Genomic DNA, 288358 nt, shown 5'->3' with positions numbered 1-288358 from the left:
ACATTAATTAAAAGGAATTACCAATGTAATAATATGTAATAATTAATCAATTAGAAATTTAAATAAATATTAGTTGTTGGACCCGGCCTCGTGGCGTGGTCCTACCCCTCCCGCATGGCGGGCCCCGGACGACATCAGCCCTCCATCCAGCCCGGGTCGGTCTCGGGCACACCTCTGCACGCCCTCCAAACCACCAGATCTGCCACCCGGCGGCCCACAACCACTGACACGGCACACTCGGGCCGCCCCAGCATTACCGGTCCGGTGCCCACCCCGGACCCACATTCCAGGCCCGACGCCATCTTGGGCCCATCACGTCACAGACACGTGGTCCCGGACCAGCCGTGGCCACGGCCCCAGCGAGCCCGCCATCGAGGCACCAAGAACCCTCCGGGTGGTAGAGTGGCCACTCAACCAGAGACACGGAAAGGGGAGTTTCGATGGCTCTCCAACCGTCCCCGGATGCCTGGTTTCGATCGACCTCTGGCCTCCCTGGGCGCTGGCCCCAACCCCTGCTGGGTGTCTGGACACCATCATCCCGGCCCCTCTGACCCCCAGGCGAGAGGGTCCGAACATCAAAGGACTCCAGACCTATATCTGGGCCGGCCCCGGAGTAGGACGGCAGTTGTATCCCGGAGTCGAGGAGCCCTGCTGACGCTGTCGCGGCTGACCCTAAGACAAACTCCTTTTGCTGCTCTACCTGGAACCTGCTGGCGCTGGCGCGGTCCCTCTTCGCTGTAACCACATTGGAGCCTGCTGGCGCTGCCGCGGTCCATCTTCGCTGTAACCACCTTGGAGCCGGCTGGCGCTGCCGCGGTCCATCTTCGCTGTAACCACCTTGGAGCCTGCTGCCGCTGCCGCGGTCCACCTTCGCTGTAACCACCTTGGAGCCTGCTGGCGCTGCCGCGGTCCATGTTTGCTGTAACCATCTTGGAGCCTGCTGGCGCTGCCGCGGTCCACACTCGCTGAACCACCTTGGAACCTGCTGGCGCTGCCGCGGTCCACACTCGCTGAACCATCTTGGAACCTGCTGGCGCTGCCGCGGTCCACACTCGCCAAACCATCTTGGAGCCTGCTGGCGCTGCCGCGGCCCAACCTTCCGGAACCCCCCAGCTCGAGGATTGAGAGCTGTGCGTAGGGTCTCCTTGCATCCGACCATCTATAAGACTGTCCCGCTACCTTGCCCCTTGCCACAAGACTTTCCAGATCTCGGGATCTGCTGTACATATTGAAACGATACTAATTGCCCGATAAAGATTGAAAACTCTATCTACGTGTGGTGTATATTTGTAGTGGTGTGGTTACTCTGCTGTACGATTCTAGGAGAGGGCCCTCCCGTCGGAGGCCTTTCGACATCGCACGGTCCCTTCTCTGAAGGAGGGGTAGACCTAGGGGTGGTCAGTCAGACACCTTCTGCCTCCCCCGGGTTCGCCTTTCTAACATTAGTTATTAAAATTAAGTACATATTCATAATTATTTAGCAACTGATTAATTTTCAAAAACAAAAACTAATTAATAATACAAATTAATACCAATTAATAATTAATTAACAGTAAATAATTATAAATACACAAAAAGTATTTTTAATATCTAATTAATTACAATTAAATTACTTCCCACCCTATTCCCCTATAAACCCACAATCCGCTACAGAAAATAAATTAACACAATTATCATAATTATCAATTAATGGATTAATACAAATTAATTACCAATTAATAAACATTAATTACCAATTACCAATTAATTAACATTAAATTAAAAATCAATACCAATAAATAAATAAAGATATTTCATTAATTACAAATAAATTACTTCCCATCCTATTCCCCTATAAACCACAACCCGCTACAGAAAATATATTAATAAAATTAACATAATTATCAATTAATCAATTAATAAAAGTTAATTACCAATTAAAAATTAATTAACAATTAATTCAGTATGAATACCAATAAATAAATAAAAATATTTAATTAATTACAATTAAATTACTTCCACCCTATTCCCCTATAAACCCACAACCCGCTACAGAACTAAAATGCAAAATTAAATCAAAAATAATTAGTAATTTCTCAAAATTAATATTTAATTTAATATAATCAAATTACTTCCCATCCTATTCCCCTATAAACCCACAACCCGCTACAGAATTAAACTACGCAAAAATTAAATAACATAAAATTCTTTACTTAAAATAAATTACAAAAATAATATACACTTTTCACACATATACTAACACACAAAACACTTTAAAAAATTGATATTATTAAAAAATCGATATATTTTAATACCTATATTATATACTTCGGTATTTTGACTTTCTATATTTTAAAAAATCAATAATATATTACTTATCTTCAATTCGATATTTTTCACCACTATATTCTGTCGATTCGATATTTTGTCCATTCTATATTCTGACTTCGATATTATGGCTTTTCTATATTTTGGATTCGATATTATGTCTAGTTACCACTGGACTATAGGACTGGTTGACCGGCTTGTGACATGTTTTTACCACATTTTCAATTATGTGTTCGGCACAGACTGATAATTGATCAACGACAGGTGGATATGCTGGGCGTGGTGCATAATGCACATGTGATTTTTTGCCACATGGTAATTAGCCGTATAGGTTTAAGTGGAAAACTAATCGCTGAAGTACTTTATTTCAGCAGGAGGCCATACAAGTTTCACACATGAAAAGTTTTCTTCAATTGACAATGCTCATTGTGATGCATTTATATATTAAACACTTATTAGATATAACTAAAATTCATCATGCAAAGTATATAAAATCCTCAATAAAAACATTAGTAGTCACTGTTGTTACAAATCGCTAGATATTTCATCCCCTGTTAGGCATGTATTTAAAATCAGCTAAAAATCCGTGTGCTACAGTTAAAATAGCAGATTAATTAAAATTCAAGTACTATTCCCGATAAAGTGCATTAATTGTTAGGACATCATAGTTTTAGTCCCATTTTGTTTCGAATGATCCCTACTGCAAATAAATATTGCGATAAAGCAAATATTAAATGTGGTGCAGTTCTGGCTGTCAACACCCTTAGTGCAGTTTGATGTTTCCTGAATCCCAGGTTGTTGCACTGCGGACGTATCCATTTCTTCCTTGCCCTGGTACAGTGGCGTAGGAAGGGGGGTGCGGTGGGTGCGGGCTGCCCCGGGTGTCATCACTGAGGGAGGTGCCAAAATGGCAAAAATATGTTTTTTAAACACATATTTTTGCCATTTTGACAAGCCGGGGGTGCACCGGATACCACCTGACCTTGCTACACCACTGTCCGGGTATAAGCTGTGCAGAAGGATAAAATGTGTGCTATGTTTTCAATAGGGCTTAAAGTCCATGGAGAGCATAAAGTGCAATGCAATCCCAATTCATCCCCCAATTTGACGTATAACTCTTAATCTGCAAAGTGCAGTATCACAATTTTAAGTACAAGATTCTTGCTAAGTGTTTTTTTTTTTTTTTGTTTATTTATTGACATTTCAAACAAATAGTTCCATTACATTCCATCAAGCCAGTTCGATATGGATTGATAAAGGAGCACATATATTCATGGTCACTTCAGTACACAATGCTAATGACAGCCTACAACGTACCCGTCTACCACAAACCTCAGGCATGATATGAAGTAAGCAAGGAATTGTACGCATAGCACAACAAGTTTTAACACAGGAATAATAATGTTGCACATATCCTCCCCAGAGAGGGCCTTTATAACATTTGTACATTTAACTTTATAAACCACTGGTCAGATGTATCTTCTCACGTACCCTAACATTGGAATTGAGTGTGGGGTGCAAATATATCATATTTGAGGTGTAGTCTGCGCATCCTCCACATCTGCCACCTCAGTCGCTGTTTGTGAACCAGCGTTCCATGTTAAGAACGGTTCCCATATTACGGGGTCTAGAGGAGGGTGGTATCAGTTACCAAAATGTGCTCAATTGTGCGTGCCCGTATGTGATGTCTCTAACTCAATCTTTAAGGGAAGGCACTCGCCGTCTGCCCCAGTGGACTGCGACCTTCCTCTTTGCAAACAATAGGAGGAGAGCGTGCAGTTTACGCAACTTAGGCGGTGTGTCTTTAATGTACCCTAATAGGCCAAGCTTGGGGACGGGGCCAGCGACACCCCCAAAATGTTGTTCACTGACTCCAAAACCTGCATCCAGAAGTCGGCTATTTTAAGACAGTGCCATGCAATGTGAAGGAACGGAGCTGGGGCAAAGTCACATCTCCAACAGTTATCCTCGTCTCAAATACCCATACGGTGGAGGCTCACCAGAGTTCTGTAATATCTATGTAAATATTTGAAGTGGATCAATCTCAACTTATAATTCGGGGAGAGCCCTGTAAGTTGTCCACAGCAATAGTCCCACTGGGCTTCGGTCAGTGGTGTTTCTAGTTCCTCATTCCAGTGTTTAAATTAATTTGGCGTTACTATCGGAGCAGTAATTTGCATGTGGGTGTATAGACACGTAATACGTTAACGGGGAGATGGGGATTTCAGCAAGTTTTCTAATACAGGAAGGGTCGGTGGTGCTTTCGGGAATTCCTCCCAGAGGGCACGACATGCTGTGCGTATTCTATGATATAAAAAGATCTTAGTGAACGGTACCACTTATCCTTCATGTGCCACAGCGGTAGGCCTAAATTCATCTCCAGCGTATAGGTCCTCAAATGTCTGAAGATTCATTTTCTGAGCCAAGGTCTTACTCATACTGTCACATATGCAAGGTATCATTGGATTCTGTGATAGGGGGACAGGGGGACGGAAGGGGCGTAGAGCAACGGGATGCCCGCTCTTTTGCGCAGTTCATCCCATGACCAGCACAGGGTCCCAGCAGAATCTATGTCACCGCGAGGGCGGCATGCCTTTTGATATAGCGCAACTTTAAGTGTGATGGGGGCCATTACATCCGTCTCGACTGCCACGTGCGGCTGGAAGGGGGTTAAGTGTACCCAGTAGTGCAAAAATTGTGCTTGAGCATATAGTGCATAACGCTGCATGTCAGGGGTTCCCAAACCGCCCTGTCTTAATGGGAGAGTCAGTAGATCCCAAAAAGGTCTAACCTGTTTCCCGGCCCACGCCAACATGATCAGTTGTGATTTAAGGGTATTGAAAAAATGTCTGGTGAGTGGGATCAGTATATTAACAAACAGATATAAATATTTTGGCAAGATAACCATTTTGGCTAGTGCTATCCTGCCAGCCAACGACAGTGGCATCTTAACCCACACTTTTACCTTTTCTTTCAGCCACACAATAACACCTCCTGTGTATCTTGGCTTATCCAGACCCCTAAATATTTAACCTGAGCAGCCTCCCATTAACGGGAAAATCACAGATTTAGCCCAATTTATAAATACACCTGAAAGTCCACCAAAGCGTATGAACTCCCTCAATAACGGATCTAGATTCTCTTCGGGTTTATAATGTAGAGCGTGACATCGTCCGCATATAAAGAAATAAGAAAACTACGAGAGCTAAATCCAATACCTCATGCAGTATGGTGTTGCCTGATACGGGCAGTCAGGGGCTCCATTGCAATTGCAAAAAGCCAAGGGGATAATGGACACCCCTGTCTAGTACCCCATGAGATCGGGAAGGGATCTGAGAGTAAGCCATTTACCTGAACGCGTGCTGTGGGTAAAGTGTACAGCAGTCTGATGCGGTTTATAAAGAGCGGACTGAATCCCATGCGCCCTAGAATGGAGAAGAGGTATGACCATTCGAGAGTATCAAATGCCTTAGTGACATCCAAAAACACCACCGCTGCCTTTTCATCTTGGTGCAAGTAGTGTAGTACCGAGAATATTGTTTGTAGATTATGGGATGTTGATCTCCCCGGTATAAATCCCGACTGATCCGGTAGCGCTATCATTGGCAGGAGTGGCTGCAATCTATTAGCAATCAATTTCGCTAGGATTTTGACATCCACATTGATCATAGTGAGTGGACGGTAGGATTACATCTCCTCCTCCGATTTCCAAGGTTTTAAAAGCGTGAGAATCGTCGCCTTCCTCATGGACTGAGGCAACACGCCCTCCTCCAGCGCCTCCTCATATACTGCTAGCAATCTAGGTGCCAATTCCTCGGCATAGGTTTTATAGAACGACGTAGTCAGGCCGTCAGGTTCAGGAGCTTTACCTAAGGGCAGGCTTTTAATAACCTGAGCTACATCCTCCACTGTAAATGGGAGGTCCATGTATACTCTATGGGTGTTGTTAAACCAGACCAGTGCCAGTGAGTCGAGAAACGACTGCAACTCCTCTGTACATGCCCCCTGAGTAGTTGTGTACAACCAGGAATAAAAAGCGGAGAATTCGTCAGACACCCCCACGTGGCCTCTAACCATGTCACCCTGCGGAGTCTGTATCTCATGAACATACGTCGCTGACTATGATGGTCTAATCATGCCAGCTAGAGTGCGCCCCGGTCTGTCCCCCTCACCATATCTACGGGGCTCAGCATATTTACCCAGGAATTTAATTTTGCGCTGTGCCTCCTCAGCATAATCTAACAGTAGAGATTTCAATTTTTGCGCAGTGAGGTGATCATTTGTGAAGTAAAAAGTGTCTTCTAGTACCTTAATCTAGGTCTCCAGGGAGGTGAACGTGCCCCGAATTGCCTTCAGCACCCCCGCCTGCCGCGCAATGCGCTGAACTCTGATCACCACTTTAAAAGCCTCCCAAAGCGATGCTTCAGTATCCACAGATCCTATATTGTTAGCGAAGTAGTTAATAACATCCCCCTTCTCTCTTCCTTAAAGGCCTCATCTAGCATGGCATGAGGTGGGAGTCACCAGGTAAACGCTCTGGGGATTGACCCTGGGAGTAGTATCTGCAGCAAACATGGAGCATGGTCTGACAGTGTGCGCGGTAAGTGCGAGATATCAGTAGACCAGGCTGCAACGTCCTTCAAAACCAACCAAAAGTCCAGGCGGGACCACGCACAGTGATGGTCTGATATACATGTACCTTCCCTCACCACGGGATGTCTACTACGCCATATGTCTACTAGGTTCCCATCTGTAGCTATGGACTGCAGAGCAGCACTTGCAGCCGGGTGTGAGGAGCGAGCTACCCCCTTCCTGTGTATGGCATCATCTAATATTGCATTAAAATCTCCACCCCACAGTATGGTGTCATATCCCGTCATCTTGATTCTGGACGAGACATCTTGAAAGAAATCGGGGGAGTCAGCATTCGGACCATAAACTGCTGCAATCACCAGGGAGAGCCCTCCCAGCACTCCACAGATAATGACAACCCTCCCTTCAGGATCCCTGTGTACTTTTCTCTCGCGCCAGTCTAATCAGCACCGCTACCCCGTGGGCATAATTAGAGTAGTTAGATGAGTACATGTGCCCCCATCTGCGATGTCGCAGTCTCTTGCACGTGCTGCGTTTAAATGTGTCTTCTGTAATAAACAGACGTCGATGTTTTGTCTAGATAAATTAGCATGTACAAGCCTGGACTTTCGACCATCATTCAACCCTCTAATGTACCACGTTAGCAAATTTATTGGTTTTGCGTGTGTGTATTTATATGGAACTCTTCAGCGTGGAAAAGTCAAATCACAGGGTGTGTACCTTGACCAACATCTAGTATTCGTACTGGCATCAGACAAACAAACAATCCCCACCATCCACCCTCTCCAAACCCCAATTAGGTTGAAGAATATCCCCCCTAACAAACTAAAACAAAACAGTCTTCTTAAAATGAAAGGGAAACTTCCCATGGGGGCGGAGTGGCATCAGCAATCACCCCTGTGTTAACAGGGTGGCTGGGAGTACTGCAGTGTACGTTACAAGCACTCCCCGACATCCCTAGGCAAATCAACTAACTGGTTTAGATATAACGCAGAAACACACAGTCATATATATATATATATATATATATATATATATATATATATATATATATATATATATAAACAGCTCACAGCATCCACAGGTTCTCACCCTGTTGAAGGATCGCAGCACTCATGGGGGTGGTTCACAAAAAAGTTTATTAGCAAACCTCACAGCATAGTAAGACGCGTTTCGGCATCGGCCTTCGTCAATTTGTTCTACAAAGGCGCGCGGCGGCCATTAATGCTTTATAACCAATGCATGTATACATTTCATGGAAATGAACAAGGGACACAGACACCTCTACTCGAGGAACCTCCATATTGTAACGTGCAAATGCCTCACGTAAATCATCTAAGATGTTAAAATAGATAGAATACCACATTATTTTAATATTCTAAAGAATGAGCCTGTCTATTCAATTGCGATCTTGCCCTGAATGGGCATTACCCATATTTCAACGGGTACACCCCCGTTACGTGAGCACCCGCTCGAGAGTGCGGCAGGCTGGTGTTGTGGGAGCTGCAAGATATATATATATATATATATATATATATATATATATATATATATATATATATATATATATATATTCCAAAACAACTCCAAACCGCTACCTCCAATCCCACGAGATCGGCGAAGCGAAGCAGGAGACGGACCACAATTGAGGGTAACAATTCTTTACTGCAGAGAAGGGTCAGATGATAAAACCAGCAATGACGCGTTTCGAGCCAAGCGGCCCTTGTTCACATGCAGAGAGTAGCAGAATGTAATTATTTTTATAATGCAATACACCCCGCCTACAACCCGCCTCCAGCTTAGTCATGTGACATGATTAGACATGGTAAAAAGACTGTTGTTATCGAGGCTGAATATAGAAACATGCCTATTTTGTTTTATAAATGTTAAAATACTCAAAACAGGTCTAAATTGCATAAATGCGAAGACCAAGCCATTAATTCATTCGATTCTCAAGGCATGACAATGAGTATACAAATATACCACAATTACAAAAATCTCACTGGATAAATCCACTATGCTGAGCAAGCCTCAACTTAACCCCTTCGATGCGGATGACAAAGCCAGCTCGTCATGGGCGTTACCTGCGCTACGCGGATGACGAGCTGGCTTTGTCACAAACCACGCATTTTTGAAATTCCAGCGCACAGCGGGAAAACGCGGTAGCGCGGTAGCGGTTAAAACAGCAGAACATACTAGATTACCATGTCAATTGTTTCCATTACAAACAATCTAAATTCTTCGCTGGGACGTACCTAGGCTGTAAAGTGCAAAAAATGCTAATAAATATGTGCAAAAAAAGTGGCTAAACACTTCTGCCTAAGTGTGCAAAGAAGCTTTCAATACTGTGCAAACACATCTATAAAAGTGCTGAGATATATAATAAATAATTCTCTGAATAAAAAATGTGTCAGAATATTACCTCTCTAAAAAATTGGACTAAGCCTTATTCTTCTCTTAAAAGGTAAATCTAAAACACTTTTTAAAACAGTAATTCATTATCATTATAAACAATGTGCAAAAGGTCAAGTGGATATTTTCTGTACAAGAGAGGAAAAATTGTAATCAACCTAGAAATCTAGAAAAGTTGATAATTTAACAATTTACATGATTGAAGGAATTTCATAAGAACATAGATAACAGGAAACCTGACTATCTATTAGAATCAAAAACCATCTATAAATGAATTCCAAACCCCATGGGAACAGGCAAGTCTAATGAGCAACAGATAACCTGACTACTCATCTGGTAGAATGGAAGCGGCACCATCACTTATACTACATGTTATTCGGAGACTTTGTCTGATAATAACTCAGATGTTAGTCGCAAAGCTCATATTTGTCATCGACTAGCTATTATATTCAGGGCAGACTTAAAAGGATGATGTTCATTTGAGTTTTTCACAAAAAGTTATGGATGTCCTCAGTAGTGTTGAGGCCATTGGGCCACTTACTATCGAACTCCAAAATGAAACGCGTCTCCAACTGTCTCAGTAGCAAATCCCTATTCCCTCCTCTCCAAGGTTTCGGGACTGCTCCTACCACATAATAGGACAGGCAACTAAGATCCTTATTGTGTTTTAATGCAAAGTGCCGTGCTACCGGGTATGTGGTATCGTTATGTAATATAGCTCTGAGGTGTTGGAGAATTCTGACGTGCACCTGTGCCTTCGTACTTCCGATGTAATTTAATCCACAGGTGCATGTCAGGACATAAACTGCAAAGTCCGTCTTACATGAATGATTGCCTTTTTTTTTTTTTTTTTTTTTTAAAACCTTTATTGTAAAACGTCAGAAACAAATACGGGCCTACAACCATCCGGCCGGCCTCAACAACGTTTCGAAGCACATAAGCGCACAACATGGCATCGCAGCAGTACGTCAAACAAATTACAGTCGATTCATATCACATCGGCAGACATATACCACTGGGAAACAGGAGAAGGGGAAGGACCATCGTTAAAGGTTTTCTTTTTTATGCTTGTAAATAAAATAGTAAGTTGGAAGGACTAGAAAGGATCAAGGACCAGACAGATCAACAAAATTGAAGCGGGCAACTCACAGCAAAGATCCAGCGCGCATGAGAACATCGTCAAAATGGCGGCACCAACACAATACATAAGGATTGACATTCACAGAACACGTCGTGCGCCAATAGCTACCCACCCCCGGACAGCTAAAACCCTTGACCCAGAAAAAGGAAAAGAAAAAGGCTTAAAATAAAAAGGAAATAAAGGCCCATAGAAACCAAAAAGAACGAAATAACCCCCCACCCTACATGCATGCAAAGGCTACGGCCTACCCCCCCCTTGCAATGTGTCTGTCGCCCCAAAAGAGTACCCGAAATGAAGAAGAAGAGAGAAGAACAGAAAGAAAAAGGAGGCATATATTACCGGAGGAGGGCCATCCACAAGTATCCAAAACAACCAGGCAGAATAGTATCGGCCACCCCACCCCCGACCCCTAATGAAACATAACCAACGTCCAGCTCCACCGTCCATCCATCATCAATAAGTAGGAAGGGGAAAAAACAGAGTCAACCTTGTCCCCTACGATCCAAAGTGCCCATGAAGTACTGAAGCGAGGTAGTCCCACGAAACCGTGGAGGCAGCCAGAAGGACCACAGCAAGACACGGCGCCATCCACCCACGGCCATCCGACGCAGGGCAATGTGTTCCAGAGATGCACAGCACAGGCAAGTCCACAGCAACAGTCCAACAAAGTGGGACAGTCCAAGCGCAGACAAAATATCCAGGAGAAGAACGTCAGTCTCGCAAATAGACCCCAACAGAGGTATCAAAGATGGCGTCCTAAGGCGATCTCCCAACATCTGTAGCAGCGCAGGACGCATAACATCCACCAGTGCCGCAACCGGCAGAGCTATGATAGTGTATGGTTCCCTCTCCCGCAGCACATCCCCGGATCTCTGAGGCAGTGGCCTGGAACAGTTGAGCCCAGGGTATGGCGAAACGCTCCGCACGCGAGCGCCAGTTCGGCAAGGCGAGGAGAGTGGGGGCAAAATGATATCTAATCGAGCCTCCAGATCTCGGGCGTTGCAACACAGAGCATCACGCAAGTCGGCCAGAGCACACAAAACGTCGCCAGTAGTCAAGGGCGCCTCGTAAAAGGATGACACAGCAGTCCCCCGCCCATGGGGCTCGCAGATATGTGGCGACCCCCGGCTTCGATCGCCGGAGTCACTTCCAGGCAGTCGGCCGACAATTCGGCTCCCCGACCAGCACTGCCAGGGCGTGGGGATCATGGCAGCACCCTCTATTCCAGCGCCGTGTGTGATGGCAACACAATGTGAGACAGAACAGGAGCCCACGGCAAAGATGAAGACGCGATTCACTGCGCCTAAAATGGCCCCCACTACTCCGCTCGACACCAAGGAGACTCACGGAATCATCCGGGGAGAGGGATACAATTGTTGCAGCGCCAGCGATGGAACCCAGATAGCTTGAAGATGAAAGGAGATATTGTAGCGCCGCAGCGGGAGACCCAGAGTCGTCGCCGCGTCGCGCCAGCCGATGCCGTCCTGCCGTCAATGGCCGCCGTAGTTGTCGTCCGGCAGGGCACAGTTGAGAACAAAGGATCGTTCCCCTTCCCGGAGCATCAACAGGATAACAGGACGTCCCGTCACTTCCAGCACAGGAAAACCGACGGGGAGCACATCGCTGGAAACAGCGTCGCTTCCCAAACCCAGTACCGCAGAATAAACACAGATTTGCAAGCAGGATAAGAAGCGGTACGGGAGGGAAGCGGAAGGGTCGGCGGAGCCGAGGGCTCAGGCGGCCATCATGGTTGCAGGTTAGGCTCCTCAATGATTGCCTTTGATAGGAACTTCTTTAGGGTTAAATGGTGTGCGATAGTGAGTTTTACTTACACCAAATTTGCATGCCCTACAATGGGAACATTTTCAGAAACCAGCCTTAGGCTGTAGCCATGTATTCTTTTGCTTAAGTTCCGGACTACTAGTGTCAAGAGTGGCACCCATGCTCTTAGCTCTTCGAAATGTGACCAAAGGTTTACTGGGTAACACAGAGTTCAGTATATTATCAGTAAGAACAATTGGCCAATTTCTTTGAATGATGTTTCTAATCTTATGTTCCTCGTTGCTAAATGCAGTGTTAAACCTCGGGCAACTCTTGGACTCTTCACCCGAATTAGAGCTAGACTCCAATGTATCTGCAGCTAGAGTTTCTGCTGGTAACAGACTCTCCCGAGTTCACAATCTAGCTTTAGCCAAAGCTTGATTGAAAATCCTATCAGAATAGCCTCGTTCCTTCAGACGAGCTCTGAGACTGATAATGCAAGTCTCCAGATCACTGGGAGAGCTACAGATTCTTTTGATCCTCAAATCTCCCCGTATGCGATGCTGGAAATAGTATGCCTAGGGTGTAAACTGAACGCATGCAGAGTGGTATTCCCTGATGTTGGTTTTCTAAAAAGAGTGGATTCTAGTCTGTTGGCTTTGACATAGACTTTAACATCAAGGAATTCAATCTCTTCTCTGCTAATATGCGACATAAAGTTGAGGTTTAAAGAATTGTCATTAATCCCCTCAATAAAGAGCCGGGCCTCCTCCTCATCACCCTGCCATAGAATGAAGACGTCATCAATATATCTTAAAAACCTCACAATTTTCTCATGTACCCATACAGCATGTGTGGTGTTAAGAACCTGCTCCTCCCACCAGCCAACGTGCAAGCACGGGTAGCTGGGGAGAGCAGGATCCCATAGCCACTCCTCTTAACTGTTTCCACACATCCTTCCCAAAGATAAAATAGTTATTGTTGAGACACCACTCCATCAGGCTTAAAATAACTTTGTTATGCTCGTAAAGTTCTACAGGTCTTTTGTCCAAAAAGTGCTTAGTTGCCATCAGACCATCCGTGTGCCTGATGCTTGTGTATAGGGACTCAACGTCCAGTGTAATCAGTAACATATCATCCTGCCATTCCAATTCATTAATTTTCTGCAGAAAGTCACTTGTATCCCGGACGTAACTAGGAAGGCTCTTTACCATGTCCTGTAAAAAATAATCAATATACTGTCCCACATTTTCCCAAACACTATTGATAGCCGATATTATCGGTCTTCCAGGCGTGGGCAACGTACCTTTATGGACTTTGGGGATCAGGTAGAAAACAGGGAGAACTGGAAATTCTTTGAACATATATTTGAATTCTTCCCCAGAAATCAAACTTTCTCTTCGCCATTTGTGTAGAAGTTTTTCCAAAGTTGTTTTAGCATTCAAATATTCTTTGTTACTAGATTTTTCATAGCAAAAAGTGTCATGTAGCTGTCTGTAGGCCTCGGTTATATCGTCTGTTTTGACCAAATGACTATATTGCCACCCTTGTCCGAGGCCTTCACCACAATGTCTGGATTGCGACTCAACTTTTTCATAAGCTCATGATAGTTGGCTTCTTTTTGATGGTATCTATTTCTCTTGTGGTTACAGGTTTTAGTATATAGCTGTTTGATCTCAGACACTATGCAGTCTTGGAATGTGTCAACGGCATCTTTTACCATCAAAGGGATACATTTGGACTTGTTCTTAAAGGGAGTAATCCCAGCTCCTTTTTGTAGTATGTTGATCTTAGTCAGTCTAGTCTGTGTGATGCTATCTGTATCAGGACCCATTGGTTGCGAACAGGTGGCTTGACGTAAATCACTAAGTGCTTATATATATATATATATATATATATATTAATTACCACACAGCTCTTCAACTTGTTGAATAAGGCACTCAGATCAGAAGATAACAATATCCCAAATCAGTCCTTTTCACTTAGTTGGCCAGTCGCTGATGCTGCTGCTCCACGAGGGTCCTTACCTTTCTTCCCCCGATGTGCTTGGCGAATTTCAGGGCAGACTTTGCATCAGTGAAGTAATGCACAGTACCATCATACAAAACTTTCAACTTTTCAGGGTAGAGCAAGGAGTAGGGGATTTGCGCATGTAGACGTATTCGCTTGGCCTGTAGAAATTCACGTCTCGCCGCCTGTACAGCCGGGGTAAAATCCGGATAGAATGATATGTTGTTACCCTGATAGGACATTTGACCTTTTTCTCTCGCCATTCTCAATATATTATCCCGGTCTTGATAGTACACCAATTTGGCCAGTATCGGTCTAGGCGGCGCTTCCACTGGAGGTTTCTGACCCAAGGATCTGTGTGCTCTTTCCACCACGAAGACAGGGGACAGATGAGGATCAAATAGTGCATGCAGTAGGTCCATCACAAATGTTTCCATCTTGGAAATGTCTGTGGTCTCCGGAATGCCAGTAATACAGTAAGTTGTTTCTACGTGACCTTGCCTCCAAATCATCGATCTTGGCGCGGATGACCCCTAGAAGTTTATCCATATGCAACAACAGTTCTTTAGTTTCCACTTGAAATTCGTGGAATTCAGTTTGCCGGTTTTCCAGGACATCCAGTCGGGTTTCATGGACAGTGACTTGGGCCTTGACCGAGTCCAGCTGCGTAGTCAGGGTGTCTAATTTAGAGTAAATGTTTCTCAGGCTGGAGCACATTTCTAACATGAGGGTGCGCACATTTTCTCCCTGGTCCTCAGAGTGCATCTCCTGTTGCTCGTCCGTTTGTGTATCAGAAGGCAGCTCAGTTTGGCGCGTGGAACGTTTATCAAAAGTGAGCTTCGGCTGTTTGGCATCCTGTTTGCCCATGTTGAAGCGGCCAGGTAGCGTGTGACTAGGACTAGTATTCCTCTGCCTCAATCAATTCTCTGGGCCAGCACCCACCTCCCCAGCCGCTGATCCTCTCCCTGCGATTATCTCAACTAGAAGTGTGCAGCACAGCTTGTCCCAGCTCAGAAAAAAAAAGAAAAAAAAAAAGCCCAGACTCTACCTAGCTCCCCAATGTCGCGTTCCACCTGTACACACTCTCTCACTTATAATATTCTATGCCACGAGTACCGACCAGATGTGGCAGTGGAGGCAGGCCAGCATAAAGCTACACAACTCAGGATTCAAAGGGGGAGCTCCGTCGAGGCCGTGCCAGAGATCAGGGGCAGCCCCACTGTGAAGCGGACCCAGTGCATGCGTCAGTGGGCAGTCCTGCCCCGAGGCACCACTCAATCAACCAGGAGATCGCAGATGTACCGTCCCGTCTCCAGGTGTTTCACTGTCAATGCTCCTCAGGGCCTGTGTGTTGTAGCTCTTCACCTGCACCGATATTGACCATCTCACAGCAGCGGAGGAGTCGGGCGCTAGGGTAGTCACACAGCCGCCACACTTTGCACCTCGGCGCCTGAAAGCGCTATTCAGGGCACAACAGGTGAAGGTAATCATCAAGGGTGCCCAGGGACTCCTCAGGGGTATGTCTCCTTCCGCCTCACTCCGACCACAGAGAACTGAAAATGGCCCTACACCCACAGCAGTGTTGACCATCCCCCAGCAGTAAGGGAAGCTGGTATAATGGCAGTCTCACAGCCACCACTGCATGCACCCTGGCTGCTCAATGCACTCCGCAAGGCACGTCAGCTAGGGGCAATCGCCAAGGGTGCCGAGATATCCTCCTGGCACTCGCCTTCTTCCACCTCACCTTCGATCTCAGAGTGCTTAAAATGGCGGCGACAGGCTGACTCGTTCACACGCAATTCACCCCTCTCCGCAACCAAAGTCGTCTGCTAGGGCCGAATGGGGGTAGACACCACAAAGTCCAAGCACATCTGCAAATTACTCTGATCTCGCACCCAGCTGCAGCAGCAAAGCTAGTCTCCACAGGGCTCCCGCGCCTCCGCCTCCAGGCCTCGGCCTGTATCCCCACAGCTGCCTCGGGCTCGATTTTCAGGACAGTCGTCGACTACACTCTCAGCGGATATGGGCCGCGCAGGCGGCAGGCAGCACCCCGGTCTCTCACGCCTCAGAGCTCGCACAGAGCACGAATTTCATACCACAGCGGTCCGCTGTGGGTCAGTCAGTTAGGGATGTTTTTCATGGGCTCGCCACAACACCGAGTGCAAGGATTGTGATAGGATTTCAAACCCAGGCGGCGGAGCGTACTCAGAGAGCGGCCATTCTGCTGATCGGCAGACCACGCCCCTTCCTTGCTAAGTGTGGTTGGAGTAATCAAGGAATTCTTCAAAACTTGGATTAGATTTTATGATAAGAAATCGGGTTGTTAACCTTCCCAGGCTTGGGTTACAATGAAGGGCTTTCAGAGTGTGTAGCCAATATGCTCTTTTCAGTATGTTTTTGCAACATGGTGTTAAATTATGCGGCTCATTTCAATATAGATTAAGACCTAATTCTGTGCGCCATTTTTTAACAAATCTCAGCCATGGAAAGGTAAGGCAGCTATCAAGTCGAGCAATATACCCAAATAAGTGATTGTTCATCTCGAAGTGCTTTCTGAAACATTTACAGGGATTAATGACCATGTACTTGGTTTTACTAGTTTTAATTTCCAAACCTTTTATACCGCAGTAACTATTAAAATCGTTCAGTAGGTTTTCCGGCCCCCTAGGTGTTTGCAAAATCAGGATAGTATCGTCTGCAAATAGCAGCGCTGGAAACGGTTTCCCACTCATTTTAGGGGGAAAAACTAATCGAATGTTTGATGTGACGATTGCCCAGCACACACGTGGTGCACTGCCGGACGGAAAGCCAATGCCGTGTCGCCTCCAGACCTGCCGCTTTGAACTGATACCGGCTGGATTTCAGATATTGATGATTGCATGGAAAATAATGCTATGAGAATGGACATATAAATTGGAAATATGACCGGAGTAGACTGATTTCTATGGTGTGGTAGGTGATACTTTTTACAACGGTCCCTTAATTCAATTGTGATTATAAACATCAGTACGGTACGCAATGCATATATGGAATGTTGTGTGTTCTACTTACGTGGGATACCCCCGAACCCCACCCTTTTGCTCTCCTTTTTTTGTCTGAACATAGCCCTAGATGAATGGACGCCAAGAGTAAACCAGCCCTGGTATTGAGAAATTAGGAGATGCAGCACACTACTTGGAGTGTGTCCCGAGGTATGTGTGTGTATGGTTCTTGGGCTAACCTGTTACACAGTTTTATGGCTCATTAGCCCTTCAAGCATGAAACAGTAGTATATACTTCATAGTGGCCTGAATCTCAAACATTATTATGAATAAAGACTCCCATTAATTCTATTGTATGTAGAAGCAGGGCCGGATTGGGATCCCAATTTGGCCCGGGCACTGACGAAAAAAGTGGCCCACATTTGCGTGGCGTGGCCCACATTTGCGGGGCGTGGCCCACATTTGCGGGGCGTGGCCCACATTTGCAGGGCGTAGCCCACATTTGCGGGGCATTGCCCACATTCGCGGGGCATGGCCCACATTCACGGGCGTGGCCCACATTCACGGCCAACCCCTTTCATGAAACACACAAGGAATGTAAGTGGGAGGATATTGTTCTTGGGAAGGACACAGGGCCAAGGTGACAATGTTCTACAAGCTGAACACCTGAAAATCAGACAGGCCCCTTTCTATTACCAAATTATTCCCAGCCCCTCCATCGCAGGAGCATCTGAAAACAGCGTGGCCCCTTTCTATTACAAAATTATTCCTCAGCCCTCCAGCGCAGGATCAACTGAAAAAAACAGCGAGGCCCCTTTCTCTTAAAAAAATATTCCCCAGCCCTCCAGTGCAGGAGCACCTGAAAACAACAAGGCCCCTTTCTCTTAAAAAACTATTCTCAGCCTTCCAGCAGGACCATCTGAAAACAGAGGCCCCTTTCTCTCAAAAAATTATTCCCCAGCCTCCAGTGCAGGAGCATCTGAAAACAGAGAGGCCCCTGTCTCTTAAAAAATGATTCCCCAGCCCTCCAGTGCAGGAGCATCTGAAAACAGAGAGGCCCCTTTCTCTTAAAAAAATTATTCCCCAGCCCTCCAGGGCAGGAGCATCTCAAAACAGCAAGGCCTCAGCTATTTGTAAATTACTCAACCCTCCCCAGCCCTTCACTGCCTCAGGGCAATGGGTGGCAAGAGAGGGGCTAAAGCAAAAACATAGCTTCTGGGCCACCCATGGGGCTGGGGGGGGGGGGCCTTAGGTGCATATGGTGCAGTTCCCCACATTACCTGGCCCCCATAGTGAGACCCATTCTTCCTCCCCACTATGCCCTGAATGAAGGGCTGTGGGTGAGGTGTTAAAGCAAACACTGTTTCTGGGCTGCGTGGGCCCCAGGGGGCCAGGCGAAAATAGCTCACAGGCCTGAGCAACACCTGCCCCCCTGGGAGGCAGAATCTGGCACACAATCACCCCTCCCCAGCCCACCATCAGCGTGATTGCTTGGCAGGGCAGGGGGTCAAGGAGAGGCCACAGCTGATCATCACTGAACTGGCCAGGTTCTAACTAGAGGATCTCCCCCGTTGGTTTGGTGTCCCCCTACGGGGCTTATGGGAAGGGGGAGATCATCCCGATGGGCAGATAAAACGAGGGAACACCGGGCGAAGCTGCTTTCCTCTCCCTGTCAGTGCTCTCTGTGGACTGGTAAAGGGGGAAAAACTGGCCCACAGAGTGCACTCAGACACCGGCCCTTCGGCCCATGCCCGAGTGCCCGCAGTGTCAATCCGCCCCTGTGTAGAAGGTCATTGGATGTATCCATATACTTTCTACATTTGCTCCATTGCTCCGTAGAATGTTTGGAGGAGAATTACATTTGAATTATGATAAAGGGTATCCTTAGCTTAGTATCAAGTTTGAACACATGAATGTTGTATTTAGCAAATCTCTGAGCTTTGTTAAAGATGATCTGTACACAAATTATGAGTATATTGAAAAGATTGTGAGATGTCACAGAAATGTGTGAAGGATTGGTGGGGTGTTAAGGTTTTGAAATCTTTATAAATAGTGACGTATGTATGTACAAATGTCTGAACAGTGCTGAACATTGGATAATTTTTCCTCGTCGTTTTTCAAGTACTTAAGATAATATTGTATAAAGAAATATAAAAAATGAACAGTAACTTTTTTTAATATTTTTTTTTTATTGAACAGCAGACGGTCACACCTTTAGACATTTACATACTTGAATGATATAATTATGCAGATTTGACAGTACACATTTTATGTAGCACCTTTACATTAAGACATGATGAGTAATTACAATTATAGTGACATTGGATCGTCTAGGGAGGGAAGAACAGGAGGCTCACAAATATACCCACGATATGCATTCCATTTGGCCCAGATAGCAATCCATTTTTTAGCGCAGCCTCACGCAACGTAAACAGTTTTTCCCTGTTCATGCCCCAGTCCATATCCACCTTCCAGGTTCTAATCTTCGGCGGTATTACTGCTTCGCATTGTTATGCAATATTCCTTTTTGCTAACATTTGACCCAGGGTTGCCTATAGCTTATCTTTACTACTAAGATCTGTGGGTTCCCAAACATTCAGGAGACACCTCTTTGCTTCAGACCTAATAACTGTTTCCAATACCTCACTCATACAGTCATGCACCTTCTTCCAATAATCCTGGATATACTCACACTCCCATATAATGTGCATAAATGAACCCTCTAGGCCACACCGTCTCTTACATTGTTCGTCAGTCGCCCTGCCCATCTGCGCCAATCGGGGTCCAGATACTTATACTCTGTGTAAAATATTTAGTTGGACAAGGCGTATTTTAGATGAAATCGCCACTTCCCATGGGGAGGCTGCTGCCTTCTGCCACTCCTCGTCGTCCAGCTCTAGTCAATCCCTCTCCCATCGTTCCCTCAGTGTAACCAGGGGATCTACGAAGTTATTAATATGTTTTCTGTAGGTAAGGGAGATTACTTTATGCGGTAGATAACCATCTAGGAATTTTTCCTCTAAGGGGAGAGGATTCTGGGGGAGAGGTACATTCTGACAGATTTATTTGGAGTGAATGTCGGATTTGCAAATATCTGAAATAATCAGTGTCTGCCAGTTGATGTGTGCGCTGGAGTGAAGCGAACGCCACCACTGTGCCTGCCTCCCACAGGTCACCGATCTGTGATGTCCCTACGAGATCCCACTTGTCAAATCCCTTTGACCTCCCCAGGGTGCCCAGTTGTTCAGAGTCCCACAATGGGGTGGCTAGTGTGAGTTTGTAGTCCCACCCTAGGCTACAGCTTACTGCGTGCCAGACTTGGACTGAGTGTTTTGTTGGTCCCGTTAGGAGGTATCTGCGGGGTTTGGAGTAAAGGGCTCTGTTAAAGTTCCCACCGGGAAGTAAACACCTATCCATTCTATAACCGGGGTCATCTCTGAAACGGTAAGTGCAGTGGTTTAGAGCTGCTAGGTGGGTCGCCCAGTAGTACTTTCTAATATCTGGTAGCCCGATACCTCCGTCATACCACCCAAGTGTGAGTTTGTGTAGAGCAATGGGGGGTCTACCATCCCACAGCAGTTCCCTTTTGATGTTCTTGATTTCTTTAAAATGTTTAGCTGGAACCAGATCTGAGGTGTTCTGGAGGACATAGAGGAAGCGCAGCAAGGCCATCATTTTAAAGAGCGCCGCTCTTCCCAGAAGTTGTCCTGCTTTATCTCCCTGATCATATAGTCTGCCATCCTTGTCTCTTGCTAATGTCTTGGCCTTATCCGTAGCGACAGCTTTGTACTCATTCCTTTTAAGCATCATGATGTGGAGCTCGTTCTGCCGGTCCCCCTCTCCCATTTCTACCTCAAGGCAGAGGAGATCACTTTCGAGGTGGGTCATGTCTTTGAATTTCTCTTAACGCCTGCCCCCTAATTATTGATTTAAAAGCTTCCCAAAGAGTTAAGGAAGATCCAACCGACCACTCATTTTCCTAGAAGTAGTGGTCTAGTGCTTGTGTCAGCGCGGATTTGACTGTGGGATTGCGAAGGTACCACGGGTTGATATGCGCCACACTTCCCACTGGTGGTGCATCCACACAGGGAAGTGATCGGAGATCCCTCTTGCCAGGTGTTGTATTTCACGCACCGTCAGCACGTGAGATGCAGGCATTAACAAGTAGCCTATCCTAGAGACGGTGTTGTGTGTCCCTGAGTAAAAACTGTATTGTTTGCACTCTGGGTGATATGTTTTCCAGAGGTCCGTGAGACCTAGCGCCTCAAGGAAGTTTGTGAGCCAGCTACTCGCAATGCCAATGTTTCGAGGTGAATAGCGGTTCATGTGGCCAGAGACCACTGAATTGAAGTCTCCTCCCACAATCAAATGTCCCTCAGGGAGTGAGAGCATAAGAGGGCCAAGGTCTTTGAATGTCTGGCCTTGTAGTCCCGGTGGTACATATACTGCCATTACTGTAAGTGTGCGAACCTCCCATTGTCCTGAAATTACGGAGTATCAACCAAGTTCGTCTGACCAAGTATGCTGTACAGAGAGTGCGAAGAAGTATTTAAAAAAAAATACTGACCCACCTTGAGCCTGAAGTGAAGCCAGAGTGGGCCACCAGCTTATACCCCCATCTGTTTAAAGCATTGCATGTGTTTCTGACAAGGTGGGTTTCCTGGAGTAATACTATATCAGGGAAGTGCCGTTTTATCTTGTCTTCAAGCCCATTAACGTTCTAAGGAGTTAAAGGCTCTTGTCCAAGTGCATACTCATTTTGGTTAAGATGATGCTTGTCTTTCCTAAGCTGATTGCAACTAAATTCTAACATTCATAGTCGCGTGGTGCATGACGTCTGTCTCCCCCTGACCACCCCCTCCCAAACTCGCAATACCCTTTACAACATTCTGAAAACTACCCCCCTCCCCATACAAGACTGCCCCTCCCTCAAATTGCTTGCAGCAAAAAATAACATAACCCAACAAGAAAAGAAAAGCAAACATTTTCATCATGAAGAGACAAAATTCGAAGCAAGTGAAAGAAACCCCACGTCCCCCCACCCTGACTCCCTGCACAAGGGGCACAAAACCACCCGCCATCCCAAACTTGCAGAGTGCCTGTCGCCCACCTTCAACAGTATGGCAAACGTGATCCAACCCTACTCCCTGGAGCGGATGTTTGTGAGAGTACTTGAATCCACATCTTTTGACCCCAAAGTACGAGAATCAGACATGTTAAATGAGATTTGTCAAAGAGTAAAGCAGAAGACAAAGATGTCAGCACCACTGGGAACAAACAAGAGCGTAGAGCTGAACATATTAGATCTACATCGTGTTAGAGATCAAGTGGAAGGCGATTGATGCCAGAACAATCTGCACCTATCGGGACTTTACTCAGGAAGTCTAGTTAGCCAGGGAACAATATATTACACTTTAGACCCCTGGTCTCTATTCGCCTGATCTCTGCGTCTCGGATGCACCGCCTGGTAGAGACCCAAGACCCTGTCTTGGCCTTACATTGCTACCATTTTTACCAACAGGTCTATCAGGACGTTTGCCAACAGTTTGCCAGCCGTCGAGCCAGTCCCACGCATCCTCTGGCCTGGTGAAGAACCATACCTTCCCTTCAGACTCAACCCGCAGCTTTGCGGAACACAGCATGGCGTATTTGATTTATCTTTCTCGCATTGGACGCTTCACGTACAGGAAGCTGCGACGCTGTTTCTGGACCCGGAGAGTGAAGTCTGGAAAGAAGGTGACCTTGCTGTTGTCAATCGCCAGCGGTGGGGCCGCTCTCGCCATTCTAGAGTATGGCATCCCAGTCATGAAAGTAAAAGACTCTCGCCAGGAGAGGTCAGGGAGGCGTGCCAGGCTTGGGCCTACCCCGGGAACTCGGTGTGCATGTTCAATCAAAAAGCACTTGGATAAATCCCTTGGCTAGAGCTGTTGGAGTATGAGTTCCTCAACAAAGAGTTCCACCACCTGCCCCTCGGCCCGTTACGGCACCCCTAAAGTTCGAATGTTATTACTCCTTATGCGGCCTTCATAGTCCTCAAGCTGCAGGGTTAGTGCTTCCTGGTTGGTTTGTATGTCAGTCACATGTCTTTTGAGAAGGTCCGTACCATTCGCCAGTTCCTTGGTGGTGATTTCAACTGTACTAATGTATTCAGACTTCTTCCTCATGCCTGCTCTGATAAAAGAGACCTCCGTGGCGACGGTGTCAATGTGTGCCTCCAGCGAGGTGCGCACCATTGTTATAGCAGTTAAGATGTCCTGCAAGGTGGGTCCGGTTGATCCCCTTTGGGTTTGGGGTTAGGTTGTGCTTCATCCTGGCCCTTCTGCCAGGCGGACTTGTCTAGTTTCGCTTGTAGCATGCCTCGGCCACTGTGGCCACTCGCCATGGTATAGTCAGGAGTTGTGGTGTAGCAGAGAAGAGATTGGGCTGTGCCAGCAACTCACCGCCGCCTGCTGTGGGATCAAGCTCACATCGGCCTGTTGGCTTCCGCCAGAAAGGTCCCGAATAGATAACACCACTCAAGAACTCCATGTACCAGAGTCCCTAGGGGCGATCCGGAGGAGGGGCTAGCGGTGTGCGGTCCATTGCGATTGTTTCTACAAATTGGCTCCCTTGAGCTTTGAGCTGACGAGCTCCTGGATGACGCACCTGCGTGCCGGTTCGGGCATCGAGGCCTTTGACGGTTGCTTGGCGGCCTTCTCTTCCACCCCAAACTATTTTCTCTACTGATGAGGGAAGTTATCCCGAAACCCGAGCCATGTCTCGGGCGATATCCAAAAACCCGGGACATGTATCGGGTCTAGAGATCATCAGTCCAACAAGTACCTACTTGCACCCACTGGGGTGAACCACTCAAGAACTCCATGTACCAGAGTCCCTAGGGGCGATCCGGAGGAGGGGCTAGCGGTGTGCGGTCCATTGCGATTGTTTCTACAAATTTGCTCCCTTGAGCTTTGAGCTGACGAGCTCCTGGATGACGCACCTGCATGCTGGTTCGGCATAGAGGCCTTTGACGGTTGCTTGGCGGTCTTCTCTTCCACCCCAAACTATTTTCTCTACTGATGAGGGAAGTTATCCCGAAACCCGAGCCATGTCTCGGGCGATATCCAAAAACCCGGGACATGTATCGGGTCTAGAGATCATCAGTCCAACAAGTACCTACTTGCACCCACTGGGGTGAACCACTCAAGAACTCCATGTACCAGAGTCCCTAGGGGCGATCCGGAGGAGGGGCTAGCGGTGTGCGGTCCATTGCGATTGTTTCTACAAATTGGCTCCCTTGAGCTTTGAGCTGACGAGCTCCTGGATGACGCACCTGCGTGCCGGTTCGGGCATCAAAGCCTTTGACGGTTGCTTGGCGGCCTTCTCTTCCACCCCAAACTATTTTCTCTACTGATGAGGGAAGTTATCCCGAAACCCGAGCCATGTCTCGGGCGATATCCAAAAACCCGGGACATGTATCGGGTCTAGAGATCATCAGTCCAACAAGTACCTACTTGCAGCCACTGGGGTGAACCACTCAAGAACTCCATGTACCAGAGTCCCTAGGGGCGATCCGGAGGAGGGGCTAGCGGTGTGCGGTCCATTGCGATTGTTTCTACAAATTGGCTCCCTTGAGCTTTGAGCTGACGAGCTCCTGGATGACGTACCTGCTTGCCGGTTCGGGCATCGAGGCCTTTGACGGTTGCTTGGCGGCCTTCTCTTCCACCCCAAACTATTTTCTCTACTGATGAGGGAAGTTATCCCAAAACCCGAGCCATGTCTCGGGCGATATCCAAAAACCCGGGACATGTATCGGGTCTAGAGATCATCAGTCCAACAAGTACCTACTTGCACCCACTGGGTGAACCACTCAAGAACTCCATGTACCAAAGTCCCTAGGGGCGATCCGAAGGAGGGGTTAGCGGTGTGCGGTCCATTGCGATTGTTTCTACAAATTGGCTCCCTTGAGCTTTGAGCTGACGAGCTCCTGGATGACGCACCTGCGTGCCGGTTCGGGCATCGAGGCCTTTGACGGTTGCTTGGCGGCCTTCTCTTCCACCCCAAACTATTTTCTCTACTGATGAGGGAAGTTATCCCAAAACCCGAGCCATGTCTCGGGCGATATCTAAAAACCCGGGACATGTATCGGGTCTAGAGATCATCAGTCCAACAAGTACCTACTTGCAGCCACTGGGGTGAACCACTCAAGAACTCCATGTACCAGAGTCCCTAGGGGCGATCCGGAGGAGGGGCTAGCGGTGTGCGGTCCATTGCGATTGTTTCAGATAACACCACTATGTTAGGACAGCCCCACACCGCTGGAGTGGGGACGGAGGGAACCAGGAACACAAAGGGAGCAACAGCAGCCGGCCATTGCGCAGCACTGCAGAAAGTCTCAGATTAAAAGAAACATTGGACCTGGAATGGATGGGCGTAGAAGTCCAACCCCCTCCCCGTGCAGAGAGTCTGTGCCGCCGTTGCTCTCTTGGCTATCACATTAATGCCCGGACGAGGCCGGACGTAGTTGCCTCCCTCATAGCCTGAAACAATGATCATGCAGGACCCCCCGGGCCTTACACCCACAGTGAGGCCGTCTCGTCAGTGCAGGCTCCAGTCCCTACTGTGCTGTTGTGATGTGCTCCCCAGACACCGGAAAGGTCCACTCAGGGGTTTGAGGCCCGCGCTTCGGGCCCGATTCACCGCAATGGCGTCAGGAAATCAGCAGGGGCGCCGTCAGATACACCGCGACCTTGAGGCACAGCGCTGCATTGCTGAGGCCCAGGGAGGGTGATGGGGCCAAGCCTGTGGTGGCAGTGCGGGTCGGGTGTCCCCCAAAGAGATTCAGGAGTAGGGGCAGCTCCGGATCGGTGCGTAGGCCAGACGGTACACAGCAGGCCTCCGTGGCCGGCTCCGATCGAGCCCGGGTCTCGACGTTGGTAGAAGATGCGGGCCGCTCACTGCTCGCTGGGCACATCGGCACACAGGGCACGCATGTTGTGGTGCCTTGGGGTATGGACTCACCGATGGCAATTCCGGTGTAAGGATCTCAACGCGGCATGCCCCAGGCCTTCAATGTTGCCGAACAGCTCTGACCACTTACATCCGCACATTCACCTGCGATTGAGACAGCACTCCTTCCAGTCGGCGGGCACGATACCAGGGCCAGGTGAGCTCCACAACAAACGATTCTTTACGGGGCAAGATGTTTTAATACGGATTGATCGAGAGTGGCGCAACGGAGCTGAGCTACTCTGCGGTCATTTCCCTCTGCTGTTGGCCACGCCCCTCATGAACAGTAACAGTAACTTTGAATCTATATATTTGGTCACATATGTTTGGCTGGGAATTTACTGCTCCATCACAAGAGTGTTTTATGGTATTAGTCTGTGTTGTGTTATTATACATAGTGAATACATGTAAATTGCGTTGTGTGTATACGTTTGTAATGTGAGTTATGTTTATATGTTTGCAGCCCTGAAGAAGCCCATAACTGGGCGAAACACATTGGCTGCACACAACTATTTTCTTGAACGGAAAAATACCTCTCTATTCATCTGTTTTTGTTGTACATACATTATATTGACCTTACTCATGTTCTTGTGAATGTTTCCTCTCTATTGTGTTTGAACTTTGCTTTTCCTCCTCTGTCACTTCTTCCTGAAATCCCTTAAACTCCTGCCATGTATCAGATGTGGTTAGCAAAAGGTTGTGATTGGTCTCATCTGCTGTTTAGTTGCCGTACACGCCATTAAATGTACGAGCACCATGGGCAAAGTAACATGCAACTTTGTCAGCATATCTGTTACCTACTGTTACATAGTCATCCCACTGCGGCATGCAGACAATTTCTCAACTGCAAAGTGGGAAACCTTTTCACATTTTCCCCATTCCTTATGGGGGAATCCGAAGAGGTCAAGAAATCCCTTTGCGACCATATCTGCCCAAATTCATGAACATCACCAAGACCATACTGACTATCAGTGGAAATCATCACTTTCAACTGTGCATAAACACAGTACGCCCTAGTAAGAGTGATCAATTCAGCCACTTGTGTGGATGTTACTCCTTAAAGCGAGGAAGCTTGAATTATGGCAGAAACTGTACAGACTGCATATGCAGCTCTCATATTTCCTGCATGGTCTAGCAAACATGAGCCATACAGAAACAATACAAAATCAGATTCAGGTAGTGGATCATCTTGTATATCTGGTCTTGGCTTGGTGCACAGTTCAGTGACATTGAGAAAGTCATGCTCCACTTCACCATCATCATTGTCGTGTTCGGGAAGGGGCAGCAAGGTAGCAGGATTTAGGACAGCACAGCACTTCAGGTGACATTATCAGCCTCAAGTATGATCTGCTCATAACTCATAAGGCGGCTGTTTGTCAAATGCTGTGTTTGGGCACTGGTCAACAATATTTCTACAAAGTAGGGCACAAAGAAAGACAAGGGATGAACCATTATATTACACTCACACCTCTCAATGCCTACACCTGTGACAGCCACGGATTTAAGGCAACCAGCCAGCGCTGCAGCTACGGGATCAAGAGTAGCAGAAAAGTAAGCAATGGGTCTTCGACTATTGCCATGTAACTGTGTCAGCACTGAGAGAGCGCAGGCCTCCCTCTCTGCAAAAGAGCGAAAATGATTTATTGTAATCAGGCATTCCCCGAGCCGATGTATAACAAAGATTATCTCTAAGCTCTAGAAAGGCAAAAAAGTTGTTATCCAAAGTTACCGGATCAGACACATCCCTTTGTGATAGCCTCTGTAAAGACTTGGCCACTAGGGAAACGTTGGGAATCCTCTGGCAACAGTAGCCCATCATTCCCCAAAACATCCTGATTTCTTTCTGAGTAGTTGGTGGATTCATTTTCAGAACCACCAAGATTCTTTCTTGTGACACTTTCCTTATTCCCTTTTCAATGTGATGTCCTAGATACAGGACTTCCTTTTGACAATACTGTAACGTACTCGGGACACTTTATGTCCATTCTCAGCTAGGTGGTTCAACAGGGCAATCCTGTCTTGTTTACAAGCCTTTTGTGTGTTCGACGCAACCAACAGGTCAACGATATACTGGATTAGGACTGAATTACAGGGCATGATTAAGGACTCAAGATTCTTTTTGAGGATCTGATTGAAAATAGACAGACCATGCCAAAACTGCCGAACTGAACTGAAATGCGAAGAGGATCTGACTGTCCTCATGCAACGGTGTTAGAGATGGGGGTCTCTAGTTGGCAATGGTTTGCACCTTTGTCCAAGTAGGGACCCTTGCTTCTAGTCAGGGTAAGGGAGTTAGTCCCCTTGACAACCCCTGCCCACCCCATTGGTAGCTTGGCATGAGCAGACAGGCTTATCTCAGAGGCAGTGTTTAAAGCATTTGTGCACACATACAGTGATATAGTGAAAATACGGCAAATGGACACCACACCAGTTTAGAAAAATAAGTAATCTTTATCTAAACCAAACAAGACCAAAACAACAAAATTCCAGCATACAGTTATCAAGATATGACTTTTAAAAGGTAAAAACAGTTCTGTCCATAGCAACCTATAGATGCAACACTTTCAACACAAAGTACCTTGGATGCATCAAAATCATAAGCAAAAACAGCAGCAGGGAAGGTAATGCGTCGGTTCCTTACACACAGGGAATGTGATGCATTGGTTCCTTGATCCAGGGGAGGTGATGCATCGGTTCCTTACTGCCATGCAGGGGAGGTGATGCAACCCCTGCTCACCCCCATGGTAGCTTGGCACGAGCAGACTTGCTTATCCCAAAGGCAATGTGTAAATTATTTGTACCAACAGACACAGTAACACAGTGAAGACACCAGAAAAAGACACCACAACAGTTTAGAAAAATAATCTATATTTATCTAAACTAAACAAGACAAAAACAACAAAAACCCAACATACACAGGTAAAAAATATGACTTTCAAAAGGTTTCAAGAACTTGTACAATCGAAAACTATGGATGCGTGACTTTTCACCAAAGTACAGTAGTTGCATCAAAGTTCACCAAGCCAAACAGCCGTAGTGTTGGAAAACAAAGAGATGCGACACTCCTGAGACCCTGAGGAGGCGATGCGACAGTCCCGCTGCACGCAGAGGAAGGGTTGTGTCGATTCCGGTCTGTATGGGAGTGATGCTTCGATTCTTCATGTCAGTTCCGGCCTGCAGGTGATGCTTCGGAAGAACTTGCGGCATAGGTACGATGCATGGAAATCCGGGATGCGTCGGCAATCGATGCCGCAGTGTTGCGCAGTGCTGCGTTGGTCCTCTTCAGCCGCGATCCCTCGATGCGTTGATTCTTGCAGCGACGACAGGTGCTGCAACGGTTTTCACGGCGGCGCAGCGATGTATGGAAATTCTTCTCGTGCCGTGAAGATGCGTCGGAAAACAGCTGCAGGAAGAGCAATGTGTTGACTTCTGTAGTTCTTTGAGTTTCTTCTCTCTTTCAGCTCCCAAACAGCAGCAACACCCTCCAGAGGCCCAAAACTGGCACAGGCACCTCAAGGCAGGTCAGAACTCACAACAGCAGAGTTCAGTAGAGCTGGGGGTGAAGTCTTTGTGTCCCTGAGACTTCTGAACAGGAGGCCAGCTCACTTCTGGCCCTTGGAGATCTCCTTCCACAGGGGACACAGCAAAGTCCTTCTACTTTCCTTGACAGGAACAGCAACTGCAGGCCAACCCCAGACACAGAGCAAGGGCAGTACTTCTACTCAGTCTCTCCAGCTTTTCTCCTTGGCAAAGGCTCCTCTTGAATTCCAGGATGATGTAAAGTTCAGGGGTTTTAGGTCTACTACTTATACCCCAAAATGTCTTTGTTCTCTTTGTGCAAGGGGCTCTGAGCCTGGTTCAAACCAGATCTGGGGACACTCTGCCAGTGTCCAACAACATCTTTTGTCAGTGTGGGCCTTGGTCCCAGACACACCATAGGGGGGCAGAGCCAGCATTGTGGAAGGCAGGCACAGCCCTATTCAGGTACAGGGGCTACTCCTCCCACCACTCCAAATGCAGATCAGGCCTATTCAGCCTAGTGCTGACTCATCGAGACTCCTGGATCCATAATGCCTCCCCAGCCCTGGTCACTCCAAAGCCAGACAGTCAATCCACAAACAGGCAAAGGCACACAGGAGGTTGAACAAGAAAATAGCCACTTTCTAAAAGTGCTATTTTCAAACACATAATTTAAAAACCATTGTTACCCGCCCTAGCACACTTAGTGCACTTTACTAGGGGCCTACTGGTAAAACAAATATTTCAACTAGGGAGAACCAATCACAATAACAATTTACACACGGAGCACTTGCACTTTGACATTGATAAGCAGTAGCAAAGTGCCCAAAGCATCTAAGCCAGCAAAAACCTAACCCAGCACAGCATCAAAAACACAGGAGGTAGAGGCAAAAAGTCAGGGAAAACCACGGCAAGGATGCCAGTTCTAACAATTCGGGATTGTTCTGATTTGGTATCTTACTGGGGGTCGGTGATAGACAGTTTACAAACAATTGCAGGATGGAAAATACCCCACTCCATTAGGGAGATATTACAGGGATTCCTCCCTAGACCTAAAGGGAAAGAAAAACTCCCAAGGAAATTCCTGCAGTTGACGTTAGTACTTGCCAAACGAAGAATCGCAAACAGGTGGATGAGTCCGCGTCCCCACGATGAAGAGCTGGGCCAAAGACAGTCAGAAGAGATGAAAAGTTGGAAGATCATGCGATGGCTTGGAATGTCATGATATCAGATATCTCCATGAGAGGGCCCCCCCTCGCAAGGGACCGAGGGGGGAGGGGCAGGTGGGTCACGCTGGTTCAGGGAATGAAAACAACACACCGGAGCCACCGGGAGTCCGGAAACGTAGGGGATACACAACACTCCTGAGAAGTCGTCCGACTTATGGTACCTGGCACATGGGGGTATTCCTTTTGATACCCTGCGGGGGGGGGGACTAGTTTAACATTATGACATATACTTTTAGGATAATGTTGTTTATGTCCGGATCCAGTAATGTACTCCATTAATGCATGTTGCTATTGAGAATACGCCTTATTTTTTTAAAGGAATGTACAAGTACTATTGTCATAGCTCCTGTGATGTATAACTGTTGTCATGATCTTACTGTGATTCTGGAGATTAATAAATGCAATAACAATTTCTTTAAAAAAAATGTTATAAATAAACTCCCATTCTATCCTATAGGACAGATAGTCTTTCCATAGTGAAAAACGAATGACACTGTAGTTCACTATCAGGACATGTCTCATACACCAGTACATGTTCTGCCTTTCACATACACTGCACTCACTCTGCCTACAGGGGTAGCTTGGGCCTAACTTAAGGGTGACTCACATGTAATAAAATTAAAGGTTAGGGCCTGGCAAGTGGGTGCATTTGCCAGGTCGATACAGCAGTAAAAACTGTACGCAGCCACTGCGGTGGCAGGTCTGAGAACCCTTTGAAAGGCTGCTTGTGTGGGTGGCACAATCAGTGCTGCAGGCCCATTAGCAGCATTTGACTTACAGGCCCTGGGCACACACAGTGCACTGTACTAGGGACATAGTAGTAAGTCAAACAAGCCAATCAAGTAAACACCAATCCATTGGCACATTTTTTTAATTTCTTTTTTTATTCAGTTCATGGGATATACTTACAAATCAATAATTCAACCATTAATGCAAACATAATTTCTACCAAAAAAAAGAAAAACATAAGATATATAAGATGTTATTATTTTTCACAATAGTATGTCCGTATGTTGCGATATGTTCTGTCGAAACTAAATTAAACCTATACAATCAAAAATAATATGTACAATATCCGTATTCTCCATCTGACATCTGTAGCATTTCCCATCATGGGGTCCACCCCACTTCTTCATTTTAAGAGGGGTGTGGTATAAATTAAACAAGGTTTTATAATGTTGCGTGCGCAAATTAGCTGTCAGCATAACTTTAGTAGCGCTGTCAATTGATTGTTGCACATATGCTCCTATAGTCCCGAATCTTCCACTCCACATAACATCATGTCTCTCAATATCATCGCTTAAAGTCTCTATCAATATTCCATATAGTGACCCAATCCTGGCTCTTTTCTTCACCGCCACTATTAATGTATTAGGTGTTACTGCTAGATGCTTACAATGTTTAGTAAAGTAATCACCGATTTGTAAAAACTTAAAGAAGTCATGTTTAAATAGATTATGCTGTTCAGCTAATTCTGTAAAAAGAAATTATTATCCCACCACTATACAAATCTCCTAGATGCCGAATCCCCTTATCATGCCATCTCCCCATCCTTGCATACCAAAATATAGCAGGGAATAATTCTATGGCGCTTAAAGGTGTATAATAATTTATACGACCAATCGATACCAATTTGCGTACTATCTTTCAGGCTTTATATGCTGTACTAAGAATTTTAAACCGCGTCTTCTTAAAGTAGCTAGGTACATAAAACTTAAATAAAGCCTCTCTGACCTGAGTCCCCATAAGCATTTGGTATATATTTGGTGCTTCTTCATGTTGTACTTCTGCTTCCGTCACTAGATACTGCATGTTTTGCAGGAGACGCGATAAATAATATGTAAAATTCAGTACTGCCCACCCCCCCACGATCTAATGGAAGCGCCATATACTTCAAAGCCCGGCAAGGTTTCTTCTGCCCCCAGATAAACCGATCACCTAGGGATTGCAACTGTAACAACTGGAGACGCGTTAACTCAAGTGGGACAGTCCTAAAATAGTACATTGCCTTAGGAAGTATACACATTTTAAGCACATTGCATCTCCCTACTATCGACAAATGCAAACACTCAACACGCTCCAATTGTTGCCATGCCGAAGATGCTATATCTGCCCAATTTACATCCACAACCTCTTGAAATGACATCCGAATTTTAATACCCAAATATCTAGCTTCTTGCGTTACCCGTGCTTCTCCTAGACAAAGTCCTTCAGTACAGACAATTTGGGTTTTAGATACATTCAGCTTATACCCAGCAACAGCACCATATCTCTGAGTTAGGTTCTCAATTTCTCTTACCGCTTTCTCAGGATCGGGCGACACTACCTCTATATCATCCGCATACGCAAGGACAAGCACTTGATATTGCCCGAGTGTCAGTGACTGTATTCCATTGGATGTCTCCAGCAGTGTTAACAATGGGTTAATATAAATGGCAAAGAGAAGGGGCGAGCACGGACATCCCTGCCTAGTTCCTCTAGTGAGAGTTACAAAGGATGACTCTCTGCCCATAGTGCATATTTTAGCCCGTGGCCTTTTATACATTGCTTTTACAGATGTTATATAGCCAGGCCCAAACCCTATCTTACACATAACGGCCCAGAGAAATGGCCATGATACACGATCAAACGCTTTCTCGGCGTCTAATAAAATTATTCCCAATTGCTTTTGGTGCACACTAGCATAATCTATAGTTGCGATCACCCTATGTATATGATTGACCGTACTCCGACCCGGTATGAAACCATGTTGATACCTGGAGACTAATGGAGATATAACGCGAGCCATTCTAGTTGCTAGAATTTTTTAATACACCTTGCCGTCGGCATTTATTAAAGATATGGGTCTGTATGACCCAGGAAACCTTGCAGATTTATCTTTCTTTTTAAAAACTACAATATTGGCATCATCCCAAAACGGTGGTGAATTCCCTAACTGAGTCTCTAAAAAAGTAGCCAACATGTCTTCTTTTATAATAGAAAAGAGTGTCTGGTATATCTCCAACTGGAGTTTATCCGGTCCTGACGATTTCCCCCGGGCTAGTGAGCCCAATGCCTCCTCCAATTCTAACATTGTAATTGGGGTTTCCAAATCGTCTCGTTCTTCTTGCCCAAGCCCGACCAGTTCTAACGTCTGCAAAAACGGAGTTATATTATCCTGCTGCACTGTGTCTTGTGTGTAGAGCTCTTGGTAATAAAAGTGGAACACACCCATTATCCCTTCTATAGTTTCTACTGCCCCCCCATTCTCATCTTCTAATATTGCAATTCCCTGGGCGGCTTGCCTACACCGAAGCCTTTGAGCTAAGCAATGACCAGTTGTCTCCCCACATTAGTACCTTTCTGCTTTATATATTTTAAACTGAGCCTCTATCTTCTGACACCATCTCCCATTAATCTTGGCCTTACAACATGCCGTCTTAGTTTGTGCTTCCTTTGGATCCCCGTTGTCTCTAACCGCTTGTGTAAGTTCCCACTCTGCACAAAGTTCCCACTCTGCACACTTTAGCTTCTAATAAACCCAACATCTGCTCCTTATGTTGCCTTTGCTTAGCCCACCCATAGGCAAGTGTTTCCACCCTCAAACCCGGCTTTCAATGCATCCCAGACCATTGGTTGAGTGGCCGTGCCTCTGTTGCTCTCAAGAAATAATTTAGCCCAGATCTTAACATGGCTAATGTAGTCAGAATCACACAATGACTTCTTGTTAAAAGTAAAAGATCTATGGTCCCTTACAAGACTGAGGCCTATAAGATCTACTGACACTGGTCCATGATCCAACGTAATTCGTGTCCATACTTGCATCCTTGCGCCGACCGTAAGGGGCCGGGGCAGAAACACATAGTCGAGCCGAACACATTTATTATGTGGTTATGAATAAAACGTATACCCAGGATCCCCCTGATTCACTACAGCCCAGCAATCTACTAACCCGTGATCCTGCAATAGTTGTTGTAGGGCCTTATATACTTTGGGTTTATGCCCACTATACTTCACATGTGTGGGGTCCCACATCTGGCTTTCCCCGTGTATATTAAAATCCCCAGACAATATCAACGGGGTTCCCCATAGCGCCAGTTCAAGATTCAAGAATTCCAGGGGCTCGGCCTCATCCAAGTTAGAGCCATATACTGTGCACAAAACTAACTTAGTATCCCCTATTACACACTCTGTGATGGCCCACCTCCCCAGATTGTCAACCTTCTCCTTACCCGTACCCGAGATTCCATATCGTGATAAAATCGCCACTCCCCTATTCATAATAGACTGTCTAGATGCTGTAATTACCGTATACCCCTAGTCAGATAGTATCTTCCTATTAGACCAAGGATCATGTGTCTCTTGCAAGCACAAAATGTCTGGATTTATTAATTTTAACTCAGCAGCAACACGCTTCCTTCGAAGAGCATTATTTAATCCACATACATTGAAAGTGCATATTCTGAGCTGCCTATCACCCCTCCTATCTACCATTGATGTCGTCATAACTCCCTGACATAAATATATCCACATAAGTCGCATCATACCAACAACACATGCTATGAACTGATTTCCCCCCCTTTACCTGCCACCCCCTTCCCCTCCCCCCTAGTGCCCCCCTACACTACCCCACCACCTACCCCAAAAAAACGCCCTCCCACACAATTGAGGCCTTAGGGCTGATCGCCCTTGTGATGCTCGGTGAATAGCTCACATGGTGCTCACCTCTTCCCAAAATATCATTGTATATGCAGATGAGCTGTCACAATATCACACCATAATATGTTCTTTTTTCCATCCCATCAAATTTAACCACTACATTAATGTTAGACATATGTGTCTAAACATTATTCCTAATCACCCCAAATATTGTAAATATTCTTTAGCAGTAACCTCAGAGGTAAAAAAGCGTGTCTGGCCCTCATTGACAACCTTTAGAGTAGCTGGCTGTAATAAGAACACTTGTAGTCCTTTTACTTGGAATGGATTTATCAATTGACGCATCTGCCATCTCTTTTCCACTGTTTTGTGGCAATAATCCGGCCTAACAAAAATGTTGTCTCTTTCCCAGTTCTCTTCTTATCCGGTCTCGCCGGATTATATATTGCCTGCCTGGCCAGGAAGTTATTTAAAGAAATCAAAATCGCCCATGGTTGCTGCGCCGCCTGTCCATTTCTTAGCGCCCATTGTCGAAAAGGAAATCTGTGTGCACGTTGTGTTTCTTGAGACCATTTCCATTCCTTAAGTTCAGGAAGCGCTTCATCAAACATTTCAATAACAAATTTCCGGACATCTTGCCCTTCTAAACCTTCTGGTACGCCAAGTATACGAAGATTATTGCGACGCAATCGATTTGCCATGTCAACCAACTTGTCATGCACATCCTCTTTAGTAGCCTGCATATCTACAACTAGGTCCTTTTGTACTGCCATCTGGTCTTCTAATGTTGAAATGCGGGTCTCAGCCTCAGCCATTCGCTCAGTAAAGTAATTGCAGGTTTTGGCGAGTCTCCTTACAGTATTCTGTAGCTTCCTACAGGCGGTATGCGTCTTAGAATTCCCTGCCTGTGTTTCCTTCCTGTGGTCAGATATACATTTATAAATTGCTTCAAGTGATATTTGGCCTTGTATTTCTTGCGGCAAACCCCCAGTTGCCTCATCAAAAAGATCCAATTCCGCAGGCGTCTTTTCTCCAATGGAGAGGTCCCATTCTGGTGCCTGTACCATTGTGCCAGCAGCACCCTCCCCATTCACCGCCTTCCGTACTGTGAAAGTTTCCATTTATGCCGCCCCGAGGAGAATTCTCTAAAACATTGCCCATATTTATGGAGGAACGGCTAGGAGACCCATCAGCCGGTATTTGAATATCATCATCTTCGCCTTCTGACACATCTGAGGGTTCAGACATAGAATAAAATTCACTTTCCTTGCTACTAGCAACTTCGTTCCCTTCATCAAATATTACAACGTCTCCCTCTGTTGAGAAAGGTTTACTAGAAGCTGGGGCGTTGATCTGGACCTGCGCAACAGCTGCTGGAGCCAAGGGGGTTTCTCCAGAAATGCCGACAACCAACTCTCCACCGCCAGCGCCCCAACCTTCAACTGCAGCCACAGAGACTGAGGGCATTTCCAAGGTAGTTGACATTGATACAGCTAATCTCCTGCTGACAGCCCCTTGAAAAATCTGTGGAACCTTGGGAGGTCCCTGGGTAGTGTCCTTTCCTTGTATAATCATCTCCAACTGCGTTTCCCCTATATATTCTTTTGGGCCTTTCCCAGCGAGCGCTGCCCTGGTGCCAGCTTGCACTTCCATACATCCCCTTTGAAAGGCTGCTTGTGTGGGTGGCACAATCAGTGCTGCAGGCCCATTAGCAGCATTTGACTTACAGGCCCTGGGCACACACAGTGCACTGTACTAGGGACATAGTAGTAAGTCAAACAAGCCAATTATGGAAACACCAATCCATTTGCACAATTTACATAGGGATCCCTTGCGCTTTGTCACCGATCAGTAGAGGCAAAGTGCCCAAAGCATCTGGACCAGCAAAAACGATATCCAGCACACAGCTAAAAGACAGAAGGCAGAGGCAAAAAGACAGGGGGAACTCACACCAAGGATGCCAGGTCTAACAAACGGTATGGAGAAAAATGCCTGACAAAGGATGATAACAGTGAACTACTCAGCCTCACATGGAATTTGAAATAAAATCATAGCTGGATTAAGTACCAAGGGACAATTTGGGACAGTGATGGTATTGATCTTTCTCAAATCCTATACTGCGCGGTATTTACCGCTAGGCTTCTGCAAGCCTATAATGGGTGAGTTACATGAACATCCCATGATCTCTTTCAAAATACCTTGCTGGATCATTGACTCATTCACCGGAGTAATCCCAGCAATAGTTTCAGTGTATTGTGGGGTTCTTGGGTACTCAACATTTGGATTTACATTACTGCTGACAGGTTCAACTCCTTTTATGAGACGCATGTTTTTTCCTGAAATGTCCTAGACCTAAGGCTTCACAGTGACCTTTAAAATCTGGGGGCAAATTGTCATTTGTCATCAAGAAAAACAATCCTGTGTCGTGACCATCCTTTGCCAATTTGAAGACAACTTACTCATCATGGGTCTGAAACTCCATGCCCTTTGGGGTACAATAAATGGGATACACTAAATGGTGCTATTCAGTTTTCCCCACAGGTTCAATCCAAGCAGACTTACAGACTTAACAGACTTACAGGACCCCAAGCACACACCACAAACTGGTGATTCTCCTCAAAGGACCCTATTTATACAGGTACTTCGTTTGTCACTGTGCTAGTCGTTTGCTGATTTGCAACTCCTACAATTTGGATTATTATTCCCTAGAGGTTTGGAACTTCCACTATTCTAACATTAGAGCGGGTAGCATCAGTATCAAATAGGAATGATCCGGGGTGGCCATGCACCTCACCTTCTACAAATGGACCACTCTGGTCTACCTCTAAGACTGAGCTAAGTACGCAATCCCCCCCCCAACCCCTCAGGGACCATCATTGTGACAGGTCAGAACCATAATTTTCAAATGCTTCAAACACAGGAAATTGTTGAAACGCACTCTGATTATGGAAAAAAATTGATTCAAATTCGGGACCGTATTTGAGTTAAATCCGGGACCATTTATATTCTGTTGCGGCATCAGGACGTGTGTAACCTGTATTACTGGAACTTGTGATGAATTAAAAGTTTGCAGTCTTGGCATCTGCACATTTTGTGACTGTACAGGGTTATTATTCTGGGACTGGGTAAATCCTGAGATCTGATCCTGATTTGCATTAACCATGTTATTGGAATTAAGACGACATTCCCACTTCCAATGTCTCAACTTGTTGCAATAATGGCAAGGGTTTGTTTACTTCAAAGTAGTTACATCAATCCCAGTACTCAGTTCAATTGAAACACCACGACCTCTACCTTGTAGTTTGAATCAACTTCCACTCTGCATCATAGGAGCTCCCTGCTGATACACTCCTTGCATAGAACCAACATTTCCCAGAAAAGGTTGACTTGGGTTTCCCCTATGTGCGGCTCTCATCTGTGCTACCATCAGTTTCTTTTTTAACTGCTTCTGCTTCATATCTATTTCATCACTACAGTAATTTGTGTACCACTAAATTTCATTGCTCAATTTATTCTGCCAAAAAATCAAATGCTGTTGAATCATCAAGCCATCTTCATTCCTCAATCCTGTCACAAACTGAAACACAAAGTTCCCCATATCTTTCAGCTTGAGAGTTTCCATCCCACTGTACTGTTTAAAAACCTGCAACAATCTCTCCTAATAAGCATGCACTGATTCCTTGGGCTCTTGGGTTGTCCTGTCAATCTTGACCCAATCAATCTCTTTAGCTGGTATTTTCACTTTGAAATAAGTCATTGCTTGTTGCTACTTTTTCATCACTAATGGTGACGGGGCACCTGTCACTGATTTCTTGGGGACTCTTTCTTCTGCCATTCTGTAACCACCTTACATTATCTTCACAAACCACTCGGTACAACAATGTCAAAAAAGGTATTCAAAGCCACCCACAAAACCTATGAAATCTTCACAAATCCCTAACCTGTGTATACCATTCCACTGATTTTCGATGACGCAAGATCACTTCTATTCCAAGGTACATGGACATTACTTCCACCAGGCACTACTCTTAATGGAAATGCTATAGCAACCTGTCCCTCAACTATGGACGGAGGCAGTTCTCCTCTAGGTTTCTTTTGCTCCTTTTTTCGGGCATCTACCTTCCCATTTATCCAGCACACTCCATTTTTGTATGCTACTAATTAGTTCCTTAATCTACAGTCTCATTCCTGATGTTCTCATACTAGTGATATTGATCTTGTCAAAGCATACACAGTACCTCTTCTACAAAGACATTGTCCTAGTCAAATCGATTTCATACTTCTGAACCAATTCTGATAACCTTTCATGGGTCTGTCCTACCCGTCTGGTAACATCCTTACATCCTTACACATGCACACAAGTTCTTCATCTTGGTAACTATCTAACCGGGACAAACCAAGGTTTCCAATTATCATTTTGTCCAGTCCTAGCTTTAACTTCAACACATCCACTGTATTTGTTCTCACTGGGGAATGAATTACCTCTTCATGTGATCCTGATATCTCACCTTCAATTGGGGGGCTAAGCATTTTTTTAATCCAGTTATCAAATGTTTTCACAGTAGGACCCATTTGTGCCTCAGGGGCATCGGACGTTATCCATTTTCTGGGAGTACTGTGCTTAACACTCGGAGATGAAGTCCAAAAAGACATGCCAGAACTCTGTGACCTTTGAGCAAACCCTCCTATTGGGGTGAATCCTGTATTGTTCATAGTTGCGTCTGCACTTGCACCACAAGGGTAAGGGCTTCTCTGATCTCATAATAATCAAAGATCAGTGGTGGTTCAATGAAAGGGATCGTGAGTACGTTCTGCGATATCACCCCCTCCGCATTAGGATCAAATATGCAAGAGAAATATACGACCCTGAATACTCATTCACATTGCAATCCTGTGTAGGTGCTGATGGTGGTTTGAGGAAGGGGGCGTTAATAACACTCCAAAAATCCTTAGAGTTTTTTTAGTTCGCCGCTAAGTGGAGTTGTTTCCACGCTTCTTCCTTTACGAATTATTTTCTTCCTGGCCTGATTATATTGGAAGCGAAGTTGCTTCACTAGGGTTGTACCTCTAGGGATTTCCCCAAGGGCCTGATGCAGTGCTCTTGGGGACTTGGTACATGATTGATCAAACCATCTAGGCCCTGATGTTTTAGTAATCGTTTTTTCCTGCATAGATGATGCCTGACCTCAGCTAATATAGACTCAAATGTCCTGGTTACTTGGGTTGGATTGGATGCAGATTCTAGGCAACGTTAAAATGTCCCTCTGACTCTTTGTGATTATTTTTGGAACAATGGATGATTTGTCTGCTACAGCCCATTTTAGGGTTATCCCATTAATTTTTGTTATCGTAGGATGAGCCTCTGTTCCGAATGAGTCCCTGCTCAATTCAGTTTACCAGTGATCGCAGCGTGATCGCTAAAATTTAAATAATTGATCTCACAACTAGAGATATGTTTTTTTCAGGGGTTTCACTATGATTATATACTCAATTGTGGTGCCCTGAGACGGTATGCTGAATTTTTTTTGCAACATACCAGAGGAGATGTCAATCGAATGACAGATCTCTAAGTTGTTGATTACTATAAGTCTGTTCAGGACTTCCCCATACTAGTTATGGTTAAAATGATATAGGGGATCCCCTTCATCGTCGTCGGTAAAAGCACATGCTGCTGAATTTGCCAGCTGACAGCAATGTGCATTAAAATCACCCAGCTACAATATTCTTGGGGTGACTTTTGAAGTGCTGAAGCAATTCTTAATATTTATTTTTTTATTTATTTAAAGAGTTTTATATAGCGGTGGCTAGACCCGAAGGTATCAGAGCGCTTCACATGAGAATCAACAATGTAACAGAAAAAATCAGCAATTACACATTACATCAAAAAATAGGCAATACATTAGGAGCTACAACCTTTTTCATGTCTCCTGTAAAATTATTGTTATAAAAATTAACTAAAACAATAATGTCTTCATCTGGACCTTTTAAAAATAATAAGTGATAAAGGCGGAAACATTTTGATACAAAACAACTTCCACACGTAGAGTATTTCGTAATAAAGTTAAGATCCTTCCCCTAGCTGTGCCTGGTCTGGATGGAAGGGCAGCGGTAAGAAATGAACAATAACCGTCCAAGTTGGTCTGCTCGACCTCCCATGTTTTCCTGGAAACAAATCAGGTCATACATGGTTACAATGTTTATCCAATCTCGGTCCAAAATCTTACTACTCAGACGGGTAATATTTCATGACATGAATGTAATTGGTTTGGGCTGATCGTATATTTCAATTACAGGCATATGAGTCTCAGGAACCCGTATAGGGGGATTTTGAACTGGCGTGGAGCCACTCCCATTCACTCTCATTGGTGAAAAAAACTGGAAGTGCATTTTTTACAATGAAAATATACATTTGTGTGCTCCAGATATATCCCCTGGTGGCTGTGGTGGTGTGAAAATTGAGCTCATTGGTTACACCACAATGAAAATAAATGTAAATGGTTGTTAAACGGAAGGAAAGTATACGTGGCTAAACTAGGAGACAACCTTTTAGGGTGGCTAAACCAAAATAATTTAGGGATTACTCTACATTCTAATGCTAGGGACCAAGTCATGCTTATAGCCAATGTCAGTGAGGCTGGAGATGTGGTTGAAGACTTTCCTGTGAACTTTTCAGGGAAGGTTTAGTTTCTCTGCAGGGATTTGAACACAAGATCATCCTCAAAACTGGTGGTAAACCTGTAGTGCATAAGGTTCCCAATGTTATGATGGGCCCCTTGAAAGAAGAATTGGACACGCTGAACAAAATGGTTTTAGTGGAAGAAATTGAATCATCTGAGTGGTTGGCCCCTGTGGCTCGCTCCCAAAGACAATGGGTTTCATTTGAGAATGTGTGCGAAACTCAAGGACCTCAACCAGTGTATTTGGGTGGACCATCAGCCCCTTCCCAATATTACAGAGACGTTGTCTATGTTAAGCAGAGCCCTGGGATTTAGTGTGATTGGTCGATTCTGCAGCGTACCATCAGGTGATGCTGCATAGAGACTTACACCATTTAACATCATTTGTTACACCTTTGGAGCTTTCAGGGTCAAAAGAATGCCGTTTGGTTTGGCTTCAGCGGCTGAATGTTTTCAGAGATTAATGAAGGGAGTCCTGGAGTGAGTCAGCAATGTGTATTTTTTCCAGGATTACATTCACTTTTAAGGCAAGGACACATCAAGCCATGGTGTTATTTAAAAAAAATATATATATATATATTTTATTATTCCACAGTTACAAAAAAGGAGAAAAGGCAAGATCAGCGACCATGTAGCCGTCAAACATAATAATCAAACCTCATACATTCATGTGGTCATAGAAAGCCCTCCTATATACATACCAAGTTTGTGCTTTCTTACCCCCTTTATAGAATACAAACTCCATTCTAGATTAAATAAATTATACATTTTGGCCCACCAAAACTCAAACTCTGGAGGCTCTGGTTGGAGCCAATCAGATGCAATACATAATCGTGCAGCAGTCATTGCAACAAACAAAAAAATACGATATTTATACAAGGGATTCCCCTTTTTAACATCTTGGCCTATCCCTAATAACATTAAAGCTGGAGAAATCTTAAACATAACACCAAGCATTTCAGACAAAAAATGTTCAATGCCCTGCAAATAACTAGTCAGCTTAACACAACTATAATATATATGAAGACTATCTGCCTTATCCCTCCCACATCGAAAACATTTACCATCATGACGCCCTCCCCATTTAAGCATACACACCAGGGTAGAATACAAATTGAATACTGTTTTAAAAAATTGAGCTTTTAAATTAGCTGATAGGAGAACTTCCCTCAAAATACAAATAGCATTTACTATAGATAAATCTTGTTCCCCCAAGATTGCCTGCCAATACGCATTTTGTTTCTCCAAAGCATCCAGTCTAATAGATAATACTATTTTATATAACCCCCAATTCTTTCTTGGCGTCGTACAGCCTCGATCAAAGAATTCGGTATTAAGGTCATATTCTTCCGACTGAGGGAATCGCGAATTTGGAGATATTTAAAAAATTGAGAGTTAGGTAAGTCATACTTCCTTGCGAGGTCTTCATACATCGGAATCAGACCCCCCGCTTCATAGAAATCTCCAATCTGCACAATACCCTTGTTCCGCCAACCTAAAGCCGCCCTGTCCCAAAATATACAAGGGAGCAGTTTTAATGCATTCGTAGGCGTATAGCAGGTTAGCTCATCCAAAACCAATAATTTACGTAACTTCTTCCAAACTTTAAATGCAGCTTCCAAGACTTTAAACCTAGTCCTTTTGTAATAGCTACCATCAATTTCTTTAAATAAAAATCTTCTAGCCTCGATCCCTAAAATTAGCTGGAATATGGATGGAGCCCCGGCTATATTACCAACATCCTCCCCAGTCAACAATATAAGCATTTTTTGCAGAAAACAAACGTAGTAGTAAAAAACAAAATCGGGTATGGCCCGACCACCTCTTTCAACTGGGAGTGCCATAAATCTCATAGCCCACCGGGGTTTACCAGGACCCCAGAGAAATTTAGAACAGAGGGAATGCAATTGTTGCAGTTGAGTTGGCGATACTTCCAAGGGGATGGAACTAAATAAATATAATACCTTTGGTAAAATATCCATCTTTATAATATTGCCTCTGCCTATTAAAGTAAAAGGAAGTCGTCCCCATCTATCTAACGAATCTCTTATATTCCGTAATACGGTCACCCAGTTAGCATATACTAATTCTTTGATTGACGTTCTTATTTTAATACCCAGGTACGTGACTTCACCTACTGATCTAGGATCTTGTATTGCAGTATTATGAGTACACAAAATTTGGGTTTTAGCAACAGTGAGTTTATAGCCAGAAACCTGGCCAAAATCAAATGCCAACCGCTCAATCTCTGTAAGAGCCATAGCTGGATCATCAGAGGTCACAGCTATGTCATCACCATACGTGAAAACTGAGTGAGGAATACCCTGTGCAAAAAAAGGTTTAATTAGATGACTATGACATAACATTTCAACAAAATGATGTATATATAAAGCAGAAAAGTAATGGGGAACAGGGACATCCTTGCCTGGTTCCTCTTGTAATTTTAACCACCTCTGATCTCATACCCATGGCCCCAATTCTAGCGACTGGTGAAGCATATAACACCTGTAGAGCAGTCATAAAACCTTTCCCGAAGCCCGCCCGGTTCATCACTTTCCACAAATAATGCCACTCCATGCGATAAAACGCTTTCTTAGCGTCCAGTAAGATTAGCCCCAGTTTCCGTTTCTCAGCTTGAGCAATTTCAAAAAGACATGTGTAGCAGTCCCCCTATCCGGAATAAACCCATGCTGGTTTAGTGATACTAATGAAGTAATAACCTTTGATATGCGATTAGCTAAAATTTTCGAGTAGATTTTACCATCACAGTTGAGCAAATAAATCGGACGGTATGATCCGGGCGGCTCCGGATCTTTACCCTTCTTACTAAAGACCACTTTGGTGGCTTCATCCCATGAATTAGGTGCCAGCCCTGCTTGTGCTGCTTTAAAAGTTGCGAGCATCACCTCCTTTAACTGACCCAAAAAAAGCTTATTAATCTCGCCTGGGAGATTATCAGGACCCGCCGTTTTCCCCATTGCTAAGCTTTTAACTGCAGTTTCTAGCTCCTCCATAGTAATTGGAGTATCCAAGACCTCGCTCTCACTGGAATCTAGTTGATTAAAGGGTCCCCCAAGGATTACATTGTCAGCTCCATCCTCCCGTCTCTGCTGTGTATAAAGCTCCGTGTAGAACTGATGTAAAATAGCCAAAATCCTTTGCGGATCACTGCTCAGTTCTCCTGACCTATTCTTTAGCGCTGCAATGCGGCGGGAGGTCTCTTTCATGTGCAACCTTAGCGCCAGATATCTCCCCGTTGCTTCCCCATACTCACGGCATTGCTTTTTATAGGCTAAGTATTTCCTCGCATTCCCAATGTTCCACACCCCATTAATTCTATCCCGGCACCTAGCAACGAAATTCTCCAAATCCGAGATATTCCCCTACTGTGTTATCCCTTGAGTCAGCTTCTCCTCTGCTACTCTTAAAGCGGAGTGAAGTTTCTGCATCTCTAATTTCAGCTTCTTCTTTTTGGAAGACCTTTATTAGTAATTCAAAAGAATACAAGTATGGGCCTACAACCGCCAGGGCCGGCCGCTAATCTGGTTTCATCACAGCAAGTCAATTATAACACAGCTCGGCAGCCCGTGAATCGGAGGTAGTATAGATTCAGTTAAAACTTGTCATTGTGCGAACAAACTAAATTACAGGATTCAAAAGGCTCCATTTTATAATAGAAAAATAAAAGGATCAGGTGCCATACAATAACACAGTCAGTCGAAGTGCGATCAGAATAATAAAACATCCACAAGTAAAATGACCGCAGTTAGAACAATGGCGCTAAGGCTTATGAGTCAGGATAAACAAGCATATAGTCACAGTTCGCACCAGGTAAGCGCCTACCCATTGATACTGATAATACTGTAGGAAATATAGGCACTGATAAGAAATATCGATAGTATACACAAAAGTGGACCCACTACGCTGACCCGAAAAAGGAAGAAACGAAAGAAAAGACAAAAGAGAAGAAACGAAAGAGAAAAAAGGCCATAGAAACAAGAGGAAAATGAAAAATCACCTCCCCCAACCCCCCACCCCGCACCCCTGCAGATGGCTATGGCCAACCCCCCCTAGCAGCGTGCCTGTCGCCCCAAATAACTGGAACCCGAAATATAGAGAGAACGAAGAGATATAAAAGAGGAACTAAAAACTAAAACAGTGTATGGAGGAGGGCCTTCTTACAGGCTCCCGGCCTCTCCCCCGCCCGCTAACACTTGTCCTCCCCGGAATTCCAGACACAACAGTGACTACACTATTAGCAAAAATCGGGGGGGATTCAATACGCGCCAGCCTTGCCTCCCGGTACCATCATTCAAAGTGAACCCCACACCGTTACCACTCAGACCAATGTCCTGAAAAATAAGTCGTCCTCAGCCTTGACCCGCACGATCAGGCACACGTTTGTACTGCATCCGAACGGCCGCCATCCCAAAAGAGTCAAAGAACCGGTGGTATACGCTTGAATGCAAACAGGAGCGAACCCAAGATGATTTGAAAGACTCAAGCTTATAGATTCTAGGTCCCATCCACGCTGATAAGGACTCACGACGTCGCTTCAAGTCCAATTGCACTAAGTCGGAAAAGGATGAGGGGACAGCTCTGCCGTGCCACCCCCGAGTCTTCACAGAAGCCGTCGGCCTCAATACGTGGCGCGGTTTCCCTCCCATCAGCCGCAACTTCGCACTCTCGGACACAGTCAGGACATCCAATTTGTGGTCATTAACATAAACACCGTCTAGAGTCTCACACATCCCACATGTCACAGAGTCTACGACCTCAATCAATCCGGGCTCAATGGACTCCGCTACTCTCTCAGTGCAGCTAGATTGGGGAACAACCGCCTGCACATGCCCCCATTCAAAGGCAGCGGCATCCAATTTTCTTTCCAGGTTTCGGACGCTCCGGCTCAAGAAAAGGTGGAGTTCACCGATCGCTACCATTATTCCTCCGAGCGTAGGTTCAACACCGAACCGCTCCAGATGGTTCCCCACATAAGCAAGTTTGGAGACTCCGTACAGAGGACATATCTTCCCAGGTCATCAGCACGACCTTGCTCGGACGCCTCGGAGGAGCAGGTCCGAATCTCATCAGAGTCTACGTCAGGCGGCATGTCTCGCTTTCCACTCCCGGTCAGGCACCCGGGCTCTAAAAGACAGACCCCCCAAACAGATTCCCCCAAAGGTTAGGAGCGAGAGCCCGTAATTCAATCCGTCTGCGTGCCAGGACAGGTCGGAGCCTTGACCCGGATATACCCGCGACCATCAGATCGCATGTCGGACGGTTCCAGCCGTTCAGGTGTCGAATTCCGCAAGTATATCACTCCAGTTGCATCCACAGTGTAATTAAGTCACTCCATTACGGCGCCAACAGTACGGATGTTTTACATCGAGATGGGACCAAACTCCTCCTCCGCTCCAGTGGGCCGAGTCCACCCCAGTTTTATGGCCGATGTTATTCAACTGATAGCCGGGTGCACTCCTACTCGGGGTCCCGGCTCAAGCGGCGATGTGGGCCACAAACTTCGAGACAACGTTTCTCCGCACTCAGAGGTCATGGAACCGTCGGGGTTACACAATACTGCGTCGTTTCAATTCACCTTCACAGGGGCGTTGCACCGGCACAGGAGAACTAGCAGGATTTCGTAGCAGGACTGGGAGGCTTACGGAGCCAGGAGCCTAAGCAGCCATCTCGGTCGCCAGATTGGCTCCTCCCCCATTTCAGCTTCTTTTGATGAAATAGACCATAGCTCAATACTTCACCCCTAAAACAGGCCTTAAATGAATCCCATATAATATCTATACGAGCAGCTTGTTTATTGTTATGAAAAAATTCCATTATCCAATTCAACATATATTCCCTAAATTGTTCATTTGCACATAATTTACGATCGAAGGAAACATTTCTAATTTTATGAACAACCCCTAGAACCAGTATTTCTAAAATAATAGGACCATGATCAGAGGAGATCCTAGGAAATATTTGAATAGCCGCCCCAGTTAGAAAAGTAGAGGACAAAAAAATAGAATCCAGTCGTACTCATTTTTTATGGGGAAAAGAATAGAACGATACTCTAAATCTGTAGGGAATAAACTGCCCCATGCATCAGCCAAACCGTGATCTTTTAACAAGTTGTAGAGGGCTCTAAAAACACGTGGTTTGCATCCCCTATAATATTGAGGACCTTCTATAAAATCCTGGGTAGTTAGATGAATATTTATATCTCCACATACTATCAACAGAGCTACCCATGAAGCCAGCTCTAAGTTTAAATCCTCCAAAATGAATGCCTCATCTAAATTGGACCCATAAATAGTGCATAATGTGATTTGGCAACCCTCCAAGCCTAATTCTACAATGGCCCATCGGCCCAGCTTATCTGCCAGGGGTCGACCCACCGAGCATACATTAGGTTTAGCCAAAATCGCAACTCCTCGAATCATTGATGTCTGTTGTGAGGCAATGATTAAAGATTACCCTAAGTCTGCTAATTGATGACAATTACTCCAAGGTAAATGCGTCTCTTGAAGACATATTAGGTCGGGTTGTATATTTCGGAGTTCAGCGGCTATCCTCTTCCTTTTATTAACATTGTTGAGACCAGAGACATTCAAAGAACATATTTTAATCCCTCGGAAAACCATTATAAAGCCAAGAACAAATTCGCAACTGACACCCTATTAACATCATGAAATAAATAACTGCTTAAAGGTAACTTATCTGTTTTGTTACTCTACTCCCTTACTGAAACTGTGGTTTTGTTTTGCCCCTTTTTGCCCCACCTCAGTGCCCCAGCACACCGAATCCCCCCCTACTCCACCCTTCCCTCACCCCTCCCTTTAACGAGGCTTTAGGACTTATGGTCCTGTAGATGTCAAGCTTTCAGTAAGTCCCCTGCCTTTGCTCACAAGTTTATTCATTCAAATTCTCAAGATTACAAATTCCATTAGGAGAAGCGAGATAAATTAGCAGTTTGATACAATCATGATACATTCCATTGAGACTCCATGCCCTACTAGCCCTCAACAGAATTAAAGAACTCCTTAGCAGACCCTTCATTTGTAAAAAAGCGAGTGCGTTCCTGAAAAATAACCTTTAACTTGGCGGGGTTCATCAAATAAGCTTGGACCCCTTTGGCCTGAAAATGCATAATGAGCTGACGGAGCTGCCAGCGATTCTCCATTGTATAGCGACAAAAATCAGGCGTAAAAAAAATTCAAACCCCAGCCCTGCTCATTTCTAATTCGGGCGTGCCAACAAAAAAACTCCTCTCTAGCTAAAAAGCTGTTGAAGGAAATCAAAAAGGGTCTAAGCTTAACCTCGGCCTGCCCTGCACGAAGTCAGATATTAAAAGGAAACCTGTGCACTCTTTCAATCTCTCTATCCCAATCCCATCTGGTAAGTTCAGGAAAAGCATTTTTAAAAAGTTCAACTATAAACTTGTGGGGGGCCTGTTCTTTCTTTCCCTTCTGGGATCTGCATCACTCTCATGTTGTTTCTCCGTGCCCTATTTTCACAATCTGCCATTTTCCACTGAGTATCCGCCTTGATTGTGCATAGCGATTCCGTCATTGCCTTCTGCTTTGCCAGTTCATCTTCCAAATTTGAAATTCTTTTCTCTGCCTCAATAAACCTTGAAGCAAAATCAGCCTGGGATTTAGCCAACCCTCGTACTGAGCTCTGCAGTTTTCGACACAGATTTTGCACCCTTTGGCTCTCCTCGCGTGTCTCATCCAGGTGATGCATAATTGACTGATATATCACTGATAAAGTAATGTCATCATCCATATATTCTTTTTGTGCTGTTAGTAGGCTGAAGTAAGTTTGTTTCCTCACCCCCCTTATTTACAGTCATTTCAGTTTTTTCCGTACTGTATTGGGATTACTATCCATAAAATCCACAGAGTCATCCAGGCAAATGCTAATCAAAGAAATGCCTATGCACACACCAGGAGTACAATATACAGTAATGAACAAATTATACAATATGGTTAAACAGTATCCAAGACAGCATGAGTAATCAGACGTAAAAAGCAATCGTTGTCATGATTTCCGAATATTTAATCATTCCATAACCAGCCGACACGTGTTTCATCGCGTTGGTACAGTTTTCACGCGACTCCTCAGGGTTGGGAAAGATACAAAATATGTACAGTAGAACATCTGACATGATGTTTAGTTTTACAGTGTAAATGTGTAGCATCCATTCACGTATGCAGTCCAAAACGTAAGTGTGCACCCAGTGCATAGACCGTCCGGTGTATTCCTGGGATCCAAAACCAAGGACCCCAATTAAAGCCCATCTGTTCTTGCATGCATAGAAGAGATGTAAAGAACCATTTCTATCGATCCGGAAGTGTCATTATAAACACCCGCGCAAAAGTATATGTAATGGTGTGGCGAGGTGCGTTGGCGTGCCCGGCAATTCATACAAGTGTTCATTCCGTGTCAAAAAGTGCCTAAAGTGAACGTGCTGTGAATAGCCGAGAATATAAAGAAAAAGCTAGCAAACCTGTGACGTGTGTGTAGAAGATTGTAAGGTCTGTTTGAAAAGATAAAGGAAAAGAAGAAAAAAAGAGAAAAGAAGACAAGAGTAAGGGATTACAGTGTTTTAGAATATACTAGAAATAGGGGTATATGCAGTGAGGGGCGTTTCTTAGGGTGGAAATGAGTGGGACGGCACCACCCTCAAACAATATATGAGGCTTAAACGTATCCCTAGGGGGCTCAGAGCCCAAATCTTCCCCACGTATGATGATCTGGACAAGGACTTGATGGGTAAATGGGAAGAGGCACTGACCATCAATTCCATGATTCTTATGGATATACTCATAGAGAGTGCTGAGCAAAAAACCACCAAACTACAGTCAGAGATCACTACACTAGAGCAAGAGATCAAAGATCTCAATCTCCCCGAAGCTACAGTCAAAAATTACACTATTCTTGACGAAGTCCTTCTTAAACACCAAGCTGACATTAAGAATAGGATGGCCAGGCAGCTCAAGAGAGACGAGCAAGACTACAAAGAGGGTAGAATTTTTACTTACGCTAAAAAATATGATGCCATGATACCTAATCTTCCACGTGCAGACAGACAACGCACAACAGGTACAGAAGCTAGTTCTATCTCCTCAAGTAACACTTCACTTAGCGTTACAAGTGTCAGTGAACCAGACACGTACAATGCAGACAATACAGCACAAGGGTCTTCCTCTTTTTTATTAGAGGTACAACGGATAATGAAAGGTTACAGAGAGTATGTCCCGAGAGACAAATCAGAACCAAAACCCGTAGGGGCAGGAGGGCCAAACGTAGAGGATTATCGCAAGAAACTGAGATCAGGGACAGCCAAGAACTAAATCAGGCCACCCCGGAAGTCCAGGTTATCAACCTTTCCTCACTAACCCTCACCCCCGACATGACTTCTCTGTTAAGCAAGGGTTTAAACTTCAACCCTTATGCAACAGGGGATATCTGCAAAGCTAAGATTGATCTTTTTAAATTTGTCAGGCAGGTTAAATTAAAAAAACATTTCCTGCGTTCAGATAACTTGCCAAAGACTACCAAAAAGATCTCTGCACCTGTTGATACTGATACTTTAACAATAAAAGATGTGCAAGCCACTCATTTGCTTATGACTCTGACTGACCGGGAAGAAACGCCATTTGATATGGATAGACTTTTGGATGAATTGAACATTGATACAGACTATAGCATTGCCAGTGGGTTGAAATCCAGATCTAAATGGATCCCTTCCCTCCCCGGTGGCAATGCCATAGATAATTTTCATAAGCTTGTTCTTGTGGATCTAAACAAGGTCAATCCAAAACACTGTAAACGTACTTTCAAGTACAGAGACAATCTTACCCATGGTGAACGCTCAGCTCTTTCTACCCTAGCTAGCAACCCTAACTTACTTATAAGGTAAGCCGACAAGGGAGGGAATGTCGTGTTAATGGACATACAAGACTGTCACGATGAAATTTCCAGTCAATTGAGTGATCACACTTGTTATGAACAACTGTCATACAACCCCATAGGTCCACTTACCTTAGAGATCAATGGTAAACTACTGACCTGGAAACAAGCAGGCTTACTTAATGACGATGAATATCTCTTTTTGAAAGTCTTTAGGCCATCCTACCCATGGCTTTACACCTTGCCCAAGGTTCATAAACACCTCCCATTTCCACCAGGGAGGCCCATTTTTTCAGGTATGGGTGGACTCACGGAGAGGCTGGCGGAATATGTAGACCTCTTTCTGGGTCCACTCGTACGAAACTTACCTTCCTACATTCAGGATACTAAGCATATTCTGAGCACACTAGCAGACCTACAATGGCAACCTGGTACCATACTGGTAACCATGGATGTAGTTTCACTCTATACCAGCATCTACCATATATTGGGCATTCAAGCTGTAAACAAATTCCTCTACAACAGACCTGCCTCCTTATGGCAACACACACAAATGCTCACGTCAATGATGGAACTCATCCTCAATAACAATTTTTTCATTTTCGACCGCATCTGGTATCGACAAAAGAAAGGAATGGCAATGGGGTCGAAATTTTCGCCCTCCTTTGCCAACCTCTTTATGGGCGCCCTGGAGTCAGACCTCATTTGGGGACCCAAGGGTGCTCGATATATTGACTCCATAGTTTTTTTGGGGTCGATATATTGATGACTGCATCTTGCTCTGGTCAGGCACTGAAGCACTCCTACCCGATTTTTTCAAATACCTCAACTCCAACTCGTGGGAAATGAGTTTTACTATGGAGCATAGCACCTCGCAGATTGACTTTCTAGATGTACAATTGTATGTGGCACAGGATACATTGCACAGTAGACTGTTTAGGAAGTCGACTGCGTGTAATTCAATTTTACACGCCTCCAGTTCGCATCCACCACACTAAATTTGTTGGATACCCTATGGGGAATTCCTTAGGGCACGAAGGAATTGCAGCGAAGAAGAAGAATTCAACAGATGTCTGGGCAACATGAAAGACAGATTTTCAACAAGAGGCTATTCACATATCACACTTCGGAAAGCACAGAAAAAACTAAAGAAAATTACACGAACAGACACACTGAAACCCAAGGAGAAGAAATCAGCAGCTAACAATCCTTTACGGTTGGTTACTGATTTTAATTCCTTACATCACACTATTCGCAAGAGTCTCAATAAACATTGGAATATTTTGAGAGCAGACAGATCCATCAAGGAGTTTATCCCAGAATCACCCCAAATTACTTTCAGGAAAGGCATGACACTGAGAAATCGATTGAGCCCCACAATTCCCCACAATACTGCCACCTGCACTTGGATGACCCAACACAGCATGGGATTTTTCAAGTGTGGCTTCTGCTCCACGTGCAGATGGGCGAAACATGGAACAAAGGATATAAGTTCACCATCAAACAAATTATAAACTGCACAACGAAATTTGTAGTTTATATTATTGAATGCGCATGTGGCAAATACTACGTGGGTAGTACAATAAGAGCCTTGAAAGAGAAAATTACGGAGCACATCAGGGCTATACAGAAACAGGACCCCAAATACCCGGTGGCTTTACACGTAGCAACATGCCACGTACATCAGGATAACATCGGGGTACGTTTTTTTGGCATAGAGACAGTTGCAAGCAGCATCAGAGGGGGCAATCGAGAACTCAACCTAAGACGTAGAGAGGCTATGTGGATAATGCGCTTGCATACTGTTGAACGGGGTCTTAACTATGATCAAGAACTACAATACTTCTTAGGAGACTAGTTCTAATACAATGGATTTGTCTTCTTGTGTATCTGCATGCTCATTGCTATTTCCTCCTCGATAACTGAGGGCACTTATGTTTACTTATGACGCACCTTTCTAAACAATGTCTTTTACTCACCCAACGAAATGTAAGAACTGTATTACACATGACAAGTGGATTGAATCTTAATGCTATACATGACCACCATGTCACCTGTTTAATTCCTATGGGCATAGGATGTGACTTTTGTCCCATAATGGTGTGTGGACAATTGTATGTTACTTGTGAAGCCCAACGGGGCATGTATTTATTATGTCACCAAAATTGGCACTTGCTGTCCACTGAACAATTTTGTATATATATACCTTCCTTTTTTTTAATGATGTTTCTCGACATTCTCAATAATGTTTGTAAAATGTGGGCGGCACTTTACGGCACTTTACGCTATTTACCGACCACTATGACACCTCCGCATAGGAAGTTTCTTCTTCCTCTATTACAAGAAGTAATTTTCACTACGCTAAGGCCAATTTTGGCACTTTTGACTCTTAACCTTCAGCTGCATGTTATTTTTCTTTATTTATATTTTCGCATGCAATCATGTTTCTTTTCAATTCTTTGACTGTACTGCTGACTTTCTCCAACTAGCTCACACTAAACGCCCCACACTCGATGGATATTTTAGACTTTTTCTTTCAAGAAGAATTGCCATCAAATCAGTCAGTATCCACCAATTTACTCTTTTCCCTGTTTCCATGGCATGACTTAGTGTTCCATTTTTTTCAACAATAACAAACAGAAACAATCTTGTCTGCGCGTTTTGTTTACTTCCTGGTTTACTGCCAATGGGTCTGCGCTCTAGTCTTTACGGATGGGCGAGCCCAATTTTTTTCACGTATATAACCACTTCCGGTTTCCGGGTCACGTGTCCAGAATTTTGGAACACGGCGACCCGGGAGACAGGATTGCGGCTTACGTCTCCGCTCTATCAGTAAGTACCTCAACACCTTTTTATTTAGCAAAGCTTTAGATACGGATTCCTTTACATAGAGATGCCCGTTTATCTCTGGCCACCCTGTAACGTATGGTTGGTTCCTTTTCCTTGACAGATACCTGACTGCGAGTGATCCCCTCCGGTTTTTGGTTTACTGTAACTACTCCTGGGCTATATTATACTGGTCTTCGCCACACGAGGTAACTTATTTTCTGTTTTTCTGTGGTGGATCGACATCTCAAATCCCCTACCCCCTACCGTTTTTTCAATACAGGTTCATATCATTGTTTACCTCTTTACATAGGGTACATACACGACTCTTTTCTGTTTTCTTTTTTTCAGTGCGACATTATCCCGCGTCGCTTAGAGCTTTTGGAGAACTACCCGCTTACGTCAATCTCTACTATCTTACTTTAGACACTGGTATGTCAATGATTTTTCACTTCTCACCTTCTGGCCCTACCCTTTCATATCCCTACCTGACCTCGCTTTACTTTTTCCCTGGGTTACTTCCTGGCTAAACAGATTATCCACTACCTAGGATTCAACCTTTTCCGGTCAAGAGCCCTGCCGGGGCGGAACTATCACTGGTGGAGCGGTGAGCATTTTAATCCAGCTAACCCCCCTTTTTTGTTATCTATCACCTCTCATTTCCACCCTAAGAAACACCCCTCACTGCATATACCCCTCTTTCTAAGATATTCTAAAACACTGTAATCCCTTACTCTTGTCTTCTTTTCTCTTTTGTTCGTCTTTTGCTTTATCTTTTCAAACAGACCTTACAATCTTCTACACACACGTCGCAGGTTTGCTAGCTTTTTCTTTATATTCTCGGCTATTCACAGCAGATGTATGACGTTACAACGCACACTTTTACAACGCATACCTTTACAACGCATTTTTTCCACCGCAACATCCATTACAACGCACACCATTACAACGCATACCATTACAACGAATTCTTAAAAAATACCTTTACAACGCATTCCACTACAACGCATACTACATTTACATCGCATACCATTACAACGCATTACCTTACATTGCATATAAGGTAAGTGTTGGATAGTGTAGGGGTTAAAATTACTATTCGAACTCCAGGGGGTGCAACAGTAGGAAAAGTTTTGGATAGTGTAGGGGTTAAAATTACTATTCTAACTCCAGGGGGTGCAACAGTAGGGTAAGTGTTGGAAGGTAAGTTTTGCGTTGTAATGGTATGCGTTGTAATGACTGCGTTGTAATGGTATGCGTTGTAGTGGTGTGCGTTGTAGTGTCATGCGTTGTAATGACTGCGTTGTAAATGTATGCGTTGTAATGGATGTTGCGTTGTAAAAGTTTCGTTGTAATGGTAGTGCGTTGTAAAAGTTGCGTTGTAAACATTGTATACCATTCACAGCACGTGCACTTTAGGCACTTTTTGACACGGAATGAACACTTGTATGAATTGCCGGGCACGCCAACGCAACTCGCCACACCATTACGTATACTTTTGCGCGGGTGTTTATAATGACACTTCCGGATCAATAGAAATGGTTCTTTACATCTCTTCTATGCATGCAAGAACAGATGGGTATTAATTGGGGTCCTTGATTACGGATCCCAGGAATAGACCGGACGGTCTATGCACCGGGTGCACACTTACGTTTTGGACTGCATACGTGAATGGATGCTACACATTTACACTGTAAAACTAAACATCATGTCAGATGTTCTACTGTACATATTTTGTATCTTTCCCAGCCCTGAGGAGTCGCGTGAAAACTGTACCAACGCGACAAAACACGTGTCGGCTGGTTATGGAATGATTAAATATTCGGAAATCATGACAACGATTGCTTTTTACGTCTCATTACTCATGCTGTCTTGGATACTGTTTAGCCATATTGTATAATTTGATCATTACTGTATATTGTACTCCTGGTGTGTGCATAGGCATTTCTTTGATTAGCATTTGCCTGGATGACTCTGTGGATTTTATGGATGGTAATCCCAATACAGTACGGAAAAAACTGAAATGACTGTAAATAAGGGGGGTGAGGAAAAAAACTTACTTCAGCCTACTGACAGCACAAAAAGAATATATGGATGATGACATTACTTTATCAGTGATATATCAGTCAATTTTGTCTCACCTGGATGAGACACGCGAGGAGAGCCAAAGGGTGTTAAATCTGTGTCGAAAACTGCAGAGCTCAGTACGACGGTTGGCTAAATCCCAGGCTGATTTCGCTTCAAGGTTTATTGAGGCAGAGAAAAGAATTTCAAATTTGGAAGATGAACTGGCACAGCAGAAGGCAATGACGGAATCGCTATGCACAATCAAGGCGGATACTCAGTGGAAAATTGCAGATTTTTTTTTTTCATAACCAAAAAAAAAATTGCAGATTTTGAAAATAGGACACGATTGCTTTTTACGTCTGATTACCCATGCTGTCTTGGATACTGTTTAACCATAGTATAATTTGTTCATTACTGTATATTGTACTCCTGGTGTGTGCATAGGCATTACTTTGATTTACATTGTTGCATGTCAGCTTTCCCTGACATACAATTAATAGAGTGTTTAAGGGGTTTTTCCACTCGCCAGTTGCACCACACTTAAGATTTTCACCACTAAACTTTTTGTGTACACTTTTGGCAGAGTGCCCTTTATCTACTCTGAGCTTCCCAAACCCTTTCCAGTCATTTCATCCAGGCAAATGCTGCTATGGGCGCTGCCACCACCCATATTCATCTGTTTCGAATACTGCAGCGCCAAATCTTCACAAGATGAAGTAGACTGCTCTGATAGAGAATAAAAATCCCCAAACTCAGCATCCTGTACTTGTGTCTGTATCTGGTCGTCCCTCTGAGAGATGGGTATGTGGGTCTGGGGATTACCAATTTGTTTAAGCCCATCTAATGTGGCTTCTCCGCCACTGGCGCCACACACCCCCTCAGAATCGATATGGACATTCATAATCACAGCACCATGTAAGTCGGCAGATCCTGTTATATCACCAGACTCTATTAGTGGGGCTATATCCATAGCTATAGCAGAGCTGACTCTAATATTCTCAGAGCCAACTTCTCCCCCTACAGCTGGCTTCACAGCATCCACTATAGGTATATTTATTAAGTCTTGCTCCCTTTCAACATCAGTGAGTGTCTTTTTCCCTTTCCGTTTCTCTTTGGCAGCTGAAAAGATTGCCGGAATGGTTCTGTTATCCACCTCACTCCCTTTACCTTTACTTGCCTCCAATTCAATGTTCTTAGGCAAACTACTCAAATTTTTTCCACTTTTATCGCTCACCTCCGTCTCGCTGTTGCCAGTATCACCCTCCTGGACTCGAGGTCTGTCGCGGGTTCCCTTCGGCGGCATGCCGGTGATACAATCAGTGCTGGCGTGCTGCCCACTGGAATAGCCCCAGGTGGAGACAATCGATATCCCCCCCAGCCTGGTTGCAGCAGTGGCTGCCCACCGAGTACGTCGGCACCTGGTGATTCCTGCCACGAGTGCGAGAAGCGCCTTCAGCATCAGCCATGCCGCTCCCCGCTGCGAGCAAAAAATCCACTTAGTGATGCCTGGACAACCGATAGATTACTCACAGCGAGGTAATACCGAAATACTTACCGGCTAAATATTCAGTTCGGCATAATTGAAGGTGTCTCCGTCTCTTTACTCCCGTTTTCCTCCTCCACCGACGGATTGCGAGGTCCGGCAGGAGCGGGGAGCTTGCCTCGCCATGGTGTTATTTTGAAACAAGTTTTAGAGAAATTAATGGACAGTGGACTCACATTAAAGCGTTAGAAGAGCAGATTTAGAGTGGGCATTGTATCTTACCTTGGGCACACCATTTCAGGGGAAGGTATGATGCCCAAAGTGAACTTAACAGAATCCATCACTAGAGCTCCTGCAGACAAATATGGTGTTCAGACATTCCTTGGACTGGCCGAATGTTACTCTAAATTTGTTAAGGGATTTGCTGCTATAGTGTTGCCATTGAGAGCCATGCTGAAGAAGGGTGCCAGGTTTGAATGGTCTGCTGAATGTGAAGTGGCTTTCTCGAAGGTCAAGAAAATGATTGGGAGCATGCCCAGTCTAGGACATTTTGAAGTAACAACTGATGCTAGCCTCAGAGGGTTTGGAGTGGTTTTAGCCCAAATTAAAGCTAGAAAAGAAAAAGTTTTAGCATTTGCCTCATGCTATCTCATGGAAGCTGAGAGCGGAGAGATATTCTGTCATTGAGCATAAGAATTCTTTCTCTGGGGTCTTCCTTTCACCTTGAGGCCTGATTACAAACCTTTGGTACAGGTTTTTATATGTAAAGGTTCAGAGAGAGCAGCCCCCAGTCTCAAGAAATGGGTTGAGGGAATACTCAATTTTAATTTCAAAGTGCAGTATTAACCTGGGCTTCACAATGCTGCAGCAGACTGTCTCTCCAGACTACCATTGGTGGATAAAGCTTTTTAGGAGACTGATATTCCAGTAATGTGGGTGATGGAGTCAGCCTTAAGTGAAACGGAATGGAGTGAAGAGTGTGACCAGGATGAAACTTGGGTGCTGGTGAAAAAGCATTTTGTTGCAGAATGGCTTGATCGCAGGTTTTTGTCAGAGGAGGTAAAACATTTTTATTTTTTAAATCTTTTTATTGAAACAAAACAGTTCCATCATAAGACACATCAGGTAGCAGTGAAAGTGCGGTGGTGTTTACACAATAGATGATCATAATAAACCTTTCGTCGATGGACATAATAACAGTCTATCTCCATATCATACCCCAACAAATTGTAGGTGGGTCCTACTAACCCTTCCCTACCTCCCCGCCTAGCCCCTCCTCCCCCACCCCCCCACGATACGTTCAGGACCTGTCGGATGCGTCAGATGTATGCAGTATGCGGTGCTCAGTGAGGGAGACCCTTATGGTGAAGCATCTGAGGTATCCAGCCACTCCCCTCTGTACCTTCTCCAAGCCTGCCATATTTTTTCCCATTTTTTGGGGCATCCCCGACTATTGTAGATGACCTTCTCCGCCCTCTGGCACCAGTCCATATCCCATTCCCATTCCTCTATCGTTGGTATCAAGTCATTCCCCCAGAGACGTGGGATGTTCCTCTTGGCCACCATGCTTGCAAAGGCCAATCACACCTTATCCCCTTTGGGCCATGTAACTTCTCCCGTGACCCCTAGAATGTGCCACCTAGCCTCTAACGGAACCTCTGCCCCTACCACCTCCTCCATTATGTCCTTCGGTCTAACCCAATATGTACGGATTTTAGGGCAGTCCCAAAGGATATGAAAGAATGTGCCCTCTTCCCCACAGCCTCTCAAGCAAAAGTGTGATGTCGCATATCCCATCTTAAATTGTACCGTTCGAGGGGTGTAGGACCTATGGAGGATGCAGTTGCACCAATCTGAATCTAGCTCGAATCGCCACCTCTCTAGGACATTGCAGGGCTTCATTCCAGTCATCATCCCCTAACAAACCAAGGTCGGATTCCCACTTTTCCCTCAGTGGCCCAAGTGTGTCCGGAACATTATTAATACGTTTCTTGTAGGTAAGTGAGATGGCCATATCAATCATCGGGTCCAACAGTAGCCTGTCCTCAAGTGGGCCATATTCAGGTAGCTGATCCCCCTGTGTCAAATGCGTGTATAAGGCATGTTTGAATTGCTGCAACGTGAAGGAATTCGCCATCGCCCATCTGGAATTCCGACTGAAGAGCCGCGAATTCCACCACTTGTCCCCTCTTCCAGACGTCCCCCAGCATATCTATACCTATCAGGCTCCACTGGTGGAGGTCACGGAGTTTTACCACCTCCCTGAGGAAGTCGCCTTTCCATAAGGGCGTTTGGGCCGTGAGCTTCATCTCCCACCCAAGCAATTTCGTTGCCCGCTTCCATACCCCCACCACTACCGCAGTCTGAGGGGACAAGGGCTGGCTGCGCCGCGGTTTAGAGTAGAGAGCCGCCAAGTAGGAGTCTGCTCCTAGGGCCATACGGTCCACCCGGTATGCAGGTTCCTCCTGTGGGGCAAACACCCAACCATTGATGTTGACCAACTGTGTCGCCCAATAGTATAAGCGCATGTCGGGGACTGCCAGCCCCCCCTCATAGGGACCCCGTTGCAGTTTGCGAAGAGCAATCCTCGGACACCCTCCGCTCCACAAAAGGGAGCGCTGCTCTGCCTCCACCGTCTTAAAGACATGGTCCGGGATCGGAAAGGGCGAGCTCTGCAGCACATATAACAAACGTGGCAGGGCCATCATTTTAAATAAGACGGCTCTGCCCATGAGGGAGACCGGGAGGGTCCACCAGTGCTGCACGTCACTGTGCAGTCGGTCAAGTTGTGTCTGCACATTGAGTTGGAGAAACTCGGTGTCGGACGGTGTGACCCATATCCCTAAATAACTAAACGTTGCTCGCCAAACTATGCCCTCACAACCGACCACAGTGTGCGGCTGAGGCCCCGCCAGAACATAGCCCAAGGATTTGCTCCAATTGATACGGTATCCGGAATATTCCCCGAACGTGCGCAGCATGACCATTAGTCGTTATATGGACTCCGCCGGTCGCTGGGTGTATAGCAATATGTCATCGGCATATAGTGATATGCATTCTTCCCAACCACCCCCCATGTCTATTCCCCACACCCCAGGGTCTGTCCTCACCCAGTGTGCCAGTGGCTCCAATACCAGGGCAAAGAGGGTTGGGACAGGGGGCAGCCCTGTCTCGTGCCGCGCCCCAATCGGAATTCCCGCAACATAGCCCCATTGACTCGGACCCGCGCCAGTGGCCCCGTGTACAGTAGTTTTACCCATGAGCAAAAGTTGTCCCCGAAACCCAATTTCTCTAATACGGCATAGATGTAACGCCATTCGATACTATCAAAGGCCATGTGTGCATCAAGAGAGAACAATGACGCTGGTACCTCCCGGCGCGCGGCTACTGTCTGCAGAACCCCAAATAAGCGACGCAAATTAAGTCTCGTGCTCCTGTGAGGCATAAAGCCCGACTGGTCCGGGTTGACCAGCGTTTGGATCACCGCACCCAGGCGTGTGGCAAGGATCTTCCCTAGGACCTTCGTCTCGTAGTTAAGGAGGGAGATAGGCCTATATGAGCTGCAGTCCCCCTGTGGTTTCTCTGCTTTATGGATCACAACGATCGTGGCCAACCGTAGGTCTCTCGGAAGTTGCCCCATTTCCCGCGCCTCAAGAAACATGCTGCACATATGGGGCGCCGTGCGGCTAGCCACACAGCCAAATGCTTCCGCTGGGAACCCGTTGGGTCCGGGGGCTTTCCCTGTCTGTAGGTCCCCCATGGCCTCCTCCACTTCCCTGACCGTGATATCTGCTTCCAGCACATCTCTATCCACAGACTCCAGCACAGGGAGCTGCAGGGGGGCCAAGAAATCGCGACACTCCTGTTCGCCCCTAGACGTGTGTGACCGATAGACCTCCTCATAGAAGCGCGCAAAGTCTTACGCAATTGCCACGCTCGTGGTACTCACTGACCCATCGGGTGCTCTATTCTCGCCACCCAACTGCAGTCTCGATCCCTCTTTTCTAACCAGGCTATCAGTCAGTCAGTCAAAAGTACTTTATTCGGTTCATATCAAAAACCATAAAAGTATTCACACATCAGAAATCAAGATCATAGTACATTGTTAAAAACAAACAGGACATGATAAATATAAATATAAAAGACCCTAAAAAAAAAAAGATCTACTATTTACAACTGGGCCAATTAATTTTTTCCCTAATCTCATAGCTATTGTTAAAAAACATGGCACATTAAAATTTCCCAAGTATTCGACAACAACTGGAGGTACATAAGGGCCGGTTTAACTTGTCTAAAACCTTTGTGTTTGATCAGTGGCATAATGAACTTTTTCCGTATTTCCACAAAGTATTTACAGAAAAACATAAAATGTGCAGTGTCCATTATGGAAAACCCATCACAGGGACAAATGCCTAAATCCTTCATTTTAGTCCAGGTTGGTCGTGTAGTAAGGAGCAGATGAAATTTGTTCAACCTGAACCTAGTCAAGAGAAAACGATGGTTATTATTATTGACCATTTTCAGGTATAATTCAATATCAATGGAACTGATTAAGAGCTGATGGGCCCTCAGTCACCTTACTCAGTTCCATTTCCTCCCTTACAGAACTCTTAATCAACATAAAAGTATCTTTGGTCCATTTCAAGTCTCCCTTAACCAGTATTTGGGGCTGGGTAAACAATTCTGGGCGACCTAATTACTCAGCTAATGTTTTAACATATTTCAGCCATGGGATGGATGAACTGTGGTCCAAAGTCAAACAATCACTCAGGATCTCATGATTTAAAACCAATTCCGGGTTTAACCATGATGTAATCCACTTTAATAGCGGTGCCACAGCTATACGGTCTTCCAAATAACCAACCCCAAGTTCCTGATGTACAATATAACCAGGGGTTGATTGGGGCACTGATAAGATATTTTTCAAAAACTTATCTTCAGCAACCTGTAGGTGTTTTACGCTTTTAAAGCCCCATAGGTCTGCTCCGTACATGGCTATGGATACACATTTTGCGTCGTAAACTTTCAAGACGGCTTCCAATGGTTTCACCCCTAACTTACGGGAAAAATCTAAAACGGCCGAAATAGATCTTACGAAAACATTTCGTTTAGCGGCCATTTGGGGCAGCCAGGTAGAGCTGTCATCAAAGATAACCCCTAAGTATGGGAAACTCGTAACTCTGGATAGCCTATTACCATCACAAAACAGGGTTTTCAATTCTTTACTTTTACTACCCACCGCCATTACATGAGATTTAGAATAGTTGACGCTAAGGTCCAGTGCATTCATAAAATTATAAAATGAATTTAAAAGACGTTGGAGGCCTACTGTTGTGCGTGCTAAAAGAGCAGCATCATCTGCATAAAGCAGAGCGGGTATCATAAATTTGCCTGCCCTTGGTATATCCTTACTTGCCGCCCCCAAAACTGTCCCCAAGTCATTAATATAAAGAGTGAAAAGCAAGGGGGCTAAAATACAGCCCTGCCTGACCCCATTCACAATCCTTATCTTTCCGGTACAGTTCCCTTTATAATCATATCTAACTGTGGCCGTGAGATCCCTATGTAGGTCAGCTAGGAAGTGCACAATGTTTACATCTATACCAAGCTTTAATAACAGATCCCACAATTTGGACCTGTTCACTCGGTCGAAGGCCGAGGACAGGTCCATAAAGCTAGGTATAGAATACCATTTTTAGCAATAGTATATTTTCCAATTATTAATTGGAGATTAAGACTTTGGTCTATAGTACCCCTCCCTTTTCTAAATCCATACTGCAAAGGTGAGAGGGTATTTGTGTCTTCCAGTTTCTCTGTTATTCTACTTAGTATAACTCGGCCAAGGACTTTTACCGTGGAATCAATAAGAGAGATCGGTCGATAATTTACAGGATCTCCCCTATTACCTTTTTTGAAAATGGGAACAATAACTGATTCCGACCATGTAGGAGGGATACCAGATTTACTAATACGGTTAAAAACGTTAGCTAAAATATTAGACCATGTCTTGATGTCTGACTTAAAGAGGTCAGCCGGAACACCGTCAGGGCCGGGGGCCTTATTACTGGTCATTTTCCGGATGGCTTCAGCTACCTCTATTTCTGTGACTGACAGGATATATGTGTGTGGGGCAGGGGTGCACACAACCTCACAGCCTGCAACCCCCCCTTCATAGACTGTTTTAAAATGAGTAAGCCATTGGTGTTCTTGAATACCACAGGCAAGCTGGTTGTTACAGGGATCATTAAAATATGGCTTATTATCGACTTCCAAAAATTTAGCGCTATTTTTTAGGACATTGATTGAAGTTAACTCCTCCCAGGCGGCCTCTCTAATTTCACATTTCCTGGCTTCCACTGCTCTTTTGTATGATTGCCTTAAGGAAGCTACAAGTGACCTATCGATTGGTTTGCTTTTCAGGGCAATCCTAAGTTTTTGATTGGCAACTGAGCAATTACGGTCAAACCAACCAACACCCCCTTGCTCCTTCACCCTACCTGATAACTTGAGGTCTGATGCTATTTGGGTACACATTTTTAAAAAAGCATCAAGGACCTCTTTATCCCCCGTTTCAAGGTCCATACATTTTTCCATATCTATGCCTCTGGTTTTAAAAAGATTATCTATGAAGTCCCGCTGAACCACCCTTTCTCATCTGATCCTACGTCCCTGATCTGTTGGTCGGATGTCGTGCTTATCTACCCTTTTATATTGATTCTCAGATATTTTGAACGGATTAGTAATAATCAGGGTCACTGGGTTATGATCACTGAAATGTGACCTGGATACAGAGTATTCCCAGATACAGTTCCCCAGGGTAAGATTTATAAATATATAATCAATGGTTGAGCGACTGATGTTATTCTCAAAGGTTGGGATCTCCACTTCCTCCCTTTGAGGTAGCATCAATCCATTACTCACCAGGATATTCTCAAGGATCGCTCCTTGGGCAGTATGCTCAAAATGTATCTCACCTTGATTTTTAGGGCCTAATTTATCAAATAAGAGACACTTATCTGGGAACCCATGAATATTAAAGTCTCCTAATACAATTACCATGCAGTGGTTATTTAAAACCACAATTTGCCTAGACAAAAAGAGTTCCACGGTCGACAAATGACCGATAGGAGTTACTCTGTCATAGGAGTTATAAAAATTGACAATTAAAACATTACATACCCCTTTGCAAACAATTTGAACTGCTAGACAGTAAGGTGAACCCGTTACTAACTGTGTATGAATCCCCGGGATGGGTGCCGAAATTAAGGTGACTAGACCCCCCTTTGCTCTCCCCATGGCAAATGAAATAGCTGGAAGGCAGTGAGAGGAGTAACCATCTAGGGTGAGGGTATTTGTAGTATCCCAAGTTTCTTGTAACCCGATGATATCGAAGGTCCCTAAGAATTTTCTCCATATTGGGTCACCTACTTTATTTCTTAGGCCCGCTATATTCCATGACATAAACTTTAGGATTGAGTTTCTGGGTGGAATGTCTTGTTTATTTGTCTGGTTATTGATACTGGTTTCGTTTAAATCCTCATTCCCTGTGACCCCAGTAATCAATGCAGACTCCCCAGACCTTGCCTCTGGATTCATACTTTCCTGGTTGGTCAATACATATTCTAAGTTGAGGTTTTCACGACCCGTTCCTGATAGATTATTACCCTTTTGTCAGTCAACCCACCCTAGATCTGACATCGCTTCAAAACGATTAAAGGTTGGGACATTATAAAAGTTTCCCTGCTGGTAAGGCACAGAGTAGGGGTCGAGTCCGGGAATGGGAAGATTGTGATAACAACTTACTTCTGGAATGATGCCAAAATGAATGCCAGCTGGTCTCGGGTAGAAGAAAGTCAAGTCGACTACTCCAATGCCGGCGCTGCTAATGCCTAAATTCTGCCTAGAAATTAGCTGAGCTACCCTGGGATCCTTGAAATTAACTACTACACAATCCCCCTCAAAGCGCTTGAGACTACTACCTACCCAACCTATCCTTCTGACACCAAGAATCAGCCTATCAACTTCCCTGGGCAGTGGTCTATTAATCCTTAACCAGTGCATGGTCTTATTTTTTAGCGTCTGGAAGGATTCTTGCTGCCCAACCAACAATGGTGGTACGTTGGTAAGGATGGCAACAAAGGGGTAGCAGTCTGGGGGCAGGTTCATAGGAGGTATTCTGCGGGGCACTTTAGGAGGAATTGTGTCGGGTAGGCTAGAGGGGAGAGGAACATGGCGAGTCGATGGGGTTTGGACTAATGCGTTGGAATTATTGAATCCAGGATTCCCAAATTTGGATCTATCAATAGTGCCCGTGACCTCGATAGCTGAGCGCTTCTTGGGTTGGGATGTGTTTGCCCGTGAATGGTCTAAAGGGTGGGGGGTGATCTTGTGGATTTGACCTGAGAGGCGAGGCCCCCCCTTTAGTAGTAATAACAACAGGAGGAAGGGCCTCTGGAACAGGTACCCCACTTGCCAACCCACTTGTATTAGAAGAATCATGTGGAGTGTTAGAGGTTTACGTATCCACTTGGGCCCCCCCTTTATTACTGACCCCCGACCTAAAGTGTGTTTTAATTAAGGATTTAGTTGAGAAAAAGTTGTCTAAGGTAGCTTGTTCAAAGAAGTCCAATCGATCCGCTAACCTTTTGACTCGTTCTACAATAGGGGTCAGTAGAGATTTCATCAATTTCTCTATCTGCATGAGTAAGGGTGAATCTGGTGATAAGATCTCAGCAGGAACTATCGCCTGAGAGTCACTCGGGTTAGATGCTAAATTACCCGAGGACACCCCATCCATAACAGCTTGAGCCCCACCTGAACCAGCCCCTTTAGGCTTACAGGGAGCTCCCGGTCCTATACCAAGTTTCCTGATTTTCTTAGGATGTTTAGGGTGGCAACCTTTCCGGGGACTGGTGTGTATTTTCCTTTTGATATGAGGATTTTTGGGGCCTGCAGGGGGTAACACACCTAATAGGGCAGGATTTTCCTCGTCAGTAGAAGTAATATTTAGAGTAGTAGGCATGGGGGGAGGCAAGATGGTAGAGACAGCGACCGATGGCTCGTTTCCGGTCTGGGAGTCGAAACCTAACGTACCTTCCACCCTGACCAGACTGGGCGACTGTGAAGAAGCATGGGGCATTCCCCCTGAGACTGGCACGGTTAAAGGTGGTGAAGAAGGGACCGATGCCAGGGAACCCAGGGGTGCCCGCTTCTCTAAAGGAAGTTTAAGGAGTTCGATAGATTGCCTGCGCTCAGCGCGTCTCTCAGCTAGGGCAATCTCTTTATCGATGTCGCGGGTGGCCCTAGTAAAATACTTGTCTAAGGGACCCAAGATTGTAACCCCTACCGTGGGCGGGAGGGAATTCAATAGGGGAGTAGTTGGAGGGGAAGACATACTTAGTGATCTATACAGCACGAGGGGTGGACAAGAACGATGTAGACCGCAGCAGGGCCACTCAAGGCACAGAAGAAAACTTTAACTACGGGCCGTCTACAAAGCTACACAAAATAACAGTTAGCTTCACCTTATGCAGTATAGTCCAATAGATGACGCTGGATGACAGAGAGAGGGCCCAGCCCAGCCTCCTTCAGCCCCTGACGGCCGCAGACGGCCCCGCCCTTGTCCCGGGCTTCTCCCGGGACGCTCCCGTGCGGCAGGAGTGACAATTGGTTAATATAGGGACTTCAGTTAGTGGGGCGGGGCAAGCAGGGAGAGCGGCCCAGGTTATGCCGATTCGGGCTAGCGGGGACTCCTGGGAAATGCAGTCCCGGTCCCGCTGCTCACAGCCCTGCTTACAACCCACACACCCACAGCAGACTCCAAGGGGCCAGCACTTCCTAAGTCCACAGACCTGTACCAGCACACCCCACGAAGCGGGACCCGCGAAGCGCAGCACAAGGAATCAATGAACAAAGCACAGGGTCCCGGCAGGTAAAAAGATTTCAGCAGAGCGTCCCAAATGCAATCCAAGGGCTGGGGTTTTTAAGATCGTTGGTGGGGCGGCGCAAGCAGGGAGAGCGGCCCAGGTGATGCCGATTCGGGCTACCGGGGACTCCTGGGAAATGCAGTCCCGGTCCCGCTGCTCACAGCCCTGCTTACAACCCACACACCCACAGCAGACTCCAAGGGGCCAGCACTTCCTACGTCCACAGACCTGTAACAGCACACCCCACGAAGCGGGACCCGCGAAGCGGGTACCGCGAGGCGCAGCACAAGGAATCAAGGAACAGAGCACAGGGTCCCGGCAGGTAAAAAGATTTCAGCAGAGCGTCCCAAATGCAATCCAAGGGCTGGGGTTTTTAAGATCGTTGGTGGGGCGGGGCAAGCAGGGAGAGCGTCCCAGGTGATGCCGATTCGGGCTAGCGGGGACTCCTGGGAAATGCAGTCCCGGTCCCGCTGCTCGCAGCCCTGCTTACAACCCACACACCCACAGCAGACTCCAAGGGGCCAGCACTTCCTAAGTCCACAGACCTGTAACAGCACACCCCACGAAGCGGGACCCGCGAAGCGGGTACCGCGAGGCGCAGCACAAGGAATCAAGGAACAAAGCACAGGGTCCCGGCAGGTAAAAAGATTTCAGCAGGCTATCATTTTATTCGCCTTGTCCCCAAGGTCGTACACCCTCCGCTGGGTGGCCAGTGCATGAGACCGCGCCTGTTCCGTCTGGACATCCCGTATTTCTTTGCTTAAGAGGCGTGCCTTATGCAGTCTGTCCCGTTCCTGCTCCTGAGTGAGCCCCGTTTCACGGTCCAGAGCATGAAGCTCCAACTCCAATTGCTCCACCTGCGCATGCTTTTCCTTACGCCTCCGCCCTACCTCAGCTTGTACAAAATCCCTGGCCACTGTCTTGTACGCCTCCCACACTATCCCTGGGGAGTCCACCGAGCCTACATTTTCATCAAAGTAATGATCCACCCTTTCTCTGAACCTCTCCTGAAAGTCCTTATCCTTAAAGAGAAAGGAGTCGAGCTGAGGGGGACGCTCCAATCCCGTGTGGGACCCATCAACTGAACCCCCACCGGCGGGTGGTCAGAAATCCCTCTAGCCTTAAGATGTCCGTCTCGAAACAGAGTCATGCATTCTGCTCGTGTGAATATGTAATCAATCCTAGAGGAGGACCCATGGGCAGCGGAAATGTGCGTGAACTGTCTCATGTGTGGGTTATGTGCCCTCCATAACTCTGTCAAGCCCAATGCCTGAGCAAAGTCCCTGAGGTGGCTTACCCCTCCCCTACCCAGTGTAGTCGGCGACCTGTCAAAATCTCTAGCCATCACATCGTTCATGTCCCCACCAAGGACCAATGTACCATGGGGCATATCCAGCAGCAACTTCCCAACGTCAGGGAGGGTGGACGCGTGCAGCTTCGGAGGTATGTACAGCGAGCAGAAGTTTAAAGTGCGGCCCTCCCACTGTGCATATAGTGCTGCATAGCGATCCAAGGGATCAGACCAGCTTTGCCCTAGTACCAGTGGCAGGGAGTTTTTAATGAGTATTCCCACTCCCCTGGAGCCCGTCGTAAAGCCAGAGTGTGCGCGCAGGGTGTAACCAAATCTGTCTAGGGCTTTGCAGTGGTTCCCTAGCAGATGTGTTTCCTGTAGGAGGACAACATCCGGAGCGTGTCTACAGAGGTATTGCAACACGACCGTACGTTTGATCTTATTCTGCAGGCCGTTCACTTTCCAGGATAAGATGTCTATGTGTTGCGTCTTAGGTGTGCGTGATCCTGCCATTATCTCCGCCAAAGCTAAAGGGTAGTAACCACCTCTCCCCTCCACCCCCCTGCCACCCGCACCTTGAGTGTGCCGATGGATTCAAAACATTCATACAATACAAAAACCAAAGATGAAAATAAAACACAACCCCCACTCCCCCCCCTCCACTGCCCCCCACCCTGCTACCCTGCCATGCCGGCCAACCGCGCCAGACATCCCCAACAAGCAGAGCGCCTGTAGCCATTGAAACGATAAACTCAGGGGTGAGCGGCTCCACCAAGTCCATCATCCGGGTCTCCCCCTGACCCCCCTTTACAGTGCAATAAGTAGTCCAACAACCGTCCTGAACAAAACCAGTGACCTATAATGGAAAAAATGTTTGTGCCGATCTGTTATCAATCCCCTCAAGACCCCCCAAGCAGGTCGAGGCATCCCCCCACGTTCAGTGGTTCTGCAGAATGGGCATTCACAGTCCCTTCATACACTACATGTCCATGAGCTCCTGCCAGTTCGACTCCATATACTCCAACTGCCCACTCCAGATCTGGTGACGCTAATAGGCTGTGGGCCCTCCTCTCAGCCTGCTGGTGCTGGCTCTCCCGGCGCCGTCGTGCCTCCCCCGTCGACCCCACAGGTGAGGCTGGAGACCGTGGGGCCGCACTCCTCCAGCTTCCCTCGTGATCCGGACCCCTCCGCTGCTGGCCCGCTCTTCCAGCCAGGTATGGGCCTCCTCCGGGGTGGTGAAGAAGAAGGACTTTCCCTCCGCCAAGACCTTAAGGCGCGCCGGGAAAAACATCATGTAGTGGAGGCCATGTTCTCGAAGTTTCCTTTTGACTGCGTCAAACGAGCAGCGCTCCTGCTGGACCTTGAGTGTAAAGTCATGGAAAAAGCATATTGTGGCACCGTCCACACGCAAATCTCCGTGCTGTCATGCCGCCTGTAAGATTGCATCCCTGTCTCTATAATTAAGTACCCGCGCAATGATGGTTCGCGGTTGGACCCCCGGGCGCGGCGGCGGGACTGGCGCCCTGTGCGCTCGTTCTATGACGAAGAACTTAGGCGTCTTTTGGGTTTCAGGCTGTTCAAGATGAGGTCCTCTAGGAACAATTCCATACTGGCCCCTTCCATTTTTTCTGGCACACCTACCACCCTGAGGTTGTTCCTTCGGGCCCTCCCTTCCTGGTCCTCCAGCCGTGCCGCCATCTGTCTCTGTTGGTGCGTGAGCTGTTGGACCTGCTGTTGCAGCGTTTTGGTGGTTCCCTGGAGGTCTACAATTGCGGCAGTGTTCTGCGTGGCTTTCTCGGACGTTTTGTTCAAATCTGCACGCTGAAGCGTCAACTCAATTGACATTTTGTCTATTTTAGACTCCAATGTAGTGCCCAGGAATTGTATGGCCTGCATGATGGAGGAAAGAGATGGCTCATGTGGCTGTTCAGATGGGCAGTGGTGGGGCAGAGTACCACCGCCCGGGTCCGCCGTATAATTGTTGGATTGAGTCGCCGTGGACTTCTTGTTCCTCATGGTCTCGGAGGATACCAGGCGGTCATCCCCGGACCCTCCACCATCCGCCCGCCCGCACTCAGCTGTCTGTGAAAGGAGCTGGAGCGGTCTTCGTTAGTCCAACACAGGTCCACTGATGCGCGTCGGCCCCGCGCCGAGCCAGTCCACTGCACCCACGCCTCACACAGCCGTGCCACCGTCGCCTCGGGGCTCCCCCGCCGTCGTCGCTGCCAAACAAGGTGTCACCGGTGCCCCAGTGCCCAGGGGGGCGCCCGCCGGTGCAGCAGGCCTCGCCGACCTATTGCAGCTCCTCGTGGCACGTCCCTCACCCTCGGCAGAGGGGGGTGCAACTGGTCCCGCTATTGCAGGGCAGGAGAGGGAGCAAAGGTCCACACCATTCCGCAATCTATGGCACATTGGCGTCGGGCGCCTCACTCAGCCCCCTCCCCATGCCTCCGTCTCGGCTCTCTCCTCACCCAAAGCCGGCGCTGCACCGGTAGGCCCCCACAGCATATGCCCAGACCGGCTCGTAAGGTCCGACCTCCGGCCCCCGAGCTCCTGGGGTCGGAAGTAGATGGGAAGGGCACCCCCAGGAAGGATGTCTCAGGCGCCCCAGCAAGTAGGGGCCCTCTCTTCAGGATAGTAGACCTTGTCGCCTAACACCAGGTCCCCTGTCCTCCGCGCCCCCACTCCCTCACCAGGGGGGGCAGCCATCCGCTCCGCCCCAGAGCAGGGAAGGGAGCAAGGGGGGAACCGCGCCACTATTCAGGGCACCCCGGCGCCGGGCGCCGCTCACAGCCGCTTACCGCCGTCCTGCGTCCCCGTCTCGGCCCGCTCCGCACCCGAAGCCGATGCTCCACTGATGGGCCTCCACAGTGCAGGCCGTGCCTAGGCCGCACTCGCCGATCCCCAGATCTCAGCCTCCCGGGGTCGGAATCGGACCGGGAAAGGACCTGCAGGCGTCAGAAGAAGGGGTCACTCTGATTCTGGCCTTGGACGTCGTCTTTCAGCCGGATTAGTGACGGATAGCAGGGGCCTTCGGGATCGCCACCAGAGCGCCGCGAAACTATGCGGCCATCTTGGCTGGTGCCAGGCCACGCCCCGAGGTAAAAAAGTTTATTGGGAGGGAAGAAGGAGTTAAGTATTCTGGATGGTAAACTGTTCAAAGGTAACCGCCTGATCCCACCTGACGGTTTGAGAAATAAGATAATGAACTTAGCATATGAGGGGCATCTAGGCTGCAATCTTAACAAGGCGAGTATGAGGGAGAGATATTGGTGGCCAGGCCTTGACAGACAGATGGAAAGCCTAACTGTTGGTGGCGTGCAGGAAGTGACACAACCACCTTGGTGAGAGCTGCACCTCTGCCCCCCTGTCTAGGTGCCACATGAGCCTTGGTACAAACTGGGATTGGACATTGCTGGGCCTTTTAATTTTCTGGCTCCAGGGGAAAGGTTTGTTTTTGCGTTGGTGAATTATATGTCCAAGTGGGTAACTGCTTGTTGTACAAACGCTATCACTACCACTAGTGTAATGGAATTTCTAAAAGACATGTTTACCTTTGAATGGATCCTGAAAATCATTGTAACTGATAATGGGGTTCAGTTTGTGTCTCAGAAGATTAAGAGTCTCCTTCAAGATTTGTCTATTGAGCATCAATGCACTGCCCTGTATTCTCTTCAGGCAAAAGGGGTTCGTTGGAACAATGAATAGTTTAGTGAGAGATTGTGCCCAGGTTGCTGTGGCAGAGTATCTCGCAGCAAACTATTAAGAGAGAAACTGTGGGCACCCCACTCCCAACATTTTGACAAAGATATCTCATTTTCATAGTTTAAAAGGTCCCACGGCAGGTTCCAAACTCAATCCTAAATGGTTGAATTGGGATAGAGAAACAGTGTATCCCAATAGGGACAGAATGGTGGAGCATCAAAGAAAGTGCAAAAAAACCTTTGATGCTTAACATGGTACTGATCATAGAACATGGCAAGTAGGAGAGTATGTTTATGTCAAATGACCCAAATGGTGTGTAAATGGAGGGTCCAAGTTCATGGGACCTTTCCGGGTTGAGAATTCAGGAAAAATGGGGTGTTATTGGAAAATTGTGAGATGTGGAGCATGTCTCGCCTGGCGAGGTGCGCCTCTTGCTTAGGGGAAGAGGGGGTGTTTCTTTGCATAATGGGAGCGAACAAGTTATCAACCCTGAACACAATACAGTAGTTGGGCAGGGGTTATCGACGAAGTTATAATCTGTAGGAACACGTACCAGCAGGAGACCCACCTATTTTAAGGATTATGGGGCATATTACCAAGCAATAGCGATAATTATCGCTATTGCTTGGTTAGAGACAAAAATTTACCGCTGAGCTGCGGCGATTTTTATCGCAAATAAACCTGGGTATTACCAAGGTTTATCGCAAATGCGATAAAAATCGGCCGCAATGCATGAATATCGCTGAAAAGTCAGCGATATTCATGCATTACCGAGCAAATGCTCTTAGCCATGTTATCCACCTCCCATTGGATAACATGGCTAAGAACTGCTCAGGGCAGGTGTTAGCTTTTGGAGATATTCGCGCTTAGCGCAAATATCTCCATATGTTGGTAATAGGAGATAGCGATGTTAGCGACTGTTTCCAGTCGCTAACATCTTGGCATGCCCACTTTGCATGTCATTAGTGATAAATATCACTGACATGCAAAGTGGGGCCCAAGATGGTCGCTATCTCCTACTAGCTGTCGCTAACTTGAAGGATCGTTCTCAGAGGGTCTTCTTGAGGCCTTTTACATCGGCTGGGAAACCCCTTCTTTGTGGTGTCCCTCAGGGCTCGGCCTTGAGCCCTTTGTTATTTAATGTGTATCTTGCCCCCTTGGCCAAGGTGGTAGAATCTTGGGGAGTCAGAGTGATCTCCTATGCTGATGATACCCAGCTGGTGTTTTCTTTTAGGGATCACTCTGACACCTCTTTTGCCAATTTTCGTCAGTGTCTTAACAACATCTGCAACTGGATGACCACTAACCACCTCAGGCTTAATACGGATAAAACGGAGGTAATGTTTTTTAATCAGAAAACGACCATTCCCTCTAGCCTGTGGTGGCCAATGGTCCTTGACCCCCCCCCGATTCCAGCCATCACAGTTCGCAATCTGGGCTTCCAGTTTGACAATACCCTCTCCTGTGCTCCTCACATTAACATAACTACATCTGCTTGTTTTGCGAAACTGGGTATGATTAAAAAGATTCTGCCATTCCTCCCTCTGAATGCTCGTAGAACTGTGGTTCAATCATTAATTACGTCTCACTTAGACTATGCCAACAGTCTCTACGCAGGTGCCCCTCTGTACCAGATTGAACGTCTACAAATCGTGCAGAATGCCGCGGCTAGACTGATTGGCAATATTCCTTATCGTCAATCCGTTGCATCCTACCTTAAACAACTGCACTGGCTCCCTATCACTAAACGTATCCACTTTAAGATACTGATACTTGCTTTCCGAGCCTTGAACAACCTCGGCCCAGGTTATCTGAATAAAAGGCTTGTTCTTTCTCATTCGGTGAGATCCTTACGCTCTAATAGTTTACGTCTTCTGGTTGTCCCGCGCTTCCGCCTATCTAGAGTAGGCGGTAGAGCTTTTGGAGTAGCAGCAGCCAGACTGTGGAACAATCTCCCCTTGGAGCTAAGATTTGTCCCCACTGAACCCATTTTTCGCCGCAAATTAAAGACTTGGTTGTTCTCCTCTTGATTTTTTTGTTCTTTCTCTTGTCTCTGGGCTCATTAGTTGTTAGCGCCGGGACACCCCCTCGGGGGTAGCCGTGCGCTCTATAAATCCCAAAAATAAATAAATAAATAACTGGTGTTAGCGACAGCTAGGTAATAGGGAGATAATTTTATCTCCGCTTTCTTGGCTTTTAAAGCCAAAAAAGCAGAGATAAACCCCCTTGATAATATGCCCCTCTGTGTAATCTACTCTTATTTCCTGTGAATGGGTTTATCTCTTGTGGGTTTAATATTGTTCCCATCTTTACTTTTCCTAATTTACTGTAGCCTTGTTGCCTATGATACTGAAATGTTTCTCCTTCCAGATTATCGGTGGTATTCACCACACTGTTATCTATTTAATTTTTTTTCAGAGTCCATTAAGTTGTTTATCTTGTTTTATTGATGGAGGGGGATGTGTTGTGGCCTATTATTTAACAGTATGTTTAATGCAGAGTTTGGATTATTTTTTGTTTTATTTTAAACTCTTTTTATTAACATTTCTCAAAAGCAGTGTTTGGATTCTTATATACATTACATGGAGTGGGCTGGTTGAAATGAGTGGACAGTTAATGGGAGAAGAGCTGGTGTTATGAGCTGTGTTGTTACATGGTGGATGCAATTAAGAGAATTGAACATTTCTTCTGCGTAAGTGTTCTCTCAACAGAAACCCTCGGTAGCTCCGTTATCAGTTTGCCTGAGCTGTCATGTATGGACGGCTACTATTGCATCTGCAATTCCCTCTGGTGCAGTTGGAAAACAAACAGGCTCTTGGCCTTCTTCCTCATTTTAAAGGCACTGCTGTAACTTGATCAAATAATACTCTGCCTTAGCAGAGAAGAAAGAATTTAGGGCAAATCTATCTGATATTAATTGATGCTGAAGCTCAAGTTGTGGGTGCAAACTGAATTTTCAAGTAAGCTCTCTGATCAACGTTTCCAGTCTGAGCTGTTCTGTCTTGAGGCACCTCATGATTCAGGCTGAATCTCCAATAGTGAAGTCCGTACTCCACCTTACTAGCAGCCCACAGTTCCTGTGGCAATGAGACAGAAGCCTCATTCTATCCTTATAAACTTTGATAGATGGATGGAGTGTCCTTCTGTCTTCGGGGTTGTCTTTATTTCATGGCCTGCATGAGCCATAGGCAAGGGGGCGTTGGGTTACTCACTAAGTGGCACCCAGCAGCCACGGCCCGTGCAGGTACGACCGGTGGAGCCGGGTGGGGGTGAGGGGGTATTTCGACGGACGATGATGAGGGAAAATTAAATAAATAATTAATTTTCCCTCGCCTTCTGTCGAAATTCTAACCCCCCCCCCCACCTCGCCCCACCGCTCTTACCTGCAGGGGCCGCGGCTGCCACCCAGTCTGTATCATCAAGTGGTAAGTAAGTCCATCCTCTGGGTTACATCAATGCATCACAGGAGCATATCAGATGGCAAGCTAAAAAGTAGACACTACTCAACTACGTGCAATGTACATTAGAGAGGCACATCCAGTCACACTCCCAGGGGGGAGGTACCAAACCTCCATAAGGCTGTGGGCTGTCATGCAATCTCGCATATCCGCCTTATCACCATCGTTGCACCTGTTAAACTGGCATGTGCTGTCTAGGAGACGGTCAAAACTAGTTTACAGTCCCCAGTCATAAGCAGCTTGGAAGAGCTAAACAGCACATAAACATGGGACAACCCGAAAGAAGATACTTCTTACAGGCATTGGGGTTTACAAAGAGCAGACAATGGGTGCTTTGTCCATTAATTTTGCTCCGCAAAGACATGCCTGCATTCCAGGTCAGACCAAGAGTAGACCCGTCTGTGGGGCAGAGATTTACATACAAAAAACACTACTCAGCCCCGTCTGGAACTGGGTGTGATGTCATTGCTTTTGGAATCATTGTCGAATATGTGAGGGCTGCCGGAGACAGTGCTTGCCCATTTGCATATTAGTTAGTATGCTTGTTCCAGCTTCAGATAAGTGGTTTTCCTGAAGCAAGGTGATATATGTGACCTGAGTGTTTAAATAGCTTAATGAAATGAGACAGTCTGCGAACATTCAGGGAGGACCTTATCAGTGTTACACTGCGGGATGTGCCGTGCTTAATCATGGACTGAGAAGGAGTGAGATAGAGTGCAGCAGCTCTGGCGGGGGATACTCGCCCAGTCAGAAATAGAGCCGGAAGGAGATAATAGATAACTGGCGGGTATGTCCGAGTAGAACATAATGCCAAACTGAAGGATGACGATTACGGGACAAGTGCAGGAGAGGATGGAATATACCCAAAGAAGTACGAGGTCAAGGGGAAATATAGTGATTGATAGAGAAAGGTGAGTCCCAATTTTGCCCCCTGGTTCATCCACCCAGCATAACCTGGTTCTCCACTCACTGACCAGATCAAAGCAAACGTGGCTGATAGGAAAATGTACGCATGCAGTGGTCTGACTGCACTGAGTTTCTGGACTGGTGGGACCATGATTGTGTCTCGGCATCTGTGGTGAGAATTGGTACCTTGATGTTGTTATTTTATGTTATGTTATTTGAGTTAGTAGAGCATGGCTAATCACCTCTGAAGGTATCCTGGCACTGAGTAGGGCAGGCCTGAGTGGGGAGGAGGAGATCATGCCTGTTCTGTCTGGAAGAGTCATGCCTTGAGAATACTTTGGAGGTCTGTGAGGGATGGGGAGGTACTTAGGTATTTCGGGAGGTTGTTCCAGGTTTTGGCTGTCAGGTATGCGAGAGAAGGAGCATCCTTCACTTCTGGTCTTCTTGATGCGAGTCAGGTGTTATTTTGCCGGGACACAGGTTGAAGGTGTCTGGTGGGTTGGTAGAAGTTGAGGCGGTGGATGAGGTAAGCTGGACTGGTGTTGTGGACAACGTTGTAGGCGCGGGTGCAGTGGCAGCTGCCATGTTCCTAGGGTGGTAATACTTACCTTGAAGTGCAACGCAATGTCCTTCTTCACTGGACATCTCCCTTCCAGGCAGGCTCCAACACAGGACCAAGAAACTGCACTAACCAATCCTGGTGCCTCTCTCACAGCATGAGAACAGTGCCAGGATTGGTTGAAGCAGCCTCTCTCAGCGCTCCTTTGAGTCTTGGAGGCCTGCGCTTTATCTAATCTAGTTGTCTAATACAGCTAGATTAGAGAACTTTAAAATGTGCATGTCTGGCTGGCCGTCGTAAGATGGCCGGCCAAACAGACATGCACATTTTAAAGCGCATAGCTCCCTACTGCTGCCACTCGGCAAGGTAGCACTGGCACCGCCCTGTCCTATCATTCAGTTCAAGACGAGTCAGTTGCTCAAAAATATCACAGTAATAAATAAACGTTATTACCATTTTATTTTTTAGCTCTGGCCTTTGGGGCAACACTCCTCTGCTTAAATCGCCCTGGTGAGTAGCTTAAACTTACATCTTCCTGGGAGCCAGTGGAGATTGTTGAAGTGTGGAGAGATGTGGTTATTTCGTGGGATGTTCAGGATGAGTATGGTGGTGGCATTGTGGGTGGAATGGAGTCAACATAGGACATGGGCTGTGATTCCGATATAAAGGGAGATTCCATAATCAAGTCTACTTGTGATATGAGCCTGGATGACCGTTCATCTGAGATTTAGTGGGATCTACTCTTGCGTATCATTCGCAGGATGTAGAAGCAAGATGAGAAGACAACCTTGAGCTGTCTGCTCATGGAAAGGTTGATGTGCAGGATGATTCTGAGGTTCTTGGCATGACCCAGAGGGGTAGGTGGTTGGCAAAGTTTGGAGGGCCACCAAGAGCCACCCAGGGGGAGTGGTTGTTGCCAAAGATTAAGATTTCGGTTTTGTTGAATTGGAGTCAGTTGTTTTTCATCCAAGCAGAGTCATTGTTCATGCAGTTGGCGAAGTTTGCTTTGGCGGTGTTGGTTGAGTTGGTAAGAAAGGAGATAAGCTGTGTGTCATTGGCATAAGAAACTATGTTGATGCCATGGGTTCTGTTGATGTCCGCTTGGGGCATTGTACATGTCCATACCAATCCGCCAGAACCACCGGTGATGGATCCTGCCAAAATCGTCATTCCAGTGGTGTGGGATGCTGATTGCAGTGAAATAATTGTGAAAAATAAATCAAAAGTGCAGTATAAAATTAACTACCATGATAAAAGGGAAAACTGTATTGGGAAAATATCATGAGTGTATGGCAGTTTGCAATTATAACTGCCAATCAAAGATGGTATTTGGTCAAATGGTTCTTGCGGATTGGAGAAAACACACAATACCAACAAGTGGGTCTCCTTATCCGGACCACTTTTACAGTAATCCCAGATGATGATGCTCTGCCATATGGGTGGGCTGATGGGATTCATTTTCTTTTGCTAGTACACATTCTGCAGGTAGACACAGAGCTTCTCCATTTCGCCGTTGCTATAATTCAGACCAGTGACAGTCTCTATGTTTTTTGTGTATGTTAAAAATCTCCCACACATTGGAAAGTAGCTGCAAATAAAGGAGGGCCGGTTTGACCTGCATGAAACCTTTATCTTTTATGAGGGGGATGATAAAACGCTTACGTACAGGGTGAAAATGCTCACAGAAGAAAATGAAGTGCATAGTATCTTTGGTGGAAAAGCCATCACAAGTGCAGATCCCCAAATCTTCCTCCCTTGTCCACCCTGGGGTTTCAGAAAAAAGGAGATGGAATTGGTTCAACCTGAATCTAGTTAGTGAAAAGCGATGATTAGCATTATTTACAATATTCAGGTATGGCTCAATCAAATCTGAGGTTTTTAATAATATGTGAGCCCTTACAGTAGGTACAGTAGGGGTACAATACCAATACCGTTCTCTAAGCACTGCCTCGTGCCCGCCCTCTCCAGGATCCCTTTAACAATCTGTGGTGAGGCAAAGTTCAAAATTACACAATCCCCTCTAAGAGTTTTAACAGACTCCCCTACCCAAGGGATCCTACGTGTCATTTTAAATTCGTTAAATAAACAGCTCCCCAAACCAGTCAGGTTATTTACGTGGTGTAGTGCCTTGTTTCGGAGGGACATCCAGTGTTCATCCACACCACTCTGTAGGGGGGAACGTTTGTTAAAATGACAGTATATGGGGTTGCCTCGGGGGGAAGATTGAACCTATCCGTTGTAAGCTGATGTGAACGAATCCCCCGGCCCGGTGCCTCAGTTTTACCATCCCGGGCACCCACCCTTGATCTTTCATTAGTGAGCGGGCCAGGCTTACCACCTACATTCGACGCGGGGGCCTTGGTGGTTACAATGCTCCCCGCATCAACCACTGTGGAATTCTGTGTAGGCAAGGCCCCCATAGGCCCGGTCAGGGCAGTAGGTTGACTACATCCTCCTCTCTGTGGATTACTGTGGTTCTGAAATTCTGGACCCTACTGTTGTCCCGGTATCGAGGTCCGATACCCGTGTCCCGAAACATCAACGTACCATGACGAATTTGGTGTCGACGAACCGATAATGATTAGGACATCATTCCTATGCATTTGCGTCATGATCGAGACATGCTAACACCCCTGAATCGTAGTTTCCGTCCCGACCCCTCAGACTCCATTTTGTAAACGGTATCCATCTTGTGTCTTTCCCTCATGATAAGTCAATTAAAGGTCGAGCTTGATCTAAAAGGACACGTCCACCTTCCCTGACTCCCCCCTGACCTGTCCCAACTGACTCCCTTGCCTCCAGCCAAACCTGTTTGGGCAGCTCCTCGCCCAGTGGCCAAACACTATAGCATCAATGCACAACATACCACAAACCATTCATCGCGTACAGATCATGTTTTCTACACACATACACACCTGTCCACGCTCCCTGTTTATGGCCAGTTTTATGACTAGGAGGTGCCTTCTTTTATTGGGGTTTCACCGATATCTGATGGGAGTTCCGGGCTTGGCTGGGTTATCTATCACGAATTGGACATCTAAAATACGGGCTTGCCTACTTGACTTCGCTCTTTTGTATTATTGTAGAAATATGTGTATAGCCATATCATAAACTCAAGAATTCTTGCTTGCAGCTATTATTTCTGTATATAAGGAGAAGGCTGGTTCTGTAAAAACGAACAGTCTCCTGAGAACACATGACCCGTGTTTGTCGTGCTTCTAGGACACCTGTTACTTGGTAGCTGCCAATAAAACTTGATCTCTGACTGCGACTAGAAGACTCTGTGTTTCTGTGGTCCGGAACAGGGAGAACTCAGAGGTCTTCGGGTGTTATCCCCTGGCACCAAACGGGTTCCTAAAAACCCGTTACCTCAGTTGGCGGCCAACTCGGGGCGGTATCAAGCGGCGACGGTCCAAGCCAGATGTTCGTGAGGAGCTTCGTGTGAAAATTCCAGAGGACGGCCAGCCACTTCAGCGACCCCTGTATGTCGACGTGGTTCCGAAGGTCTTTGCTGCGAGGTTCCCCGCGTCCCGACGGCTACGAAGGACTGCTGCCCTGACTATCGCCTTGTTTTGGACCGAGTGATCCTTGGTAGAGCGAAACGATAGACGAGTCTTCTAGCGACGTCACCGATCTTCAAATACTTCAGTTAAGTATAAGTGGAGCGTCTCCCAGTCCTTAGTTTGTCCTTAGTTTTTGGTATCCTTGAGATACGCTTTGATTTGGTACTTGCAAGCCCCAAAGCCGAAGGACTTGTGTATTCACGAGAAATATCGTAACAGATAATCCTTTGAAGTTTGAAGCTAGACTAGTGAGCAAAGATGCCTGGTTTTAGCAGACTTGGAAACTTGTTTTGTCTTGGTTATAGTAAGGACTCCCGATTAGAGGATTCCTGTCCGGTTCCTCCGATTGGAACTCCAACATATGAGCTCTATGTAAAGCACGGCGTAGGTCCTATCACATATAATGAAGTGTGGATAAAATACACCCGCAAGGATGGTGTTTTAAAATGGCCCCAATATGGTAGTTTCGACTCAGAAATATTAGATAACCTAGAGGTCAAATTATTTAAGAGAAAAGCCCGGCCGGCGATGTTTGACTCTTTCCGCTTATGGCGCAAAGAAGCCAAACAGAAAGAAATAAAATTAGCAAAAAGGAATAAAAGAGGTATGTCAATGGTGCAAGCTGCCGTTGCATACAGGGATAACGAGGAAGAGCAAGAAAGCGAACAAATACTTAGGAGCAAGAAACTAGCAGTAGATAAATGCTACCCGATGTTACCAAATAAGGGACAAGGTCAAGAGGAGAGATCTGAGAAAGATCCATTAATGTCCCACTTATTAAGCTCACCTCCACCGTATGCGTTAGACACTACTACAACGCCAAAGTATTTTACTATACCGCGCCCCGGCGCACGTAACCCAGCTCTTGCACGAACGCCAGCTCCTCTTCAGCTGGTTTCTACTTCTCCGGAGCAGCCTTCTCAAGGGCCGCCATCTTTGCTACCTACTCCATCTACTTCTACGACTTTGCCTACAGCTCCAGCTATTGTCTATGATACTACGTCTGCTACTACTTCAACTTCCTCTGCTATTGCCTCTACTTCTTCTTTGCCTCAGCCTGTTTTTTCCGATGCACTTGCTCCTCCGCAAGGTTCTCCTTCTATTAGACAAAGAGTGACAGGTACCGTCACTGGTCTGCTTTCACCTTTCTTCGGGTCGCCTAAAACGACCCCTAAAACAGAAGATAGACAGTTACGTAGTCAACTGCCTGATTACGAGGAAAGAAAAGTGCTGAATGAACTAGCCCGTAAATGGATTACGGATACTGTTAGATATGATGTTCAGTCTGTTATGGAAGTTTTCCGTCAATGGAATGCACCCACTCAGAGATACGTATTCGAAGAAATGTGTGTATATCTGGGCGAAGATGTGAAGACAAATGATCCCAAATACACAATGAACGAACTATGGCGTACACGCTTTAAGTTCTATGAAGGTATGATTATAGGTGCAGATGTTGAGAAAGCGATAGAGTTATTGCTCTCTTATAGGAGTAAGGGAAACGTCTCTAGATCATGTCACGAAGACGATGCACCAGGCGGGAAAAGAGCGAGACAGTACCCCATGAGAGAGGTTCCTCCGGTTTGGAGGGAAGGTGATGCGAATGCGAATCCACCAATTCTGCCTCATTTCCAGCGTGTATGGGTACATGTCCCCTGGAAAAGATCCGATGTCTTAGCACTCAAGCAGACACTGCCTGATCCTCGTAAAAACCCGACTGGGTATTATAAGGAGTTATCACAAACTGCAAGCTCATGTATAATGAATTTAGCGGATATCGACATGTTGTTTGGGAACGTTGTTCCACATCCTCTATGGAGCAAAATACGTCATACGAACCATGACCAAGAACTAGGTGACTCATGGGCGAACATTGCCGCTATAGATGCTAGACAAATTGGTGGTTCTAAACCTGAGCCGTTAATAGCTGAACTTCCCGGTAGAATTATCGCGTACATGAAAACGATAATGCCTGAAGTACGCGTAAACTGGGACAAGCTATCTGCGTGCAAGCAGAAGAAAGATGAGAATGTGTCTGACTTTTTCACAAGATTTGAGGAGACTTTCACCGATCATAGTGGTCAGGATATGGCTACCGAGGGTGGTCAAAGATTGTTTGTAGACAAATTCGTACATAATTTAATCCCTGAACTGTGTAATAAACTGAAAGATTCAAAGAGTGCTTGGGCTGTCTCTACGTCAGCGCAAATTTTAGCTACAGCCCAGTACTATGAAAATAGGCGCAAAGACGAGCTAGATAAAGTCGACAAAAAGACAAAAGATTTAAAAACTAAAGTTCTTCTCCAGCAAGCCTATCCGCCTCGTACGACTAGTCAGCCCAATTACCAACAACAACAGCAGTATTCGAGAAACGCGCAAGGAAACGAGTTTTCCATCAGCGTATTGCTTATGGCCCGAATCAATGTGCGTATTGCAAAGAAGAGGGTCACTTTAAAGATAATTGTCCGGCTCTTGCGCGACGTTCGAGCGGTGCTTCAGGTGTAAGGGGAAGAGGTGTTCGTGGAAATTTCACCCAGAATACAACTTCCTTTCCGCCTCAGAATTCGATGAACAGCTTTGACCAACAGAATAATGCGTCGTCCAGGTCAGCTCAGTACTATGCTGACGACTATTACACCGAACACGAAAATGAGGGTAACGATTGCTAGGACAGCCATGGACAAAGAGAGGGAGTTGTTTCAGTTCCAGTAGATCAGAATGGACCTTATGTCAAGGTAATTACCTCAGGAGTGTCAGAGCCATTTCTGCTGGATACTGGTGCTACAAAAAGTTCTATCATGCACTCGAAACTTCCTGGCGCACCTTTGTCTGGCGAAATGAATGTTTCAGTAGGTTTCTCTGGTGCCCCTGTTAGAAACCCGATCTCCAGTCCTATATCTCTTTCTATTGGCCCGTGCGAATTAGAAGCACCCCTCATTCTAACAACAGTTTGCGGTGAAAATTTGTTAGGTTTGGATTTGCTAAAAAGGTTATATGCGACTTTGTACTGTTCCCCCTTGGAAGTACAACTTACTTTAGGTAAGAAAGTCATTTCTCCAATGTATTTGTCAAAGGACAATATTCCGACTGAATTGTCATCACTTCCTGATATACTTTGGGCTAATGGCTCTAATGATGTAGGTCGTTTGGAGATAGCACCGTATGTCATAACATTGAAAGCCAACGTTAGGTTGCCACGTATTCCCCAATACAAAATATCTAGCGAATGCGAAAATGCATTATTGACGATTGTTTATGACCTGATTGATAAAGACGTCATCGAAGAAACAACAGGAAATGTTTGTAACAGTCCAGTTTTGCCCGTCTTAAAGCGTACTGATCCTTTACAACCGCCTGTGTACAGGTTCGTGATCGACCTCAGAGAAGTGAACAAGATAGTTATCCCACAGTTTCCAGTTGTCCCCGACATTACTGCTTTATTGACGATGGTTCCAGCTTCAGCAAATTGGTTCTCGGTGATCGACCTGAAGAACGCTTTCTTCAGCATCCCGATTGCCGAGGAGAGCAGAGATATTTTTGGATTCAATTTAGGAGGACGAAGCTTCCGCTTCAAGTGCGCTCCTCAAGGCTACTGCGAAAGCCCATCAATATTCAGTCAGGCCCTGAAAACACAACTAGACACGATTATTCTACCGAATGGTTCAACTCTGATTCAGTACGTAGACGATCTGCTGATCGCTGCAGACACTGAAGAGATTTGCAAGAAAGATACGTTATCATTATTACGTAACTTATGTGACATGAAGCACAAAGTCTCTCTTTCCAAACTACAATTTTGCCGACAAGAAGTAACCTACTTAGGTCACATCTTGTCGAAGGAGGGAAGGAGACTGACACCAGAAAGAATACAGGCAATTGCAGAACTGAGTGCCCCAAGGACACAGAGAGAGGTTCGAGCCTTCTTGGGCATTACATCGTACTGTAGACAATGGATACCGAATTTCTCACTACTAGCTAAACCCTTGCTGGCACTACTCTGCAAAGACACGCCAAATCCTATGCCTTGGTCTGAAGATTGCCAGACGAGTTTCCACAAGTTGCGTGATGCATTATGTTCGGCTCCTGTGTTGGGAAACCCCAACTACAGTAAGCCTTTTACATTATATGTCCATGAGAAGGAAGGTTGTGCATTATCAGTTTTAACACAACATTTTGGGGACAGACAGCGCCCGTGCGCGTATTTTTCGGCAACTCTAGACCCTGTGGCTAAAGCCCTACCAAGTTGTCTGAGGGCTACCGCCGCAGCAGCTGTCTGCATCCGACAATCCGCTGGATTAGTCATGAACAATACTCTGATCGTTATGGTTCCGCATGCAGTAGACATTTTACTAAACAGGACGAAGACACAACACCTTACTAGCGCTCGACTATCCAGTTACGAACTTACACTGCTAGCAAGTCACATCCACATAAAGAGGTGCGATGCACTGAATCCCGCAACGTTATTACCCATTCCGACAGAAACAGACAAGATTGCTAACCATGACTGCTGTTTTAGGACAGAAGAAGAGACAAAAGGGAGAGTAGACTTACAGGACACTCCCCTTCCTGAATGCAACGATACTTTATGGGTTGATGGTTCATGTTTCAAGCTGCCGAATGGTGATACGACTGCAGCATATGCCGTAAAGACATTACATACCATTATAGAGACCGCGCGCATTTCCCATAATTCTGCACAAGCTGCAGAGCTAATTGCGCTTACCAGAGCATGTGTGTTAGCGAAAGGAAAGCGAGTGAATGTGTACACTGACAGCCAATACGCCTTTGGTGTGGCTCACAGTTTTGGGAGATTGTGGCGTGAACGTGGGTTTCTTACGTCACATGGTGCAAAGATACAACATGGTCAGTTAGTTAATGAACTCCTCGAGTCACTGACCTTGCCACTACAAGTTGCAATTGTAAAATGCAGTGCACACAAAAAGATTCAGGATGATGTTGGCCGCGGGAATGCATTTGCAGACGAGGTTGCGAAAGAGACTGCAAGGAACACAATGAGTCGGATGTATGTTGTAGATCCCGCTAGATGGATTACTGATGTGGGAATGTGTGAGGACACCATCGAAAGCGTGAAATCTATACAAGCCGAGGCAACTGAGAAAGAGGTGAATGAATGGAGAGAAAGTAAGGGTAGGTTAGATGCGAATGGTTGTTGGGTCGAATTGTCAGAACACCAGCGATGGCTATTACCTAACGCCTATGTACTTGCAGTAGTAACATTGGCTCATGGATTTGCGCACATCAGTTCGAGAGGAATCTGTAAAGTATTGGCCCCAGTATGGCAAAATGGTAATATCCCGAAATATGCAGAGAATGTGGTCAGAAACTGTATGGTGTGTTTGAAGTACAATCCCGGTAGGGGAACCCCAACTCCAGCTGGTCATTTTGCGCCTCCAACGTATCCGTTCGAGGTTTTGCAGCTCGATTTCATTCACATGGAGAGATGCAACACTCTGAAGTATGTGCTCGTTGTTGTTTGCGCTTTCTCCAGGTGGGTGGAAGCATACCCCCTTAAGGACAATACTGCCTTGTCAACTGCCAAAGCCCTTGTCAAAGAGTTCTTCCCGAGATTCGGCATGCCTAGAATCGTCTGGAGTGATAATGGAAGTGAATTCGAAGGACGCGTGATGAAGAGAGTGTGTGAGTGTTTAGGCATACAACAAAAGTTTCACTCTGCGAATCACCCCCAATCAGCTGGATTAGTAGAATGCTACAATGGCACTTTAAAGCTCAAATTAGCCAAGATCCAAGCCTGTACAGGTCTTAAATGGCCTGACGCCTTGCCCCTAGCACTCTTGTCAACCAGAATGACCGTCCATTCCAGGTTAGGACTTAGCCCCCATGAGATAGTGTTTGGCCGCCCAGCCAACGTCTGGGGCGTGCCAAGGCCAAAGAAACTCAGCGAAATAGAGCACCCCGTACTGCTTGACTATTTGTGCGAATTAACAACTAAATTGCGTGTTTTACACCAACAGGTTCACAGTTCCTCTCCGCCAGCCTCTGACGATCCAGGTCACTCCATCGAACCCGGCACGTGGGTCTTGGTGCGGAATTTCCAGCGCACAAACAACGGACAGCCGAGGTGGACCGGACCGTACCTGGTACTTCTTTCCACGAGATCAGCTGTTCGGGTGGAAGGCAAAAAGAACTGGGTGCACGGGACCCATTGTAAACGGGTCCCTCTGCCCCTTCCATACGACCGGTGGGTCAACGAAGGAATTGCCGACTCCGAGACAGAATCCATACCTCGCTTCATCCCTTTCAGCGATGCACGTTTAAAAGAAACCAGTACCGAAAAGGAGAGTGATCATATTTTACAAGGACTTGTGCCACCGTCAATGCAGTTGGACACTACCGAACCTGAGACATTGTTTGAAGACCACACCGTACCTGGGAAACAACAATATAATCTAAGGTCAAGACAAAGAGACTAATAAAAGGCAAACTAATGTGATTTCCCTTCCCCCAAGAACTATTTTTTGATTTTTTCAGCTCTCTCACTCTCAGGAAACTTGCTCATTTTTGATTTTCGAACCGCCATCCGGTTCTGCTGCTAGGGTCGCGGTTGAAGTCTGGGGAGTGCAACTGGGGACGTCTAGGTCAACGGTTCTGGTTGGTCCAAGGGAGTTACCCCGGACTGAACAGAGCGCACTCCCTGGCAGAACCAACCTACCACCGCGGGCAGCAACTAGAGGATGGAGTTTCCTAGGGTAAAGAGACCTACCAGACTCACGAACTTTGAAAGACAATTATGCACTGTACTGGCCAAAAGAAGGTTTTTGATAACGTGTATTTTAATGTTGTGTAGCATAACGATGTTTTTGACTGGTTATACTCTATTCGTATTCCAAGTTACTTTTTCAAATGACACCGGGCCACCGCCTCCTCCTACTATCTCTCCACACTACTTTCACCCTCTACCTGAACACGAGTCTGCCAGAAGACTCGAATTTGTAAATAACTCATTCATTCAACTTCTACACCAACACCAGTCCATAATGAACACATCGAACTGTTGGATATGTGGACTCATGCCACACACAACGGATAAGGGTATCCCATACTTCATCCTGCCATTCAGTTATTATGGTTCTCTGTGGGCTTTCCAGACCATGTTCCTATTCGCCCTAGAACCATACCCGACCCGTTCTACTGAGAGTGATTCCAGTAACAAGGCACTAGTAGCAGGGATAAGAAATATGAGTAGAGAGTTCGACACCTATCTTACGATTCCCAAAGATGAACTCACTCCGTACACTCGTTGGAACGTAACTAAATATGGGGTTTACCTGAGTAAGAGCCAGACAGCAAAGAAATCCCTCCCAGTTTGTATAGTACCCAACCGAGGTCACTTATGTTTACAAGGTATCGGCAGGGATCCCAAAGCACAATTAGGAAAGAGTATATGCACGGAAACCTATGTGTTCGCTTCCCGAACTTCCCCTATACTATTAGCAGCCAAAGGCACGTATTTCGTCTGCCATGACCAAGCCTACACCTGGTTGCCCCCTGACTTCTCAGGTACATGTTTTATCTCATTTCTGCTGCCTCCCACCTACACGGCCAGAGCAGATTACCATCGGACAAGGACAGCTAGAGGGGTCGTGAGTAAAGACGACACCGCGGGTCAGGAATTCGCTGACTTCGCAAAGGGTTTTCTGCCATTTTGGGGGCCTATGGTGAACAGCAGGAATATTCGCCAGTTATCGAGGATAGTTGAATCCGCCGTGATTACAACGGCCGGAGCCCTTGGCAATTTGACGACCGAACTTCAGTCGGATCGACTTATGACCCTTCAGAACCGAGTTGCCCTAGATATCATGCTCGCCGATCGTGGTGGTGTGTGTAGAGTGATCCAATCCAGTTGTTGCATTTTCATCCCTGATAACGCACCGACAGTGTACCAGGCCATCTCTAAGCTACACGAGATATCTGGTTCCCTTCACGTAGAAAAAGGGGACTGGTCCTTACTAGGGTGGTTCTGGGAACTGATCGCTACCTGGGGATGGAAAACACTGATCTTCATTGGGATGATCTTAGCACTTCTGTTTATGTTCTGCCTGTGTGTACAGTGCGCTCCTGCACTATGTGGCCTCTGTGCTACCTCATGTGTACGGAAGCCTGTGTCAAGGGACGAACTGAGCAACAGAATGATGCTACAGCAGCATCTCCACGAATTCCTTCATACAGACTTAGACTCGGATTAACATGAATTATTGCCTTATATGAGGGCAAAAGGAGGGTCTGTGGTTCTGAAATTCTGGACCCTACTGTTGTCCCGGTATCGAGGCCCGATACCCGTGTCCCGAAACATCAACGTACCATGACGAATTTGGTGTCGACGAACCGATAATGATTAGGACATCATTCCTATGCATTTGCGTCATGATCGAGACATGCTAACACCCCTGAATCGTAGTTTCCGTCCTGACCCCTCAGACTCCATTTTGTAAACAGTATCCATCTTGTGTCTTGCCCTCATGATAAGTCAATTAAAGGTCGAGCTTGATCTAAAAGGACACGTCCACCTTCCCTGACTCCCCCCTGACCTGTCCCAACTGACTCCCTTGCCTCCAGCCAAACCTGTTTGGGCAGCTCCTCGCCCAGTGGCCAAACACGATAGCATCAATGCACAACATACCACAAACCATTCATCGCGTACAGATCATGTTTTCTACACACATACACACCTGTCCACGCTCCCTGTTTATGGCCAGTTTTATGACTAGGAGGTGCCTTCTTTTATTGGGGTTTCACCGATATCTGATGGGAGTTCCGGGCTTGGCTGGGTAATCTATCACGAATTGGACATCTAAAATACGGGCTTGCCTACATGACTTCGCTCTTTTGTATTATTGTAGAAATATGTGTATAGCCATATCATAAACTCAAGAATTCTTGCTTGCAGCTATTATTTCTGTATATAAGGAGAAGGCTGGTTCTGTAAAAACGAACGGTCTCCTGAGAACACATGACCCGTGTTTGTCGTGCTTCTAGGACACCTGTTACTTGGTAGCTGCCAATAAAACTTGATCTCTGACTGCGACTAGAAGACTCCGTGTTTCTGTGGTCCGGAACAGGGAGAACTCAGAGGTCTTCGGGTGTTATCCCCTGGCACCAAACGGGTTCCTAAAAACCCGTTACCTCATTACCTTCAGAGAAAAACAGCTGATGTTCAATTGTATCTAACCTGGAGTCTATTTCAGATAGTTTAGAAGAGATGGGTCTCAATAATTCTAATAATTTCTCTTCAATTTTGGACACAATTCGATTCTCCATGTCAAGTGACAATTGCTCAGACCCGACCTGAGAACTACTGTCTAGCGCACTGTGTGCAATTAAACCAACAGCCTCCCGTGCACACGCCTTATTTCCCCGTATGCCACCCCCTTTTTTGGGCACTTTACTAGCTTGTTGTAAGGTGGCCGGGATGCTGCCCGCTTTCCTCTTTGTTGAGGTTAAACTTGCCTGGTGTTCCCCCCTCAAAGCTGTGTTCATTCGTTGTGGACGAGTCCGTATTTAAGGGGGGTAAGGGGGAGGGGGGTAAGGGGAGTATCTTCATGGCAATCAACCTCAAGATGCTCTGGTGAGGGCGTTGATGGACCCGGCGCTAATGATACGTCCACCCGGCCTTCTCTATTACCCACAAATCCATCTAGCTCTAACAACACCACTGGGCCAGTAACAGGGACACCGGTGGAAGAACGACGATGATCCCTAGAAAGGCGCCTTTGTGTTAATTCAATCTCCCGACATAAAACAGACTCAGCTCTTACCAAAAACACATCAAGGGTTCCCACTTCCCGTGAGCCCCCTGCCCCCTTATCACCCATTTTGCTCATAGTCTCAAGTGACCACCAATATTATAAGGCAAGATATAAAACACAATCATTAGCATACATGCACCGCCAATACAAGGGTAAAGAGTCACTGACTACTTGCAAATATCACAGCATAAGGGCATGGAGCCTGAAGTTCGAAGATAAGAGATGTGGCCCTGCCCTGCCTTCTCCTGGCTTTGACGGGTGCGGGCTGGCCCGCCCTTGGCCCGGGCTTGGCCCGGGCAGCGCCCGCGCGCGCCTCGCGCTGCGGGAGTGCACGGCCGCTTTTGTGGGCCTCAGTCGCCCGGGTGGTGAGTCACGGGCTGTGCGCGCCGCTAGGCCCCCTAGGAGATGTAGTCCGGGGCCTATCGTTGGTCCTGCGCGTTCGTGCCTCTACTAGATTCCCCCGTCGGTGCTGGCAGTCTCGAGGACCCAAGTAGATCCCCACAGAAACAGGTATCCGCAATGGCAGTGTGGCGTTTGCAAATGAGCAGTTTCCCCATTAAGGCAGTGGTTTCTTTGTTCAAAGGGGGCGTCCAGTTGCTTAGCTGCTGTTTGGCGATGAAGGAGGTGTCCGGCTGGTCAGGGCAGTTCGCATCGGTATGCTGTGGTGCATATGTGTTGGTGAGGCTGTCGAAGAGGGCTGCAGAGTTAGGGTCTGTGGTGACTTTCAGGTGGAAATTAAGGTCCCGAGGAGGATGAGGTTGGTTGATCTGAGGTAGAGGGGAGCAATGAAGTCTGCAATGTGGTTGCAGAATTCCACTCAGGACCCGGGGGACGGTATGCAACGGTTCCCTGAAGGGTAGCATTGCAGTTCATTTGTATTATGAAGTGGAGGTGTTCCATGAGGTTGGTGTCTGATTGGGATCACAATTCAGCCCGGGCACTGACGAAAAAAGTGGCCCACATTCAAGAGGCGTGGCCCATATTTAAGGGGCGTGGCCCACATTCAAGGGGCGTGGCCCATATTTAAGGCGCGTGGCCCACATTCAAGGGGCGTGCCCTTTCATGAAACACCATTTGCACAGACAAGGAATGAAAGTGGGAGGATACTGTTCTTGCACAGGACACAGGGCCAAGGTGACAATGGCCTACATGCTGAGCAACTAAAAAAAATAGCAAGGCCCTTTTCTGTCACAAAATTATTCCAGCCCTCCAGCACAGGAGCACCTGAAATGCAGCAAAGCCCCTGCTATTACTAACCTACTTAGCCCTCCCCAGACCTTCAGCTCAGGAGCACATGAACAGAGGTAAGGCCCCTCCAATTAGTAAATCAATCAGCCCTCCAGGCCTCGGGAAAATGTCCTGGCAGGGGAGCACAAAACACAGCTTTCTGGGTCATCCAAGGTAGCCAGGTAGCCAGGGGGGAGGCTGAGGTGAAGCTGGTGCATGGGAAGTGCCTTCCCAGTGTATTCTGGCAGTTTGAGTGTTTACCATTTACTGTAGTATTACCCTTGTACCTGTGTATGGTACCCTTTTGTAACTTGCACACGTCACTTTTCTCTGGTATCACACTGTATGCTACCTCTCACTTTTGTTTGCTTTAGATACTTGCACAAGTGCCACCATTGCCTACGTAACGTTTGTTCTTGTGCTGGAGTGTCTGCCATTTATTGCAGTATTATACCTCTACTTGTACTTTGTACGCTTTTGTAACCTGCACACATATCACTTTTTCCTCCTGTAATGTACCGATTGCTACCTCATGTATTTTGGTTGCTCACTATTGTCACTTTTGATTCATGTAACTTAACGTTTGCTTTTGTAATTTGTCCACTTGTAATTTTTGTCCTCATGTATTATTGCTGTTCCTAGTGTGAAGCGCTCTGACACCTTCGGGTAAAGTCCGCGCTATATAAAATCGCATAAATAAATAGATAAAATGAAAAAATTCCAAACATCACCGGGCCCCCACAGCAAGACCCATTCTTCCTCGCCCACTATACCCTGAACGTGAAGGGCTGTGGGCGAGGTGTTAAGACTAACACTGTTTCTGGGCTGCATGGGCCCCAGGGGGGCCGAGGTGAAAATGGCTCAAAGGCCTGAGAAACACCTGGCCCCCAGGGAGGCCGATTCTTGCAAACAATCACCCCTCCCCAGCCCAGCCTCAGCTTGATTACTTGGCAGTGCAGGGGTGAAGGAGAGGCCACAGCTGACAATCGCTATCCGGCCGCACAGCGAGGCTGCTTTCATTTTCTCTGTCTGTCTCTGTGCTCTTTGTGGGCCTGTTTTTTCCTCCCCTTTCCTAGTCCACTCTCTGTGGACTGGGACAGGGGAGAAAAAAACGGCCCACAGAGGGCACTGAGGCACCGGCCCTTCGGCCCATGCCCGAATGCCCGCCTTGCCAATCCGCCCCTGTGTCTGAGTCAGTGGAGGTGGTGCAGTCAATAGTGTTTTTGTAGATAATCGCAAGCCCTCTGCCTGGGCTGTGGGTTCGGTCCTGGCTTTTGATTTTGTAGGTGGGCTGGATGGCTGTGGAGATGTCCGTCTTGGAAACTGGGTTGAGCCATGTTTCGATCAGGAAGAGAAGGTCGGGTGTGTTGCTGTTGAGGAGGTCCCAGATTTTGGTGGAGTGTTAACCGAGAGGTCAGACTTTGAGGAGCAAGGCGGACAGTTGGTGTTGGGTGGTGATGACTTGCATCAGTTGGTTGGAGCTGGTGGTGTTGGCGTCTGAGGTGTCACCATTAAAATTGCGATGGGTTCAGGCGAAAGGTCCTACCATGGTGCTTGGAGATGCGTGGCAGCAGCATGTTTGCCAGTGTGTGCTGTTGAGGTCGTGAGGATGGCGGAGGATTAGTGGTGCCATTCGTTGGCTACCGTGGTGGCTGTGCTTGTGGTGTTGCGTTAGATGGTCGTGGGGCCAGGGTTCTTGCTGCAGGGCACGGTCTAGGCAAGGAGAGGCACTGATGGGCTTGCTTATGGCACAATTGCGCTGCACCCTGCAATAAGTAGGCCCTGGGGTGGGCGGGGCTTCTGTTGGCAGGAAGAACGGTGAGCAGGAAAAACCTGGGCGGGAAAACCTGGGCAGTGACAGTGACACTTGGTCAGAAGGTGGCAACTGGATCAGGATGGAACAAGCAGGAACACCAATCCACTGGCAAGTGGCAGCTAGGTGCTCAGATGCCTACTCAAGTGCCCTCAGAAGCAACCAGGAACCTTACAAGCTCTTCAGGCCCATCTTATTAGATGGTTATGGTGCCTATGTTGCCGGGTCAAGGAGGCCATATTTAATATCCCATGTTTCATTTGTGGAGGCAATACCAAAACTGGTTGCATTGGTATTAAGAGAAAAGGCCATTAATATGCATTACCTCGGAGTCCTTGAGAAAGAAAGGGCCCTATTACTTTCCTGCATACTTCAATATGGCCCTTGTATATTTTCTTTTGTCAAAAAACTTTGGGGCATATTTACAAACCCCTATCGCCACAGGAACATCACTTTTAACGACGTTCCTGTGGCAATAGGGGCTTAGCCTTCTATACAAGGCTCCATTAAGCCACTTAACGTGGCTTAATGCTGCCTTGTAAATAAGACCCCCTTTCACGCTACACTTAGCGTGAAAGGGGTGGGCAATAGGTGTTGGAGTGGACATTCCGCCGCAGCACCCATTGATTTTGCCGCTGCCCCCTATTTACAAGGGTGGTGCAAATAGGATACAGAGCCAAAATTAAGACCTGGAAAAACCTGGTCTTAACATGAAACAAGGAGAAATGCTTTATTTCTCATCGCTTTTGCTGCTTCTTTGTGTCCTGCATTGTGCAGCACACATAGAGACAGCACAATGCCTTGGGTGATTATTTATGTGCAGGAAGGTGTTCCTTCCAGCACATAAACAATCATTGGATAAATGACGATTTGCAACTTCTATGTGTGCTACACAATGCCGCACACTTAGGAGTTACAAATCGCCATTCTAGATTGTTTATGTGAAGGAAGGGACACCTTCCTGCACATTAACAATAATTCCCTCAATGCAGGCACTCTTGCATTATGGTCCAAGGGAACCCTGTGTTGGTACTAGGCAGCTGATTTTAGCGTTAGTACAGGAAGAAATGCTGGGTTGCGCCATATTATTGTAAATACGGCGCTTCCCTGAGTTTCTAAAGTGACGGAGCGTCATTAGCAATTTTGGAGCTACACCGCTCTCTGCCACTTGCTTGTAAATATGCCCTCATATTTATTGACATTTATGTATATTTCCCGACAGTTGTGCAGTACAGCCAAGCTTGATAAGACATTGTCAGTGTCACGAACTCCGCAGTTTACAGGCTGATTTATATGTATTGTAAATGCACACAGTGACACACACATGACAGTACTATGCTAGCCAGTTCGGCCTTTGTAATACACATATGGAATTTAGAGGATCATAAGAACTGGGGACTAGAGTAGCATAACTGAAAGTAAATGGGTAGCACAAAAACGTTAGGGAACAATTAATGCAACAGCGATGTGTCAACAAGCACTTTGTAATTGAAAGGTAACTACAATGTTATATTCGTTGAACATCACGTGTTCGGTCTTTAGTCATGTGTGCGAGCAGGCATCGGCGGGGTGGGCAAACGAGGGCTACGGTATAGTCAATCTTGTCATTAGCTATTTCTCCTGCAGGATTCTGGTCAATCATCCTATGGCCCTTGCATGTTGCCCCTGAAGTAAGAGTACTCTTACTGGGTGGAGTACCTTTTGCGGTACTAATTTCCTAGGAGGAATGAAACAAACTATGGACCAAGTGTATAGAGTTTACCTCTTTTTACAGCTCCGTGATCTTTGATTCCTTTTATTCCTTCTTTAGAGTGGCTGTTTGAAAGTTCTTTCCTCAATGTGTTGAGTGTGGTGTCAAGAGTCATTGACATGGTGAATGACGCAGGGTGCCTTCTGCACATGAGTGCCTCTGAAAATAGTTGTTGTTTTGCTGTCTGCGAAATATGTGCCTGGTACCAAGGAAGAGTACAAAAGGGCACCAGAGTAGTCAATGAGTAGTGAGGATGAGTCCCAAAAATGTGCAAAAGACACAGGACACCCATAGTGCCCAGAGCTTGCATGGCCTAAGGTAGACTCCACTGGTAAACCAGGCAGACAGGGTCCCTATGAATGATCCATCAGACAATAGAACAGCATATGTGTTCCAAGCAGATGCCTGGGCTAGACTGTAGAGTTAGTGCCAACTGTACACCGGAGTGCTGGATGGTCAGTTGCTGATCATGCACTCCTCAAGACACACTATGGTAAGCCAGGAAGTAATGCTAATATTCCAGCAGACCCCCTTCATATTCCTGATGTGTAGTGACTAGATCACACGACTCTTAGTGTCACTGGAATGTCTGAGTTGTTGCCAGAAGATGCCCAGCAGAAGCTAAACAGCCTGAAAAGACACATGCATTGTAATGAGGATTTTCCTAGCTGCAGTGAAGAAGAAATCTCATATTTTATTAAAGGCAATGAGGTGAATGTAATTTGCAAATCCCTTCATTGACTACTCCTTCCAACATCAATAAGGCATGATACCATAAATGCTTATGATGTCACCATGCCAGTATGATAACCTGTCCAGCACCACATGCCTTCTTATTGCTGACTGCAAGAGAAGAACCCGGAATGCATCCAACAGCAGTGGGAACAACTTGTACAACTTAAGGTCATCATTCAACAGGAATCCAGGTAGACAACTAGGAGCAAGCCTGTAGAATGACCTTCCTCCGGGGCTTCAGGAAAATCTCTGACAACCTGAGGGTGACAGTAAAGAGGGATTCAGGAAAACAACAAGAGGAAAGCCATAGCGAGGAGCTTTCTCATGCCTTAAATTCCATGGTTGTAGGAACGACCACCTTGGTCCAGAAGGGACGTTGAAAGAAGGGAGAAGTTGTGGGACATCTGTGGTAAACTCCAGAAGATGAGGAAACCAGGTTGAGAAAGCCCATGAGGTGTAATGAGGACCTTCTGGCAGGTGAATCACTAAGGGGGGAAAGCATAAGAGTGACGAGGAGACAATCCTGAAGAAAGGCATCCATAGTTTAGGCATTCAGGCTCAGACTCCAGCTCACAGACACCTGAAGATGACAGTTCAGATGTGATGCAAAAAGGGCCACATCAAGAGGTCCCCGGAGGAGAGAGAGAGAAACTTGAAGCAAGACCTCCTTGTCTGACTTCCAATCACTGCAGTCCTAAGCCGATCCACCATGGAGTTGGAGAGGTCTGAGAGGTTGTTGCAAATGCAGTGCTCGCAGATGTTCTTGAACAGATCAGCAATGGGTTTGGGTCTCATGCGCCCAGCTTATTGACCTATCTGACTGCTGAAAAGTTGGTTATTTTTAGCAGGATACAACAATTAGACTAGGGCTTTGTGAAACTCTGAATGGCAAAGGTGCTTACAAGAAGTGTCAGCTTTGATATATAGATACTTTTAGGAAGACCACAAGCCCACAGTTGACAGGTCACTGCATTTTGCACTCCAACCTGACCTATTTGCATATGACCTGATGACTGTGTCCAAGTTGGAGCCACAAACAGTTTTGCCATTCCAGGCCTCTGTCCAACAGAATAGGATCTGAACCATTGAAACCCTGAAGGAAGACATGCGCCTTTTAGCGCTCCAGAGCTTGTTAATGAAGAGAGTTCGTAAAGATTCCTGAAATGAGGCTGTCAGAATGCTGATTAGGTGGGAAAGGGATATTAGAAACATTGAAGGTGCCATTAGGTGAGTCCTCACTACTTATTTGATGCAAGAAATCTTCATGGGGGACGTTTCAGAGTGTAGATGATGGTGTCTACTGTAAATCCTGGAGAGTATGTTGTCTGGGTCAGAGAGCAGGACAACATTTTGAAGTTCATAGAAATCTTAGATTGTAAACAAGATATATTATTCAATCTAGATAATTTGCGATGGTTGTCCCGAATGGTTGCATTAGTAAAAGGTTGTCTAAACATAAGATGAGAATTACAACTCAAAAGTAAAAAGTTCCGTCATGTATGGAGCAGAGCTCTGGGACCATCTGAGGGTTGATGCCCTTTTGTATCATGGAAAATAGAATCGTTAGGAGTCTTCTTAAACTCCCACAAAGTGCTTCATGGCTTCGACAAATTATGGATTTATGCGTTTACCCAATCAATTCTAGCTTGATGTTTCAACTTATCATGTACTGGCTCAGGCTCCGGACTATAGACGAGCTGGAATCATGTAGAATAACAACAATGGTGCTTCTAAGGTCCATTGGCTGTGAGAGGATCCCTTGGTTTGCATACATTAAAACAATGTTTTATGAAACTGGTTTGCCCTCCCCCAAGTGTGGTGAAAACAGTCTCTCGCTCCTTGGTCAAAGAGTCCATCAGGGAACATTTGTGGTTGGAACTGAAGTGTGTAACGGCAAAGAGTCTGACAGACACATTTTTAGATCTCAAGATTTCCCCGGTGTACGAGTCGTTCCTTGGCATTGTACCGGGATGTACTCCGCTGCAACTTTTTTTTAAATCAAGGTATGGGGTTCTGCCTGTGAACAGCTTTTGTCCCAATTGGGGTGAGAAATATTGCACCTCCAGTAGGTATCCTTTCTACACTACAGTTGATGAAACTCTTCATTATTTTACCTTTGTATGCTCTCCGTATGCCCGTCCACACGATAAATCTCAAACCTGTGTGTAAGCTTTTGAGATTTAGTGAATATGCACCTGCTTTATGCATTTTAAGCTTTGATACCAGGGAGGTTATTGTCATTGCAATGGCAAAAAATGTACATACTGCTTGGTTTATTTATAGTCGCACTGTTCAATATTGAAATTCTGATCCGATTCTGACAGCATCTACTAATCGACACAATCTTTTAAAATGTGGCTCTAGATTTTATGAATCCTTTCGGGTTTTTGCCATGCCAGTGGGTTTAATATCCTCACAGATAACTCTACTGCACTGTGTTGTCTTTTGACATAGCTAACATGCCTCTCCTAAGAGCGTAAAAGCCTGCACTTTCTATGTGATTCATGACATTTTATATTTTATGTACTATGAATTATGTATTGTACAGTTTTTTATCCTGTTTGTCTGATGAATAGTACGTATTGTGGATTGTTATATACAAAATAAAAAGTTTTCGATTGATATAATGAGACAAACGCCCCTGGCAGAGAGGCATGCCACAACCACACTAATGAACTTGGTGAAACGCCAAGTGGCAGAGGATAGCCCAAAGAGAAGGCAACAACCTCCACTTAAAGTATAGAAGGTGTTGGTTTCCGGAGCGGATTGCTATTGACAAATGGGGTCTGCCAGGTTGAGCCTTCCAGGAAAGGAGATCTTTGCATAGATGTTGGATGCCTTCTAACTTGAAGTGATGATAAACTACCAACAGGCTAACAGAGCACAGGTTTATGACAGGCCTGATGCCTTTTTTCTTTTTTGCAGATAATGAAGCTAGAACGTTCAAAACCATCCTCAGCGGTATCAAGTATGATGACCCTTTTCTGAACCATGTCCACAACTTCCTTGTCAACCGGGGTTGCCGCCTCTAGTGAAAAAAAGTATGGGTAGCGAGCAAGGGGATTTAGGGTGGTGAGGGAGGCAGAATTCTATGTGCTAGTCAGCGACCATCTCTGGGACTCAAAGATCTGAAATAATTTTGCGCCATTTTGGGAGGAAGTGGACAAGAGGGAAAGAATAATCAGAATCATCACGGTGAAAATCTTCTACTCCCAGGGTTTGCCAGAGTAGATGACCAGCACTGAAACCCTTGTCTAATATGGTAATCTGTCAGATTACATGTAACACAATACTTCTCCAAAGCTTGTAACATAGAGAGATAACAATTCACTGTTAGAGGCCTATTGGTTTTTACAAATACTTTTCATAAAAAAGGCCTCTCCTTCTGCCTTTACAATAACCTTTTATAATAAACAAACCAGGCCTAAGGTATTTGGCATAACGCTTTCCTGTGCACCAATCAGATTTATTGATGTTATCAATGGCTTGTCGCTATAACCAACCCAATCCTACTGTGCTGAGTGTAAACTTTCTCACAAACAAGCATCAGGTGTACAGTCAACAAATTACAATTGTATACAAAGTTACAGCTGGCAAAGCAAAATACTCTCCTAAAAGAGCCTAATAAGGATTAGCATAATCCATCTAGTATATCCCCACTGTTTGTTTTGTGGGTCACTAAATCCTAAACCATCGTCTACTATGGTATTCTGTGAGATTCCGTGTAACAAAATACCTCCTTCCTGGCTTTAGCATAGTGAATTTAAACGGTGTCCTTAAACGCCTATTGGAGTTAATCTATTGTTTTCACAATAAGTAGGTCTGGTTAACGGTCTCTTACATAACATTTCATAATAAACAGATCAACCACATGGAATCTACCATAACTTTTTTCAATGAACTGATCAGGCCTATGCCCTTTACTACTGGCTTTAGATCTTACCCAACACAGGCTTATTTCAGGTGAACATAAATGGGCAACCATCAAGCATACAGTTATAAAATTACAAATATCTAAAAAAGTATAGATGGCTATCACCATAACCAACTCTGGCCTACTGTTCTGAGTGTAAACGTTTCCACAAAGCAGTCGCCAAGCACACAGTCATAAAATTAGAAAGATATACAAAAGTATCGTTGTATAAGCAAATGAATTTCTGTTCTCAGAGGGCCTAATAGGGATTCTCACAGTGCAAATCTTTAATATCCACAATGTGGAGCAATATAGAGAAATAACAATCCATCCTCAACTGCCTCTTGACTTGAATATATCTTTTTCGAAATGAATATATCAGGCCTAATGCTTTTTCGTAACATTTCACAATAACGATTGGCTTGCCTCAATAACCAACCCAGTCCTGCTATATTGAGTACACACTTTGCCACAAGCCAAAAAGTGCAATACAACCACTTTTTGTAGTGGAAACACTTAAATTTGGCCCTATTAAATCCTGTACTCTAGGTACAGCCTAAGCCCCTTTATCAGCAGGCAGTACTCTGAAAGCTCTTTGTTTATCACATACAATCAGGTAACAGCTATGCTGCCAATCTAGACATAACAATCCATGTAAATTGGTGTAGCCCTGGGCAATCAATACCTGCTCTCAAATACACAACTGCACGTTGATGTCTAATGGTGGAAGGGAAGGGTGCCTGGACTACAAAACAGCAATTCATTGCTCATGAGAGCCCTCCTCCCATCTGTGCTACTTCCAGAGAAAACAAACCCTGTAAATTATATACTTATCTAAGACACGTTTACAATATTACAGTGAGTGTCCCAAAAGGTCAAAGTCATACTGCTGCTGGCTCAGGCATCTAGATAAACAAACAAAATAATCACAGCTGGTGGAGAGGAAGCACTTTTTTTCGTGAAAGCACACAACTTCTGCCCAATCAAAACATGTTTTCCTGTCCACCAACATGTGAGTGGAGCCTGAACCCCTCACTGTCTAGTCCTGAAGCTCTTTTTTATGTTGATCACATAAGGTCCAGGGCCATCTGCACTTTCAAGTCCGACCTAAAAATGAACAGTGGGAAAAAAGAAGCTGTAAAGAAGCAAAAGGGCCAACTCAACAAAATAAATTAAAAACAGGTTTATCATACAAAATATGTTAAAACATTTAATAACGGATATAATATAAATTAATATTAATATGTAACACATACTTTCAATATTATTATAACTGAAATGTTTCAAAAGGCCTGAAACTCTGACATATGTAACATCATGGAAAGGAAAATCTCTGATAAATTGTAGGAGATACATCAAACAGCAAGGAGAGTACCAGTAATAAGAGAACGTTTTGGAAATGCTCTAAATATTATTTAAATTCATATGCTACGGTAGAGCTACAACAAAAGATGACAGGAAACTGTAAGATCACACAACCATCCCCCCAACACAACTGAAAGACAGGTAAGAAATGTCCTACAGCAACACTAGATTACAAACATCATCAGAACCTATACCTAAAGACACTTCACCCTAAGTCCCTTAGGCCAATTGCCAGCAATATCACATGCCAAAAGACTGATTGCAAGAACAAGGTGAGTAGCAAGGCAAACCAAAAGAACCCCAAGAACATCAGAAGAAATAAAAATCCCAGAAAACCTTAAACTAACACATACTAATGAAGAATTCCTGACATGCATCAAACAAACCAGTGAAAGGAGAATGACGATTCTCCAATGAACATGCAGAGAGTGTTAGAAGTTGGCCTGGCATACGATGTCGACTATTCTAGTGGGCACCTTGTGTGAGAAGTTAGCCTGGCATATGATGTCCACTAGTTCTAGTGGGTACCTTGCACCAGTCTAATCGACCCTTATTGATGATGGTTGTAAAGTCAACCTTATAGAAATCTATCCTAGGGGTAGCATGAACCAGCAGTCTTCAGACTAAGACTTCCGAAGGCGAGTTAAGCACGTTATTTTACCACATATATAATCCCTTGAATACCAAATGAAAGGACACCACACAAGGTATACATCAAAAATATATGTATTTAATCTAAACACAACCCCTCTGCACTCTTTATGAGGTCAGAGGTCAAAATACAATACAAGTCACACAGTTAATATACGATAAGTTGCACAGTATAAGTTATGCCCTATGGGCCTCACAAACCATATACTAAGAAAGTGGTATAAGTACCACGTAAGAGTTAGAAAGCAGGCCTAGGGCCTGTAGAATCGCTGGGGCTACAATAAACAACCAAAGATTAGGAAGTAGGAGACCCACGGGAGCCGCGTGCAGTGTCTAAACACAGGCGCGGGTTCCCATTGACTTTCTAGGGAGTTCGTAAAAGATACAAAGTTACAATTTAAGGACACTTCCGGATGGACTAGGATGGAACCCTTTTAAACTAGGACACTTCGAGAGTCAATACCCATGGGAGCACCGGAGTACTCGTGTTACCTCACCCAGGGAAGCCGGGTGCATAGGTGTCTTTTCGTGTCGGGTTTCGTCGTCGTTTTCTATGGAGAGCTGCAAAGAAGTGCTGCAGGCGACAGGAGGAAAAGTGTCCGGGTGGATCCAAGGGTGGATCGTTGATGTGAAGAACCTGAAAGCAGAGGGGACAGAGTCTGGGTCACTAGCCATTGACCAGGAAGGAACCAGGCGATGTTGCGTGCTTGAAGGTGAAGAAGGTGAGTTTGTCTCTTCAGCCACGAGGTCCAGGAGGCATCGACGATGACCAGGAGCTGGATTTGAGCTGTACCACAATTGGTCTAGATGACTGCAGTGTCGGTATCCAAATTTAACCCAACAAGCCTTGGCAACCGCAACCCACGCAGGATGTCAAGATTAGCTCTGTTGCAGACCAGCAAGGTCTGTGGTGCTTCTCCTTTTCAGTGAAGCTGGAGCAACCCTGGAGCAACCAGGAAAGCAAAGTAATTTTAAGATGGCGTCTTCAGGGGGCTCACTAGCCAATGGGCAAGGAACCGGAACGACACATCAAGCTCAAATGCAAAGTCGGGGCCCACGGAACACTTGCGAAGTGTGGGGGCCTGAGCTTCAGTGAAAATGGTGCTCGGGGCTGGGGCTTCTCGTACCTCAATGCACAACTTACCGAGGCTTCAGGAAAGGAGTACAGGTAGCAAAATGCAGGATGTCCAAGATGTCTGGTCCCACATCTCTTGTGTCCGCCACAGGTCTCAGCTTTGCTGTGAATGTGGGTCGGGGTAGGAGAAGTCTGGAAGTCCAGTTTTTGAGTTGCAGAGTCTTCGGGTTCCGACAGGAGCCTTGAAACTGTAGACCAGCAAAGATGCTGTTGTTGCCTGTTTGCAGAGGGTGGTCACTCCTTGACGACAAGGGAGATGTCTTCCATCTTCCAGTCAGAATGGAATGTCGAAGGCTCCTATACTTATACTAAGGTGGGGGCTGGATTACCTCACTAGGTCCCTCCTATGGGTGGACCTGAGAAGGGGGTGGTTACACCCCTTTCCCTTTGTCCAGTTTTGCACCAGAGCTGGGGCTGGAGTGCCCCAGCAACTGGTTTGAACCGGGCTATGCATGGGGCACCTTGTGTGCCCCAGGCAGTGTCTAGATGCATTCACTGAATGCAGCCCTCCCTGCCCCAATACACAAAACCCCTGCCTGGGGAGGTGCTGGAACCTCCCTGGACAGGAAACCTATTGTCCAGGCCGCCCTTGCTGGAGTTTCCCCCAGCAACAGGAGGTCAGACTCGTGTCTGTGGCAGCAGCATCCCTTTTGTGATGCTGAGGCTCTGTTTAACTTTAACCGGGTAAAGCAGTAACTTACATGTCTTTTCCCTCTAGAAGGGTGGAATGCTACCCCGCCTCCAGAATTGACGGTGGGTAGTATTCCAAAGTGTTTGACACCTTACACAACATGTTTTGATAAAGCCAAACTAAAGTTAGCATTAACCACAAGCATTATAATGCACTTAAGAGTATATGGTATGGCTATATCATAGAACAGCTATAAAAAGATGGTTCCGAAAGCTGCAGAGGGGCTCAGCTCATGCTAGGGCACCCTCTCACATAAAACCAAGCACTGTGCCTTAAGGATTGTCGAGGCCTACCATAGGAGTGGCTTATAGGTGTATATGTGTCTATATATAAAGGTAGATATAGGTATACTATATCTAAGTAAGGGGTGATTACACCACCTTACCCAGGCTGTGTGAACAGACCTGTGGTGTCAGTTTGGAAGGCAAACCAGGGGTGGCACGATACATGCTGCTGCCCCTGGTAGGCCTAGGGTACACCTATGCCCTGGGTACCTATGGTACACTTATACAGGGACTCACAAGAGTGACCCAGTAACCAATCTGGTATGTACCTAAAGTACATGGAGTTCATTTTATAGAGAAAGCAGATAGTCTGGGGCCCAGGCCAACTAAGTCGAAGACCAGCAAAACACCAGGAAAAAAGTTGGGGTAACCATAAAGTCAGATTCCACCTTCCTACACCTTGCACTAGTCCAAACAACCCATATTGATGGTAGGTTTAAGACAACCTTTATAGAAAGCTATCCTAGTGGTGGCTGTGGAGAGCAGTCTTCAGGCTACGTCTTGAAGGAATGAAAAGCAGCTTGTTTTACCAGTCTATAATCTCTTGAATGATCAAATGAAAGTACACCACACAAGGTATATGTCAAATATATATGTATGTATTCTAAACACAACCCCTCTAGTCTCTTTATGAGGCTAGAGGCCAAAGTACAACACAAGAACTTTAAATAGCATACAGTAAATAGCACAGTATACATTATGCCCTAGGGGCCTGACAAACCATGTACTAAAATAGTGGTATAAGAACCACGTGAGGGATAGAAGTGAGGCCTAGGGCCTGTAGAACCGCTGGGGCAACCAGGAACCACCCAAGGTAGGGACGCAGGAGACCTACGGGGGACGTGTGCAGTGTCTAAACACAGCTGCGAATCACCATTGACTTCTATGGAGGAAAACCAAGTTACAATTTTAAAGATTAAGGACACTTCGGAGTGAACTACGATGGAACCCCTTTAGACTTAGACACTTCGAGAGTCAAGACCCATGGGAGCACTGGGGTACTCGTGTTACCTCACCCAGGGAAGCCGGGTGCATAGGTGTCTTTTGGTGTAGGGTTTCGTCGTTGATTCCAATGGAGAGCTGTGAAGAAGTGCTGCAGGCGACCAGAAGAAAAGTGTCTGGGCGGATCCAAGGGTGGATCAGAGATCTGAAGAACCTGAAAGCAGAGGGGACAGAGTCTGGGTCACTAGCCAGTGACCAGGATGGCGACAGGAAGATGCCAGTCGATGTTGGGTGCTTTAAGGTGAAGTAGGTGAAGCTTGACTCCTCAGCCACGAGGACCAGGAGGCGTTGACAATGACCAGGAGCTGGATTTGAGCTGTCCCATGAAGGATGTCGAGTGCTGCAGCGTCAATATCCGATTGGACCCAACAAGCCTTGGCAACAGCAACCCACGCAAGATGACAAGATAGGCTTTGGTGCAGACCATCAAAGTCTGAGGGACTCACCCTTTGGAGGGGAGTCAGAGCACGTCTGGAGCAACCAGGAAAGCTCAAGACACAAAGGATTGTCCTTTGTGGGGACCCACTAGCCAACAGACTAGGGATCGCGAAGGAGCCTCCAGCTACAGTGAAAAAAGGAGACTCACGGAACACTCGTGGAGTGTAGGCCTCTCAGCTTCGGTGCAGAAGGTGCTCGGGCCAGGGCAACAAATAGCTCTATGCACAACTTCGGGAAACTTTGGGAAGTAGGTGCAGTTGCAAAATTGCAGGATGTCTCAGGGTCTCAGCTTTACTGGGATCTTGTGTCGACCTCAGAGAAGTCTGGAAGTCTCTGTCCTGTCTCGCAGATTCTTCGGGATCTGACGGGAGCCTTGAAAATGCCTTGAAAAGACCAGCAAGATGCTCTTAGGTGCCTGTTTGAACAGGGGGGTCACTCCTTGACCCCAAGGGAGATTTCTTCTGTCTTCCAGTCGATATGGAATGTCGAAGGTTCAGGATTTCGTCTTCAGAGTTTTGTCCAGGGTAATCTAAAGTCCCAGAGACTGGGTTCCTATACTTATACTAAGTTTAGGGGATGGGATAACTCTAGGGTCCCACCTATGGGAGGACCTGAGGAGGAGGTGGTTACACCCCTTCCCCTTTGTCCAGTTGCGTGCCAGAGCTGGGGCTGAGTGCCCCAGCAACTGGTTTGAACTGGGAAATGCATGGAGCACCTTGTGTGCCCAGGCAGTGTCTCAAAAGCATTCACTGAATGCAACCAACCCTGCTCCAGTACACTTAAGCATGTCTGGGGAGGTGCTGGCACCTCCCTGGACAGGAAACCTATTGTCCAGGCCTCCACTGTCGGAGTTTCGTCCAGCAGCAGCTGCATCCATTTTGTGATGCTGAGGCTCCGTAAAACTTTAACCGGGCATACCAGTGTGTACATGTCTTCTCCCTCTAGAAGGGTGGAATGCTACCCCTGCCACCAGACTGGCAGGGGGGGGGGGGGGGTAGTATTCCAAAGTGTTTGACACCAAACACGACATGTTTTGATAAAGCCAAACCAAAGTTAGCAGTAACCGCGAGGATTATAATGCACTTAAGAGTATATGGTATATCACAGAACAGCTATAAGGAAGGGATTCTGTAAGCTGCAGAGGGGCTCAGCTCATGCTAGGGCACCCTCTCACACAAAACCAAGCACTCTGCCTTCAGGATTGTCAAGGCCTGCCATAGGACTGACTTATAGGTTAATATGTGTCTGTTTTAAATGGTGAATATAGGTATACTATATCCCAGTAAGGGGTGCTTACACCTCCTTACCCAGGCTGCAAGTGCAGGCCTGTGGTGCCATTTGGGAAGGCTTCCCAGGGGTGGCATAATACATGCTTCAGCCCCTGGTAGGCCTCTGGGGTACCTATGCCCATGGTACCTAAGATACCATATACTAGGGGCTCACAAGGTAACTCAGTAACCAATCTAGTATGTACCTAATGTACATGGAATCAATTTAGAGAGAGAACAGCTAGGATGTGTTCCTGATTAGCAGTGCCACAGCCAGACTAAAGTCGAGAAATCAGTGAAACACAGCAAAAAGCAGGGGTAACCATAGGAAGCAGACCCTACTCTCCTACAGAGTGAATCTTGGTTCCATTAAAGACAATGGAGGCTATCAGTCTGTATAAACCTTTACTGTTGCCCCACATGCAGCCCTTTAAAGAACTTAAAAATATCACAAAGTAAAATGTTCCATTCTGGAATTACAACACAGTATATATGATCATGATGCACAGCTATCTTCCTCTTTTTAGGTTGCAACATGAAGATAACTTGAAGTAACTTGAAACATCTCACATGATGTACTCGTCAGGAAAGAATTCCAACTTCTCCTCTAGGTCCAGTCCGGTCAAGAACTGCTTACTATGGCAAACAAGACAAGTTAATAATATTCTCCCCACAAAGGTGGATATAAAGACCAATACTTTTTTTTTTTTTTTAAACAGACAGTATATTTTTTTTCATGCATTTTTTCACACTACCCGTACAAGTAATACAGTGTGCGGGTGCGGTGGCTGGGATAATGATAGCCTCCATTGCCTTTAATGAAATCAAGATTCTCTGTGCATGTTAATTGGAGAATTGCCATTTCATTACAAGACCGTAGGCTATCATTCTGCATGTTCATAGCTTTCCATAACTATGTTGCTTACAAGCTTCACTGGTCTCAAATAGAAATTTGCTGGCATTGGACTAGTCTGCTGCTCTCATGATTTTGGAAAGAAAGCCGCCAGCCCAGAATTCTTTACTGGCCATTGTGCCTCTGGCTGAATGTACACCAAATTTTAATAGATCTATGCATGCTTCTCTCATTATTGCTCCATCCCACCTAGCTATTGTGGCGGTAGATACTGTTTGTTGTGGTTTCACATAGGATGTTAGTAGTTGAGTATCACCATCATGTCTAAATCCTAGCATTATTTGCTCATATACCTTATTGCAACTTACCACACACAGTTGTACAATCCTTGAAAGAATGATAGAAAACATGACCAGACATATTTTTTGTTTTCTTCCAAATATCAAAATGGACACCATCTAATGAATAAATTCTGTTGCAATTCTCTAGAACTGTAACATCTGAAACCTTCCTTAAAAATACTAAGCAGAGAAGTGTTGCTAATTTCTGGCAAATCTGTTTCAGAGAAAGTTAACTATTACCTGGCCATGAAACAAAGAGTTTGAATACCAAATGTACATCCCATAAGGAAGCGTAATACGCCCTAGGTGGTCTTTTAAGTCTGATTCCCTTCATCATTCTACATTTTAGTGGATCGCATCTAACTGCGATGTCACCTACTAGGGCATGGCAAGCTGAAATGCCTGACCTATGGCAATTAATGGTCTTGTAAGATAAACCTGCCTGAAATAGTTCAGCTAGGTCATTTTCCAAATTTGTCACAGAAGTCTCCACAGGATCCAGACTCCTTTCCATGCACCAACTTCTTCAGCTACACCAAACCCTTTATATTTTTTCCTAGTACCTGGTGCCCATGACTCGTCCAGTAAGTCCTTAGCCTTTCCTGAAAGGCCGGAGAATCTTCCAGAACTCCTGATATCCTCCAAAAAAGAAGGTTCAACTTTCGTTCTACTACCAAAGGGTGCTCCTCTCCATCTGGACTCACCAGTAAACCCTGATGTACCGGATTAAAGTGAAGTTCCTCTACTGCAAGCTCCATTACCCCTGGGGACCAAACTTGAGAAGCCCAAAAGGGGATCACAAGAATTAACTTGCACCACTCCTTACAGACTTTGTATAATACTCGCTGGATAATTGCAAATGGCGGAAAAGCTAAGTAGGTTTTGAATCTCCTCAAATCATTCAGTCCTGCCATAAACTCCAAGCAACTTATGTGCAACAGTTTCTCTTCTCTCGCCCAAATCCCTTCTGTCTCTAGGCTGTTCAGGCGAGCCCCCCGGCCCAAAGAACTGGCATCTGTCTCTAAAATAAACTCTGGCAAATTTCTAAAAATAGCTTTGCTATTCCAGATCTCTAGGCTGTTCAGCCACCTCTCTTGGGGCCCGATGTAGGTATCCAAATACCGGTCGGTAACGGCCAAAAATACACATTTTTGGCCGTTACCGACCGGTATTTGGATACTGAGATGTAGGGGCATAAGAAAATGCAGATTCAGTCATTTTTATCGAATCGGTAATTTACCGAATCGGTAAAATGACCAATCTGCATTTTGATATGTAGGTAGCACTGTAAACAGTGCTACAGTGCTTTCAGGATTCATTATTTACAACAAATTATTAATTGGTGGTAAATAACGAATTCCTATGCAAAGGCAAATATGTGCATTTACACCTGTGCCATGTGGCACACGTACATGCCCTAAGGGCATGTATGTGTGCCACATGGCACACAAGCCCTAATCAGGGATGCAACAGGGTGTCAAAGTGACACCCTGCCACCCTTGAATTTTTTGGTATTTACCGAATCGGTAATTACCGATTCTGTAAATACCGAATCCTACCGATTCTGTATTTTTTACCGAATGTTTACCTACATTGGATTTACTGATTCATGAATACCGAATCGGTAAAATTCGGTATTTATGAATTGGTAAATCCAAATTACCTACATCTAGCCCTAGATCTGTTCGAGCTTCTGGAGACAAATTCATGGAATCCACATACCATAGACCTTTCTTCAAACCTACTGTCTTTAACCTCTGAAGAGCCCTGTAAGGCAGGGTTCCTGGAGAAACTGCCTGAATAGAAGAGGACAGGAAGCCATTAGTCCTTGCCAAGTCCCGCGTGTTACTACCTCCTTTCCTAGGATGTATCATCCTTCGTTCCTTATTTTCTTTATCTTTTCTAAGGGCGAAGTAACTGGGTTCATAGAATATTAACCTGAAAACCTAGAAATCCAATGACTGACTTGGTACCAATACTAACTACTCCACATTCACAATGAGTTTCAGGTCTTCTAGAAGTTCAAACATGAATGATCCATTAATTCTGCTTTTACCTGACTCATCAGCATGATGTTGTCTAACTATATTATTAGTGGATTTCCTCTCTCACAAAGGTCACCATATTGCACTTACAAATCTTTCGTTTGAGTCTACAAGTTTTATTATTGAGCCCTTTTGCAACATTTGAGCAATGCCAACATCCACCAAATCCATTCTCTCTTGTCGAAGACAATCTCACGGGGTTGAGAGCTCTGAAAAGGAGTTTCCTAAACATCTATCTTGAAACCTATAATAGTTTGCAGAACCCAGGGGTTATTTGTCACTTCTCCCCATTTGTGTAAAAATACTTTAAGCCTTCCATATACCTTTACTTGGGAAGAACTAGTATAAATCGTGGCACTTACCTTCATGTCCTGTACCTTGAGCTCTATCTCTTCCCCCTTTGGCTCTAGATCTCCGACTCTGCCAGGAGAATACTTATGAGATTTGGAAACCTCTGCCATATCCCCTTGAATTCTGGGAGTACTGGCTTTGAGTGTAATGTGGAACCTTGTTACTCCTCAGCCAACAGCAGTTCCCTCCTGTCAGCCTTTTCAAAAACGTGTTTCTCAAACACATGCCTTATGTTATATTGAGCCTTACTCAAAGAAGTAAAAGTGGACACATACTTGCCCTAAGACTTAATGAAGTTGTGCCCAAATAGGAGGCCCCCAAGGTAAGGATGTCCTTTTTGCTATCATATATCAGGCCTGCATTGGCGTTGCTCAACATCCAGACCACCCTTTGGCTCCAACCCCTAAAGAACTCCACGTCTTTTTCTGTGTTATTTATGTGTGCTTCTTCAGCCATGTCTAATATACGTGCCAAACGGCCCAAGACGTCCAAAAGTTGGTCCTGACATTGTTTTAGGAATCACTGTAGGCTCTTTCTGGGGTCTTTACCTGATTTGAACAGGAATGTTCTTAGCTCTGGATCTTGGTTGGGTGAATGACATGCCTTATTATCTGTCAGTGGCCTGGGGCATTCAGCCCACATCAAATTCCAATACTGCCTCTCAATGTTTTATAAATTTTGCCACGTGTGTCAGTGGCCACCACTCAGAGCTACGTGGGTGCCTTATGGTATCTGGGCAGCCGTGGCACGTCCAGGTAAGAGCAGTAGGGCGGTGGGGCCATGTGGGGGTATTTCAAAGGACGATGACGTGGGAAATTTAAATACATAATTAATTTTCCCTCGTCATTGTCTGTCAAAATAACCCCCACACGGCCCCACCGCCCCACCGCTCTTACCTGCACTAGCGCGGCTGTATCTGGGCTGAACATATCCTTCCCCAAAGGATCCTTAACTAGCTTAGTTGTTGATGTGCCCTGTAAGTCATTGTCTAGGCTCTCAAAGGTATTTAAACCTTCATCAGGGTCAAAGACAAACTCCTCAAACTCTTTTCATTGTAATTGGCATCGACCATATATTTATCCAGGCTGAGTGATTCCTGGTTCTCTTTTTTGCCGCTGATGACATCACTCCTTCTTGTGCTGCAGAAGACAATCATCATCTACTGCAGCAAGAAGGTTACCCCAGTCTTTTGTAGTGTTAAGGCTACCATTGGTGAAGGACAGGGGTTCATCCCTCCTTGCCCGTAACCTGGTGTTCAGGGGTCTATTCAGATGCTTGGTCTTTCTTAGGGTCTTTCTGCCCTTTTTTTGGGTTTGCAGGTCTGTCTTCGTCAGAGTCAAAGAAGTACTCAGTTTCTGAAGGATTGCACCCCTTCCTCTTAGACATAGTGTCCTCCACTGCTTCTTTGATAGAGGTCTGTAACCCCTTATTTATTTATTTTAAAAGTTTTATATAGCGCTGGCTGGACCCAAGAGTATCAAAGCGATTTACAAGTTATTGATAATACAAAGTAAAAGTATAGATTTGGTAGATTGAAATAATAAGATAAACAATTTGCACACCTGGCGCATATTTTAAGTGTTGCAGAACAGGGAAGAGCAAGGTCAAATAACAGATCGAAGACAGTAGAGCAGGAATGAGTGGATGGGATCAATACTGATAAGGCAGAGTAGGAATTGATAGCCAGTGGCTGTGTATTAAGAGCCCCAGTATTTGTTGAGAAGGAGCAGCTTGAGGTCTTTTTTGAAGCAGAGGTAGGAGGGGTTACAGCGTAGCTCTTTAGGGACAGCATTCCATACAGAGGGTGCATTTCCAGAGAAAGAGCTAGATTGTGTTGATTTCTTTTTTAGTAGAGGAGGGACAAGGATAAGAGCGTTAGTGCTCCTCATTTTTCTGGTGCAGCCCGCTTTGTGGAGTTTGTCAGTGAGGTAAGATGGGGTATTTTGATGTAGGGTTTTGTGGGTGATGCAAGCAGTCTTGTAGTTGGTTCTGCCTTCAATCGGGAGCCATTTGAGGTCTTTGAGAACGGCGGAGATGCGGTCAAATTGTTTGCAGCCAGTAATTAGCCTGGCAGCAAGGTTGACAATGGATTTGATAGGAGCAAGGCGGACTTTAGGAGTTCCTGTGAGAGTGGCATTACTGTAGTCAATTCTTGAGATGACCAACGATTTAAAGACACCTGCTGGAATGAAGGGTTTGAATTTTTTTGAGATGCTGGAGTATGAAAAGAACACCTTTGGACGAGTTTTTTATGTGGGGGTAAGACTGAGGTTCTGGTCAATGCTGATGCCGAGGGATCTGACTGAGTTAGAGATGGAGAGAGAGCAGTTGAGGGCTTTGATGTCAGAGATCCAGTGATGAATGTGATGAATGGGGAGCAGGTTATTTTTAGGAGAGAATGGAATGATTTCAGGTTTTTTGGGGTTGAGTTTGAGGTGGTTGCGATGGAACCATAGTTGGATCTTAGTCAAGGCATCGTTTAGATGTAGAACATCGGATAGGATTTGATCCTATAGTAAAGTTGGGTGTCCTCGGCATAGAGGTGGTAACCGATTTTCGCTTGTTTGAGGATGAGGGTGAGGGGTTCCATGAAGAGGTTGAATAAGGTGGGAGAGAGAATGGAGCCCCGGGGGACGCCCATGGTGACTGCTAGAGGTTTGGAAAGGAAATTGCTGATTTTAATTTGTTGGGTTCTATGTTGGAAAAAGGAGGTGAACCACTTGAGAACAGCTCTGTCAAAGCCAAAATGGTCTTTGAGTATGTTGAGTAGGGCAGCATGGTTAACAGAATCAAAGGCAGCGGAGAGGTCAAGAAGAATGAGAAGAGAGGATTCACCTTTGTCTAGGGAGCGATGGATATCGTCAGTGATGTTGAGCATGGCTGTTTCAGTGCTACAGGCCTTTTGAAAACCTGATTGGGAGGCATCTAAGAGTGTCACGATTCTCTCCCTGTGTTCTCGTGTCCACCACCAGGGGGCTGAACTGTGGGACTCTCCAGTGTTCTAATATGCTTCCTGACACTCCCCTGCATGCATATCTTGACTTCCAGCCATTTGGACACTATTTGTGAATTGACATCCATTCCCAATCCATGCCGGGTTTTGTGAAAGCCAACCTGCTTAGACTTAAAGCCAGCCTACTCATGCCTGAAACTCCATTACACAGAATTCCCTGCTCACTGCTTTGTCTCCACCCCGGTAGGCCAAGCATGGGTGGAGGAATTCAGCTCACCTGTGGCTGGCTGCTGCTAGCCTGCTCACACCAGCTGCATGGGATTACTGTGAGCTCTTTTAAGCCCCAGCTCCCTTCAGGCAAGGGTTGGTCATTGTACCTGTTTACTGGTGAGACCAATCCTTGTTTCCAGAGTTCCCTGAGCTTTTGCTATTCTTGTTTCCAGTGTTTCCTGAGCTTTAATTATGCCTTGTTCCTGACATGCTGCTGTTTTCCCTGTTCCTGAATTAGCGCTACCCTGACCTCATAGCCTTAGTATTCCTTGTTCCTGAACTGAAGCAGTTTCCCTTCTCCTGAATTAGCACTGCTTGCAGTGCTACCTTGTTTCCTGAGTTCCTGAGCTATAGCTATTCCCTGTACCTGAAATAGCACTGCCTGCAGTGCTACATTCTTTCCTGAGTTTCTGAGCTATAATTATTCTTTGTTCCTGGGCTTAGCTATGTCTTGTTCCCGATTTGCACTGCTTAGAGTGCTCTCTTGACTCCTTGTTTCCTGAGCTGTAGCTATGTCCTGTTTCCTTGAACCAGTATTGCCTGCAGTGCTACCTTGACTCCTTGAAGCTTTAGTAATTCCCTGTTCCTGAACCAGCACTTCCTGCAGTGCTGCCTTGACTCCTGAGCCTTAGCTCACTTATTGTTCCTGCCCCAATACTGCCTTCTATGCTTCTTTGTTTTCTTGATTCCTTAACCTGCACTATTCTAGTATACCCTTGTAGCCTCCCCTCTGTATATCCGTTTCCAGTCCCTGCCTTGCTTCCCAGTTCCTTGGTTCCAGTTCTAGTTTGCTGCCTTTCTATTCTTCTGTCTTACTTCTGTTACCTTGTATGTTTTTTACCTGCTTTCCGCCAAGTGTGCCCTGTCATTTCCTTCCTTTCCTGTTAAGCACTCCACCTTGCTAGCTCCTTGGCTATTGTGCTTGTGTTTAGTTCTACCCCTTTGCTGTTGCTGCCTTGCGCGTTCCTGTTTGATCGCCAGGATCCGTGGGCTCAGCTGACTACCTAGGTGGTGTTTCTTGTTCACTGTGAGTTTTGTTTTTGAGTTACATTTATAACATCACTATAGGTATTTGCTCCCCAGACCCTGCCTTTGCATGCATATCCTACATGTGGGTATTTGCAGTCAGTATCTGTAACAGCAATTGTGGGTAAGAAACTTACTGAGCTTCAGTCTTCCCGTGTGGCGCTCCTGAGTGCTTTACCCCACACACCCCTTTATTGTTAATTTTGTTTCATATATATGTCTTGCACATTCGTCCTGGGTGTAGTTATTCTGAATGCTAAATTGCTTTGTGAGTGACCTTCCTTTCTAAGTCTTACCCATCTTGTTCACTGGAACAGGCTTCCCCTTTGGAACCCTTTTTCTCCTCTGACTTCTGTATGATCCCGGGCAGCGCTGTACTCCTCTTCCTGTGTAAGTTTTCTACCCAGTGCCCACTCCTTGCCCAAGTCCCTGACTGTGTTCCCCACATAGTCCCGGACAGTCCCTGAGAGAATGACCAACCCACATTTCCAGGGTCACTTCTGAGGTTTCTTTGCATTCAGTTAGCTACCTCCTTTTATTTCTCAGAGCTCTCCCAGTCAGTCCTTGCCAAGATATTTAGTGTCAGATCCAGAAAGTCTGCGCAGGTTGGCAGACATCCATTACCAAATCACAGTTCTAGACAACCTAGTAGAAAGTCCTTAGACTCTAGAGATCAATTCATTGAACAAAACAGACTCTTACGTGCTGAATATTATTCCCTGTGGTCAGCTGATCCGTCTATGTTAGTTGTTTATTCCATCTGTAACCCTCATCCTCACCTGATGTCAGCCTGTGACCTACAGGATGAAAATGAATTTCTGCAAACCTTGTTAGCAGCAGAAAGACAAAATAGTAATTTAGAGAGTGGTACTATTAGGGGACATTTTCCTGATGTTTGTAATTCAGAGACCCCCTGTCAAGACAATGTTTTCTTTGAAGATAATTTCCAGACACCGTATTTATCAGCATCTTACCAAACTGGTAGTTCAATGACCCCAGTTAAAGCATGTTTAACCACACAGTAGCCAAAGAAAGAGCAGATTCATTTCATAACCTCTGTTTTCCATTCAGATGATGTTACCCAGTCTGTTAGCCCGGTACAGATCACAACACTGAATACTAGAGGAACCTTGTTAAATACTACTTTCAAAGTAAACTGGGATCAGTTTGTCAAAAGAGAGCGAAGACCTAATAAAACACAGACCACTAGTAGCCAGTTTAAACAAAATCCAAAGTTTAGTTCTGTTGATTGTTGTGAAGTTTCAAAGTCTACCGCTGTCCTTGTAGAAAAAGATCTTCATTCTTCACAGGATATATTTGAAGCGAAGATTTTGGAATTACAAATGGATAATAAAATGTTTCAGACTCTGTTAAAAAATTATAACCCAGAGTTCAAGTGGGAATCTAAAACCCTGGTACAAGACTACTTTTCAGCTTCTATGTTAGCCTCCTTAGAACTGGAGAATGAAACCTTGCTCGCTCTTTTGCGGTCCCCTCAGAGCTGGTCTAGTAATTGTGTAAATAATCCTGTGGCTAATCAGTCAGATTCCACTCAGGACAGCCATAGTAACATGTCTCAAAGTGCAGTTAAGGAAAGTATTTGTTTGAATCCTGAATTTTCTAACTCCTCTGTTGTGTCTTCTAGTGCTAAATTACATCTAGGTGCTACATCTGAGATGTGTCCCTCCAGTTTTGAGGAACCCCAAATTTCAGGCAAGACCCAAAACATCTCCTTGCTTTCTTTTTCTGGCAAGGCCAGTTCAATCTCGGAGAACCCATAGACAGGTCAGTAACATGCAGACAAAGCATGAACCAGTGCCCCACATAACCCCTGATGTGACAATGTCCTGTGACTCAGACCATGCTCTTGAACGGCTGTGACAGAAGTCAACCTCCTTGCTGAAAAGGAACAAAATCCTGACCCCTTCTTTGCTGTTTTGCCTTCAAGCACACCACATATTGAAAAGTCAGGAAATTATATTACTGTATGCTCTGATGCACCTGTACCACCTTCTAATGCAGAAGAAAATTAGAACATTTCCAAAGACCAAGTAATCTCTTACTAAGACATGTGAACTGCCAAATGGTAAAGGGAGTCTGAGTTTTTAACTGAGTTCGAATCACCTCTCCATTAAAAGTGTTGGTTGAGGGAGTGATCCATACTCATTTTAATTTGCACTTATTAACGTTTGGTTCGATGTAATTTCACACGCACTAACCATAGGAACCCAATGAAGACAAACGGCTACCTGCCTTGAGTGGGTGCCTGAGGGTTTCTTTTTCATCTTGGTATTTTCACAATTTGTTTGTGGCAGAGTGAATGCATTTGCACGAAACACTGATGGGGGTTTGGTGACTGTTCTACCTGACCACTCTTTTGACGGAGTTCTTTGCTATTTTTTGTAAATAAATACCCTCTAGTTGTTTACGATTAAAAACAATTTGTACCAAGCCTCACAGCTGCCCAGATAGGATAAAGGACGTGAGAGAAATAGATCATGGTTGTGCACCACAGACGGTAGAAGCCCACAAACCCAGCAATCAGTAGTGTTGGTGACACTGTGTGTTTGATGAAGCATTTCAACAAATACATTTTTAGCATATTTCTGGCGATGTCTTTCTTTGTGAGGTGCCAACGTAAACAGAAAATGCTCAGAGGGTGCAGCAGTGGATGGCAACAACTTCTGCAAAGGATATTCATGTTCTAAATATATGAACAAGCCAATAAACACTGCTACAATAACAGCTATAACCACTACAAATGCTACCTTGACCTTCGTGGTCCATGTGGAAAACTATGGCTCATAAAAGGGTACGTATCGTGGGGCAATCGGGAATTCTTCTTCTAAAACAATACGACCAAAAGGGTACATTCCTAGCTAAAATTCCAAAGTAGGCCTAGCAGTCCGTCCTGCCAGAGGGTTCTTCTTCCTGTGTCCGTCAGAGTCTTACAGGGAGACTCCCATCGTTCATCCCAGACAAAACCAACCAGTAGTACTCCAGTTTACCTCCGTTGCACAACCTAGGCCTTTTATGCAGATTTGAGTCTTCTTTCTGAACGGAGCACAATGATCAAAGTTCCAGCTCTCAACGGGTTCAGTCCAGTGTCTCGCTCAGCCCCTCAGACCAAAAGAACTAGCAAACCCTGTCTTATGCAATTAAGTCTTTCCCTATCTCCTGGAGATGGGGTCTGAGGTGCCGTCTTTTGGCTTTCTTGGCCGTAGGTTGTATCGCACATTACCCGGCACTTCCTGATCCGGAAAAAGGATGCCAGGTACTTCACGCACATGAGAACTTTCACTCGCCGGGGTACTGATAGCAGGATTCAAAGCTTTTGCAGACGTAATAGGGACCAAGTCATCTGGTCTCGCCTTCTCCTCCCCTAGCCTCCGTTCAATCTTGCAGGCGTCCGAAAAGGGTACAAGTGCAGCGGCTCTCTGTTTCCTGCGTCAGAATTCCCCCGGGGCATTGCTGATCAAAAGGAAGCGGAAGAGGCAGTTTCTTTAGATGGGAGACATGTATCCAATGCTTTCTCCCATCTACTTTAACCGCCGTCCTGGTGGCCAGGAGTATTTGGTGTGGCCCGGACCACCTTGGAGCCAAACTGGTATCTCGCTCAAATTTCTTCACCAATACCCATTGGCCGGGTTGCAGTCGATGACCGGGGCCCTCTGGCAGTGGCTGCAGTACAGAAGCTACCTGCTGATGAACAGAACAAAGGTCTTTAGTCAGAGCATATAGGTAATCAATAAACATAGGATATTCAATATCTGCAAATGAACGTGGTCCCGGGTACCCCCCATACATTAGCAGGCCGACCAAATATTATCTCATACGGGGAGAGGCCAGAACGAGAATGTGGGGTAACGCGTAATGACATGAGAGCTAGAGGCATGTCGTTATATTTTTCCACGAGCCCTGCTGATTGCGGATGTCGGGCAGCGTGGAACTTCTGTTTAATGTGTAAACCCTCACAGATATGCTTGACAAGGGCCCCATGGAAGTGCCCCCCATTGTCCGACCAGATCAAACGGGGCAATCCAAAGCGAGGCACAAACTCTTCTAAGAGGGCTTTTGCGGTGGCCATTGCAGTATTCTCTTTGGTGGGATAGGCTTCAACCCATTTGCTAAAAGCACATTCCACCACCAGAACGTATTTCAAATTATTGACGCGCTCCATATGGATATAATCCATTTGGAGCACCTCAAAAGGCAATGAGGGAGGTGCAAAATTCCCGCTCAAGACACTTTCTCCTTTCCCTGGATTGTGTTGTAAACAGACCATACAGTATTGGACCAACCGGACAGCCGTCCTTTGAATATTAGGGTTGTTCCAAACTGGGTCCAGGAGCCCGCAGATACCTTTTGCTCCCGTGTGTGCCGGTCCGTGTGCCATAGTCATGACAGCCTGTACTAGTGCATTAGGCAATAGCCATCTCTGTTTTTCGGTCAAATCAATCCAGCAATTATTTTCATCCAACCTTCCTACCTCCGTTTCCCATCTCTCTAATTCTGCGGGAGTGGCTTCCTTCTGCAACATTCTCACACTTTCTATAGTATTATCAAACAATTCAGAGTCCTCCACCCATCGTGCAGAGGTATTTACGAACATAGTTGACATCGGGGTTTGTGCTGTCTGTTTGGCCAACTGATCTGCGAAAGCATTTCCCTCCCCCACTTCATCCACTATTGCCTTTGTGTGCACTGCACTTGATGATGGCTACCTTCTTGGGTAAGGTGAGGGCATGCAACAGTCGTACAACCAAGGGACCATTCTGAATTTTCTGGCCATGGGAAGTAAGGAAACCCCGCTCCCTCCACAGCCGCCCAAAGCTATGGGCCACGCCAAAGGCGTATTGGCTGTCCGTGTAAATGTTGACTTCAAGTCCCTCACTCAACTCACATGCTCGCAACAGGGCCATGAGTTCGGCAGCCTGAGCTGACCGGTGAGGTACTCGTAACGTTTCAACGATCGTTTTCAAAGTTGTGATTGCCTATGCAGCTGTTGTTGTTCCATCTGCTAGTTTAAAACAAGACCCATCCACAAATAACTCCCCTTGAGGGTCATCTAGAGGGGTGTCAGTAAGGTCAACTCTGCCTTTGGTTTCTTCTTCGGAACGATAAATGCAGTCATGGAGATCTGTATCACGTTCACACATAGGGAGTAGTAGCAACGTGGCAGGGTTCAATTTTGCACATTGAGTGATCGTAATGTGTGGTGCAAACAATGTCAATTCATATCCGGTGAGACATGCACTTGTAAGGTGTTGCGTTTTGGTTTTATTTAGCAATGTGTCCACAGCATGCGGTACCATCACGGTCAAATTAGAATTCAAGACGAGTCCTTCCGACTGCCGGATTGCCACTGCGACAGCCGCTGTGGCCCTCAGACAGCTAGGAAGTGCTCTTGCAACATTATCCAATGTGGCTGACAAGTAAGCGCACGGTCTTTGCTTACCACCAAAGTCCTGCGTTAACACTGACAATGAACAACCGTCAACCTCGTGTACATATAGTACAAAAGGTTTACGATAGTCAGGAGTGCCCAAAACAGGAGCAGAGCACAAAGCAGTTTTGAGAGAGTCAAAAGAATGCTGACATTCATCCGTCCAGGGTAGGGGTTCATGCACATCTTTCGTAGTCAAGTGCAACAAAGGTTTAGCAAGAAGGGAAAAATTAGGTATCCATTGGCGACAGTAAGAGGTGATGCCAAGAAAAGCGCGAACTTCACGCTGCGTGCAAGGAACAGACATATTAGAAATGGTAGTGATGCGTTCAGGTGTTAGTCGTCTACCCTCCTTCGATAGTAGATGACCGAGGTAGGTCACCTCCTGTCGACAGTATTGGAATTTTGATAAGGATACCTTGTTCCCCTTAGCGGCCAAATGATGCAATAATTTAACCGTGGCCTCCTTACAGCCCACTTCCGTGTCAGAGGCAATGAGCAAATCGTCCACATATTGCAACAGTACATTGCCACTCGGCAGGTCCAGATCATCCAGCAAAGCTTTAAGGGCTTGGCTATATATGCTCGGACTCTCAGTATAACCTTGAGGTGCGCGACAGAAGCGGAAGCTTCGACCAGATAACGAGAATCCGAAAATCTGTCTGCTATCAGGATGGATGGTTATGCTGAAGAAAGCATTTTTCAGGTCAATGACCGAAAAATATTGGGCAGTTGGTGGGATCATTGTGAGAATCGTGGTGATGTCGGTCACCACTGGATACTGTTGCACCACTATTTTGTTAACAGCTCTCAGATCAATCACAAAACGGTAAGCAGCACCCTGCTCACTAACATCAGAGTTCCTTTTCAAAATCGGGAGGATCGGACTATTGCAAATATTGGCAGCCGTTTCTTCTACCACTCCTTTGTCAACCAGGTCCTGAATAATGTGCAGCAAAGCTCGTTCTCCTGCTGGTGCTATTTTATACTGCGGGATGCGTGGTAATTTTGCGCCTTGTTTCAAAGTAATGTGAACCGGAGGAATATCCAGCTTACCCACATCTGCATCCCCTGTTGCCCAAAGCATGGCAGGAATGCCATCGAACTCAGACGGAAGGCGTTCGCCTTTAGCGAAACATTGTTTCACGTGATCAGCATAGGGTCGGATCGTTAAATAAACCCCGTCCGCAGAGCAATGAATTGTTGCATTTAATTTCTTTAGCATATCTAATCCTAACAAATTTTCCCCGCAATGCGAGGTCAGTAGTAGAGGAGTGTCAATGGTGGCAGGACCGATCGTGAAAGGGAGAGGTCTAGAGATGGGGCTGACAACTGGGACTCCCGAGAATCCCACTGAAACATTATTTTGCCCGAACAGAGCCGCCCCTGGAACCAATGATCGAGCAACTGAACTATTCATTGCTCCTGTGTCAATTAGGAAATTCTCAGAGGTCCCCAACACTTCCCCTTTTACATAAGGTCCCCTTTGATTGACCGGAATCGACACTTGGCCCCTACTCTGTCCTTGGCTGTCCTATGCTGTCACGTATGCGTCTTGATCCTCATATTCATAATCTTCGTGATAGTACTGTCAGCTTTGGGGACAATCAAAATGGTTCTTTTCCGACTTGCCTGGTCTTTCTTCTTTGTGCATATCACTTCGGTCGGAGCCGCCTCGTCCTCGCCCTCGGACTGCTCCGCTCTGGGCAAGCAAAAACGGACACTGTGCTTTCCAGTGTCCCTCCTCCCTACAATAAGAACACTGATTCAAACCTATTGTCGGGGCTCCTCCCGCACCCCTGCCTGTTCCCGCCCCTCTGGACATAGTTCCTCGGCCTCCTCTCCCCCCTCCTTGTCCCCGCACTACTTGCTGCAACAATATTCGAGTCTTAAGATCTTTCGTTTTCTTTTCCGTCTTTTCTTTATTTTCGTTCTCTCTATGTTCATAGTACTGGGCCATGCTTAGGATTACAGGCGGGGTAGAGGTAGTCCATGTGCTTTCTGCTGCTTCTAATCGTGCAGAAATCTCTGGGGCCAAGTTCGTAACGAATCTGTTAACAAACAATCTAGTTCCACCTTCAGTTGCCAAATCTTTCCCACTAAAATCAATAAAAAGTTCCTCGAACCTTGTGAAGAAATCGGACACACTTTCCTCCTTCTTCTGCCGACAAGCGGACAATTTATCCCAGTCAACCTTTCTGGGCGGAATCAGAGTATGCATAAAAGCTATTATTTTCGCTGGTAGAGACGTTATTTCAGCCCTTGGTTTGTCCCCTGGTTTGCGATCCTGGTCCCATCCCCTCAACTCCTCCCATGTCCCTCCTAGCTCAGCATGATTAGAGTTGTGCACCTGTCGCCATATGTCAACAGGTACAAGCAACCCAAAGAACAACTCCACATCTGCTAAGGTCATTACAGCAGAGGCAGCTGCCTCAGTCAATTCTTTGTAGTAAGCGGTAGGATTCTTTCGGGGGTCAGGTAGTTGGGATTTCAGGGATAGGACCTCACTTCTCTTCCATGGAGTGTAAACCCATTGTTCCTGGAATCTAGCTGCTATCCCTGCCCGTATGATTGCCTGGTTACCATCTCGCTGCTCAGGGACCTCGGGATGATAAATGGGATTAACTTCTCGCATGGGATGCTGAGTAGTCCACTGTGGACTCTTCAAAAACAGTCTCCTTCGGTATTGAACCAGGGTATCTATATTCTTAAATACCTCATTCGGTGTTAGACTGAATTTATGGGACCAGTCCCGGATATTATACAATACCTGAGGGGCAGTCCCGTCCCTGAAGCTGACTTCCCAGGACCAAATGAGTGAATTAGACATCTGGAATATCACGTGTTGCTGCATGACCGGTTCTAAATCCTTGACCGTACTCAATATGTCGGTTACAGTGTATGCGTCGCTCCTTATCCATCTAACAGCCTGATCTTCTAACACCTCTTTCTCTCCATATTTCACGGATGATCTAGTAAATAGTCGTTTGCCGTCCATTCCCCCAGCTGCCCCCCTCGGAGTCTGTTCCGACTCGCCGGGTGCGGCACCGACCGAGGGAGAAACCCACTCGGGAGTTGGGGAACTTAGTTGTATATGAGGGGGTGCTAGTGCCTGCATAGAATCGGGGACAAGCGTGGCCAGGTCCCCTCCATGAGGAGAAGGAACACCGGCATTTCGCCCGGAGGTAACAGAGCCCTGTTCCTCTGGGGCGGATGCTCGTGACCTGGCTTCGGGCTGGACAGGTATGGCGGGATATACGCGCTGTGGGGCATACGGCGGAGGAGGTCTTGCATCCAGCAGCTCCTCTATCTCCTCTTCCGTTCCGTCTCGAGTTACATAGCTTTTGTCCACTTGTAACCTAAATTGTCTATCCGCAATTTCAATATTTCTCTCTATTTTGTTTTTGTCATGGGCGATAGCTTTCTGGGTTATAGTCTGTCCTTGCTCTATCTTGAGGAGCTTTTCCGATCGAATGCGCCTCCTTTTTGCCTCTTTCTGCCATTTGTTAAGAGTGTCGAACATAGACTGTCGACTTCGTTTAACAAAGAGGCGCTCTTGTAAATATTGAAGTTTCTTTTCATCAAAAGACCCAGTTTTTGGCCATTGCAATTCTACGTTATCCTTAGTGTACTTGTGCCATAAGGAATTAAAAATATGAGGGCCAATACCATGTTTGCAATACATATCATGGCTGGGTGTCCCTTCCGGGGGAGCTGGCTGACTCTTGTCCAGCCTTACATCATCACCGCAGACACAACCAAAACATAACTTGCTAAGACACGGCATGTCCCTTTCCCTTGTTGTATTTCAGCTGAAAAGGAATTAAGGTTTAGTACAAAAATAACAGAACCAAATGCCGATCAATCACAGCGCTCTCATTCTCATGGCCATGTTTTCATTCAAAACCCGCTCATATCTTGCATTGTACAGTTTTAAAAGGACATAACACAAAAACACAAAACGTACCAAAAAACACAAATAAATGCAATCAAAAGGTGGAGCCCGTCGACTCCCACCTATGGAGAACTCTTCTGCTACTAATCAAAAAGCTACAAAGAACGTTTCCAACAACAGTCTCGTCCTCAGACTGCCTGGAGATAGTCACACAGGTTTTAAACCACAGACCGGCCTACAGGCCATCCGACAGTATTCATGGTTCACCTCCCGAACTATTCTGGCTGAGCCCGCGTTTAAGGGCCGCTCCAGATTTGTCCGGGCGCTACCCAATCTCAACCATCGGCTTTCCCGAGAACAGTCCGGCCGAGCGAGAACCGCAGTTCCCCTGAGGCGTGCAATCCTTATCTTCAGTTTTTCTTATACAAAAGACACCAGGAGCGTCCGCACGTGCAATCTCACCATTGCCCAAGTCGGACCCCCTATCCAGAGTCTCTTCGTACCGAATGCTAATTCAGAGTTTCTCCGTGACCACAGGTCACCAAATGCTAAGTACCAATATCCAGGTCTGCAGACGTAGTTCAACATATAACGAGACACAACACTCACCTGGTGCACGCAGGTCTGATTGAACGTTCTCCACTGCCAACTCTCGATAAGGTCAACGTGGCTGGTTCTCGGGTCACGCCCGAAGGACTCCGGCGTGGGGCTTTTAGCAGCTGAGGTCCTCTGGATCGGGAGGGCGGAGCAAACCCCAAATTTTTGTCGGTTTAGTCTGAAACCCCCCCGATCGAGGGCACCCCTTTTCAATGTCCCTCCGACCGTTTGTGCATACACAGGGACAGCCCCAACGCGGAGTCGCCAACTGACGTACCGAAAAATATTTACCACCACCCAATTACAGTTACAGTAAACCCAATTACCAATAATCAGTCAGCTGGCAGTGTAGAAGGTCCAAGCCAGTCAGTCAGTCAATTCCTTTATTTTCGATAAATTAATATCATATAAAGACAAGAAAACACAGTCATAGAAAATATACAATCAATTACGATAGATATAAAATGGATTACAAAATTTCTAAAAATAGAACAACGTTTTTCCTAAAATTCATTCCGTATAATATAAAAATGTACATTTTAAATTTGTATCACATTTTTTGTTTAAAAATATTCCTAAAAACCACATTTATGTATGAGTATCATGGTGTCGGCCTGCCCTTAATGGTATTTTTTCTAAACATGGGGTCTACTATTCACAAATGTTTAAGAGCGGTGGAGATGTGGCATTCTTTTTCCTGATTCGGTTGGCCGCAATTAAAAAACTAGCAACATGAAACATTATTTTAGGTGTGCTAAGTTGTTTTAAATACACGAGTGCCGGCCTGACTTGCACAAATCCTGCTTCTCTGAGAATTGGTAATAAATATTTCCTCCTACACCCGTTAAAATAATCACAGAACATAAAAAAATGTAAGGTGTTTTGAGCGGGAAATCCTCACATGAGCAAGGATCTGCCTGTTCTGGGCTACACCATTTGTGATAAACACCCAGAGTAAAGTGAATTAGATTTAACCGAAATCTGGTCAAGATGAACCGATGGTAGGGATTGTTTACTATGACCAAGTATGGTTCCGGTCCTATGCAGGTGACCAAAGCATACTTTTCCCTTACCCTGGGTTTTCCCATCTCTCTTTCCTCTCGCTCTAGGGAAAAAAGGTCCAAAGGGGCTTTTTTTGTTAAAGCAATATCTTTATTGGTTATTGTTTCCGGAGAAGTAAATAAACCAATACGCCCTATTCTCTGGAACCCAGCTCTAATGTACGCCAGCCAGGAAATTTTATGTACTTTGTCCAATCTCTGGCAATCCCTAATTATTGAATGGTTTAAGGTGATCTCACCATTCAACCATATTCTTAACCAATAAATCAAAGGTGCGATTTTGATCCGATCAGATATATACCCAAGACCCAGCTCTGTGTGAGTTGAGAAAGTAGGGGTTGATTGAGGAACTGAGAGTACACTTCTTAAGAACTTGTTCTCTACTAATTGTAGTTTCTCTTCGCTTGTGTAACCCCATATTTCACACCCGTAAGTTGCAACTGACAGACACTTGGATTCATATACTTTTAAGATTGCATTGGTTGGTTTAGCTCCCAGTTTTTTACTAAACCCCATGAGCCCTGAGACTGTCCTCATAAATGCCAGCGAGCGGCTATGATTTTGTGCCCGCCAAGTGCCCTTCTGATCGAAGACCACCCCCAAATAGGGAAATGTAGGGACCCTACAAACCAATTCACCATTACAGAAGAAGGTTTTTACTTTGTTATTTGAGATACTTCTTCCTGTAATGAGAACCTGGGATTTCTTGGCATTTACTTTCAGGTCCAGGTTTTGCATGAAGGAACCAAAAACATTCAGCAGTCTTTGTAGGCCTACCCCGGTTTGCGATAAGAGAACCGCGTCATCCGCGTATAGGAGAACTGGTATAACCATTTCCCCCACACGCGGACTGTCTGCGGGGACCTCCCCCAGGGTTTGTTCTAGGGCGTTTGTATAGAGTGTAAACAGCAAGGGTGCCAAAATGCACCCCTGCCTAACGCCCCTATCTGACCTGAACTGCTTAGTACACCTTCCATCTGTATTCACTCTGATTTTGGCCTTAAGGTTTGAGTGCAGATCTGCTATGAAGTGCACTAAGGGTGCGTCTACCCCCATTTCGAGCAGGATGTTCCAAAGTTTGGATCTATTTACAAAGTCAAATGCCGAGGAGAGGTCCATGAACCCCATGTACATGGACCCCTCCCTGGCCACAGTGTACTTATTAATTAAAAGGTGTAAATTCAAACATTGATCTATAGTACTATGTTTTGTTTTAAAACCATACTGAGCTTTCGACAGGACACCTCTATCAGCCAAGCTATCGTTTAGTCTATGCAACAGAACCCGACCCAGGATTTTTACAGATGAGTCAATCAGCGAAATGGGTCTATAGCAAGTGGGGTCCTGTCTAGAACCCTTCTTAAAAATTGGCACGATTATTGATGTGGCCCATGTAGAGGGGATGCTATCATGCCCTATTGAGTTAAAAACATTTGTTAGGACTTTTGCCCACAGCTTGGGTGCGGCTCTGAACAGGTCCGCAGGGACCCCATCCGGGCCGGGGGCCTTATTTTTAGTCATTTCCCCTATCGACCTTTCAATTTCTGCAGTCTCAAACCTTAACAAATGTGCGACATGATTCACTGCTTGGTTCATGATATTATCTCCACTTTGAGGAAAGCTGTATATCTGCTCAAAGTGGGCGATCCAGGCCTCATCAGTGATGTTACAATCTAACACAGTATTAACATTGTTTGCAAACAGTGGCTGATTTATTATTTCCCAAAATCTAGAGCTGTTTTTCAAAACTTCTGGTGACAGCAGATCAGTCCATGCCTCATCTCGTAATTCCCTTTTTCTAACGCATACGGCTTGTTTATAGGCTACTCTATTTTGAGCTACCAACCCCCTATCCCTTGGGATGGTCTTGAGGGATTTAAGGAGTGCTGCGTGAGCAGATGAGCACTTTTTATCGAACCATCTATTCTCCAAATTGGGTTTGCGTTTATTCTTGACTGTCAACTTTTGATTTACTTGTGCACAAATAATGTTAAATGCATTTATTACATTTGGACCTTGTCCCGTTTCATCTAGGCAAGTGTTTATCTCAGCCCCTGAATTCAGTAAGATTTCTGATATAAAAGTCTCAGGGACCACTTTTCCCCATTTTAGTTTCCTTCCTTGGTCCGTTGGTATAACCTCTCTTGACTTCCTTTGGGGGTCAGATCTTAAAGACAGTGCTCCCACTGCTGATAGTTCAATTATCACGGGATTATGATCACTAAAGGTTGAGACCTCTGTAAAATACCTAAGGACTAAACCTAACAAAGAAGAAGTTAAAAAAATATAATCAATGACTGTGCCCGTGTCTCTAACCCTCCCTTTAAATGTGGGGATCCCACGTTCCTCCTCACCACACCCCGATTCATAGAGATTCCGGTTAGCTAAAAAAATTTCCAGGTACTCCCCCTGTTTGGTGTGCTCAAAGTGAGAATGTGCTGAAAACTGTGGACCTTCATACATCTTACTCCCACACTTATTTTCGCACGGATGAATATTTAGGTTCCCCATTAGGATTACTTCAAAGGAAATTGACCTGCTACTGTATAATGATAATAACTCCTCTAACATGTCAAATTTTTTATCTGTGTCTTGAGAGTTATAAAAATTTAAAAATAATATATTGTCTGAATCTGATGCTAAGAGTTCTACAGCCAGACAATTTTGGCCTCCTATGTCTAGCTGTCTGAGCGATCCCTTTATTTCTAAGGAGAACAGAGTGATCAATCCCCCTCTGGCTCTTCCTGCCCCATTTTTGCTGGCTGGGACATAAAAATGAGAGTACCCGTCCAGAGAGAAACTATTTTGATAATCCCAAGTTTCTTGTAAAGCTATTATGTGAAATGTTTTTAAATAGCTAATCCAGATGTCATTCACCATTTTCGCTTTTACGCCTGCCGTGTTCCAACTCACTATTATGCATGGTTGATTTGTTTTACCTGCAGTGTAGAAGGTCCAAGCATTTATTATAACAAACAAAACTGTCAGAGGAGCTCCTTGCGACCTCACCCCACGAGGTCCGCCAAGAAGACTGTTGGCAGCTTGTCAGTACATCACATATATACAGTTGCATTGGCATCAGCATAACCCAAGATGGAAAAAATACAAATTGGTACAGGCTGGCACAGACAGAAAAAGGAAAGTCCATATATGGCACACAATGCGCTCCTGGTTTTGCTCATCCTAGATTTAGCAAGGTCGAACCGGTGACTCCCTTCTGCCGTCTCGAGACAGCCCGCCCCGCACCCCTCCCGGAATGTGCTTATCGGTCTTCTCTTCTGCTACCTACGACCTTGGCAGGCCTAACGAGCTGAAACAGCGGTTCTTAGCAACAGTTGGGTTATTTCTCAGGAGGGGAAACTCGGGTGCAACACAAGAATGGGGCCTAGTTAATGCAACGCGTTTAGCGAGGCCACAATAGGGCGTTCGTGCGTGTATTGATGCAAGGCTAGTATGGTGAATACTATAATGTTAATGTGTACGTATATCTAACTAAAGTATTTAGTGACATCAGGCTAATCATAACCTATCGATTATAGGTATTGCATAAGGGGAAATCGATTCCGGTCCCTCAATTTCACTACAGACAACAAGGAAGCTACTGTTCAAGGGCTACCGCCCTTTCCAGAATTTAAAGCCTATCATCCTTGTGCCCCTATGTCATCAGCTTGTCGTCTTTCAGAGTCTCCAGAATCCTCAGTTGGCTTGGCATCTGAGCCCAAGCCTGCAGCCTACCTGCTATCTGAGCCGGAACCTGCAGCCTTCCTGCCATCAGTACCGGGGCCTCCTAACTAACTTCCTTCAGAGCCCGAGTCCTCAGCCGGCCTGCTGCCTCCAGAGCCCGAGTCCTCTGCCGGCCTGATGCCTCCAGAGCCCGAGTCCTCTGCCGGCCTGCTGCCTCCAGAGCCCGAGTTCTCTGTCGGCCTGCTGCCTCCAGAGCCCGAGTCCTCAGCCGGCCTGCTGCCTCCAGAGCCTGAGTCCTCAGTCGGCCTGCTGCCTCCAGAGCCCGAGTCCTCAGTCGGCCTGCTGCCTCCAGAGCCCGAGTCCTCAGCCAGCCTGCTGCCTCCAGCACCAGAACCTGCAGACCTGCTGCCTTCTGCACTAGAGCTTCCAGGCTCCCTGCCTTCTGCACCAGAGCTTCCAGGCTCCCTGCCTTCTGCACCAGAGCTTCCAGGCCCCCTGCCTTCTGCACCAGAGCTTCCAGGCTCCCTGCCTTCTGCACCAGAGCTTCCAGGCTCCCTGCCTTCCGCACCAGAGCTTCCAAGCTCCCTGCCTTCCGCAGCAGAGCTTCCAGGCTCCCTGCCTTCTGCAGCAGAGCTTCCAGGCTCCCTGCCTTCTGCAGCAGAGCTTCCAGGCTCCCTGCCTTCTGCAGCAGAGCTTCCAGGCTCCCTGTCTTCTGCAGCAGAGCTTCCAGGCTCCCTGCCTTCTGCAGCAGAGCTTCCATGCTACCTGCCTTCTGCAGCAGAGCTTCCAGGCTCCCTGCCTTCTGGACTTGAGCCTCTGCTGTGCCAACATTTTGACCCTGTGCTTCCAGTTTCCCAGCCTTCAGAGGTCTCAATACATATACATTCAGAGACTGAACCTCCAGCACCAGAGACAAAACTCTCAACATGTAAGCCTCCAGGGCCTGGGTCTCCTGCATACTTGCTTCCTAAGTCTCCTGCATGTGTATCTTTAGTATGTTTTCTTCCGGGGCCAGAATTTCAGGTCTGCTTCCTATCACCTCCTTCATTTTTAGCCAGTTTGTCTTTGACCTCTGTGCCTCCTGCCAATCCGTTATCTGCTTTTGACCCTACAGTCAATCAGCCTTTGTTTTCAGAGTGCTACTCTAGCCTGTCATCATCAGGACTTCAAACACATTTAAAGCAGGCTTCTAAGCCCTTGTCACTGGATTTGGACTCTTCAAGTTCTACCTTCAATACTGCTGTTAATTTACAGAGTATTATCCAACCCTCCAGAACATCACAATTTACCTTCAGTCCTCTGATAGCGTGCACTGAATCTATGATGGGAATTGACTTAATTCTTAGGAGCAAAGGCTTTAGATCCAGTCCCAGACTCCGGGAGACGGTCTTTGGAGTGGGAGTACTGTCACGATTCGCTCCCTGTGTTCTCGTGTCCACCACTAGGGGGCTGAACTGTGGGACTCTCCAGTGTTCTAATATGCTTCCTGATACTCCCCTGCATGCATTTTTGGACTTCCAGCCATTTGGACACTATTTGGGAATTGACATTCATTCCCAATCCATGCTGGGTTTTGTGAAAGCCAGCCTGCTTAGACTTAAAGACAGCCTACTCATGCCTGAAACTCCATTACCCAGAATTCCCTGCTCACTGCTTTGTCTCCACCCCTGCAGGCCAAGGATGGGTGGAGGAATTCAGCTCACCTGTGACTGGCTGCTGCTAGCCTGCTCACACCAGCTGCATGTGACTACTGTGAGCTCTTTTAAGCCCCAGCTCTCTTCAGGCAAGGGTTGGTCATTGTAGCTGTTTACCGGTGAGACCAATCCTTGTTTCCAGAGTTCCCTGAGCTTTTGCTATTCTTGTTTACAGTGTTTCCTGAGCTTTAATTATGCCTTGTTCCTGACCTGCTGCCGTTTTCCCTGTTCCTGAATTAGCACTGCCTGCAGTGCTACCCTGACCCCATAGCCTTAGCATTCCTTGTTCCTGAACTGAAGCAGTTTCCCTTCTCCTGAATTAGCACTGCTTGCAGTGCTACCTTGTTCCCTGAGTTCCTGCGCTATAGCTATTCTCTGTACCTGAAATAGCACTGCCTGCAGTGCTACCTTCTTTCCTGAGTTCCTGAGCTATAGTTATTCTTTGTTCATGGGCTTAGCTATTTCTTGTTCATGATTTGCACTGCTTGCAGTGCTCTCTTGACTCCTTGTTTCCTGAGCTGTAGCTATGTCCTGTTACCTTGAACCAGTATTGCCTGCAGCGCTACCTTGACTCCTTGAAGCTTTAGTTATTCCCTGTTCCTGAACCAGCACTGCCTGCAGTGCTGCCTTGACTCCTGAGCCTTAGCTCACTTATTGTTCCTGCCCCAATACTGCCTTCTATGCTTCTTTGTTTTCTTGATTCCTTAACCTGCACTATTCTAGTATACCCTTGTAGCCTCCCCTTCTGTATATCCGTTTCCAGTCCCTGCCTTGCTTCCCATTTCCTTGGTTCCAGTTCTAGTTTGCTGCCTTTCTATTCTGCTGTCTTACGTCTGTTACCTTGTATGTTTGTTACCTGCTTTCTGCCAAGTGTGCCCTGTAATTTCCTTCCTTTCCTGTTAAGCACTCCTCCTTGCTAGCTCCTTGTCTATTGTACTTGTGTTTAGCTCTACCCCTTTGCTGTTACTGTCTTGCGCGTTCCGGTTTGATCGCCAGGATCCATGGGCTCAGCTGACTACCTAGGTGGTGTTTCTTGTTCACTGTGAGTTTTGTTTTTGAGTTACATTTATAACATCACTATAGGTATAAGCTCCACAGACCCTGCCTTTGCATGCATATCCTACATGTGGGTATTTGCAGTCAGTATCTGTAACAGCAATTGTGGGTAAGAAACTTACTGAGCTTCAGTATTCCCGTGTGGCGCTCCTGAGTGCTTTACCCCACACCCCCCTTTATTGTTAATTTTGTTTCATATATATGTCTTGCACATTCGTTCTGGGTGTAGTTATTCTGAATGCTAAATTGCTTTGTGAGTGACCTTCCTTTCTAAGTCTTACCCATCTTGTTCACTTGAACAGGCTTCCCCTTTGGATCCCTTTTTCTCCTCTGACTCCTTTATGATCCTGGGCAGAGCTGTACTCCTCTTCCTGTGTAAGTTCTCTACCCTGTGCCCAGTCCTTGCCCAAGTCGCTGACTGTGTTCCCCACATAGTCCCGGACAGTCCCTGACAAAGAGGTTGAATGAGTCAATGTGCTTGTCCAGCTGGCGCAGGGCGCATTTTTCCAGGGTCTTATATAAGAAAGGAAGGTTAGAAATAGGGCGCAGGTTATTTAAGTCATTGGGGTCAGCTATAGGGTTTTTGATGATGGGGGTAATTTGGCCTAGTTGGAGGGATGCAGGGACAATACCAGTGGCAAGGGAGGAGTTGATGATCGAGGTCCAATATGGGGTGGTGATGTGTTTTAGTTCTTGAACTAGATGGGCCGGGATAGGATCTCTGGTATGTGAGGATGGTTTCAGCTTGGGGATGATGCTAAGGATATCACTTTCTGAGACAGGACAAAAGTTATTCCAGGAAGCATTGTTCTTTCACTGGGGGACAGTGTATTGAGGTACCGAGGGGGTTACAGCGATGGCGAGTTGAGCAGAGTCCAGGGGAGGGATAGGAATGGAAGGAGACACAGGGAGAATGTTAAGGAGGGGAGGTTAGTTATGTGGGGGGGGTGTTACGGCGAAGGATAGGTCAATCTTGGTAATTTTGTTTAAGAAGAAGCTAGTGATTTCTTCATATCTTTCAACAGTAGCCGTACGTTTTTGGGGGTCTGAGGTAGTTTGGATTTTAACAATGTTAAATAATTCCCTAGGTCGATTTTCTGCCCGGTCAAGTTGTGAATGGAAGAAGGATACTTTTTCATTAAAGATATGTTTTTTGTAGTTGGTCCTTGCGGCTCTGAGGAGGGCATGATTTGAGGGGGAGGGCTGTTGCCTCCAAGTGCGCTAAGTCTGTCTGAGAGCTTGCCTCTCATTGTTAAGGTCGGTATTGAACCAGGATTTGGATGGTTTGCTTTTTTGTAGTTTTAGTTTGGCTGGGGCGATTTGGTCAAGGACCTCAGCGATGGATTTGGTATAATGTTCAGTAAGGTCAATAGTACTGTGGGAGCGAAGAGTATGTCGTTGGTGGTCTATTATTTTAGTCTCCAGCTCGCCCGGGGGGATAAGGTGAATATTTCTGGTTAGTTTAATTTATTTAGTTGTATTAGAGGAGGGGGGGGCACAGAGCTGTTGATCGTGAAGAGGATGAGGTGGTAGTCGGACCAGTCAATGGGGGTAATGTGGGAAAGAACAACCAGGTCCTTGCTAGTGATAACAGCATCAAGGGTGGCACCTTTGGCGTGTGTTGGAGATTTGCAAAGTTGCTTCAAGTTGCTGATATCGAGTAGGTAATTTATTAGGTTGATAGAGGGGTCGTCCATTTTGTTCCAGTGGAGGTTTAAGTCCCCAAGGAAGAGGTTACTAGAGTTGGTAATCGCTGATTGGATAAGATCAGACAATATTTCAACAAAGGAGAGAGGATCACCAGGGGAATAGTAAATATTATGTAGACGAATCGGGGTGGAGCCATGAACAGTGGGTTCAGCACCAAGATATTCAAATGTAGCAAGGTCAGGGTACAGGACAGGTGTGAGTTGGAGTTCGTCTTCATAAATTATGGCGAGGCACCCACCAATTTTAATAAGCCTGTCTTTTCTGAGGATGGAGTAACCAGGGGGAGAGAGCAGGTCAAGGATTGATGCAGAGTGGTCATTGAGCCACGTTTCCATCAAAAAGGCGATGTCAATGCTTTCACTGAGGATGGTCTCAGTATTTTCAGTTGCATGGCAAGAAGCTGAACGGCATTTGACCAGCATGCAGTTGAGGGGTTTGGGGTCATTCCGTTTTTGTGGGGGAACAGGAGTGGATAGAGGTGAGTTGTTGCGGAGGTCTGGGTGATGCAGGGGAGGACGGGCTCCTACTTGTTCCTAGGATCACAGGGATAGATGAATGTGGTGGGAGAGTATTTGTGGTCGCGTGGTGGAGGGGTAATTTTATTGAGGGCAGGAAGAACAGGGGGGGAGATGGTTCGGGAAGTGGGGTGGTATGGGTGAGCAGTTACTGCATGGCGGCTTGGGTGAGGAGTTTGGGGAAGTAGTCCCTTGGATGTGGGGTGCAGGGTTCATAGGTATGATGTCTAGGGTATAGGTGTGACTGGAAGGGTTCTTTGTGGAGAGGGAGTTTACATAATTTTTGAGGGAGGAGAGTTATAACATGAGGGTTGAGAGGTGGAGTTTTATATTTAGGAGAGACTGGGTAAGAGGAGTGATGGGGAGGGAGGATAGGAGATCATGTGGGGAGATGGAATGGTCCCAGTTGATCAGGAGTGGTGGATTGGGATGTGCGATCAGTGGGAAGCCAGGTGGAGGGGTGCAAGGTTGCAAGGAAGCAGTGGTGTTAGATGGTGTGAGAGGGCAATCCCATGAGACAATTGAGAGTAATGAGAGGTGAGTGGAGCATGAGGAGGGTGCTGAGGGCTGTTAGCTAGATAATGGGTGGGATGGGTAACAGGAGAGAAGATTGGAGTTATTAATGGAGCTGTTGGGGGGTCAAGGGGATGAGTTAGATGGTGGGGGGAGTATTAAGGGGACAGTGGGCGATGTAGTAAGGTTGCTAGGAGAGAAGAGGATTTGAGTAATTTGTGCAGCTGTCAGGGGATCAGGGGGCAGGGGTACAGGCCGAGGGGGTTTTTGGGAGGCCGAGGGGGTTGTAGGAAGAACAGGAGGGGGGTAAGCTAATGCGGTCATGGGAAAATATATCTGTGAGTCTGGAGTTTCATTGTCGATTAGTGTGTCCGGCAACAGCTGGGTTGGGGTCAGGGAGCGAGAGGGCAAGGAGGTCTCTTGCGTTAGGGGGGGTGAAAGGTTAGCGGACAGAGTAGGTGGTAGGTTTTGGAATAATGAGCTGAAGTGGTGTTCAAAAATTGTGAGGTGGTTTTCGGATGCTTGAATGAGGATATTTCCTGATTTGAAAATAGAGATATCGATTTCGCCAGGGAAAGTGGGGGAAGGAGTGGTGGAAAGTTTCGGACAATAAGGGATTTTCCGGGAATTTGTGATAGGAAGGTGGCGGAGTAAGATACCTTTCCATTTAGAGGGGCGTTTAGAGTAGATGATGTAGTTAGTTTTTATGATGGAGGTTTGGCTAAGATAGTTGTCAACAAATAAGGTTTCTTGACGGCTTATAATAAGTTTGTGTTTAAAGTTTTTCTTGCCATTTTTGGAAAGGTTTGAGGGGTAAAGAATGGACCAAGAGTTGGGTACATGCTTAATGATGGGTGAGTCTTGTGACGTGGGTAGGTTGAGGGGTGGCATGATGGGTAAGTGTTAGTGGTCAGGGGGTTAGGGGAAGACTGAAGGGGGGAGATTGGGGTAGAGCACAATGGGGGCGGTGAATATGAGAGAAGGGGGAGGGCGGGGGAACGTCAGTGTAAGGTAATATTTTCAGGGGATGTTGTGGGCCGTGGAATGTGGTGCGTCGAGTGGGAGGCGTTAGGGGGCGAGAGGTGGGAGGAGGGGGAGATTCTAGGAGTGGAGGTAGTGGACAGGTTCACTATTATGAGAGGGGGAGAATGGGAGGTAGAGCTAGTAGGGAGGTAAAATAGAGGAAAGTAGTAGGGGAAAGGGGTGGGGGAGAACGTGATAGAGGGAGATAGCAATGATAGTAAAACAATCTGTGTAACAAAAGTAATAAACAAATCAATGAAGAGCAGGGAGATGAAGGAAAAAGTGCATCTGTACGTATTTTTAAAAAGATAAGCTATGTAACATTTAGAAAAATTTAAATATTAAATTTGAAAGTATAACCAAGGGAAATAAAGTGAGGGAGACTATAATGAGTGCACGTAGGGCAGAGGTAGATAACAAAACTTAGTATCAAATATGGAAACTGAAATGAGGTAAACCAATATGATTGCGCCTAAACTAAATAATAAATAACTAACACAATTCACATTACGTTTTGGGCAGCATAAACAATCCAGGGCTACAGATAGCAGAATGAGAAGAATTGCCTGAATGAAGTTTAGCATCACCCCTCTTGGAGAGGGTTTGACTGAATATGTCTTGCAGGAGAAACAAAACAGAGGGATCCCTGCTTAGCAGCTGTGAGCTGGAGTTGCGTTGTGTGCCACAAAGTCATCTCCTTTGATGATGTTTGAATGATCAAATCAGGGAAGAGCCAAGGTCCCCGTATTTAACGCGGCGCCGCCATTTTAGGTCCAGGCAGCCGTTGGTTCCTGCAATTATTGCTTATGGAGATCCAGGAAAAGCAGTGATCCCCCTATTTATCTTGGCACCGCAGTAGGTCATAGGCAACTGATGGTTCTAGTGAGTGTTGGTAGTTAGAGGAGACCAGAGGAGAACAGAGATCGAGCCGCTGCCATTTTAGGTCCAGTCAGCCGGTGGTGCATTAAATTGTCAAATACATGGGAGATGCGGCACAATACTCCTGCGCTGTGCAGCAATCCAACGATCAGGCTTCATCGGTCACTAGGGGAAACTAGGGGAGAACAGCGATCAAATCACCGCCATTATAGGACCAGGCAGCCGACTGCGCAATTAGTTAATTTTGTAAGGGGGAGATGATGCACAACAACCAAGCACCACCGCGCTGTACAGCCAACCCCTCTTCAAAGTACCTTCTAACCGTCTCTTTACTTACCTCCAGCTGAGTGGTTTCTCTCTTCTCAGCTATACCGGTACCTAAAATAATTAGTGATATACACGAAACTATTAAAAACTGAAGCTTAAAATCACTAAATATTAACTACTATTATTTCAAATGCATTCCTAAATTTGTAATGAGCATGAACTAATATTATTTAAAACTTAATCCTAGATGTGTAATTGCTAACCAAATTATAAGTCTAAATCTATACTTGCTAATATTGGAAATATTCTAATAAACCCCCTTTTTCAATACTACATATATAGAGGTATAAGGAGCGGGGTACACCCTATGAAGAAGGATAGAGTGTATTAAAAAACCAGCAACCTTACAGGAGAAAGAAAGCGTCATTACTAGTCAGCTGACAGCCAAATCAGAGCAACTTTTGCCTTTTGAAAGAAAGACGTTGCTATGGCAGCTAGTTATGTTTTGGTATCCTAATGCATATTGCCGGCTGAGTCCCAGTCCTCTTTTCATTGCTTTGACCTTCTTTTTTTAAATATATAATTGAAGGATTACCCGCCATGGCCAGGCTAACTGTAGTCACACAATGGCTTCCTTTAAAGACTCATCACCGCGACCAGGCTCGCCACCTGTTAAACAGTTACCACCTCAGCTGTGGCTTAATAAAATGTGAGAGGCAGCACACACGCATGCGGCGCCTTGATTTCACGCTCCCAGACGAGTTTCCGTGCACCTCTAGTGCAATGGGGAGAGGATGGCCGGGCATGGGGGTTCGGGGGGCAGACGAGCACTGCGAGGTCTGCCCCCGGGCAGATTGGGAGGGGGAGGGGCTGGGAGAACGTGGCCATTTTGGGGCCTTGGGCTACATTGGGAGTAGACCAATTGTAGACCAAATCATCAGTTAGGATCCCAAGGTATGTAAGGGGTTTTCGCACCCTCCCAGCCACCATTTTAGGTTTGGTGACCTGGTGGCTGGGAGCGCTGCGTAGATAGGTTTTTTGTCAGGGCCTTAGTGTCTAGGATAGTTGGTGGAGTGTAGTTGTTAGGAGTGAATTGCTGTGTAGATTATGGCTGGTGAGGACTACAGAGTGCTGGAGGCGGGGGGTGGCGCCCGCCGTGGAAGCCTGCTCGACCCCCCAGCAAGGCTGTGCGGAAGACGGTGAGTGACCTAGTGATACTAGGAGCACAGCCCTGGGGGCTCGTAATGAGGAGCGGGAGTCAAGGGTTGAGGAGGAGGCGCGGGTGGTGGGTGGTAAGAAGGCCCGGCGGTGGAGTGCGTCCCAGGTCTCCCTGCCAGGGCCGCAAAGGAGGGTCGACCGCTCCGGTTTGCAGGGAGCTGCCGCGTGTGTGAAGGGGGGAGCGGAGCGCGAGGCAGATGATACGGAGGCCCAGGCACTCGCAGCTGGGCCTCCAGGGGTCAAGCAGACGGCCTGGTAAGGGAACACGGTGCGCACCTCCCTGGCTCTCACACAGGAAGAAAGGGGCCGCCCGCAGGGGAAGAGAGCGGCCACTACTACGAGCGGCAGCGCAGGTCTGTCCGGCAGGGCCCCGTCTGGCAGTGGGGTCGAGGGGACAATGAAGGGGCTGTACGCAGGCCCAGTGACTGCTGCCCTGGGGCCCAGGCAGGGCCTAGAGCTGACGTTTGGAGGGGTGCAGCAGGGTGTGCAGGGGACCAGGAAGTAGGGTTTCTCAAGTGGGTAGAGAGGGCTGTGGGAGTGGGCGCCTGGCGTGCGGGTGTGGGGGACATGTGCCCCTTGTTGTTGGAGTCAGAGGGGAGTGAGAAAGACTGGAAGGGGTTGATTCTTGGGCGGAGGAGGTGAGGGTTCACAGGGGGTGGGTAGGTTGGCAGAAAGCCAGGGGTGGGATGGGCCCCTTTCCCCAGGGTTTAGGGGGTTAGGGGGCTTGTCAGAGGTTGGCGGTGTGTGGGGTAGGGTAGAGGGTAAGAGGTGTTTGGGGGGACCCGGTCGGGAGGGAGGTACTGGAACGGGGGATTGGTCTGGAGCGAGGAGGAGGGGGATGGGGGCGACGCGGAGGAGGTGGTTGATCTTAGCGTGGTGGGTTGGGTGTGGGCAGCTAGCACCTCAGGCGTAGGGGGGAAGCGGAGCTGGGTTGGTCGAGGGAAGAGAGTGGGGCCCAGCACACCAGACCATACTTTTCTTTTGCAGGAGGTGTATCGATGTGGGGCACCAGACTTGGTAGGGCTGGGAACGGCCCAATGGCGCCAAGGAATAGGGAGGGTTGAGCCTGCGGTACCGGTGGGCGATCCCTTCGAGGCCGGCAGAAGTAGGCCCACAGTGGGCTTGCCGGCCCCAACACCCACGGGGCCGCAACGGTTTGGGGAGCACCATTGGAAGAGGACCGCCGAGAAAGTTAATTTAAATGTTTGTAAAACGGTGCAGTCTGTGCTGCCGGCTGTGAGGGCGGGTTGCTACAGGGATGAGGAATTGATTTATGATGAGGATCGCATGGAGGAGGGAGAGTTGAGAGAAGGAGAGGGAGAGGGGGGCGGAATAATGGTGTACATAGTATTTTCCAGATGTCATGATGCCAGGTGGAGCCCACGGGTCGGTCATCGCTCTGGGAGGACAGGTCTGCCCCCCCCGGTGGGAGGGACAAGAGAACGGTGAACGGAATCTCTAGCTCCAGGTAAACAAGCGGCCGGAGCGGCCACTTTTATGGTATCGGTGGGAGTGGGGGGAGGGGTGGGGAACGTGGGGGGTAGGTTGAGAAAGGGTACGTGTGATGGATGTGGGGGTGGGGATAGAGGACACAGAAAAGGGGTTACTGGAGGGCACGGGAAAGGATACCAGGGAAAAGGATGGCCCAGGTAAAGGGCCGGCTGACACTGAGATGACGGGGTCGGGAGACGTGGCGACAGGGAAGGCAGAGAGCAAATTGGGAAGTAAGGAGTTGAAGATAAAACGTTTACCGTATATGGGTGTCACGAAACCGTTGGGGGCTCATTTAATGTTGTCCACCAAGGAGCGCATATGGAAGGGAGAGTATGTGGAGATACTGAAGCTCCTTCACAGGGAAAGTAGAGCAAAGGAAGGGTCAAAAGAGGAGGAATGCGAGTTACAGAAATGGCCGAAGGTGCCACTTATGATAGAGAACTGGACGGCGGCATTTCTTATCAATGCCAGCGTGTAATGTGATAAATTCCCTGAGAGGTCGGGGTCCATGTTTAAATACATGGACGTGATTAGAAAGGCCCAGATTACTGGGGGGGGGGGGATATGCCTGGGCCAAATATGACGAAGATTTTCGGGCTCGCATTGGGTGGGATCTGGAGGCGAGATGGGGCGAGGTGGACACAGACCTGTGGCAGCATACGATGGGGCTAGTTGGGTCAGGTAAGACCATTTTTACGGCCAGTGGGCTGCCCATAGTGTATCAGCCCTTTCAGGGCCACCCCACCAGAGGAGGGGTGGGGGGAGCAGGGAGGGGACAGTCAGCATCCAAGGGGGCATGTTGGGACTATAATAATGGCTTGTGCACACGGGAATATTGCAGGTTTCGGCATGAGTGCTCGGGTTGTGGACGGAGCGGGCATGCTTTGGTTAAATGTTGGGGGGTCAGAATCAGCATCAAGGGAACCAGCAGGGTCAGGCCGGGGGGTTTAAGTCAGGGACTCCACAACAGCTCACGGGTGAGCGAGGGGCCAAGGGTCTGGGCCAAAGGGCTTGTGCGCCAGTTAGAACGGACAATTTGGTCGCAGCCCTGCAGGGTTATCTGGACACGGGGGATGCAGAACGATTGTGGGTGGGGTTTCTGGAGGGGTTTCAACTTGGGTACGATGGACCAAGGACAAGACGGTGGGCTGACAATTTGAGGTTGGCAAAGAGCACCCTGAGGTGGTGCAGGACAAATTGGATAAGGAAGTGCGTGAGGGCCGCATGGCCGAACCCTTTGAGGATTGGCCTCTACAAAATTTGATTGTCACCCATTGGAGTGGTGCAGAAGAAAGAGCAGGGACAGTTTTGTCTCATACAGCACCTGTCATGGTCCAAAGGCGTCTCGGTAAATGATTTCATTGATGAGCAGGAGGCCACGGGATCAATTTAATCAGTTGACGCAGCCATGTCACTCGTAGTGACCGCGGACGCAACGGCGATGATGGCAAAGTGTGACATTAAGTCGGCTTTCTGGCTGCTTCCAGTCCACCCAGACGATTGGGGCCTACTGGTGATCCAGTTTAATGGGCGCTGGTACGTGGACAAGGCATTGCCGATGGGCTATCCTATGTTCTGCACACTGTTCGAATGTTTCAGTACGTTCCTGCAATGGTTGTTCTCGGAACGGATGGGTCACCAAGGAGTAACGCACTACCTGGATGACTTTTTCTTTGTGGGCACCCCAGGCTCCGCGGACAGCCAGGAGGCGCTGGACAGGTTCCAGGAGATCATGGGGGAATTGGGTGTGCCGCTGGCACCGGAGAAAACAATGGGGCCTTGTACGGCACTGTCCTTTTTAGGAATTGAATTGGACTCTGAGGCGATGGACGCACGCCTCCCGGCAGACAAAAAGCCGCAAATGTTGGGACTGCTGGCAGCTATGTTTGCACGACAGAAAGTCACAGTGACGGACATTCAGGTGCTATTGGGACACCTTAACTTTGCATGTAGGGTAGTGAGAGTAGGGCAGACTTTTTGTAGGCGACTGGGCAGGGCACTGGCGGGACGGAAACCTCTGCGTCATCATGTGCAACTGTCAGCAGGGGTGAGGGAAGACTTGCGAATGTGGCAGTTCTTTCTACAGAACTTCAATGGGGTCCCAATGATGCGAGAGGGTGACATGGTCTGGGATGTGCAAATCTTTTCGGATGCGGCAGGTAGTGAGGGATTTGTACTGTACTGGCAAGGAATAATGTGCGCAGAACAGTGGCCCCCTGAGTGGGCGGGAGGGGGATGAAGCATAGCCTTTTTGGAGTTTTTACCGCTGGTGGTGGTGGTTGTCATGCTGTGGGGGGAGCAGCTGGCTCACAAAAGGGTGACGTTCAGAATAGATAACATGGCAGTGGTGGAAGTTGTGAACCTTTAGTCCGCTAGGAATCCACAAGTTTTGAAGCTGCTGAGGGTGTTTGTGCTGGGCTGCTTGCAGCATGATATTGCCTTTCGCGCAGTGCATGTGCCAGGTGTGGACAATGACATACCCGATGCTTTGTTTTGTTCACAGTGGGGGAGATTCTGTGGGCTAGCCAAGAACGCGGACAGGATCCCACCCAGCATGCCGCAGCATTTGTGGAAAGTAGGCATCACAGGATATTACAGCTGGTTTTAGGTTCGCTGGCGCAATCTACGAAGGTGGCATACAGGACAGCATGGGTGGAGTTCGCTATAGAGCAAAGCTGCGGTATTCGCCGGCGGGTTGGCAGGAAGATGTAATACAGTTTATTCTGTCTTTGATAGAGAAGGGGCTCGCGAGGGTGACAATAGCGGGTAAACTGGCAGGGATAGCTTTCATGGAAAAGTTGTTGTGGGGCTACGCGTCGTCCGCAGGGAAGCTAGGGTCGTGCATGCTGGAAGGTTGGGCCCGAGAATGTGGTAGGGTGGCCAGGGTCAGGAATCCCCTGTCATGGGAACTTCTGGAGAGGGTTTTGCAGACTTTGCCGGGGATATGCGGGGACGGCACAGAACTTTGCCTTTTTTCTACATTGATGTTGTGGATGTCTTTTGGGGCTTTTCGGGTTTCGGAGTTGTTGGGTTCCAAATGGGGGGAGGGGTTGTTATGGACCGAGGTTTTCCTCAGTAGGAACACCGTTTGCCTGTGGCTCAAGAAATCGAAAACGGACCAGAGGGGCAGGTGACGATGGGTCTCTTTACAGATAGCCGATTCATTCATGACTTGTCCGTATAGGATGAGATGGAGGTCCTTGGCCTCGGATACGCTGGGGTTGGTTTTCAGGCATTCTGATGGACGGGCGGTGAAAGGTTCTCCTGGCAGTATTGAGGAAAGGGTTGGCTCGGCTGGGGATTGATGGCAAACGTTTTGGGACACATTCCTTTCGGATTGGAGCAGCATCGGAAGCAAACAATCGGGGTTGGGGGAGTGGTGACATCATGAGCTTGGGCAGGTGGTCGTCAGACTGTTACCAGCGTTAAGTGCGCAGCGCTCCAGACCTGTTGTAGCGCGGTTATGTGTTTTACCTGTGTTCATTCATGTTTCTCGTTTCAGGTTCGGTGATGGGTCCCCTCACCAGGAAGATGTCCATTTGGATTGTGGGTCATTCGTTTGTGAAGTGGGCACAGGTCCAGGCCCGTGCCAGCTATTTCGGGGAGAATCTTGGCTTTAATGAAGAACTGTTCAATGTTTTTTGGAAAGGGGGACTGCTCTAGAAGGAAGTTTTACAGATGTTGGTGGCTGGTAGGTGCCCCGACGTATTGATCATTCATCTAGGCGAAAATTATATGGTGAGGGCGACAGGCTTGGCATTGATGAGGTGCATGAAACGGGATTTGGTCGTGATCAAGCGGCAGTGGTCGGGGTGCGCTGTATTGTGGACAGAGTTTGTATCGCGTAGGGTTTGGAAGGGTGCCGTAAATCCAGGGGTTCTGGACAAGACCAGGAGAAAGGTAAATGTAGAGATGATGCGTTTTTGCCGCCAGTTGGGATTTGCCAGGATTGGGCACAGAGATATCAGATACGACACGCCATAATTTTTCAGGGGGGATGGGGTCCATTTATCCAGGCTGGGCATGGACTTGTAGTTGTTGGAACTGAGGGAAGTCCTGGCCAGGTTGCTGGGATTGCGCAGAGGCTGAACAGGGGGTTTCTGTTGGACCTAAGGGGGGTGCAGGCCTAGGAGGCAGGGGGGGGGCAGGTAAACGGGGAGGCGGTGTTTCCGCCTACGCTCCCGCCTTTTCCTGGATGGCGGGGTTGTTTGAAAGTTGGCCAAGTTTGGCTAGAGTTTTGTAGTCTCTTAAGTGTGGGGAGTTTGTGAACAGGAGCAGGGTAAGGGAAAACAGCTAGGATATGTTTACATTTGAGGTTCGTTAGTTACAGTTGTAGAAAGGCAGGTAGGGGTTTAGGTCATGGGAGGTTAGGATTTATAAATGCTATATTGTAAAATTGTGTAATATTATTGTTATGGAAAGTTATTTATTGTATTTTGCAGGGTGGGGGTTATGATGTGGGGATCGTAGGGGTTGGGGGGGAACAAGGGGTCAGGTATTTTATGTATAGAGGTTTTAGCTTTGTAAGGCAAGTGCCAGGGTTAATAAAATTGTGATTTGCACCTGTTTCAATAAAGCAGCCTTTTACACAAACAAAAATGGTTTTGGTGTGGCTTGCCCCCCTCCCTCCCAAGGGTGCATTAGGTTGTGAGTGTGAGTCAGAGAGACTCCTCGGAGCATTCTACTGTTGCTGCGCCTGCTGACTAGCGATGGTGCGGTTAAACAAAACAAGTCACTGGTAAGTGCCTGTTATTTGCAGTTGAATTGTAACCCCAAATCAACAACTAGGTCATTATTAGCTCATGGACCCGTATTGACTTAACAACAGTTTGTTACACAGATAAACAAATTCAGGTTAAAAGAACAGTTAATTTAAATGCAAGAAATGAAAGCCTAAGAAGAAATGAAAGCCTCAGAGTTACTGCATATATTGGAATAGCTCAACAAGAAATCTAAGCATTTATACACTGACAGTATATAAATTACCTACAGCAATATTAGGATGCAGCACATTACATGTGTGCATTATATTCTAATTTCAAGGCAATATAAAAATTAGATCAAGTATTTAAAAAAAAAATTTTTTAATTGTAATGTTGAATTAAACAGTTCACAAAATAATTATGAATTAATCTTCAAAACCTAATGTAAAAAAACGAACAAAATTTCCAAACTCTACAAAAATGTTTAAGTCAATTATGTAAAAGAAATAATCAAACGTTCTTAATATATATATACATATACACACCAGAAGAGGAAGGAGCGTATAAATTGATACAATTTATAATCCACAACACCATAACCCAAAATTTCAATGACAGTCTTCCAAATGAATCTTGTTTTCTTGAATATTCCTTTTATTTTTCTATTTTGTGTCAGAAGTCAAAATATAATCAACAGCCAATTGCTCAGTTTTTTATCTTTAATTTGTAATTGGTGTCGATTAATCACCTCTTTCAATATCTGATAATTTGTGTCTGTCAAGTCTGGCAACTTCATATCTTTAATTTCTTTTTTCTTGATCCGTAATCTGTTGTCTCAACTTTTCCACTTTTCTGTCTGCATTTTTAATGAGTATATTCATCATGGTAAATGATGAACCATATAGACTTTCTTCCCATTCTTTCAGATCTTCCTCCAGATCATCGAAGGTGGGAAATATAAGAATACGTGACCCTCTTGGTATTCTTTTTTGATCCAAGTAATTCTTAAGAGTCACACCATCCCACCATTTTGATAATTCGGCTTTACGTAGCCTTTGAAGTTTCAAGAATTTGTCTCGTAAACTTATTATGGAGGTGTCCTTGCTGCTTGTAGTACTGCCTGGTTTAACCACCTGAAATAACTTGGCCGATACCTTATCCTTATCTTCATCCATTTTTATTCACCCTTGTGCTACCTATACCCTGAAACAATTATTAACACAAATTTGGACGATGTAGGGTCATCTACCCGATGCACCAAAGAGCAATCTTTTGTTTGGTTATACTTAATATAACTACAGAATTACGCTCAACCACCCTCAGAGACACCGTCCCACCTCTGCACAGAATTAACATACACCAGAAGAGGAAGGAGCGTATAAGTTGATACAATTTATAATCCACAACACCATAACCCAAAATTTCAATGACAGTCTTCCAAATGAATCTTGTTTTCTTGAATATTCCTTTTATTTTTCTATTTTGTGTCAGAAGTCAAAATACAATCAACAGCCGATTGCTCAGTTTTTTATCTTTAATTTGTTATTGGTGTCGATTAATCACCTCTTTCAATATCTGATAATTTTTGTCTGGCAGGTCTGGCAAATTCATATCTTTAATTTCTTTTTCTAGATCCGGAATTTTTTGTCTCAACTTTTCCACTTGCATTTTTAATGAGTATATTCATCATGGTAAATGATGAAGCATATAGATTTTCTTCTCATCCTTTCAGGTGATCTTCCTCCAGATCATCGAAGGTGGGAAATATAAGAATAGGTAACCCACTTGGTATTCTTTTTTGATCCAAGTAATTCTTTTTATTTTTTTTAATATTTTTATTTGCGTTTTATCATATAACAACAAAACAGTCATGTCATCATCAGTCCACATATCCCGCCTGCCCACCCTCCGCCCCCTTATCCATACCATTAAAAACAATACTTCAATGTTTATGTCACAACCTTCCACCTGCACAATCTGTAACCCAGTCTGCCGTGTTCCACCCGAGTTCCCTTGGCCCCCCCCATATCTGTGTATACATCAGCTCCCCTCCCCCCTGCTCACAGGCTCCCGTCCAGACCATGGTATTTCCTCCACTTATTCCAGACCCTGCCACATTTTTTCGGGCAGCCCGCGCCTTTTATGTTACCCTTTCAGCCGCCATATAAAGGTCGAGGCCTCTTCTCCATTCCTCCAGCCGTGGTGCCGTTGCTGACCCCCAGTATTTTGCCACATCTCTCTTCGCTACTACCAGGGCCAGGGTCAAGAAGATCAACAGTGGGCGGGTGAGGTCGTTATCATTGGTCGTACCAAGTAGGACCAGTTTTAGGTCCACCGGTAGAGGAACTTCCAGCACCTCACCCAGTTCTCTAAGAATCTCCCCCCAGTAAGCCTGAACCTGCGGACATGACCATAGTATGTGGAAGAAGTCTCCTCCCTCTCTGCCACATCTTAGGCAGTTTGTATCTCCTATCTTCCCCATTTTATGGAGGCACACCCTATCAAAATAGGTCCTATGTAGGACGTTAAATTGTATCAGACGTAACCGGGATTTAATCGCTACTTCCCTGGGGTGCATGAAAACAGTGTCCCAGTCTATCTCGTCCATGTCGCCCACTTCACTTTCCCATTTTCGTTTAAGTGCCCCTAGGTCCTCTGGCATGTTATTCATAAGGGTCCTGTATGTGAGTGACACCGCTCTCTCCGGTATTCGCTCCTGCAGTAGACGGCCCTCCAGGGGTGCATACTCAGGGAGTGCATCGACCTCGCATGTCTCAACTGGGCATATTTAAGGTATTGCGCGGGACGCAGGTCAAATTCCGCCCTAAGGGCCAGGAACGACTTCAGTGTCCCCTTCACAATCACATCTCCTAACGTCGAGATGCCTATATTATCCCATCCCTTGAACCCCTTAAGTTTATTCCAGTCTGGTAGCCATGCACAGTGCCACAAAGGTGTCTGTCTTGTGGGTTTTTTCCCATACAATAGTCCTATTTGCTTTGTGCCATAGCCCCAGTGTGAACCTGGTGGCCGGCAAGAGTCTCACTGTCCCTTTGCCCCCGTATAAGTAATAATTGTATGTGCGAGTACCCATCGCATACCTCTCTAGTGCATATGTGGGGTGGGGTGCGTAGCCGGGGCATGAAATCAGTCGTTGATGGCTACCAAGTGTTCCGCCCAATAATAGACTTCTGCGTTGGGAAGTGAAATCCCTCCACTATACTGGTGTCTTTGCAGGATCGACAGAGCTACCCAGGGTTGTTTACCTAGCCAGAGATAGGAGCGGACTTCCGAGTTTATTTCCCGGAACACTCTGCGAGGAAGAGGGTAATATTTGTTCTGAAACGCATAGAGGAGCTTGGGCAGCGTCATCATTTTGAACATGGCCGAGCGACCCAGGAGTGTGAGGGGTAGGAGCCGCCATCTAGCCGCGTCATCTACGAAAGTATGTAGTATCCGTCCAACATTTTTGTCATACGAGGCGGACTTAACGAGAGTCATAAATACTCCCAGATAGGTGAAGCCCTCCGTTGTCGTCTGCAGCCTTTCGGGGTGGTTCGGGCATTGCTCTAGGCCCCTTGGGTCGTAGAGTACCGACTTATGCCAGTTAATCGTATAACCCGCATGTGCTCCATAGCGTTCCAGCTCTGAAAAGAGCACCGGTATCGTCTTTTCTGGACACGTAATATAGAGGAGGACGTCGTCCGCGTATAGGGATATTTTTTCTTCCGTTGCGTCCCTTGGCCCCATCTGGAAGCCTTTGATGTCTGAATGCTGTCGAATCGTCGCTGCTAATACCTCGATTGTCAACGTGAAGAGCAAGGGGGACAGTGGGCCTCCCTGCCTGGTTCCCCGTCTCACTGGGAAGTCCCCGGACATAGTCCCATTTACCTTGACTCTTGCTCTTGGATCCGTATATAGTAGACTTATCCATTGCCGAAAATTAGGACCAAATCCCAATCTCACCAGGACTCCCTCTAGGAAGGGCCAGTGGACCGCATCAAACGCTTTCTCTGCGTCTAGCGAGAGAAACCAATGGGGGTCCCGCCTCTTGCTCACCTCCTACAACCAGTTAGGGGATTGCCTGAGGTTGTATCTTGTAGCCCTACCCGGGAGAAATCCCGTTTGGTCCAAATGAACCAGGTCTGGGATCACCCTCCGCAGTCTAAGCGCCAGTACCGTCGCTAGTAGTTTCACCTCCATGTTTAGGAGGGAGATAGGATGGTAGGAGGTGCATTCCTCCGGAGGCTTACCTGTCTTAAAAATTGGAATGATTGTGGCCATGCGGAGATCCGGAGGGAGAGTCCCTTCTTGTCTCGCCTCCTCAAAGAGCCCCAATATATGGCGGGACAGAAGGTCTGCAGTTTTTTTTAAAAACTCTGCCGGGAACCCATTTGGGCCCGGGGCCTTCCCTGCGCGTAGTCTTGCCAAGGCTTGTTGAACCTCTTCTAGCTTAATGGGAGCCTCCTTGTCTGTAACATCTGTGTCTGTCAGTACCGGGAGTTCGATGTGCTCCATATATTTCAGAGCGTCTTCCTGAGTACCAAGATCTCTCGCCTCATTGAATGCCCTGTAGTGCGCGGCGAACGCGTTCAGCGATCTGGACATCTGATCCCGTCATGTTCCCTTAGGTGTCTCGTACCTGCTCTATCCATCGAGCGTCTCTCTCCCTTCTGCTCAACCAGGCCAGAGGTTTGCCAGATTTGTCGCCTACGTCATACAGACGGTGTAGCGTCGCTAACGCTTGTGTTTTGGCCTCTCCCGTCGCCAAGTCCCTATATTGGCTTTGTGCATCCGTTAGGTGACGGAGAGTCCTTGCGGCTTTCCCGTCCCGGTATTCCCTTTCTAGCCTTAATATCTGGGTTTACCAGTGTCTCCAGCTCTTTCTGGACCGCTCGTTTCACTTCTGCTAGTCTGTTTTGCCCCCTGTCTCTCATGACAGTCTTAAAGGCGTCCCATAAGACTACTTTGGATGATACTAAGCCCTCGTTTTCTGCCATACAGACTTTAACATCCGCGCGAATGCCCTTCAATACACTTGGGTTCTGCATGTCCCATGCTGATAGCCGCCATGACCCCTGTCGCTGGGTCCTTCTCCCCACCTTTACCACGAGCGGGGAGTGGTCCGATATCCCCCTAGCTTTGTACTCGGCGGAGTCATCTCTCGCTATCGCGTGTCTGGCAAGGAAGATATAATCCAGTCTTGAGAAGACCTTATGTGCACTGGAGTAGAAGGAATAGGCCCTCTCTACCGGATGAAGCCACCACCACACATCCGTCAATCTTATAGCATTAATTACCCCAGAGGGAGTGGTCTGGATCTGGTCCCTGTCCCGATCTCCCGTTCTATCAAGGGTCTGGGTCATTACGTCATTAAAGTCTCCTCCCATCACCTGTATAGTATCAGACGTATGAAGTAGAATCTCAGTGACTCCTTTCAGTGTCGCTGCCTGTAGCTTGGGTGGTGCATAGACTGACACTATTGTGTATTCCTTTCTTCTCCAGGTGCCTCTCACCCCAACATATGTCCCCTGTGTGTCTGCCCAAATCCGTACTACCTGGAATGGTTGGGGTTTCCTTATTAGTATTGCCACCCCCCTCGAGCCATTGGTGAATCCGCATGTGCTAGGACTTTATATTGCTGCCACCAAAGGATGCAAGGAGCGCCTCTCCTCCCCTTCCCCTCCTGATGATCACCCCCCCGTGTCGTCTTCACCTTCAGAGCGGGCATTCCTTTCTAGACAGCTGAACCTAGACCCCGTCGCTGCACTTCCTTCGGGTGATGCCGAGTTCCGTCTCCTTCGTCCTGACGTGTTGAATCCCGGATAGGGCTTCGTCTGCATCCGTCTCCTGCTCTTTGGTTTCTTAGGTCTTTGGTTTCTTAGGAGGACTTTGCCGGAGACCGGTGGCTGCCAACCCGTCTCTCCCCCTATTTCCGTCGGCCTCCGCTCTATGGAATGTAGGACACTCCTCCGGCCACTGCCAAGCATCTTCTGGATGGTTGAAGAAGTGCGTTCTGCCGTCATATATCACTTTCAATTTTGCCGGAAAGAGCAACATGTATGTTATGTGCAGGTCCCTTAGCTTCGCTTTTACTCCATCATAGGAGCGTCGTTGTTTTTGTACCTCTTGGCTGTAGTCCGGGAATATCATAATATTCGTATTTTCTAGGCGGATCTCCCCCAGCTTTCTGGCCTCGCGAAGTATTAGATCTCGGTCCACAAAGTTGAGGAAGCGTGCAATGACCGGTCTCGGCCTCGCACCCTTTGGTGGCTTTACCAACAGCGCCCTGTGTGCTCGTTCAATAACAAAGCAATTAGAGAACTGTGCTTTCGGAAAGGTTTTCCTCAGCCAGGAATGTAGATATGTCGCAATGTCCGTCCCTTCGATGCCTTCTCTAAATCCCACAAAGCGTAGGTTGTTGCTTCTTGCCCTGTTTTCTGCATCATCCACCTTCCAATACAGTTGGCGGTGCGATGCTTGTAGTTTCGCCATGTCTTTCCGGAGGGTAGTGAGCGCATCTTCTGCCTCACTAATCCGCGTCCCCGCCGTCGTTACCCTCTCTGTCAGGTTACGGGAATCTTGACGCAGTAATGTCACCTCTGAGCCTACCTCGCCAATCTTGACCTCCAAGGCTGCCCGGGATTCTTGGATATCAGCCCTGGACGCTTGTATTGCCCCCATTAGCAGGTCCGTGTCCGAGCATGTGCCAGAGGCCGGAGGTATAGTCTCTTTCTGTGGTCGAGCCGAGGCGTAGCTGTCCATGGTTTCCTGCCTAGAGGTTTTAGCAGCCAGATCCCTCTTCCCCATCTCGGACCCCTCCGTGCGCTCACCCTCTCAGATGGCTTCTACTCGCACCCTTCACCGCCTTTTCGTCGTCCGTGGGGAGGGGATGTCTCCCGTTTACCCTTGACGTGGTGGGTTCTCTCGGTTCCCTCCTTCCTCGCTTCCTGTCTCCTTCGTTTTCTCGCCAGCCTCTGCCTCCGTCCGTCTCCCTTCCACCTGCTTCACCGTGTCTCTCCTTGCCCTCCTCGGTCCTCTCGGCAGCCAGTGCCGTGCGGGGCCCAGCCCGTGTTTGGCTGATGGAACAGAGCATCGTAGCTGCACCCTGCCTTCAGTGCTAGTCTCTTTCCCCGGTCTGGGCACCATTTGGCGGTCTACTTCCACTAGGCCCCGTGTGTCCCACTCTCCTCCTCGGTGTCTGGCATTAGCCCTCACTGCATGCCTCCTCGTTGTTTCGCCCGCTCGCTGGCGGAGGGAGGGTTTAGTCTTGCTCTAGGGCCTCGCCACAGTTAGACCTTTATCTCAGGCCGATTTCGTCAGGTGCGGGGTGGGGGCGGGCAGGCCCCTATCTCGCCCGCTGCCCCGGTCCGATCTCTTCTTGCCGCAGGCCCCCGTGGCCTGGGGCCCATCACCACTGTCGGGATACGCCTTGTCCGGCCTGGCCCGTCATCTCCGCTCTGGCACCGTGGTGTTGAAGATCCCCCCCGCCAGGCCCCCGGGCAACCGGTTCTATTTAGCTACGTCTGGGGTGGGGGAGGGGGGGTGGTCACGGCGCTCCTCTCTGTCTCCCTTACCGGCGTATTTCCTGACGGCCCAGACTCCGGGGTCGTTGGTCACCAGCACCAAGCTTCCCGTCTCCTCTGGAACAGCTCCGCCCCACTCTCTCCTGATGCGCCCTCTCTTCAACGTCCGCGGGGCCTGGGGTGGACGCCAGTTCCGCTTGTGATCGGGACTCGGGCGCACTTCGTGCCTCTGTGCCTCAGGGTTGCTCCGCTGCCCCTGAAGCGGTGGCGCCGGTACCAGGACCTACTCCGACCTCACTTCCAGAGTCCGGGACTACCGGCTGCATTCCGACTGTCTCCTGGGGGGTTTGCGCGACTCTTACTGCAGCACTCGGCCCGTCTGTCCGGGGCCGGCCGCCATCTTGGAGCTCCTGTCCTGGCTCACCGGCACGTCGGTGCCGCATTATCCCGTTTCCGATTTCGGCGGTTTCTCGGTGCCAGGGCGCGTCTGAACCTCTCCGGGCTCGTTTCCGTCGTCTCGGGCTGCAGGACTGGTTTTTCGTCGGATTTAATGCAGCTCATCGGGAGCTACACCGGAGCACGTCTTATCCGGCCATGCTGATGGCCAGGCCCCCCAAGTAATTCTTAAGGGTCACACCATCCCACCATTTTGATAATTCGGCTTTACGTAGCCTTTCAAGTTTCAAGAATTTGTCTCGTAAACTTATTTTGGAGGTGTCCTTGCTGCTTGTAGTACTGCCTGGTTTAACCACCTGAAATACCTCGGCCGCTAACTTATACCTATCGTCATCCATTTTTATTCGCCCTTGTACTACCTATACCCGGAAACAATTATTAACACACATTTGGACGATGTAGGGTCATCTACCCGGTGAACCAAAGAGCAATCTTTTGTTTGGTTATACTTAACATAACTACAGAATTATGCTCAACCACCCTCGGAGACACCTTCCTACCTCTGCACACAATTAACATACACCTGAAGAGGAAGGAGCGTATAAATTGATACAATTTATAATCCACAACACCATAACCCAAAATTTCAATTACAGTCCTCCAAATGAATCTTGTTTTCTTGAATATTCCTTTTATTTTTCTATTTTGTGTCAGAAGTCAAAATACAATCAACAGCCGATTGCTCAGTTTTTTATCTTTAATTTGTAATTGGTGTCGATTAATCACCTCTTTCAATATCTGATAATTTTTGTCTGGCAAATTCATATCTTTAATTTCTTTTTCTAGATCCGTAATCTGTTGTCTCAACTTTTCCACTTTTCTGTCTGCATTTTTAATGAGTATATTCATCATGGTAAATGATGAAGCATATAGATTTTCTTCCCATTCTTTCAGATGATCTTCCTCCAGATCATCGAAGGTGGGAAATATAAGAATGCGTAACCCTCTTGGTATTCTTTTTTGATCCAAGTAATTCTTAAGGGTCACACCATCCCACCATTTTGATAATTCGGCTTTACGTAGCCTTTCAAGTTTCAAGAATTTGTCTCGTAAACTTATTTTGGAGGTGTCCTTGCTCACACCCACTACAAACCCTAAAAATCAGCTACAAAATATGTCAATAACAATTAACACATTACTACTTATTTTATTATCAATATAACCCTTTTTTTATATATCTCTATAAAAATGAATATAGTTAAATTTGAACTTAAGTAAAGGCATTAAAAAAAGGCATAAAAAACTATTAATTAGGCATTTAAAATATAATTAATACAATTCTATTACCTATCATTGAAAAACTTTTCACCCAAAACTCTCATAAACATAACAACCTACCACTTAAATAACGTGTAAAAATACATTTTAAACTATTACAATTATAAAATATATTTTATTTAATAATTAACTTAAAAAGTATTTATTTGAAAAATCTATTAAATTAGTGAATTAATAATTAAAAAGAAATGTACCTAATATATACATAATTACCACACACCACACTCCTTAGCATACCCAACAACCCAGTATTAAAAATATGGTACTTTAATATGTAACTTATTAAAATGAAATGCATTTTTGTAAAGTAACAACCTTTAAAATTTTAAAAAATATACTTTTAATAAACCAAAAACAGTTTACATTTCTAAATGCATTTTTTTAAAGTTAGATTATGTTATGTGTATTTGTAAAGTGTACTATCACCTGCAAGAGTATCCTGGCACTGAGCAGGTGTATGTGCCTAGCCCTGCATATGGTAGGTTGCAAAACTGAAAAGCCTGGTCTTCAGGTTCTTGCGGAAGAGGAGGAGGTTCTGATGTGGAGTGTAAGGCCATTCCACGCTTTAGGAGCGATGTAAGAGAATGTCTGTTTGACATTGGTTTTACCGGCGGGGGACTCCACGTCCCAAACTACACCACACCAGGAGGCACTGAACAGCACCTGTGGCCGGGGAAGGAGCCTGAATAGCGTGTTTATAGCGCTCCCCGTGCTCCCACATCGCGGGCCGTGCCTGGGCAAAGCTCGCGGCTGGGCGAAGCCTGTGCCTGTCCAGGGCCCATGCACGTCAGGAAGAGCGAGGGCAGGGCCACCCTCGTTGGCTTTTCCTCTCTGGGACAGCTACACATTGAGGCGTGCAAGATTTCCAACTAACTGTGAGTACTTTGAGCACCTAATATGGAGAAGAGACAGGCTACAGAGCCCATAAGGGGACCAGGACCAAAATCCAAGAACGCGTAAAAACATGCAGCAGAAAACTGCGCACTAACTGATATTGATAATCTAATTGAAGAGGTGGAGGATATGCTTAACAAGGGGCTAGGGCGAGTTTAGAGTAAGGATGAATGATCTAAAATAATCCACTTCCTAAAAAAAAAGGAGGATAAGACCAGTGTACTCACTAACAATCTTGACACTAACTTGATAGCCTTGGAAGCAGCAGAGCATAATTGTCAAGTGAATCCAATAACAATTTGTAGTGTAGTTCCTTTTATCCCAATAGGCTCTGCGCATTGGAATAATATCTTCAATAGTATAGACGTAGGACTGTGGTTAACTAGGTCTTCTACTATTAGACTTAAAGTTATGTGGGCCAGCTAGCTCAGAGTTCACTAGAAACGTTCTCGAATAGGCAAGGAGGAGTTTAACCTCCCTGGATAGACAAGAAGGGATTTAGTTTCTGACAACCATAGAACATGACATCTTTGCTCTCCCCTAATCAAGAGTATATCTCTAGAGTCGTGTGAAAACAAAAGACAAGTATTTTACTCAGTCAGTACATGCATTCTTAGTTTCACCAGTTTGTAGAGAAATAAGAGATGGGCGTGTTTCAATAAAAAGATGTTATTTATTGATCAGTCTCTTTTCTCATACAAGAGAAATGAATCGCTATTATTGCAATACTTATAGTTAAGTAAAGTGCATACAGTAAAAACAGGATTATAAAATAATACTGTAAAAGCATTTATATGGTTTCTTAGCCATATGATACTTAAAATGGATAAAAGATATACATACATATATACATTGACTAATCGTTCTCAACTGGTGCTTCTAACTACGCCTACCCCGGTGTACCTGACCTAAGCCTAATACTTGGGCGGGAGTAAATAAGTAGCAGTTTAAGTTAAGTTCGTTTTGCCAAGAATCTGACTCAAGAATTCTCTGTAAGGGGTTAGTCAGTTCAGTACCTGGGATTTAGAAGGCTGGAGGGTTGGTATCTCTGTCTCAGGACTCGATATCCCAGTTACCCGCGAGGGCGGCTGGAAACGCCGGAGGCTGGATTTCTCGGCAGGAGAAAAGGCAGCGTCTCTCTCAGCGCGTCAAAAGGGAGGGGCAGCGTCCGTGGGCTTTTCTGCATCAGCTGGGCTCTCCGGCAAGTAGCGCTGCTCCAAGCTCGTCACCACCGTGTCTTAGCTTGGGGCAGCGTCGGTATATTTATACCTGAAAGGTGCCGTGTTTGACGTAAGGATGGACATAAGACATCAGCAAGAATGTCATAAGGACTGGTCGTTCTTACATTCTTTGCAGGAGTTCTCGAGCGAAATCAAAACAATAGCTGCGGGGGATTTCCCAGGTCTGTTGGAGGTTTGATTTGTTTTGAGAACTCGATGTGCTTTCTAGGGGGCTGAAGGGATAGTGCTTGCTTAATGTGACAGCATGCGCTATGACCTAACCTGAAAACGGGTTTCTGTGCCGGTGTATGGACATTAGTGAATTAATAACCGGACAAGGGTCAGAAATAGGAGTATCAATATAGGTACCTAGATAAACACACTACACCCACTCCACGATTTTATGTACATATTTACTAACCTAAGCAATAGTAAACATAACTAACAGTGCATGTGTATACCGAACCAACCCAAAAACATTTTTTTTTTTGTATTTGAAAAATGGTGTATGCGAAAAGCACGAAATGAGTATAGGTACTGTATGCATTCAAGCAGTATAATCATTCAATAAGGGGATGCATATTTTATATCAGCATGAATGATTTGCGAAATTACACATGAAATGGCTCTTGATACAGAAAAAAAATTGCGAGACCATCTCATCACATATAAACACAATTAATTGCATATAAACTAGAGGTTGAGGTAATGTAATGTCTCTAGTATTCCTAAGAATAGAAGTTCTGTTCTCTAAGAATAGTTTTACTTTAAGCAGAAGATAAGTGCCAAAAAGGTAAATATTTTGGAATTGGAAAAACGTTTTCGCTATTCAGGGGAGAAGAGAAAAAATAGTTCACAGTCACTTTGTTTTCAAAAGACTGAAGGCCAAATTCAGAGTTCAGGGAACGCCGTGTGCAAGTTTGTTGAAAATCATTCTCTCTGTTCCGGTGAAAACATCATTTCAGACAGACTCTCGAAAAAACAGTCTACAGCTTCTGGTGAAAGTTCGACTAGGTTCGAAAATGTCGCTACCATGCAGTCATGCGCATGATTGCTTTCAATGATGGTTTGATCAGAACTGCTTACAGAAGGTCGTACCTGGTTGATGCTGCTTTCATCTTGTACTTCACTACCCTTCAATCGTAGTGGTGAAGTCTCCACGAATGCCATCATCAGGATAGGTAGCCGCTGGGGACAGCACAATGCATGAGCCTTTACTGGACCCAACAAAGTATCTGCATCCAATGGTACGTCTGATTGTAGTGTCAGACAGGTGTCCAACACGCATTCTTCGCCGCATAGCATGCACCTTAATACAGGCATAACACAATTCTGCCAGATGGGTCTGAATGAAAGAAACCAGGTCATATTTAGATCTCGTAGCCGGGCTAAGCCAAGGACTTTAGTTATGCGGTCCCGGTAGCGGATAGCTAGGATTGTTTCTTCCATTGTTGCTGGAGTCTTGTCTGTGACATGGCTTGCCATAACGAAGCAAGAGTAGCAAGAATAAAATGCCTGCTACAAGTCCCAACAGGAGTGGAAGTCCGCCAAAGATGGAATGGACGAAATTTGGAAAGATACCCAGGATCGCTTTGAATGGGGTTAAAGCTCCTGAAAAAACTGTCTTAAATACACTTGCGATACCACTTGTATCAGAAATATTTAAGATTTCGTTCAGTATTTCTGCGAAGTGTAGGGGGCAATTTGTTGATAACATTGAATGAATCTCTGCCGTTGTAATTGCAACTTGGAGATCATACGTTTCTTTTGATGACGTCAACTGGGTTGGCGTCTGTAGGAGCAAAGTCTGCATTCTGCTTAAAGTGTCAATTCGAATAGAAGAGATTTTTAAACTGGGCCATAACCTTCCCTCCCTGTCTGGAGCATCATTCGGGAACAATACTCTTTCACAGCACATGACCCTGGAAGTCACGCTTACAAGATAAGGTTTTCCTGGCAGCAAGCCACAACATCTGTGATCTACAATTAGAATGTAACTCCCGTTCGAAAGTCTTCTAAAGAATGGTTCTATTTGTGTTGCAGGTGTGCCTAACTGGTGACATGAAAGGTTATTTGAAGTCCCTTCACAGGCCCCATGCAAACTAATACCCTGACACAGAAGTATGCCACTTAGTGATTTTTCACAATTATTACCACTAAGAAATACACTCTGTCCGTTATTACTGACACATGTGTGTGTATAGGGCAAGTTCCATGTGGACTTAATGTATCCTTTACCCAACCTTTCATACTGGCCTGCCTGTATATATTTTTGGCAGTATTGAAACTGGAAAGTTGTTATCGGTATATTTATTATCCCATGTAATATCCATTCAATGACATGTCGTTCTGACATTGTCAATGTTAATCTCTCAAGTTTTTCAATGCTCAGAATTGTATAGTCAGCACCCTTTTGTGCCAAACTGATTTGTTTATCAGTAAGGTTAAAGATATTAAATAGTGACGTTGTGTTGATTAAACGCCAAGGCACATAGCCTGAACGCAGATTTTGTAACGTCCAGCCAAGCTGTACAATAGAACGTAATTGAGACTGACCGTGTTGCAACATCAGTAAGTCTTGTTCTATTATATCGATTGCAGAAGATACAATACTGTCCAGTGAATATATTCTGGAAGACAGAGTCATTAACCCATTGTCCACAACAGAAAGTGATTTTTCCAAATGAACACGGTCAATTTCCTGTATTTTTTCTGCTGTCTCAATTTGAGTTACTTTCCAAGCTTCGTTGTAAGCTGCATATATAGAGGCCGCTATGAAACGTTTTAGACGCTGTTTGCGTGGTCCCATGATGAAATCACGCAAGTCAGCACCTTCTTTAAGTAAAGTTAAGTGTTGCTTAATTTCTGACAGTGTGGATGTATGTAGCCATTGAAGGCAGAGTTTCCCCACACTATAAGTAGTTACAATCCCTCGATGTTGTCTCTGGGAGTATCTTGGGTCTGGCCGGGTCAATGTGAATCCCTGTATTTTGTTCAGGAATCTGTCTTGACAGTTATTTGTGTCTGTGGGCCAGATCAACCATTGTTTCCAATCAGTATGTGTTCTGTTTTGGTTTAAAATATGAGATACGTCTATCTCAACCTCCGTAGTGCTATTACTGTTAGGTGTTGGTTTTGGAATAGACGGTTTATTTAAGTCTTTAATTTTGGCTAGGCCAAGACAGGATGTCTGTTGAATTGTATCATTCAAAAATATAATTTGTTCTGGGATCATGCAGGCTCTAAATAATGATTCTATACGTTGCACTTGCCAATCTTTTGTGCCCCAGATCGTTTTCGTTTCAATGTTATTGTTCCAGAAATCAAAACCGAATGTATTCATTTTTTCAAAAAAATGAGTCTGAATATATCAATTTTGTGTTTGTAAGCATGGTTTTCACTCCTGTCTTATTTAACAATTTGAAATAAAATGATTCTGCATTACTTGTGTTGAACCCTGAAAAGTATGAATATTTATCAAAAAATGTCTTTGAACTGCCTTTTGGTGGAGTCGCACAATGTTCCCATTGGTTAAATTTTAAAACATTTCTAGGTTGAGTAGATTTATGCAGATAATGGTTACCATAATGGTTATAACAAAACATTTGATCATAATTAGATGAACCTTGCAAATAATCATGTTCTGTAAATTTAGCTGCAAAAACAACAAGTGATGGACTGAATGTGGATCAATGTCACACACTCCCCCAGTCAAAAGATCTGGGCCCAAATCCATCGTTTTTTTGCACTCCACACCACCCTGGGTTGGACAATGGCGATATGCAAATCAGCTCTGACCCTGTTGCCCCATGGGAACAGTCCAGTCCGAACTACAAAAGCCATGTCCTTCCCAGAACGGAATCAAGCATCCGAGGACCGGACCGGTTTCGAGGTAACACCTCTCTTCAGCCCGGCTAGCTTGACTCCAAGTGGTGTGGAGTGCCTGGGACCCACGTCTGGGCATCCCCAGCGCACTTAGGGCGGCAATTGCAAAAACAACAAGTGATGGACTGAATGTGGATCAATGTCACACACTCCCCCAGTCAAAAGATCTGGGCCCAAATCCATCGTTTTTTTGCACTCCACACCACCGTGGGTTGGACAATGGCGATATGCAAATCAGCTCTGACCCTGTTGCCCCATGGGAACAGTCCAGTCCGAACTACAAAAGCCATGTCCTTCCCAGAACGGAATCAAGCATCCGAGGACCGGACCGGTTTCGAGGTAACACCTCTCTTCAGCCCGGCTAGCTTGACTCCAAGTGGTGTGGAGTGCCTGGGACCCACGTCTGGGCATCCCCAGCGCACTTAGGGCGGCAATTGCAAAAACAACAAGTGATGGACTGAATGTGGATCAATGTCACACACTCCCCCAGTCAAAAGATCTGGGCCCAAATCCATCGTTTTTTTGCACTCCACACCACCCTGGGTTGGACAATGGCGATATGCAAATCAGCTCTGACCCTGTTGCCCCATGGGAACAGTCCGGTCCGAACTACAAAAGCCATGTCCTTCCCAGAACGGAATCAAGCATCCGAGGACCGGACCGGTTTCGAGGTAACACCTCTCTTCAGCCCGGCTAGCTTGACTCCAAGTGGTGTGGAGTGCCTGGGACCCACGTCTGGGCATCCCCAGCGCACTTAGGGCGGCAATTGCAAAAACAACAAGTGATGGACTGAATGTGGATCAATGTCACACACTCCCCCAGTCAAAAGATCTGGGCCCAAATCCATCGTTTTTTTGCACTCCACACCACCCTGGGTTGGACAATGGCGATATGCAAATCAGCTCTGACCCTGTTGCCCCATGGGAACAGTCCAGTCCGAACTACAAAAGCCATGTCCTTCCCAGAACGGAATCAAGCATCCGAGGACCGGACCGGTTTCGAGGTAACACCTCTCTTCAGCCCGGCTAGCTTGACTCCAAGTGGTGTGGAGTGCCTGGGACCCACGTCTGGGCATCCCCAGCGCACTTAGGGCGGCAATTGCAAAAACAACAAGTGATGGACTGAATGTGGATCAATGTCACACACTCCCCCAGTCAAAAGATCTGGGCCCAAATCCATCGTTTTTTTGCACTCCACACCACCCTGGGTTGGACAATGGCGATATGCAAATCAGCTCTGACCCTGTTGCCCCATGGGAACAGTCCAGTCCGAACTACAAAAGCCATGTCCTTCCCAGAACGGAATCAAGCATCCGAGGACCGGACCGGTTTCGAGGTAACACCTCTCTTCAGCCCGGCTAGCTTGACTCCAAGTGGTGTGGAGTGCCTGGGACCCACGTCTGGGCATCCCCAGCGCACTTAGGGCGGCAATTGCAAAAACAACAAGTGATGGACTGAATGTGGATCAATGTCACACACTCCCCCAGTCAAAAGATCTGGGCCCAAATCCATCGTTTTTTTGCACTCCACACCACCCTGGGTTGGACAATGGCAATATGCAAATCAGCTCTGACCCTGTTGCCCCATGGGAACAGTCCAGTCCGAACTACAAAAGCCATGTCCTTCCCAGAACGGAATCAAGCATCCGAGGACCGGACCGGTTTCGAGGTAACACCTCCCTTCAGCCCGGCTAGCTTGACTCCAAGTGGTGTGGAGTGCCTGGGACCCACGTCTGGGCATCCCCAGCGCACTTAGGGCGGCAATTGCAAAAACAACAAGTGATGGACTGAATGTGGATCAATGTCACACACTCCCCCAGTCAAAAGATCTGGGCCCAAATCCATCGTTTTTTTGCACTCCACACCACCCTGGGTTGGACAATGGCGATATGCAAATCAGCTCTGACCCTGTTGCCCCATGGGAACAGTCCAGTCCGAACTACAAAAGCCATGTCCTTCCCAGAACGGAATCAAGCATCCGAGGACCGGACCGGTTTCGAGGTAACACCTCTCTTCAGCCCGGCTAGCTTGACTCCAAGTGGTGTGGAGTGCCTGGGACCCACGTCTGGGCATCCCCAGCGCACTTAGGGCGGCAATTGCAAAAACAACAAGTGATGGACTGAATGTGGATCAATGTCACACACTCCCCCAGTCAAAAGATCTGGGCCCAAATCCATCGTTTTTTTGCACTCCACACCACCCTGGGTTGGACAATGGCGATATGCAAATCAGCTCTGACCCTGTTGCCCCATGGGAACAGTCCAGTCCGAACTACAAAAGCCATGTCCTTCCCAGAACGGAATCAAGCATCCGAGGACCGGACCGGTTTCGAGGTAACACCTCTCTTCAGCCCGGCTAGCTTGACTCTTGCATATTGCCATTGTCTAACCCAGGGTGGTGTGGAGTGGAAAAACGATGGATTTGGGCCCAGATCTTTGGACTGGGGTGAATGTGTGACATTGATCCACATTCTGTCCATCATTGTTGTGTTTGCAGTTACCGCTCTAAGTGTACTGGGGATGCTCAGACGTGAGTCCCAGGCACTCCACACCACTGGAATCAAGCTAGCCGGGCTGAAGAGAGGTGTTACCTCGAAACCGGGCCGGTCCTCGGATGCTTGTTTCCGTTCTGGGAAGGACATGGCTTTTGTAGTTCGGACTGGACTGTTCCCATGGGGCACAGGGTCAGCGCTGATTTGCATATTGCCATTGTCTAACCCAGGGTGGTGTGGAGTGGAAAAACGATGGATTTGGGCCCAGATCTTTGGACTGGGGTGAATGTGTGACATTGATCCACATTCTGTCCATCATTGTTGTGTTTGCAGTTACCGCTCTAAGTGTACTGGGGATGCTCAGACGTGAGTCCCAGGCACTCCACACCACTGGAATCAAGCTAGCCGGGCTGAAGAGAGGTGTTACCTCGAAACCGGGCCGGTCCTCGGATGCTTGTTTCCGTTCTGGGAAGGACATGGCTTTTGTAGTTCGGACTGGACTGTTCCCATGGGGCACAGGGTCAGCGCTGATTTGCATATTGCCATTGTCTAACCCAGGGTGGTGTGGAGTGGAAAAACGATGGATTTGGGCCCAGATCTTTGGACTGGGGTGAATGTGTGACATTGATCCACATTCTGTCCATCATTGTTGTGTTTGCAGTTACCGCTCTAAGTGTACTGGGGATGCTCAGACGTGAGTCCCAGGCACTCCACACCACTGGAATCAAGCTAGCCGGGCTGAAGAGAGGTGTTACCTCGAAACCGGGCCGGTCCTCGGATGCTTGTTTCCGTTCTGGGAAGGACATGGCTTTTGTAGTTCGGACTGGACTGTTCCCATGGGGCACAGGGTCAGCGCTGATTTGCATATTGCCATTGTCTAACCCAGGGTGGTGTGGAGTGGAAAAACGATGGATTTGGGCCCAGATCTTTGGACTGGGGTGAATGTGTGACATTGATCCACATTCTGTCCATCATTGTTGTGTTTGCAGTTACCGCTCTAAGTGTACTGGGGATGCTCAGACGTGAGTCCCAGGCACTCCACACCACTGGAATCAAGCTAGCCGGGCTGAAGAGAGGTGTTACCTCGAAACCGGGCCGGTCCTCGGATGCTTGTTTCCGTTCTGGGAAGGACATGGCTTTTGTAGTTCGGACTGGACTGTTCCCATGGGGCACAGGGTCAGCGCTGATTTGCATATTGCCATTGTCTAACCCAGGGTGGTGTGGAGTGGAAAAACGATGGATTTGGGCCCAGATCTTTGGACTGGGGTGAATGTGTGACATTGATCCACATTCTGTCCATCATTGTTGTGTTTGCAGTTACCGCTGTAAATTTAGCTGACATTACTAGATCATACATCATATCATTAATACTTTCAAAGTCCCAATCATCAGTAAATGTGCTTGGTTTTACAAAGTCACTTAAAGAAATCTTGAATTGATGAGGATACTTCAGGAGTTCAACCGGACCATATATTTTGTAATCAGTTTTGTCCCATGCTACCCCACCGGGTATAGGATTTGCTGTGAAGTTTACTGAAGAAAGTTCTCTTTTCTCTATGTGTGAAGACTTGTGTGGTTTCAGGACCAAGTTGATATTCTGACTTGCTGTGTCCATTGTGGCATATTTTCCCTCAATGAAATGTCCCAAGCATAGTACCATGATGAGCCAAAGTATGAGGATAAATACTCCTAGTGCCACCCAAAGTTCAATCCATGGAGAAATCAGATAGGTTTCTTTTAGTTGATGAAAGAGTTCCTTTGCTTTATCTCTAAAAGTTTTTGTTGTCCGCTGTTCCTCAGGTTCACTCAGATCTTCAGAAAAATCATCGAAGTTGATGAAGTAGCCTGATGCTGTTCTGTCAATTGTTTCAATTGCTTCTGGATTCCTTTTCGTTTTTGGAATTTTCTTTGTTTCATTAGCATAGTCTGTGGTTACATCATTGTAGACTGGTGTTTCTTGATTTAGGATTTTAATTTGGGTTTCAAGAGGTTTAAATTCCATGGCTTTGTTGCATAGTCCTTGTTGTTTTACTGTAGGTTTATCAATTCTGATTAGTCTTTCAGTTTGAACCTCTGTGTTTGTAGCAAACTTTGGTGTTCTGCTACTTCTTGGGAGTCCACTTGGCCTACTACTTGTTATTGGCCACATGATTGTGGTTTAACCAGGTCGATGGATACAACTCGGTTCTCCTTTTTACCAGCAAGGGGCGGTAGTACTACTGATCTTGTCCCGTTGACAGACAAGACAGGAACTGCTTTTCTGTAAGAAGGCCCAAATTCCTTCTTCACCGCGATCTTCTCTCTGACCAGATCCCCGATTTTTGGAATCCAGACAGGCCTTGCTGGGACAGGTGGTTTCTCTTCAGTGGTTATTGGCTGCTGTTTCAACTTTATGTTGCTCAGGTCTTTTTTGTTTCGTTTAAGTCCTGTAAAATAGCCAAACGGTCTTTGATATCAAAGCATTTTTCTTTAACCACTGAAGTTTGACTATCAAGGTCCTGGATTAACATTCTAGTCCCAAACAATAGTTCGTACGGACTGAGACCTCTCAGAGAATTTCTTGGCAGATTATTAAGACTACGTTGGACACTTATTAAATGTTTGACCCACCCAGCTCCCGAACCTAATACCTTTGCTGTTATAGATTGCTTTATGTCACGGTTTTTTCTTTCCACAATTCCGTTTCCCTCAGGATGAAAGGGACAAGAGTACCGCAATGCAATGCCCATGCTGGTCATAGCCTCCTTATAAGCTCGAGAGCTAAAAGCAGGACCCTGGTCAGAATGTAGCATGCCAATTGCGTATGTGCCGATAAAGACTCGCAAATCTTTGTATAACAGTTCAGACGTCAGCTTAGAGCTGGGGTCTACATTATAAGTGAAAATAGTCTCTACATGTTAATATGACGCATTATTCATACTGGGTATTTTCTGTCGATAGCCTAATCCTTATTGGGTGAAACGCCATGGCAATACACCGCCTCGGTCACCATTGCGGTCTCTGTTGCAGTCTGGACAGTTTTTTGCAAATATGTGATGTTGCAGGCTCATTCCTGGCCACCAGTATGTTGATTGTAATTCTTCTAAAGAATCCTTAAGTGTAAGGTGTCTAAGACCCTCACCCATATGTGCGTCTGCTATTAACAAGCCTCTCCTGTCCATGTTTGGAGTCACTCTATCCCCCACTCCAGGGATTCGAGCAAAAGGAACGGAGTTTGCATCGATTATGTATGTATAATTGAGTGGATACATGAGGGGTAGCGCTGAGCAGTCGCCTTTTGATGACGTTTTTACCGCCAGCATTGTTTCCCCGTCAATGTATTTTACTGAACGCTTTTTTGTAGCTACGGAAGCCGATTTGGTTGTTTCCGCTGTGGCTGTCTCAGCCAATGAATTCCCTGCAACGTGAACGCCATCACGCTGATGACTCAGTGAGTGTATCACGTGAGTCTTTGGTAGTTCTTTCTTTAAAAGAACTATTTGTTCCCAAAGCGATTTTTGCTTTATTGTGGCACCTGTGTCATCTTTGTACCCGTTTTCAACCCATTTCTGCAAGTCGTTATTGTACGATTTGACGCAGTAATATGAATCGCACACTATTAGTGTCGGGAATTTGCGATCGGCATTATCTAGCGCCATTTTTAATGCTATTATTTCAGTTTGTTGTTCTGAATTATTTACCACTGAGTGTGTTTTTGAAAACAGAGTTTTAATTTACCTCCGCGCCACACGTCTTTTGTAATCTCGCATGTGGCATTATAAGCTTGTTCTCCCCAAACTGAGGGCTGAACATGTCCGTCTGTATGTATTACACAGGCGTACTGTTGTATGGGCAGAATGTCGATTGGCAGAGGATATTCTCTTTCATATTCTAGATTTTTTAATTTTGTCATCTCTGGATCAAAATAGTATTTCACTCTGTCTATAGCAAGAGAATCTTCCCATTGTATTTATTTTGGATTCAGTGCCATTGTAGGTAAATTACATTGGCTTGTTAATGCCTCAAAGGCTGATTCAGATGTTCTGACTGTAATTTGTTTGCCGTCAGCTTGGTTTCTTTCTCTTGCTACAGCTGTTTGAACCACGTGAACAATGTTTTCCCTAATGCTGAATGTTTTTTCAGCTTCTGTGTACAAGTGCGATTTGTATGCTATTGGTATCGTTTCTCCCTCATTAGAGGTTAGGTATGTGAATCCGCATCTTCCTGGGATGACTCGAATCACAAGGTTGTGTGTGTTATCGCGTGTTTGCAGTTTTGTTTTAACTAACATGTCTGTTTGTAAAGATCTCAAAATTTCTGTGTGTTTTTGAGTCCAATTGATTCTTTTAACATCTGGTTTTATTAGATCATAGAGAGGTTTAACCCTCTCTGCATAGTTTATAATGTAAGTTCTTCCGAAATTCAGGAAACCTAGAATTGATTGCAAGTTTCTCAGTGTCCTAGGTGCTTGGATTACAGCACATTTCTCTAGGAAATTGTCAGCCAGGCTTTTGCCTTCACTTGATAATTCATATCCTAAAAATAGGACTGTCAGATGGGCAATTCTTGACTTCTTGAAGTTGAATTTGTAACCCTCTGCTGCGAACCCAAGTATTATGGTGTTCACTCTTTTCAAGTGAGTATCCAAGTCATCGTCTGTTAGATAGATGTCATCGACATAAGATAATGCCTCATCATCATACATTTGTAGTAACTCTGTTACCCTCGCTGAGAATAATCCTGGGCTGTTCTTGAACCCTTGGGGCAAACGACAGAAATTTTTCTGCGAGACATTTATTGAGAAAGCGGTCAAATATCTGCTTTCAGGTGCTATATTTTGACAAAAGAATCCATTAAAGATGTCTAATGTTGTTTTGTATTTTTTGCGCACTATGCTATTCATTAGTGCTGCACTGTGTGAGTTTTGTACTGCAAAAGTTTTGCAACATGAGTTAAGGTGTCTGTAGTCCAAAACTAGACGATATGAATCATCTGGTTTGGAGACAGGAAACAAAGGATTGTTCATTTGTGAGGTGCATGTTTCAATCACCCCCTGGTATTCAAGTTGATCTAAGATCTCCCTGACCTGTTTTTTAGCTTCTTGCTTAATTGGGTACTGCCTCTGTGCAGTCGGTTGAGATTTTAACTGGATCTTGTGAGGAGGAGAGTCCTCATCCCATCCCACATGATTTTTATATAGTGCAGGAGCCTGGGCTACTGCCCACTTTCTTGCAAGTGTATATTTTTTATGAATTGGAATATGATTTGAGAAGGCAGGCATAATCATTTCTTCGCCATGAGGGCACTCCCTGACAAACTCTGGTGGCCAGTCTTTTTCAGCTAGAAGGATGTCATAGCCCTTGGAGAGATTATCCCAAAATAGACCCCTTATTTTCCTAGTCTTATCTCCCTCTATACGTAAGGTTATTTCATATATTTTATGAGGTTTGCTAACTCTGGTATCTGCAGTTTCCACCTGAATGTATTCATTCGTGTCCACTGTCTCCAGATGATTCATGAGGATCTTGCGAGCTATGCTCACTTCTGCTGGAGAAGTGTGGCTCACTGGTTAGAGGAGGCAGACCCGGACGCTGAGATCAGACCCGGGACCAGGGTTCAATTCCCGGCAGGGTCTTGAGCCCAAAATGTCCACGGACTCGGTAATTCTCGCTTCGGTGCCTACTCGAATCACAGGTTCACACTCTGCAACTCTGGGCAATAGCTTGCTTAATCTCCACTACGGCCCCCCGCGGCGGGATGCCTGGCTTTCACCTTGGGGATACCCAGTAGGGGCTATCTCACAGGGAAAAACCAGGACGGGTTCCGAATGCAAAAGCGCTTTGAGACCTGGCAGTGATATTGCGCTATATAAAAACACATCCATCCATCCATCCATGCTGCGCTGTCAAACATTGTCTGAGCCCACTCTCCGTTTTTCAGCTGAGTCCTCAGGATCCTCGGCATGTTTGATTATTTTAATGCTGGCTACCTTCTTCTTTGGAAATTGTAACTTTTTACTTTGATGAGCAGGTTCTTTGTCTTTGGACTTGACGTGCTCTTCCCTGTGTTCTGACCGTCCTCTTCTTTCCGATTTCTGCGAGGAAGTCTGAAAAGATCGAGAGGGACGTGTATCAATATCTTGATATCTATCAGGTTTCTTCAAATTATCCCTATTTCTAAGGTTGTATTTTTTCTCAGAGGGCTCCCTCTGGGGAGACTTGTGTCCTTCGTCCGGAGATCTTTCTCTCCGCCGAGGAGACCTTCCTCTGGACTGGAAACATTTTTTCTTTGGGAGTGGATTGTTTATTTCCATCCCAGTTCTTTTTTGAAGTGTTTAGATTATTTTTAATAAATACCTTTTCAGGATTTTTTATTAGTTGGGGTTTCACTGGTTTCCCACCCAAACTATCTCTTCCTAGTTCTTCATAGGATTTTTCTATGATTCTGGCAAGTTCAAATGGTTGGTCTGCTATATCTGTTTCCTTTAATCTTTGGCGGATCGCCACATTTGCTGCTTCCCCCTTTATGTGTAATCTTCTATTAACGTGCAGTTAAGGGCAGCAATTGTTGGTGCTCTGGCGCGATTGCGGCGCCAGCGCTTCTGAAATATTTTAAAACTGATTTTAAAGTGACATTTATTGTTTATATTTACTTACCTAAAAGCACTGATTTATTTTCTGCATCCCGCCCTGTTCCATCGCAGCTGGTGCCGTTTGCGTGGAGAGTGAGGCGAGCCGCCATCTTGGGTGGGGCTGGACCGGATTTAGCGGTCTAGTTCCCCCGGGACTGAGGCTACAAAACCAATGTGTATACCGGAGCGCAGCGGGCGCGACGAATGCGCGGCAAAGTCGCGCACAAGTCAAGCCCATCTGCGCCCGTCCGCGGCAGACCGGGGCCTGGGGCCAGAATCCCTGGTCAAATACTCTCCTACTCCTCCCCAGATTTGCTACAACTTAGACCCTTAAACAACACGGGGCCCGCCTTACCCGCGCATGTTTTAAAGCGTGTCGCTACCCATGGCATCTTGAACCCCGAGCTCATGGCCGAAATACCCACGCGTCCCTACCCTTCTACTGCTCTTGTACCCCCGCCTGGATCTGAGACAATTTTTAAATGTTATTACTTAAACACCAGGTCCATGGTGAAACACCATATGGACATATTCCTCTTACTTCAGGCTGAGCAACCGGATATTTTACTCCTTACAGAGACCTGGCTTAACGCAGACTCCTTGCCCGATATTTTGGCAGCGGTTCCTTCCAATTATTATATTCTGCACGTGAACAGACCCGCTGATAAAAGGGGCGGGGGAGTTGCTGCGATCATTCTTAAAACTCATAAATTTTCTCTTCTACCGTCTTTCGATCTCACAGGATCTGATAGTATGATCTTTAGAATGGACACTAACAGCGGATCTCTACTTATGGTCCTCATTTACCGTCCTCCTCAAAGTATGCCCACATTCGCTGTATCTTTAGCAGAAAATCTTGCCCCTCTAATAATTAGTCATAAGAAAATCGTGCTGCTGGGCGATTTTAATCTTTGGCTGAACTCTACTGAGTTGGTTGGGCAGGCAGCTGCACTGAAGGAAACTCTTTTAGATATGAATCTCATCCAACAGATACACCTCCCTACCCATGAAAAAGGGCACAGCCTTGACCAAATTTGGTCACAGAATGTTCCCCTTGCTATTAATTCCATCACCCCCTGCATTTGGTTGGACCACTTTCTGATTGATTTTTCTATTACTATAACTAAGAGCAGGAAACAGCCGTTTCAGAAAGGAGGGAAAGTCAGAATTTTGAAGAATGTTGACATCCCTGCCTTTCTTGACACCTTAACCTCATCCCTTCCCCTTTTAGATCAGGATATCGAAGGGACTGAAGAAGCCTTTTCCAGCTGGCTACTTCAGGCAGCCGATGCACACGCCCCCTGCTCTAACTTTCCCCGTTCCCGCACCCATGACGCTCACAGGTGGTTTACACCTCATCTGAAAGCTTTAAAGCTTCAAGTTCGTCAAAAGGAGCGGAAGTGGCGAACAGCGTACTCAGAACTGGACAAAGCCAATTATTGCAGGGCGCGAAAGGAGTACCAGAAACTCATTCAGAAACACAAAATTGACCACTTTTCAGAAAAAATCCTTCACTCACGCAACAAATCTAGAGAATTGTTTAACATTGTGGAGAGTCTTAGTGGCAGTGACAGAACCTCTCTAGCTGTGGCTCCCACCCAGGATCTCTGCAATACATTAAACACTTTTTTCTTTAATAAAATTTGCACCATAAAGCAAAGTATCCCTACCATTCCGTCTCCCTCCCTTCTGGTCGATACCTACTACAATCCTTCAACTTTGGAATCTTTCCCCCCTATTGATGTTGCCTGCTTATCTAAACTTCTTGTCAAGGTCAAATCTGGCTCCCCTGATGATATCTGTCCCCCATACATTTTGAGAGAAGTGTGAACCACCATCCCCGAGGGCATGCTCTCCATGATGAATGGATCTCTTTTACAGGGTCAAGTCCCTGACAACTTTAAAAAAGCCCTCCTTATTCCTCTGTTAAAAAAAGCTGGGGCTAACCCATTGGACCCACTTAACTATAGGCCCATATCCTTGTTGCCTTATTGCGCCAAACTATTGGAGGCCCATGTCTGTGACAGTATCTCCCAATTCTTGGAAGAATCACAGTATCTTGCGCCTAATCAGGCTGGCTTCCGCCCTTGTCATTCAACTGAAGCAGTTACTGTTTCGGTGCAGAATACTTTGAGGCGGAATGCCGATGAGGGGATCCACCAGGCTCTGGTGCTACTGGACCTTTCGGCTGCGTTCGCCACGGTTGACTATACCATCTTGGTCAACCGTGTCGAGCAGGCAGGTCTCAGGGGCCTTGCGCTGAGTTGGATTCGCTCATTTATTACTGGCCGCACTCAATCTGTCAGACTGGGTTCTTTTACAGCCCCCACCATTCCTACCATCTGCGGAGTCCCTCAGGGCTCATCCCTATCACCTCTGCTTTTTAATTTATATTTACGCCCCCTTTTGTACTCTCTCAGGAAAGCCAGAGTAACCATCTTCAACTATGCAGATGACTTGCAGCTCATCTTCCCTTTAAACACCAAGGACTCAGTGGCAGAGTTTCAAAACACCATGTCTCACATCCTGAGTTGGATGAGCTGCAGTCATCTGAAACTCAACCCAGGCAAGACTGAATTGGTCCTGCCTGGGCAGAGTGTACTTAGTTGGAATCCTAGCTTCTGGCCAGCCAGCATGGGAGCCCCACCATCTAAGTCATCCTCAGTTAAGAGCTTAGGAATTTTTCTTAGTGAGGATCTCTCCCTGAAAAGGCAGGTTGGCGCAGTGGTGTCTTCTAGCTTTTTTCAGCTGAAGAAAATCAAGAAAATTGCCTGCTTTTTCTCCTTGGAGGCCCTCACACAGATTGTCATTTCTCTGGTTCTGTCCAGACTGGACTTTTCCAACAGCCTCTATCTCGGGCTCCAGGCTGGAGAGCTAAAGCGCCTCCAGCTGATTCAGAACCAGGCAGCCAGACTTATTCTCAATCTACCTAAAAGGCAGTCTGTTAGATTAGGGCTAAAACAGCTACACTGGCTGCCTGTTGAGCAACGGGTAGCTTTTAAAACCGGGTGTATTTTATTTAAGTCTCTACATGACTCTGGCCCTCTATTTATTAGAGATCTGTTCAATAGGTACAATCCTTCCCGCAATCTCCGTTCCATGCATAAATCCCTTCTGACTGTCCCTTCTTACAAGAGGAAACATCTCGGAGGTTGCTGCTTTGACCACCTTGCAGCCACCTTTTGGAACTCTCTTCCCCTTTATCTCAAAACATGCGATAATATTTTTAGTTTCAGACACTCCCTCAAAACATGGCTTTTTTCCCAAGCGTTCTGCTGAGCCGCTCTTTGCTACTCTTAACTGATGCGTTGTGTTCCTGTCTATAGCGCCATGAAGCCCCCGGGCGTACGAGCGCTTAATAAATACATATCAATATCAATATCAATATCAATATCAATATCAATGTTTGCTAGTAATATTGCCGAGACCTGCTTGAAGTCTTTCAGTAATTTCATACCCAGAGTTAAAGCAGGTTCTGGACCGTATTCATTTTGAATCTGTTTTAGCACCTCTGGTATTACCGCCATGGACGGAACACCATGTGTTTTTGTGTAAATGGAAGCAAAGACTGTACCCCAAGTGTCACAGTCCTCCACATGTGGTGCGATCCCCATTGGGAGACAGATAGTCAGAATTCTGTGTTTCTCCACAGGGGTGGTATCTGGAAATACCGCCTCTATTTGAGTTATTTTCTGTGCTAACCAGAATGGAATTTGTTCCCTTTTAATGGGTACTTTACCTAGACAGGACTGTATGTTCTGTGGTGTGATTTTATTTGTGTTCCCCTGATGAGGGGTCAGCTGTGGAATTTTAATAGCTGGTTGGACTGTTGAAGTCCGCATTACATATTGGACTAGTTGTCTGTGTATTTTAATCAGTTGTTTTAACTGTGTTAAAAGTTCTGGTATTGACATTTTTTCAATGTCTGGATGTGGTGTGTAGCTGGCTAGAACCGGCCACGTTGCTCCTAAACCGAGCCTGAATAAGTGAAAAGCTGCCTCTCCTAAGTATGTGTGAAGTGCTACCAAGGTGTGAGTCTTTGTTTCCACTCTGCTGCATTTGCTTCTAGGTGTGAGGCTCCTGACTGCTGCTAGCCAGGAGACTCAAACAAAAGGAGGCCTGATGAGTCCTCAAATTCGGCCTTTGCTATGGACCCAGCAGGAGTCAGAAACAAGCATTTACAATGCAATGGTCTCGGCAATATTATAGGTAGAGCTATTGGTATTGGTTTTTTTTATCCCTAAATAAATGGCATTGTCATTTCTGTTGGCATTAGCGTAATATTTTGCATATGTGATACCTATTGCATTAGCAGAGAGAGAGTGAGGTAGTGGGATATAGAGAGAGAGTGAGGTAGTGAGAGAGAGTGAGGTAGTGAGAGAGAGTGAGGTAGTGAGATAGAGTGAGTGAGGTATTGAAACAGTGATGTAGTGAGGGAGAGGGATGTTGTGAGGTAGTCAGATGTAAGCAGAGAGTGATGTTGTGATGTAGTGAGATAGAGAGAGAGGTAGTGAAAGAGACAGTGAAAGTGAGTTAGTGAGATAGAAAGAGTGAGGTAGAGAGATAGAGAGTGAGTGATGTAGTGAGTTAGAGAGAGAGAGAGAGTGAAGTTGTGATGTGAGATAGAGAGTGAGGTAGTGAGAGAGTGAGGTAGTGATGTTTTTAGAGAGAGAAGTTGTGAGATAGTGAGGTAGTGATATAGATAGAGGGGAGTAGTGATGTATAGAGAGTTATGTAGTGAGAGAGAGTGAGGTAGATAGAGAGTGAGGTAGTGAGAGACAGAGAGAGTGAGGTAGTGAAAGAGTGAGTTAGTGAGGGAGAGGGATTTTGTGAGGTAGTGAGATAGAAACAGTGAGTGATGTTGTGACGTAGTGAGATAGAGAAAGATTGAGGTAGTGAAAGAGAGAGTGAAAGTGACTTACAGCCTGATTCATCATTCTCCCGTTTTGCGAGCCCCTAATAGCGATTCATAACGAATCGCTATTAAGGACTTGCAAAACGGGATTCATGTAGGAATTGCAATAAATATTGCGATTCCTACATGTTCCTTATTTGCGAGTAGCAAATTGCTAATCGCAAATAAAGAATAACTCCCCATTCATTCCTATGGGCCAAAAGGCCCATAGGAATGAATGGGGAGTATTCCTTATTTGCGATTAGCAATTTGCTACTCGCAAATAAGATAGCGATTTAAAGGGTGCCAGGGGTGTCAAAAGGACACCCTGTAGCACCCCTTAAATGCAAATTGAAACAGGTGTTGCGCACACACATGTCCAAAGGACATGTGTGTGTGCAACATGCAACTTAGAAAAATGCTTTTAAAAGCATTTTTCTAAGTTTTCGCTATTTACCACGAGGTTTGACCTCGCGGTAAATAGCGGGCCGAAAATGCGAATTCGCAATTTTAAAATGGATGATGAATTGCATTTAAGGAATCTCAAATAGAGATTCCTTAAATGTAATTCCTCGCAAAATAGCGAAATCGCTATTACCGATTTTTGCATTTGGGATGATGAATCCCAAATGCAAAAATAGCGCTCGCAAAGGGCCAGATTCTCAGAATCGGCTTGATAAATCAGGCTGTTAGTGAGATAGAAAGAGAGAGAGTGAGTTAGTGAGGTAGAGAGTGACGTAGTGAGTTGGAGAGAGAAAGTGAAGTTGTGAGGTAGTGAGATAAAGAGTGAGTTAGCGAGAGAGTGATGTAGTGAATTTTTGAGGGAGTTGTGTTATAGTGAGGTAGTGAGAGTGATATCGAAATAGATAGTGTGATGTTAGGGAGAGAGTTAGGGAGAGAGAGAGTGAGATAGTGTTATAGATATATTTTGAGTAGTGATGTAGTGAGACTTTTTTGTGAGAGAGTGAAGTAGATAGAGAGTGAGGTAGTGAGAGATAGAGAGAGTGAGGTAGTGAAAGAATGACGTAGTGAGGGTGAGAGTTGTTGTGATGTATTGAGATAGAAACAGAGAGTGATGTGAAGTAGTGAGCTAGAGAGAGAGTGAGGGAATGAGAGAGTGAAAGTGAGTTAGTGTATTTGAGAGAGAGAGAGTGAGGTAGTGAGATAGAGAGAGAGTGAAGTTGTGAGGTAGTGAGAGAGTGATGTAGTGAACTTTAGAGAGAGTGTGTCGTGATATAGTGAGGTAGTGAGAGAGAGATAGTGAGATAGAAATAGATAGAGTGAGGTAGTGAAATAGAGAGAGTGTGAGGTAGTGAGATAGAGAGAGAATGAAGTAGTGAGTTAGAGAGAGAGAGTGAAGTTGTGAGGTAGTGAGAGAGTGATGTAGTGAAGTTTTGAGAGAGTGTGTCGTGATATAGTGAGGTAGTGAGAGTGAGATAGTGAGATAGAAATAGATAGAGTGAGGTAGTGATGTAGAGAGAGTGAGGTAGTGAGATAGAGAGAGAGTGAAGTTGTGAAGTAGTGTGTTAGAGAGAGAGATATTTACTGTGGTAGTGATATTGTGATGCTGTGAGAAAGAGAGAGTTGAGTAGTGAGGTAGAGAGTGAGGTAGAGAGAGAGAGAGTTAGTGAGAGATAGTGTAGTAGTGTGAGAGATAGTGAGGTAGTGAGAGAGATAGTGAGTTAGTGAGAGAGAGAGTGAGGTAGTGAGAGAGAGAGTTAGGGAGAGAGAGAGTGACGTAGTAAGAGAGCGAGCCTACCCCACACACATACAGACCCACCCACACAGAGCCACACACATACAAAGTGTATCACGCAGACATACATACAGAGCCACACATACAGAGTCAGCTAGACACACATAGAGAGCTATGCACACAAATATACAGAGCTACAGACATCCACATACATAGCCACTGACTTACACATACAGAGCTAGCCACAGGCATAGAGTCACCTAACACACATAGTGAGCCAGCCACATAAAGATATTGAGCCATCTATACACACACATAGAGGCAACTATGCACTTATTGAGCTACACATACACTGAGCTACACACACGCACAGCTACACATATAGAACCACACAGACATACACAGACCCACACATACTGAGCAACACACACACAGAGCCACGCACACATACAGAGCCACACACACAGAGCGCCACACACACAGAGTTACACACATATATCCAGCCTAAACTTAGGTACACACAGACAGAGCTACTTTTAAATAGAGACACTTAGCCATATCGGAACCACTTCGTGCACAGCGGTGCACATCGCTGCAGGGAGCACGGAGACACCACGGACCATGTTGGACCTAGAAAAAAGAAAAAAAAACATAAGATTAACAAAAATAAAAATATGCCTTACCTCTAACATAAACAAAAAGCAACATACATACCTGTCTGAACAACTTCGTGCACAGTAGTGCACACGGCTTCAGGGAGACCCAACAAGCCATCTTGGACCTAGAAAAGACAGAAAAAACATAAGATTAGTAAAATCGAAAAGATAGTTTACCTCAAACTGCAAAAGAGCCGCATATCGGAACCACTTCGTGCACAGCGGTGCACATCGCTGCAGGGAGAAGCCACGGGGCATGTTGGACCTAGAAAAGAGAAAAAAAACATAAGATTAGTAAAATTGAAAAGATAGCTTACCTCAAACTGCAAAAGAGCCGCATATCAGAAACACTTTGTGCACAGCGGTGCACATCGCTGCAGGGAGACGCCACGGGACATGTTGGACCTAGAAAATAGAGAATAAACATAAGAATAGTAAAATCGAAAAGATAGCTTACCTCAAACTGCAAAAGAGCCGCATATCGGAACCACTCCATGCACAGCTGTGCACATCGCTGCAGGGAGACGCCACGGGCCATGTTGGACCTAGAAAAGAGAGAATAAACATAAGATTAGCAAAAAAAAACAAAATGGCTTACCTCTAAACGAAAACAACAACAACATACATACCCGTCTGAACAACTTCGTGCACAGTAGTGCACACGGCTGCAGGGAGACGCCACGAGCCATGTTGGGCCTAGAAAAGAAAGAAAAAACATTAGATTAGTAAAATAGAAAAGATAGCTTACCTCAAACTGCAAAAGAGCCGCATATCGGAACCACTCCGTGCACAGCGGTGCACATCGCTGCAGGGAGCACGGAGACACCACGGACCATGTTGGACCTAGAAAAAAGGAAAAAAAACATAAGATTAGCAAAAATAAAAATATGCCTTACCGATAACATAAACAAAAAGCAACATACATACCTGTCTGAACAACTTCGTGCACAGTAGTGCACACGGTTGCAGGGAGACGCCACGGGCCATGTTGGACCTAGAAAAGACAGAAAAAACATAAGATTAGTAAAATCGAAAAGATAGTTTACCTCAAACTGCAAAAGAGCCGCATATCGGAACCACTTCGTGCACAGCGGTGCACATCGCTGCAGGGAGAAGCCACGGGGCATGTTGGACCTAGAAAAGAGAAAAAAAACATAAGATTAGTAAAATTGAAAAGATAGCTTACCTCAAACTGCAAAAGAGCCGCATATCAGAAACACTTCGTGCACAGCGGTGCACATCGCTGCAGGGAGACGCCACGGGACATGTTGGACCTTTTAACTTGCACCTTTATTTCGCAGCGCCTGAGCGCGCTTTTTAATTCACAGTCTCCTCACCTGCTTCTGGGACCTTGCCCTCGTCCCTCCCTCCCGCGCAGCCGACCTAGACGCTGCCGCGCCATCACCTTGTCTTGCCTGCCGCCTTCAGCGGACGCTCCCCCGGCCACGCCCACTTCTTGGCCACGCCCCCTCGGGATGCTACCTACTTAGGAGCTGACAACGAGCTCGCTCTTTCAAAGGATCGCTCCCCTGCCATCCGCGGGAGCATTTAGCCTCATTTTGTTTATTTTAAACCCGCACTTGCACCTTCACTTTGCAGCGCCTGAGCGCGCTTTTTAGCCGCCTTTCGCGGACGCTCCCCCGGCCACGCCCACTTCTTGGCCACGCCCCCCTGGGACGTGACCTACTTAGGAGCTGACTACGAGCTCGTTTTTCAATTGGATCGCTCCCCTGCCATCCGCGGGAGCATTTAGCTTTATTTTGTTTTTTTAACTTGCACCTTTATTTCGCAGCGCCTGAGCGCGCTTTTTAATTCACAGTCTCCTCACCTGCTTCTGGGACCTTGCCCTCGTCCCTCCCTCCAGCGCAGCCGACCTAGACGCTGCCGCGCCATCACCTTGTCTTGCCTGCCGCCTTCAGCGGACGCTCCCCCGGCCACGCCCACTTCTTGGCCACGCCCCCTTACCTCACTATTAATTCATGTGTTTCCCCCGTTCGCGCAGCGGACGGGCGCAGCGGGCGCGCCGTTTTCGCGCCGAAGGCGCGCCTAAGGCAAGCCCGTCTGCGCCCGTCCGCGACAGGCCGGGACCAGGGGCCACAGACCCTGCCCTTCCTCTGATGTATTCTTCTGCCCAACTTTTTTCGTATCCTGCCACTACCCCTCCCTCCCCTTCCACAGTTAAACTCCTTTCCTCGCATGGCATTTACGTCCCCCCTTCCACTGGTCCAGTCTTGTCTATTTTCTCTCCTCTTACTTCCTCCACGCCTCCCCCCACTCGTATCTCCTCCGTTCGCCCACTTGCCTCTGCCTTTCTCCTCAATACTCGCTCCGCTGTTAAAAATCAAACTGCTCTCTTCAACCTTTTGGACACTGATTCCCCGGATTTCCTCTTCCTTACTGAGACGTGGTTCTCCTCGGATTCTCTTCCTGACCTTCTGGCCATTCTCCCTGGCACCCATTATGCTCTTCGTGCTGACCGCCCCGATGGTAAAACTGGAGGTGGTGTGGCCATGATAGTCCGCCGCTCTCTCCAATTCCAGCTTTTGCCGCATCCCAGTATTCCTGGTGTGGATTTCCTGGTGGCCCGCTCGCTCAACCTCCCGGTCCCCCTCACGGTGATTCTTCTCTATCGCCCCCCTCAAAACATGCCGTCATTTGTGTCCACTCTGCAGGACCTCCTGGCCACTCTGGCTGTAAATAATTCCTCGTTACTCCTGCTCGGGGATTTTAATTTTTGGCCGGGTGACCCGAGGGAGGATTCCTCTTCCAAAGATTTCTCCGCCACCCTTCGTTCTCTTAATTTTCTTCCTCACGTTTTGGCCCCCACCCACACCCATGGTCATACTCTGGACCAGATTTGGTCTTTACGTTGTAACTCCTCGGTCAATTCGATTTCCCCTTGTGTCTGGTCTGATCATTTTTTGATCTCCTTTTCTATCTGCTTCGGCCATTCCGAGAAAGCCCCCCCGCCCAAAACACCTGGGCCCGGAGCTGGAACAAGACTGATCTAAGTGATCTTTCTTCCTCTCTGCTCTCATCGGCTCCCACCCTGACCAACCTCTCTGTGGAGAATCAGGCGGAAGCTATTAACAACTGGATTTCCTCGGCTTGTGACCGGGCCGCGCCACTCAAAAAGATCAGATCAGCCCGCCCTCACGATGCACACAAGTGGTTCTCCAACGACCTCAGGTCCCTGAAATTAGAACTCAGGCGCTCTGAGCGTCGCTGGCGTCGCAATTACTGTCCTAACCTTCGCCTTACCTATAAGGCTCTTCTTAATAGCTATAAATCGGCCATCTTAGCGGCCAAATCCAAGTATTTCTCGGAGCGCGTAGCCCTCTCGGCCAATAAATCTTGTGAGATCTTCTCACTGGTGCGCAGTCTTGCCACCTCCGACCGTGCTAGCTTGTCCCCTGCCCCCTCTCTATCTCTCTGTCACTCCCTCAATGATTATTTTATCAATAAAATAATCACCATCAAGGCCAACATTCCGATAGTACCTGAACCTTACCTCCCGGATCACTCCCCTTCTTGTTCTTCTGTTTTGGATCATTTCAAAACCATTTCACCTGAGCTTTTCCGCGACCTTCTTGTTAAGGTCAAGTCCGGCTCTCCGGCGGATTGCGCTCCCGCACGGATCCTTAGGTCCCTTTACACTTCCTGCCCTACCCCTCCCTTAACTTTTCTCAATTCTTGTTTGGCTCTGGGTTCTGTCCCTTCTCTCTTCAAAACTGCCATTGTGCTTCCTATCCTGAAGAAAGCTGGCCTGGATCCCTCCCTCCCATCGAACTTTAGGCCGATCTCCCTTCTTCCCTACCTCGGGAAGACTCTTGAGAGCTATGTGACATCTTGTCTCTCCAATTACATCGAGGAGAATAACATCTTGGCCTCTCACCAGGCTGGATTCCGACCTGGTCACTCTACTGAGAGTGTGGTCCTCGCGGTCTTGGATGAACTGAAAGCGAAGGCTGACAGCAATCTCCCCCAGGCTTTAGTCCTCTTGGATTTGTCCGCTGCGTTTGATACGGTCGATCATGCCATCCTTCTCGACCGTGTCGGCGCAGCGGGCATCCAGGGCACTGCCCTCTCCTGGATCGCGTCCTTTCTTTAGGGCAGATCACAGGCAGTTCACCTCTCTGATTTCTCCGCACCCCCTCTCCCGGTCACCTGTGGGGTACCCCAATGTTCCTCTCTTTCCCCTCTTCTTTTCAACCTCTACATCCGCCCTCTTATTTCTTCCCTCCTCGAGCTGGGGGTCTCCGTGTACAATTACGCAGACGACCTCCAGCTCGTCTTTGATCTATCCTCTCCCACTCACTCTCTTCCCAAGTTCAGCTCTACTCTGGTCTTCATCTCCCAATGGATGAGCTTTAATCATTTAAAGCTCAACCCTGACAAGACTGAGCTTGTCCTCACCGGTGTTCCCTCCAACCCCTGGTCCTCTGTTCACTGGCCCCTTTCCTTCGGTCCCCCCCCCTTCCCCAGCCTCCTCCGTCCGGACCTTGGGCATCAAGATCAGCAATGATCTTTCTATGCATGCGCAGGTCAGCTCTGTTGTTTCCGCCTGTTTCCTCTCCCTCCGCCTCATTCGTAAAATTTCTCGGTTTTTTTCTGTTGATGCCCTTAAAACTATTATTTCTGCCCTCATCACTTCCCGCCTGGATTACGGCAATGGCCTGTACGTAGGCATTCCAGCCTACGAAACTCGCCGTCTCCAGGCCATCCAGAACCAGGCAGCTCGTCTTGTTTTTCGTCTTCCTAAGTTTTCCCACATCACTCCTGTCCTTAAATCCCTCCACTGGCTCCCGGTTCACCTCAGATCTCACTTCAAACTTGCCTGCTTGGCCTTCCGGGCGCATGCCCGATCTGCTCCTCTCTTTATTAATTCTCTAATTTCCTCTCATGCCCCTTGTCGCTCTCTTCGCTCGTCTTCTCTTTCTCTTCTTCACGTTCCCCGCTTCCGCAAATCCCGCACCGGAGGCACCCGCTTCTCGGTGCGGGCTCCCCAGATCTGGAATTCTCTTCCCCTCTCGATTCGCTCTATTCCCATCTTCTCACACTTTCGCAAAGCTCTCAAAACTTTTCTTTTTCTTCAGGCTTTTCCTGGCTAATTCCCCCCGGACCCCTTGGCAGACATGGTTGTGATTCTTAGCGCCAGGAAGCCGCTTGGCCGCAGTGCGCTCTTATAAATATTTGTTTCATTTCATTTCATTTCATTTCATAGAAAAGAGAGAATAAACATAAGATTAGCAAAAAAAACCAAAATGGCTTACCTCTAAACTAAAACAACAACAACATACATACCCGTCTGAACAACTTCGTGCACAGTAGTGCACACGGCTGCAGGGAGACGCCACGAGCCATGTTGGACCTAGAAAAGAGAGAAAAAACATTAGATTAGTAAAATCGAAAAGATAGCTTACCTCAAACTGCAAAAGAGCCGCGTATCGGAACCACTTCGTGCACAGCGGTGCACATCGCTGCAGGGAGACGCCATGGGCCATGTTGGACATAGAAAAGAGAGAATAGACTTAGCAAAAAAAAAAAGCTTACATCAAAAAAAAAACAACAAAAACAAAAATACAAGCAAGCATACATACCGTCGGAAGAAGTATTCAGCGACTTCTTGCAGAGACGATCAGCGCAAAATGGCATTTACAATACTATGGCCATTTTCGGAGTTGGGGGCGTGGTTTTGAGGTTCTGAGTGACAGACAACGTCACTGTCTAAAGAACAGCAAAACTTACGCCCCCAAATCCGAAAAAGACGGGGCTAAATCGGAGTGACGCATCTCTCCTCCACCGTTTAGGAAGCCAGCCAATGGAGGAGAGACGGGGCAGGGAGGCGGGTTCTACAGCACTACTAAGAGACATTAAATCTCTGACCCCAGACTGCACAAGCGCAGCCTTTAGGTCCTTGACCTAAAAAGACAGTCCCATCCCTTCCCCGCCTGCACATTGTTGCGGATCGAAAGCAGATAACAACGTGCAGGCGCTGCTGAAAGTGTCCCGGTGTTTGGAAATTACACCGGGATGAATTCAGCATCTATTTTAGTGTGGCCCAACTTCTTGGCGGGGTGGACGGCATCCACCGTGTGAAAAAAGTGGGTGGACGCCATCCACCCGCGTGTACCCCTGACTTGTGCCCTGCACATATACATGTTCAAGGTAAAACCTTGCTTGCAGCACCGGCTTGGCGAGGACCATATCCGAATGATGAGGTATGTCACCTTCGGGTGAGTGAGGACAACTGTTCCTAAATGCACATGCTTCCCATGACACCTGCTAAGAGCTAGAGATGGTTTCTCTGTAATTGAGCTTCAGGAACAGTATATTGAGATTAAGTTTTGAAAAGTATGTGTTGCCATTATATCCTCTTGCTTCCCACTTGTATATTTATGTTTTTATTTCGGTTTATGGTGAGTAAACAAGTCAGTAGAGTATTGTACCAATCTAACACTTCTTTGGGTTTCCTTTTCCGATTACAATGCATGAGGGCACTAGTGGTGTGCAGAAATTTCTTTTGTGTAATTACACATATATTTGAACAAATGATGAGAAACTACGCAAAATGCAAACCCAGCATTTGGCCTTATATTTTAGTGAGCAGTGCGTCTTTTCAACCTTGGAGGACAGAAATAAATTGGTGATCTTCATGGCAGGATATTCACCCACACTGTCTGACTGGATGCCTTCTCAAGAGACACCTATGGGGGTTGCTGGCGAAAGCATGAGAGATGGACACAGTGGAATTATATGATGCATTTGCAACTGACAATACCCAGAGGCCAACAAGATGTCCACATCCAAGTTACTAAATACAAGCCCATATCCAGCGTAAAGACTTTATGTTCATTTTGTGGTACCACAGTACTGTGGACTGAATATCGTCTGGTATAAATACTGTGCCCTAAATCTAATTTAAAAACGGTTAATAATTGAAAATCTACAACCAGTGGGGCAGTATTTTTGTAAACAATATTTAAGACACAACATTTATGTCAGACAATATTTATATATATGATACTCTGATGAACAGCCTTTTTCAGGATTCTATATTTATCTCTCTCTCTCCTTTCCCTTTGAGACAGACCCTCTTCCTTTAGTTTTCATTGATAGCGTCCCTTGCTGTTTTTTTTTTGCTTTGTACTCTGGTGGCTGGCAGGGTACCAGGTTTGGTGTTTAGGTACAGGTCTTGGTCTACGGGAAGAGAGTTGGCTGAATTAAAGAATAGTGATGGCCAACAGATTTGTGCCTGATTCTCAAAGGTAAACGTAAACTTTGTGGTAGGTTTACTACTGTTTTGGTATTTATAAACTAAGGGGCAGATTTACAATTCCTGGCGCATCCCTGCAAATGAGCAGGGATGTGCCAGGAAACTTGCGACACGCATCACAATCCTTGTGCCACCACGGATGCGCCACATTTACAATGCGGTGCATCATGGCGCAAGGAAATGCAGATGCGTGTCGCATCTGCCGTCGTAACGTTGCCAGTGCTGGAGTTGTGTCGCGGGCGTGATGCAACTCCAGCACTGTGCCTACCCAGCCTATCTTGCACATGGTGCGTCACACCTTACGCCTGCTTCAAGCAGGCTCAAGGTTTGGACGCAGCGGGGTCGGAAAAGTGACTGAGTGAAATCTTGTAGATTTCACTCAGGCACTTTTCCGAGGCGTTCCTGCACCGGAATGCCCACATGAAACCTGATGCAGGTTTCATGTGGTGCAGGGCTTAACAACGTGACGCATCTAGGGAGATGTAACTCCCCCGCAGCATGGCGCTAGCTTTACGCCGGCGGCGCAAAAGTGGCGCACGGGGCGTGTAAATCTGCCTCTGCGAGTGTAATTTTACTACTAGTAATTTTACTAGTAAAGCTCCTACAGCGACATTAAACTTACACACAAGTTTAAGTTTGCCTTTGTGAATCAGGACCAATATGTTCTGCTTATATTATAAATAATCTCAAGCCTGTGTGCTCTATGTTTGACAGCTTTTGCCAGTGACCGGAAGGGGCCTTCTTCGACTGATTTTTCATGAAATGAATTTAAGGAATTGTTCAGCCAATGCTTTCATGGGGACGGTCGTTCAGTTTATAGATTTACCAAAGTCTCTACCTACACGGACAAATTATACCAACATATGCAGGCTACCGTGGGCATCTGATCTAGAGGGAGGTACTTATTTTGCACTTTTAACTCACCTTCTGTTTCTACGCCTAGCCTGATTTGCACATTCATTTCCTTCTTGGCATTAACTATAAACATTATAATGATGATGATAAGTGGAAAGTTTAGGGGAAATCACCAACCCCTTCAGGACGATATTTCTTCATCCATGTTTTGAAATAGTTCACCCTGTAGTCTCTGATCAACATGTTATGTTAGGAAACATTATAGTTATTTGTATCACATTATCACCTGGAGGGTATCTTGGTGCTGCAGCAGGGAGTGGCAAACTGTGGCCTAAGGCTGGAAAGTAAGGCTACTTGAAGAGCCACATCTTCAATTTCCTGTGGATTTCAAGAATTGAGTAGTCGGCTAAAATGCATACAGCGAGTGTAATTTTACTACTAGTAATTTTACTAGTAAAGTTCCTACAGCGAGATTAAACTTACACAAAAGTTTAAGTTTGCCTTTGTGAATCAGGACCAATATGTTCTGCTTATATTAAAAAGAATCTCAAGCCTGTGTGCTCTATGTTTTCCAGCTTTTGCCAGTGACCGGAGGAGCCTTCTTCGACTGATTTCTCATGAAATGAATTTAAGGAATTGTTCAGCCAATGCTTTCATGGGGACGGTCATTCAGTTTATACATTTACCAAAGTCTCTACCTACACGGACAAATTATACCAACATATGCAGGCTAGCGTGGGCATCTGATCTAGAGGAGGTACTTTTTTTGCACTATTAACTCACCTTCTGTTTCTACGCTTAGCCTGATTTGCACATGCATTTCCTTCTTGGCATTAACTCTAAACATTATAATGATGATGATAAGTGGAAAGTTTAGGGGAAATCACAAACCCCTTCAGGACGATATTTCTTCATCCATGTTTTGAAATAGTCAGCTTTTTTTTTTTTTTAAATAGATTTTATTTGTCTGTATGCACATATAATGCAAAGCTCCGAAATCCGGAGTCAACTGCAACAATAGGGAAACAACAATAATGTCTGCAGACTTTTACAAGGAACACAAACACCCCACCCCTCCCTCCCAATTGCGCCGCTGCCAATGCATATATACAATAGAATATCTGTAGATAAACATGCCAAGTCCAACAAGACACTTCACGAATTGCCCAAAGTTCCAGCTGTCAAAGTGTTGGGAGAACAGCCCTCTCAGGCGGAGGGTCCAAGTCCAGCCCTCGGTAATCAGCCCACCTCTTCCAGATTTTAAAGTGTTTACGGGGGCACCCCCTGGCCAAGAGCACAGGCTGCTCCAGTCCCATGGAGAAATCCATTCCATTCCTCCAGGCAGCCAGTGCCGGGCATGGGGCGCCTTCTAAGCCCTGGCAATGTCTCGTTTAGCTAATGTAAGACCCAGGAGTGATAAATGACGCTTGTAGGTGTTACCCCCGACCCCCTCCATAACATGTAGCAACGCCAGTTTGGGGTCGCTGGGGAGCTCCCAGGCCAGTACCTCAGATAGACAGCAAAACACCCCAGTCCAGAATCTATGTAGCGCTGAGCACCCCCATATAGTGTGTAGAAGCGTACCCACCTCCGAACCACACCGGAGACAGTCAGGGGAACCAACCATGCCCGCCCTCCACAAGCGCTGTCGGGTGAAGTAAGTGCGATGAAGGTACTTAAACTGTATAAGTCGCAGGTGCGTAGAGATTGCTGCTGCCCTCGGGCTCGCCAGGGCCTCAGCCCAATCCTCATCCTCCAAATCCCCCACGTCCCTCTCCCACGCGGACTTAAGTCTGTGTAAGTCGGAGGACTAGCGTCTGATAAATAAATGCGAGCTTTTTATCTGGCAGTTCCCCCATAAACAGTTTGGCCTCTAAGGGACTAAATTCGGGAAGGCTCTCCAGGTCAGTCAAATAGGGTGTCAAAGCATGTCGAAACTGGAGGTATTTAAAAAACTGAGAGCGGGGCATCCTAAATTCGTCCTGGAGATTCTGAAATGACTTAAGGGAGTGGCCTGCCATCACGTCACCTAGAGTGGAAATTCCTATCGCATCCCACTCTCTAAAGCCCAGTAATGCGTCCAGGTGGGGCAGGCGACCATTGCGTCAAAGAGGAGTTTCTTGAGTGAGCACGTTCCACCATCCCATTCTGCACAGCGCATGCTTCCAAACGTGGAATACCACCTGAGTGGCAGAAGGAAGGCACCCTCTAAGCGGCACCGAGTACAACAGCGTATGCACCGACGCAGAGCCCATGAAAAACCGTTCGACTGCGTAGGCCGGGTCGCCCCTATCACCGTACCACCAGTCGTTTAGGACTAGCAGGTGCGCCACTTGGTAGTAAGGAAGCACATCAGATGTGGCCAACCCCCCGGTATATGAGGATAAGAAACACGTTCGCAGCGCCACGTGCGCAGCTCCCCCGTTCCACAAAACCCCCGCCAGTGCCGAATTGACTTGTTGAAACCAATGGGGCAGAATCCAATGTGGATGGTTTTGTAGTTGATACACCAGACGAGGGAGTGCCACCATCTTAAAAATCGCGGACCTGCCATAGATAGTCAATGGTATACGGGACCATACCTTTATGTCCTTGCGCGTGCGATCCCATACAGGGGCGGGGTTTCGCTCTCAGGAGGCAGCCGCCTCCTCCGATAGGTAGATCCCCAAATATTTCACACCCCCGTCGCCAGCTGAAGGCCCGACGCCCACCCTCCCACCTGCTGCTGTCCACCGAGTATCCAAAGCGTTGACTTACCCGGATTCATATATAGGCCAGACGATTCACCAAAAATCTGCAGTATGCGCAGCAGCCACGGCCCGAGCGATCCAAGTCAGTGAGAAAAAACAAGACATTGTCCGCGTATAACGCTATTTTATCAGTCAGACCCGCCGACCATCGAATGCCTTTAAGTTGGGCATCTATGCGCACCCACGCCGCAAGGGGCTTCATAGCCGGCGCAAATAAATAGGCGGAAAGGGGACAGCCCTGATGCGTTCCCCGCCGCACCGAAATAGATCGGGACACCGCACCCCCCACGCGCCCCTAAGCCGTAAGATCAGTGTAGAGCAGCTGTATATACACTAAGAAGCGTGGGCCCAAGTTAAGATGTCGCAAAAAGGCAAACAAATAGGTCCAGCTCAGGGAGTCGAACGCTCGGTCCATGTCCGCCAAGAAAAGGGCTGCCTGCTCCCCCAATCTCCTCCAGGCCGATATCGCAACGTGGGCACGCCAAATGTTATGATGAGTGGCCCGCTGAGGCATAAAGCCCGCCTGGGTGGACCAGATCTGTAATGAGGGGCTTAAGTCTATTGGCCAGAGCCTTAGCCAAAACTTTGGCTTCAGTATTGAGCAGCGAGATTGGGCGGTACGCCGCGTGAGTCTCGGGGGGTGGACCCGGCTTCAAAAAGACCACCACCTCCGCGTGCCGCCAATCCGGAGGCAGCACTCCTCCCTCGCATGCCTCCTCCACGACCGGACGGAGGAGCGGACCCAGCTGCACATAAAATCGCCGTAAAAATTTGCATGGGAAGCCATTTGGGCCCGGTGCCTTACCAGGGTTCAGTTCACCCAGGGCCGCACCCAATTCGTCGTCGGACAGGGGCACGTCCAGACGATCCCGCACCTCATCCAAGACCGCCCGCGGGGGGAGATCGTTGATAAAACGCTGGATCACATCCGCCGCCAAACATTCCTGGGAGGCATACAGCCCCTCATAGTATGTAGCAAAGCTCTCCGCGATCGTCGGGGGTTCAAATATGGGCGCCAAATCCGCGGCAGCGGTTGGGCGTGGAGAGTACCCTGACACAAGCGTTGTAGCATCTTACATGATTTGTCCCCCCGCTGGTACACTCGGCTACGAGTGGCTAACCAGGCCTGCCCGCCTCCTCCATCAAGACCGCTGTATATTACTGTTGGGCCAAGACTAACTGCCGTCAGGCTGGGCCTCCACCCACCTCACGGCTTCTACGCTCCAATTCCTCTAGAGCCGCCTTGCGCTGTACTAAATCTCTCCGTCGCTCCCTGCGGGCCGCAGCACACCAGGAAATGTCCCCCCCCCGTAGAGTGGGCTTTAGAGCCTCCCAAAGGGTAGTCGGGGAGTCCACCTAGCCCGCGTTTGCGGACAGGTAGTGATCTATTTATTTGGTCATATATTCCCTGTATCCATCCTGCAGCAAGTGCCACCCTGACATTCACCACCGAAACTGTTGCCTGGCCGAGCCTACACTAAAGGTAAGAGCAACCGGTGAGTGATCGGACAGGACTTGCGGCAAAATATCAGCTGACATGACTCTATGGGCCAACCCCCTTGGGACAAAAATGTAATACAGTCTGGAGAATGAGTCATGGACTATAGAAAGATAAGTGTATTCCCTACGTGAACCATGTTTATACCTCTAGGCATCCGTCCAGTCAGACCTGTAACCAGGGCATGTAGTTTGGTGGTGGGACCCCCACCCCCCTCCCTCACCTACCACCCCACTCCGCCACCTATCGCTACCCAGATCCATGACATTATTCCAGCCCCCCCCTACTATAGAGAGGGCATCAGGCATGGCACATCAGAGGGACATGGGCTTCTCCACCAAGGCAACTGTAGCGGCGGCGGGGCATATACACAACCCAGGGTAATCCTGTCCTCCCCTACCCTGCCATGCACAAAAATGTACCTGCCCTGCGGATCAATCCTGAGTCTATCGTGTATATAGTACACCCTCCGGTGTATAAGAGTAGCGACCCCCCTAGATCCTCTTGTGAATCCCGAGTGGTACACTTGAGCAAACCCAAACCGTTGGAGACATAATGCCTTTGTACCTAGTAGATGAGTCTCCTGAAGCAGTAAGACATCCACCCCGCCCTCTTAGCATATTGGAGAACAGCCCCTCGTTTCACCTTGTCCAACACCCACCGCACATTCCAACTCAAAATGCGCAAAGCGCCAGGGCCTACCTGCCCTCCCGTCTCCGCAGTGGACATAAGACAATATTGCCATGTAAGCTACAGGTGTCCCCAAGGCTCGGCATGTAGAGAATGTGGCGGATATACAGCAGCACAACAAGCGCAAACAATTCCCCCAAACCCAAATCCCAACCCTAACCCCCTCCCTTCACCCCCCACCCAGTACCTCCCAAACATTAAATCACCTGTCACGGTCGGATCGCAGCCCAGTCCCCAACGGGGGAACATGCACCACACCCTCCAATGAATCCCCAAGTGTTAACCCATGAAACGGGACTCTCACTCCCTCCCACCCACACCTGTTGGGTCAGGCTCCCAGCCATAGTAAGCTGCGCACCTGAGCATCCACGAATACCATACATACAGTTTTATAGAACAGTCCCAGATTTCAAGGCGCATCTGATTGCTGTGTCGACGCTGGGTCCCCTCGGCGAGATGCAGAGCCAGAACATGAGCCGCGTCCAGACCTCGATCGCCTGCGATGACGCTGCTGACTCCTGAGACCCTCGCTGGCCTTTCCGCTTGAAGAGGAGTCCGATTCTCCACCCTGGCCCGCGTTGACTCGGATTCTCACCGTTTCATCCATCCAGTGGTATACTTCCTCCGGGGTATCAAAGAACAGTGTGCGGGATTTGTAGATAACCCGCAACCGCGCCGGATAGAGCAAGGCATACTGAAGCTTGAGGCCGTGAAGGCTGCTAGAAAGGAATGACTCTGCTGCTGCACTAACCACGTGTAGTTCGGGAAGATGAGGATAGTTGCATTATTATATGTGAGAGAGGCTTTCACTCGCGCCGGCCGCAAGATTACGTCTCGATCAGAGTAGTTCAGAAACTTGGCGATAATCAGCCCTGGGCGTGCTCCTACTGGGGGTTTCTGCATAAGAGCCCAGTGGGCCCTCTCCACTATGTAGCAGCGTGATAGCGTGTCCGGGGGGAAGTCAGCCCTCCAGCCACTGGGCCAGAAAGCTCTCCACATTGTCACCTTCACATCCCTCCGGAAATCCCACAAAGCGAAGGTTATTACGTCGGGCCCGCCCTTCCGCGTCCTCAACCCTCACGGCCAGGCCCTTTTGTATCTTCTCCATGGCCGCCACCTTCTTTTTCAATATGGACACATCATCCTCCACCTCAGAAATTCAGGTCTCCACGCCGGTGATCCGCTCCACCGCATTCCTCAGGTCCTGGCGGAGCAGTGTGACATCAGCCCCAACAGCCCCAATCTTGGCGTCCAGCATATCCCTGGACTGCGTTATGGCCGCCAGCAGCGCCGCATTATCTGGCGCAGAGGCCTGCGAATCCCCGCCGCAAGCCCCCTGGCCCACCTCAGTAAATTTATTAAGAGTCCCCTGCTTGGTGTGGCCTCCTCCAGCATGACCTGCGTCATCGTGTCCGTGTAGGGCGCTCCAGGCAGTATGGCACCCCACTACAATGCCCGCCACCGCAGACGTGGCCAAGAACGGCTCCGCCAACAGGTAAGTCCACAAGGGGCCCACTCCGAGGGGCAGCAGGTCGCTAAGCCCCAGCACCCGCAGGCGACAAGCCCCTTGAGCGCCACAGAGTCCAGTAGGCCAGGGGCCACGTATCAAGGTGCCAGGCCCCCCCTCCAGGGGACTGGAGCAGCCAGCCCCAGCGGCAGCTCCGATGAGCCACCGGCACACACACCCCTTTGCAGGTCCCAGGGGTCCACCAGCCTCCCACCGGGGCCCGATCTAGCCCCCGAGCTCCACAGTCCCAGGGAAGGACTATTGTCTATGAGGCCTGACGCGGGAAGGAGAAGGAGGGGGGGCCCATGCACCCCACCACTCCCAGCTTGCTCACTCCACTCACCGCAGCACCCGGAATCACCACGCGGCCCACCAAGCTGCCACCGCCGTCTCTGCCGAGGGACACAACTCGCCAAACTGCAGAGTCCCGCGCCCCCTCCACGTTCCAGGCCCACCAAGGGATATGCGGATGACACAAGATGGCGGCCGTTCCCACTATGCCACCTCGGAGCAAGGCTTCTCACGGCCCTCACAGGCGCCGTTCCGCCGTCGTCTGCACTCCGGCGGTGATCCTGCTCCCTCGGCTCTCAAAATGCCAGGCGTGCTTGGCCCCGGGCAACAGGATGAGCCGCACCCCGTCTGGGTCCGCCGCGCCGCCTCGCGGGAGCCGCCAATCGTGGGTCCCCGTCACCGGGACTTCGGCGCATCACCCGGCCCTCCCGCACTCAGCTGCTGCCACCGGACAATGCCCCCAGGCCGGGGGACCCCACAGGAATCTTCCGTGCCCTCGTAGATGCTCAGGGCCAGGATTATATCGCAGGATAAAAGACGGCTGGTCAGAGCCCTCGCTCTACACGACCGCCATCGTCGGCGGTCAAGCCACACCCCCAAATAGTCAGCTTTTTAACTGTAATTTGCAACTGTTCAACTGCTGAGCAAGTGACAAAAACTGCATTTTAAATGTGCCCTTGAAAAATGTGAACAAATGTGGCCAAAACTAGTCTCTTTTAAATTGCCTAGTTTTAATTAGAAATGTAGATCACTCCTTTGGCTGTTCTAGTGCGATCGTTTGGATTTTAATTTTGTGTCCTATGTGACTACACCAAATCAGTCCCCAGTTCAGACAATTTCTCTGCCACTTAAAATCATTTTGTGCATGTATGTCATGGGTAACTAACTGAATGAAGGGGAACTACTTGAAGCTAAACAATGACTAAAGTGAAGTTCTTATATTCGTAAACCAGCCTTCACGTTCCACTTCTTGGTGACTTCACACCAAGGGCCAGATGTAGGTAATCCCAATTAACCGATTCTAAAATACCGAATTTTACCGAATCGGTATTTTAGAAACGGTAAATGAGATGTAGATAAAAAAATCGGTAAACAATACTGATTCGGTAAAAATCGGAATCGGACAATTGGTATTTACCGAATCGGTATTTACCGAATCGGTATTCCCCATTCATTCCTATGGGCCTTTTGGCCCATAGGAATGCATTGCAAATACAGATTCGGTAAATACCGATTCGGTAAATACCGAATCAGAAAACAAACAAAAGTGAAACCTAAGTAGGCAGCCAATCAGGTGTTACCACCCTCCCCCTCCCTACCAGGAAGTGGCTACACAGGCATCTGCAACTAATTAGATGCTTCCGAAGAGGCAGTTGGAGCTGAGCTGAGTCCCTGAGCAGCAGAAAGGGTTTTGTGCACTTTTAAAACTGCAAAATGGCAAGCAGCAAAGAGAAAGAGCACACAGAGAGGAGGAGGAAAATGAAATTCAGCAGCATGGAGCTGCAGGTCCTTGTTGAGGAGGTGGTGAAGGTGCACCAAAAACTGTTTGGCAGGCAGTCCCTCACTGTGGCAGAATCTGCCAAAAGGAAACTCTGGCTGGACATAGTTGAAAAAGTGAATGCAGTCGGAGTGACAACCAGAGACACAGAGGACCTGAAAAAGAGATTCTACGACCTCAGGAGCCACACTCAAAAAAAATTGGCTGAACTTCACAAGCAGGCAACCAAAACTGGTGGAGGCAAGAACCCAGCACCCCCCCTTACTGACCTGGAGGAGATGGTGACCTCAACCATTGAACCTGACAGCGTCTGCGGACTGGGAGAAGTGGACAGCTCAGCCAGAGGTGCAAGCAGAAAAGGTAAGACGCATGCACAGCGTCCCCCCCATTCCATCATCCTTACCCTTACCCTTTGTGGCCAAGTGAACCCCAGTGCAGTACTGCTAGCACTATACAGGAGCAATGTATCATGGTTCAAGTAGTTAAGAAATGTAAGACCATGTCATACAGCACAGCAATCAGCAAGTTAGGGAAATGATTGCAGAGAGAAGAAAGCTAAACTCAGAAATATTTAATTGTAGTGACTGTGAGACAGTAGCACTTAGCTAATGTGCGCTCATATGTCCACAGGGGACACATCTCGCAGGCGTTCCCAAGAGAGTGAAGGCACGGCACCAGAGAGGGAGGAGAGTCAGGTTCCAGGTCCAAGTACACAGAACGTCTCACAGGACACAGGTGCACCAAGTAGCCATCATCACAGCATGAGACAACACCTGCATCACAACCAAGCAGGAGGCATGTCGTGGCCCCACTCTTAGAAAAGGAGTCATCAGTAGGTGACATGGAGGGGGGAGAAACACACACCTTGCCTGTTGATGGTAGCTCTGCCACACTGCAGACCAGTGCAGAGGTGGGCCATACTGGTGCAAGACGCCGCAGAGTCCAGGAAAGCAGTGCATCTGCATGTGTGGAGGGTCCATCTGTGTTCCGTGGCCTGGAGGGGAGCATGGTAAGAATCCAGAGAATGCAGGGAAAAGCCATCTTGTCTTGCCAACGCCAAATGAGGTCCCTGAACAACAACATGGGAGACATAGGAAAGGGCATCAGGGAACTAGTTGATGTGAACAAAGACATGTGTGCAGGGATTCGCGAAATGACCCAATCGGTGCAGCTGCTATGCACCAAACTGCACAACAAATTAGCATCAAGGCGCAAGGAAAGGCAGCATGTACATGCACAAAACAAAGCAATCAACCGCCTGGCCACAGCAACATCCCTGCTATGCAGGAGAAGCATTAACATGCAGGAGGCTGTAACCCAAAACAGCAATGAGGTCACTAGGGGCATGGGCAGGATGACCAGTGCTCTTGAGGCGCTGTTAAATGCCCAAACAGCACAAACTGCTGCTCTGGGTGTGCCCGAGAGTGGAGAGAGCACAAGCAGGAGCAGCATGGCAAGCTCCCTTGTCCCAGAGACAAGGAGGAGCAGCAGGCGCCACGCTGAGGCCACAGGCCAGCAAGAAAGTGAGCACAGTGAGCACCATATAAGTGGCACTGGGAAGCGAGGACGCAAATGACTATTACAGTTCATGGTGAAGTGAACCAGGACTGACATCATTGAAGTTAAATACTTTTTGTTGCACATTTGTGCTTTAGAAACCTACGTCATGAGACAATTAAACTACATTGGGTGCATACTCCACCTGTCTGTGTCTCTTTATTTACTTAAAAGAAGTTGCGTGTGATCTCTTCCCGTCTGTGTCTGCCATCAGTTGGTGTTGCAACTCCAGATGTGTGTGGTTCAGGCAATGCTTGCTCGTCATCATGGTCCTCATTATCAGAGATATCCACTTCGGTGTCCTTCTTAACCGCAAGGTTGTGCAGCATTGCACAGGCTGCAATCATCTTGCAGCAGGTGATTGGTGTGTACTGGCGGGCCCCTCCACTCTTATGTAGGCAGCGAAACCTGCTCTTCCACATACCAAAGGTGCGCTCCACAATGTTTCGGGTTGTTTTGTGTGCCCTGTTGTATATCCTCTGGCTTGGTGTTGTAGGGTTGAGGTAGGGTGTGAGGATGAAGGACCGGAGTGCATATGCACTGTCCCCTAATTGTAAGAAGAAAAAACATTACTCACATGCACACACACACATCCATCTACAATACGTATCAAGGGAGTTTCACACAGTGTGTTACCTAGCAAGTATCCTTCGCCGAATTCCCCCGCTGTCAGGCGTGCGTAGATCCCACTGTTTTGGAAGATGTAAGAGTCGTGGGTACTCCCGGGAAATTTGGCTACTATGTCAGTGATCATGTACTTGGAATCACAGATCACCTGTACATTTATGGTGTGGGTGGACTTCCTGTTCCGATAAATGTACTCTGTGGCAGCAGGTGGGCATATTGGTATGTGGGTACCATCAATACAGCCAATGATGTTTGGGAAATGCCCATCTGATAAAAGTCTGTCTTTGTCCTGAGCAGTTTGTAGTGTAGTTCCTATTATCCCAATAAGCTCTGCGCATTGGAATAATATCTTCAATAGTATAGACCTAGGGCAGAGGTTAACTAGGTCTTCTACCGACGATATTAGACTTAAAGTTTTGTGTTTGCCAGCTAGCTCAGAGTTCACTAGAAACTTTCTCGAATAGGCAAGGAGAATTTTAACCTCCCTGGATAGACAAGAAGGGATTTAGTTTCTGACAACCATAGAACATGACAACTTTGCTCTCCCCTAATCAAGAGTGTATCTCTAGAGTCGTGTGAAAACAATAGACAACTTATTTTACTCAGTCAGTACGTGCATTCTTAGTTTCACCAGTTTGTAGAGAAATAAGAGATGGGCGTGGTTCAATAAAAGATGTTATTTATTGATCAGTCTCTTTTCTCATACAAGAGAAATGAATCGCTATTATTGCAATACTTGTAGTTAAGTAAAGTGCATACAGTAGAGACAGAATTATAAAATAATACTGTAAAAGCATTGATATGGTTTCTGAGCCATATGATACTTTAAAATGGATAAAATAGATACATACATATATACATTTGACTAATCGTACTCAACTGGTGCTTCTAACCACGCCTACCCCAATGTACCTGACCTAAGCCTAATACGTGGGCGGGAGTAGATAAGTAGCAGTTTAAGTTAAGTTTGTTTTGCCAAGGGACTGACTCAAGAATTCTCTGCAAGGGGTTATTCAGTTCTGTACCTGAGATCTAGAATGATGGAGGGCTGGTATCTCTTATCCCAGGTCTTGATATTCCAGCTGCCTGCGAGGGCTGCTTGGAAGCGCCGGAGCTGGATTTCTCGGCAGGAGAAAGGCAGCGTCTCGTTCTCAGCGCGTCAGGAAGGCGGGGCAGCGTCTGTGGGCTTCGCTCTCTGCTGGGCTCCTCAGCACGTCTCGCTGCTCCAATCTCGTCACCACCGCATGTGTTTGCTTAAGGCAATGTCGGTAATATTTATACCTGAAAGGTGCCGAGATTGACGTAAGGATGGACATATATACGTCAATAAGGATGTCCTATGAACGGGCTCGTTCGCACATTCTTTTGCTGAAGTTCTCGGTGAAATCAAAACAATGGCTATGGGAATTTCCCAGGTCGGTGTAGGTTTGATTTGTTTTGAGAACTCCGTATGCCTTATCAGGGGCTGGAGGAATATCGCTTGTCTAATTAGATGGCATGCGTTATGACCTAATCAGATAACGCGCTTCTGTGCCGTGGTGTGGCTTAATCAGATAACGGTTTTTGCACCGTTAGATGGCTGCTAGTTAATTATTAACCAGACCAGGGTCAGGAATACGGGAATCGATACAGTACCTATAGGAATACATCACACCCACTCCACGTAGACTATGTCCATATTTACAAATCTAGGCATAGTGAATATCAGTAGCGTTTGTGTATACCGTACCACCCCAAAAATACATTTATATGCATTCCGGAAATTGGATTTTATAGAATATATGAAACACAATCACATATACTGTCACGTATACTATATGCACAAGCTGTCTAATAATGCTAAACATATAACGCATATTTCTAAATTCAGCATCAATAAACGCGAAAATTACACATGAAATGGCTCTAAATACAGAACAAAAGTGCGAGACCATTTCATCACAATCATAAATTTATGTATAACAGTGTTAGCATAGCGAATGTCTTGTGACTACCTAAAAATAGAAATTTAGTTCTCTAAGAATAACGTCTACTTTAAGCAGAAGGTAAGTGTCCCAAAAATCGTAAATATTTTGGAATTGGGGAAAAAGTTCTTGCAGTCTGAAAAAAAATTATGAGAACATTTTTCATATCGCTTTTCTTTAAAAGTTGAAGGCCAAATTCAGCATGTAGGGAACTCCGAGTGCCAATTTGCTCAAAGTTATTCCTGCTGTTCTGGTGAAAACATCATATCATTTAGACTGTTGAAAAAACTGTCAACAGCTTCTTGCGTAAGTTCCACTAATTCGGAAAAGGTTGTTACCATGCATTCATGAGCCTGAGCATGATTGCCTCCATTGATGTTTTGATCAGCATAGCTGACTGAAGGTCGTACCTGATCGATGCTGCTTTCATCTTGTACTTCACTACCCCTCAATCGTAGTGGTGAAGACTCCACGAATGCCGTCATCAGGATTGGTAGCCGCTGGGGACAGCACAATGCATGAGCCGTTACCGGACCCAACAAGGTATCTGCGTCCATTGGCACATCCGATTGTAGTGCCAGAAAGGTGTCCAACACGCATTCTTCGCCGCATAGCAAGCATCTTAATACAGGCATAACACAACTTTGCCACATTGGTCTAAATGAAAGAAACCAAGCCATGTTCAGGTCTCTAAGCCGGGATAGTCCAAGGATTTTAGTTACCCGGTCCCGGTAGCCAATGGCTAGGATCATTTCTTCCCTTGTCGCAGGTGTTTTGTCTGTGACATGGTTTGCCATAGCGAAATAACAGGATCAAACATAGAATACCCGCTACTAGTCCTAAAAGGAGAGGAAGTCCGCCAAAAATGGAATGGACAAAGTCTGGAAAAATACCCAGGATGGCTTTGAATGGAGTTAAAGCACCCGAAAACACTGCTTTAAATACACTGGAGATACCAGTGGTATCAGAAATATTTAAGATTTCGTTCGTATTTCTGCGAAATGTATGGGGGAATTAGTTGATAACAATGAATGAATCTCTTCTGTTGTCCTTGCAACTAGGAGATCATACGTTTCTTTTGATGACGTGAGCCTCGTCGGCGTCTGTAGGAGCACAGTCTTCATTCTGCTTAAAGTATCTATTCGAATAGAAGCAATTTTCAAATCGGACCATAACCTTGCCTCCCTGTCTGCAGAGTCGCTGGGGAACAATACATGTTCACAGCACATGACCTTCCTAGTCACATTTATGAGATAAGGTTTTCCGGGCAGCAAACTACAACATCTGCGATCTACTATTAGAATGTAACTCCCATTCGAGAGTCTCCTAAAGAATGGTTCTATTCGTGTTGCAGGTGTGCCTAGCTGGTAACATGAAAGGTTATTTGAAGTCCCTTCACAGGCTCCGTGCAAACTAATACCCTGACACAGAAGTGTACGCTCAGTGATCTTGCACAATTATCGCCACTGAGAAACACTTTCTGGCCTTTATTGCTGACACATTCGTGTGTATAGGGCAAGTTCCATATTGACTTAATGTATCCTTTACCCAACCTTTCATACTGGCCTGCCTGTATATATTTTTGGTAGAATTGAAACTGGAAAGTAGTTATCGGAATATTTATTATTCCATGTATTATCCATTTAATGACAGGTCGTTCTGACATTGTCAATGGTAATCTCTCAAGTTTTTCAATGCTCAGAATTGTATAGTCAGCACCCTTCTGTGCCAAACTGATTTGTTTATCAGTGAGATTAAAGATATTAAATAATGACGTTGTGTTGATTAAACGCCAAGGCACATAGCCAGAACGCAAATTTTGTAACGTCCAGCCAAGCTGTACAATAGAACGCAATTGGGACTGACCGTGTTGTAACATCAGTAAGTCTTGCGATATTATATCGATTGCTGAAGACACAATGCTGTCCAGAGAATATATTCTGGAGGACAGAGTCATTAACCCATTGTCCACCACAGAAAGTGATTTTTCCAAATTAATACGGTCAATTTCCCGTATTTTTTCTGCTGTCTCAATTTGAGTTACTTTCCAGACTTCGTTATAAGCTGCATATATAGAGGCCGCTATGAAACGTTTTTGACGCTGTTTGCGTGGTCCCAATATGAAATCACGCAAGTCAGCACCTTCTGTAAGTAAAGTTAGGTGTTGCTTAATTTCAGCCAGTGTGGACGTTTGTAGCCATTGAAGGCAGAGCTTGCCCACGCTGTAGGTTGTTACTATCCCTGGATGTTGTCTTTGGGAATATCTAGGGTCTGGCCTAGTCAATGTGAACCCCTGTTCTTTGTTCAGGAATCTGTCTTGACAGTTATTTGTATCTGTGGGCGAGATCAACCATTTTTTCCATTCAGGATGTGTTCTGTTTTGGTTTAATATATGGTTTACGTCTATCTCAACATCTATAGAGCTATTACTGTTCACTGTTGGCTTTGGAATAGACGGTTTGTTCAAATCTTTGATTTTGGCTAAGCCAAGACAGGTAGTTTGTTGAATAGTGTCGTTCAAAAATATAATTTGTTCTGGGATCATGCAGGCTCTAAACAATGATTCTATACCTTGTACTTGCCAATCTCTTGTACCCCAAACAGTTTTTGCTTCAATATTATTGTTCCAGAAATCAAACCCAAATGTATTCATTTGTTCAAAGAATGAATCGGAATATATCAATTTTGTGTTTGTAAGCATGGTCTTCATACCTGTCTTATTTGACAATTTGAAATAAAATGTTTCTGCATTACTTGTGTTAAACCCTGAAAAGTATGAATATTTATCATAAAATGTTTTTGAGCTATCTTTTGGAGGAGTAGCACAATGTTCCCATTGGTTATAATTTAAAACATTTCTAGGTTGAGCAGATTTATGTAGATAATGGTTACCATAATGGTTGTAGCAGAACATCTGATCATAATTAGACGAACCCTGCAAATAATCATGTTCTGTGAATTTAGCAGACATAACAAGATCAGACATCATATCATTGATACTTTCAAAGTCCCAATCATCTGCAAATGAGCTTGGTTTTACAAAGTCACTCAATGAGATCTTGAATTGGTGTGGATACTTCAGGATTTCAACCGGACCATAGATTTCATAATCAGTTTTGTCCCATGCTACACCGCCTGGTATAGGATTGGCTGTGAAGTTTACTGAAGAAAGGTCTCTTTTCTCGATGTGTGAAGATGTGTGTGGTTTAAGGACCAAGTTGACTTTCTGGCTTGCTGTGTCCATTTTAGCATATTTCCCCTCAATGAAATGTCCCAAACATAGTACTAGGATGAGCCAAAGAATGAGGATAAATGCACCGAAGGCCACCCAAAATTCAATCCATGGAGAGATCAGATAGGTTTCTTTCAGCTGTTGAAAAAGTTCCTTAGCTTTGTCTTTAAAAGTTTTTGTTGATGGCTGTTTCTTTGCTTCACTCAGGTCTTCAGATGAATCATCGAAGTTGATGAAGTAGCCGGATGCTGTTCTGTCAATTGTTCCATTTGCTTTTGGATTTTGCTTTGTTTCATTAGCAAAGTCTGCAGTTACATCATCATAGGTTGTTATTTCTTGATGAAAAGTTTTAATTTGGGTTTTAAGAGGTTCAAGTTCCATTGCTTTGTTGCATAGTCCTTGTTGATTCACTGTAGATTTCCCAAATGTGATCAGTCTTCCATTTTGAGCCTCTGTATTCGTAGCAAACATTGGTGTCCTGCTACTTCTTGGGAGTCCACTTGGCCTACTGTTTGTTATCGGCCACATGATTTTGGTTTAACCAGGTCGATGGATACAACTCGGTTCTCCTTTTTACCAGCAAGGGGCGGTAGTACTACTGATCTTGTCCCGTTGACAGACAAGACAGGAACTGCTTTTCTGTAAGAAGGCCCAAATTCCTTCTTTACCGCGATCTTCTCTCTGACTAGATCCCCGACTTTTGGAATCCAGACAGGCCTTGCTGGGACAGGTGGTTTCTCTTCAGTGGTTGTTGGCTGTTGTTTCAGTTTTATGTTGCTCAGGTCTTTTCTTGTTTCATTTAAGTCCTGCAAAATAGCCAAACGATCTTTGATATCAAAGCTTTTGTCTTTAACCACTGAAGTCTGACTATCAAGATCTTGGATTATCATTCTAGTCCCGAACAATAGTTCGTACGGACTGAACCCTTTCAGAGAATTCCTTGGCAGGTTATTTAGACTACGTTGGACACTTATTAGAGGTTTGACCCACCCAGTACCCGAACCTAATACCTTTTCCGTTATAGATTGCTTTATGTCTTGGTTTTTTCTTTACACCATCCCGTATCCCTCAGGAAGGAAGTGAGAAGAGTCCCGCTATGCTATGCTCATTTGGCCATGCTTCCCCATAAGCTTGAGGGCTAAAGGGAATACATTAATCAAAACGTAGCATGCTCCTAGCGTATATGCCATTCTAGACTCGCAAATCTTTGTATAACAGTCCAGACGTCAGCCGAGCGCTGGGGTCTACATTATAAGTGAAAATTAGTCTTTTTATGTTAATATAAAGATTTTTCGCGATGGCTACTTTCTTATTGTTGTTCTTTTTCTGGAGTGAAGTGCCATGGTAATAGTCCTCCTCGCTCGCAACTGCGATCTCTATTGCAGTCTGGGCAGTTTTTTACAAAAATGTGATGATGCAGGCTCATGCCTGGCCACCAGTACACTGATTGTAATTCCTCCAGAGAATCTTTTAGCTTAAGGTGTCTGAGACCCTCACCCATATGTGCGTCTGCTATTAACAAGCCTCTCCTGTCCGTGTTTGGAATCACTCTATCCCCCACTCCAGGGATTCGAGCAAAAGGAACGGAGTTTGCATCGATTATGTATGTATAATTGAGTGGATAATTGATCGGTAGCGCCGAGCAGTCGCTTTTTGATGACGTTTTCACCGCCAGCACAGTTTCACCGTCAATGTGTTTTTCTGTACGCTTTTTTGTAGCTATGGAAGCCGGTTTAGTTGCTACCGCTGTGGCTGTCTCAGCCAATGAATTCCCTGCAACGTGAACGCCATCACGCTGATGACTCAGTGAATGTATCACGTGAGTTTTTGTAGTTCCTTTTGCAAAAGAACTACTTGTTCCCAAAGCATTTTATGTTTGATTGTGCCACCTTTTGCATCTTTAAAACCATTCTGAACCCAGATCTGCAAGTATTCATTGTAAGATTGGACGCAGTAATACGAATCGCACACAATAAATGTGGGGAATTCTCGATCGGTATTTTCAAGCGCCATCTTGAATGCTAGTAGTTCTGCTCTTTGAGCTGTACAGTCTCCTAGAGATTGCGTTTTAGTGACCACAGGTTTAAATTTTCCTTCGTGCCAACGACCTTTAACAATCGCGCACGCAGCACTGTAGGCTTGCTTACCCCCCACTGCGGGTTGTGCTGATCCGTCTGTATATATTATACAGCCGTAGTGTTCTAGAGGCAGAATTTCGGTCGGCGGAGGACATTCGAATTCATATTGGAGAAATTCTTGTGTTTTTAAATTGGGATCAAATTCGTATACCACGTCTGTTGCAGCGAGAGAGTTAGCCCACTGTATCCATCTTGGATGGAGTGCTTTAGCATTCGGAATGCTTGCCTTGGTTACCGCCTCTAGAGCTGGTATAGGTGTCACGATGATTATTCGTTCACCCTGTGCTAGGGCCCGCTCCTTTGCTACAGCAGTCTGTACCGCGGTCAGAATTTTTTCCGTTGGGCTAAATTTCATTTCAGCTTTTGTGTACAAATGTGATTTGTATGCTATTGGTACCTTCTCTCCCTCATTAGAGGTCAGGTATGTGAATCCGCATCTTCCTGGGATGACTCGAATCACAAGGTTGCGTGTGTTGTCACGTGTTTGTAATTTTGTTTTAACTAACATGTCTGTTTGTAAAGATCTCAAAATTTCTGTGTGTTTTTGAGTCCAATTGATTCTTTTAAAATCTGGTTTTATTAGATCATAAAGGGGTTTGACCCTTTCTGCATAATTTATAATATAAGTTCTTCCGAAATTCAGGAAGCGTAGAATTGATTGTAGGTTTTTTAGTGTTCTGGGTGTTTGGATTACAGCACATTTCTCTAGGAAATTGTCAGCCAGGCTTTTGCCTTCACTTGATAGTTCATATCCTAAAAACAGGACTGTTAGATGGGCAATTCTTGACTTTTTAAAGTTAAATTTGTAACCCTCTGCTGCGAACCCAAGTATTATGGTGTTCACTCTCTTCAAGTGAGTATCCAAGTCATCGTCTGTTAGATAGATGTCGTCGACATAAGATAATGCCTCGTCATCATATGTTTGTAGTAATTCTGTTACTCTCGCTGAGAATAATCCTGGGCTGTTCTTGAACCCCTGGGGCAAACGACAGAAATTCTTTTGCGTGCCATTTATTGAGAACGCCGTCAAATATCTGCTCTCTGGTGCTATATTTTGACAAAAGAAACCATTAGAAATGTCTAAGGTTGTTTTGTATTTTTTGCGCACTATGTTATTCATTAGTGCAGCACTGTGCGAGTTTTGTACTGCAAATGTTTTGCAACATGAGTTAAGGTGTCTGTAGTCCAAAACAAGACAATATGAATTGTCTGGCTTGGAGACAGGAAACAAAGGGTTGTTCATTTGTGAGGTGCAAGTTTCAATCACCCCCTGGTATTCAAGTTGATCTAGGATCTCTTTTACCTGTTTTTTAGCTTCTTGCTTAATCGGGTACTGCCTCTGGGCAGTAGGTTGTGATTTTAACTGGATTTTGTGAGTAGGAGAGTCCTCATCCCATCCCACATGATTTTTATATAAGGCAGGGGCTTGAGCTACTGCCCACTTTCTTGCAAGTGTATATTTTTTATGAATTGGAATATGGTTTGAGAAGGCAGGCATAATTATTTCTTCGCCATGTGGGCACTCCCTGACAAACTCTGGAGGCGAGTCTTGTTCAGCTAGAAGGATGTCATAGCCCTTGGACAGATTATCCCAAAATAGTCCCCTTATTTTTCTAGTCTTATCCCCCTCTATACGCAATGTTATTTCATATATTTTATGAGGTTTGCTAACTCTGGTATCTGCAGTTTCCACCTGAATGTATTCATTCGTGTCCACTGTCTCCAGATGATTCATAAGGACTTTGCGAGCTATGCTCACTTCTGCTGCGCTGTCTAGCATTGTCTGAGCCCATTCTCCGTTTTTCAGCTGTGTCCTCAGTATTCTCGGCATTGCTAATTACTTTAATACTGGCTACCTTCTTTTTTGGAAATTGTAATTTTTTATTCAGATGAGCAGGTTCTTTGTCTTTGGACTTGACGTGCTCTTTCCTTTGTTCTGATCGTCCTCTTCTTTCCGATTTCTGCGAGGAAGTCTGAAAAGATTGAGAGGGACGTGTATCAATATCTTGATATCTATCAGGTTTTTTTAATATTATCCCTATTTCTAAGGTTGTATTTTTTCACAGAGGGCTCCCGTTGGGGAGACTTGCGTCCTTGGTCGGGAGATCTTTCTCTCTGCCAAGGAGACCTTCCTCTGGACTGGAATCTTTTTTCTTTAGGATTGGATTGTTTATTTCCATCCCAGCTCTTTTTTTGATTGTTTAAATTATTTTTTATAAATACCTTTTCAGGACTTTCAACTAGTTGGGGTTTCACTGGTATTCCACCCAAACTATCTCTTCCTAGTTCTTCATAGGATTTTTCTATGATTCTGGCAATTTCCGATGGTTGGTCTGCTATATTTGTCTCTTTTAACCTCTGGCGAATCGCCACATTTGCTGCTTCTCCCTTTATGTTGGCTAATAATATTGCCGAGACCTGCTTGAAATCTTTCAGTAATTTCATACCGAGAGTTAAGGCGGGTTCTGGACCGTATTCATCTTGAATCTGTTTTAGCACATCTGGTATTACTGACATGGATGGTACACCATGTGTTTTTGTGTAAATGGAAGCAAAGACTGTTCCCCAAGTGTCACAGTCCTCCACATGTGGTGCGATTCCCATTGGAAGACAGATAGTCAGAATCCTATGTTTCTCAACAGGGGTGGTATCTGGAAACACCGCCTCTATTTGAGTGATTTTTTGTGCTAGCCAGAAAGGAATTTGTTCCCGTTTTGCGGGTACCTTACCTAGACAGGACTGTATGTTCTGAGGTGTCATTTTATTTGTGTTCCCCTGATGACTGGTCAGCTGTGGAATTTTAATTGCTGGTTGGATTGTTGAAGTCCGCATTACATATTGGACTAATTGTCTATGTATTTTTATTAATTGTTTTAGCTGTGCTAAAAGTTCTGGTGCAGGCATTTCTTCAATGTCTGGATGTGGTGTGTATCCGGCTAGGACCGGCCACGTTGCTCCTGGTCTACCTAGTGGACCGAGCCTGGTGATGTGATTATTATGTTTTAGGGCGCCATTAAACAAGAGCAGATGCTCTTGGAATTTTAGTGGTATTTCCACCTCCTCGAAAGGAGTGTACTCATTAGGAGGTTCCTCTATTTTGTAATAGTGGAAGTCCTTTGTTACAGCGTTTGCTGCTGGAAAGTTTATCCATGAATAGAATACCTCTGTCTGCCGATATTCGTGTGCCTCAATTACGAATATGACTGTACCACCTCTTGGTGTCAGTCCATTTTCTATAAGTTTTAAAGTTATAGATTTTCTTATGTTGACCGGGATGAATATTATATCCGGGTCATTTTGTAGCAGAGTATTATCAGCTGCTATTAGTTCAGCTGCTAGTCTAGCTGTCTCTCTTTCTTCTTCAGTGTCTGACATTTTACTGACATGAAGGTTATTCTGTTTGTTTGCAGATCAAGTTTCCACGGAATATAAAGATTAGATGCACAATATTTTGGAACAGTGTATCCTTCAACCTTGAATAAACCAAGAACCATACATAGGAGTCTCCTCCTGCGAGGTTTGGCGGATATGACCTTTCACCCACTCCAGACGTCTTTGGAGTATTATGGGAAAAAAGGGGTTCTGTGTGAAAAAGCACGACTGAGTTACTCTAATGTCTTGCGTTAGTTTTATCGCCTATCCAAACGTTGGGCGCCATGTAGTGTACTTCCTATTATCCCAATAGGCTCTGCGCATTGGAATAATATCTTCAATAGTATAGACCTAGGGCAGAGGTTAACTAGGTCTTCTACCGACGATATTAGACTTAAAGTTTTGTGTTTGCCAGCTAGCTCAGAGTTCACTAGAAACTTTCTCGAATAGGCAAGGAGGATTTTAACCTCCCTGGATAGACAAGAAGGGATTTAGTTTCTGACAACCATAGAACATGACAACTTTGCTCTCCCCTAATCAAGAGTGTATCTCTAGAGTCGTGTGAAAACAATAGACAACTTATTTTACTCAGTCAGTACGTGCATTCTTAGTTTCACCAGTTTGTAGAGAAATAAGAGATGGGCGTGGTTCAATAAAAGATGTTATTTATTGATCAGTCTCTTTTCTCATACAAGAGAAATGAATCGCTATTATTGCAATACTTGTAGTTAAGTAAAGTGCATACAGTAGAGACAGAACTATAAAATAATACTGTAAAAGCATTGATATGGTTTCTGAGCCATATGATACTTTAAAATGGATAAAATAGATACATACATATATACATTTGACTAATCGTACTCAACTGGTGCTTCTAACCACGCCTACCCCAATGTACCTGACCTAAGCCTAATACGTGGGCGGGAGTAGATAAGTAGCAGTTTAAGTTAAGTTTGTTTTGCCAAGGGACTGACTCGAGAATTCTCTGCAAGGGGTTATTCAGTTCTGTACCTGAGATCTAGAATGATGGAGGGCTGGTATCTCTTATCCCAGGTCTTGATATTCCAGCTGCCTGCGAGGGCTGCTTGGAAGCGCCGGAGCTGGATTTCTCGGCAGGAGAAAGGCAGCGTCTCGTTCTCAGCGCGTCAGGAAGGCGGGGCAGCGTCTGTGGGCTTCGCTCTCTGCTGGGCTCCTCAGCACGTCTCGCTGCTCCGATCTTGTCACCACTGCATGTGTTTGCTTAAGGCAATGTCGGTAATATTTATACCTGAAAGGTGCCGAGATTGACGTAAGGATGGACATATATACGTCAATAAGGATGTCATATGAACGGGCTCGTTCGCACATTCTTTTGCTGAAGTTCTCGGTGAAATCAAAACAATGGCTATGGGAATTTCCCAGGTCGCTGTAGGTTTGATTTGTTTTGAGAACTCCGTATGCCTTATCAGGGGCTGGAGGAATATCGCTTGTCTAATTAGATGGCATGCGTTATGACCTAATCAGATAACGCGCTTCTGTGCCGTGGTGTGGCTTAATCAGATAACGGTTTTTGCACCGTTAGATGGCTGCTAGTTAATTATTAACCAGACCAGGGTCAGGAATAGGGGAATCGATACAGTACCTATAGGAATACATCACAAGTTTCACACAGTGTGTTACCTAGCAAGTATCCTTCGCCGAATTCCCCCGCTGTCAGGCGTGCGTAGATCCCACTGTTTTGGAAGATGTAAGAGTCGTGGGTACTCCCGGGAAATTTGGCTACTATGTCAGTGATCATGTACTTGGAATCACAGATCACCTGTACATTTATGGTGTGGGTGGACTTCCTGTTCCGATAAATGTACTCTGTGGCAGCAGGTGGGCATATTAGTATGTGGGTACCATCAATACAGCCAATGATGTTTGGGAAATGCGCCATCTGATAAAAGTCTGTCTTTGTCCTGAGCAGTTCTGCATGCGTTGCAGGGAAGCTGATGTAGTAATGCATTCTCTGCAACATGGCATCAAGGAATTTTTGCTGCACAGCACCTGCACATGGGGTGGGATGGCGTGCGCCCTTGGGGTTGGATGGTCCAACAGTGGGTGGAGGTCCCTGATAAGGTCCAGGATAGTTTGGGGAGCTGCCTGTACCTTTGTAGGATCTCTGGCTTAGTTAGCTGGAATAGAGTGATCCCCTGCCTGTACACCTGCTTCACCCTCCTCCAGACCCTCTCTCCTTCTGCCTGTAACCGTAGCCGCCTTGCAATGACATAGAATGCTGCCATTCTGGTGAAAGTGTTGCATTTTGGAGCCTTTTTTATAGCCTGCACCTGGTTACCACCTAATTTCAATCCATGGTAAATACCGACTCTTAAATACCGAATTTCATGCAAATTCGGTATTTAAGAGGTTACCTACATCTCAAAATTCATTTTTTCCATTTCTTAATTTCCGATTCGGTAAATTTACCGAATCGGTAAAGTTTCCGAATCGGTAAATTTACCGAATCGGTGAATTTACCGATTCGGTAAAGTTTCCGATTCGGAAACATTACCGATTCGGAAAATTTACAGATTCGGTAAAATTTCCGATTCGGAAACTTTACAGATTCGGTAAATTTACCAAATCGGTAAATTTACCGATTCGGATGTTTTTGGGTCCCCTACATCCCAAATGCCCCATACCAGTCGGTAACGGCCGAAATTCGGTATTTTCGGCCGTTTCCGACCGGTATTGGGCCACCTATATCTGGCCCCTAGACTCCAAACCCTGTCTCATATGCCAGATTTAAGATTTGATCATTGATCTTAAATTCTTTTCCAACACAGTCAATCAAGTTGCAATCATCTGCTTTTCTGTGCTCAGAACATTGAAAATGATCTTTCTGTTTCTTCCTCCATCCATAAACGTTTTGTATTCATATCTCTTGATTTTGCTCATAGAGAGTTCAAAAACGATGGTCTTGTATACCTCAAGCGCCAATTTGCCCTTTATTCCCCCTGTAGTCTCTGATCAACATGTTATGTTAGGAAGCATTATAGTTATTTGTATCACATTATCACCTGGAGGGTATCCTGGTGCTGCAGCAGGGAGTGGCAAACTCTGGCCTAAGGCTGGAAAGTAAGGCTACTCGAAGAGCCACATCTTCAGTTTCTTGTGGAATTCAAGAATTGAGTAGTCGGCTAAGATGCATAACAGCAAGTCGGCCCATGCTTTAGGAATGATGTATGAGAAGGCCTGACCTCCAGCTCTGTCTCTGTGTATTCATGGAGAGTGTGCAAGAAGGAATAGGGCAGAGTGGATGTGTCATTTTGGGCTTGTGGAAAGAGATGTGGTTATTGGCCCATGTTACGTAAGGTTTGAAGGTGTGTGTATGGAGTTTGAACTGGGCTTGCTTGTGTATTGGGAGCCAGTCGAGCTCCCTAAGGCATGGAGTGATACGCATGCAGCCTAGTAGGTTGAGTGTGATACTGCCGCACATGCATACAGACACTCGTATTCCATATAAATAAACGCTGCGATGCGCACACTCCTTCCGCAATAAGAGGCCAATTCCATAAAGTGCACAGGGTGATTTATTCCAAGGTACAAAGACGAAAACCTTACGCGTTTCGGCGCTTGTGCACCTTGATCATGGGTAAAGAAAACACAGTTTTTTTGGCACACTTAAACATATAATTACATACAGCGTGCTGATAGTGACATCAAAAGGGGACTGACTGGAATGACACACAGTTCATTAAACGTGTCGGCCATTTTGTAGTGGCCAAATTTTACAATACTTACATTGGAGATATCAGTACACACAGTGAAAATACGTTGTATACATGGGAAGTTGTATACATGGGCAGAGTTATGTCTTTTTACAATTCCATCAATATACATTGTACCAATCTTCCATGTACATTGTATTAATATTCAATGTAACAATATAATGATATGATTGTGAGATAGTCAAAATTACCAAATAAAACGATCAAATAAATAGATCAGCTCTAGTGCATGATACAAATTAGTAACAGTACCCAAATAAATACCAAATAGTACTGCCCTGTATGTAATACTTGGAAATTCATGAAACTAATATTCATTGATCAGACCACCCGCATATAGCAAGACAGTCACAGGGTAATGCAGAAAAGTGTAATGCTATATAAAAGGCGACTATCTCATACTTAATTCACAGCAATACATGAATATTCTCGAATATTTAACCCATTGGGAAGACATACTGCCAGCATGTTAAGATAATAGGTAGCTGAAACAATTCTGCCCTAGTGGGCTAATATGTGTTTGTATCAATCTGCAGCTATACGTCTTCAAATGACAAAAAACTCCTGTGTGGTCTCAGTACGAGTATTTGTACAATTTCAGCTTCACGGATGAATCTATGAAAAAACATGAAAAATAACGATCCGTAATTGAAACAATCAGTCTACATAAGATTTATAAATAAATACAATAAAAATAAAAAATTTAATTCAGAATTATAGTGCTCGAAACACGACTACAGAAGACTAAAATTTCAATAAACCAGAAATTTCCATGAGAATATTTGGAATGCACATCATTGTGCAATTAGCGAGGGGAACAACAGCTAGACAACAGTCAGTGGGTGCAAGAAGGAATAGGGCAGAGTGGAGATATCATGTTGGGCTTGTGGAAAGAGATGTGGTTATTGGCCCTTGTTACGTAAGGCTTTGAAGGTGTGTGTATGGCGTTTGAACTGGGCTTGTTTGTGTATTGGGAGCCAGTTGAGCTCTCTAAGGCATGGAGTAATGTGCATGCAGCCTGATAGGTTGAGTGTGAGCCTGCCGCACATGCATACAGACACTCGTATTCCATATATATATATATATCTTCCCCTCTCTTCAGGAGTCCTATGAGATGTAGCTGAATGGACAAATATTAATAGTTTTTATACAGTACCCTTCATTTCAGCAAGTATCACTTGAAGCATGAAGCCATTGGTGTTGCTTGTCTTGGGTACCACATGCCATTACATGATCAATAATTACGCTTGAGCTTATTGCCTCACAAAGGAGGGACTAACACATCCTCAACATGACATGTCACAGACGGTGGGTGAACAAAAAGCAATATATTTTAATAATTTGAAAACTCACAAAATTCTACCGATCCTAAAGTGTGTGATGTCCCAAGGCATTTCATCAACCTCATTGTCTTAGCAATATCTGCCCCTGATAAGTTAGCTAGTTGGTAAGTCAGTTTCTCTTCATGCTATTACTGTTAAAATTTAGTAATCCATTGCTGAACAGGCATAATCCAGGGATAACTACCTCTTATCTCTAGTTTACAAGTCATCCATGTGTGATGCTATGGAAGGCTCTACTAAATAAAAGTAGAATACATCAATCACACAGACTTGAATGATGTCTGTAGTCACTGTTATAATGGGAACTTCCCTCTAGACCCTTTGCTAAATTCCTCTACTTACCCTACTTTCAGTCTGTGGTCCAACCCTACCACCTGTTGCTCACACTTCTTACATGGTAAGATTCTGTGCTCCTCAGTTGTGACCAAATGTCAGGCTACAGATTGGACCCTAGAGGTTGGTTATGGTTGTTGACAGATAAAGAGTTAACCTGAATTTACTTATACATGTCTTTTTAACTCACCTAGTCTAAAAATTCAGATTTGCTTGATATGACTGTCACATTGCAAATAAACAGACAGTAGACCCACCACTACCATGGAGTATGATATGGAAGTCTGGCACTGTTATGGGTAGAAGGATCATGAGGGATCCCGCTCTGTCGGAACTAGGGTCCTCACACACCCAGCAAGCTAGGTGTCATGCTTCATCATTTGGATCAGCTCCCTGTTGGGTCAACGCTGCAATACCCAACGGGCTCTCATTAAGGGGCTCTTTGTCGGAGATCTTCTGTTCCTTGCCGTATGATGAAGTGGGGGTGTGTGGCCCGTGAAGTGTAGATACAGTGAAGTGTGTGATTTAAAACAAGTAGGATAATCCAAATCATATTTTTATTCAGGCTGGTTATCCCATTGACTAAAAACGTGTGGAGTGGCAGCTTTTCTGGCTACTAGGTTCAGTACAAGCTATGCTCATCTCCTAAGGTCAACATGTTTCTTGCCTCATGGTTCTAATAATCCGTGGCAATTCTTCAGGATCTACTCTATGTGAAGTGAATCTATCTACACTCAGTGGTGGGGGATAGTAGCTACCTACCACATGTAGTCACTATGATAGAGCTATTCAATAGTGCGGTTCAAAGATCTAGAGAGAGGGATACATAACAGTTTACAAGTGAACACCCTCAATAAATACATGGCGTACTAAATGCAATGAGATCCTCCTGGTATCCTCCATTAATCCTATCAAATCAGGAAATGAACTAGCCATAAAAACCAAATAGTTAGGTGTATAAAGGTACATTTAAAAACATAGATGGAAATTAGTCCAGCTATATGAGGAAGACTAACCTACCCCATGGAAGGGGTGACAGTTGTTGTAATACAAAAAACCAAACCTGTGGCCTGATCATTGACATCTTACCTAGAATTTTTCTAGATGACCCAGCGTTCAACAAAGACTGGTGGATGGTATCATGGAAGGGCACTAGAGATCTTCTAGTGTTAATTATCAACACCGCACAAAGACTGGCTGACGCCCTGCTCACCAGGATACAGGCTGCAGAGGCGGGTCTAAAATCAACCATATAATCTACCCCGTACAGATCTAAACTGGCAGAGATAAATACTGAGATCTTTGAGATCAAGGAATACCTACTTAAACAAAAAATTGCGAAACTTCAGAAGGACATCCAGAAGTTCTACAAAGAGACAGTCTACCCCTACTTGAAAGACGATTATACCTCTTCCAAAAACGGCTACTCATCGGACAAGGGTACTGATACGAGTAGACGGGGATCATCTGGTAGTGATTCCAGCACTGGTAAAAGGGGCAATAACAGCCGGAGACGGGGTTACTATCACCCCCATCAAAACTACAATAATGCACCTGCATACTGTTGTGTCTCGAGCCATATCGTTTCCTGCAGATCTTCTCTGGCTCAAGCACTACTCGTGCTATGGTTGTTGGTAAGTGTTATGAATTGAATATGTATTGTTGTCAGTTTAGAACCAGGGCTGTTAGGAGCGACTATCGTGGAGAGAGAGCTGATCAGCGGCTGCGCCCGCACGTCCTCTGCACGGGGTTATGCTTTAATAAAGGAGCTCAACTAAGTTTAATGGATCGTTTCATCATTTCAACAATGGTGATGCTGGCAGCATAATCCAAAGAAGAATCCACGTGGAATATTTAATTTAGGAAGTTCGTGAAATTTACTGTGCATTCGGACATTTCGCAACCAAGTTTAAGTGGACCATCATTTTATTTAAAAGGAAGACAGCTCTACCGATATAAGTCACAATGTTATTTAACTTTTGATGCTACCTGCACGTCTTTAACAAGCGCAAGTGTGTTATTCAACCCTAAACACTAATTACTTATCAAGTAATGGAAGAGAGATTTGCCTCGCAGACTAGCCATCGCACGTTAACTGGATATTTTCATTTCTATCGCACCACGTTAGATTGAATTTTTAATATCGGAACAACCTTACCCAGGTGTAACATTGTTGAACCTCCAAAAGTGCATGGTTATGCGAGTGGATTTGCCAATTCTATATTGTCAATCCTTTAAGGAATTCATAAGTTTTAATTACCTTGGGTGCGAGTGACGTGTTGCAGAGACGAACGTTGAAAGACTGCATCTTCCAATTTTCTGAAAGTTCTGCTGCAGAGTATCGCACACCAAAGGTTCGTCGTCATCACGGTACCACTAATTACGGGAGTCTAAGTTAGGTCACGTATGAAGTCACAATACCTGATTCCATTTTGAATTGTATTGAGTTACTAAGGGCAACGCACACAGCGTAATGAATAATTAAAAGAGACATTTTCCCTTCGACAACGAACAAAGCGCAATATTATTTTTCCCAGCAATACGTACATTTTTTGTCAAGAGCAAAACGAAGAGATTACTCATCAGTGATACTCACACTGCATATCACTAAGATAACGAGGTACCTTTTTTGTATACTTGTTCATCAGTGATACGCACACTACGAATCACCGTCCTCGACTAATCAGCTAAATATTTTAGTATTTGAGTAAGCTGTACCTTTTATATTATTTGCAATTGTTTTATTTGCATTGTTTTTATGATTTTTGCTTGTTATTTTATCATTATAAGAACAGCTGAGTACTATAGAGTATAAGTCAACTGAATTTAAATCACTCATAGCACTTATTTCCATTTTATTGTTTGTGTGGTATTAATCATAAATCCTGCTATATAACTGGTTACAACATGACCACTACAACTATGAACTTGCCAGCCCCTCAAGCATTTATGTTAAAAGATGGTGAAGTATCAAGCCATAGATGGGAGGAATGGAGGGACTATTTAATCAATTACCTAGAGACCTTTGAAAGTAAAGAATTGACTCCTGAAAGGAAAAAGAAAATACTTTTACACTGTCTTGGCCCTGGAGGACTAAGAGCCTACAACAGAATTGAAAATAAAACCACTGGTGGAAGTGATGATAACATATTTACACGTGCTATAAATGACCTTAATGTATATTTTACCCCTACAGTTTACAAGGCTGTGCACAGGTTCAAATTTTTACCATAGGAAACAAGAACCCAATCAAAAAATTGAAGACTACATAGCCTCACTCAGGAGATTGGCCATATTGTGCGATTTTGGTACTATAGAAGAGAACTGATTCGCGATCAGTTAGTAATGCATTGCAATAATTCAAACCTACAAGATAAACTGTGGGTCAACGGAGATTCCAGCCTAAAGGAGATCTCTGCTATAATTAGCAAAGCTGAATTAACCTCCAGATGTGCAAAAACTGTTGTTAATAAGGTCAAACGTGACGGTGGTGATGAAATGATTAAAATTGTGAGAGTTTCCAGTCAGCAAAATTTTGAAAAAAGAAAATACAAACCAATTTTGAAGGGCAAAAACAAAGCTAAAGAAGTTTCCAATGCCAAAACTAATGTTTTTAAAGGTGTTTGCTTTCGGTGCGGCAGCACTTCACATCTCGCCAATGATAAGAAATGCCCAGCTCTACGACAAAGGTGCGCTTACTGTAAAATGTCTGGACATTTCACACGAGCTTGTAGGAATACCAAAAGTGCAAAATGCATTGTTGATGAATGTGATGAGGATAATGAGAATGAGGAAGAAAATTGTGAGAACGTGGTTTGTTGTATTAGTGATGATGACTCTCCAAACCAAGGCAAAACGAGGAAAAAACATGTATGTGATATTGTTGCAGGTGGGATTATTGTGACTTTAACGGCAGATTCAGGTTCCCCATACACGATCATCAATAGAAAAAAGTAGGAAGAGTTATTTAGTTGTAAAATTGGTCATGATTTGGAAAAACCAGATATTCCCCCTGTCAGCTACACGGGTGAACCTATGATTTAGTAGGGTTTTGCAAACTCAAATTTGAATTTAAAGGAAGAACAGCTATGTGTAAACTTTATGTTTCTAAAGTAGGACCTTGTGTCTTAGGCTGGTGGGAACAGGGCGATTTAGGCATACGACTCGATCCCAACAGTCCAGACCCTGTCCTTTGCATTGACCATGACCATCCTTTTAGAGAAGCGTGTGAAGAAGTGTATGAGAGATTTCCTAAAGTTTTCTCAGGAAATGTAGGGGAATTAAAAGGATTTTTCCATAAAATTGTCCTTAAAGAAGATGCAAAACCTTGCATTCATAAAGTTAGGAATATTCCTATAAGTGTAAAAGACGAGGTGCAAAATGAAATACATAAACTTGTTGATAAGGACATAATAGAGTGCATAGCATCTTTTGATTGGGTCGCCCCCTTGGTGATCGCACGCAAGTCTAATGGCAAAATCCGTCTATGTGTGGACCTCAGGGAGCTCAATAAAAACATCTTTATTGATGTCTTTCCCTCACCCAAAATAACAGAACTGCTTTCCTCTACTAAAGACATGGAATGGTTTTCCACGATCGACTTAACTTCTGCCTACCACCAGGTTCCCCTTCACACTGAGAGCAGACATTTAACAGCTTTTGTGACACCATTTGGGTTATTTCAGTTCAAAAGGGTAACATTTGGGTTGGCATCTGCCGCTGCCATATTTCAGCGTATCATGTTCACAATATTTAAGGAAATTAAAAATGTGTTATTTTTTCAAGATGACATTATTGTCATGGGCAAACATAAAGATGAACATGACAACCTTCTGATAAGAGTCTTACAAGTACTGGATACAAAAGGTCTAACAGCTGAAAAATCTAAATGCAAACGTGCAAAAAGAAGTGCAACTTATCTAGGCCACAGAATCAGTGGAGATGGTATTAGTCCTAAATCTGATCTGGTCGACGCAATTCTCAAGGCTCCCACTCCACAAAATAAAGATGATGTAAGGTCCTTCCTGGGACTTGCAGAGTATTACTCTAAGTTTATAAATGACTTTGCAGAAAAAATGCACTGTATCAGACAGTTGTTAAAAAAGGGTAGTAGTTTTCAATGGTCAAATGAATGTCAAATGAGTATGGAAAGTGATACAAAAGGCGGTGGTGATGCACGGAGCATCTGAACCAATCAAACACTCACACCCAGTCAAAAGATCTGGGTTTAATCCATCACCCTTCTTTAGCCCACTCTGCCACCCCAGTTCAGACATGGCCATATGCAAATCAGTCTGACCCTGTGCCTCATGGGAACAGTCCAGCCCGAAATGCCAAGCCATGCCTTCCCTGGACCGGAAACAAGCTTCCTAGGACCGGTTTCAGGCTTTTCAGCTGTCTTCAGCCACGCTTGCTTAAATCCAGTGGCAAAGTGAGCAAGGGACTCACGTCTGGGCATACCCTGCTAACCTATGGCGAACAAAGCGGTACAAAAGGGGGTGGTGATGGACAGAGCATCTGAACCAATCAAACACTCACACCCAGTCAAAAGATCTGAGTTTAATCCATCACCGTTCTTTAGCCCACTCTGCCACCCCAGTTCAGACATGGCCATATGCAAATCAGTCTGACCCTGTGCCTCATGGGAACAGTCCAGCCTGAACTGCCAAGCCATGCCTTCCCTGGACTGGGAACAAGCTTCCTAGGACCGGTTTCTGGCATTTCAGCTGTCTTCAGCCAGGCTTGCTTGAATCCAGTGGCAAAGTGAGCAAGGGACTCACGTCTGAGCATACCCTGCCAACTTATGGCAAACAAAGTGGTACAAAAGGGGGTGGTGATGGACGAGCATCGGAACCAATCAAACACTCACACCCAGTCAAAAGATCTGGGTTTAATCCATCACCGTTCATTAGCCCACTCTGCCACTGAGTGTTTGATTGGTTCAGATGCTTTGCCCATCACCACCCCCTTTTGTACCACTTTGTTCGCCACTTGAAAGTGATGATTCAGGGTTGAGCAACCGCTCCACCTTCACCCCCAACAATGGGATGGTTCCCCCAGAAGTATTGACATTTGAGAAAGCAGTACGCAAGGATCTGGCCACTATCCCCCCTGCTAGACCATTTCATAATTTGTCAAATGCTGAAGAAATGCCGGCTAAATCCCTGGCAGGTGATAGCAACTGTTGGACTTGGCCCTTTTGGCAGGTTCACCCCTAAACTTTTTGCTTTTAAATGTGACCTGATGTTAGTTGTTTTTGGCTTCTGCGCAGTTTAACACTGTGTCCCAGTTTAAAGTGCGAGCGCAGTCTGAGTGTGTGTAGTGAGATTGGCCTGCCCTCCCATAGGAATGCATGGGGGATATGTGTGTCCATGGTAGTTCCTGATGTGTGGGGAGTGCAGGGGCGAGTTTGGTATGCGCAAACTCGTGAGATTAAATGCTGCGCGACGGTGTGCGCAGATTTAATGTGTCTAGTGTAGAAGTACTAAACCAAAGAAAAAACACAATTCCCGTAACTTTTGAATAGAAATATCTATACAGTAGTCAAACTAATAAAAAAGTAATTTCAAATTAGAATATTCATTTATATTTATTCAAAAAAGTTAAAAATGAAAGTTTAACATCTTTCTACATAAAACAAGAAAACAATTCATTAAAAATACATAAAAACCAATTCAAATCAATGTAACAGATTATAACAATTCATAAGTGTTATAATTTATACATGCGAAAGGTCTACCACACTAGTTTAGTAGTTTGACCTAACCCCTTGTCAAATACTTGTAATAAAGACGCAAGAATACACCACACATCTGATGTCGTCTCAACCGAGGTGTAGGTGAAGCGGAAAGAACAGTTTCCACAAATTGGAGTTTTTTTTGGAACAACGACAGCAGATTGATTTAACGCCGCGTGTCCAATCATCGAGTGCATCTATACTACCGCTTCAAGTTTTGCAACCGTTATAAGAAACATAAGGATATCGTAAAAATAAACCGAAAGGGAAGAAATACTTTGTATCACAGCTTGAAGGAGGGAACATTAGGCACAACCACAAATCAGATTGATGCAACAAGGGAGGCAGCAGCTAAAAGAAAACGCAACCTAGGCAAGCACGAATCTCAGGAAATGATACAGCCAAATAAAACCCCTATAAAGGAGGGTTTCTTGGAACAACGACGGCAGATTGATTTAACGCCGCGTGTCCAATCATCGAGTGCATCTATACTACTGCTTCACGTTTTGCAACCGTTATAACAAATATAAGGATATCGTAAAAATAAATCAAAAGGGAAGAAATACTTTGTATCACAGCTTCAAGGAGGGAACATTAGGCTCAACCATGAATCAGATTGATGCAACAAGGGAGGCAGCAGCTAAAAGAAAGCACAACCTAGGCAAGCACGAATCTCAGGAAGTGATACAGCCAAATAAAACCCGTATAAAGGAGGCCTAACAGTAAAACCGACATGAATAGAAGATCTAGGGCCCGATGTAAGTAGGCAAATACCGGTCGGAAACGGGCGAAAATACCGATTTTCGGCCGTTTCCGACCGGTATTTGGATATTGAGATGTAGGGGCATGTTAAATTACAGAATTGGTAATTTTACCGAATCTGTAATTTTTCCGATTCGGTAAAATACCGAATCTGTAAAATTACCGATTCTGTAATTTACCATGTAGGTAGCACTGTAATCAGTGCTACATGGGTTTAAGAATTCGTTATTTACCACCAACTAGAAGTTGGTGGTAAATAATGAAAACCCTTCAAAAAGCATTTTTTTTGCTTTAAAAAAAGTGCCATGTTGCAGACAGACATGCCCCTAAGGGCATGTATGTCAGCAACATGTGCACCCATGCACAATTGAGGGGTGTAACAGGGTGTCAAAGTGACACCCTGTCCCCCTTTTTTCAAATTCGGTAATTTTGCCGAATCGGTATTTACCGATTCGGTAATTACCGAATCATTCCGATTCGGTAATTTCAAAAGTAAAATTACCTACATCCCATTTACCTACTCTTAAATACCGAATCGGTATGATTCGGTATTTAAGAGCAGGTATATCGAGATTACCTACATCCGGCCCTAAGAGACAAAAATTTGTTGGAGTCTTGATAAAGATGGGAGAATAATTCACATACCATTGAAACGCGTTGACGCTGGGGTCACACAATTCAAGGAACAACCCTATCCGATCAAATGTTGAAGTTATTGTAATATTGATTGTTGGCTTTCTATATTCACAGTTCCAGAATGTGTACAAGTATTTAGGTTAGGTCAAACTACTAAACTGTCTCTTTTTATGCGGGCCATGAGAAGAAATAGAACAACTAGTGTGGTAGAGCTTTCGCATGTATAAATTACAACACTTATGAATTGTTATAATCTGTTACATTAATTTGAATTGGTTTTTATGTATTTTTAATGAATTGTTTTCTTGTTTTATCTAGAAAGATATGTATCTTTCATTTTTAACTTTTTTGAATAAATATAAATGAATATTCTAATTTGAAATTACTATTTTATTAGTTTGTCTACTGTATAGCTATTTCTATTCAAAAGTTTCGGGAATTGTGTTTTTTCTTTGGTTTAGCACCCTATTTCCCCTGACTTTCTTAAGGGGTTCCTCTCTTTTTCTATAGAGTCTAGTGTAGAAGTGCCACTGGAGCTGGCTGGTGTGCCTGGCTCCAGGAGTCAGGATGGGTCTGCCCCGGTGGTGAATGGAGAGATCTGCATGTTGATGGGAGGGAGGAGTGCACCTGGGACATGAATAGGGCTGGGCCTTCCCTCCACAATGCTGGCTCCGCCCCCTGTGGTACGTCGGATGTCCCTAGCCTGTCCTGTAAATGGGGAGAGGGGCTGAGCAAAACAAAGTGCTCAAGAACCAGTTGTAACTGATTCTCCCTCTGCCCTACAGTTGAGACAGTTGAGTAAAATGTTCTCACTGATCCTATCTTGAGGGGGGCCTGCTGCTGTGCTGGGTGCCAGGAGGTACCGCCACTCGGGACTGCCTCCCTGCTGGAGGGCCCTGTGAGCTGGCCCCTGGGCCCAGCCTTTGCCCCCCTGCCTGCTACAGGACTTTCCCTGGACTTTGGGACTGTAGCGCCTGGGAGCGCTTTCTTTTTCATCCTGTGAGCGCTTTATTTTTAATTGCTGAAGAGCGCTTTATTTGTCCTGAGGAGCGACGTCCTCATGGGCTGCAGCGCAGAGCTGCGATCATCTGCAGCAGGGGATCCCCGGCGTGGAGATTCCCCTGCCATCCAACTGCCGATTTCGGCGGGGTACCCACCCCGCCAGGGACCTAGTACCAGCTTTCATGCCCTTAGCGGGTGCCCACCCCACCAGGGATCGTGTATGTAATTAACGGGAGCCTACCCTGTATTGCATGCAGCGGATCACCGCCGCGACCCGGGAGAATCCGGAAGTCCCAAGGGAAGCCCTGCGCCCACGGAATCCAAAGAGGAAAGCCAGATGCTGACGGGAGCCCACCCCACGCTCCAGTGCCAAAGGGAAGGTCTGTCCAAAAGAAGAGTCCAGGCGGGAGCCCAACCCCGCACTGGACCATGCCCAAGGAGAGTCCCGCTGCCGCAGTGGAAGTGGAGCCGTGCATGCTCGCTTGCGGCTGTCCCCAGCTCCTGCCAGGGAGACTGGAGAAGTGTCCCGGGCAGGGCGAGAAAGAGCAAGTTGCCGCCCCAGTGAGGTCCGAGGAGCCTACCCTGCCTTGGTGTGACCCCGCAGTGAGGTCCGGCGAGAGCACAGGAGTCCCAGTGAGTGGGGCTCCGATCTGGCATTGTTGGGGGCTGACATTCTGTTTGTTCTCAGCTGCACCGCAGTGGCGGGCAGCTGCGACGCGTGGACAGTTTCTGGGTTACTCCTGAGTCCCAGATCAGGACTCCAACACGGGGCACAGCTATTTGTTTGTAGAGCCGGTGCGTGGCTCCACCAGAGGGGGCACATTGCTATTTAGAGAGCCCAGAGGGGCCCCGGATTTCCCCCCGCATCTGCTCCAGCGTTGTGGCAAGTCCTTCTTTCTCTTTTTGGGGCATATTTCATTTTAGAGCGCCCGTGGCTCCAACGTTGGGGCACATTTGTTTATTTGTAGAGCCTTGCGTGGCTCTGTTGGGGGCACAGTGTTCCTAGAAGGCCCACAGTACTTGAGGCCCAGGCCAGTTCTCTCCCTGGGGGCGCCTAATCAGTTCAGGAGCCTGAGTGCTCCAAGACATGTTTTCTTTCAGAGCAATGTGTGGCTCCAACGTTTGGCGCATTTTTGTCCTAAGGGCCAGTGAGGGCCCATGCCACAATTCTTCCTTCACAGCTGCCCAGCAAGTAGGGGGCAGCTGCACCGTTTAGGTATTTCATTCTAGGGGGACAGGTCTTTTCAGTCTAGGAGTGAGACACACTCCTTTGCCCCAACCTTGGCCTTCACAGCTGCCCAGCAATTAGTGGGCAGCTGGCACGTTTAGGCTGCTCTTTTCCCTTGTTGCTTTCGCTGTGTGCTCTGCCAGCTCTGACTTTTGGACATAGGGCCTTGGTGCCCTTTGAGAGGCCAGTTGCCCTGGGGTCAGTATTTTCTGTGATTCTGTGCAAAGTAATTGGTGATTGGTGTTTATGCTGATAATTGCTTACTGTGTCTTATGCGTAATGTGCAATGCCTTTATGCCTGTGATACCTCTAAATGTGTTTACATGATTAGGAGGTTGTTTTGCCTAGTCTAGTTTATGCTAGTCAGTTTATGGAGATTAGTATTGCGTAGTGTGTACCTACCTTTTACCAGTGATTACTGGTTGTGTTCTACACTTGTTATTTGGTGTTACAATTATTCTATGTTCTACTAAGTGCTATTTCTACTAAGTGCTGATTCTGACAGTGGCCCACGTGGCCCTGTCATGTGTATACGATCCCCTGTAAATATTGCCCAGTGCCAGTTGGCACAGTGTATCTGTGTGATTATGATCTAATGTGTTTATGGTAATACAAAGGCTATTTTTACATATAACCTTGTGTGGAGTTCCCTTTTTGTGGTGTGCCTAGTGTGTCGCTGCTGTGTGTGTGTTGCGCAAACGCTTTACATATTGCGTACGGGATAAGCCTGACTGCTCGTGCCAAGCTACCAAGGGGGTGAGCAGGGGTTATCTTTGGCGTGTAACTCCCTTGCCCTGACTAGAGTGGTGGTTTCTGCCTGGCTTTGGTGCAAGCCTTGGCCAACCAGAAATCCCATTTCTAACAGCAACATAACTATCAAACAAGCTGAGAAAGGGGGCGCTAAAGTGATACAATCCACTGTGGATTATGACCGTGAATGCAGGCGCCAGCTGAACAATACCAGCTCTTGCACCCCTATCACCCTAAACCCCACTACCAGACTCAAATCTGAGATCAGTGGTATGGTTGTTGAAGCAGAGGCTAGTGGGTGGCTGTCGAAAAAAGAGGCCGACTTCCTGGTGGCAAGGGACCCAAAGGTGCCCTATTTTTACACACTCCCCAAAATTCACAAGGGCATCTCTCCGGTACCAGGGAGACCAATAGTCTCAGGAATAGGGTCACTCCTGGAGCCTCTCTCGAGGTTTTGTGACCATTTTCTTCAGCCCATAGTGAAAAAGAACCCCTCATATGTGCGGGACACTAGTGATATATTACGCATCATAGGTGAAATACAGGATACCACTGAAATCAACCTCCTGGTCACCCTTGATGTTGAAGCATTATACACTAATATCCCCCAGCAAGAAACTCTGACTGCTACAGAGTCATGGCTCAGGAAAGAAGACTGGAGCTCACCCACCCCTATCTCCTTTTCATGGGGTGTGCTACTTTAGCTTTGACCGAGAACTATTTTGAATATAAAAAACAATTGTTCCTTTAGTCACAGGGTACCTCCATGGGGAGCAAGTGTGTCCTGTATCTACATGGCTACCTTTGAGGAGACGGTCATTAGGAGTGCCAACAACCCCTACATCAATAACCAAACCTTGTGGAAGAGGTTTACTGATATTTTAATCTTTTGGAAAGGCGACTGTACGACCTGTAATGAGTTCTGCACATGGATCAACACACAGAACCAGTTTCTGAGATTCATGCATACCATCTCAGAGACCAGCCTACCCTTTCTTGACCTAAATTTGGAACTGACACACACAGGTCTAGGTACTCATATGTACAGGAAACCCACCGACAGAAACAGTTTATTACTGTACCACAGTCACCACCCAAGGGCTCTCTAAGATAACCTCCCATTTAGACAGTTGCTCCGCATTAGGCGGAATTGCAGTTCTACCACAGACTACAATATTGAGGCCAAAGTGCTAGAACAGAACCTTAAAGAAAGAGGTTTTCCTGAACGACTGGTAAGGGACTCCTCGAAGAGAGCACTGAATAATCCCAGGGATGCGCTGTTGCATACAGTACAGGGAGACCCAGTTGAAAACCTGACTTGCATCACATCATTCACACCTGATTCCACGCAGATCAAGGGCATCTTCAAGAAACACTGGAGTATCCTTAACACTGGTGGGATAGATTTCACAACACCCAGGTTTGCCTTCAAGAGGACGAGAAACTTGAAGGATGTTATCATACACACTAGACCCCCCACAACAGGTATTAACAACACACAGAGGAGACTCTGGGACCTCCCCCTAGTCACTGGCCATTACCCATGCGGCACATGTGTAGTCTTTGATCAGACCAAGGTGGTGAAAACTTTGACATTATCCAACACATTCACCTGGACAATGAGGAGCCACACGAATTGCAATATATGCAAATGTATTTACCTTATATTTTGTCCATTTGGGAAGAGGTATGTGGGTATGACCATGAGACCAGTCAGGACCCGCATCATTGAACATAAGAGTAATATCAGATGCCAGAGGGTTAGCACCAGGATGTATACACATTACCAAGAGCAGGGACACAGGCCAGACTCACTACAATGGTTAGTATTAGAGTCCCATCCTAGGATCACCCAGCAGGCACTATTCAGGATAGAACAACGGTGGATACATCGCCTATCCACATCGGTGACGGGCCTGAATGATGGAATTCCATGGGCATTGCTGGATACCAGATGAACACATCTTCAACCGTATGTATCTCCAGTGCTACTTGAAGGTGTATACACTTGCCATAACTTCCCCACACAGACTGGCCTTATTGTAACAACAATTTATCATTGACTTCCACACTGACACCAGTATGGCGTGGATCACAACACCGCCACTACGCATGATGATCTTTTATCCTTTCGACCTTTATGACACCCCTAGACGCCGACCGGGGCGATTTTAGCCTTCCTGAGATGGCCTTGCTGAGATGGCTGCCGCACTCCCCTATTATCTGGCTTTGATTTTAAAGGGCAGCTTGGGTATAATGCAGGTGGACAACTTCCCTTTACAGACTATATATATATATGACTCTGCTTTAACAATTAGTAATTGGTTTTCCCGACTGTCTATTAACCATTACGGCGGGGACCACATCACCGCCAACGATGCAAGATGATTTATCACCCTGTCTGCAATTCAAACACCAACTTAGCCCACACGGGTGAATTAAGCCTCCCCTAAGACGGCCGACAGGCTTGCCACTACTCTAACCTAGACTGCACTGAGCAGCATTGGTGACGATGCAGATTTGACTCCTCCCACCCTCCAGTGCAGTGACACGGACGGTATTTGAGCTCACACGGGAGGCTCTGAGTACCGATCGGTGCCGGCGTGGAGGGTAGGTGAGCCAGCTGATCCTCTAACAACGGAATGGTGAGTACGCTAGCAGTCAGGTTTGGAGGCCTGTTCCCGCCCCTGACTGCTGGCAGGGTGGGGGGACTATTTGAGTGCACTGACACTTGCAGTGCTTTTCCCGACAGTATTTAATTGCCTACTCCATTGTCGCCGTGCGGGCGGGGAGATGTGCAGTTAGGCAGAGGGAGTGAGAGCGAGGGAGCCACCCCGGGTCACTCGCATCACTCTATCGTTGCACTGATAGCACCTCGGCCCGGGTCGGGTGCTGTGCTGGCCGCATACTTGAACACGTCTGTGGTCGCCAATGACACACCGCTGGGGGAGGTACTCCGTGGGGGATGTGTCTCTGCGCAGAAAACAACAAGACTCCCTCAAGTGTTTTTTACTTGAGGGGGCACATGCCGCCTGTCTGCCATGGCACTAACCTCAGGGCTGCCACAGGGGTGTTCTTTGGGCGGCTCAGAATACATGGCAGACTGGTTGTTTCTGTGATTGGACACTCGCTTGCCCCAATATCCTGGCCGGCGTCAGCAGGCGCGTGGCCACTATCCTATGCTCCACATGCTGAGGACTCACCTGCCTGCCTTCAACTTTCTCTCCCTCAGGACACCACACCACCAGGGGTCCTATAGTATCACCTCACACCGATTGAGGCAATATCCCCTACTATGGGAGGTGAACATTTGTAAGATGACACCCTATTTTTTCCAACTTAATATACTGACATATGACACTGGGCCTTTAATCCTCACTAGCTTCATCACCGTTCGGTTTTTTGTATTACAACAACTGTCACCCCTTCCATGGGGTAGGTTAGTCTTCCTCATAAAGCTGGACTAGGTTCCATCTATGTTTTTAAATGTAGCTTTACACTCCTAACTATTTGTTTTTTTATGCCTAGTTCATTTCCTGATTTGATAGAATTAATGGAGGATACCATGAGGATCTCATTGCATTTAGTACGCCATGTATTTATTGAGGGTGTTCACTTGCATACTGTTATGTATCCCTCTCTCTAGATCTTTGACCAGCACTGTTGAATACCTCTATCATAGTGACTACATGTAGTAGGTAGCTACTAGCCCCCACCACTGAGTGTAGATAGATTCACTTCACATAGAGTAGGTCCTGAAGAATTGCCACGGATTATTAGAACCATGAGGCAAGAAACATGTTGACCTTAGGAGATGAGCATAGCTTGTACTGAACCTAGTAGCCAGAAAAGCTGCCCCTCCACACGTGTTTAGTCAAGGGGATAACCAGCCTGAATAAAAATATTATTTGGATTATCCTACTTGTTTTAAATCACACACTTCACTGTATCAACACTTCATGGGCCACACACCCCCATTTCATCATACGGCAAGGAACAGAAGATCTCTGACAAAGAGCCCCTTTATGTGAGCCAGTTGGGTATTGCAGCGCCAACCCAACGAGGAGCAGGTCCAAATGATGAAGCATGACACCTAGCTTGCTGGGAGTGTGAGGACCCTAGTTCCGACAGAGCGGGATCCCTCTTGATCCTTCTACCCATAACAGTGCCAGACTGCCATATCATAATCCATAGTAGTGGTGGGTCTACCATCAGTTTATTTTCTAGGCATCACTGTGTTGAGGAACAGCAAGTCCTTTTTTGAACATATTTGTAAGGGGCATCTTTGCTGGACCTCGGTAAAAAGCCCGTCAGTCCCTCCTCATTGCTGAGCATGTCACATTGCAAAAACATTATGCAGCGCGTTTGATTTTTATACATTCACTTCAATGTCCTTTGACTGTTCTTGCTTTTATAAGTGATTTCATTAATTTAATCTCTATTGATTCCGGATGGCCCGCTGTTGCGTTCTGGTAAGAACTGTAATTTGTTTTAGAATATTCGCTTCCCTGCAACTGTTTTTTTTCAAATTTCCCTGTTGTTTCCTATTACAAGTTTTCCATGGTAAAATGTAATTTTTCAGAATATGCTCTTAAGTGTCAAATCCTGACTCATTGCCCCTTTAGGGCTTTGTTCGGCTCAGTTTGCCAACACTTCTGTATTCTCTGCATGCTGATATTACTGAGGGGGATGTGTTCTTACAGTTTTAAAAAAAATAGTCAGCGTTGGTAGTTGACAGGAGGATCATAAATTAGTCACACAGTGCACACTTTTCTAAAATCCATCACGTGGATACATTTCTTTTTATTATGACGCATGTTATGGTTATTATGGGGTGTGAATAATCACATTTCTCCAACTCGAAATAGTTTCCCGCAATACTAGTTTATAAGTCTCTACATATCTCATGATACCCCACTGTACACATGCACTTTCTTTTGTAGCCACTCAATCTCATTATTAGGCAATTGTTGGGCTACTCACTGGTGTTAATAGAGACTTCGCAGACGGGTTCACCTTATTGTATTATATTATATGACTTAAGTTTACCGCCAAAAACCATCTGTCCTTTTTGGAGGTCTTCCTCTGCCTCACGTTGCTACTTACTTCAAAGCAAAGAGAGAAACCCCATCACAAGGTAAGGGGAGAGGGTTGAATCAACCACGAATTACCAAAGGGTTTTCCTTTATAACAAATAAACACTTGTGTGCAGTAAAATATCAAGACACTCTGATGATATATAGGGGGCCTGGAAGTGCTTGATGCTGCACAGTTATTTTGTACCTGTGCATGTATTATGGGGCCACATTTACCAGTGAGGCTATGGTCAGTATATTCAATATGGGATCAGTACGGAGAGTGATGTGATGCCAATATACACAAATATATGGGTAAAAAAACAGGAATCAACCAGTTTACTATAGGTGCATTCACTGGTGCTGACATAGAGTAGGACTCGTTACAGTATGGCAGATTGAGTTTTTCCTTATTTTTCCAATGTAGAGCTTTTACAAATTCCTAGTGGAAAGGAGTTGAGAGACCCACCTGCCCTGCCATTTGGTGTGGATATTCATTGTCAAGGAGAAGGCATTTTTGTCCTCCTCTATGGTAAGACCAATTATGAATTAGTTATTTAAGAGATTGGACCCTGAGTGGGTGCCATGTGACGAATTGAGGCGGGCTAGCCATTTAGGGTGAGGATTATTTATCTACTGAAACCCACAATTCCTTTACTTGACGTTCATAAGTTCCTCTTTTATGGTTCAAGACAATCTTTTTATCTATCTATGATGGGAACATTCTTCAAGTCCCAACAGCTCAAAGTTTGATCCATAACTACGAACACTTCGTATCCGGAGACTGTTTTGAGGTTTGTACCCCCGTGATGATTAGATTTGGCTTAGTAGTGGGCCAACAACATATGTGGCTTATCACACTAAAAGGTATGTTTGGTTTTCCTGTTGCTTTAGGTATAAAAAAACATTTCTTTTAGGAGGTTGAGACATTGTTGTCCTGTCTGCCACTATGGCTATGTGTGATCGGTTTTGTTCTAAAAGGTATGATTTGATCATTTGTGGTGACAGATTTGGTTGCATGAAGGTTTAGTTGGGACGCGGAAGAATGCATGGGAAATGTTTCAACATAATACTTATTGGTCAAGGTTGTGATGATGTATTAGTGGGAAAATTGGTGTCACGGCCATAGTTTTATGCCATGGGACATTAGGTGTGCACATATGTATTTTTTATTAAAAAATGTAAAGGGTGTCTTTTTGTCTCTTTGTATTGGTTATGAATTTCTGTATTGATGTATATTTAAATGTTGTATTCACATTTTTATAGATATTCATTTGGGAGGAGTGAATTAAAAAATTGGTCCTGCAGAAGATGGTATATATCAACTAAGACCACTGAAACGTTTCAGTGAATTTTTACAGTGGATTTTATTAACACAAATCACAATGCTTGGACAAGTAGTATAATATGTCATTGAACATACTCATGATATCCAATGACAGAACTTTTTGTAATAATTTATTGGAGCTAATTTGCCTCCCTGTGGGTTTTTGACTATTCCTGGATGCAGTGTCTCTGTTTATATGTATCGTTGTTCATTTTTATGTACATGTGATGCATTGTGATGATATTTTGTTGATTTTTTCCATTTTTATAAATTATGGTTTTATTAAATGATTTGAACATATTTTGTATGTGTTCTTTCATAAGGTCCCGTGGTAGCAAACTTGGGTGGGTGTGTGAGACTGGATGCAAGAGGTGTTTTTAAAGTCTTATAAGGGGAACCCTTTGGTAATTCATGTTGCTTCTTAGCCACAGTTTTGATTTTCAAAACTTTGTAAATAACTTTCAGATAAATGAGTCTACTTTCTTTTTTAGGTCGCCACCTACCAGACAGCACAGCTGTCTGGCTATGCAAAAGACATCTTGGGGACTTTAAGAAAGTTGACCTGGCAATGCATTCCGCCCGTGTCTTGCTTTTGTGTTTGTAGTTTGTACTTCATGGTTTCTGCCTTTCCATTTGCTGGCTTTATTTGCTTTAGGCTGTGCAGCTTGAGTTTGTACCTCCCCATGCGCAAGCCGTGTTTACAGTATTCTTCCACTAACGCGTTTTCTGTAATAACCAGGCCTTCAAATGTTGCTCTTATCTCCTCACATTTGCAGGCCATTGAAAGATCAAGGTCAAATGTCAAGATGTTTCGTGGGAGCCTGGTGTTTATTTTGCTTTCAGTCAGGGCACAAGTAAAAAAATAAGTGGGGGGACGCTGTCACCGGAAGTGACGTCACGACCGGAAGTGATGCCACAAAAGGTGGCTTGCACCATCGGGCTTGGATTTTTTAATCAGGAAAAAGTGCCCATTAGTGCCACAAATACAGGTTCCCTCAAACAGCCCTGAGTCCAAATGGTACGTCAAGGAGGAGTTCAAAACCACACACAATGTTGATTGACACTTCCGGATATGTTACTTCCACCACACACGCAGGATGTACTCTGCACCTTTTGCAAAGCGAGCAGCGGCCTGAAATTCAATTAAAGCTTTAAACCATGTGCTCACAATACAAACATCTAAAATAATTAGACTGTCCTTTATTCCCAGGGTTGGGGTTTGTTGTTGAACCACCACCGCCTGGAGTAAGGTACATTGACTTACAGGAAATTAACCACTCATACGCGTATTAGTCATTATAAATACTACTGTCGCAGCCAATGAACCCTGATAAGCCCCGGTTATCTGAGCCGAGTGTGTCATCAGCGTGTCAGTGTCTGTTTACAAACAGCTCCCTTCCCTCTAACGCTCTCTTTTCCCCCTCAGAGTTCAGAAAAATATTTGCTTCGGATGGTCTTGTTTGAACCGCACGCAGCCTCCCTCGTGGCGCTTCTGCAACCTGCCTATGTCCTGCTAAATATGTTCAAAGAGGGAATCCGAACAGTCAAGTGGAAAGTAAAGTCGTTTTCCTGGGAAAATCGTCTTCTTTATTTAAGAACAAAAAAGCATTTATTTCTCTGTCCAGCTGTTTGGCAGGGGGGACAGTGTCCCCCCGGTAAAATAAGTGGGAGGACACCGTCCACCCGCGTGGTACCCCGTCTCGAGCCCTGCGATCAGTTGACTTCACAGTCAGAGCATCTGTAGGAAAGACAAATGAAGCATGCTTTCTCCATGGAGCCTGCTTGTGCCCTTTTTAAAATAAAAAATAATTTTAGACATAGCCAACTCAAAAAGAATCTTGTTCCTCAGCTGCACAAAAAATTGCTTGTTATTGGCAAAATTCCCCTTCTTTGGTGAGTCTATTTAATTTGTGAAACTTCTTTTTTAGGAACAAAGTAGAAAACCTCATTTCATTCTCAGCGTCAGCCTAACATATGGTGATCTTGGGCAATTTACACTGTTTATGGCCCATTCACCGTCAAGCACTGGATAAGAGCCAGCCACATTGTAACACAATTTCACAATGCTTGATTTTCACTTTGATATGTAAAGCATATGTTTTATTTATAACATCTGTTGCAACTCTTTTTGGAGGGTTGGATACATTAAAAGGCACTTTTTATGACAGCTTTTGTGTTTATGTTTAGTTACACAATAATCATGAATTCCGTCTGCAACTTTGTGTTTTTCAGAACACATATATTACTCGATATAAACAGTTTCCTCATTTGTCCTTGCAGGCGCTAGGGTCATGATTCAAATGGTACAGCAGGTTTATTACTGCTAAACAAGTAGTCACAAGGGCAGTTTCCTTGCTGGCAGTAGGGTCATGATTTGAAAGCTGCAGCAGGTTCAGTGGAACAGGAGCCAAAAGATCTAGGAAACCCACTGAACAGCGATTATCGCTATATTTTACTACTAAACAAGCAGTCACAAGTGCAGTTACCTTGCAGGCACTAGTGCCATGATTTGAATGGCGCAGTAGGTGCAGTGGCACATGGGTCAAAAACTATAGTATACCACTGAACTCAGATTATTGCTATATTTTACTACTAAACTTAAATGCAGCATATGTCGGAATAAAAAGTGCTGTAACGCAAACAAAGCTGACTGTGTCATACGGCTTTTTTACATTACTTTGGACCTTTTGCAACATAGCTAAAAAACACTAGCAAAGCCAATAAATCTCAGATAGGCAACACCTATTGTCTTTGCCAATGCTTGTTAAAATGTTAGTGCTGAAAAATGAAGTGTTGCGATATGCTACAAGAATGTCTGAAGTATTTGCTATCTGTTAATGAGATTAATAGATTTCTGAGAATTAGTACCAATAGTTAATCATAATTACATCATTATGCGTTTTACATTTTAAATCATTTTATCATTTTACACTTAGGGGAATATTTACAACAAAATGTCAGAGTGTGGTGTTATGCCAAAATTGGTAACGCTGCACTCAAAAATCATTAAAATGCAGTGTGCACCGTATTTAAAAAATACGGCGCACCCGTGTTTTTCCATTAGCGCTAATGAAGCTGCCTAGGGCCAGCGCAGGATACTTTGCGCCATATTGCAAGGGTCCTTGGGTTTCAGGGGCGATTGTTTATGTGCAGGAAGGGACACCTTCCTGCACATATACAATCTCGAAAGGCGATTTGTTCTCTCTATGTGTGCTGCAGAATGCGGCACACATGGAAAGAGTAAAAATCGAGGGACAAATTAATAGCTTCTCCTCGTATCGCCATTCTAAGACCAAGTATTCCCTTGTCTTAGTTCTTAGCACTGCCCCAGCCTTGTAAATATAGGGCAAGGTCAAAAACAATGGGTGTTGCAGCGGAACACCCACTACAACACCCATTGCATGCCCCTTTCGCGCTAAGTGTAGCGTGAAAGGGGGTCTTATTTACAAATAAGGAGAAGGGGATATCACCACCAGAAACTCACTAAAAGTAACATTCTGGTGACGATATCCCCTTGTAAATATGCCCCATGGTCTTCAAAGTATGTAGTGCTGAAGGTCGTTGTCCAGGCTTTAGCCGTATTCACACTCCGGCTCTGTCACCATCAACCCAGAGACTTTTTTCAATGCTGTGGCCATTTCTTGCCTTGATGAGACTACCGGAACGCAGGGGCTTCTTTTCATGTCTTTTCTGGTACTAAACCTTATAGTGCTTACAATACATATTACATAAAAAATATACAGGTAGTAGTGTTCCCTTATAGGGAAGCGTCCGCACATTCGCTAAGCAAACAGTAATCTAACAATAAATAAGCGTGAAAAATACAAGTATCCTGCTCTATGGCTGTACACAGGTGCTAAGTTAGCTCCAAACACCTACTACCTAACGGTGTTGTCGGCACAACTAAATGTGCAACCAATTTAAACACAGGAAAACTAGGGCTTTTACAGCACACCACTTGTCCTTATTCAGTCTTGGTTACGTATATCACACCTTAGGGTATAAATAACCCTCTACTACAGATCGAGACAATTCAACAATAGTGATTAGAACAGAAATCCAGAAAGATCAATCTTCTAGCTGTTCAGCAGTCTTTCTTCAAATTACAAAAGTGTAAAAACTCCCAACACACGATTTGCTGACACGTGTTTCGTCTCTTTCAAAGACTTTTTCAAGGCATGGATGTTTAAATCAAGAACATGGACTGTAACTGGACCAAATATGGTCCTACATAATGGTGTAAGTGCCGGAATCACCAATCTGCCAACATGCACTCCCGAGTCAGTTCCAAATATCCCAAGAGGAACGGGCACAGGCCTGATATCTGTCAATTTAGCCCCGATAGTTGAATAAATTCCAAAACTAGGTGCGGGCAATCATTTAACCAATTGATTCATTCGCCTCCTCTATCGATAAAATTCATACGTTCAAGTCCTGTATTATGTAATTGGATCTCTTAATCACACCAACTGTCCGTTGTTAGCAACTGTAAACAGACCCTTATTATGGCGTTCCTGCTCAATTGCGAGCTGTCACCTTCAAATTTTTCTGGAAACCGTCCTCCTTTACTAGTCTACGAGGACTCTACTAGTATTGCCACGCACTGCTTAAAGGGGTCATTGTTCGGCAATAACCATACAAACATCACCCGTTAACCTACAACCAAAAGGGACTGTAGGGACGTGCAGATCGGTTGCAGGTTACGATAACCGTAAGGTCTCAACGTATTATGGCTGGACCGTACAAGGTGAAAGGGTGGTGTTTGTATGGTTATTGACTTTCATGATTTGACTTTCAGCCTTTCCTTACTCTTAGATCCTTGAAATAGTAATACTGGTAGGCTCGATTGGAAATAATGGCCTTATTGGACATTTTCAGACAGGTTTTAGACCTGGAGAAAACGCATAAAGTATGTCTGTCAATGATCTTCCTTGGAAGGTGGGTGGAGGCAAAGGCAGAGGCCGGCTTCTTTTACAATTGTCAGCTACTATTGGAAACTTCAAAAACAGCTGACAAGCTCATCTAACCAAGAAGCTTCATGAATTTCAAATTTGTGGCCTGGCATTAGACTGGGTCTCCTCTTTTCTCGTTGTTTGTACACATGTGGTTGCATTACACCCATTTGCCTCCTTTTCACTGGTACTGCAGGATCAAATTGTTTTCCCCTATTGTTTGATAACTATTTCTAACCACTGACATATCCTTTTCACACTCTTAGAGTCATATTTCATGTGTGCTCTTGTGAAGCTCAGTTGTTGTTCAGTATCTCCCGCAAAGGGTTAGTTAAATCTCCCACGAATCAAGTCTATCATTTTATGTACTGCATGTAATAGTGAGATAGCAAATGTTGGTCAACTCACTCAAGTACAATTCACGCAAAACGGAGGTTTGGATAACTAACCTGCCCTTCTTCCCACTTTGATCATCTTTTAATTGGCCATCAGTACTTTCGGAATTTGGGAATACCAGCCCAATATGCCAAAGTATCCCAAAATGGGAATAACAGCCAGGAATTTGTGTGTTCAACCCAAATCCTTGCATTTGGTTCCATACTAACGATCATGCTTTCACTCAAACATATCGTCTACTTTGAGTAGATGCCGCGTCCGATGAAGGAAGCCCGGAGCTCCAGTATACTTGAAGTTCTCAATGGGCGAATTCGGAATTGCTCACCCTTCAGAGTGAGGGTCTCCCACATAAAAACAACAATCGACCTTGCTGTGATGTAGACAACATTGTTTTTCAGGGATTTAGGCAAGGCAGAAGTACATGCATAGTGTTGATAATGCTCCTGTAGACAGGGGTGTTGGTATTAATCTACATTAGCAGGAATGGCAAGCAAGGATGGCCAGCCCTTGGACAAGAGAAAGTAGAGAATTGTCTGGATTGCAGAGTAGCAAGCAGGGGCTGTGATTGCAGGTACCTGGTACCTCTGCCTTGGATAAGTCCCCGGCATACATGTCTGGCGTTCATTGGTGCTGGTACTACGCAAGGACACCTTTGGAACTAATTGTCCGGTGGGACATGCAGCAAATGAAACATATGCTGGCAGGCACAAGTTGCTTCTTGTTTCTCTCCTTAAATGACCCCTTGGAGCATGTGGTACTGTCATACTACAAAAGGAGGTCTCTGCAACCTTCTATTGGTACTTGCTGGTTAAGTATCTGCATGGTCATGTTTCTGCAACGAGGCTTGCAGACACCTAACACGTTACTCGCAGTGTTGTCTTTCTATGTCACTCAAGAAAGAGACCATAACCAAAAGCTGCTCATTGCTATAATAATTAGGCCTTTTCAACTAAGGGGCACCTACGTGCCCTGCAGAAAGGAAGTTCTCTCCGGCTCCGACGAACCTTACAATGTTTAAATTACTCCCAGACATTCCAACCCAAACAATACCAGCAGTGTTACACACAAACAAATCTCTTCACGTGGCCTCTCAGTGGAGAACCACTATCACATGGTGAAAGGCAATGTAAGCTGCAGACTCCTACACAGAGTGTGTTTCCAGCTTGTGCAGAGAGACTAAGACGTCTGGTGTCCATCAGTGGGTTTTATACCTCCCTGGAACATCTGCGGCAATCCAGAATCTTTTATAAATGTTACGGGGAGAGTAGGAGAATCTAGTCAAGCCGCTCCGGGCTCTAAAACCCGCCCACTCACCCCCCACCCTGCCCCTCCCCGCCCCACCTCTCTGCCTCACGGAACTCCCTCCACGGGCTGGGACTGAAGGGCAGTAATATGCCCAAATCCCCACCCCTTCTCCAGACCCCAAGCCCCTCCTCCCCCTCCTCCTCCTCTAACACAGTGAAATTATTTTTAAGTCTGGAAGGTCTGTATCCCAGTAGGAGAACAAGCATTTACAATGCAATGGTCTCGGCATTGTTAAAGTTAGAGCTATTGGCATTGCTCATGACATTATTTTTATTTATGTTTTTGTTTTTAAAACATAAATAAATGGCATTGTCATTTACAATGCCAATAGCTTAATCGCTCGCAAATGCGAGACCTATTGCACACAGAGCGACCCACACAAAGCCACCCACACACACATACAGAGCCACACACACACACACAGAGCCACCCACACACACAGAGCCCCACACAGAGCCCCCCACACACAGAGCCACACACACACACACACAGTGCCACACACACACAGAGCCACACACACACACACAGCCACACACAGGGAACAGAGGCCAGAAAAAATGCTCACAATGAGGGAACAGAGGCCAGAAAAAATGCTCACAACGAGAGGGCAGGAAAGCAAGCACATCCAGGGGGCAGGAGAGCAAGCACAGCCAGGGGGCAGGAGAGCAAGTACAGCCAGGGGGCAGGAGAGCAAGCACAGCGAGGGGGCAGGAGAGCAAGCACAGCCAGGGGGTAGGAGAGCAAGCACAACGAACGAGGGGGCAGGAGAGCAAGCACAGCGAGGGGGTAGGAGAACAAGCACAGCCAGGGGGCAGGAGAGCAAGTACAGCCAAGGGGCAGGAGAGCAAGCACAGCGAGGGGGCAGGAGAGCAAGCACAGCCAGGGGGTAGGAGAGCAAGCACAACGAACGAGGGGGCAGGAGAGCAAGCACAGCGAGGGGGTAGGAGAACAAGCACAGCCAGGGGGCAGGAGAGCAAGCACAGCCAGGGGGCAGGAGAGCAAGCATGGCCAGGGGGCAGGAGAGCAAGCACGGCCAGGGGGCAGGAGAGCAAGCACAGCCAGGCGGCAGGAGAGCAAGCACAGCCAGGGGGCAGGAGAGCAAGCACAGCCAGGGGGCAGGAGAGCAAGCACAGCCAGGGGGCAGGAGAGCAAGCACAGCCAGCGGGGCAGGAGAGCAAGCACAGCGAGGGGGCAGGAGAGCAAACACAGCCAGGGGGCAGGAGAGCAAGCACAGCCAGGGGCAGGAGAGCAAGCACAGCGAGGGGGCAGGAGAGGAAGCACAGCCAGAGGGCAGGAGAGCAAGCACAACGAACGAGGGGGCAGGAAAGCAAGCACACGAATGAGGGGGCAGGAGAGCAAGCACAATGGGGGGCAGGGGGCAGAAAAAGCAAGCACAACGAGCAAGTACAAACCCCTTACCTGCGTTATCCAAGCTGCGGGCCGCGACCAGGAGAGACTCAGCGCCAGCTCCAGAGGGACGCGTGGTGCACTCGCTGCCCCTCCTCCTTTCACTCCCTCTCCAGTGCGTAACATGGCGGCCGGCCTGAGGAGCGGGAGAGGGAGGGAGGTGCGTGCAATGAGTTGTTCAAGAGACATGTACCATTGCAAGTATCCCCTGTTGTCAGTGCGTGCAGTTACAAAGTGTTTACCTTCGAGGATGTATTCTATATTTGTGTTTTTTTGGAAGTGTATTCAGCAAGCAAGAAGAACAAGTATGCTACCAAAAAACACTCTCAAATATATCTACAGCTGTGAGTGGAAGCCCCTCCATATGCCTGAATGAAATCAAAGACCAGTTGTCCAGTTGATCGCTTGTAGTGTACTTTCTTAGGAACAACAATACTAAAAAGATTATATTTCCAACAACACCTACCGTTTGCCGAATACAACTGCGCGTCACTGCTTGAAACTCGGTGAGCAGTATTTTAAAGCGGTCTTCGTAAGCACATGAGGGGAGACGGCAGGCTAGACTACTGAAGAGTTGTTGGTTCGATAAATAATTCTAGATCAGATCTTAGAATTAGAGGGCAGCCTCTTACACTAAGCAGCATTATTTTTAAACATAGAATTTCCTTCGATTTCGTGAGACTTCTTCATGGGGTCAGTAGGCGGCGTGAGCGGCTCACTTCTGGAGTGATTTACGTCGTTTGTCGGAGTGCAGCAGGAGGCTTACCTGCACAGTGCCCGCAATGACGGCAAGTGAAGGCTAGAACAGTTAGCGCTTAAATACCCAGCACACTGCAAATATAGACGGGCATAGCCAGCCTGACAAATATCCTCGTCCTACAGACGAGAGTTTGAAATGTTCGACGAAGCCCCACCAGTAGAATATATCGAAAAAAGCGAGCACTCACCGGAGGACTCCGCAGCTTCTCGACTTCCATCACCACCCCTTGTTGTAAATATTCTCGACTTCTTCCGGCGGCGGTCGGGCAGAAATGGTGTCAGAAAACCGCCGCCATTTTCGCATTCGGGGCGTGGTTTTTTGCTGTTAAGTGACGGGTGATGTCACGGAGTTAAAAACTGCAAAAAACACGCCCCCGAATCCGAAAAAGACGGGGCTTGAACGGAGTGATGCCCCTCTCCTCCAATGGCTAGCCTCCGTTTAGGAAGCTAGCCAATGGAGAAGAGGGGCGGGTTCAAGCCCCCGTACTGTAAACATAAAATCTCAGCTGCGCGACACTGCTGCGCAGTGTACGCTAGGCCGAGACCTTAAAATGGTACAGTGGGACAGGTCTGTCCAGAAACCCAGCCTTTCGTCAGGTGGGGGCCATTCCTTTACATGTTGCTATGAAAAATATTTTGGAGGCTTCCAATACCAAGTTGGGAAGGCGACTGAACCATATTGCCTGTCCAAAATATGGCTAATATAAAGAATGGCAGGCCCTTCAGTCTACTTACTGCCTTCTCTAAGACTGTGTGAAAACCCTTGACCAAATGGCTCTCCAGTTTCACTGACACTTCTAATTATAAGACTGGTATCAAGCAGGATATCTGTCCGTGCACAGCAAGGATGCTGTGTTTTTGTCCACATTGGATAACTTTTGTGTTATAAAAGTTGAGGGTGACCAAAGGTCTGTTATTGTTGATCTCTCTGCATTATTCGACATAGTTAACTAAAACATTTTTATTGGACACCTCCGCACAGCCGGATTTTCTGGCACTGTTCTGTACTGGTTTACATCTTTCCTCATGGGCCAGATGTTTTCTTAGAGGCCCTTTTTAAATGCACAATTTCCAGTGCCATGAGAAGGGCAGAGGGGTCCCACAGGGTTTAGCTCTCTCTCCCATCATATTTCACCTATATGTCCAACCACTGGAGGAGTTGACCCACTTTTTCTGCATCAAGGCGATTTCTTACACCGGCATCACCTATGATGCACGGTTTTATGACAGAACAATGCCTTCTGTGGCAACGCAAGCCTTCACCAAGCATGCATTACAACGCAAATGCCTGTACAACGCATAGCCTTTACCAAGCATTTCTTTATGGATATGCCTTTGCCATGCATGCCTTTAGGACGAATTTCGTTGCAAAGGCATGCATTTTAAAGGGATACGCGTGGTAAAGGTTTTCTTTTTCCTGACCCCTGCCATTTGCCTTCAAATCGGTCCCTGGCGCCCCTCCCCCCCAGTACCCCAGACCTTTTTAAAAATACCTGAACCCCCTGCCCTGAGCCCTAAAACTAAACACCAGTGTGACCCCTCCCTGGCACCCAGCCCTTGCTCAAAATACCCAATCCCTGCCCGAGCCCTAAAACTAGACCCCAGCGGACAGACAATTTTCTTTACATTTACACACCCTTTAGCAACCTTTTCCCAACCTCCTGTGGAAATGGGTGGAGATTGTCTCTAACAAACGAAGGAAAATGGGAAAACCACGGTCTTCATGGGGGTATATAGAAGGGGTTTTCTCAAAGGAAAACATGTGTAGACAAAACAAAATAATGAAAAAATATGCATTTGCACAGAGGGCTGCCTTTCACCAGTGTGAAGGGTGCATACAACTCCACAGTAGGAAAATAGTTAATGGCAGTTGACGTGCTCATTAGTGGGCCTGGGAGGCTGGTGCAGCTTTCCACACATACTACTGGAAATATACATGCATTACTAAAACTCGTAAATCTACACGCAGGCAAAGGAGGAATTATATGGGTGTAGACTTAAAAGTTACTTTTGGTGTTCCCTCTAATAACAACTCTGTGGTTACAAGTAATCACAGATATTATCATATGACCAGCAGAATATTCAGGATTTCACGGGTTAGGGCTGATCTGTGTTGCAAATTAATTGGGCGGGTTGGTATCAACTACCATTAGACGTGGAGCCACCCTAGGGTCCAAATGTATCATGGGAAGGATTGGGTTGGGTCAAAGAGTGTGGTGGAGTGTTCCTGCCATTGGGGGAATTGTTGATACTATTTACCATGCCTACAAATGAGATGAATGCTCATAATATAGGATGTTTCAGTGCAAGCCACTGGCAATTAGTCTGTACTTATGTGTCTGGGATATCTGATAGGATAAACAAAGCATGGAAGATATTGACCGAAAGGGCAGAGGTTATCTACAAAATGAGCACTAGGTCTCTGAAAAGGTCGAAATCCACAGCTATTCTAACACAGCATGTTTCACAAGATGCCATTAACAATCAGCCTATGCTTAGCAAATTATTGGAAAACTGACTACTCTGGCAGGCCAAACAAAGCTTGGTAGATATTGGCCATTGACAAGATGACAACAATAATGAACTACAAAGATAAATCGTGTGCTTACCTTTCTTCCAAAAATACACAAATTGATCTATGGAAGCTTGAAACTGGAATTGATCCTGGAAGCCGAAACATGAAGGAAATTAAATAGAAATAGATTCTGAATTTGCTAATTTTATGTCCTTTGCATCCATACATTTTGTGTAGTACCACATAATATTTTGAATAATAAAGCCTCACATACAGAGTTTACACATGAACATTCTGAGCAATATATAGGGCTCCTTCTCCTCATTTAAAAAAATGAATGTAACTATACACTATAATAGGACAATGTAAGTCAACTTGAAATCATCCACAGGTTTCTGAAGATGCACATTTGTTCGTTTATTTTAATACTTGCATAAAAAAATGTTAGCCTGTGTAGGTGGTGAGCACTGACACTCATTTTGGGAGATTGGGACTTACTTTATCATCAAAGGAAGAGACAGACAAACAGAAAAGGAATAAAGAAGGAGGAGAAGAAAGAAAGAAAGAAAGGAAAACCGTGGCACAATGAGAAAACTGACATTAAAAGGTACCTGCAAGAGTGGTTTAAAGAGACACGAAGTGGAAGAGGTGGAAGGAAGAGGCATGAGATGGAATAAAAATTAGACAGTCTTGATGTTAGGCAACTCAATGTGGGAACTGCCAACACTCCTAAGACATTCTTCAGGCCTCAGCGCTTACTTGCTTACTCAAAACAATTACTACTAGAAATAACACTCACAAAGGCATAGGTAAAATCACAAGCATACCAAGTAGTAATGCCACGCATTGCCTGGACTGAAGTTCAAGACCATTCACCAGTATATTGACAGTATGCCACAACTCAACAAAAAGAGGCCAATCAATTGGGATGCAACAAAATGACAAGCAAAGGAAGTAACAAACGTGAAAAAGAAAAGCATTGACAGTAGCACATTACAATGAGACACACTGGAGTCAGCAAGCATGAGGGAGGCGAGGGGACCATAGTTGTAAAGTAGTCCATTATGCAGTTCACTGCAATTACTCGAGTACAGGCAGATGGATACACTGCAAAAACCAATTGCCTTAGAATCGATGTTTAAGCTTAAGTTTATTAAATAATTGCTAAATTACATAAAACCGTTGTAATAAAAAGTTACTGGATATACATGATTCCATGTTGTACGTAAACATTAACAAGTTTAAAATTGCGTCTTTACATTCACAATTAAAAAGTATCGCATTATAAAAGGGAAAAGGAGAAGTTGAATGCATTAGTGACATGGCACATCAGTGCTATAGATTGTTAAATTTATACGTAGCTCGATGTCGCAAGTAAAAAGGATAGCAGGTTTATAATTGGAGTCTCTACATTCATACATATTTACAAATATCAGTTTTTTAAAGGGGAAATGAGGTTTATGGTGGCCAGGGACACCTGTAGTGTTGTCTGATAGAGGGTCATACTATTCTTGAATTATAACGTGTCCCTTATGTTGCAGTCTGGATCTGTTGGGCTGGGCGAACAGCGTTGTGGTGCAGACTTTGCTCGACCTTTAGCAGAAATTTGACAAAGCAGCAGTTCAGATGGAGTCCCCTGGGTCAAAGCAGGCCAGAATAGCCTGCCTTCTCGTATGAATTCCCCTTTGATTGAAACCCCTTTTTAGGTCGAGCTGGCGTTGGAGCGCGAAGCGCTCCCGCCAGCGAGTTCTATAGTCGCCGTGTTCACTGGCAAGGGAGTCTAGAGCTGTGCACGAGCCGCTACTGGCCTGTTCACGAGCCGACTCAGCTCTGTGGACGCGCACGTCTCCGGAAGACGTGCTGCGCCCGAGCCGCCTCCCGCTTGTTCTTTCAGCAAATATTCTCAGAGCCGTAGGGCAAAGTTACCGAACAGCACAACAGGTAGGCTTTTTACATTTATGAAGACAGTATGATAGGCCTCGTACACACACCTCCCCTTCCAGTGCCATACTAAATCAATCTAGCAGTGTACCCTAGGTATTGTTGGGTACAGAGTATTTGAGATCTTGCTGTTGGCTATGGGCTATTAACGATGAAAGTATTCTCAAGCTTTGTCTGCGCAATTACATATTTTGTGATGATCATCGTGATTTCCTGTTTGGGTTTTTCGGATCCAAGAGAGGTGTTAACAGTCGATAAAGTTGATGTTTATAAAACTGTAATAAAGCGTCCTGTCTCTTTTTTGTGTTAAGCTTTTTTTTGTTTTCTACACGTAGTATATATATATATATATCTATATATATATAGTCCAGGTCAGACAACCAAAGGAAGAAAATAATTTTGCGAAAGGCGTGTATTGTATTGTAGCTGAATGTATATAGTGCTTCTTACCTCTGAGGAAGTGCACTAGAAGAGGGGTAAGCACACTTACAGAGTGCAGTTTCAGAGTGCAGTTTCAGAGTGCAGTTTCAGAGTGCGGAGAGTGCAGATTGAGAGTGCAGGTTGAGAGTGCAGATTGAGAGTGCAGATTGAGAGTGCAGATTGTGAGTGCAGATTGAGAGTGCAGATTGTGAGTGCAGATTGTGAGTGCAGATTGTGAGTGCAGATTGTGAGTGCAGATTGTGAGTGCAGAGTGCAGAATCAGAGTGCAGATTCAGAGTGCAGATTCAGAGTGCAGATTCAGAGTGCAGATTCACAGTGCAGATTGTGAGTGCAGATTGTGAGTGCAGATTGTGAGTGCAGATTGTGAGTGCAGATTGTGAGTGCAGATTCAGAGTGCAGATTGTGAGTGCAGATTGTGAGTGCAGATTGTGAGTGCAGATTCAGAGTGCAGATTCAGAGTGCAGATTGTGAGTGCAGATTGTGAGTGCAGATTGTGAGTGCAGAGTGCAGATTGTGAGTGCAGATTGTGAGTGCAGATTGTGAGTGCAGATTCAGAGTGCAGATTCAGAGTGCAGATTCAGAGTGCAGATTGTGAGTGCAGATTGTGAGTGCAGATTGTGAGTGCAGATTGTGAGTGCAGAGTGCAGATTCAGAGTGCAAATTGCGAGTGCAGATTGCGAGTGCAGATTGTGAGTGCAGATTGTGAGTGCAGATTGTGAGTGCAGAGTGCAGATTCAGAGTGCAGATTCAGAGTGCAGATTGTGAGTGCAGATTGTGAGTGCAGATTGTGAGTGCAGAGTGTGAGTGCAGAGTGTGAGTGCAGAGTGTGAGTGCAGATTCAGAGTGCAGATTCAGAGTGCAGATTCAGAGTGCAGATTGTGAGTGCAGATTGTGAGTGCAGATTGTGAGTGCAGAGTGTGAGTGCAGATTGTGAGTGCAGATTGTGAGTGCAGATTGTGAGTGCAGATTGTGAGTGCAGATTGTGAGTGCAGATTCAGAGTGCAGAGTGCAGATTCAGAGTGCAGATTGTGAGTGCAGATTGTGAGTGCAGATTGTGAGTGCAGAGTGTGAGTGCAGAGTGTGAGTGCAGATTCAGAGTGCAGATTCAGAGTGCAGATTGTGAGTGCAGATTGTGAGTGCAGATTGTGAGTGCAGATTGTGAGTGCAGATTGTGAGTGCAGAGTGCAGATTCAGAGTGCAGATTCAGAGTGCAGATTCAGAGTGCAGATTCAGAGTGCAGAGTGCAGATTCAGAGTGCAGATTCAGAGTGCAGATTCAGAGTGCAGATTCAGAGTGCAGATTCAGAGTGCAGATTCAGAGTGCAGATTGTGAGTGCAGATCGTGAGTGCAGATTGTGAGTGCAGAGTGTGAGTGCAGAGTGTGAGTGCAGAGTGTGAGTGCAGAGTGTGAGTGCAGATTCAGAGTGCAGATTGTGAGTGCAGATTGTGAGTGCAGATTGTGAGTGCAGATCGTGAGTGCAGATTGTGAGTGCAGAGTGTGAGTGCAGAGTGTGAGTGCAGAGTGTGAGTGCAGAGTGTGAGTGCAGATTCAGAGTGCAGATTGTGAGTGCAGATTGTGAGTGCAGATTGTGAGTGCAGATTGTGAGTGCAGAGTGCAGATTCAGAGTGCAGATTCAGAGTGGAGATTCAGAGTGCAGATTCAGAGTGCAGATTGTGAGTGCAGAGTGCAGATTCAGAGTGCAGATTCAGAGTGCAGATTGTGAGTACAGATTGGGAGTGCAGATTGTGAGTGCAGAGTGCAGATTCAGAGTGCAGATTGTGAGTGCAGAGTGCAGATTCAGAGTGCAGATTCAGAGTGCAGATTCAGAGTGCAGATTCAGAGTGCAGATTCAGAGTGCAGATTGTGAGTGCAGATTCAGAGTGCAGATTCAGAGTGCAGATTCAGAGTGCAGATTCAGAGTGCAGATTGTGAGTGCAGAGTGCAGATTCAGAGTGCAGATTCAGAGTGCAGATTGTGAGTGCAGATTGTGAGTGCAGATTGTGAGTGCAGATTGTGAGTGCAGATTGTGAGTGCAGATTCAGAGTGCAGATTCAGAGTGCAGATTCAGAGTGCAGATTCAGAGTGCAGATTGTGAGTGCAGATTGTGAGTGCAGATTGTGAGTGCATATTGTGAGTGCAGAGTGCAGATTGTGAGTGCAGATTGTGAGTGCAGATTGTGAGTGCAGATTGTGAGTGCAGATTGTGAGTACAGATTGTGAGTGCAGATTCAGAGTGCAGATTCAGAGTGCAGATTCAGAGTGCAGATTCAGAGTGCAGATTGTGAGTGCAGATTGTGAGTGCAGATTGTGAGTGCAGATTGTGAGTGCAGAGTGCAGATTCAGAGTGCAGATTGCGAGTGCAGATTGCGAGTGCAGATTGTGAGTGCAGATTGTGAGTGCAGATTGTGAGTGCAGAGTGCAGATTCAGAGTGCAGATTCAGAGTGCAGATTGTGAGTGCAGATTGTGAGTGCAGAGTGTGAGTGCAGAGTGTGAGTGCAGATTCAGAGTGCAGATTGTGAGTGCAGATTGTGAGTGCAGATTGTGAGTGCAGAGTGTGAGTGCAGATTGTGAGTGCAGATTGTGAGTGCAGAGTGTGAGTGCAGAGTGTGAGTGCAGAGTGTGAGTGCAGATTGTGAGTGCAGATTGTGAGTGCAGATTGTGAGTGCAGATTGTGAGTGCAGAGTGCAGATTCAGAGTGCAGATTGTGAGTGCAGATTGTGAGTGCAGATTGTGAGTGCAGAGTGTGAGTGCAGAGTGTGAGTGCAGATTCAGAGTGCAGATTCAGAGTGCAGATTGTGAGTGCAGATTGTGAGTGCAGATTGTGAGTGCAGATTGTGAGTGCAGATTGTGAGTGCAGAGTGCAGATTCAGAGTGCAGATTCAGAGTGCAGATTCAGAGTGCAGATTGTGAGTGCAGAGTGCAGATTCAGAGTGCAGATTGTGAGTGCAGATTGTGAGTGCAGATTGTGAGTGCAGATTGTGAGTGCAGAGTGTGAGTGCAGATTGTGAGTGCAGAGTGTGAGTGCAGATTCAGAGTGCAGATTCAGAGTGCAGATTCAGAGTGCAGATTCAGAGTGCAGATTCAGAGTGCAGATTGTGAGTGCAGAGTGTGAGTGCAGAGTGTGAGTGCAGAGTGTGAGTGCAGAGTGTGAGTGCAGAGTGTGAGTGCAGATTCAGAGTGCAGATTGTGAGTGCAGATTGTGAGTGCAGATTGTGAGTGCAGGTTGTGAGTGCAGATTGTGAGTGCAGATTGTGAGTGCAGAGTGTGAGTGCAGATTCAGAGTGCAGATTCAGAGTGCAGATTCAGAGTGCAGATTCAGAGTGCAGATTCAGAGTGCAGATTCAGAGTGCAGATTGTGAGTGCAGAGTGTGAGTGCAGAGTGTGAGTGCAGATTCAGAGTGCAGATTGTGAGTGCAGATTGTGAGTGCAGAGTGCAGATTCAGAGTGCAGATTCAGAGTGCAGATTGTGAGTGCAGATTGTGAGTGCAGATTGTGAGTGCAGATTGTGAGTGTAGATTGTGAGTGCAGATTCAGAGTGCAGATTGTGAGTGCAGATTGTGAGTGCAGATTGTGAGTGCAGATTGTGAGTGCAGATTGTGAGTGCAGAGTGTGAGTGCAGATTCAGAGTGCAGATTCAGAGTGCAGATTCAGAGTGCAGATTCAGAGTGCAGATTGTGAGTGCAGATTGTGAGTGCAGAGTGTGAGTGCAGAGTGTGAGTGCAGAGTGTGAGTGCAGAGTGTGAGTGCAGATTCAGAGTGCAGATTCAGAGTGCAGATTCAGAGTGCAGATTCAGAGTGCAGATTGTGAGTGCAGATTGTGAGTGCAGATTGTGAGTGCAGATTGTGAGTGCAGATTCAGAGTGCAGATTCAGAGTGCAGATTGTGAGTGCAGATTCAGAGTGCAGATAGTGAGTGCAGATTGTGAGTGCAGATTGTGAGTACAGATTGTGAGTGCAGATTCAGAGTGCAGATTCAGAGTGCAGATTCAGAGTGCAGATTGTGAGTGCAGATTGTGAGTGCAGATTGTGAGTGCAGATTGTGAGTGCAGATTGTGAGTGCAGATTGTGAGCCAGATTGTGTGTGCAGATTGTGAGTGCAGATTGTGAGTGCAGATTGTGAGTGCAGATTCAGAGTGCAGATTCAGAGTGCAGATTCAGAGTGCAGATTCAGAGTGCAGATTGTGAGTGCAGATTGTGAGTGCAGATTCAGAGTGCAGATTCAGAGTGCAGATTCAGAGTGCAGATTGTGAGTGCAGATTGTGAGTGCAGATTGTGAGTGCAGATTGTGAGTGCAGATTGTGAGTGCAGAGTGTGAGTGCAGAGTGTGAGTGCAGAGTGTGAGTGCAGATTGTGAGTGCAGATTGTGAGTGCAGATTGTGAGTGCAGATTGCGAGTGCAGATTGTGAGTGCAGATTGTGAGTGCAGATTGTGAGTGCAGAGTGCAGATTCAGAGTGCAGATTCAGAGTGCAGATTGTGAGTGCAGATTGTGAGTGCAGAGTGTGAGTGCAGAGTGTGAGTGCAGATTCAGAGTGCAGATTGTGAGTGCAGATTGTGAGTGCAGATTGTGAGTGCAGAGTGTGAGTGCAGAGTGTGAGTGCAGAGTGTGAGTGCAGATTGTGAGTGCAGATTGTGAGTGCAGAGTGCAGATTCAGAGTGCAGATTCAGAGTGCAGATTCAGAGTGCAGATTGTGAGTGCAGAGTGCAGATTCAGAGTGCAGATTCAGAGTGCAGATTGTGAGTGCAGATTGTGAGTGCAGATTGTGAGTGCAGAGTGTGAGTGCAGATTCAGAGTGCAGATTCAGAGTGCAGATTCAGAGTGCAGATTCAGAGTGCAGATTCAGAGTGCAGATTGTGAGTGCAGAGTGTGAGTGCAGAGTGTGAGTGCAGAGTGTGAGTGCAGAGTGTGAGTGCAGAATGTGAGTGCAGAGTGTGAGTGCAGAGTGTGAGTGCAGATTCAGAGTGCAGATTCAGAGTGCAGATTGTGAGTGCAGATTGTGAGTGCAGATTCAGAGTGCAGATTCAGAGTGCAGATTCAGAGTGCAGATTGTGAGTGCAGATTGTGAGTGCAGATTGTGAGTGCAGAGTGTGAGTGCAGAGTGTGAGTGCAGATTCAGAGTGCAGATTGTGAGTGCAGATTGTGAGTGCAGATTGTGAGTGCAGATTGTGAGTGCAGAGTGCAGATTCAGAGTGCAGATTCAGAGTGCAGATTGTGAGTGCAGATTGTGAGTGCAGATTGTGAGTGCAGATTGTGAGTGCAGATTGTGAGTGCAGATTGTGAGTGCAGATTGTGAGTGCAGATTCAGAGTGCAGATTCAGAGTGCAGATTGTGAGTGCAGATTGTGAGTGCAGATTGTGAGTGCAGATTGTGAGTGCAGAGTGTGAGTGCAGATTCAGAGTGCAGATTCAGAGTGCAGATTCAGAGTGCAGATTCAGAGTGCAGATTCAGAGTGCAGATTGTGAGTGCAGATTGTGAGTGCAGAGTGTGAGTGCAGAGTGTGAGTGCAGAGTGTGAGTGCAGATTCAGAGTGCAGATTCAGAGTGCAGATTGTGAGTGCAGAGTGTGAGTGCAGATTGTGAGTGCAGATTGTGAGTGCAGATTGTGAGTGCAGATTGTGAGTGCAGATTGTGAGTGCAGATTCAGAGTGCAGATTCAGAGCGCAGATTCAGAGCGCAGATTCAGAGCGCAGATTCAGAGCGCAGATTCAGAGCGCAGATTGTGAGTGCAGATTGTGAGTGCAGATTGTGAGTGCAGAGTGCAGATTCAGAGTGCAGATTCAGAGTGCAGAGTGCAGATTGTGAGTGCAGAGTGCAGATTCAGAGTGCAGATTGTGAGTGCAGATTGTGAGTGCAGATTGTGAGTGCAGATTGTGAGTGCAGAGTGCAGATTCAGAGTGCAGATTCAGAGTGCAGATTGTGAGTGCAGATTGTGAGTGCAGATTGCGAGTGCAGATTGTGAGTGCAGATTGTGAGTGCAGATTGTGAGTGCAGAGTGCAGATTCAGAGTGCAGATTCAGAGTGCAGATTGTGAGTGCAGATTGTGAGTGCAGAGTGTGAGTGCAGAGTGTGAGTGCAGATTCAGAGTGCAGATTCAGAGTGCAGATTGTGAGTGCAGATTGTGAGTGCAGATTGTGAGTGCAGATTGTGAGTGCAGAGTGTGAGTGCAGAGTGTGAGTGCAGAGTGTGAGTGCAGATTGTGAGTGCAGATTGTGAGTGCAGATTGTGAGTGCAGATTCAGAGTGCAGATTCAGAGTGCAGATTCAGAGTGCAGATTCAGAGTGCAGATTGTGAGTGCAGATTGTGAGTGCAGATTCAGAGTGCAGATTCAGAGTGCAGATTCAGAGTGCAGATTCAGAGTGCAGATTGTGAGTGCAGAGTGCAGATTCAGAGTGCAGATTCAGAGTGCAGATTGTGAGTGCAGATTGTGAGTGCAGATTGTGAGTGCAGAGTGTGAGTGCAGATTCAGAGTGCAGATTCAGAGTGCAGATTCAGAGTGCAGATTCAGAGTGCAGATTCAGAGTGCAGATTGTGAGTGCAGAGTGTGAGTGCAGAGTGTGAGTGCAGAGTGTGAGTGCAGAGTGTGAGTGCAGAGTGTGAGTGCAGATTCAGAGTGCAGATTCAGAGTGCAGATTCAGAGTGCAGATTGTGAGTGCAGATTCAGAGTGCAGATTCAGAGTGCAGATTCAGAGTGCAGATTCAGAGTGCAGATTGTGAGTGCAGATTGTGAGTGCAGAGTGTGAGTGCAGAGTGTGAGTGCAGATTCAGAGTGCAGATTGTGAGTGCAGATTGTGAGTGCAGATTGTGAGTGCAGATTGGGAGTGCAGATTGTGAGTGCAGAGTGCAGATTCAGAGTGCAGATTCAGAGTGCAGATTGTGAGTGCAGATTGTGAGTGCAGATTGTGAGTGCAGATTGTGAGTGCAGATTCAGAGTGCAGATTCAGAGTGCAGATTGTGAGTGCAGATTGTGAGTGCAGATTGTGAGTGCAGATTGTGAGTGCAGATTGTGAGTGCAGATTGTGAGTGCAGAGTGTGAGTGCAGATTCAGAGTGCAGATTCAGAGTGCAGATTCAGAGTGCAGATTCAGAGTGCAGATTCAGAGTGCAGATTGTGAGTGCAGATTGTGAGTGCAGATTGTGAGTGCAGAGTGCAGATTGTGAGTGCAGATTCAGAGTGCAGATTCAGAGTGCAGATTCAGAGTGCAGATTCAGAGTGCAGATTCAGAGTGCAGATTCAGAGTGCAGATTGTGAGTGCAGATTGTGAGTGCAGATTGTGAGTGCAGATTGTGAGTGCAGAGTGCAGATTGTGAGTGCAGATTGTGAGTGCAGATTGTGAGTGCAGATTGTGAGTGCAGATTGTGAGTGCAGAGTGCAGAGTGTGAGTGCAGAGTGTGAGTGCAGATTCAGAGTGCAGATTGTGAGTGCAGATTGTGAGTGCAGATTGTGAGTGCAGATTGTGAGTGCAGAGTGCAGATTCAGAGTGCAGATTCAGAGTGCAGATTGTGAGTGCAGATTGTGAGTGCAGATTGTGAGTGCAGATTGTGAGTGCAGATTCAGAGTGCAGATTCAGAGTGCAGATTGTGAGTGCAGATTGTGAGTGCAGATTGTGAGTGCAGATTGTGAGTGCAGATTGTGAGTGCAGATTGTGAGTGCAGAGTGTGAGTGCAGATTCAGAGTGCAGATTCAGAGTGCAGATTCAGAGTGCAGATTCAGAGTGCAGATTGTGAGTGCAGATTGTGAGTGCAGATTGTGAGTGCAGAGTGTGAGTGCAGAGTGTGAGTGCAGATTCAGAGTGCAGATTCAGAGTGCAGATTCAGAGTGCAGATTGTGAGTGCAGAGTGTGAGTGCAGATTGTGAGTGCAGATTGTGAGTGCAGATTGTGAGTGCAGATTGTGAGTGCAGATTGTGAGTGCAGATTCAGAGTGCAGATTCAGAGCGCAGACTCAGAGCGCAGATTCAGAGCGCAGCTTCAGAGCGCAGATTGTGAGTGCAGATTGTGAGTGCAGATTGTGAGTGCAGATTGTGAGTGCAGAGTGCAGATTGTGAGTGCAGATTCAGAGTGCAGATTCAGAGTGCAGATTCAGAGTGCAGATTCAGAGTGCAGATTCAGAGTGCAGATTCAGAGTGCAGATTGTGAGTGCAGATTGTGAGTGCAGATTGTGAGTGCAGATTGTGAGTGCAGAGTGCAGATTGTGAGTGCAGATTGTGAGTGCAGATTGTGAGTGCAGATTGTGAGTGCAGAGTGCAGATTGTGAGTGCAGATTGTGAGTGCAGATTGTGAGTGCAGATTGTGAGTGCAGATTGTGAGTGCAGAGTGCAGATTGTGAGTGCAGATTGTGAGTGCAGATTGTGAGTGCAGATTGTGAGTGCAGATTGTGAGTGCAGAGTGCAGATTCAGAGTGCAGATTGTGAGTGCAGATTGTGAGTGCAGATTGTGAGTGCAGATTGTGAGTGCAGAGTGTGAGTGCAGATTCAGAGTGCAGATTCAGAGTGCAGATTGTGAGTGCAGATTGTGAGTGCAGATTGTGAGTGCAGATTGTAAGTGCAGATTGTGAGTGCAGATTGTGAGTGCAGATTGTGAGTGCAGATTGTGAGTGCAGATTCAGAGTGCAGATTCAGAGTGCAGATTCAGAGTGCAGATTCAGAGTGCAGATTGTGAGTGCAGAGTGCAGATTCAGAGTGCAGATTCAGAGTGCAGATTCAGAGTGCAGATTGTGAGTGCAGATTGTGAGTGCAGATTGTGAGTGCAGAGTGTGAGTGCAGAGTGTGAGTGCAGAGTGTGAGTGCAGAGTGTGAGTGCAGATTCAGAGTGCAGATTGTGAGTGCAGATTGTGAGTGCAGATTGTGAGTGCAGAGTGCAGATTCAGAGTGCAGATTCAGAGTGCAGATTCAGAATGCAGATTCAGAGTGCAGATTCAGAGTCCAGATTGTGAGTGCAGATTGTGAGTGCAGATTGTGAGTGCAGATTGTGAGTGCAGATTGTGAGTGCAGAGTGCAGATTCAGAGTGCAGATTGTGAGTGCAGATTGTGAGTGCAGATTGTGAGTGCAGATTGTGAGTGCAGAGTGTGAGTGCAGATTCAGAGTGCAGATTCAGAGTGCAGATTGTGAGTGCAGATTGTGAGTGCAGATTGTGAGTGCAGATTGTAAGTGCAGATTGTGAGTGCAGATTGTGAGTGCAGATTGTGAGTGCAGATTGTGAGTGCAGATTCAGAGTGCAGATTCAGAGTGCAGATTCAGAGTGCAGATTCAGAGTGCAGATTCAGAGTGCAGATTGTGAGTGCAGAGTGCAGAGTGCAGATTCAGAGTGCAGATTCAGAGTGCAGATTCAGAGTGCAGATTGTGAGTGCAGATTGTGAGTGCAGATTGTGAGTGCAGAGTGTGAGTGCAGAGTGTGAGTGCAGAGTGTGAGTGCAGATTCAGAGTGCAGATTGTGAGTGCAGATTGTGAGTGCAGATTGTGAGTGCAGATTGTGAGTGCAGATTGTGAGTGCAGATTGTGAGTGCAGAGTGCAGATTCAGAGTGCAGATTCAGAGTGCAGATTCAGAGTGCAGATTCAGAGTGCAGATTCAGAGTGCAGATTCAGAGTGCAGATTGTGAGTGCAGATTCAGAGTGCAGATTCAGAGTGCAGATTGTGAGTGCAGATTGTGAGTGCAGATTGTGAGTGCAGAGTGTGAGTGCAGAGTGTGAGTGCAGATTCAGAGTGCAGATTCAGAGTGCAGATTCAGAGTGCATATTCAGAGTGCAGATTCAGAGTGCAGATTCAGAGTGCAGATTGTGAGTGCAGATTGTGAGTGCAGAGTGTGAGTGCAGAATGTGAGTGCAGACTGTGAGTGCAGAGTGAGTGCAGAGTGTGAGTGCAGATTCAGAGTGCAGATTGTGAGTGCAGATTGTGAGTGCAGATTGTGAGTGCAGATTCAGAGTGCAGATTCAGAGTGCAGATTCAGAGTGCAGATTCAGAGTGCAGATTGTGAGTGCAGATTGTGAGTGCAGATTGTGAGTGCAGATTGTGAGTGCAGATTCAGAGTGCAGATTCAGAGTGCAGATTGTGAGTGCAGATTGTGAGTGCAGATTCAGAGTGCAGATTCAGAGTGCAGATTCAGAGTGCAGATTCAGAGTGCAGATTGTGAGTGCAGATTCAGAGTGCAGATTCAGAGTGCAGATTCAGAGTGCAGATTCAGAGTGCAGATTCACATTCAGAGTGCAGATTCAGAGTGCAGATTCAGATTCAGAGTGCAGATTCAGAATGCAGAGTGTGAGTGCAGCGTGCAGATTCAGAGTGCAGAGTGTGAGTGCAGCGTGCAGATTCAAGATTCAGAGTGCAGAGTGCAGATTTAGAGTGCAGATGCAGAGTGCAGTTAAAATGTTGCTAGGCTAGGGCTTTAAAGACACCCCAAACGTGGAAAAGACTGCTGTTTTTCTTTGGTTTTGTCCAATCTTGTCCAGACGGTCACGCCTAGTATTTTTTTGCAACTATCTTTTCTCCTAAAACATTAATATGCAGGATTGCTGAGGGGTCTCCCCTGTCAGTCCTCGTGGTTGTTTTTTGTGACGCCCCTGCAAGAAATGGCCATAAAACAATTGGCTGTTTCAGTTGTCTAGAAACACCACAGATTCTGCTTGACCTCGGCGTGCTCCATGACTTGCAAGTGGAACTTCACAGACAACTACATAAAAAAAAAGCATTTGCAATGCAATAGGTCTCGCATTTGCGAGAGTTTAACCTATTGGCATTGTAAATGACAATGCCTTTTATTTATGTTTTAAAAACCAACACATAAATAAAAGACATTGCCATTTACAATGCCAATAGCTCAAACTCTAACAACTGCGAGACCTATTGCATTGTAAATGCTTGTTAGTATCTGGCTCCTTTCTGTGCATAAACTATTGCAGGAGCAGATTAAATGCAACATGTCTTCCTTACCAGTCCCACAGACAGAGAGATTTCCATGCAACCAGGGTGCCAAATGATCTTTAACTGATAGTAGCCCCAGATGATATTTTAAAAACTGCAGCTTGATAGAGGCTGGCTAGCCAGTTGAGAAATAGTTTTGGTGGGCAATAGTTTTGTAATTTGTAAGCGTCATTGATCCGTGTGCTCTTTCGGATAGTGTGGTCTTGTCCTCAGTGACAGACTGAATTTTGAGTGTCTTTGTAACCAGACGCTGGAAGGTCTGAGAGCTGGCTAGGTGTATCCTAAAGTTCTGTCAGTCCTGTAAAGTTGAGGGACTCTTGTAAGTAGACTCTTGCCTTTGACGTATTGCGGAACTGTAGTTTTTACATAGCATGTGGTTCAGGGCGTTTGGTCGGCTTTCTGAATATTGTTCCTACATGTTATATATGCTCCACGCCTGGCTAGCGACGGTTTAAGCAGCCCAAATTCTAGTCTTATTTGCGCAGGTGAGGTGTACCTTGACAGAGAGAAAATGATTTATAGACTCAGGTGATTGTGGTGTCTAAGGTGCTGGCGTCTCGCCCTCTTAGCAATTAGCTTCTGTATGAGATTGTTGGCAGAAGCTTCTCTCTAGCGACTTCGAGCAGCGGCTTCAGGGGAGGGCCAGCGAGTTTTTCTTCAGGTGTTTGAGTGCTTGGTCAGAGCCAGGCATTTCCTTTGTATCGTCTCCTTCTGGGCTGTGAAGGTGCCTTTCTTGTTGATGATGACCCCAAGGTATTTGTATTCCTCAGTGTCCAGCCGGGTGTCACCCCAAAAACAGGCCTGCAATTGGTGTTGTAGCCCATAGTTTTTGTTTTGCCGAGACTGATCGTCAAGCCATTGGCAGTGAGTAGACCTTCATGATGTTTAGCAGCCATTGAAGCCCCACTTGAGTGTGACTGACCAGCACCACGTCATCGGCATACAGAAAGCTTGATATTCCTTTGCCGCCTAGCTTAGGAGCGTGGGAATTGCAGGTTTGTAGTTGTTCAGTCAGGTCAGCAAATAAGAGGTTAAATAAAGGGGGTGTCAGGAAACACCCTTGTTTTAGACCACAAGTGGTTTTGATTTTTATGGAGAGGTGAGTTCCTGCACCTATCTTAGCTTGCATCCATGTGTCACTGTGCAGCATTATCAGCATGTTTAGCAGGTTTGCGGTATGTTCCAGCTTGCTCACTTCTGCTACAGCCTCCCTCGGTCCATGCAGTCAAAGGCTGCTTTAAAATAGATGTAACAAAAAAAAATAGCGGTGTGTCGCATGCGCAGGCAGCATCTATTAGTAGAGATTGCTAGTATGTTTGTGATCATGCCGGGTGATTTTAGGCACCCAGTCTGATTGTATGGTATGATGGCGTTGTTGGAGGCCCATGCTGTTAGTTCATCAAGCATGGTTCTGCAAAGTATTTGGCATCGTTATCGTTCAGGGCTATTAGGTGATAATTTGCTGGAACAGACCTGTCTCAGCCCTTGAAAATTGGAGAAATGATCGAGCCTTTTCATGACACTGGCAGGTTACATGTGCTTCTGACTTGTCTGAACACGCTAACATTTCTGCCCAGAATTCTGGGTCTTATTGAACACTGCCAGGGGTGATGCTGTTAGGGTCCAGAGCTCCTTGTTTTCGCCCTTTGTCTATTTGTTTTTCCTGCTCTCTGCATCCACATCGGTCTGCCCTTCATCTTGTGCTATAATTGAAGTTTCTCAGATGTCCGTCTCCGGGTTGATTACTTCGTGAATAAAATGTTTTTTTTCAGGTATTGGGCCCATGAAGCTTCAGTGATGTACGAGTCAATGCCTCAATGGCTTGGTTTGAGAAGTTGATTCATAGTAGCCCAAAATCTACCACTGTTATTGTCTTTCAGATCGGTGTGTAACTTAGCACAGAGTTCATTTTCTTTTTATTGGCCATCTTAACTTCTTGGTCTGTATTTTGTGTAATCTTAGGACAAGGGTGGCGGTCAAGTCACCTGATCTTTTCCTTAGAATTCGAAGAGTTTTGTTTCTTCCAGTTTTGTGCTCCCAGAATCTGGGGTTGTGTACTGCGCATGTGGCTTCCTTGTGCGCGTTGTTACCAAGGTTAGGTTTGTTTGTTTTTGCGCATATTTCCTAAAGTGTTTCTATGAGGGTTTCCCACATGTTTACCACGGAAGTGACTTTGCCTATCATGTTTTGAAGTATGTCCCCTATGGTTGTGTGCAGTTGCTCAAGAACAACTGGTGTAGTCTTAATGCGTCTGTATGTAGTGTAGGTTTTGTCGATTGTCTCACTGATATTTTTGGGTACTAAAGTTTGGAGAAAATGAAAACTCTTACAGGAGGTGGTCACTGCCAGGTCTGTGTGAGATTTGGAACAAATGAACGTATTGAAATCTAGTCAGAGATACAAAGATGTAGTCCAGACAGGTGCTGGTTCTGTTGGACTAAAATGTGGCAGCCGAAGGGTTGGCTTCTTAGAACCTGCCATTCAGAGCCCTGAGGCTTAGATGTTCGATGTCTACTAATAGTCGGCTCCCGGTTTTTGGTGGCGGCAGGTTATATGTCTGCCTTAGTCAGGAATTTCCCATAATGTGGTGGATGTTACCAGTAGATGTAGGTTCAAGTCCCCAGATATGACAAAATGGGTTGAGTATTCCTCCGCCACTGGCCTCGTTATTTCTTGCAATAACTTTTTGCAGTCTTTGGTTTTTTTTGGGGGGGTGAATGTAAATATTGATGAGGAATACATCAACGGCAGCGACTTCAATTATGAAGGTATATTTTGTTGCGTTCATTCCTTATATTAGATAATGTACCTCCGGGACAAGCCAAACGTGATCGAACAAGTCTCAGGCCAATACTGAAAGAGACTGGTTAAAAAAGCAAGCGGCTGAAAGAGGCAGATCCAAAGCCTACTCTTTGTATATTGTTAGCAATAGGTCTGTTTGACAGCTGCACTGTGAGCTGACTATTAATTGCCCAAAAATATATGAGCTATTCATGAACTTCTAGTAAAAAATCCATGCCCAATGGGCATTGTGTAAGAGAATGTAGACAAGTCCTTTCAACTGATTGTTTTGCTTAAAGAATGTTGAAAAATTCACCATATGAAAGGTGAATCATATCACTTTGCCAATCCCTTTACCCAATTTCATAGAAGGGTCCCAAATGTGAATATTAAGAGTAGCTAGATCTGACCAACAATGTCGTTGGGCCAGTAGGAAAATAAAATAAATAGAGACTCTGCCTTAGCACAATAGTTGCTAGCTTTGTATAGGGACACTGGGAAAAAAATATTCCGTATAAATTCCCCTAAATATTTTTAGAGATTTGTCTAGTACTCATTTTCCCCTCAGACTGCCATCATTGACTGCTAACTATTTCAGAGGCAGCATTTCAAGCCTGGGAGAATATCCAGGATCTTAGTAGTTAGAGCTAATGAGGCATCAGAATCACATGGGCAATTCCTCCCTACTTCTGTATCTGGTGGAACTTTACAGGGTCCAGATAGATTGTGAGATGGTTTATGTTTATCAAAGAGGTCAAGGGAACATGCTACTATTGAGTGCATTATTGACAGTCTTTATCATGTTCATGTGCAGCCACAGGGTAGCTGATAGCATGATTTACAATATAATAACTTGCATTAGTGTAGTGCTTTGTAGTGCACCACTGCCTCAGACAGCTGGCTGGCTAAGGCTGCCTTGCCAGGATTCTAACCCATGACCCCCAGAACACTGCATTTATCAGTGATGAGTGTTCAACTCGCTGAGCCATCCTGACAATGTAATAGCCATCTAGGAGCCAGACTTTGCTCAGCAAACGTCTTGGAAAATATACCATGCACCTAGAACACTTGAATGGCAACAAATACTCTTCTGCAAATGTTTGCTTGCAGAACTAGAGCTTCAGCTAGACCAGAGGCTGAGCTATTAGTGCGCAGGAGAGGACCATGGCAACCAGAATGGGAGCTGTTTGTGGGAGATGTGAATATTGAATCCTGTTGAAGGTGATACAGTTATACAGAGTTTCTCGATTTGTGTGTGTGTGTATTCCGATAAGAGTAAATCTTGATGCATTAGGACGCATAAAGGCCTGTCAGACGTTTTTGTTTGTTTTGGGTCAGAAACCTTATGCATGCCCAACTCTTGTTTTCGTACAATAAGTGCCTCTGTCTATGAAAAAATATATTTTCTGGCACACAGTTTAACTTTACCACGAATCTCCAGCACGCAGTGCTCCATTATCGTGAATAAACATGCTATGCCTGCTCTTTCTTTATACTATGTATATCTTTTGTAGATCCAGCACATGCCTTAACAAGCATTTACAATGCAATGGTCTCGGCATTATTAAAGGTAGAGCTATTGGCATTGCTCATGACATTTTTTTTTTTTTAGTTTTTAAATCATAAATAAATGGCATTGTCAATTACAATGCCAATAGCTTAATCGCTCGCAAATGCGGTAAGTACTATACATTAGATGTACAGTGAGTAGTAGCAATGGTCTTGTCTTTGTTAAATTTAGAGCTATTGGCATTGCTCATAACATTATTTTTGTTTTTAAAACTGTGGTAAATAAATAAATAATACCCTATTTTTGACTAGGCATATATCATAACAGATAGCTCAATAAATAAGAGTCAAGATTCGAGGTAGTAGGAGTTTCTGCAGGTTTATTACAGCATAAGGACAGGATCAGGACAACCTGCATAGGAACAGAATGGCAGGGCTAGAGTGGCCCGGCAGCTGCCGGGGCTGGGTCTGGGATGAGCGCGCTAACTTTTAATAACAATACACGGGCATATATACATAGCGCAAACACATAGCATTACATTGCAGTAGGCGTAGCAGTGGGTGGAGCAGAAGGCGTGACGCGTAGCAGTCGCGAAAGATAACAGTAAAAGTAGGTGTAACTGGGCGTATACATAGACATGTGGTGCAAACGAAACAGAATATGTCATGAATGGGGCGGAAACATTGGAGGGGGCTACCTAAGGAGCCGGGACCTCTAACCTGATGGTGCGCGCAAACTGGCAATGACGTGTTACGAGGAGAAGCTGGGGGCTATGAACTCTGTGCTAGGAGCAGAGACTAAAAGTCTGGAGGGTCGGAGCGACATGTACCTAAACCCTATCTAGTATCTGATGTTTAGGGAACATGTTGATATAAACTAGAAGTCATGAGGGGAAAAGCTAACTTGACTCTAAGACTGGACCATGCATTATTCTACATGTAGTGCGTGATGAAGAATATTAAATGACCAGTAAATACAGTATTTCTCTAACATGGAGCCCTGAAGGCTAGACAATGACGGAAACTATTGATGCAGTTCAGTAGCTTAGGAATGCAGAGAAGGAGGACTGAACTGATAACTGGAACTATAACATACTTTTGGCAGACCCGGGCACTGCGAGGCAGGAAGTAAGTGAAAGGTCGAGGATACAGGTGGGGGCTGTATCGCTCCTCAGCGAGGCTTCAGGAGACAGGAGCTGAATCTGATGTCCAGGCCCTTTTGAGGCCTAGAAACGGGGACTTTATAATGAAATAACGTGCACACTGGGGAACGTGGCAACGAAGTTTTACATAGGCCTGATATTCGTAGTATTCACGAGGACTGGAAACTAACATATCAGAGGAGGACACAACTGTAATTGCGTCATTAATCGGACATGGGGAATAACATATGCATATTGGTCATGCACACATAACATATGATGGATGAGGCGTGGTGACACAGAACATGGCAAAATTTACTTTTCCACATTCCCTCCTTGTCACTACGTTTCCATCAGGAAACATCAATATTCATGATACCATCTATCATTTCATACAGTACCATTTGTTCATCTCGAATTGTCTTGGAACGGGATTTAGAACGGGGCTTAGGACTAGGAATACAAGAGGTAGCACAAATGCCGCAAATCGCAGGGCCACATTGTATACAGAGGCAGCAGCTAAATATGATCGCTACTGCAATACCTAGAAAGGACAGGACTTTCCATCCCCATGCGGAAATTATATTCCAGAACCAACCGGACCATGTCCAGGTGCCTGGATTTTGGTGTAACAGATGGGCAATTTTATGAAGTCTGGTTATAGCTGAATAAACAGACGGCGCGTTATTAGGAATGAAAATGCAACAACTAGATCCGAGAACTCTACAGGCCCCGCCCCTATCGGCCAGTATGACGTCAAGGACGAGACGATTCTGGAGCACAACAATTCTCATAAAGGATTGCTCTTCGGTTAAGTTACCTAGAGCGGAGGCAGTCTCATCTACTACTGCTTCAAGGGTTCTTGTTAACCTACGGATTATCTTACTATTTACAACTGTACCTAAATAAGGGAACACACCTTTATCTATATCAATGAATTGCTCTGCGGCAGTTTCAGTATAATCGACAAGCGGGAGGTTTCTCTTGTGTCTAGTATGTACTAGGAAGGAATTCCTATGGTAGTCAGGTGGGGCTAGAAAAACAGGTGGCAGTAGGAAGGCAATGTAACAGGTTCCCTCCCAATCGAGGGGCAGATGAACATATGCAGTTTGACCACAAACAAAATAAGAATGACGTGAAGCTTTAAAATTAGATTTCCCACTGTCACTATACTGGATAATAGTAGTACAATCACTATGTCCTACGTGTACAGAACCATGACTACGGACACATAATTCGCCTTTGACTGGTAGTACTGAAATAGCAGGTGAGTCTGGAGTAGTATCAGACTGAACATTCAGGACCATAAAATTCGACGAATAATTACCTAAATTATACACTTCATTTTCTAGATCTAAACCTGTTCTGTGGGGGAAACCTTGCTTGTCTGGGAAACATGTACTGTTAAGAAAAGACATATCTGTTGAGGAGGACGTTAACGTGGACCATGCTCCACACGAACCATTATGTGAGAAAGGATAAGGAAAGAGTGGCAGAACTCCCTTCGGGGTCTGGAAAGGGGGGAGTCGACCACACACCCAACAATTAGTGGCATTGCTGGTCTGGTGTGAGTAATGTAACATACGGATAAATGAATTATTTCGCATAGCGAGGCGGTAAGAGAGTTCATGAGGAGGCAGATCACTAAACGTGTGCTCTACTGTAACATTAGCAGACTTATTTACATGAGGAATTGGAAAATACAGGAAAAATGCACAGCTGATGCAAGAAATCATAATGCTGATGAATAATATGAAGCTTAGAAAAACGATACATTGAATTGAGTTTTGACTAACTCTCTCACTATGGGGGTCTTTTTATACATGTCAGAAACAGTCTAACCGTTTCACCTAGGGGAGGACTTATACAATCAAACTGACTGACTTAATTTACTAGACCTTAACTTTTGCTTATACTCCTGCTGCGGAGTTTTCTCTAACAGGGAAGGGGTTGTGTCAATGTCTTTTGCGGGACAGTCCTTAGGAACAATATTTCGGCAGTCCTTAAAATCCTGGGAATCCTTGGAAATGTTTTTAGAAACGGGTTTTAATCCATTGAAAAGTTTTACATGAGAAAGATGTATCCATCCTTTCCGGCCTTCCAACTTCACGGCTGTACGGGTGGTGAGGAGGACCTGACGGGGCTCCTTCCAACGAGGTTCCAGCGGACTTGATCTGTCAAAGTTCCGGATCATCACCAGCGAACCTGGAACGATTTCATGCGGTGCCACCTCGGTATTGTCTGGAAATGCGGCGGCAACCTGTGAACGACATGAGTTGAGGGCAGACATCAAGGAAGCTAGGTAATCTGTCAGCATATTACATGAAACATCAGTAATACTTCGGGGTCTAGGAGTACCCCACATGTTAGGGGGGCGGCCGAAAACGACCTCATACGGGGACAGACCTGATCTGGAATGGGCGACCATGCGCATATAAAACAAAGCGACTGGCAGAGCTACTAGCCAGTCCACACCCTTTTCTTTACAAACTTTGGCGATTCGAATTTTCAGAGTCTGATTATGTCTCTCTACGAGACCGGCTGCTTCAGGATGGCGTACACAATGGAACTTCCACTGGTACCCTAACAACAGGGAAACGTGCTTCATGAGTTCAGATGAGAATGGCTGACCGTTATCAGAATATACGACTCTAGGGAGTCCATATCTAGGGAAGAATTCACGAACCAACTGCTTGGCAGTGGTCGCGGCTGTGTAATCTGGGACTGGATATGCTTCTGTCCATCTGGACAAAGCGCATACAACTACAAGGACATACTTGAAACCTCGACATCGCTCCATCTGAATATAATCCATCTGGAGGACTTCAAAAGGGTGGTCAGGGGGCTGGAAACCACCTTGTTCCACCGGGACACTTTTACCTGGATTAAACTGACAACATATCATACAGGTACGGACTTTCTGCTTGGCTGCAGCTCGTAAATGCTTGTTGAACCAAATGTTCTGGATACTGTCTAACATAGCTTTTTCTCCTAAATGTGCTGGACTATGTGCGGTATTAATAATGACTTGAACCATAGAGTCGGGGAGAAACCATGTGGCTCTACCCTTCGTTAACCATCCTTGATCTGTCTGGACCCCTCCTTGTTCGGACCATTTCTTGATTTCATCGGGAGTAGCATGTAACTGGATATCTATGACATCTTGTGTAGGGTCCTTAACTGTCATACATGTAATCGGATCTGGAGTATGTGTCTGTGTCGGATTAGCTTGAATGTCTGGAGTCTGAGCTGTAAGCTTGGCTGTGCGATCTGCTAGATCATTACCTTGGGAAATAATGTCAGTAACTTTCGTATGTGCTTTGCACTTCATAATAGCGATAGATGTCGGTAAGTGTATGGCATCTAACAGAGCTTGAATAAGGAGACCATGCTGAATCTTGGTTCCATGAGAAGTCATAAAACCTCTCTCTTGCCAGAGCACTCCGAAGTCGTGTACAACTCCAAATGCGTAACGTGAATCTGTGTAAACATTAACTTTCAGATTCTGCTACAGCCTCGGGTGGCAATCTATACTGCCTGATTCGTGGTAACACTACACCTGGTTTCAGGGTCACACGATAGGGTGTGATTTGCATATAACCTACATCAGTTGGACCTTGTGCCCATAGATGCTGCGGAACATTAGACAATGTCGAATCAAAATCTCGTAATACATAGTGACCCTTAAAGTCACGTAGGAACAATCGTATTCCCTCTGGGGAACAGCAAATAACTGCACCTAATTCTTTCAGTGTTTTAATGCCTAATAGATTTTCTGGACATGACTTAGTAAGTAACAGATCAGTAGTGCGGGACAATGGACCTACTTCTAGAGTGACTGGCTTAGATATCTCGTTAACGATAGGTTTTCCGGAAAATCCAAGGGAAACATTTCTTGAGCCTGAGAGCGGAGCCCCTGGAACTTCGGCATGACTAATTGTGGTCCTACTTGCCCCTGTATCAATCAGAAACTTTCTGTCTTTCCCTAATACTTGACTGTGAACATAGGGACCTTCTTGATCTACAGGTATCTCGATGAGAGGCAAGCCTACCTCCCTCTCTAGGCTGTTTCATGAATATGGCTGGTACTCTGGATACTCAGACTGCGCATACTGGTACATCTGTGATGTGACATGCTGTGTTGCAGCGATAGGCTGCGGTACTGTAACTGTCTGTGGTGCATTCTGTGACTGAGGAGTCTGTGAAACTTGTTCTTGTCTAGGCGGACGTGGTCTTTCTTTAGTCTTACCAGTAGCTATGTTGTGTTTCAGAACTGCACACTCGTTTATAAAATGACCTGGCTGTTTACAGTAATTGCAGTTCCCTTTAACGGGAGCTGCAGGATGACTGGCTTGATTCGGACCCCTCTTCTGACTGTCTTGAGGAACAGATTGTGCAACTAGCACTTTCATTTTCGTATCTTTCATACGTTTTCTTTCGTGTTCTTGCTCTTCCCTGATTCTATTCTGGTGATACTGAAGCATCTGGAGCATCTGGGACGGAGTATTTGCTTGCCAGGTGCTTTCGACTTTCAAAACTCGATTTTTAATTTGTGGGCTTGAATTCTCGACTAATTTAGTAACAAAAAGGTGAGGGTATGACTCACTACTTGTCTTGAGACCACTGTTGATACTGAAACATTTTTCAAACCTAGAATAAAAATCACTAATATCTTCATCTTGCTTCTGTTTACAGGCTGAGATTGCATCCCAGTCTTCTTTTCTCGTTGTCAATAATCTGGGTAAAACTTGTATTAATAATTCTGGTAATTCTTTACATTTATCTCCAAGACCGGTACCTGGTACTCGTGCCTTGTCTTCAGCTTCTAGAACTGCCCAATCGATCTTTTTCTCTCCCACCTCCCATTCTTTTTCCTTTAGCTTTTCATACACCCCTGCGGGCAACAGGACCTTTAACATTTTAATGATATCTGGGTAAGTGTATTCTCCCATACGGAGCATGTCTTTTAATTCTCTATGGAACCCTGCTGGATCTTTGTCATGACAGGGAATTAATTTCTTCATTTCAAGGAGTTCCATCTTTGTGATTGGAGTGTATACAAACACTCGCTGCATTTCGCCACCCGTTCCTTTGACTGGGTGGACTTCTCGTAACGGATTCTGTCTGTCTATGTAAAACGGTTTACTTTCTGGGGGTGAGACATGAACAAAATGCGGGTTCAAGAACGTTCTATATTTGTGACGCTGTTCTAGAATGACACTAATTAAATCGGTACCTAGACCTCTCCATCTGTACTGGAGTAACTCGTTCAGGATATCATGTAACGGACCTGGATCAGAGTGCTGACCCTCATACAGAGTAATGAGGTGCTGGATCATATACATACCCACCAGTCGTTGTTCGGCTGGGGGCAGTTTCAGGAACATTTGTGCCACTATTTCGTCTGGAAAAGTGGTAGAATCAGTAATCCATCGGACTGCTGATCGGGCTAGTTCTTGTTCATGCATAGTACTTAATTCACTGTAACCGATTCATGATTTCAGAATGTGATCGGTAGCTTGAAATACTTGTTCTAGGGAACCTTGTTCTGGTACTGAATGATGGAAAATAGACTTGGGTTCTAGACGTAAATGGCGATCTGGAAATCTAGATTTTCCTACATACGCTATTCTGGCGGTATTCTCGTCGTCTTCCTCTTCAGGATCAGAGGTACTTTCTTTCTCGCTTACTTGTGCTGCTTTACGCTGTTCGTGTATCTTTATTATTTCTTTACGGATTTTCTTGTACATACTTTCCATGGCACCGACGGTCTTGTGCTTACCCTCGGCTATATTATCACTCCACCTTGTCAGGATTCTCATTTCGGCAGAATCTTTAGACGGGTAATCTTGTTCTCTTATTAGACAATTAATCAGAAACTTTAATATCATGAGCTGGATCTCGGCTTTCCTTTGAGACATGGCCTCGCCAATACTTTCTGGATCATCCCCTGTACGGATGAAACGATATATTCTGTCTAGATCTTCTTTCATATTCGGTAAGGTGACTAGATACTCGGCCACCTTTCTTACGCGGAACGAATATAAAACCATATTATCCTCGCCTGGGACTGGATCATAGACACATTCGGCAAGGGATTTTCTTATTTCTGCTACAGTCTGATGTCTAGGCGTACGCTGTGACGCTTGTGCATGTAATTCGGCTAACGTTAAACGCTTGTGTGGCGGCGGGGTTTGAGGAGGACCTCCTCCTGCGGCCCCTAAACTAGAATCATCGACGGACATTCTTCGTGGCGGAGCGGGAAGTTGAAATGCTGGCTGGACCGGGGGTACCGTAGCAGGTACTCCGGTGTCTGGAAGAGCGGGAAGTGCCTGATTTACAGGGACTGGCGGAGCGCGAACAGGATTTGCATATTCTGGGACTGTGTCGTCCAAATAGGACGAAATAAAAATATCAGCTGCGGTCGGTTTGTGACGTAGCTTGGTCGGAACTAATGGTGGCGGGAAATTACTGGATGCCTCTGGGGTCGCTTTTGGCAAGCCCTCGGCAAGAAGAGGATACATACCCTTAATAAGGGCATGCCTCTGTCTGTCTGACTGTTCGGCTTTGACTTGTTCACCTATCTCGATTAATTCTCTTTCTTGGGCTCGTTCTTGGGATTCTCTACTTAACTCTGACTTTCTGACTTCCTTTTCGGTTCTTCTATGCGCTTCTTTACGCCATAACTCGATGGCATCTTTCTGTGACTGTCTGGCTTTCTTTTTCCATAATGCTTCTTCTACTCGCATGATACATTCGGCATCCCATGTACCCGATACAGGCCATCTATACTTTTCTTCTAACTGTTTGGTATACTCTACCCATAAATCTAGATACAATATGGCACTTATGCCATGTTTCTGATACATAAAATGACCTGGACTGTCCCTCGGCGGAACAGGAACTGCTTCTTCTAATAAACCCTTTCTAGTTTTTAACTGACGTAACTTGGAAAAGAGCGGCATTGTAAACTTGAATCGGAACACAATACAATACACAAAGAACAATAACAATTGGGAAAACAATTCAGGCATACCACGACATTGAAAATACATTAAACAATATCATAACATAACAGTTCGAACAGAATATTACCTGGAATACTGAGAGCAGAAATACAAGAATTTTCTCGAGAACGGAACAGACTAGAATTACTGGATGCACTGCTGTAACAGTACGGAACATACCGGTCCCATAAAGGAACGCATCAAGACCCGTATCCACCTAGGTGAACACTTCGTTTGTGAGTCTGGGTACCACCAACCCACGGACCAGGAGTCAATTTAGATTGGTCCTGTCTAGATACTACCCCAGCAATGGTACTCACCGGGCAGCACGGAACGGAAAGCCTCGGACTGGACTGGACTGATGACGACGAACTTCGGACTTCGGACTTCAGTTACGGGTGGGCCTCCGGATACCTCGGACCTTGGACTCTCGGCTTGGGCTCTGGTCGGGACTCGCCGCGTTCCTCCACCGTCTCGTTTGGATGCTGGACCGCCTCCTCCGTCTCCTCCGTGGGCCTGAGGGATACTTGAAGCAGAAATATCTGCACTTGGCCAGTATGGTTCCGTCACGACTGCAGAGGGTCAGGGGGTCGGCGTGGCTTCACCGACGCGTGGGGAAAGGGCAAGTCCCTATTCGGGCGCCATTATGTGGTAAATAAATAAATAATACCCTATTTTTGACTAGGCATATATCATAACAGATAGCTCAATAAATAAGAGTCAAGATTCGAGGTAGTAGGAGTTTCTGCAGGTTTATTACAGCATAAGGACAGGATCAGGACAACCTGCATAGGAACAGAATGGCAGGGCTAGAGTGGCCCGGCAGCTGCCGGGGCTGGGTCTGGGATGAGCGCGCTAACTTTTAATAACAATACACGGGCATATATACATAGCGCGAACACATAGCATTACATTGCAGTAGGCGTAGCAGTGGGTGGAGCAGAAGGCGTGACGCGTAGCAGTCGCGAAAGATAACAGTAAAAGTAGGTGTAACTGGGCGTATACATAGACATGTGGTGCAAACGAAACAGAATATGTCATGAATGGGGCGGAAACATTGGAGGGGGCTACCTAAGGAGCCGGGACCTCTAACCTGATGGTGCGCGCAAACTGGCAATGACGTGTTACGAGGAGAAGCTGGGGGCTATGAACTCTGTGCTAGGAGCAGAGACTAAAAGTCTGGAGGGTCGGAGCGACATGTACCTAAACCCTATCTAGTATCTGATGTTTAGGGAACATGTTGATATAAACTAGAAGTCATGAGGGGAAAAGCTAACTTGACTCTAAGACTGGACCATGCATTATTCTACATGTAGTGCGTGATGAAGAATATTAAATGACCAGTAAATACAGTATTTCTCTAACATGGAGCCCTGAAGGCTAGACAATGACGGAAACTATTGATGCAGTTCAGTAGCTTAGGAATGCAGAGAAGGAGGACTGAACTGATAACTGGAACTATAACATACTTTTGGCAGACCCGGGCACTGCGAGGCAGGAAGTAAGTGAAAGGTCGAGGATACAGGTGGGGGCTGTATCGCTCCTCAGCGAGGCTTCAGGAGACAGGAGCTGAATCTGATGTCCAGGCCCTTTTGAGGCCTAGAAACGGGGACTTTATAATGAAATAACGTGCACACTGGGGAACGTGGCAACGAAGTTTTACATAGGCCTGATATTCGTAGTATTCACGAGGACTGGAAACTAACATATCAGAGGAGGACACAACTGTAATTGCGTCATTAATCGGACATGGGGAATAACATATGCATATTGGTCATGCACACATAACATATGATGGATGAGGCGTGGTGACACAGAACATGGCAAAATTTACTTTTCCACAAAACATATAAAAAATGGCATTGTCATTTACAATGCCAATAGCTTAATGTCTGGCAAATGCGAGACCTATTGCATTTGCACCCACACACACACACAGAGAGCGGGGAACAGCACTGGGAGATTAAGAGCGGCACAGCAGGCGCCAAAGCTAAACAAGCTTTGAAGAAGTAGTAGATTGCCACTTTTTCGTTATCTAGATTGAGATAGTGACATGTCCACCTTCTGGAAGCAACAGCACAGAAGACCCTGAACGCACAAGAACATATGCATGTTATTTATAGTGCATGCACCAAGCTAGGGGTCAAAGGAGCGCTGCACATTGCAGGTAGTTGGGAGGCGATTTTATTTACATGAAGTGAGCAGATTACATAAATACATGTCACATTTTTAGGCAAAGGGAGATACATTGATTTGTCCTGTGGCATAAGGCATAATGATGGGGCCCTCTGCCAAATATAATGAGGGGCACCTTAGTCTCATGTGTCACAAATATTCACTTGCCTTGTGTTGAATGATGCTCCCCTCCCCCCACCAAACCCTGATTTTTATTTAATGGTAATCAAACGCAAAATCATAGCTTACCGAAATCCCTGCGACCGGGTCATTGATCTACTCAGATAACGTCGCCTTTTGCTGTAGGTGGTAGAACATTCTTGAATGGATGCATTCACTCAACCAACGTCCTAGAATGTTGCAGTGGTTTGAAGAGTGACGTGACGCTGTTCCGCACTGCAGTTTGAGCGCGCGCATGGAAATGCACCTATTTCACTTAATATATGGGACGCGCTGCGGTCGGCGGACTTTTGATCATGCAATTTGCTCAGATTCACCTCACAGAAACAGCTCTGATTGCTGCCGGTTAAATATGGTAGTTGTCGCTGCAGTGCTAAGTTTCTATTTAACTACAGTTTAAGAATTCATGTTTTACTGATGGGGGAATGGCTCTTGGCTGGCATTATGTCCGCCCCCTCACACCCCCCTCCCCAGCCCCAAAAAGAATAGGCATTTTCATGCAGCATTTGCCTCTATACCAAATCATTTTAGAAGTTAATTTCGCCCCGTTTTCACCTAACTTCTCAATCGCTTTGAAATAAGCTCGCTTTACTGCCAGGAGAGAGTACAGTGTGCACAGTTGTGCTCTGCACTGAAATTACTCCAGTTTACTAGAAACGAGTTTTCCAACACCTTCCTGCACTAAAGAAATCTCTTGTAGAGCGCACATCCATTTCAATCGAAATAACCAGTTTGTATGATTTTCTCCTGGTTCCAACTTTCCGTTTTTCAAGGCATACATTTTAAGAATTCATGTTTTACTGATGGGGGAATGGTTCTTGGCTGGCATTATGTCCGCCCCCTCACACCCCCTCCCCAGCCCCCCCAAAAATAGGCATTTTCATGCAGCATTAAATGGTATTGTCATTTACAATGGCAATAGGTGAGCATTAGAGAGTAGTAGAGAGTATTAGCGGACACAGAGCCACACACAGCCACACACACACAGAGCCACACAAAGAGCCACACAGAGAGCCACACACAGCCACACACACAGAGCCAGAGCCACACACACACAAACACACACAGAGCCAGAGCCGCACACACACACAGAGCCAGAGCCACACACAGAGCCACACACACACACAGAGCCACACACACACAGAGCCACACACATACACACAGAGCCACACACACACAGAGCCACACACACACAGAGCCACACACACAGAGCCACACACACACAGAGCCAATATAAGTGTAAAAAATAATCTGGAAATGAAATCGGTGGCTGTTTGAAGGCTAACATGTAAAATAACTTACTAATGAGAAGTGTGCGAAGATACTCAGTGATAAGCTCTTCTGTAAACCTCCTCCGGAATACCACTGTACCAGGCCGTCAGTGAAAGAGAATAAGAATGGATCCGAATGCATCTAAATACGCGAAAACTCATGGAAATCTCTCGAAAAGGAGATGTCATACCTCAGTGTTTAATAACGTGGTGAATTACCCGATCCAATGTCTGAAGCACACTCTGGATGTAGACGCCGTTACTCAATGGCCGTGGTACGGTGACCCTCGTATGCTCACTCCATGACCGGCCAGTTAGCTAAGATGTCTCCACCTCGAGACTACTACTCGTAACTTCGTACAAGCCGCTTAAAAACTTACCAACAGGAATAACCGGACGACTCAAACACGGGCTTCGCTCCTTGAGCTGACACGATACAAGCTCCTCTACTAACACCAATTCTGTGCCCATTCCCTGGACCAATCCGATCTAAGCATATTAGACCCTGGCTACCCTGCGTGCTGGACGCCAGGAAATCACTCTAGCCGACTCATCCGGTAAGTGAATCTTCCTCCAGCTCTTCGGCTACGTGGTTATTTTATTTAATTATTTACTTAGATTCTGCATATGACTGATGCGCCCCCCCTTTTGATAGGTATCCTGGCCAGCCGACGGAAAATACCTTGTCCGCGGCTCCCGCATCCCGACTCTGGTAAGTGGCTGCACGACTTGACAAAGCCCTCGCGGCTCGTCAATTTCAAGCACCACGCCTCGTGGTCCTGACCACTTTTTACCCTTGCAGGGCTCGCGGCTGTAACGTTTGCCTGAGGAGTCAGCCTCTCCTCATGAGGCGACCCGGTAAGCCTGAAACCCCTTAAGTAATCCGCCCACGCCCACACGGCCGTCGCAACGGTTTACTATTCCCTTCACTCTTGACTCCTCGATGGAACCACTTGCGCCGTTATCTCCTCACGCCCACACGGCCTTCGCATCTGGAAATCGCCTTCACCGTTGGTTATTATTCCCTTCACCCCTGACTTCCTCATGACACCACTTGCGCCGCATTTTAATCACTTTTTCAAACAATACAGCGATCATGTTATCAGTCACTGAGACACCTTCACTGTTCTTATTAAGTCTCCACCATTTGGATCAGAGTTATTAGTGCACATCACCAGCACTTTAGTCCACGTGATTTGCTTGACCGGTACGTCGTTGTTCACTGGTCGCACTCATGTCACCAAGTTATTGAATTTTATTCATTGTATATGTTTTGAATATCTTCTTTCTTTCCCCCCTTTTAGGCATTTAGAGGCTTAATTAATCTAAGGCTTTTCATTGTATTTGTCCTGATGATGGTCCCTGATATTTTATAGGGGTCCGAAACGCCGTCGACTCTTTATGCACTTGAACTGAAATGTGATTACTACTGAAATGTCTAGTGCATTTATGATATACTCTGTACAATTGTACTGTTTATAGAGTAACGTTGGTTTGCCTTACAAAGCCCTTCTCTGCTGTCTACATCACCACTTGTACTCGCTCTGTCAGTACTGGACACAGGCTTGTTGTCCACTTTGGTTGATTGTTGGAAGGTATTCTCTATGTGATTTCAATACATAAATACTGAGTAAAATCTCTGGAAGACCCCTGTCCGGCTGGACATGTCTGTCCTGTAAATATAGATTGACTCTGTCTATATGTTATTCGTTCATTATTACTTTTGTCTGGGACCTTTGTTGTTTTTCAAAAGTATGCTCCCCATGGTCCCGACAGACTAAATTGGGGTCCCTTGTTGCTATAAAATTCACTTTGCGCAATCGGTTGATTGCAAGGGTTTCTGTTCCCTCCACTTCTCCTAAGTGGTCCTTGCCCTCCGGCACCTACAGTTGGGTACCTTTTCCCCTCTTCTTATTATGTCTGACCCAGCTCCCCTATACTCCATTGAATACATAAACAAAATTTGTGCAGGCCCCTCCTTGTTTGACACCCCTGATGCACCATCTCCAACCGGTAACACCAGTTTACCAGATGATTTAGAGAAATACAAGAAAAAACATGCTCGCCTAGAACTGATGATGCTCATGCTGACGCAGTATCTCAAGTCGAACACTATACCCCTTGGCTTACAGGTGAGAAACATTCCGGGTGTGTTCACTGACAACCCCAAATATATCACAGGGTTTAGTGGGATTGGAACTACCTGTTCGCGCCACTGGCTAGTTCTTGGGATTGATACTGCTATTGAGGAATTGAAAAAACTAGACGATATTATTAAGGATTTGGAGAAACAAATCATAGACGATAAAACTATTGTTGATACAAAGTCTCTCTTGGAGAAAATTGATAAAACAGTTGCCGAATTTCATCGGATAGAACAGAACAAAAAATCTAACAAGGTAAAGAAGGACATCAAATTCTTTTCCTTGGAACGCACCTATCCCTATTTGCAAAAAGATTTTTATCTTAACCGCAACTTCAATCCACACCAGCAGAACCCCAGACCTTGGGGACGTTTCAATAAAAGGAACACAGTGGTTGGATTCACAGACTCATCAGCTGACTCATCTGACAATTCAGATACAGGTGAAGGAACAAGTGGTAACCAACGCAACCCCTCTCATTTTTTATCCAGAGGCAACCCAGAACCCCCAAAGAGAGGCAAAGTGAAACAACAACAGAGATGGCAGAATCCCCCTGGGGAACGCCAGACGAGGCACAAGTTTTACCAATGGTAACTCCTAACTGTGTCCACAACCTGATACCCATCTTTAATATTTCGAATCACGTACTCACTGAATGTGAGTCGTCACTCCTCCAAAGGGGACTTTCCTTTGTCCCTGCTAAATACCCCAATTTTTTGGATCTTCAGTCTGAACTGATGGTCTTTTTTCGTAAGTTAAGACTACGTTCCTATTTCGAACTCAATCCCTCTGAGCCCAAAACTACTGTCACACCTTTTAGACCACCTTCAACCTTCTCTCCGGCAGCCAACATGATACCGAGAGAGATTGTTACATTTGAAAAGGTTATCCTGAAGGAGATCTCTGAGTTAGAGAAATCCCACCTCTTCATACCTTTTAATATTACTATTGAAGAAAAGAATGCCATCTCAACCCTGAAAAATAACAACCAGCTCGTAGTTAAGCCTGCTGATAAGGGTGGTGGGATTGTCCTACAAGACATTGGGAACTATAAAGATGAACTATTGCGTCAGGTTTCCAACACTGATCATTATTGCAGGTTACCCTGCAATCCTACCAAGGAATTACAGACTCTCATCAGACAGGTGACGACTGATGCGATGTCAAAGGGCATTATCAGCCAACATGAATTCAATTTTCTCAACACCTCCAACCCCAGAATACCGGTGATATACACCTTACCGAAGATCCATAAAAGATTGGATAATCCCCCCGGCAGACCTATCGTCTCGGGATGTGGTTCTGTTCTTGAACCACTGGGCCTCTATGTCAACTATTTCCTAAGAGACTTTGTATCAACAACCCAGTGTTATATTAGGGATAGTATGCACATGATAAATATCATAGAAAATCATGCCTTTGATCCCAACACCGAGACCCTCTGTACACTAGACGTCGAGTCTTTGTACACCAATATACCACAGAGGGACTCCTTGCTAGTGATGGAAAGCATTCTCAACACCCGAGCCAGCCCCCACAGAGTACCAACTATATTTATCATCCAACTTTTAGAAATTTGCCTTACTCAAAACTTCTTTATGTATGACTCACAGTACTACCAACAAGTACGTGGGACATCTATGGGAGCTGTCTTTGCTCCCAAGTTGGCGATTCTTTACATGGACTGGTTGGAGACTAATACCATCCTATGTCCCACGAATCCATTTTTTCCAGGTCTAAAAAATTGGAAGAGATACATAGACGACATTTTTTTGATTTGGGCGGGCACTATCCCTGAACTAGATGGGCTCCTACACTGGCTTAACCACAACTGCAATGGTCTCACCTTCACAATTGCTCACAGCCAAAGCAGCATCCCTTTCCTTGACTTGAATATTCAACATCATGAGGGCAACCTGTACACCTCCCTCTTCCGTAAACCTACGGAGAGAAACACCCTGCTAAGATATGACAGCTGTCACCCCAGGGCCCTGAGGGATAGTCTGCCATATTCTCAATTCCTGAGACTGAGAAGAAATTGTTACAAAAAAGAAGATTATTTCTGTGAGGCTAATATACTATCTAGTAAACTGAGGTTTAGAGGGTACCCCAAGCGTCTCATCAAGAATTCGATGAAGAGAGCTTGGTACTGCCCTCGGGAAACCCTCCTGGAACCCAAACCCAAAAAGAACACTGAGAAATTGGTCTGTGTAACAACATACTCCCCGGTCTCAAGCCGGGTGAGACAATGTGTCAAAAAGAACTGGCACATTTTGAACTCAGGCGTATTGAATTGGGACACCCCTTTGTTTGCTTTTAAGAAAAACAAAAATCTCAAGGACCAATTGGTTAGGGCTGCGTTACCATCCAGTAGAAATGTAACCCTGAATGACCATTGGCAATTACCTCCACTTCTTGGGCACGCCCGCTGCGGGACGTGCGTTGTATGTGAGTTTTCAATTGATGGTAAAGAATTTGTGTTCAACAATGCAAGAAATGCTCGTAACACCTTTACCAACTGTAACAGTCATAATGTTGTATATGCCATCTTCTGCCCATGCAACCTGATATACGTGGGACAAACCAAGCAGAAGGTCAAATTGAGGATTTCCCAGCACCGTAGCCGCATCAGGTGTAAAACACCCAACGCTCCTTTGGTGGAACATTTTGTGGAGAAAGGACATTCCGAGAACGACATTCAATGGACTGTTATTACACAAATCATAATCTCACCGAGGGGCGGAGATCTGACACGCCTCTTAAACAGAGAGGAACTGAAATGGATTCTGAAGACTGATAGTCTGAACTCGGGGCTCAACGTCCAAGATGAATGGACTGCCCTTATCTGACACCTGTGTTCATAATTCATGACTGTGCCTGCACGATAACAATTATGTGCCTTCCTGAAGTATTCAACTGTACTGGCTGCTGGTGTCATTTTATTGTTTAAATGCATGTGTGTTTTAATTCTCTTCACAACACTTGTCTTCCCTTAACGCGCCTTTTTCCATATGCATGCCTTCACTTCCTCACGTCCATTGCCCCAAGATGGCCCCCATGTGGGTCCGTCTTCTATTTCTATGCCCTGCCCTGTCCTCTCACTACCCTAAGATGGCACCTATGTAGGTCCGTCTTTTATTTCTGTGCCCATTCCCTGGACCAATCCGATCTAAGAATATTAGACCCTGGCTACCCTGCGTGCTGGACGCCAGGAAATCACTCTAGCCGACTCATCCGGTAAGTGAATCTTCCTCCAGCTCTTCGGCTACGTGGTTATTTTATTTAATTATTTACTTAGATTCTGCATATGACTGATGCGCCCCCCCTTTTGATAGGTATCCTGGCCAGCCGACGGAAAATACCTTGTCCGCGGCTCCCGCATCCCGACTCTGGTAAGTGGCTGCACGACTTGACAAAGCCCTCGCGGCTCGTCAATTTCAAGCACCGCGCCTCCTGGTCCTGACCACTTTTTACCCTTGCAGGGCTCGCGGCTGTAACGTTTGCCTGAGGAGTCAGCCTCTCCTCATGAGGCGACCCGGTAAGCCTGAAACCCCTTAAGTAATCCGCCCACGCCCACACGGCCGTCGCAACGGTTTACTATTCCCTTCACTCTTGACTCCTCGATGGAACCACTTGCGCCGTTATCTCCTCACGCCCACACGGCCTTCGCATCTGGAAATCGCCTTCACCGTTGGTTATTATTCCCTTCACCCCTGACTTCCTCATGACACCACTTGCGCCGCATTTTAATCACTTTTTCAAACAATACAGCGATCATGTTATCAGTCACTGAGACACCTTCACTGTTCTTATTAAGTCTCCACCATTTGGATCAGAGTTATTAGTGCACATCACCAGCACTTTAGTCCACGTGATTTGCTTGACCGGTACGTCGTTGTTCACTGGTCGCACTCATGTCACCAAGTTATTGAATTTTATTCATTGTATATGTTTTGAATATCTTCTTTCTTTCCCCCCTTTTAGGCATTTAGAGGCTTAATTAATCTAAGGCTTTTCATTGTATTTGTCCTGATGATGGTCCCTGATATTTTATAGGGGTCCGAAACGCCGTCGACTCTTTATGCACTTGAACTGAAATGTGATTACTACTGAAATGTCTAGTGCATTTATGATATACTCTGTACAATTGTACTGTTTATAGAGTAACGTTGGTTTGCCTTACAAAGCCCTTCTCTGCTGTCTACATCACCACTTGTACTCGCTCTGTCAGTACTGGACACAGGCTTGTTGTCCACTTTGGTTGATTGTTGGAAGGTATTCTCTATGTGATTTCAATACATAAATACTGAGTAAAATCTCTGGAAGACCCCTGTCCGGCTGGACATGTCTGTCCTGTAAATATAGATTGACTCTGTCTATATGTTATTCGTTCATTATTACTTTTGTCTGGGACCTTTGTTGTTTTTCAAAACCTCTACTAACACCATGCACAGAACGTTTACAACATGATCGAATGGTGGTCATGAAAATAGAAACAGGACTGCTGATGCTAGAAATGGGCGCCACCTTGGAGTATGTAAACGGAAACAACTACGGAACAAAGTGAGCAGCAAAGTGTCTGGTGTTGCGTGATTAATTATACAAACGTGATATCACCGCGAAGAAATGCAAGAAAACTCCAAACCACTAAACAGGAAATAACAAAATGGTCATAATGAAATTGCCGGTGTTAATAAAATCGAAACAGTGAAAAAAACAGAAATTAAAAAAAACGCACCACTAGAAAAAGGGCGGGGCTTAAAAAATAGAAAGACGAGAAAGAAAATGCCCCGGAATCCGAAAAAGACGGGGCTTGAACGGAGTGTCGCCCCTCTCCTCCAATGGCTGGCCTCCGTTTAGGAAGGCAGCCAATGGAGAAGAGAGGCGGGTTCAAGCCCCCATACTGGAAAACATTAAATCTCTGACCGAGACTGCGCAAGCGCAGCCTATGGTCCTCGACCTAAAAAGCACAGGCCGAGGTGAAAGAGCTCCGGCTGACATCTCCTTTTGACTGCAATTGCGGCTCCTCCACTATGGCGAAGGAGCGGGGCCAGGGAGATGACAGGCTGGTGGAGGAGTGGTTGTACTGCTATTTAGTGCGCATGACGGTCTGGCCGGCTGTCTCTGGATGGTCAAACCGTCATGTACACTGGAGCTCTTTCCAAATCGAGCTGTGTTTCCGAGTTTTAGAGAGCAGGCACAGGCTCCCTATCTCCCTGGGAGCGCAAATCATTGGTGCTCAGTCCAATCCTGACACTACGTTCAGCAGCATGAAAGCAGCATCAGGATTGGCAGTAGTGGACTGTGGAAGCTTGGGCCTGCAGTGGAGAGGAGCACTATGTGGTGATGCAGCAGGTACGATTTTTTATTTTTATTTGTCTCATCATCAGCCTGTCTCTCCCTCTCCCCCGCCACACCACTCTATCAACACACCAGCCACTACTACTTTTGAGAGCTGTGGAAATATTCAAAAGTTGTAAAGAATGCAGGACTTACTTCAGTGGGCACAAAAGCAGCAGCTTAGGTATGCTCTGCAAAGACGAGTTATGCAGCTCAGGGCAAATATTTCACTCAAGGCTCAGGCAATCAATGGAAAGCAGCCCTTAATAATGGTAACCAATGCTTTTTTGAGGGTAAAGTCCTCTCAGAACTTGCTGGGATGTTATTCAAGATTCGCAAGTTCCTAAGCCAAGCTTACTGTGAGAAATAGGGTTGTTGGTTGAGGGGGAAGAGACCCTACTCAAACAACAACAATCCTAGTCAGGGTGAACCGCAAAAAGTCACTAAATTAATCTGTGCCTAAACCTCTGGTAGTATGGCACACAAGCAATCAGTCTTAACTTGGAAGCAATGTGTAAAGTTATTATGCAGCACTTAAACAGTAATAAAGCAAAAATACAACAGAAGAAAAATCCCACCCAAATTTAGAAATATAGAGTACATTTCCATAAACTATTTGCTACCAAAAATATAAAAAATCCAATCAGTAGGTTCTGAGATATCAATCTCTCAAGCTTTAAGGTAAGTATAGCTCCAAAAAGCACAAAGTGTTACTGGTGGTTATTAGATTGTGCGGACCGGGTGAAAGTCACAAGTTCAGACCGACTGCGAAGGAGAACGGGCCAGATACAGAGACCAGGTTAGTCCACTGAAAACAATATCTTCTAAAGCCCAGAGCTGAGAGTTATGTTCATGGAAAGTTGCCCCTGTAGTGCGAAGATCGTGTTGGGTGGCATAGACAGTCATTGCTGGAGATTCGCTCTGGTGGCCATTGCGGGCTGTCAATGGTATAGAAAAAGTGCAGATCTTGTGTTGCTAGTTGTCGCTGTAGCATGAAGGGTTGGATTCAACAGAGCTTCGTATTTTTGGCTGGCATGGGTGACAAGATCTTGACGCAATTAGGCCCATTCGCAGTCTGAAGAACCCCAAACTTTGGGATTTCTCCTTTTTGAGTCATAGTAGTGCAGTCTGATGCCAGCCAATGCACCAGGATTTGGAGAGGCACCTCTTGGGGTTCAGGGAATCACTCTTGCAGAGCTTAGGCAGGTCCAGGCAGCAGGTCTAGGCAGGAGGTCAGCTGGGCAGATGCAAGGAGGCCTCTGGAGTTTCTTATGTTCCTGTAGCTTAGAACAGGAGGTCTGACCCTTGGAGTCTCTTCAGCATGGGATGCACATCCAGTCTTTCTTCTCAGCAAGCAGAGCAGGCTTCAAGCAGCATGGTGTCCTTCTTCTGTAGTGTTCACTGTTCCGTAACTGTAGCATTAAAAAGAATTTAAATTACAATTCTTTGGAGATCAAACTTGATGGGCCCGATTCACAAAAGTAATCTGAGACAAAATCCTAACTTTATGACTTTCGGTATTATATGTTATTACCTATTAAATGTACTAAGGTAATCCATTGTTATCCTCTGGGAGAGGTAGGCCTAAATTAGAAAAAAACGAATTTGAGAGTTTTTTACTACCAGGATCTGTAAAACTTAGAAGTATGTGTCCAACTTTTTGAATGCAACACATTCTGTTTGAGCTGTTTAGGGCCTACTTTAGGGGTGACTTATATGTATTAAAACATAAGGTTTAGGCTTGGCAAAAGGTTTATTTTGCTTTGTCAAAATGACAGTTTAAAACTGCACACACGGCTGCAATGAAAGGCTTGAGACATGTATCACAATAAGTGATGCAGATCCACTAGTAGCAGTTAATTACCTGGCCCTGGGTACCTGTAGCACCGCTTTACTAGGGACTTACAAGTAAATTACATTTGACAATTGGGTGTAAGGAAATGTTACCATATTTAAAGAAGAAAGCACAAGCCCCTTAGTACTGGTTAGCAGTGGTAAAGTGTGCAGAGTCCTAAGGCCAGCAAAAACAAATTCTGAAAAATAAGATGGGTGAAGGCAGCCCGTTTGGTGGTGACCCTGCAGAGAGGGCCAAGTCCAACAGTTACCTTTTGACCTCCAGCATATTTGTGCTGGGCCCTAAATATGCCAGAGCATATGCCCAACGAACCTAAAGTTCTGCCATCAGTGCTTCAAATGGGTCAACACTGACAGCCTCTCAATGTCGCCCCTTCTTTTTGCATACATTTGCAGTATCATAACTGCATACCACATATGAGTTCTACTGCTGAGAGTACAAATCAAAAGCTCCTACAGTCATCTTTCGCTCAGGGCGGACGCATCTCATGCAAAATTAGGCTCACAGCTGTTGTGTGCCACTTCTGGGTCTTTAACCATGTGAATCTTTGAAGTGTCCCATATATTCAGTGTTGTTCCTGATGAAGCAAGTTTTCGCATATTACGCGACTTGCTCAAATCAAGAACCTCGAATAACTTATAATCCTGTAATACAACCCGTATGTTTTACTAATTTCCTTTATTTTGGATATGCATGTATCTTAGTGATGCTTGCCTATGTGTTTACTAATACGAATAACTCGTGTCCTTAATATGGCCGCCGCTTGGGAATTTGCTTCTGCGCATGCGTTAGGCACACTCACGTGACGTGACGTAGTTGCAGTTCTGGTGGGAAAATGTGCGCATGCGTGCTAGCTTCTAAAATGGCTGTCAGTGTTATAACGTGGTGAAGCTTGTGCAGATGCTCTTGTGTTATCGTCTGTTGCACTAACTATAATGCAATAGTATATTTTTCTGATGTGTGAAGTATAAAGTAGCTTTTCATGGTATATGATGAATTCATTTATTTCTATGTTTTAATTTGTTTTCGCTTACTTTTCATGTACCGCGGTATTGAGGGTCTGATGCAAGGCTCAAGACTCCATATTAAGAGGATAGTCTGCGCATGTCCAAACTCTAGCTGTGGCATTGACAAGATGCCAACTGAAGGTCCCTGCCAAGATGTGCCTGGGAAGATGCACCTTCACCCAGCCGGAGAAACAGAATTTGTACTGCATTCGCAACAATTGTATACTCTGCTATTGTATTCTGTAGAATAGGTCATGGGAACCCCAAATTCACTAGGCGGTTCCATAAAATGCAAATACGAGCTTGTAGAAGTTTGTTCTGATTGGTGTGTTGACCTATCCTACCTTGGGACCAATCGAAATTGGGGATTCTGACACTTGCAACATTTGGGGGGTGGTACACTGACCCGAAAACAGTATAACTAGCCTAGGTTTAGCTAGAGAATTTGTCCGACTTGTCTGAATAGCTGACCTGTCACTGACCCAACGCACTCAATAGGTGACTGAATACAGAGCGCTGCGGAGCACTCTGTTCGAATTTGACCATAGACTCTAAGGTTTTACTAAACCTTAAGTGCTGGCGGAGCACTTTGCTGGGGAGTTCGCCAACCCAATCGGGGTTCTGACTGATAGCTGCAGAGAGGGTGGAGCGCAGGCGTTGCTTCCAAACTGCGGGTGCTGGTCGTGCCTTGGTGGTCCTGTCCTGATCCTAATCGGGTTTTCCTGTCCTGTCCTGGGGTGTCCAATCTGCACCTGCTGTCCCATAGATGACTGTCCTTCCTTGGGGTATTTCCTGTCCTTGACTGATCCGTGGCCAGGGTTGGTCTGCACACCTTTCTAGGTAAACATAGTGCGAAACCTTTACACTGCACCTTCTATTTTTCCTGTCTTTGCTTTAATAAAGACATTTCTTTGCATATGTTAATTTTCCATGCTTTCCGCAACCTACTATAAAAATCACACAGTATATTTTTCTTAGCATGTTCCTATGTTTCCCTACCTTTTTAGAACACATTCTCTACATTCTGTTTATGAATCATAACTGTGGTATATAATTCTCTCCTGAAATCTGATTTAACGTAATGATACTAGAACTATAGCGTGTTCCATTTTTCCCCTCCTATAGATGTATAGGATTTCCAAATCCTGACCTTGCAGTATTTTTCTAAACAGTAAATGTCTAGTTCGTGATCCATTTTTCTAAAATCTATTTGGTAGCTCGCATTGTTATAACTTTCCTATAGACTCATAAATGGTTGCCTTAGTTTTGCTTTCATATGGTTACGTGCTCTACATTATTCTGATTATAGATTGCCTTCTCGTTTGTAAAATGTATACACTCAGAAACTGATTTCTAAGATAAACTTTTAAAACTTCCCAGTAGTCTGTGGTTATTTGATGAAGTAAGAGAAATAAAGTCGGTATTTGTATTTTGCCTGCTTTCCTTTTACAGCTAGCTCCCTGATCCATTGTGGATCTTAGGTACCCCTAACGGTGGATTGGTAAGTCGGGTACAATAGAAATAAATAGGAAGGAACCAGGGTTGCTGGTAGAAGAATTGTTAGGTCACCCGATTAATGTATATGATAAATTGGAAAAAATATGGGCCTGGTATGTGTATGGTGAAAATGATTGGCCGGGTGACCTGCGATCTCTATCAGTAATTTTCTGGTAGCAGAGGTATGGTTAGGGACTAGTTAAAGTTAGGTAGGACTAGTTAAGCTAGATAGGTTGGATGCTGCTAAAATTTTGTGCTAACATTATTGCTGCTACAAGGGTAAACAGTTTGTGTGAATTGATCACTCACTTGAAATGTTTGCTTTGAAAAATTATGAAATGTTTTAAATTGTTTTTCTTATTATTATACTGATATATGTATTAACCCACTCGTTAGTAAAGTGTTTATATGTTTGTTGGGAATCCCCGGGGAATTGAATAGCGAGTGGTGAAGAGAATCCACTTCGCGTTGAGGTCACTGGTCTAAGGAAGGTTAGTGCAGGTTAGGCAGAACTGGAAGCACTAACTAGGGTTTTTCTGAATGTTTGTTTGAATAAATGATAGCGACGAGATCACTGGCAAAACTTCTATTGTGAGAAAAACCTAGTAGGGGTCACATCGGAAGGAGTAGCAGGTTCATCGGAGCTTGGGTGATAGCAAAGGGGTTCGCTGGTGAAACTTTAGACTTAGTATATATCCCGGAAAGAAGTGGATAAGTCAAAAGAAGTAGCAGGTTCCCTAATGCTTGCGTGAAGGGTAGGCAGAAGAGATCTATCCGTAGTGTATGAAAAGTAAATGGAAGTAGTTTACTTGCAGTAAAACAAAGCTTTGCTGTCTAGACACTTGGGTACAGTGGAGAATGTGTATTCGTTTGTAAAATAACAAAGCAATTGCACTTTTAGAGAGAAATTAAGTTTCCATTACCTTGTGAGGGAGGGAGTCAGTTGCGGAGCTGCTCTGACGTCACTCTGTGCCGCGCTGGGATTGGTAGACGCAGCGGGTGTGTAGCGGAGCTGGAATTGTAAAGGAGGGGTGAGTGCCGAAGCGTGAGAACCTGTCTCTCGAAAGGCCGCGCACCCATTGGTTGAGATTATTTGAAACCGTGCACTTCATTGGTTGCACGAAAATAAAAAACGCACTTGGATTGGAAGTGATTTGTAAACAGAGTCACTAGCAGAAATCGTATGTGGCACTCGTATAGACCGCATACTAGACCTGATCCACGATATTTAGGGTTTGAGAACGATCAGTGGAAAGGGCATATAACCGACATTATGTACGGAAATAAGAGAAAACTATCCCTTGTAAACAAAGTAAAGAATTATTTCAAAAAGGACAAGCCGATTAAAACCAGAGAAGGTGTTGTCATTCCGCCACCTAATACTCCCGCATCTTTCATGATGTTTGATAAAGGGTACCACTCGTGTGTATAGTTGGAAAACTGGGCGGAGTACACCAAGGATGACGGAATTTTGGCTTTTCCGTTAGAGGGTACATTCAATGGTAGAATTCTATTTAATTTGAGAACCCGAATGAATGACTTACATCCCAGACCTAGATTAACGCAGTACGAAGCTTTAGAAGAATGGGAGATCGAAGCTTTTGAGAGAGACAAGCCCCGAATGGATAAAGGGTTAACAAAATTTTATCCGAAGTTAAAACAAGGGACCCGTGATAAAAAGATGAAACAATGGAGACAGAATATGATTGTAGAAGGGCTGTTTCCAATGATGCCAATGGGTGGTCCTCCTGCCGGAGAGAAGAGAACAGAAAAATGCAAACATTGGGTGCCCATTGGGGAGTCGGATGATGAATTATTAGATGACATGTTTATGAGAAGTCCGCCTCCTTATAATGAAGGACACCGACCCTCTAGTGAAGGGGATAATTCTCGGAGACCTCCTCCCCGGGAAGAGGCCAGATCAGTAAGTGTAGGAGAGGGTTGTCAAATACCTCCGTATAATGAGGGTTTAGGACCCCTAGGTGCTAGAGATAACTGTCAAAGAGCACCATTTTGTGGGGAGTCAAGATATTCGAGAGAAAGAGACTTCTGCTCTAGACCTCCCTACGAGGGTGAGGCAAGGCCTTCAACGTCAGGAATTCCGTTCTCAAGACCCCCGTCTGAGGAGGAACCAAGATCCCTAGGCACAGGAAGTCTGTTCCCAAAACCTAATTACGGTGAAGGACCAAGTGAGACACATCCCACTGCCCCGAGTTATGCCCCAACTTTGACCCTGCAGGTATTACATGACAATTCTTTAGACAGGCTATTGGAGGATAGGGAACGAGAGGCATTAGCTAAGCAGAGAGCAGAGATAATTCAGAAGATCTCCCAGTTAAATACAAGTCCTGAAGCCTTGACAATCCCGGTAACTATTGGACCAGTGGTTCCGCTGTATGGGGATAGACAGGGAAGTCCGAAGACTCCAGTTATTACTCCAGTTGTAGCACAACCAAGACCGGAGCCCTTAATTGTGGATGACTAGACCAGTGAATGTGAGTCCGAGGTCTCGCTAATGGATCTGCCCATTAGGGGTGTAGGAAAAAGGTTGCAGAAAAGACATAATCCTTTCAACACGAGGGAGATTCAAATGGAATCGACTTCAGGTACTAAGAATGTCACATTGGTGACTCCTGAAGAGATTGAAAGATGGAGTCGAGAGCTAGAAAAACAAACTCCTCAGTCGAAACCTTAAGATATTTTCAAGCTTAGAATAGAAATGGAAGAGCTAATGGCAGGAAATGTAGGTTTAGACAGATTAAATACCTATTCTGAAGAAGAGTTGCTGTTTATCGGCAAGAGTTTTACCCGAAACACCAGAGTGCTCCATGAAAAATTAACAGACACTGCAGCTAGTATGGGAATCGATATTTCAAAATCAAAGCCACTGCAGAAACCCTATAGAGCTGATTTTTCAGACAAAGATCTGGAAAATATGAATGTGTCAGGGAAAAAGGCGCAGGTCAAAGAATTATTGACTGTGTTGCAAAAATGGGGAGACGTAGAAAAATGGAAAGCCAGATGGGCAAAGAAGAAAGATGAGGCCAGATCTAAGCAGACGACTTCTGAGTTCGTTCTAAAGGAAGCTGACAAACCTGAGCAGTTATACCCTATGCGTGAAGTGCCAGGTGGGAAGTACATGCACGTTCCATGGTCCAGACAGGATATTGTGTCCTTTACAAATGACTTTCCAAAATTACGAGAAAAGCCTGTGGATTGGTACAGGCAGGTGGAAAGGTTTGTAAAGGTGCAAAAGTGCTTGTGGAAAGACCTGGATGGGTTTTTCGACGTTGTGGTTCCTGTGGATTTATGGACCGAATGCAAGGTTGCCATTGATTGGCCCAACAAAGAGTATGATAGGGACCCTGTAACAGGTGCACCCTCTGATGAGGTAATGAGAAAATATGACCAGGTCATGTTACATCTGAAAAAGAAGGTGCCTGCAAAGGAAACTGATTGGACCAAAATAGATAGAACCACGCAGGAAAGGGATGAGTCTGTGCACTCCTTTTATGAAAGACTGTTACAGGTGTTCAAAACTTACAGTGGAATAGATAACATCGAGATGAAGGATATGACCCACTTCATTTACAGGTTTGTAAACGGTTTAAGACCCGAAATTTGCCAGTGGATCAAAGACAATAAGATTTGTTGGCAGTCTAAGAAAATGGATGAGGTCCTACGGTATGCAAAGTACTGTGAGGACGAGATGGCAGATAAGAAAAAGGCACTCAAGGAAAAGGTCATGTGGGCACAAGTGAAGCTAGCAGAACAACAAGAAAAGCAATTGAATAAGATGAATAAGAATACCCAAAATCAAGGCTCTGGGGGTGAAGGGAAGCCCAAGGTAAAAATGAGCAGAGAAGAAGCTAAAAAGAAATTTCCTTGCCACCAGTGCGGAGAAATCGGGCACTGGAGAGACGAGTGTCCATATTTACAGCATGATAATACCCAAACCCCTGATTTAACTCCACAGACGCAGAATGAAAAACCAAGAAAGACTCAGCATCAGGTAAAGGCAAGTCAATTGCCCCGAGCGCCAAAACCAAATTATAAAGGAAAATCACCACAGGGTGATGACATAGAGATCTGGGGAGGCAATGAGAATAGAAATGCAGCAACTTCGCAGTTTTTGTTGAATGATACCTTTTTCTGTGACGACCAATACTGACGGGGCCTGAGAGGGGAGGACAAGGAGTGTGTTCTTGGCGCCTCCTTACCGGTAGACCAGTCAGGGCCATACATTGAAGGAAAGGTTGATGGAAATGATGTCACCTTTCTATTGGACACTGGTGCTACCCGTTGTACTGTGAGAACAGCAGACGTTCCAAACCTACCCCTCTCGGGAGAAGCAATCCAAGTAGTGGGTGTATCTAATCAATTGATTAGTACCCCAGTTACCGAGCCCATGGAGATCACAATAGGGAATTTCAAAGAAATGCATAGATTTGTAGTTTGTGATACCAGTCCAGTAAACTTACTGGGACGTGATTTGTTGTGCAAAATGAACTGCACCATCTTTTGCACACCAAAAGGCGTCGAAATTCAAACCCCAGACGAGGATGGCATATACAAATTAATGTTAATTAGACCAGACTCAGAAATTAAACAAATGACTATACAGGACTTACCTGAAGAACTCCAAAAGACAGTAAAACCAGAAGTATGGGACTTTACAGGAAAGGATGTAGGATTAATGGCAAATGTAGACCCAATACAAATAGCCATGAAAGAAAATGCAGTTTATCCTAATACCAAGCCATACAAAATGAGTGCAGACGTGAGAGCAGGAGTTGCCATTGAAATAAAAAGACTGCTAGAAGCAAACATCATACAAGAAGTGATGAGTAGTCCGTGTAACTCACCCATAATTGGAATCAAGAAACCTAGTGGCAAGTACAGGGCAGTGCAGGACCTGAGAAAGGTAAACAAAATAGTGGTTCCTTGTTGTCCTATTGTTCCAAACCCAGCAGTGATCCTATATCAGATTCCCTGGGATGCTGAGTGGTTTACCGTGATAGACCTATGTCATGCATTCTTTTCGATCCCATTGCATCCAGATAGCAAATTTCTTATCTCATTTGCTTTTGACAGTCACGTGTACGTTTGGAATCGGGTCCCTCAAGGGTACACCGAAAGTCCCTCTATCTTTAATCAGATTTTGAAAAAGTGCCTTGAATCTTTAGTGTTACCTGGAAACTCTGTCTTGGTGCAATATATAGACGACCTTTTAGTGGCATCTAAAAGTCATAGAGATTGTGTTGTTGACACCATTGCTTTACTGAATCACCTAGGTGAAAAAGGACATAAAGTGTCCCCTGACAAATTGCAGTTCTGTACAAAATCAGTGAAATATCTGGGGCACCAGATAGAAAAAGGCATCAGAAAAGTCACTTCTGAGAGAGTCAGAATAATTCGGAACATGCAGTTACCACGTACTCAGAAAGAAATCAGAATGTTCCTTGGAGTGGTAGGTTACTGCAGGCAATGGATTGTGGGATTTGCAGTCCTGGCAAAACCTTTGATAAAAATGACAAAGAAAGGAGCAAAGGACCCAGTGGAATGGGATGATGAGGGCATGACAGCATTCACTAAATTACGAGAATGTCTGTGTACAGCACCTGCTTTAGGGATGCCTGACTATTCTAAAGAATTTGCACTATTTTGTGACACACAAGATAATTGTGCACTGTCAGTCCTAACTCAGGAGCATGGGTTGACTAGACGTCCAGTGGCATATTTTTCTGCCACTTTGGATCCAGTGGCTGCTGGATTACCCGGATGTCTGAAAGCAGTAGCTGCAACTTGCACGAGTCTAGAACAGAGTGAATCTATTGTAATGGGACATCCTGTAACTGTGTATGTTCCCCATGCAGTTGTGATTTTATTGACCAGAACTAAGACCCAGTATCTCACCCCTAGTCGGCTGACTAAATACGAGAGGATTCTCGTGGGTGCTGCGAATGTGGTCATTACTCGGTGTAATAGCCTGAACCCAGCTACCCTGCTCCCTGACTCAATGATTATGGAAGCCGAGGGAGAGGACGAACATGACTGCATAGATCTGACAGAATTCAGTACTAAACCACGCCCAGACATTAAAGAAGTACCTTTGCCTATAGAAGATGAGGAGCTGTTCGTGGATGGCTCATGTATGAGACACGAACTTGTAGGCCTAAGTGTTGCTTATGCTGTAGTCTCTATAGACGCCATTAAAGAAGCTTCCTGTTTATATGGAGTAAAGTCTGCACAACTAGCCGAATTGATTGCATTGATAAGAGCCTGTAAAATTGGGAAAAACAAAAGAATAACAGTATATACTGACAGTCAGTACTGTTATGGAGTTGTGCATGACTTCGGCCAATTGTGGCTACAGAGGGAGTTTCTGACTTCTTCAGGTACTCCCATCAG

Source organism: Lissotriton helveticus, chromosome 9 (genome assembly GCF_964261635.1).
Source record: "Lissotriton helveticus chromosome 9, aLisHel1.1, whole genome shotgun sequence".
Lineage (NCBI taxonomy): Eukaryota > Metazoa > Chordata > Amphibia > Caudata > Salamandridae > Lissotriton > Lissotriton helveticus.
Note: the sequence above shows the minus strand (reverse complement) of the source record.